The following is a 288,358-nucleotide window of genomic DNA, read 5'->3' as shown; positions in this document are numbered from 1 at the left end:
AGTGTGCTTCCAATTAAACCTGTTGGACTATAACATGGTGTTGTGTGATTTTTAACTTTGTACACCCCAGTCCAACACCAGCATCTCCAAATCATTTGTTCAGATAATGATTGTTTGGCTAAGACTTCTGATTGTAAACAAAGGAAGCCATACTGAATGTAATTACGTAAAAAAGCATGTTGAGAGTTTTTATTTCATTCAATCGATAAAATGCGTACAAACACCAGATGTTGTTGATATTTTCCTTGGTTTTATCCCAGTCCTCGACAGCAGTCGGTATCTCTCTGTTTGGTGTCATCCTGCTGTCCGGAGTAACCAAGTGTTGTCCCTCCCTCCTCAGCAACTGCCAAGTCCTTAGAGAGAGAGAGAGAGAGAGAGAGAGAGAGAGAGAGAGAGAGAGAGGTGCTAGGTAAAGGGGAACCACAAGAGAGAGGGAAGACTTTTTCGCTGACTTCAGCTTCTGTCTTCTCATCACTTTTATTTTAAGGAGGGTAAAGTTTTCCTCATGTTTCGTCCCGTCAAGTTTCCTCCTGTTTATTTTCACATGTGCTAACTCACTACGGTTTGGTCTCCCCATCAAAAAACATTACATTACATTTTCTTGTCAGCTGAAAGATATTGAACTAATTTTTTCTTGGAAAAAAAATAAGAGTAGTCTTGGGACAACAATAGGAAAAACCAACAGAAACGAAAACTGCGAGCACATTTTTTGACTTCACTCTCCAGAGAATGAGCTGAGGAAAACAATTGTTGGGTGAGTCAATGTTGAGAGGGAATCTTGCTGTTATCGTGCACAGCTCAAGCTTGCACATATGTTGTTCTTGAGTGTTCACAGTCACAAACCTTTGTCTTCAGGGAGAATAAGTACCGGAGAGCCTCTCTATAAAAAACGTAAGACTTAACTCTAACATCATGTCTCGAGTATATATTTGAAGTTAATTATTTATTAAAGCATACTTGCATCTATATTCCTGTTCAAATTTACAAAATGATGCATTAAGTGGAGGGGGAATAGAATTTTCCTACTTCAGTTGAAGTGCACTTACAGTGCATGTACCTTGATCCTGTTAGGCTAATCCGAAATTCGGATAATTGATGTTCAGATAACCAAGGTTGTTCTGTATCCATGAACTATAATTACTTGTTCCAACATAATAACACCCCCGAAACACACACTTAGCAAAGGCAAATTCAGTGAAACAGATTGTCTCACGTGCAATTCTAGCAGCAGAAAGAGAACCCAAGCTTTTAGCTGGAACTGAGAGAGGAACAAAATCTTCCACATCCTGCTTCAAGACCCCAGCAATTGCTAAAATCTAAAACTAAAAATCCTGGTTCTGTGGGAGCTTGCCCCCACCCATTTAGGCTATTTTTGTAAAAGAAAAACTCCAAGGCCTCAGGCTGTTTATATTATTGGATTCACAGAGGGGTTGGCAACTCTGTCTCAACCTTTCTTCACAAAAAAAAAGTGAAAATACATTTCTCAAAGCCATAGAATCATCACACCTGTCCCTTCCTTAAAGAACCATGAAGATGTAAACATGGCTTCATTTTTAAAAACCTTTAGTCTTACTCTTCTAGTACACTACAATACATATATATTATATTATTCCAAGCATGCAAACATTCACTATGGAGTCCATTTCAGTCTGTTTTCTCCCAGCACTGAACATTTCTGTCTTCCTTCAGCAAAGTCGTGACAATTCGTTGGCAATTATGTTCTCTCATCCTGCTACATGTATCATTTTCAAAATGAATGCCTGCAATAAGCTCCATCTGAATGAACTGGACTTTTTTATCCTTGATTTTTCTCAAAAACTTTAAGAGGTTATGAACTGTATATACAATTGTCTCAGACACACTATTGGCAATATAAATGGCGAAATGTTGCAATGCTAATACCAAACTCTCTGTGCTGCTTCTCAATTGTGGAATATTTCTGTTGATGATTACTCAATTTTCTGGAAAAATATCCAATAGGTCTATTTTCTCTTCATCTTCTTGTAAAAGTAACACACCAACACCCACGTCACTCGCATCAATGGCGATCTTGAATGGCTTTGTGTAATTAGGTGTGGCTAACACCGGAGCAATGGTTAACACAGCTTTCAGGTTGTCAAACACCTTCTGACATCCATCCACTGAAATTTTCTGCATTTCTTCAACAAGTCAAGTCATTGAAGCAACCACACTGCTAAAATTTGGTACAAACTTCTGAAAAAACGCACTCAGTCCTAGGAATGGCAGTACTTCCCTCTTTATTAGTATGGAAAACTCCCCAAGAACCTTTGTTTTCACATGCTATGGAAACATTTGTCCACATCCAAAGACATGGCCCAGGAATGTGACTCGAGTTATTTATTTGTGAGTTACTTATTGTCACATTTATCTGGAAAGATACAGTGAAAAGCTTTCTGTGCCACAATCTGAACCACTTTGAGTTACATAAAGCATAAAAAGAAATTACATAAGTCGGGTTCACCTTCTGTACAAGGGGTTTTTCAAATGCACCTTCAGGATCTCTGCAAGGTTATTCCAGGGCTCAAGAAGCTTAAGGCAACGCCTCGACCACGGTGATTCACCACCGTCACTGTCACTGTCATGCTGGATGCCACCACTGCCACCAATGATGACCTACTAAGTCCACACTATAGGCTTACTGCAGCCAGGAGTACTCACACCAAACATTGTCAAAGCTGCAGCCAAAGACCCATCAAGTCTACGATCTGGACTTACTGCAGCCAGAAATCTTTTTGATGGAAAACTTGACCCTTGATCCAAATGTATGTCTGTGGTCAGCCCATATCTAGTAAAATATTTGAGTAACTCTTCTAACATCCCTTTAGCTGTGATACTGCATAATCGAATGCCCTCTGGAAATCTGTTCTGCTCAGCAAATACTGATTCCCACCTTTGAAAGAATATAGAATCCCTACAGTGTGAAAACAGGCCACTCGGCCCAACAACGAGTGGTAACCCTCTGAAGAGTATCCCACCCAGACTCACTCCTCACCCTACCCTATCCCCCTGCATTTTCCATGGCTAATCCACCTAATCTGACATTCTTGGACAATTCAGCATGGCTATTTCACCTAACCTCCACAGCTTTCAATTGTGGAGGAAATTGGAGAACCTGAAGGAAACCCACACAGACATGGGGAGAATGTGCAAACTCCACACAGTTACCTGGGGGTGGAATTGAACCTGGGTCAGTGGGGCCGTGAGGCAGCAGAGCTAAACACTGAGCCACTGTGCCGCTCATGGCAGGGGGCCTATTCAATCAGTTTAGACTCTTGTAAAAGATTCCTCAAATGCAGGAATCAGTATTAAAGGTGCGGGTTTTATCACCGCGCGAAATTTCCTGATTACCTGACATGTATGTCCGGCAAAATTCAACCATATTCTTATGCAGTCCAGACCAAACAAAAAATGGTCTTGTACTTTGGCATGAGATTTCCTTACTTCCAAATGACCTGCTACCTGGTAATTCATGTGCTATCTGCAACACTTCTTTTCTATAGCCCACCGGTAATACAACTTGATGAACGTCTGCCAATTTTTCATCCACCTGAATATGGTCTCCATTTCCCCATCAAGACTTCATTTTCAAGATAGCAACATTCTGGGATACACCAAGGCTCATCTTCTGTGCATGATTCAGTTTTACATCTTTCTGTTGTAATTCAGCTAATTTCTCTGAACTAAAATTATTTCCTTTGTTTTCCACCTTTTTGCTTTTGCTTCACAATTTGACCAAACATAGACTCTGATCATTGAACTTCAACGTTCTTATCATTACTCTTTGATTTCTTGGCCTGTTTCACCCTGTGGTCTTGTGACCTTGGTACCACAGGGTCAGGAAATATCCCAGTCTTACAATAGTCGTTTTTGGCAGAGATGGGAAAGTGTACCTTCAAACAGGGTATTATACAAAGGCTTACACTGGGACTTAGGAAACATGGTTTGTACTATCCAAGGTAGCTGTAGCCATTTCCTACCTACTCCAGCTTGTTTGCCAATTCCAAAAGCTTTACTCACCCTCTGTAAAACTCCCAAAGTGATTTCTTCCACCCCGGGTGTTAAGTAAGTATAAGAATGACAGTTTGTAAAATTGACACAACCATCATACCATTTTCCAGTATTACATCACCAGAGATGTTCCAAGATCACTCACTCCTTTTCTCACATAGAGTGGAGTGGATGATCCTGAAAAATTTCTTGATGCAACTCTCCAGTAAGAATCTGATTGCTTTGGTATCTCCCTGAGGAAATGTGTGTAGATCTAACGGCCCAGTTTCTGCACTAAAACACTGCTGCAGACAAATTTCCTTGCATGCCTACGCTGCCCTGAGATAAAGTTGTTCATTTGTGTCACTTCATTGTCACACAAAAACCAGCTCACATTAATTAACTGAACTGGGGATAATAAAGCACTGATGCAGATGTGCACCTAAAAGGGTAGGAACAACATCGATCTGAAATCACCTGATGTCAACGTTAATGAGGTTTGAGAAACTAGATTAAAAGATCGATAGTCACAGGTGAGGTGCCAGAAAACTGGAGGTTGGCTACCGTGATGCCACTGATTAAGAAAGGTGGTAAGGACAAGCCAGGGAACTATAGACCAGTGAGCAGGACATTGGTTAGGCCACTGTTGGAATATTGTGTGCAATTCTGGTCTCCTTCCTTTCAGAAAGATGTTGTGAAACTTGAAAGGGATCAGAAAAGATTTACAAGGATGTTGCCAGAGTTGGAGGATTTGAGCTCGAGGGAGAGGATTAGATTACTTACAGTGTGGAAACAGGCCCTTCGGCCCAACAAGTCCACACCGACGCACACCCACCCAAACCCATTCCCCTATGTTTACCCCTGCACCTAACATTACAGGCAATTTAGCATGGCCAATTCACCTAACCTGCACATTTTTGGACTGTGGAAGGAAACCGGAGCACCTGGAGGAAACCCACACAGACACGGGGAGAATGTGCAAACTCCACACAGTCAGTCGCCTGAGTCGGGAATTGAACCCAGGTGTCTGGCGCTGTGAGGCAGCAGTGCTAACCACTGTGCCACCGTGCCGGATGAAAAGGCTGGGGCTGTTTTCCCTGAAGTGCTAGAGTTTGAGGGTGACCTTATAGAGATTTATAAAATCATGAGGGGCATGGATAGGATAAATAGGCAAAGACTTTTCCCTGGGTTGGGGGAGTCCAGAACTAGAGGGCATAGGTTTAGGGTGAGAGGGGGAAGATGTCAAAGAGACCTAAGGGGAAATTTTTAATGCAGAGGGTGGTACGTGTATGGATTAAGCTGCCAGATAAAGTGGTGGAGGCTGGTACAATTGCAACATTTAAAAGGCAGCTGGATGGGTATATGAATAGGAAGGGTTTGGAGGGATATGGGTCAAGTGTTGGCAGGTGGGACTAGATTGGGTTGGGATATTTGGTCGGCGTGGATTAGTTGGACCAAAGGGTCTGTTTCCATGCTGTACATCTCTCTGACTATGACTCTTTGTGATGGCAGATAAGCCTTGACATTTAAAGAAGTTACGTTCATGTTGAATTTAAAGAAATAATGCATCATTTTCAAATATCTTTCATATGCGGGCAGTCTTTGGTGACTATATTTGTCACAGGATAAATCACGGTGATTGTGTCTGTGGTAGTCCTTCAGAATGCTGATGGCACATGGCCATGGCAAAAATTGTGCCTGGAATCTTTTGACATGACTACACAATTCTAGCTGACCAGGAATCTCACCCACTCTTAGCCCCTGTCAAAGGAATATGGGATGGATTAACAAATTGATCATCAACTTATTTGACGCTATTATCATAATCTGAGGTGAAGCTGGAGTTTTGTCTCAGATTCAGCAGCACCACCTTTGTGTCAACAAACGTCCTCCTCTATGTGTTACCATCCAAACCGAACATGTTCAAGCCCCCATGCACCTCAACAGGATATTGTCTCAATTAGTATGTATTCCCATTGGGAATAACGACTCAACAAGTAAAGTGATGCGACTGTGCTACCAAAGGGACTTAAGGATAGTAACGATTAACGATTTTTATAAGATTCACAGAAAGGGTGGTAAGCCTGGGAATTGGGTGGATTTTAGGATTCAGCAAAGGATAAAGAAATTGATATAAAAAAGAAAAAACAGAATGCAACAATAAACTGGCCAGCGGCATAAAAACAGAATGTAAAAACTTTCATTTCATACAAAAAAGAGGGCTGGCAAAAGTAAACATGTGTGCCATTGTGAGGAGAAAGTATCATGGGAAACAAGGAACTGGCAGAGATATTAAAAGAATATCTTTCATCTGTCGAGATAGAAAAGGCAAAAATAAACATTTAGGCAATAATGAGGAAGCAAGTATCTGATGAAAATGAGCAGCAGGCAATAGCACTGGAGAAATGAATGGATGGATCTAAAGCCTGATAATTCCCATAAAGCTCACTGACTACATCTTGAGGTTTTAAAAGAGGAGGTTGCAGAGGAAGTATAAGCATTTGTTTTGATCCATTAGAATTCTCTAACATTTAGAATAGCCCTGTAAGTTGAAAAGTCGAAAATTTCTTTTCAGGAAACGAGAGTGAGTGAAGCCAGGCAATTTAAGGTCAGGTAGTCTAACATCAACACGAGGCAAATGAGAAAATTTATCATGAGGGAGGTGTGAGCTGTTTGGATCCCTTACTTAAGGAGAGATATCATTTCACTGGAGGCAGTATGGAGAAAGTACACTAGGATGATCCCTGATGTGGAGCAATTGTCACATAGACAAAGGCTAAACAGGTTGGGACACTACTCACCTGAGTTTAAAGGAATGAGCAGTGGTCTGATTAAAACACATAGGATTCATGAAGGGTTTGACAGGGTAAATGGTAAGAGGATGTTTCGCTCATTGGAGGAACTAGGACCAAAGGATAGCCTCAGAATGAAGGGGTGCCAATTTAATACAGAGGTGAAGTGTGAATTTTTGGAACACTTTGCCATGGAGAGTTATGAGAGCAGAGATCTTGTGTATATCGAAGGTTGAGAGAGATCGATTCGTGATCAGTCGGGGAAATCAAGGATTATGGGTAAGGGCAAGAAAATGGACGTGAGGAATGTTGGATCAGCCATGATCCTGTTGAACAGCAGAGCGGGTTCAGGGGACCGAATGGCCTACTCCTGTTCCTATTTCTTTCAGTCTTAACAGGCCGCTCAGAAAATCATAACAGCACAGATTTTGCAATCAGTGGCAAATCAGAGATATTTACCACTGACCGCCTGAAGAGGTATGATCAAAACATGACCATAAGCTGTAGGGGAAATTTCTTCTTTCAGATGAAGCCTGAGTCCAACACCAAAGTCAATTCAGAGATGCAATAACCAATCAGAGTGCCTGTGAAGGCACATTCCCATTCAGCACTTCGATCCCAAGACAGGCCTCTTGAGGTCTGTGTTCAACTAAATGACGGGTAATCATTTCTTGATACTTTGCAAAACTATATTACATCATTAGAACTGGTCAATGTGAGTGTAGAGTACATTTCAACAACTGAATGTGGTCATAAAAGCAAATTACTGCGGATGCTGGAATTTGAAACCAAAAGGGAAAATGCTGGAAAATGTCAGCAGGTCTGGCAGCATCTGGAAGGAGAGTATAGATACCTCCCTATTTCTCCTTTTGTTTTAGCTTTGACAAAGGGTCAGTTAGACGCGAAACGTCAGCTCTTTTCTCTCCTTACAGATGCTGCTAGACCTGCTGAGATTTTCCAGCACTGACTGCTGTGAGTTGAATATAGTAATTATTACCATTGATCTATTGGAATTCCTTCCATTTTGACTACATTCTGCTTCATATCAACAGATATAGATTGAAAGTGTTGTTGTAACATTCCAGAAATTTTCTTTTCATTACGAAGACATACTTTAATGACAGCACCCCCTGTAAACCTGCCTCCTCTCCACCACCATGCAGCACCATGACTTGGCAGCCTTTGCATTCAATAATAAAATTTTAATGTCTTATTACAAATGCACAAGACTTCTGTCTTCAAAACAGTTAGGGCACTGTGTACAGGTTAGGTTCCTTTACTTAAGGAAAGTTATAGTTGCGTAGAGAAAATGAAATAAGGAACAAAAGATTTATTGAATGGTACTTGGGATTGTCTGACGTGGTAAGATCTTGTAGATTAGCCTTACTTCCTCCAGCATTTAGATAAATGAGAGATAAAAATATGTAGGGGTTTGACAGAGTAAATTAGATTAGATTCCCTACAGTGTGGAAACAGGTCCTTTGGCCCAACCAGTCCATACCAACCCTTTGAAGAGTAACCCACCCAGACCCATTTCCCTCTGATTAATGCACCTAACACTATGGGCAATTTAGCACGGCCAGTCCATCTGACCTGTACATCTTTTGGATTATGGGAGGAAACCAGAGCACCGGAGGAAACCCGTGCAGACACGGGGAGAATGTGCAAACTCGACACAGACAGTCGCCCGAGGCTGGAATTAAACCCAGGTCCCTGGCGCTGTGAGGCCGCAGTGCTCACCACTGAGCCACCGTACCGCCCCTAAAAACAGATCCATAACATAAACACTGGAAGAATGTTTTGTCCAGCTGCAGAGACAAGAATTAGGGGTCAGTCACACTTAAGTAATCACTGATGTAGGACAGAGATGTGGAGAAATTCCTTCCCTCAAAGGTTTGTCAACCTTTAAAGTTTTCATGCAAGAGAGTTGGGGATGCTCAGTCATCGAGCATGTTCAAAACAGAGATTAGTAAGTATTCAAGTACTGAGGGAATCAAGGGAGATGAACTGCAGAATGGGAGGTAAAGACTGCAGGAGGTAGAGAATGAGCTGAAGCATCTTCAAACTTCACCCTTTCAGCCTGCATGGCAGGAGTCTAGCCGGTCAAATGAACAGGATAAAGTACAGGCACTGGTGGAGAGGAAAGGATGGAATGGAAGGGCTGCCATAATGAGAGATATCAGCAGGTTTACCCCAGAATCTGTCTGGTTACTACTCTCCCTAAGGCTGTGCTCAGCAATCCTGATAGTCTTTTGGGGAACAACTCACAGTACTGGTATAAGTTGCTATAATTCCAGGATGGAAGGGTGACACTGAAAAAGCACAGCAGGTCAGGCAGCCTTCAAGGAACAGGAGAGTTGACATTTCAGGCAGAAGCCCTTCAACTCTCCTCTTCCTCGGATGCTGCCTGACCTGCTGTGCTTTTCCAGCACCATCATTTTCGACTCTGACTCTCCAGTATCAGCAGTCCACACACACTCCTAAAATTCCAGGATGCCCAGGAGGCTCCTTTGCGGTGTGCTATCCATAGCCATGAAGGCAGCAGTCTGACCATTCTTTACAGCATACAGAGCTTTGATGGAAGCTGGGACATTGACTATCAGATGTTTATCATGGTCCGTTTCTCTGGAGTGCTGATGGAGGTGACTGCCTGTTCCATTTTGGAATGACTGGGCTACAAGCTGTACGCTAACGCCTGATATTTGAACTGGGCACTTTCACACTCTTTGATATCAAAAGTCTTGCCAGACAGCCAGCGCTCAACCAACCAAGCGGCCTTCATCCACAGTCTAGTCCATTGAGGTTCCTCAGCTCGATTCTAATTCCAGGTATACAGTTCTCAAAAAAAAACAAATGGCAGCACTAAAATATCTAATGTTTGGATTGGAATTTGGGGCATTCAATGATTCTGGTTATTTACTCACGTTTGTTGTTTTCCAGTCTTGGGGCTGAAATTCTACATCAACATCAAGTTAAAACTTGCGTCACAATTGGAGCTTACAGATTAGATTAGTCATATTAATCCATTTGGCTCAAGAACAGGTGATATTCAGGTTCATATGAATCTTGACAGTTCAGCAAGAAATCCAGAGGCTTTGAGAATTAAAGAACAGCATGGTGACAATTTGAACTAAACCTTTTTCACGAGCATTTTTGTCTCTGATGTAAAACCACCACCTGAAACTACCAGGGCTGGGCATAATCATTTCTGAAAGTGGAATTGATGAAATAAATCAATACAAGTTGCAATTTCAAACAGTGGTGAATCTACCTGACATTTAAGGGGATAATCTCTTTTTCACCAAAGACACTAATGAAAAATCATTCTAGGTGGTTGCTGGGTTCAAAAAATAAATTAATCCTTGACAAAATCTGTCAGCAAACAACATTGCTAATTGAATTTGGGATAATTTTGGAATTATAAATTATAGGGCATAATTTATTTTTGAGCGAAAATTAAAGAACAAATAAAAATTTGCAAATTTTGGGGGAACTATTGCATTAACAACCTTAAGCCAAATGAATTAATTTCCTTTAAACAGAGTCATTGTCACAGCTGTGTTCTGTGAGAAAGACATGAGAAAATTTACAATAAGTTAAAAACAGGAAGCTTTCCTCATGGACTGATCTCCATGAGGAGACACAGAATCCCTACAAGTGCAGATTGAAACCATTCAGCCCATCAAGTCTGCATCACCCCTCCAAAGAGTATCCCACCCAGATTCACACCCTATCCCTGTTAACCCTACATTTACCATGGCTATATTACCTAGCCTGCACATCCTTGGACACTATGGGCAATTTAGCATTGCCAATCCACCCAACCCTCACATCTTTGGACTCTGGGAGAAAACCGGAGCACTGGGCGGAAACCTACACAGACACAGGAAGAACGTGCAAACTCCACACAGTCACCTGAGACAGGAATCAAATCTGGGTCCCTGATGCTGTTAGAAGCAGTGCTAACCACTGAGCTGTCATGTCACCCTGGAAGACTGTTGCTTACTCTTTGTGGCACTCATGGAGGTGATATGGAAGCTGGATGCACATACCCAGCATGTGTAGCAAGTTAAAGAAGAATACTTTGTCCCCATCATCAAAAAGCAGCGCAGTGACAGAGATGCTACCTTATACTATAATCTGGTCCATTTCTCTGGAATGCTGATGGAGGTGACTGCCTGTTCCATTTTGGAATGACTGGGCTGCAAGCTGTACGCTAATGCCTGATGTTTGAACTGGGCACCGCCACACTCTTTGACATCAAAAGTCTTGCCAGAAAGCCAGGACTCAGCCTTTATGTTAATAGATGAAAGCCAATTCATAATTGTACTTGTGTTCGGTGACTAGATAACCTTTATAAACTAAATTAAAAGGTGATCTTTATAGACATGCTACAAAAGTTTGTCCTAACATTGGATTGCATTTCAAAGGTATATTGCTCTGTCCAGGTCACCCTTTTGTCAATATTAACTACCTGGACTCCAGACCACATAGCTGAATAATTTAAAGGCCGGTGTCCAAGTGTAAATATTCACCCTTTGTTACGAATCACCTTTAGTTGCTGGTGGCAATACAATTCATTGTAGCACTGTACCTACTGACTGCTCTTGCGAGGCAGACGAAGAAGCAAAAACCCAAAATGACTGGCAGCCCAAATGCATTCAAATATTAATGCACAAGATCGCCTTGAAAATCATACCAAAAATATCAGAAACTTGGAAGGCGCTGCTTGAAAAAATGGCAAACGTAAATCATGGGTGGCTGTGAGAATGTAAAGGAATTGACCAACTTCGGCAAAAAAAAAGGTGTTAATTCAGTTAAAAGGAATATTTCAAATAAAATGCACTATATCCAGTATTTGAATAGGTATCCATAAAAACGACACGGAAAACTGTAGGACTTTCAGGGAACTTCCAGGGTAGTTAAATATCTGTTTAAATTGAAATAACTACACAGAGGCCAGTATCCTGTTACCACTTTGCCCTTTATTTGAACATGAAGAGTCCTTGACATGATCTAGCTTCCTCAGAGTGAACAGGATGTTGGACATTCCTGGTTTTTTTTATTTTATTCAACAAATTACAAAAGTTTTTAAAAAAACAGTTAACATTTACAGTTGTATACAACAGCAATTTTACAAGGGAGAGGAGCAGCAAAGCCAGACCCCAAACCCCACCGTTCAACCAGTTTACAGGGAGATGAGACATTCCTGTTTTTTTTTTATTTTTTTATTTTTTCCCCAGCACCCATGGTGTGTGTGTGCAGGTGTGAGACACAGTGAGAGACACAAAGTGCACGAATCTTTATTCAATTTCCACCACCAGGAAGATATGAAAAACACCCGAGTGACCAGTGACAAGCACTGCCCTTCACATCAAAGGGCAATGCTGTGTGATCAAACAGTGAAGGGGAGGGCCAGGATGAAATCAAAATAGAGTTGGAGGGGGAAATAATACACTCCACTCCCTGTGGCGCCCACCTCTCCCTGAACGACTCCAGGGTGTCGGTGGACACCGCGTGCTCCTTCTCCAAGGACACCCGGGCTCTAACGTAACCCCGGAAGAGGGGCAGGCAGTCGGCCCTAATGACCCCCTCCACGGCCCGCTGTCTGGACCTGTTGATGGCCAGTTTGGCCAGGCCCAGGAGCAGACCCACGAGGAGGTCCTCGGACCTGCCCTCCCTCCTCCGTACCGGGTGCCCGAAGATCAGGAGCGTGGGACTGAAGTGCAACCAAAAGCAGAGGAGGAGGTTTTTAAGAAAATCAAAAAGGGAGTGCAAATGCCCACACATGGTCCATGCATTCCTGTTTATATTTTTTTAAAAGGTCACACTCTGTAACAGAAGTGGACAATTTATTTTACACACAAGTACATAATTTCCCTTTACTTGGAAAGGCTGGTCACAGACGACATGGAATGTTATGGTACTCACTTGCATATAATTCTGTGCACAACTTTTGTACCTTTTTAAAAGGGTACAAAATGCCAACATATTTCTCAAATATATGATGTTGAATATATATCTTTTTTAATTACATCAGCAACAATTTGAACACAACCTGTACATGTACCCTTCCTCAAACTCCTTATATCACTGCACCAGACTTAGGTTGCTTCGTTAAAAACATACCCACTGGTCAGCTTTACTAAAAAGCAAACGCCAGGGCAGTTATTACAGTTTGAGTGTCTTAATCTATGCACGTTTAAACAACTCTAATTGTCAGTAACATTCCTGTTTTTTTTTCCTCTGATTTTTTTTCTTCTTCTATTTTATTTTTTTTCTCTTTGTTTTTTTTAACCCCCACACTACCGCCTAAGTGCAGTAGTGCTTATTTTTTCCCTAGCACCCATGGTGTGTGTGTGTGCAGGTGTAAAACACAGTGAAGGACACAAAGTGCATGAATCTTTATTCAATTTCCACTACCAGGAAGATAGGAAAAACACCCAAGTGGCCAGTGACAAGCACTGCCCTTCACACCAAAGGGCAATGCTGTGTGAGCAAAACAGTGGAGGGGAGGGTAGGGACTAAATCAAAATAGAGTTGGACGGGGAAATAATACACTCCACTCCCTGCGGCGCCCACCTCTCCCTGAACGACTCCAGGGTGTTGGTGGACACCACGTGCTCCTTCTCCAAGGACACCCGGGCTCTAACGTAACCCCGGAAGAGGGGCAGGCAGTCGGCCCTAACGACCCGCTGCCTGGACCTGTTGATGGCCAGTTTAGCCAGGCCCAGGAGCAGAGCCACGAGGTGGTCTTTGGACCTGCCCTCCCTCCTCTGTACCGGGTGCCCGAAGATCAGGAGCGTGGGACTGAAGTGCAACCAAAAGCAGAGGAGGAGGTTTTTAAGAAAATCAAAAAGGGAGTGCAAATGCCCACACATGGTCCATGCATTCCTGTTTATATCTGTCAGCCAGGGCTCCCTGATTGGACACTCAGGGAATTCCTATTCTATAAGGTCCCCCTGTCTGAGCTCATTATAATCACTGCAGAACCATAGGTATTCATATTGGAAACATGAAAAGAAAAGAAAAGAAAAGGCTTCTATTTGCAGACAACAATCAATTGACAGCCTTTCTCTTTCTTCCACAATGTCAAATTATAAAGCTATACACCGATATCACAAACACAACTACAAAGGATGCATGCTTTAAACAAATTCCAATTAAATGTTGAGACATGGCAATCTAAAGAAATGACACTGAATTGAGAGCTTCCTTCAAATCTATTTAATTAAATATCTTTATTTAGAAGGTGGTTTTGAACATTATCTATGCATGGAAATAGACAATCTATAGCTGGGAAAGCGAACTAAGATCCCTTGATTGTCTGAAATTTCTCTTAGTTGAGGTTTTAAGCTGACAGTAAGTTTGACTGATGAAGTATAAAGGTAGCAAAATCTTTAAGAATATGCTTAAAGATGTGGTTGAATTTTCTGTAAAGATGTACTGGAATTGAGTTGAGAGTTCTTGGAACAAATTGTGGGATGACTTGCTTTAAGATCAGCTCGAACTGCGTTTCTCAAACAACCTTCGATACAGACAATAACTCATCACTTCGCGATGATTGTCGAACCACCTATCAAACAGTAGAACTTGAAGGAGATGAAAGGTCAGTGTGCCAATGGCTTACCAATTATGTACAGGAGGAAAGTGTGGAGGGGGCTGAAGTTTTGGACTAAGTCCAGTTCAATGTGGACCAGAATCTGATCATGTAACCCAAAAGCAAACTAAGTCGCACAGAGGGTTTGACATGAGGACAGTTGCTTAGCAGTTAAAAGATCAAAGATGATAAGAATTCTCATCAATACCTACTATTGAAAGTGAGACCATTAAGGAGAGAGGTTAATTGATCCTGGTCAGATCAAATCCATTCAACTACAGTCAACGAAAGCCTGATTGTGTAGAGGGTGACTAAATGTTTTCTGAATCACTCTGCAATATTAAGCTAATAACATGGTTTGAATTTGAATTAAAATTGTGTCAGTTGTATTTCTCAATCTTGCAGGTATTACATATAGTAATCTGTAGCACATCTAATCAAGGCAATTTCAGCCTGGGATGTGTGTTGAAATCAGTAGATATCAACATTGTGTGAAAGAAAAACATTTATTGCAGTCTCAGAGTTAGAGCTCTGCTTTTTGATGAGACTTAACTCCATCATTGTTATTTATTTACATTTGACTTTCCCTGTGTAACATGTTATTTTGAAAGGATCCTACCCATGCTTCCTTCCTCAGCCAAACACTAAATCGTTATAGAGGATAACAGATGGCTGGTGATTTATAAGATTGTAAATGACTCTCAGAGCTCTGATGACATCATAAAACTACTGAAGTGAAGCTTCTATGCTTGAACATCATCACTGGAACCCTCAAGAGTGCGTTACAGCTGTAATCTTCCGGCAAACACTAATTTGTACAGTTTTTATAATACAGTTTTCCATTTAAGTGTCATCACTGGTACTCAGATAAAGAGTTCCTGTGCCAGCTACCATTAAAAGCCATCACATTGTCCCATTCAACTTCCAATCTTGATTCAGTCATCAGGCTTATAAAAGTATTGTAGTGTATGGGTTGTAATACTAACATTGGATGGAAAGAGAATGTTTATTGAAATATAATGCATCATCTTTAACTGGCTTGTAACACTGCTACATTTTGTTTCAGTCATTCTGAGCTACATGAGGTGAAGAAACATTTGGCCGCATTATGTAGAAAAATCTGATGGCTCACTGCAACTAGCAACTAGTTCAGTTTTTCCCACATATTCCCTATAGATTTCTTATCAAAAACTATGAAGGTTAACTGGGTAAAGCATAGATATAAAGTAGTAAACTTGGATTTTCATTAAAATGCCAAAGATCATATAATTCAGGAAGCATCAGGAAGATGTATAATTTCTGGTGAGAGGGAATGCAGTTGAATAGAGTTGCGTACCTGGGTGTGAGAGTATCAGAGAAGGGTAACTGTGATGACGACGACAATATTGAAGGAAGGGTTGGATTTTCTTCTGTTTTTTGAAAATGAACCAGAAGATGGAAGACAACAACAAATTGGTTAAAAATAAGGCAAAAAGGTGAGGGTGGTTAATCCTATATTATGAGGCAGCCTGCTGCAACACGATAAACATTGATGAACAAATAACACTAACTTCAGAGGTGAGTTGATTGAGAGGGGAGTACTGGAAGTATCCAGGATTCAAAGAATTTGAAAGACTTAAAAAAACATTTTTATTAAAAGTTTGAAGAAGAAAGAATGCAGAACAGATGATCCAAAAACGATAGTTTTGGCTTGTTTTTAAGAATGGAACCACCTAAGATTTCATATAAGGAATAAGGAATAAAGGAAGAACTGATCATCATAAGGTTACAAATAATTGACACAGCCTGACTGACTAATTTGAGAACTACAACAGCAGACTGAATTAATTTGGCCTGGTTCATTCTATTGAGCTAACGGGCAGGAATTTAGCAAATATTCACTATTTGGCATGTTGTTCTGCATATTGACTTCTACTTTAGCTGTCTATATTGATCGATACACAGGAGGTGTCAAAAAAACGACCACAAATGCTAGACATTTTTGAAAAACAATAGAAAATACCGCAAATTGTCAACGGTTATTCTTACTTTCCCTGGGCCATCAAATTTATTCTGGATGTCAATAACCCAATGCAGTTCAACAACGGAATATACCCAATGTTCTTTAGTAAAGCAAAGTAAACTTCAAGAATACTGCAAAATGCAAACCGATAGTGCTTACAATTACAAATGTACCCATGTACATGGACTATCCAAAGGTCATACGAGAACAGTGATCAGTCTGCACTGTCTCAACTTCCAGCCATTGATAAGACAAGCTCTTCTCTGAGATGGCAAATTGTGTTGTGGGACAAGCTTGTATTATATCCACTTTCCATACAACAAGCCAGGTATTTAACTCTCACACTGTCCAGTCTCTAGCAATGATCAGTTTGACCATTAGCACAGTTTTCCACTTGCTCACATCTCCTTGGAAAGAGTATAATCACTTTCTTTTAACAAACCATGATCTTAGTTTTAGCTTAGTCGTGTTTTATACAATCCAATCCAATTTATGATATTTACACAGTATGATTCCATGACAATGACCAATTCAGCAGATAAATAGTCCACATTATTACATATAATTCACTGTCTGTTTCAAACAAACCTTCAGCTTTTATAGACTTACTGTTACATTACAGTCCATTACTATTGAGTTACCATGCTTGATATAAACACATACATATTCTGTCAGAAAAGCAGAGAAACAGTTTCAACCAATGACCTTTCAAATCATTAGGTCATCACCAGGCTTCATATGTTTTCGCCTCATTTTGTTGAACTTCATTTCAACTAACCTAACAAATTTTACATTAATATCTACATAATGCAAAGCCAATGATCTCTGAAGGAAAAAAAAGATTGGTTCAAATCATTCAAAGCCCAAATGCTGTTGTCTGATCTTTGGTGGTTAAGTTTGCAGTTTTCTCCACTTTAAAGAGATGTGCAAATAATAGAAAAACTCTTGCTTTGAATTTTTCATGGAGCAAGTAATGAACTACAAATTGCTCTTTCCTGGTAGAAAGTTTCTCGAGCATATTAAGCATTTTATCACACAAATATACGCGAGAATGAGAGACTTGCATCTACAAATTATCCATATTAACAGGAGATGGATTATTTATGCTCTATGCTGTTAATACAGATGTCAAATTTGCAGGGTGTAAAATGACAACTTTAGCAATAAAGACAGAAACACACATCAGTAATGGAAACGTCACTTGACCCAAAGTAACTCTCCTTCTCACATTGACTCTCTCATCACAGCTCTCGACGTTACCTTGAAGAACACCAATATTGACAGGAAGGACAACAAGAGTTAAAAATATGTTTGCAGCCTTCTCCAAGCTCATTAAAGGAGCATTTCCCAGCATCAGGTTTATATTTCACTAATCACTCATTTCCAAGTATTTTCTCAAGCAATTTTTCTGTCTTCTTTTAAAAGTAGCGTACTGTATTTACATTCTCTGGACAAACAAAATATATAAGCTCTACACTGAAAAGTTAGTTATTTTTATCCAATGTTTCCTGTTTACATCTTGTTCTTCTTTACATGAATATAATAAACTTAAATTACAGTGTTCAAATCATCACAAATCGACACAATGAGGATCCTTGGCATAACATTTTGGGGGAAAAAAACTGCTGCCCAATCCAACCGAGTTTTCAAGCTTGAGAGAAACACACAAGAAATGCACAAGGTAGAATCAAAATTAACTTGGAAGTTAAAAAGAGAAAGGTTGATAAATTGCGTTGCTTGCTTATTTAAGATAAAAAAAAACCTAGGGAGTACATGCATCTTTCTTTGTCTCCTTATTCAGCAATGGCTTCAATGGTGTTTAAAATAAAAATCAGAAAATGTAAGTTAGAACATTTTTCCATTCGACACTTTCTAAATGCTGCGTGTCAAATATAATTAAACATTCAACATGTGCATTCATAAATGCCAGGAGCAATTCAAATTTAATTAGCATAAAGATGTGTAAATACAGGTATAAAAGTACAGTGAGCTGCAGGGTGCAGAGAGAACAGCTGATGAAAACAATTTTGCCAAGTATTCCAGACATTAGTGATGCTATTTAAAGAAAAGCAAATTAAAGAGGGTCAGGACACCTGCGCAGTACAGGCACCACAGATTTTACTGCATTAAACTGCAAGATGTGTCAAGATCTTGTCAGCTGAACATCAGGAAAACAAAGTCATCTACCTGGCTGCTTCTGATCTGTTTAAATTTCTCACCCTGACATCAATGGCCCTCATTCCCCAACCAACACTTTCATTGCTCATTTTGTTGATACATTTTCTAATTGGGCGTTAAGTTCCTGGTTCAACTGATTGCTGATGGTGGTGTTAAATAAGATAAGAACCAAAGATTAGATAGCAAGTGGTTTGGTCAGGATCCTGCAGGGGATGTTTGTTCTCCTGTGTCTGCTGCATTTGTCCTTCTAGATGGAAGTGGTTGTGCCTTTGGAAGGTGCTGCCTGAGGATCTTTGATAAATTTCTGCAGTGGACCTTGTAGATAGTACACACTGTTGTTATTAGGGGTCAGTGGAGGGAGTTGATGCTAATTTGGTGTCAATCAAACAAGCTGCTTTGCCCTGGACGGTATCAAGTTTCACGAACGGTTTTGGAGCTGCACTCAAATGGACCAGTGGAGAGCATTCCATCACACTACTGACTTGTGCCTTGTTGATGGTGGACAGGCTTTGCGAAGTCAGGGTGTGAGTTACTTGTTGCAGTAGTCCTAGCCTCTGACCTGTTCTTGTGGCCACTATGCTCATATGGTGAGTCCTATTGAGTTTCTGGACAATGGCAATTCCAGGCTGTTGATGGTGGAGGATTCATTGATGGTAACACTATTGAATATCAAGGGTGGTGGTTGGATTGTTTCATATTGGAGATGGTCATAGCCTGGCATGTGTGGAAATTATTTACCCCTTGTCAGCTCAAGCATGGATATCGTCCAGATCTTGGAGCATTTGAATATGGACTCCTTCAGTATCTGAGAAGTCGGGTGCTGAACGTTGTACAATCATTGACAAACCTTTCCCACTTCTGATGGCAGGGAGTCATTGATGAAACAGCTGAAGATGGTTGGGCCTAGGACACTACCCTGAGGAACTCCTACAGAGATGCCCTGGAGCTGAGATGACTGACCTCCAACAGCCCGAACCATCTTCCTCTGTGCCAGGTATGACTCTAGTCAGCACAGAGTTTGCTCCCATTACCCACTAATTCAAGTTTTAGAAACTAGCAGAAAAGACAGTGGAGTAGCAATAAGACCATAAGACTTAGGAGTGGAATAAGGCCATTCGGCCCATCGAGTCCATTCCGCCATTCAACCATGGCTGATGGGCATTTCAACTCCACTTACCCGCATTCTCCCCGTAGCCCTTAATTCCTTGTGACATCAAGAATTTATCAATCTCTGCCTTGAAGACATTTAGTGTCCCGGCCTCCACTGCACTCTGCGGCAATGAATTCCACAGGCCCACCACTCTCTGGCTGAAGAAATGTCTCCACATTTCTGTTCTGAATTTACCCCCTCTAATTCAAAGGCTGTGTCCACAGGTCCTAGTCTCCTCGCCTAACGGAAACAATTTCCAAGCGTCCACCCTCTCCAAGTCATGCATTATCTTGTAAGTTTCTATTAGATCTCCCCTTAATCTTCTAAACTCCAATGAATACAATCCCAGGATCCTCATCCATTCCTCGTATGTTAGACCTAGCATTCCAGGGATCATCCGTGTGAATCTCCGCTGGACAGGTTCCAGTGCCAGTATGTCCTTCCTGAGGTGTGGGGACCAAAACTGGACACAGTACTCCAAATGGGGCCTAACCAGAGCTTTATAAAGTCTCAGTAGCACAACGGTGCTTTTATATTCCAACCCTCTTGAGATAAATGACAACATTGCATTTGCTTTCTTAATCACAGACTCAACCTGCATGTTTACCTTTAGAGAATCCTCAACTAGCACTTCCAGATCCCTTTGTACTTTGGCTTTATGAATTTTCTCACCGTTTAGAAAGTAGTCCATGCTTGTATTCTTTTTTCCAAAGTGCAAGACCTTACATTTGCTCAGATTGAATTACATCAGCCATTTCCTGGACCACTTTCCCAAACTGTCTAGATCCTTCTGCAGCCTCCCCACTTCCTCAGTACTACCTGCCTGTCCACCTAACTTTGTATCATCGGCAAACTTCGCTAGAATGCCCCCAGTTCCTTCATCCAGATCATTAATATATAACGTGAACAGCTGCGGCCCCAACACTGAACCCTGCGGGACACCGCTTGTCACCAGCTGCCATTCCAAAAAAGAACCTTTTATCCCAACTCTCTGCCTTCTGTCAGACAGCCAATCCTCAATCTATACCAGTAATTCACCTCGAACACCATAGGCCCTCACCTTGCTCAGCAGCCTCCCGTGTGGCACCTTATCAAAGGCCCTTTGGAAGTCTAGATAGACCACATCCACTGGGTTTCCCTGGTCTAACCTACTTGTCACCTCTTCAAAGAATTCCAACAGGTTTGTCAGGCATGACCTCCCCTTACTAAATCCATGTTGACTTGTTCTAATCTGATCCTGCTCTTCCAAGAATTTAGAAACCTCATCCTTAATGATGGATTCTAGAATTTTACCAACAACCGAGGTTAGGCTAATTGGCCTGTAATTTTCCATCTTTTGTCTTGATCCTTTCTTGAACAAGGGGGTTAACAACAGTGGCCTTCCAATCATCCTGGACTTTCCCTGACTCCAGTGACATTTGAAAGATCTCAACCAACGCCTCCGCTATTTCCTCAACCACCTCCCTCAGAACTCTAGGATGTAGCCCATCGGGGCCAGGAGATTTATCAATTTTAAGACCTTTTAGTTTTTCTCGCACTTTCTCTTTTGCAATGGCAACCATACTCAACTCAGCCCCCTGACTCCCTTTAATTGTTGGGATATTACTCATGTCTTCCACTGTGAAGACTGACGCAAAGTACTTATTAAGTTCTCCAGCTATTTCCTTATCTCCCAACACTATGCTTCCAGCATCAGTTTAAAGTGGCCCAATGTCTACTTTTGCCTGTCATTTGTTTCTTATGTATTGAAAGAAATTTTTACTATCATTTCTAACATTACTGGCTAGCCTACCTTCATATTTGATCCTCTCCTTCCTGATTTCTCTTTGTTATCCTCTGTTTGTTTTTGTATCCTTCCTAATCTTCTGCTTTCCCATTGCTCTTGGCCACTTTATAGGATCTCTCTTTTTCTTTAATACATTTCCTGACTTCCTTCGTCAGCCATAGCTGTCTAATCCTTCCCCAGATAATCTCTCTTTTCTTGGGGATGAACCTCTGTACAGTGTCCTCAATTATACCCGCGAACTCCTGCCATTTTTGCTCTACTCTCTTCCCCGCTAGGCTCTGCTTCCAGTCTATTTTTGTCAGTTCCTCTCTCATGCCCTCATAATTACCTTTATTTAACTGTTATACTATAATGTCAGATTTTGCCTTCTCTCTTTCAAACTTTCTTGAGGTAATTGGGGAGACGCAGCAGAAATTCATCCCAAGGAGAAGAAACGCTCTAAGGGGAGAACAGGGCAATCATGGCTGACAGAGGATGTCAGGGACAGCAGAAAAACAAAAGAAAAAGCATACAATAAATGATGATTAGTGGGAAGCCAGAGGATTGGGAAGCCTTTAAAAACCAGCAGAGAACAACTGAAAAAAAAGGGGTCAGAAGATGAAAGCTAACTAGGTAATATAAAAGAAAATTGCAAGGGATATTTTTTAGATATCTAAAAGGTAACAGAGGTATGAGTGGACATTGAACCACTGGGAAACAAGGTTGGAGAAGTAATAATGGGGAACAGAACAATGGCAAAGAAACTGAACAGGTACTTTGCATCAGTTTTCACAGCTGAAGATCCCAACAGTATACCAGAAGCAAGAGAGTCAAGGGGCAGAGGTGAATAGCGGCCATCACTGAGAAGGTGCTGGAGAAGCTAAGAGATGTGAAGGTGGAAAATCACCTGGACCAGAACTCCAAAGTTCTGAAGGTGATAGCTGAGGAGATTGTGGAGGCATTGGTGGTGATCATTCAGGAATCACTGGAGTCAGGAAGAGACCCAAAGAACTGGAAAATGGTTGACAAACATCTCTGCTTAAGGAGGGAGGGATGCAGAATACATGAAACTGTAGCCCAGTTAGCCTGACCTCAGTCAATGTTAAGATTTTAGTGCCCATTATAAAGGATGAGTATGCAGAATTCTTGGAAGTGCATGGTAAAATTGTGTAGAGTCAGCATGGCTTAGTCAAGGGGAGGTCATGCCTGACAAATCTGTTAGAATTCTTTGGAGGAGGTAATGAGCAAGTTAGACAAAGGACAAGCCAACGGACATGACATTAATGGACTTCCAGAAGGCTTTTCACAAGGTGCTGCATAGAAGGCTGCTAAATAAGAGCCCATGACATTCAGTGCAAGCTACTGACAATTTTTAGAGGATTGGTCGACTGACAGAAAACAGAGACCATGGATAAAAGGGGTATTTTTCAGGCTGGCAGCCATGACTCGTGGAGTTCCACAGGGATCCATATTGGGACCACAACTAGTCTCATTATAGATTAATGATCTGGATTAACCAATTGAGGGCATTGTTGCTAAGGTTGCAGATGACAAAGATAGGCAGAGGGACAGGTAGTGTTGAGAAAGCAGGAAAGCTGCAAAAGTGGATAGGCTAGGAGAGTGGACAAAAAAAACTGGCAGATGGAATACATTATTGGAAAGTGTGGTTATGTACTTTGGTAGCAAGGACAGAGGCAGAGATTATACTGTAAACAGGTAAATGCTTTAGAAGTTTGAAGCACAAAGAACTTAAGTGAATCCTGAACTAGGAATCTTAGGTTTAGTTGGCAGCTAGGAAGGCAAATGCAATGTTAGCATTCATTTCAAGAAGGCTAGGATGCAAGAGCAGAGATATACTGTTGAGGTTCTAAAGGGATCTGGTCAGACTACATTTGGAATACTGTGAGCAGTTTTGGGCTTTGTACGTAAGGAAGGATATGCTGGCACTGAAGGGGTTCAGAGGAGGTTTGCAGGAATGATCTAGAGATGAAAGGCTTGTCATATGAGCAACGGTTGAGGACTCTGGGTCTGTACCTGATTGAGGTTAGGAGGAGGTGGGATCTGACAGAAACTTACAGAATACGGAGAGGCCTGGATGGAGTGGATGAGGAGAAGATGTTTCCACCAAATTCCATATACTGGGAGATCTCATTTTTCCCCCCACTCTAGTAGGAAAGACTAGGACCTAAGGGCACAGCCTCAGACCTTTAGGACTGAGATGAGGAAGAATTTCTTCAGCCAGAGGGTGGTGATCCTGTACAACTCACTGCTGCAGCAGGCTGTGGAGGCCAAATCATTGAATGTATTTAAGACAGAGATAGGTTCTTCATTGGTAAGAGAAGCAAGGGTTATGGAGAAAAGCTGGGAGAATGGTGTTGAGAAATATACCAACCATAATTGAATGGTGGAGAAGACTTGGTGGGCTAAATGGCCTAAGTCTGCTCTTATCTCTTATGGACTTATGCCACAAGTTTGATATTATTAAAAACTCAGTATTTAAATATTTATTCAAACTAAATATTAGCAAACAGCTGCTTTTGGATGTTTTTAATGTGAAATTTCATTTCTTTTATTCAAAGATGAGCTCCAAATGTGTTTCCCAATGGAAAATTAGATTAAATGATCAATTTGGGTTTCCAGAATCAGCTCAGCATATTTCATGAACAGTAATACAGAGCCATTGCATTGTGAGTGTATGATCTCTAAGAAATTTAAGCAAATATGTTCCGTCTAAATTGTAGTGTTGGGTTCTCTACCAAACCTTATTTTGGAACAGTTTTCTGGTAGACCTGTGCTGATGTTTTCAGTAGTTTGCCCAAAAAGCAGGAGTGATCCCATGATGTTGCAACCCTTGGCCCAGCAAGGTCAGGATGCAGTTCCTGAATCCATCACAGTGGAACAGGGAATTGAATTCTGCGCTGTTGACACCAGTTGTGATCCACCATCTATCCAGCAAATTTAGCTGTTTCCCACAATGCCCCACCTCACTAACTAATCAGGATTGTTGTGGCAATACACACATTTACTTGCATATTGTTCTCAGAGTTCTGAATAGTAATGATGGTGGCTCATCACATGGCTGGCCAGAAATCTTTGTTTTTCTGTTTACCATTGATGTTTGCTGGAAGGATTTGAAAGTTGGTTTTCAACCTTTATGATGGGCCCATTTCAGGCACAAGCCCTTCATCAGGAATGAGGCATTTCTCATGAAGGGCTTATGCCCGAAACGTCAACTCTCCTGCTCCTCAGATACTGTCTGACTAGCTGTGCTTTTCCAGCACCACACTCTTCGTCTCTCAACCTTTATGGCTGTGTTGCAAATATACCTTCCCGAGCTGTTATGTCCTGGAGTGGCACTTGAACCTGGAGCTTCTAGTTCTGACATAAAAGCACTACCCATTCAATCATCACAGCAACACATTAGCTTCAGATCCTTAGATTAGATTACTTACAGTGTGGAAACAGGCCCTTCGGCCCAACAAGTCCACACCGCCCCGCCGAAGCGCAACCCACCCATACCCCTACATCTACCCCTTACCTAACACTACGGGCAATTTAGCATGGCCAATTCACCTGATCTGCACATCTTTGGACTGTGGGAGGAAACCGGAGCACCCGGAGGAAACCCACGCAGACACGGGGAGAATGACTGTGTGGAGTTTGCACAGTCGCCTGAGGCGGGAATTGAACCCGGGTCTCTGGCGCTGTGAGGCAGCAGTGCTAACCACTGTGCCACCGTGCCACCCACTGTTTCAGGTTTTGCACATGGACCATGGAGATCCATACACAGGAAGAAAAACAGGGAATATTGCCCATTAGGAAGCTCCTTTATGAAGTGCTGGACTCTGCAATAAACAGGCTTATCACCCATCTGGTTACGATAAGGCAATGTTGATTGAACACGTTGCTCAGAAACTTATACAATGAAAACTAGACACAATTTGTCTTTAGATATAGAAGTCATTGTATGTCAGATGATGTGAAGAATTGAAGCCAAATCAGAAAACTCTCCAGAAAACTGACAGCCCCAAAAATCTGACCACTCAAGAACAACTCTAACATGTGAAAATAAATGGTTACGTGGGCTCTGTAACTTGAGCTACAAATAAGCACAGAATTCCTTTGTTTGTAGTCAAGGGAAAGAAAGATCAAATACAAATCTCGAAAAGTCAAAAAGTGAACAGATAATTGATAATGCACTTCTCAAAGGCTAGAGATGAGGTGTCCAGAAAATATTTCTATTAAAAATGGCACTCAAATTTTAACACTTCTGATATTTCACTTCTCAGTGAGTTTTAACATTAAAAATGAACAAGAAAATGACCCCTTTTTCATCTAAACAACCATACCATCAGCTCCCAGTAATGACCAGAGCTGTCACTGTCACATCCCTTACCCCAACCGCATATCATCCCCAGGTCACATTGACACAACCCGCCTGTAAAAGCCAGCTCTCAGAGTGCCTTAACTTTCATGGAAACATTCTTATTCTCTGACCATCCCAGTAAAACTAATATTCTTTCAACCTTCTCCCCTATTTCAAACTGTCACATTTTGAGAGGCGATAGCCTAGTGGTATTATCATTGGATTGTTAATGCAAATAACTTTCTGGGTTCAAACCCCACCACAGCAGATGGTGGAATTTGAATTCCATGAATACCCGGAATGAAGAACCCAATAGTGACCATGCATCCAGTGTCAGTAAAACCCATCTGATTCATTAATATCCTTTAGGGAAGGAAACTGCCAGCCTTACCTGGTTTGGCCTACAGGGGACTCCTGACCAACAGCAATGTGCTCGACTCTCAACTACCTTCTGGGCAAATTAGGGATAGGCAATAAATGCTGCCTAGTCAGCAACACCCTCATCTTGTGAATAAATAAAGAAAAAAAATGATGGAAAATAAGAAACAAAACGGAATTGATTTTATGATTTGGATTTCAGGTGCATATTTATGCTCCTGACAATGGCACTTAAAAACCTTTTTCTCTTGAATAAATAATCAAAAACAAACTATATTGTATATCCTTCATTATACTATTTTCTGACACACACTAACGTCTAGCAAAAGCGCATTACTGGTAGCTACCTAAATACATAGTAACTACTTCGCCTGTACCTTGAGAGTTATTTGAAGGTAGGATCTGACTCCTGCCTGACAACTGTATGTCACCTTGCACAGAAGGGGGTGGTGAGGTGGGGTCAGGGGGGAATGCATGATTTATTTGGATAGTGAGGGATAGATTGCTAATATTGGCAGAAAGATAGAATTTCTTCTCATATTATTCTTGTCTCACAGCTTGGGCTGATTAGTGTGAACTCACACTCACACCACAGAAATGCTAGGTGATGACCATCTCAAGAGAGAATCGCACCACTTCCCCTTACATTCAATGAAATTCCCATCACTGAATCCCACTTATCAACATCCTGGGGTTACCATTGACCAGAAACAGAAATGGAATAGACATATAAATACAATGCCTACAAGAGCAGGGTAGAAGCTGGCAACGTCTGTGGTGAAAACGTAATTCCTGTCTCCTTAGTGTTTATTTCACACAGAGTGAAAATCAGGAAAGTAGGAGTACTCTATACTTTCTCCGAGTGGAGGCAGCTTTGACAACAGTCAGAAGACTTAACCACATCCACAATTGATTTGCTCTCCCATCTATCATCATAAACATTCACTCTCTCCACTGTCAGTGTGCAGTGGCAGCGGTGCGTACTATCTACATGATGCATTGCAGCAACTCACCAAGATTCTCAAGACAACACCTTCCAAACCCACGATCTCTGACACCAAAAAGGACAAGGGGATGAAATGCAACCACTTGCAAATTCCCCTCCATGCAACACACCATCTTGACTTGGAACAGTCAACATGCATCCAGTGTTGCTGAGTCAAATCCTGGAACCTCTTTTCTATCCGCACTGTAGGTGCACCTATAGCCTGGAACTCCCATTCTAACAGCACTGTGGGTGTACCAATAGCCTGGAATTCCCTTTTAAGACCATAAGACATAGGAGTGGAAGGAAGGCCATTCGGCCCATCAAGTTCAATCATGGCTGATGGGCATTTCAACTCCACTTACCCGCATCTCCCCGTAGCCCTTAATTCCTTGTGACATCAAGAATTTATCAATCTCTGCCTTGAAGACATTTAGCATCCCAGCCTCCACTGCACTCTGTGGCAATGAATTCCACAGGCCCACCACTCTCTGGCTGAAGAAATGTCTCCGCATTCTGTTCTGAATTTACCCCATCTAATTCTAAGGCTGTGTCCACGGGTCCTAGTCTCCTCACCGAACGGAAACAATTTCCTAGCTTCCACCCTTTCCAAGCCATGTATTATCTTGTAAGTTTCTATTAGATCTCCCCTTAATCTTCTAAACTCCAATGAATACAATCCCAGGATCCTCAGCCGTTCCTCGTATGTTAGACCTACCATTCCAGGGATCATCCGTGTGAATCTCCGCTGGACACGCTCCAGTGCCAGTATGTCCTTCCTGAGGTGTGGGGACCAAAACTGGACACAGTACTCCAAATGAGGCCTAACCAGAGCTTTATAAAGTCTCAGTAGGGCAACGGTGCTTTTATATTCCAACCCTCTTGAGATAAATGACAAAACAAACTGCACTGTCAATGCACCTGCACCCAGCGGACTGAAATGGTCCAAGGCAGGTTCTCAACTGTAATTAAAGATGGCCAATAACTACTGGTCTACTCAGCAATACCCTCATCTCATGAAATAATGAAAAAAAAATTGAAGTGTACTTCTGACCAAGCAATAAATTGACTGCTTCCATTTAACTGCCTTTGGATTATAACCCATTTGTCTGGGGTATGTGCTGGTAAAATACATAAAATGTATCAAGATTGGGTAAGATTGAAAGAGGAGAGCTTTCATATTCTGTTTATTTCCAATCACTTGCTTGTCTCTCATGTGCCTGGGGCAAAGTACAAAGTCATTTTTTTCCAGAGTCATACAACCAAGGGACCAACTTATGAACTCCTGATTCTTCCAATATTCCTGCCATTTAAATCCACAGCAACTGTACACACATCAACAACAATACGTTATATGCATCCATTGAGCTTTGACTTTGCATGCAAACAAAATGTTGATTTCTGAGGCCCATCTTGTACCAACTCTTGGCAACATGAAATGTTGGTAGCTGGTAACTGTGTGTGAAGGCAGTAGCAACTACCATGACCAACTTCTTTTGCAAAAAAATTGAGACAGGAGAAGTCCATGCTATCATTTTTATACTCCATCCAATATCGTATTTGTCCAAAAGACTAGCAAGCGGAACAATAGCAACAGTGATCAAACCATCTGGGCAGGATGATCTAATTTATAAAATATTTCAGGGGATTAGCTCGGTACACTCCAATCAAAACACTACTGTGGATTCACAAACAGAAACAACTTATCAGCATTCACAGCTCATTGCTTTATTTTACTGAGGTAGTGTCCCTTATGTAGAAGCATATCGATGGTGCTTTACGTAGGTGTGAGAAAACCTGAAGCCTGCTACATAATTCCCATTCCTGAAGCTAGAAGAGCTCCACAATAGTGTGTAGGCATACAGCTCAGGGTTCAATTTTCTATGAAAACTTCTATAGCTAATGCTTCAGATAGCATTTGAAAAAAAAAGGTTGTAAAACGCAACATAAAATTGCAGGTTCTGCATCCCGATCCAAGGAGTGACGTAAATGGCCTAGAAGAGATTTACCAGATTGACACCTGGAACGAGTGGGTTGTTTCATGAGGAAGGGTTAGATAGGATGAAACTGGTTTTAGCAGAGTGCAGGTTGATTTGACTGAAGATCCTGACAAAGTAGGTGTTGAAAGGATGTTCTCTCTTCTGGGACAATTCAGAATATGGGACCACTGACAAAAAGTTAAGTCAGAGAGGAGAGAATTTTTTTTTTCCCCTTCAAGAGGCATGTGTAACTTTGGAATTCCCTGCCTGAAAAGGCAGTGAAGGTGGAACCAGCGAATATTTTTATGGCAGTGGGTGCTTTTCCTGTTAGTGTCTGAGGCTCAACCATCTTAATGGCTTTAACTCCATCATTAAAGTCAGAAGTGAAGATGTTCAAAAGTGACTGCACAATGTTCAGCTCTTTTTACCATTCAGGATGGAAATAGTCCATGTATCAAGACTTGGAAAACATCCAGGAATGGGGTGATAAATGTTTGAACCACAAAAGTCGACGTAATGATCAACTCCATCACGAGAGGAATCCTACTATTGCTCCTTGATGTTCAATGACATTACTGTTACTTAATTGCTCACTATAACATCTTAAGGATCATAGACTAAAAACTGAACTAGACCCACCACATAAATACAGTGACTATAACAGCTCAGATAGAGTAATTCTGCAGCAGGTTCCTGTCTCCTGGCTCCCCAATATCCATCCATCATTTACAAGTCACAAATCAGGATTGCCTCAATGAGGAGAGCTCCAAGAACACCCAAAAAGCTTAATACCATCCAGGACAAAGCAGTTTTCTTGATTGGCACCATCATGCATTCTCTACCCAAGTGATGCTCAGTGGGTACTGTGTCTCACGTACAAGATGCACTGCAGTAACTCACCGAAGCTCCTCTAATAGTACCTTCAAAACCTGCAAACTCTTAGAAGGGGCAAGGGATTAAGATGCACAGGAGCAACATCACTGGTGGGTTCTCCTCTAAGATACACACCATCCTGATCTGGAACTATGTTCTCATTCATACATTGTCTCTTGAACAAGGTCATGCCTACAGCACTTCAAGTATCCCTCTAGCCCACAAACTGCAGCAGTTCAAGAAGGCAGCTCAGTACCAATTTCTCTTGGACAATTAGAGATATGCAATATTTGGGGAGCTAGCCAGCAAGACCAACATCCCATGTATGAATGATAAAAAGATAAATAGATCTCATTTGGCAAGGGAATCAAAAAGTGTATCAGGGTAGATGAGATCATGGAATTCAAAACCAAACCAGATTTTTACATTTTTATCATTCATATGTAGGATATCAATTTTGATGGGTAAAAGGGAGGACTGCAGATGCTGGAGGTTAGAGTCCAGAGTGCGGTGCTGGAAAAGCACTGTAGGGCAGGCAGCATCCAATGAGCAGGAAAATCAACATTTCAGGCAAAATCCCTATCAATCTTGCTGGCTAGCTCAGCAAATATTGCATACCCCTAACTATCCAGATCATATCTTATTGAATAGCAGAGAAAACGTTAAGGGGCAAACGGCTTACTTTTGCTCTGAGAATGCGTTCCTAACCTATTTACTGTGGTGGTTTTCCACTGGAGACTAAGATTATTTGCTCTGATTAAGATGGGTAGGTGAATTGTTTCTGCTGCTCTTGTATATTGCAGTGATCAAATTAATAGGGATCAAGTGAGTGTCAGTGAAAGTGGGTACTGCAGATCAGAGTCAAGAATAGAGTGATGCTGGAAAAGCACAGCAGGTGAGGCAGCTTCAGAGGAGCAGTAAAATCAAGGGCTTTTGCCCAGAAACATTGATTTTCCTGCTCTTCGGATGCTGCTTGACCTGCTGTGCTTTTCTAGCACCGTTCTAATCAAGTGAGTGCAGTCTGGCAGCGTTCCACCAGTTCTTCCATCCTGAGGAAAATATTCTCTCTTTCAACCCCTTCATTAACATTGAGATTAATATTAGCACTGTGGGAACATGGAACCTGAGAGTATGCATTATTTCGAACACCTCTGTTATCAAAACAAACACTAAAAGACCTAAACATAAGGTCTCCGTGCTAATGGCCCAGCATCGACTGGTGAATGTAGAAGTCCAGAAAGATAGCAAAGGTCATCACCCTGACAACATGCGAGAAACCTACTTCTGTTGAAGTGCAGGGGAAGACAGTGCAGTAAAGATGCTACTCTTGAGCTTTTTTCAACAAGTAATCTTTACAGCATTCAAATTAAATATGGCATGTTATCAACACACAAGATCTTGTATGCAACCGTACTTCAACCAAATGAAACTAAAGCTTTATTTATAAAGTGCTGAAGTTCTGAAGGAGGATCACTGGATTCAAAACATTAACCTTATTTCTCTCTCCACTGATGATGCCAAACACACAGAGCTTCTCCAGCAATCTCTATTTGTTTCAGATTTCCAGAATCTGCACTTGTTTTGTTTCACCTCTAATACCATTGTTTTGCAGCACACTTGTCTTGATTTTTGCCCTGCACCGAGGTACCTGTAGACATCTCACTCTGACTAAGTGCATTACCATGAGCTTACACGTCTTGGCCATGGGAAAAGATTCGCATTTACCTAACATTTTACCATGTGTTTCAGGGCATCTCATCACACATCTCATTCAGATAATTACTTTGAAATGACTTATGCCAATAATGCAGAAGCTATTTTCTGTAAAGGATGATCTTAAAGCAATGAGAGATGCTTTCAGGTATGAGTGGAATGAGGGTGGAGGGTTGGAATCTTAGTCAGTTTATGTAGTGAACTCTTAAATTTCTTTAAATAGTACCATCACATCTTTACCATCCATTTGAAGGGATAGAAGGTATCTTGGGTTAAGGTTATATCTGCAGGATAACACTCCTCCTGACACAGTAGCTGTTCAATAGCTGCTCAAACTGAACAGTGGGACTTGAAAGGATAACCTCTACACCCAGCTAGTTACACAGTCCAATTGCATCATCACATCTGACCAGCATGGCTGGGGTAATACCTCTTTGCTCTGGGAAAAATGGGAGAAACTAGTGGGGATAGAGGGGAAGCAGTATTTAGACAAGGTGTTTCATCGACTGCTCGGACGCTGTAATACACATGACTCCTGGTTGTAAAACAACGTAAGTGCAAAGATAATGCCTTTGTTTGCCCCTGCAGCATGCCCGCTGTGAAGCAAGATGAATGATGAATGAAAATGCCAACTGTTCTTTCAGGTGGCAAGCTCTGCCTCTCTGTGTGGTATAGTGCTCTCCTATTTGCATAATAATTCATTTACCCATGACTGTGTTCATGAGGTTATGACAGTATATAAACTAAATACAAGAACATATAGAGGACTGCAAAAGCATTGCTTGAAATTGAAAAAAATTGTTTGCAATGGGAACATTTGGGATACTGTATATTGCATTTATATTCAGATTTACTGACAAATTCTAAATAACTAAATCTCTCCTACGATCATATGTGAACCTACCCAATTTCAAAGGGAAATACTTTCTCAATTACATTATTGAAGATACATAATGACTTATTGAATATAAATGCAAGAGCTGTCAATCATGGGGAATTAAACAATTTTCCATTCACAGTCTTCACTGGTTAGGTGTATTTTGTCTACCACTTCAATACAGTACCTCCTCCAGGCAGCTATGTGGCATTTCTACTTTCCAAAGTTGCGAGAGGCTGCAGACTTACCACTGAAATGTAGATCATGCTCTTGGGCTGATAAGAAAATGGCTTGACACTACCAAGAGCTTTTACAGCTGGCTGATTTTCTCATGTTGCCCTCATTAGACTACAGAACCTAACACTTTATTTTTGTCTTGGCATGTGGGCATTACTGGCAAAGTCAACATTTGCTATCTATTCCTAATCGCCCTTGAACTGAGGGGCATGCTAAGCAATTTTGAAGGACAATTAAGATTGGGATTCAGTCCAAAACTGTGTGGGTTGAATGGAATGGCCATGTTAAACTCTCCATATTGAATGCGCAGACTAGGTGGTTTAGCCATGGTAAATGTAAAATTACAGGGATAGGGTGGGACACTCCACAGAGGGTCTTTGCAGACTCAATGGATCAAATGCCTTCTTTCTGCACTGTAGGGAATCTATGATTCTATGCCAGACTGAGTAAGGATGTCATTTTTTTTCTGCCTCTAAAGGACATTAGTACATAAAGTATTGTGGTCGCTATTGCAGAGATTAGCTTTATGTTTTAGATTTATTAATTAGTTTCAAACCAGCTGTCACACTGGGACTCTACACAGGCCTGTACATCTGAAGTACTGCTCCAGTGACATTACCACACTGCCACCATTTCCTCATAATCAACCCTGAATCTCATGCGGCTTCAGAACTGGAAGATTGACAATTGAAGTGACTCTCTCAGTCTAGTAGCTTCAAATGAACAGCCATGAACAAAGGAGATCACACTAACTTCATTCAACTGATCAAATTGCACAAGGATGTGTGCTCAGGCAAACTATTCAAACTGAAGAAAATCAGCCGCCTATCGAAGCTGCTGAGTGTGTTCTTCACTACACGGTGACAGGATCGAAAGGTTCAGCCATAACAAGAAAATATCTTGAGGCACAGTGGGTTCAAATATGATTGCTATCTGGCACATTTTCCTCTTTGCTGCTATCCATTGTCTCCAGTTCATCTATGGCTATTTACATAGCAGAAACGTATGGGCAGCAGGGTGGCACAGTGGTTAGCACTACTGCCTCACAGCACCAGAGACCTGGGTTCAATTCCCGCCTCAGGCGACTGACTGTGTGGAGTTTGCACATTCTCCCCGTGTCTGCGTGGGTTTCCTCCGGGTGCTCCGGTTTCCTCCCACAGTCTAAAAGTGTGCAGGTTAGGTGAATTGACCATGCTAAATTACCCGTAGTGTAAGGGGCAGGGATCTGGGTGGGTTTGCGCATCGGTGTGGACTTGTTGGGCCGAAGGGCCTATTCCCACGCTGTAAGTAATCTAATCTAATGACAGGAAGCTCTTCAGCCTCACTCGCCCGATATCCAAGACAGGAGTGCTCCCAGTCATCATCGGAGGGTTGCTCTACACTGATGAGGTCATACCAACAGCCAATACGGAGGAAGATTTTCAGCAGCAAATGGACAGACTGTCATGCCTGTGAAGAGATTGATTTGACTATTAGCATAATGGAGACAAATCTCACAGCCTAGACTATCATGTTGAATAAATCAGCACTGACTAGGGATGCTGGAAGTTGTTGCTGTGACGATACTGTTGTAGAGAGCTGTTGTCACAGTGGGGCTAAAATGTCTCTTTCAGACAGAGTTGATAAACAGCCTCGGGCTCCCCCTGGGTTTTTTTTTTGAAAGTAAGACAAAAGCATTACGAGTGAGTGGATTCAAGCTCACACAGACTCAAAAGGAGTTTGGTTTTGCTATCAGCAAGTTGAGGTCTCTGTTGTTAGAGTGAAGTCTTCAACCAAAATACTTCCTCTTAAAAAAATCAAAAGGGCAGATTCCTTCTTTCAGTTTTCTTTGTACTGGACTGGAGAGAGACAGCATGTGAGACTCATAACACTGATTGCTTTTGCCAAGAAAAGTGTGTAGAGAAAACAAAGGCCAATTATTCCTACACCTTCACAACAGATTGAGGGGGGGGGGGGGAAATTGCTGATGGAGATGATACTTCAAACCCATTAGTCTCAGCTGAGTAATACCCAAAATCCCACAAGTCAATCAATAATATTCCAACATCAAACTTCCTAGTCTATTTTCAGTTGCTGGTGATGGAGAATCTAATCAACTGTTGTACTACATTGGGTAAAAACAATGACTGCAGATGCTGGAAACCAGATTCTGGATTAGTGGTGCTGGAAGAGCACAGCAATTCAGGCAGCATCCAAGGAGCAGCAAAATCGACATTTCGGGCAAAAACCACGTCGATTTTGCTGCTCCTCGGATGCTGCCTGAACTGCTGTGCTCTTCCAGCACCACTAATCCAGAATGTTGTACTACATTGCCAAGTACTGCAATCAATCACATGCATAATCCCAAGAGTTGAAAAGATGCTAGATTTGCCTGGGATGCAGCTGTAGTACTGAATTACTTCAAAATAATGGCTTGTATTTGATTTGAATTTTGTTGGCATTTGAAACATGCAGCACAGTCTCTATTGATTGCAAAGGTTAAACATGGGGAATTGGGATGAACAGTGGGAAGAATTCTGATGAAAATAATGCAAATGAAAAAGCTGAAGGCAGCTGGTTCTTTATACTCAGTGCACAAATGTGTAAGTCACCAACCTTTGCAACTTGAAGTCTACAACGACATTTGGAAGAATGGCACTGAGTGGGCAGCTTGGTCAAATGAGAGTGCTTTGGAGTGGAGTGAAAACAGAGTTGGGGAGACAGGGAGTAGGTGAAACTGAAAGACTGAGTGAGATGCTCAGTCTCAGTCCAGGCAGCTCAAAAAAGTAATGCTGCCCCAATGGAAATAGCCAATTATTAAGTGATACCTGCAGAGTATTATCTTACAGTTTTTAAAACACATCAGCTTAACTTAGCTTTGGGACAGCACGGTGGAACAGTGGTTAGCACTGCAGCCTCACAGCACCAGGATCCCAGGTCAGATTCCAGCCTCAGGGCACTGTCTGTGCAGAGTTTGCACATTCTCCCAGTGTCTGTGTGAGTTTCCTCTGGGTGCTCCGGTTTCCTCCCACAGTCCATAGATGTGCAAGTCAGGTGAATTGGCCATGCTAAATTGCCCATAGTGTTAGGTGCATTCGTCAGAGGGTCTGGGTGGGTTACTCTTCGGAGGGTTGGTGTGGACTGGTTGGGCCAAAGAGCCTGTTTCCACACTGTAGGGAATCTAATATAATCTAAAAGGGACCTCAATTAGAATAGAAGTGTTTGAAACGAAGGTCAGTCTCTAGCTTAACTAAATTCTCTTAAAGGGAGTAACTAACTTAATCTAGAGAGAAATGAGGAGAGATCTCAGACCCATGGTGTGCTCCTCTTGCACGATGTAGGAAAGGGATGCTTCCAGTATCTCTGATAGCTACATGTATAAGAAGCATATCCAACTGCAGTTACTGGTTAACAGTTTTCAGAGCTGGAGCTGTGGGTGCACTCACTGTGGAGCACCTACAATGACGTCAATGTTGTGGTCAGCACGTTTAGAAGATGGCCACATTGCAGGTGAGATTTACACAGGCAGAAAGGGAATGGGTGACCATTAGACAGAATAAAAGGCTCAGGAAGGAAGTGCAGGAAACACAGTGGTCATCTACCTCTTAAGCAGATAGACCACTTTACTGTTGGATGTTTGGCCCCTCAGGGGAAAGCAGCATCACCCAAGTTCTCCAGCATGGGTGGCTCTGTTGTACAGAATTAGAGGAAAGCAAGCCACAGGGCTATAGTGATAGGGGATTCAACAATAAGGGGTTACAGGTAAGCTCTTCTGTGGCTGCAGACGTGAATCCAGAATGGTATGTTGCCTCTCTGGTGCCAGTGTCAGGAATGTCACAGAGCAGCTGAGGGGCATTCTGGGCCAGGTGAGTGAACAGCCAGTGGTCATGACACACATAGGTACCAACGACATGGGTAAACAGAGGGATGAGGAGCTGCAAACTGAATGTAGGGAATTAGGAGATTATTTAATATCCAGGACCTCAAACAGAGCAATCCCAGGATTAATCCCCATGCTAGCAACAGCAGGAATAACAGGATAGATCAGTTGGACATGTGGCTGGAGAAATAGTCTACCAGGGAGGGGTTTCCATTGTTGAGGCACTGGGACTATTTCTGGGGAAGGTGGGACCTGTCCAAGTCTGACAGGTTGCACCTGGGCAGAGCTCGGACAAATACCCTCAAGGGTTTTTGCTAGCTCTGCTGGTGAGGTTTTAAGCTAACCAAAGTATAGGTTTAGATGGGTCAGATTCAGATCAGGAAATGGGAAGTTAAGCATGGGAAGTGATGTAGTCAGTGACTCGGATTGACAAATTCAGAAATTAAACAGTGTCCAGCAAAGGAAATAGATGGGCTTGAGCTGTTTCTAATTCAATGCAAGGAATATCACAAACAAGGCAGATTATCCACAGACACTGAAGCAAACAACAGCACAATGTTGTTGCTATTATGGAGACCTTACTATAAATGTAAACTTGACAGCTCAATATCCCTGGAGAGTTTTCAGACAGGATAGAGTGGGTGACAAAAAAAGATGAGAGGGGTAGCAGTATTTATTGAAGAATTAATTATAATTGAGAGAAGCAGAATGTCCTAACCAGGTTGCTTTATGGGTTGAGCTTTGGATTAAAAATGGGCAGTCACACTACTAAGAGAATACTACAGATTCCCAGAGAGTGGGAGGAAGGTACATATATGTAGACAAATGTCTACCTGCAGTTATAAGACGGCAAAAAATAGGAGATTTTAACAGTCCCAATATCAACTGGGTTTCAAATAACAAAGGGGCCTTAAGTGTGAAATATTCATCAGTTGTGTCCAGAGAAATTGTTTAAAACAGTACGTGACAAGCCCAATGAGAGGAGATGCAATTTTGGATTTAGTTTTGAGAAGTGAAGATGGGCAAGTGGCTGAAGTACCAGCAGGTGACGATATCCGAGACAGTGACCACAACTCGGTCATGTTTAGTATTATTATGGAAAGAAGACAGAGAGAAACCAGAAGTAAAAGGGTGGGGAAGGCAAATCTTACAAAAGGGAGAAGCGACTTGACTGAGGTGGACTGGACAGGACTGCGAAAGGGAAACTCAGGTGATAGATCAGTGGGAGGTACTAAAAAAAACGTGAAATCCCCAGGGCAGAAAACAAACATTTCCCTCCAAAAATAAGAATGGTACTGCCAAATCTAAACCATTGGGGATGGGGGGGTGGGGGTGGGGGTGGGGGTGGGGTGGGGGGGGGGATCATCTCGAAAGATACTGGGGAAGATTAAAAAGACCTTACGATTGTTACAAAAAATAACAGTGTAGAGCCTTGGGGAGTATAGAAAGCACAGGGATCAAGTTAAAACTAAAAGAACTTCAAAAAAAATCCAAAGAGGGCATGAAAATATGTTAGCAAGCAAGATAAAGGAAAACCCAAAAATATTTTACCAGTATTTAAAGAGCAAAAGGGTAGCAAAGGAAAATATGGGATCTATCAGAGATGGAGACAGGCTCTTGTATTGGAAGAAATTTAATTTTTTTTTAAGATTAGATTACTTAGTGTGGAAACAGGCCCTTCGGCCCAACAAGTCCACACCGACCCTCTGAAGAGCAACCTGCCCATACCCTACACCTAACACAACAGGCAACTTAGCATGGCCGAATTACCTAATCTACACATTCTCCATATTCACAAAAGAAAGGGATGATGTGGATTATAGCAATTCAAGAGCAGCAGTATGAAACATTGGACAAAATAATCACAATGGATGTGTTAGTGGAGTTAGAATCTTTGAAAGTGGATAAGTCGCCAGGGCCAGATGCATTGTTCCCTGGGATGTTGAAGGAAGCCAGTGAGAAAATAACAGATGCTCTAAGGATTATTTTCCAATCTTTACTCAACCTGGATGAAATACCAGAGGACTGGAAGAATGCAAGTGTAGTTTCATTGTTTAGAAAGCAGACAAAGAAATGCCAAATAACTATAGGTCAATGGTAGAATTGATTTTAGCAATTTGCCTGAGAGATTGGATGAACTGTGACTCAAAAGCATGGACTAGTCAGGGATAGACAGCATATAGTTTAATGGAAATATCATGTCTTACAAATTTGAATTCTTTGAGGAAGTGAGGAGGATCGATTAGGGTAGTGCAGTGGATGTCATCTACACAGATTTTAGTAAGTCATTGGACAAGATCCTATATGGCAGACGGGTTAAAAAGATAAAAAGCTCATGGGATGCTGTGAGGGTAATGTTTTGTGTTCGCTTAGTAACAGGAAACAAGGGGTAAGCATCAATGGCTGTTCTTGCGAATGGAAAGCTATTTTAAGTGGTGGTGCACTCAATGTTGGGGCCCCTGTTTATTTTACAAACTAAAAATTTGGACTTGAACATGGAGGACACAATAGAGAAATCTGGAGAGGACACAAAAATTGGCCACACAGTGGATAGCTGTAAGTTCAAAAGATATAAATGAGTTGGTAAATTGGCAGGAAGGTGGCAGATGGAGTTCAACTCTAATGAGAAGTAATGCATTTAGGGAGGTCAGATAGTAAAAGGAATACACAATAACAGGAATATACTGAGAGGGGTAGATGAAGTGAGAGATCTTGACATGTAAGTGCACAGGTCCCTAAAGTGTTCAGGTAGATAAGGTGTAAAAGGAGGCATATGGAATGCTCTCCTTCATTGGCAGAGATATAGAATACAAAAGTAGGGACATAATGATGAAACTGCATAAGACACTGGTGAGATCACAACAGAAGTATTGTGTGCAGTTGTGGTCACCATATTACAGAATGTAATTGCTATGGAGAGAGAACAGACAGGATTGACTAGAACGCTGCCAGGGCTGGAGAACTGGAGCTACAAGGAGAGACTGGAGGGGTTGGGGTTGTTTTCTTTGGAACAGAGAAGGCCGAGGGGTGACATGATTGAGGTTTACAAAGTTAAAAATCACCAGGTTTAGTCCAACAGGTTTATTTGGAAGCACTAGCTTTCAAAGCGCTGCTCCTTCATCTCTGTTTCCATCTTCCTCTCTCTCCCTGTCTCCATCTCCCCCACTCTCTCTCCCTCTCAACCACTTGGAGGAGCAGTGCTCTGAAAGCTCGTGCTTCCAAATAAACCTGTCAGGCTATGATCTGGTGTTGTGAGATTTTTAAACTTTGTGCACCCCAGTCCAACACCTGCATCTCCAAATCATAAGATATACAAAACTGAGTTAAAGATAGAATGGACGGGAGGATCCTGTTCCCCTTGGCAGGGAGTTCACAAAACCAGGGGCCACAGATTCAAGCTAAATGGCAGAAGGATTAGAGGGTACAGGAGGAAAAACACTATTCCACAGAGGATGGTGGGTGTCTGGAATTCGCTGCCTGAGAAGGTGATAGGGGCAGACTTCCTAACCTCTTCTAAAAGATATCTGCACCATAAGCTGCAGGGCTACGGGCTGTGTGCAGGAAGATAGGATTAGAATGGGCATCTTTGGATCAGCATGGACAAGATAGTTTCAATGCCCCCCCCCCCCCACTTCTGTGCTGCATCATTGCTATGGCTCGAACTCAGAAGTGTCAAGAGATCAAATATTGTTTTGTCTCTAATGCCATCTTTGTCAAGTCAGCTACAAGCAGTTTAAAATATAAGACCTTCAAAACTATTTAACTTTAACTGCATTGTTTTACTTATTCTATTTTCAGTTCACCTTAATATTTCCATTCAGATTACTAGTGCAGATAAATGCCTGCACTTCACTTAAGTAAATTTCTTGCATCACAACAGTTGTGTATCAAAGCCAGAATGTGTAATTTTCCACTCTATTTGACAATCCAGAGGCCACAGGAAATGGGGGCCTTTAGTCCACATGAAAGTCTGAACGTGTATGTATCACCCATTCCTAATTGCCCAGAAGGCAATTGTGTGGGGATCTGGAGTCACAGATAGACTGTACCACTCAGACTGATTTCCTTGCCAAAAGGGCATTGGAGAACCAGATGGGTTTTTTTTGACAACCAGCAAAGGTTTCATGGCCTCCAGTGGAATTTTAATTCCAGATTTTTATTGAATGCAATTTCCACAATCTGCCAAGGTGGGATGTGAATTTCCGTCCCCAGAAGATTACCTGGGTCTTTGGATTAATTGGGCTAGTGATAACACCACAAGGCCAGCAGTGTCCTAAAATGCACCATCCCTGGGTTGTCTCAAACCACCAATGCTTCCATTAACAACAACGCACTGACCAATTGTCTTGTATTTGCATCTTTAACACAATAAAATGAAGGTATTTTAGAATTGAACAGAATAGGAAATGCATTGTCACATGTACTTTTACATGAAAAAAAAGTGTGAAAAATTTTATAAGTTGCCCCAATTCACTCTCTCAGAAGGCTGTGGAGACCAGGTCATTGAGTATATTTTTTAAAAAAGAGATAGATAGGTTCTTGAGTATCAAGGGGGTCAAAGGTTACAGTAAGAAAGCAGGACAGTGGGGTTGAGAAACTTATCAGCCATCATTGAATGGTAGAACAGAATCGATGGGCTGAATGGCCTTATTAAAAAGACAGAATAATACATCATTAAAAAAAAGTAAAGTCAACATTCACAGTTCAGTATACCTGAACCTAGGCTCAGGGAAAGCCGATTTAGGAATGATGGAATAGCCTGAAGACACAGCCAGGCTGAGAGCACTATGCCGGGCCACTGGATATACTAGGCTTTCACTGAAGACCACTGCCTCAATGGTCTTGGCACATTTTGCCAGGAATGCACAAATGTAAGATTTAACTGCAGGCATGATTCAAGGGATTTAAGAAAACTGCTTGAGGAATAGGATCTAGGCGATCACCACCCCTACTGATTTTGATTCCTCAAGGTGGTCAGAAATCTTATGGAATTTGACAACCGCAGAAGCAGAATAAGGTGCAGCCATTAGCTTGCGAAAAGTTATGAAAGAATTTTAATTGGGAATTAGTGGAGGTTGATGAGGATAAAAATAATGGTCAAACGGGGCAAAATACTAGACAGCAGTTAGGTGGAAGTACCTTGTTAAAAGTTTGTGGACATTGGGTAACAAAAATCAGGGACAAGGGTTTTAGCAGCAGCTCAGCTGAGGTTTTGGAAGAGTGGGGTCTTGGTGATAGAGGCTACCCAATAGAATCGGTTCCACAGGGTTTATAGGACCAGCTGAAACTCAGATGGTCTTGACATTCGGGCACACCTTTGTAAGAACAAAATGGAAAATGGCATCTTGGAATGGAGTTTACAGGTGGATGCCTGTAAATGATACCAGCAGAATGGAAAACAATACCACAACGCTGCGAGTGAATGTATTGCATTGATTTGAAGTTATTGGCTCCAGTTTCCAACTCCAGATTCCAGTTTTTGATTTCTCACAACCTTACATTAAATGAAACACTTGATGCTAATGAAAGAGATTGTGATATAGTTACATGATGGTTTCTGAATTATTACTTCTATATCCTGGTGTAATTGTACATATTGAGGACTCTTGCCTAAAATATTAGTACTCTACAGGGTTTGACCAACACTATGCTATTTGGCATTTAAACTATGCTGAGAAGAGTTGCTTCCACACAGGGTCAGGTGAAAGTGAAGACTGCAGATGATGGAGATCAGAGTCTAGATTAGACTGGTGCTGGAAAAGCACAGCAGGTCAGGCAGCATCAGAGGAGCAAGAAAATCGATGTTTCAGGCAAAAGCCCTTCATGAGGAATCCACAGGGTTAGTCTGACGGGTTGTTCCAGGGAATTGAACATGCTTGGAAGAACAAAGAGGGACCATGAAAAGGAGGAGCAATTTTTAGAAAAGGAGGTGCACATGAAATGGAGAAAGGTGGACAGCACCTTTCTTCCCGGGGTCTGTGTGACTAGGTTATACATGACAGGCATTTATGAAATCAGCAAGATTGTCCTATACAACAGCCTGGTGGAACTCACTTTCGTCTATTGTTGTCACGTGGCTCTTCCCATAAAAAAAACAAAACTACACATAAGGATTTGTAAATGCACAACCAAGACTTTTTTAATTCTTCCACAGGATGTGGGTGTTGCTGACTAGGCTCAAATTTATTGCCCATTATAAATTGGAATGTTGGGGTACCAAACGCTATAAGGAAAGGGGTTAAAGGATTTTGAGCCAGCACTAATGAAGGATAGTTCCAAGCCAGGTCAGAGTCATTTGGAGAGGTAATTACAGGTAGCTATGTTCCCATATGTCTGCTGCCTCACCCACTTAAGTGATAGTTGAGAGATTGGAAAGTACTGTTGAAGGAGCTTGGGTGAGTTATTGATGTATGTTTTGTAGATGGGGCACACTGTTGCCACTTTATATCCAGTGGTGGTGCAAGTGAATGTTGAGGGCAGTGGATCTAGTGCTAATCAAGCAAACTCTGTCCTGAGCTTCTTGAGTGCTGCACCATCTAGTCAGGTGGATAATATTCTATCCTACTCTCAAGAATCACCACCTGGACTCCAAACTATTTCTGTCTCCAAAGATGCTCTCAGACCTGCTGAGTTTCTCCGGCATGTTTTGCTTTTATTTCAACATTCCAGCTTCTACAGTAATCTGTTTTTAATATGATTTGTAATGGTAGACAGGCAGGGGGGAGTTACAAGCAGGGCAATTCCTAGTGCCTAAGCTACTCACAGTGCAACAATATTTAGATAGCTGATCCAGTCAGTTTCTGCTGAATCATAACCTCCAGGATGTTGATGCTAATGCCATGGAATGTGAAAGGCATTACCTGCCACTCGTATGGCGCAAGTGTTACTTACCAATCACCAGCTCAAGCCTGGATGTTGTCCAGGTGTTGCTGCATACGGACACAGGCAACTTCAGTCTTGGAGGAATTTCAAACATGCACCACTTGTGTCTGTATCAATGAACATCCCGACTTCCAACCTTCTCCCAAATGAAAGTCATTGAAGGAGCTGAAAATAGAGGAAATCCTGAAGATGCCGTGATGTCATGGCAGTGAACATCGATTTCCAACATTTCACAGTCTTCCATTGTGCCAGATATGATAACAACTAGAAGAGATTCTTCACCCCATCCCAGCCCTCTCCTGATTACCATTAACTCCTGCTTTTCTTGGGGTTAAATGCCTGCCCTCACATTAAAATAGCAGTCAGTCACCCTCACCTCTGGAGGTCAGCTCTATTCTTTCTCCCCAATAAAGTGACAAATAGTTTAGACAGCGCCTAGTTGGGGACTGCAAGAGAAGATCCAAACCTCAAAGAAACTTACAAAATAACTGAAAACTGATACAAATGTGAACAAATGTCATCTCTAAAGAAGCCACAGATAAAGTTCAGCTCTGTTTGGATTAATGTTATAATGAGATCAGGAGCTGAGCAGCCCTGGCAGGACTGAAACTGATCAGTGACCTGGTTATTGCTGAGCAAGTGCCACATGATATCACTGTCTACAACCCTGCCAATACTTTGCTGATGGTTACTTTTCCTAATCCTTCAAGTGTCTGCAGGTTGGGAGGTGGAAGAGTGTTGACCTACAATGGAAAACTTGACAGATAGCCTTCAGAGACAACCTTGACCAACTCTCCCCCAAAGGGGGAGCTTTGTACTGCATGAACTGCACTTGAGCTATAAACAGTCTGGACTGGCTGGGTGGGGCAACATTAAAATGACACTGGTAGGGTTGGGAATGCCACATTCCTGAATAATGGCAACTGTTACATACTCCATAATACCAATGGACACTTCCTGGGGTAGCACCACAGCAAATCTGGTGATATGTTGGGGTAGAGATTGACTGATTACGCGTTGTCCTGGAATTCATAACTTTAAACTGGGATTTACAAAAAGCCCAGAAAAAAAATGTTGTTTTAATATAGTTCAAGTGCTTAGTAGTTAATGTCACTAGGTTAAAAATATTGAAAGTGTTAAATTGCAACATGGCCAATGGTAAAACAAAGCCCAAATGTATCAACGTCGGTGTTATCACAAAATAACCATTATCCTTCAGGAAGTGCCATTTAACCCAGTTGCAACTCTTGTGCCATACTGTACTTCTGGCCTGCTGTAGTTGTCATACTTGCGGCCTTTAATATCCTCTAAGTGACCGCTCAAGCCACTCAGCTCTGTGCAAAGTTTAATCAGAAATCAAGACACATTATTGATGGCGAACATTATAATCAGAATGGGATTAATTTCAACTCAGTCAACTCTGCAACATCTTCCTCACTAATTCAGAAGCAGTCTAATATTGTTAGATTCTGAATTATAGACATCAGCAAACATCCCATCACAAATTTTCCTGACTTGATCACATATTGAAATTCTTTCAGTGTTGCACTTGCCTATCCAGTTGCATTGCAGGAGCCACTGGACTGAAATAGCTCAAGGAAAGACTATTCACTATATTTTCAGGGCTTTGTAGAATTAGATGGGGGCGACGTGGATAAGCAGTTAGATCAGTTGTTAAATGCCTAGAAATTATATCCAATCAATCAGCATGGGGTTCAAACCCCTTTCCAGCTGAGATTTGCTCAGTGCCTGCCTCTGCATCCTACCCAGTAGTAAAACCAGAGAAAAGCACATTAATGTATTAGGTAAATAATTACCAAGGAACCTCCCTTCAGGTATAGAACTGCAGAGTTAAAAGTGAATGCAGACCTACCCACAGCCTCAAAACTTTGAACACAAATAAAAGTGGCATGTATGAGCAAATTTAAGAATCAAAGTCTTTCAATAACTGGAGAAACTCAGCTGGTCTGACAGCATCTGTGGAGAGAAAGAATCAGTAGTTCAGGTTGTGACCTTTGTTGCCAGAGCTGCTGAGTTTCTCCAGCTATTTCTGTTTTTGTTTCAGATTTCCAGCACCCGCTTTTTTTTTTAAAAACAAAATGCCTGTTCCTTTATGCCCTGACAGCATCTTGTCTCTACGACTACCATTTCCAGAACAGATGTTTCTCTTAATGAATTCTTTGGGTAATCAATTTTCCTGGCAGCTATGCATCTCAACATATTGTAACCTATGTAACAAACTTCCAGTTTTAAAAATTAGCACACTTTTATTGACAGACATCAGCTAGACCAGATGTATAAAAATAACTAGCGGTCTGCAGACATATCAAGGGGGTACCAAAATTCTTATAGTACTTAAGATCAAAAAATTAAACAGCAGACAGTAACAGACAAGTACAAGAGGATCAGAGACAGAGCAATCTTAATCATTGCCAAAGAAGTTAAGCTATTTTAGTAGATACTTACTTTATTAAAATAACAAGCCAAATTTTGGTAATAAATTTTGATAATCAGAGATTACATAATAGTGCCAGAAACATTAAAGACTTTCAAAGGAGTGGGCCACCTTGTGGTGAAGCAGATTACACCTCTAAGTGTTGTGCTTTGTTCATTTAATTGGCAAGTAAATGGATGACAGATGTGATTCAACGCAGAGAAACGTGAAGGACGAAGCACAATAAAAAGTAGTGTAACTTAAATGGTTAAATTCATGAAATTGGAAAAATCTTCGATAGATGGATCCCTACAGATGCAATTATGGCTTAAGTCAGGGTTACAGAATGATTTTTCAAGAACAAGATGCTATTAAGAAATTATTCAACTGCATTCTTTTCCTGTTATCAGCATACAGCCACTAACTTGGTGACTAATGAACGCCATTGCCAGTGATTAAATAATGGAATAAGCCATCTTCCATTATTTTAGACATCTCCAATGGCAATGGGTAAGACATGTATTGAACTAAGTCATACAAATCCTACTAGGTCCAAGGGTTCAGATTCAGCTTATAGTTCTGTACTGACAGAATCCCTCGGCTGAAAATTCAATTACAGAAAATAATGAAACCAGGGAGTTATTTATTATCGCTTAAGCCCCAAACACAATCGAGTCTTAATGATGACTGGATCAGTCTTTATGTTCAAAAGGATTACTGACACTAGTAGTTCACATATGAAGAACAGTCACTTGTAAAACTGACCCAGTAGGAGGCGATTTACAAAAGTGTGAAAAACTGGGGCAGGTGTAGAAAATGGTGCTCAGTGAGGTCAATCTGTTGAGGTTCACTGTGATTTTTGAATGAAGACCCCCTTGTCTAGGAGAGTCTATAATAATGTGAATCAGTTAGATTTCTACACGACCGATCAACCGCTGTCCTCCACTTTCTTTCAGTTGAAGCATGCAGCTCTCTAGTATTCAATTGACAACAGCATTAGGTTATGGGGATTGTGAAAGAGGAAAGAGAGACATACCGGATAGAGGATTTATTGGGATTGTAACCACATGTACGATTTATGGGCAGAGGAGATTTTGAATTTAATCAACTCAAATTAATGTATTCTAAATTATTCATACAAGTGTTATCTATTTTCCAGCACAGACTAATCCCCTGCACTCACAATTTAAATAGTGCTAATTATATTCAAATTAATGCCATAGTCCTATTGATTTTTTTTTCATGAAAATGAACAGGAATTTTAATAAAATTGCTGAGGACTTCAAAACCACTGATGTTTTCATTTACTAGGTGTATTAATTTACTTTTCAAAATGTGTCATCAAATAAGAAAGGCTGTGAATGTACTGATTACAGTTTGTTTTTGAGCACTTCTACTTACCTACCACATTAAGTACTCTTAGGGACCCAAAGCTTACAAATTAAAATGACATTTAAAAACCCTACAGATAAAAATAGGCCAAATTTTGAAAAAGAAATAAGCAAAGCTTAAATCAAATAGTTGTCCACTCAGTCAAATGTGGAAACCTGGGAATTGTTATCAGGGATGTTCTTGTTCCTCCAGAAACACTTTTACAACAGAATCTCACAATTCAACCATTCAACTACATAGAACAGTGCAAATTTGCTGTCATTGAATAATAATATACATTGGCTAAACTCACCAAAGTAGTTGGGGCTTCTGCATTCCGGTGTAAATTAAGTTTAAATGAAGTGCTAAGTCTTCATTTAGGCCAACACCACCTCTGGCATTGAAAATTAATCTTTGCATTGCATCAAATTTTAATTACTGTTGGAAAGTTAACGTCTTTTGTTTTTTTTGTTTTATCATCTTTACCTCTCGCTTGCACTACAAACTGAGGCACAGAATGCTCAGCTACTTAATGCTACAAAGTATTCAAATCATGAATAACCAGGAAACAGTCATCATCATTAATTTAGACCAATGAATGTGATGATGATGAAGTGCACTTTCCAGGTTAGATACACCTCATCACTTCCTGGTGGTCTGACTGTAACCCAATATCAGCATTGATGTGTGTGTTTAGGAACGTGTCTGATGCTCCCGACTCTTACACTTGCAAGAAGTGAGACCAGCTGCAGCTCATTTGACCACATGACAGCTCTGGAGCCGTGGATGGACTCACTGTTGAGCATCCGCGATGCTGAGGAGGCCGAGGATAGCACATTTAGTGAACTGGTCACACCGCAGGTTAGAATTGCTGAGGGAGGCAGTGAATGGGTGACTAAAAGACAGAAAAAGAGTAGGAAGGAAGTGCAAGTGTCCCCTGCGGTCATCTCCCTCCAAAACAGGTATACCGTTTTGGATACTGTTGGGGGTGATGGCTCACCAGGAGAGGGCAGCAGTTGTCAAGATCATGGCACCGTGGCAGGCACTGCTGTACAGAAGACGAGAAAAACACTTGTAGGGCCATAGTCATAGAGGATTCCATTGTGAAGGGAGTAGAAAGGCGGTTCTGTGGTTGAAAATGGGATTCCCGGATGGTATGTTGCCTCCCAGGTGCTCAGGTCAGGGATGTTACCGATCGGCTGCAGAGCATTCTAAAAGGGGAGGGTGAACAACCAGTTGCCTTATGCATAGACACCAATGATATAAGTAGAAAACGAGATGAAGCCCTGAAAGAATGATTCAGGGAGCTAGGAGAGAAGCTTAAGGGGAGGACCTCTAAAGGTAGTGATCTCGGGATTACGATCAGTGCCACATGCTAGAAATGAAAAAATAGGCAGGATGAACACATTGACAGGGTTGTCAAGAAGACATAGTGTTTTAGCTTTTATTAATAGAGGGATCGAGTTCCGGAACCATGAGGTTATGCTACAGCTGTACAAAACTGTAGTGAGGCCAGAGTATTGTGTACAGTTCTGATCACTGCATTATAAAGGAGGATGTGGAAGCTTTGGAAAGGGTGCAAAGGAGATTTATTAGGACGTTGTCTAGGATGGAGGGAAGGTCTTACGAGGAAAGGCTGAGGGACTTGCGGCTGTTTTCGTTAGAGAGAAGGTTGAGAAGTGACTTAATAGAGACATAAGATAATCAGAAGGTTAGATCGGGTGGACAGGGAGAGCCTTTTTCCAAGAATGGTGATGGCGAACACGAGGGGGCATAGCTTTAAATTGAGGGATGATAGATATAGGACAGATGTTAGAGGTAGTTTCTTTACACAGAGAGTAGTAATTACTCAGAATGCTTTGCCTGCAACGGTAGATTTGCCAACTTTAAGTACATTTAAGTCGTCATTGGACGAGCATATGGACGTACATGGAATAGTGTAGATTGATGGACTTCAGATTGGTATGACAGGTCGGCGCAACATCCAGGGCCGAAGGGCCTGTACTGCACTGTAATGTTCTATGTTCTACATGTGGCTTGAGAGATGGTGTATGAGGGAGAGGTTCAGATTTGTTGGACATTGGGACCGGTTCTGGGGAAGGTGGGACGAATACAAGATGGATGGTCTACATCTGGACCAGACTGGAACCAATGTCCTTGGGGGGAGTTTTTGCGACTGCTATTGGGGAGGTTTTAAACAAATGTGGCAGGGGACTGGGAACCAGAAGAGAAAATAAGTAGGCAGCCAGGTGGAGACTGTGGACCGCAAGAATCATGAAGAGAGCATTAATAAAGGGAAGAGTAGGCAGGGAGCAGATGAGTGCAAAAGAACTGGTGACCTGAAATGCATCTACTTTAATGCAAGGAGGATAGTGTATAAGGCAGATGAACTTAGGGCTTGGATTGGTGCCTGGGAGTGTGACATTACTGCAATCACAGAGACTTGTTTTTTTGTGAATTTAGATTACTTACAGTATGGAAACAGGCCCTTCGGACCAACAAGTCCACACCGACCCACTGAAGCGCAACCCACCCCTACCTTTACCCTTTCACCTAACACCGGGGCAATTTAGCACGGCCACTTCACCTGACCTGCACATCTTTGGACTGTGGGAGGAAACCGGAGCACCCGGAGAAAACCCACACAGACACGGGGAGAATGTGCAAACTCCACACAGTCAGTTGCCTGAGGTGGGAATTGAACCCAGGTCTCTGGCGGTGTGAGGCAGCAGTGCTAACCATTGTGCTGTCCAGGTTGAAGGAAGGGAATGATGATTGGCAACTAAATGTTCCAGGATATAGATGCTTCAGACAGGACAGGAAGGGGGGGGGGGGGGGGGGTGGAGTTGCATTGTTGGTCAGGGATGATATCACTGCTGTGCTAAAGGAGGACACTATGAAGGTCTTGGATAGTGAGGTATCATTGGTGGAGCTGAGAAATAAGAAGGGTGCAGTTACATTGTTGGGGCTGTATTACAGACCTCCCAACAGGGAGCGTGAGGTAGAACAACAAATAGGTAAACAGATTATGGAAAGACGTAGAGGAAACAGGGCAGTGGTGATGGGAGATTTTAATTTTACCAACATTGACTGGGATACACTTAGCATCAGAGGTCTGGATGGGTAGAATTTGTAAGAAGCGTCCAGGAGAGTTTTCTAGAGCAGTAAGTCAATAGTCCGACGAGGAAAGGGGCCATATTGGACCTGGTATTGGGGAACAAGCCAGGACAGGAGGTAGAGGTTGCGGTGGGGGATTTCTTTGGCTACAGTGACCACAATTCTGTAGTTTTAGAATACTTGTAGATAAAGAAGAGATGGTCCTAAGGGAAGAGTACTAAACTGGTACAAGGCCAATTGTATCAAAATTAGGCAGGAGCTCGGAAATGTGGATTGGACACATTGAAGGGAATCCACATTTGAGATGTGGGAGGCTTTCAAAGATAGGTTAAAGATAGTGTGGGATAAGCATGTCCCGTTGAAGGCAAAGGATAGGAAGGGCAAGATTCGTGAACTGTGGATGACAGGAGAAATTGTACAACTAACCAAGAGGAAAAGGGAAGCGTACATAAAGTCCAGGCAGCTAAGAACAGAACAGACCCTGGAGGAATATTGGAAGAGTAGGACAAGTCTTAAACAAGGAATCAAGTGGGTTAAAAGGGGTCATGAAATAGCTTTAGCGAGCAGAATTAAGGAGAATCTCAAAGCATTTTATTCTTATATAAGAAGCAAGCAGATAACTAGAGAAAAGATTGGTCCACTAAAGGATAATGAAGGAAGGCTGTGAGTCGAATCTGAGAGAATGGGTGAGATTCTGGATGATTACTTTGAATCAATGTTCACTGAGAGGAACATGATGAATGTTGAGATCAGAGATAGAAGTTTGATAAGTCTGGATCACGTTGACATAAGTAGAGATGATGTGTTGGGTATGCTAGAGGTTATTAAGGTTGACAAATTCCCAGGACCGGATGGGATCTATCCCAGGTTGCTGAGGGAGGCGAGAGGGGAAATAGCTGGGGCCCTGACAGATATCTTTGTGGCATCCTTAAATACAGGTGAGGTGCCGGAGGACTGGAAGGTTGCTCATGTTGTCACCCTATACAAGAAGGGTAGTAGGGATATTCCGGGTAATTACCGACCAGTGAGCCTGACTTCAGTGGTGGGAAAGTTACTGGAGAGGGTACTGAGGGATACGATCTATTTATATATAGAAAAGAATGGGCTTATCAGTGATAGGCAACATGGTTTTGTGCAGGGGAGATCGTGCCTTACCAACTTAATAGAGTTCTTTGAGGAAGTGACCAAGTTGATAGATGAAGCAAGGGCTGTTGATGTCATATACATGGACTTTAGTAAGGCATTTGATAAGGTTCCCCATGCTAGACTAATGGAGAAGGTGAAGTCACATGGTGTACAGGGTGTTCTAGCTAGGTGGATAAAGAACTGGTTGTGCAACAGGAGACAGTAGTAGTTGAAGGGAGTTTCTTGAAATGGAGAAAGGTAACTAGTGGTGGTCCACAGGAGTCAGTGTTGGGGCCACTGTTGTTTGTAATATACATAAATGATCTGGAAGAGGGCCTGTTGGTATGATCAGCAAGTTTGCAGATGACACAAAGATTAGTGGAGTAGCAGAAAGCATAAGGGACTGTCAGAGAATACAGGAGGATATAGACAGACTGGATAGTTGGGCGGAAAAATGGCAGATGGATTTCAAATGTGAGGTGATGCATTTAGGCAAGACTAATTCTAGAGTGAATTATACAATGAATGGAAGAGCCTTGGGAAAAGTTGATGGGCAGAGAGATCTGGGAGTGCAGGTCCATTGTACCCTGAAGGTTGCTGCACAGGTGGATAGAGTGGTCAAGAAGGCATATAGTATGCTTGCCTTCATTGGACAGGGTATTAAATATAACAGCTGGCAAGTCATGTTAAAATTGTACAAGACATTGGTTTGGCCATGTTTAGAATACTGTGTATAGTTCTGGTTGCCACATTACCAAAAGGATGTGGACGCCTTGGAGAAAGTGCAGAGAAGGTTTGAGGATGTTGCCTGGTATGGAAGGTGCTAGCCATGAAGAGAGGTTGAGTTTCATTCGAAAAAAGGAGATTCGGGGGGACCTGATTGAGGTCTACAAAATCATGAACGGTATAGACAGGGTGGATGGAGACAAGCTTTTATCCCAGGGTGAAGGATTCAATAACGAGAGGTCACGCTTTCAAGGTGAGAGGTGAAAAGTGAAAAGTTTAAGGGGGATACACACGGCAAGTTCTTCACATAGAGGATAGTGGGCGTCTGGAACGGTTGCCAGCAGAGGTGGTAGAGGCAGGCATGGGTAGATTCATTTAAGATATGTCTGGACAGATGCACGAGTAGGTGGGGAGCAGAGGGATACAAATGCTTAGGAATTGACCGACTGGTTTAGACAGTACATTTGGATCGACTCAGGCTTGGAGGGCCGAAGGGCCTGTTCCTCGGCTGTAAATTTTCTTTGTTTTTATTAAAGGTATTCACTATGCTTGTTGAAATGGGTGTAATGCAGCCTTGATTCTTGTGCTTAATCTTGGACTCATACTTGAATTCACTACTTCTTCATTTGGTCTATTGAGGAAGAGAGCATGTAACTGAAGGAAAAAGGAAAATAAGGGATTGGAAGGGAATAAAATGAGAGACAGAGCAAGATCAAGTCAAACTATTTGAGGGTCTCATGTTTTTTGTCTTTGTGCTAAAGCTTCAAGAATATCCATCTTCAAATAGTATCTGACACAAGTTTGCAGCAAATTCACATATCAGTGTCTAATTCAAAGTCACAGGACCACAATTTATAATACAGAAGACAAGTTGCTATTCATGGGTAAGAATTTATTTGTATCCAAGTGTCATGAAAAGTTATATCTTCAATAATACCTTAGCATTGTGAACTTTGCTTTGAGCGTACAGAAAAATCATTTTGCTTCATTTTGGTATAATGTAAGCCAAAGGCATCCTGAACATTAACTACATTTTGAAATTTTGGTTCTATTTATCTTCATTGGTTATTTATGGACAGTAATAATTAGTAGTAAATTGACACTGCTCAGCTATATTTCTGTATTCCTGACTGGGAGTGTTAGAATTTTGATCTTATTTAAAAAGTAGGAGGCACCAGCCTGTGATTTTCTGTAGTCTGTGGATCCAGCTTACTGCTGACGAGAGCAGTTCAATAAAGATGACTAAGTATCACATTAGCATCATGATAGAGCAGAGGCTAGTTTCTTTTTTTCCCCCCAACTGGATCTCTTTTTCCAATTGGATCTCACAATAGATTTATAATAAGATAGACAACTTGACAGCATAAAAGAGTTATTTTTGTTTCAGAAAGTAGCATTAGAGAAAGATTTACTAGAAGGTGATCAAAATTGGGAAATAAACAAACCAAGGTACATAACACTCCAAAACGACAGGTAGAATTGAAGTAGTAGCCCTGATTGTAACCGACAACATGGGTACAATAGTGGAAAAGGATCGTCTCAAAAGATCACAATACAGAATCAGCACGAGCGGAGATTAGAACTAACAAAGGCCAGAAACGGTGGTGGCAGTAATTTATAGAAACTCTTACCAGTTATGATACCGCTGATCAAAATATTAAGAAAGAAATAATTGGAAAGTGTAACAAAGGGAATGAAGCAGTTAAAGGGTATAACAATGGCAATAAAAAATTAGAGCTTGAATCTGCACAACTAAAATTTAGGAAAGACAGTCAGGTCAAAACATGCAGAATACTTTTTGCTGCAATTTCCTAGAGTGATATGTAACCACTAGAGGTAAAGCCATATTTGACCTATCATTATATAATGAAACAGGGTTAATTAACAATCTCACTAAATGATCATGAAGAAGTGATCATAACACAACTGAATTCGGTGTTAAGTTTGACAGCAACATACAGGTCAAAATGTTAAATGCAAATAAAGCCAATTCCGTGAACGTGAGTAGAGCTGATTGGGTAAACAGAAATATATAGCATTTAATGAATAGTGAATCATTTAAAAAATGTTTCCAAACATGCTCAACAAAATACATCCCATTAGCTCAGCAATAGATATCCATCTGTGGTTACTAGGGCAGATAAAGGCAGTATTAGGTTGAAAAGAGAGACTTATGTTATTGCAAGTGCAGTAAATTTCTGGATTGAGTGGATGTAAACAATGCTAGGTGACCAATAAATTGATTAAAAAGCAGGCAATGTAAAGCAGGCAAGATAAAAAAAACAGTTCTTGAGAGCTTCTTATAAGTGAAATAGCTAAAGTAAATATTAGTTCTGTTGAAGTAGAGACGGGGGAATTTCCCTTGGAAAGTGGTGAACAAATATTTTGCCTCTCTTCACAGTAAAAGACTGGAATTAACAATTACAAAAGGTGATACTATGAGTGAAGAATTAAAATGTAATAGGCATCAGTAAAGTTATTATTACAACACCTTCATGGTCTGAAAGCCAAATTCCTAGGATCTGATGGCCTATATTCAAGGGAACTGAAAGAGGTAACTAAAGAGATATTGAACATATTTGTAAGAATTTCCAAATTTCCCTAGCTTGTAAAATAGCTTTAAATTATATGCTGGCAAAGGTAACACTGTTATTCAAAAAGAGAACAGGAAATTACAGACTGATATATCAAACAAAGAACTGAGGATGCTGAAAATTTGGAACAAAAACAAATGGCTGGAGAAACTCTCAGGAGGTCTGGCAGCATCTGTCGAGAGAAAAGAATGTTAATACTTCAAGCACCTAGTGACCACAGACCAGTTAGCCTGACATTAGATCATTAGAATAAACTATTTTTTGAGGTAGGTTTTGATAATGAATTTTCAAAATCCTGCTATAATCAAAGTTCATATGGCTTTAGGAAATTCCAACCAGAGTGTCAAGCCAATTGAACTGGTCTTTTGCCTCTGTAGTCAAGCACAAAACTGGAGCTTCGATTAACTGGCCCTCCTCGAATTGAAAGATGGATTGAGAATTACTGCTGGAGGTTAGAACCTCCCACAAATAGTAGCAAGTTTCTCAAGCAAAACCTTTGCCTTGCTCATATTACCTGTGAATTCTTCCCCTATCACCTGAATGTGGTAATGTATTTCTTTGGGGGGGGGGGGGGGGGGGGGGGAAAGAGGGGAGAGGAAATCAGTTCTTAGCGATCCTGGTCTCTTGAACAGAAACTACGTTGGTGCTGTCAGACTAGACTTCAATTTTTCACTCATAACTACTGTCTCATGTTTTGCTATTGCTCCAGAGCAAACCTGCAGCAAAATATATACACTGGGCTGCCCAAAATGTCAGGGCCTCTCTCACTACTGTGTACCTTGAGCTCAAAGGATTGCAAGCACGATGTGAGGGGCCAGTTCAGTTGCAGAAGTTACCAGCAAGATGTTATAGTAAAAAAGTTTCAGTTTTACTCCAATCTTTTTTTCAAGTCAAGTGTTTAATCCCTTAGCCCTCCACTCTCCAAAAGCAGTCAAACTAGTCACCCAAAGCAGGGAGTTTAGTTGAGGGCCATACCTTCCAGCTTTAATATGGGTTTCAAGGTGGACTCAGTTTGTGTGTCACCATAATTTACCAAATACTTACACATGGTTCTTGTGTGTTTACAATCCTAATTTCCACCAATGCAGGCTGAAAATGTGATGCAACCAAGCATACAAGAAAGCATAATCTTCATTCACACACTTTGGCTGTCACACTTTTGGCTTCCTTTTGAAGTTGGTTTCCATTTCTAAGGTCACACTTGTATTATAGCTAGTACAGCAAAAGATCACTTGATTTGTTCCTGGGTCTTCCTGTCATAAGAGTCAGTGTAAAATGGGCCTGTACTAACTGGAATTCAGAAAAACAAGCAGCGTAATTAAAATATACAAGTTTCTGAAAGTCTTGACAGGCAGACAGAGACTCTAGCCCCTGGTTGGAGAATCTGAAACATGGAGATATCTCAGGATAAGGGGCTGATCATTTAGGTTTGTGATGAAGAGAAATTAACTCTTAAGAGTTGTGATTATTTGGAATTCTCTATCTTGGAAGGTTGTGGATGTCTGATCATTGAATATATTTTAAGGCTGAGACAAATTTTTGATCTCTTTTCCAAACTGCATTTCATGGAATAAGTGAGCAAGTGAACCTGAGGCAGAAGAGTAGCTATGGTCATATTGAGTGAGGTAGCTTGCTATGGTGATCATCTCATATTTCTTATATTAGCAACTCTCATACTGACAACTTCAGCACCCCACCAAGTAGCTTCACTTCATAGGGAAGCATAGGGAAGATCCAGAAGCTATTTGCCGATAGGAATAGAGTCACATGTATCCTAGCATATTTCATTAAAGATAGCAACCAAAAGCTTTTATTTTTTCTTCTTCCCATCCCAAGATAAATTGCAGTATGTATGTTACAAACAGGCTGCCATCAAGAATTGATCAACAACATTGTTTTCTAATCATTTACCTGGTGATTAAATCATAAGGATCCACACTGGACTTTATACAGGACCATGGATGGCAAGTGTCCCCCCACACCCTTACCTGGCTCAAGTGATCATTCATGCAACAGCATCTGCCCTACTGTAGGACGAGATCACAATTAAAGATCCATAACCTCAAATCCACAGAAACATTTTAGAGAACAGCAATTATAACTGATTCTCACAGCTTGAAAATCCATGAAGCCAATTATAACTCTCCAATGCTCCTTGTGACTGAGAGTAGATAATTCGAGGCACATTAGTCATCTGCAGTCCACATGGCTACCCCCTGCATCACACTGTATACTTAGTCCCCTGGTTTTTGCAAAACCCACAAAAGCTAGTTTAGATTCATAAAGTTGTAGAAGTGGCAGAATGCAACCTTTGCTTGAACTAAGGTGACTGAAGTAAGTAACAATTTTGGAGAGATCATTTTCACAAAAAGAAATTGCCAGACTAGTTTACCAGCAGATCTATTAGCAATTGGACCATAGGTGAAATTTTTCACATGTAAAAGCTAATTTTCCCGATATTGGGGCAAGTCCAGAACTAGGGGATCACAGTCTTAGAATAAGGGGTAAAGTCATTCAGGAATAAGATGAGGAAGAATTTTTTCAACTGAGCTGTGAACTTGTGGAATTCTCACTTTTTTTTCCATGTTTCTACATAAAGTTTCTGCTAGCACTATCAATTTGTTAGCATCATTTTATTTACTGAAAAGGCAAAAACTCTCCCCTTCTGGTTTAATACATTTGTGTTTTAAGGACAAGTTGCATGACCAGGTAAAGGAAAAATGTCACTGTTTGTCTAAATGGTTAAAAATTCAGAACATTAGCCCAAACTCAAACATAGGCAGTAAAAACCATATTGGTTCAGGAATTGTGTCCAATTTCTTGAGAACACTGAAGAGAAGTGAGGGGCGTAAAATAATAGTTATTCATAACTTTTGGATTCCTCAGACTAAAAAAAATCAAAGTCGGTTTGAAGTTGCCAAGGTAGTGATAAACTTCATTGGTCCTTCCCTTTAGACTACATAATGTACAAAAATAATGTTGTTTAAATTATACATGATTATATATTATACCTATACATTAAGTCTTTCCATAAGTTTCTCACTGAGCTGATACAAATATCTTTACTCAAGTACTTGGTGCAGTGGCAGATGCCCATGGTAGTTAAGAGGCACACCCAAGCTTGATGGTACAATAGAGATATGCAGTGAAAATAACTGATCTTTCAGCAACAAAACTTGTAATGGTCATTCACCAACATGGTGATAATTTAGACAATTGTCACTAAAATGCACAGGCAATAATGGTTAGGTAGTCCTTTTCATCTGATCTGAAAATGAATCCGATTGCAAGATAACACCAGAATCTAGATGCATATCCTGTAAAACTCATACTTGCCCTCAGTCAAAAAGGATTTGTTCTCATCACATTGGTTAGAATATTGACTGTGATGCATTAGATTAAACAACGATAAGACTAGGGAAAGATGACAATACTTTTGATTGGCTGAGAACTAGTGTAAAATTCACACAGTTCGCACTTCAGTCTGATCAGAGCTGTTACTGTGAAACAAGAGATTCACAGACATGAACAGAAAATCAAAAAGTATTAAAAATTCATACCTATACTGTAATAGCAGACATGAAAGGGGTATGCATGCATTTAATTCACACAGCATTTCTAAGTGAGGAGTCCACTCACTCATTAAAACAGTCAACTCCTTTAGAATCATGTGGAAATCTAATCCTGACCGGCAAGTCATGACCTTGCCCTAACTGGTAAACTGCCAACACTTGTGTTATTGAGAGCTGCACTGAATGAAGTTAGATTTGTCAGTTGACAAGTATGAATAAAACTCGAGTCTGCATTGACTTCAAAATACACTTTCCTCAGTGACATATGTTCTGCAGAGTTGTGTTATAGAGTTCTCCTTATGAGCCCAGACTATGGAATTTGGGAAGCTCTAAATGAGCAATAATTTTAGGAGATATCTTATTTTGATATAAATACATTAATGGTTTAAACAATATCTCCTGCAACCCTTAAGGAGGTTTGACAGAAATTCCTTCAACAGGATTTCTTCTTCGATCTGAGCACTACATTTGCAGTCAGCTCTGAACAAAATATTAAAACCTTTATGAAGCTCAAAAGCCAGGGTAGATTTTTGTCTCAGTTCCACCTTTTCCAGACGCTATTTCAAAGAACATAAAATCAGCGGCTATTATGTGCCACTTCCAGAGAAGCAAGATCCCACAATATTTAAGAGGTCATGTAAGCTTGAGGGCCAAACTGTAACATTTGAATAGAAAATGGATGTGCACAAAACATTTCTTTACACCTGTGAAGTCATTTTTTAAAAAAGTTGTGAAGTTTTCAGCAGATTATCAATAGTCATAACAGAATATATTTTCCTAAAATTTCCAGCCTTGCTTGTATTAAGCAGGTTCCAAATGTGGGGTACTTCAATGTTCTTTTCATAGTTCCTACTTTTGTTTAAATGCTGTTCTTCAGTGATAAACTATAATTGTCTGGCCTGTTTCCACAATTAGGCCAATGACATTCCACTACAAATGTTAATTCCACGATCACAGCTCATACTTTCAAAGTTTGTCTGAACAACCTCCAATTGAATATTAAGCTGACAAGGTTCTTATTCAACCTGTGACGATAACTAAGTGCTACCCTAAGTATTAATCTTCATCCTGGTTAAGTCAGTCTGAAACCATGAAATTTGCAAATGCTATATTTCAATCAAAACTTCTAAGCCCGTATTCTGCCAATCAGAACTTACATGTCGAGACTTCATTAGCTCACATCCTTATGAATTTCAGTGATGTAGATTCTTTTAACTGTACTGTTGTTGCCCAAACCTGTCTTCTCCAATGCACTGTTTATACCAAACCTATGCAACACCCTGCTCAAAGTACATTTCCATTAAAAATCTGTCCCAAACTTATGCCATGCTGTTCCCACTGATCAATCACCCATGACTTCAGAACTCCCACTGTTTTCCTAACCTACAATAACAAATCTAAAATCAACAACTTCTTGCAGGCCTGCCCGTATACTTCTGTTCTTATAAGTTTGAACTTTCATCCACCATTGCTTGTCAGACTGCCTCAGGAGTCAGTGCTGGGCCCATTATTGTTTGTTACCTATATTAATGATTTGGATGAGAATGTACAAGGCATGATTAGTAAGTTTTCAGAGGACACTAAAATAGGTATCACCATGGACAATGAGGAAGGTTATCAGAAAATGCAGCAGGACCTCAATCAGCTGGGGAAGTGGGCCAAGAAATGGCAAAAACAGCTTAATATAGCTAAGTGTGAGGTCTTGCATTTTGGAAAGTCAAATCAAGGTAGGATTCTCATTGAATGGAAGGGCCTTAAGGATTGTAGTGGAACAGATGGACCTTGGACTTCAGCTACACAGTTCTCGGAAAGCAGAGTGCCAGGTAGACAGGACAGTGAAGACCGCTTTTGGCGCACTGGCCTTGATCAGTCAGGATACTGAGTATAGAGGTTGGGAAGTTATGTTGCAGTTGTACAGGACATTCCTGAGGCTGCACTTGAGGTATTTGTTTTGGTCACCTTGCTTTGGTCACAGATGGTATTAAACTGGAATAAGTGCAGAAGATATTGCCAGCACTCAACAGTGAGTTAATAGAGAGAGGGTGGACTAGCTAGGATTTTTTCTTTCGAGAATACGAGACTGGGTGGGTGGGGGGTGGGAGGTGGGGAAGAGAAGAATCTTATAGAAGAGCATAAAATCATGAGGGGCATGGATAGAGTGAATGCACTGTCTTTTGTCCGGGGGTGGTAAGCATATAGAACGAGCTTCCAATAAAGTGGTTGAGGCAGGTCCATTAACATTTAAAAAGGCATTTGTACAAATACATAGATAGGAAAAGTTGAGAGGGATATTGCCAGAGTGCAGGGAAATGGGATTAGCATGGATGGGCACCTTTGTTGTTATGGTCAAATGGCCTGTCTCTGTGCTGTAGGACTCTATGACTAACAGTAATGGCAAAGCTTGGAGTGACCCTGGTCATATACTACGTAGATCCTTCTTCAAGCCACTGTACCTTACTTCTTCCACTGGTCATCGTTAAAAGCTTGTACAAGGCTTTTTTTTCCCCCTTTGAACCATACTTTGGCATCTCATCTGTAAGATCTGCAAGTGCATGGCATCCATTTCTTCCACAAAACTTTAAAATAAAATTTCTTATGAAGCTTTTTTAAAATAGTTGTTGCCTGTTCCAGTATACATTCATCTAATTTGTCTACATTAAAACCCATTGTTTCCTAATAAAACACTTCATTGGTCCAGTACTGTAAACATTTCAGTGGTCACCCAGCTAAGTGGTAATTAGCATTCAAAACTTTTCCTTCTTAGAATAGAATGTCTTTAGATCAGATTCCCTACAGTATGGAAACAGGTCCTTTGGCCCAACAAGTTCACACCAACCCTCTGAACAGCAACCCACTCTGACCCATTCCGCTACACCTGACACTATGGGCAATTTAGCATGGTCAATTCACCTGACCTGCACATCTTTGGATTGTGGGAGGAAACCCACGCAGACACCGGGAGAATATGCAAACTCCACACAGGCAGTCGCTCAAGGCAGGAATCAAACCCGGGTCCCTGGTGCTGAGAGGCAGCAGTACTAACCACTGAGCCACCATGCCATATAACCGCATTTGGCGGAAATCATAGAACAGATCAATAGTGGAGGGGTGAGAATGGAACTTCTGATGTGGCATCCATAAAATCTACTACAAAACCTTCATAACACTTCATGCTCAATCAATGCATTTGATTGGGCAATATAAGGTGTTTAAATTGTGATTTCAACTCAATCCAAATAGAAGATAAAAACAAAATCTGGAACAATCAGCAAACCACTTCTAAAATCAAATAGAATAGCCATAACATTATATTAGTTTAGAGATATTTACAAGTAGCTGTTAATTGTGTGGAAAAATAGTCTTTGTTACTGGTTTTTGATGGCCGTGCAAACTTTCATCCAAAAGTTGGCTAGAGATCAAAAACATCTAGTTGACCTTTTTCTTCACGAGTCCCATGGACTTAAAACTTCACCTGCTCTCAGGTAGAGAAAGTAATTCTTTAAAATTTACTTGGTCTGAGAGTGCAGCAGTTCATCATCTCCTGTCCAAGGAATTTGGATAAGCAAATTATTTTCCATGAAGTTAATGGCAGGCACTTCCCATGGAACGTATAGCTTGTTCACATAAATTAATAGTTATATTTCACTAGGACTTCCAATGCTCATAAATGGACTTTTCTGATCCATAGAAGTCTTTCAAACACCTTTGGAGCACCTTCCTGAAGCTTTAAGTATATTTTAAATCAAATTAGAAAGCAATATCCCCTGATGAGCTAATGTAACAATATTATGCATAGTATCTTTGTCATACAAAATCCAAATTGAGAAAATGTACTCCGTATGACAGTATATCACAGCATCCTTCATAAAGTGTCTACTTAAGTGGGCTAAAATTCAGCTTCTAGGAATAGATTTGAAAGTTATTTCTTTCAAAAGCACAGATTCTGAAAGAGCCAAATTGCTCCCAAACATGTATATTATCAATTCTAACATATTTCATTATAAGAAAGGATCTGTGTATTAGATTTGCACTCAGTCCAGACAGCATCTACAATAGCAAACACATGACCCGACTGTCTGTAGATGTTCAGTTTCTCACGTTAACTTCAGGAAATCAATAGAAACCTCAAAATTGATAAGCATTTTCTAACTCCAATCATCTGTCATAGTTAGAACAACCTAAAAGATGTTTCACAGAAACACAAAACTCCATTGCAAGAGTTAGTCATCGTGAAGTTTTCAGCCTCTGGCCTACTCTTAACCAAAGAATTTGTATGCTGTTTCTGACAATGATTAATTCCAGGTTGATGGTTGGAGACTCAGCAACAATACTGCTTCATGACATTTTAAAAAATGGTTAGATTCCCTCAGTTCAGATTGTCACTGCCTGACACGTGTTGGCGTTATTTGCTGCTGATTAGGTAAAGTCATACAGGTTTGGCTACATGTTATAATGAATCACATCAGTATCAGAGGAACTGTTAATTGTATTGAACATCAATGGTTGAAGAGATAGCTGCTGAGTACATTTCAGCCCAAGAACTATTGAATGATGTCCTGGGGTTGAAATGGTTTATCTCCAGCAACCATCTCTCTTTGTTGCATTCCACCAATCTATTAAAAGGCTTTCAGCTGATTCTGACTTTGAAGGATTCCTTGAGAATAAACACTGCCTTGACACCAACAGCAGTCAATAGACAGACAATTGGTGCAGGAGTAGGCCATTCTGCCCTTCGAGCCTGCACCACCATTCAATATGATCATGGCTGATCATCCTTAATCAGCATATACTGGATTAGTGCTGCTGGAAGAGCACAGCAGTTCAGGCAGCATCCAAACGTCGATTTCGCTGCTCGTTGGATGCTGCCTGAACTGCTGTGCTCTTCCATCACCACTAAACCAGTATTTGGTTTTCAGCATCTGCAGTCATTGTTTTTACCATCCTTAATCAGCATCCTGTTCCTGCCTTAACTCCATAACCCTTGATTCCACAATCCTTGAGAGCTCTATCCAACTCTTTCTTAAATGAATCCAGAGACTGGGCCTCCACTGCCCTCTGGAGCAGAGCATTCCACACAGCCACCACTCTCTGGGTGACGAAGTTTCTCCTCATCTCTGTGCTAAATGGTCTACCCCGTATTTTTAAGCTGTGTCCTCTGGTTCGGCACTCACCCATCAGTGGAAACATGTTTCCTGCCTCCAGACTGTCCAATCCTTTAATAATCTTATATGTCTCAATCATATCCCCTCTCAGTCTTCTAAACTCAAGGGTATACAAGCCCAGTCGCTCCAGTCTTTCAGTGTAAGGTAATCCCGCCATTCCAGGAATTGACCTCGTGAACCTACACTGCACTCCCGCAATAGCCAGAATGTCTTTCCTCAAATTTGGAGACCAGAACTGCACACAGTACTCCAGGTGTGGTCTCACCAGGGCTCTGTACAGCTGCAGAAGAATCTCTTTGCTTCTATACTCAAGCCCTCTTGTTATGAAGGCCAGCATGCTATTAGCCTTCTTCACCACCTGCTGTACATGCATACTTACCTTCATTGACTGGTATACAAGAACACCCAGATCTCTCTGTACTGCCCCTTTACCTAAATTGATTCCATTTAGGTAGTAATCTGCCTTCCTGTTCTTGCCACCAAAGTGGATAACCATACATTTATCCACATTAAACTGCATCTGACCACTCACATAACTTGTCCAGGTCACCCTGTAATCTCCTAACATCCTCACCACATTTCACCCTGCCACCCAGCTTTGTCAGTCACAGCTCACCTCTGAAGATCTAGTCTGGACCAAGGCTGCAACTAATCAGGCCTAAGTGCCCCTTGCAGAACCAAACTAAGCAGGTTGCTAGCAGATAGGTACCCTGTTAGCCAGTCAACAACATATTTGTATTATGCTAGAATCATAGAGACTTTCCGCAATGTCGAGATTCTATTTAGCCTGAAGAATTTGCTTTGACTTTCCAAAGAGCATCCCACCCAGATGCAGACCCCTACCTTATCCCTGTGGGACATTAGGTGGGTTGGCAATGTTGAGTTGTCCCTAACCTGCACCTCTCTGGACTGTGGGAGGAAATCAGAGCACCCAACGGAAACCCTCACAGACATGGGGAGAACATGCAAACTTCACACAGTCACAGAGGCTGGAATTGAACCTGGGTGCCTGACACTGTGAAGCAGCCACGCTAAGCACCAAGCAACCATGTTAGCTAGGGTAACTGGCTGGCTTAGACTGGTTCATTTTTTAAAATTATGGACAGAACATAAGATGAGATGTGCTGGTACAGCAGCTCTAGATTGGGTGACAGGTTACTTTGGTCCAAAGTCTTTGTAGCACAGAGCGTCTTCAGCTGTTTCTTGCTACCAAGTGCAGTGTATCAAATTAGCTAAAGAATGGCACTGGAGACTTCATAGGGAGACCAAAAATGATTCAACTGAAAGACTGCAATTTAGCATTTTCTAACACTATACTCCAGTGTCAGCTTGGAAAGTGAACCCAAACTGTCTGTCTCAAATAGAAATGCAACTGCTGGACAGGAACTGAACATTTTTAAACATACTTATAACAAATACAAATCAGAGGAAGTTGTGATCTGAAAGGTGACCTTTAAAAGGTACATGAGATATTAGATGACAAACCAATAAAACGAAACCATACTATAAGGGTAGAAAATAGAATAATTTGCAGTCATTTAAGAATAAAGCACTAGGCACATAAATTAAAAGAAAATTTAATATTTGACAACGGTTAATATACTAAATGGACACCCTGACTTCCAAAGCAAGCAAGCAAACCAGGGATTTTATTCTGAATTGTTTATCTTCACTTCATTATATTGCCAACTGATTGAAAAGGCATATTGGCAACTCAACCTCAGTTCACAAAATTGCTTGAGCAATTTGATTGCCCTGTTTCTGTTGATTACAGGCTCAGGATTCATATCTTTAAAAGGAATTGTAAAATTTCTTTGAATGGTATCCCAATTCCTCTTTCTTTTTCTCCATTTATACTTACTGAAATGATTGCTTTCAGTTCATTCATGTTTATTTAATTGGATAAGGTGATTTGTAACTGGGTCAGTAAACTTGCTATCACTAATTTCTGGACAAAGATGCCAGTGTCTCAAGGCTTCACACTCAAGACAGTTTGAAATGGGTGATTCGTAGGATGGAAACTAAATACACATACTTCAATTAAATAGATAGTAATAGTCAACATATAAAAAGTGTAGACGAATTAGGAAAGCTAAATTATTCATAGCTGTTAACCAACAGCACATCTGATTTATCTCTCCATATTCAGCTAATTCTCCACAGTTTATCAATACTACGAAGTTGAATTGCTATGTCAAGTATCTTCTACATCAAATGTGAAATCCATAGTATAGAAATGTAACCTTTGTAATCCCTTTTTAATAATCTCTAATGGTAACACTTCTCTTTAAAATATTAGTTAAGAAATTATGAAGTAGGTGGACACACATGGAATCACATAATCTTAAGTGTTTCATGAAGAAACAACCCTGCTAGCCATTAATACAGCACAGAATTCAGCTTGACATTTAAGCTGTGCGATAAAGCTTAACATCACATTTTTAAAGCTAACCATGTGCTGTCCCTGGATTTGCACTTTGACTCCTTTGAAAGTAATTTGATAGGTTTACCTTTCAGCAGGTCCTGGGCTCAATGCCGGTTTCAAAATTATACCCTCACAACTTCGATTGAATTTCTTGAATGTCTTCTTTAGGTATACCGAAAGAGCAAATGCATCTCCATCCTCTGACTTTTGATGTTAAGTCTTGGGATATCAAATCAAGTTATAACCTTTCAAATGTTTACAAATAAAATATGCAGAGTTATGTTAAAGTTTAATTATGGTTTACAATGCTCTTTGCAAGAGTTTTAGCATTGCAAATAGTTTAAGAAAATATAGAATTACTACCAACATAAACTTACGAGGAAGTTGAGTGTCAATAAATTAGCAAATGGTACACATTGTGGACAAGTAATGCCTCCCACCCAAAAGAAAATTACTAATATCCAATTTGCTACACCAGGCATTTTTTGTATTATAGAATTACATACATAGTTTCTTTAAAATCTACTAGAACTGAAAACTACTTGGCGCTGTAAATATTTAGCTTACCCAAGTTAGAAATTTTAGGTTTCTTGCTTTCATCAATATCCATGAAATGATCACTAAAAGAACCATATCTATCTTTATTTTTCTAGATCTACACCAATTGCCTTTGTTATATTTAGCTTTATCAGTTTAATTGAGATCATTTTTAAAAATTTTGACACGACTTTTCATGTTCTAGGTTTTGTCTATTAAGTGGGCACTGGAAGGATTTTCAACTTTTAACTATCCTAATAATGTCCAGGCTGAAAGAGACCAATTTTATCCAACATTCATGTTCAAGTATTGCATGGGATGTAGCGTATGTCTGAAAAGCTTTAGATAGCATTGCATTAAAAATACAAAAATATTCAAAAGCAAATTTGGAGAGCTCTATCAAGTAACAGAGCACCAAAGGTGGGAGTGTTTGAAGAAGCAGTGTAGTATGATGGAATGAATAAGCTGATAGATAAAAGGATAAATATATAGGTGACATACTTTAATATATCAACCTATCAACAAATCATTTTGCTATGTTCACATGAGCAACAAAAGCAGACCATACAGTTTATAGTTTCAGGAATGTAAAGCTATGCTGCCATCAGCTGTGATGTACAGAGTACAGCTTTGACTTAAAATAAAGTGCCACAATGCAAACTCAACCACAAGTTTTCAGTCCGACTTTTCTTAGACTGCACCATCTTACTTTGGAGAGGGAACAAAAGGGAGCAAAACAATAGCACTAGGAGAATACAGGCCTGTTCAACCCCTGTTTAAAAACAGAAAATAAACCTAGAATTTTAAATTTTTGATAGCACAGCCAGAAACTATGCCCAAGTTTCAGAATTAAAAATAAGGGTTGCAAGGATTGTTTGCAGCATCCATTCTCATTCAAAACATTTGTAAAATTCAGATTTCAACCTTGGTAACAGGACAACGCAAGAGTTCACTTTAATCACAAATCTCAAAAGGAGATCAGTCTTTTCATATAAGTGAGATTTCCTCAAACCATAACACAACAAACACTATTGAATCAAATCAAAATAGCAGACTTTGCTCCAATAAATAAGTTTGGAAAAAAATTCGATACAAATTCTGTTAAGTGACTGACTCTTCAAAAATAATTTCTGCACAAAATTTATTCACTAAACAAAAGCTGAATTTGCTGTCAAAACCATACAATTAATCAATATATCACAATATATTTTCTGGGGAAAAGGATTTCCTCTGAAGAGGAAATACAGAAAAGACATTTCAATACAAAATAGTATTTTACTTATAATTTCCAAAGAAAAATTTGGGACTTAACCATTTCAAATTATGTTTCCCCATTTCAGAAAAGCAATGAATCAAAGGAAGCAATGCAACCTGGGAACAAGTTGCTACAAATTAACCTTTTCTTTCTCGGGTAGAAATAGTTGAATGTGTTTGACAAAAGCTTGAATTCAACAGCTGAAGTAGGACTGTTTTTTTTAACCCCCCCCCCAGTGAACAAGAAAACATGATCATCAATTCTCGTTCTGTTTGTTAACCCAACCAAGAAAAATGCCCAAAACATTTTTCATACATTCTACACATGAAACTTCAGCTATCATCTGAAAACACATTTACAAAGCCATAGCTCTTATGTATCTAAACATAGTTTAGCTTAGAATGCTAGGAGCACAAGGGTAAAGTCTAAACTGAATGGTTTCTTTCCATGCTTTTAAAATTTGACCCAAATTTGTGTGGATTCATTTTTTCCATGTAATTTTTTTTTATTATAATGGTATTACAAGTGCTACTTAAACAGTTCTCTTTTGACTGCTGTTGCAAACTTTGGGTCAGATGCGGCTAACGACATTAACGTACTTGCATTTTCAGTGGAGGGACAAAAGAAGTCCATTGGCATCTACCGCATCCACAGCCTGAGTATTTCTCTCCTCCTCCATTTAGAGGTCGTCCATTTGACTCTAGATGCCCCTATCCATTTTCTTGTGCTGACAGAAGCTGGCTTCAAGTTCACGAAATGAAGTAGATGAAGTAGTGCAAGTTAAACGGCTACCTTTTTCTTTCCCCCCCAACTCCCACCCACATAATGAAAGCTTCTGAGCCAACATCTAAAAACATCCGTTAAAAAACAGCGGGAATCCGTTCAGCCAGGTCTAGGGGGCACAAGACAATGCAGCAAAAGTTTGTGGTTTGTTTTTCTCCCCAAAGTGCTTAGTGCAGAAGGGTCATTAGCACACCAAGCACGGTCGTTCCCACGGCGGGAAGCGCGTCAGAAAGCTTCAGACATTGCATTGTGCAACATTGTGATCGGGTCAGTGCTGTAAAAATGATGCGCTCCATTTTCTAAATGTCACTTTAGGACTGCTTGAGCCGTTTGCGGGGAGGACCAAGGAAAGGGCATTGAGCTGATGCTAGCGATCGGTAAGCTTCAGCCACCAGATGAGGGTGGGACAAAACCATAGATTTCCAGCCAGATGTTTCCATTACGTCAGATGCATGGCTATAAAGATGAAAGAAAAATAAGTAAATTATACACACAATTTCATAAGAGATCAATGTAGTAAAAGCCATTGTAAAGACAAGATATCTTTTTTTCAGTACTTTGCTGCAACTTAAACTGTCGGTTTCTCTCCCCCATATGCCCAAAATAATTCATACATTTGCATGATGAATTTTAAAGAATCATAATTGTTTTAACAAAATGTCATTTGTCAACTACAGAACTGGACAATACATTCAAAATAAAACCACTTGACTTTACTAATTTGCCAATATCCTATTCTGTCCAAGTGGAAAAGAAAAAGAACACAAACATAATACATAACAAAAGTGCCTATCATTTCATATATGCAACTTTAAAAGATAATAAGCAGTTAACGGGTTGCAAACAGCAGCTTATGTCCATCGGATTGCTATGCAGAATACCTTAATTTCACCTAAATGATGTTAACAAGAGCTAGTAAGCGCTTCTGGCAATTATAGTAATTTATTTGTATGTGACAATAAACATTCACTCATTCGTATCTTCTAAGCAGATGAGAAAGCCCCTTTAGATCTGACAATTTTTAACCACTACAGACTTAAAATAGAAGACAAACAGTTTAATGATAAGTTTGCGTATCTCAATCACAGAATGGTACAATAGAGGAGGCAACAATTCTGTCTGTTGTGTCCATGCCCAAATCTCCGAGCTCTCTGCTAGTTCCACTTGCCCAGCACTTCCCTATAAGCCTACCAATTTTTTTTCAGATAGACATTCATTTCCTTTTTGAAAACCAAAAACTGAAATCCATTCACCACAAGCTGTCATAGTGCATTCCAGATCACAATTATACGCTGCAAAAAAAAAAGCTTCTCCTGTTGCTTTTGGTTCATTTATTCTTTAAATAGCTGTCCTCTGAAAAATGAAAAACATCTATAGTGCCAGACCACACAAGATTTTTAAACATGATTGATAAATCTCCTCTCAACCATCTTTTCTCAAAGGAGAATAGCTCTTCTACAATCCATTCATACAACTAAACTCTCTCATCCCTGAAAACATTGAGAAAATATCTTGATCTCCTCCAATGGCTTCACAGCCTTTCTAAAGTATGGTGCTCAAAATTGGATAATAAACATGCTTAAGGCAGAAATAAAGTGTCTTATAAATGCTCACCATAATTTCCTTGTTAACCCAAGTCTTACAATACAATGATCACTGACCCCAAAATGTTCTCGTCAACACCTGACCTAATTTACGTCTCATCTGCCAGAAGATCCAGCAATGCATCTTTCCTTCTGGGATCAGAAGTATACTGATCAAAAATTCCCCAGAATACATTTCAAACGCTTCTACCCATATGGCCTTTATACTGTCACTATCCTAGTCTACATTACATATAAAAATACGTTATAAATATTAAGCATTTACATTAGTCTAATTTCCTTGCAAATTTGTTCCTTTCCATAATTTACCCAAAGAATACACTTACTTTAGTAATAGTGCCTCTTTTTTATTTTAAAGATGTAACCAAATAGAATTTACTCTTGATTCCTCCAGGCCAGCCATTTTCAACAGGGACCCCATCATGTCCTATTCCCATTTTGCTATCTGCAGCTCAAAAGTATTATTTGTCACGTCTTGGACATTCACATTATGAACAACACATTGCTAATTTATCCTTGATTGCATTCCCTTACCCTAACATCTATTACTTTAGTTCTATTGGACCCTTCCAATTCTTTGTGCGCCTTCATTTTCGACTTGAAATGTTACATCCTAACACCTAGTCCTCTGGCAAGTTATTTTAAACTCGCCCTAATTGTGCTAATGAGAAAAATGGATCCAGTTCTGTTCAGTTGTTTCATGCTCTACAGGTCCAAACTACTTCAAAAGTCATCTTAATATTGCAGGAATTAATGCCTTCCTTTCTTAATTCAAAAATACACCTATCCCTTCCAAATCCTGTACTTATTTGCATTCAGCATGAGCTTATCCAAAATGTTAGTATGTCTACTCTTTAACATTTCATTCTAATAAAATTAGATCCAGGATATCAAGCTGATTTACCTCCAAATACTGAACACAGTTACATTTTTAAAATAACATGTAATACCAACTTAATCATTTATCAATTTAACCTCACTTTATAACAGATCAATGTAATTAAATAAAGCTCAACATGAGTAGACACACCGCAAGTGACTACTCCACCTCAAATCTCACTTCAATACTTTTATTCTCATACAGTTCAGATTGTCAGTGCAAAGCCACTCCCACTCCAACCCAATCCAATCCAATCCCAGGCATCTTTCTTGTTGTTCTGCTCATGGGTCTCTCCTTTTGTGCTGCTCTTCTCCACTAATGGGCTTCTTTATACCACACTGCCTCCTGCTCCTTTGCCTTTCCTTTGAACTAAAATTTCAGCTGCCTGGAGTCAGGCTCCACTTACATGTTTCGTCACATCAGTCTACCACTCAACATCCTTCATGGAGTCTCAGTAATGCCCCAAGAATGACAACATTATTCATTCTCCGACACCAGAAGTGAGGTCATGAATCAATATATTGAAATGCAACATGAAGAAGCCTTTCTATCTCAAACTCAAATTAAATGTTTTAATAAGAGTCCACACAATCTGCTTTTAAAATAACAGAATGAATTAAAAATTTGAATAAAGAGTAAACAATGATGGAAGACAAATATACTCCAGCATACCAAAAGGTTTACAAAAATGAAAAATGTTATCTTTAATTTTTCTTTCACCAAAATTCAGTGGAATCTTCAATAGGCTGTTATTAAATTAAGTTTGATTTTTAGAAGAGGACACAAACATTCCAAACTGTCTAATTTGAATTAAATATCATGCCACATTAACATGGGAACTCAGTGAATTAACACAATTATCATTAGTGAAATTATTAAATTCACAGGAGGCATCAATTTGGTTCGGTAGTTTCCACTTGGAGAGGGCTCTCTTGTGATAGAGATAGAGTCCCTATCCCTCAACTGGGAGGCTCAGGTTCCAGTCCCAGCTGCTCCAGGGGTGTGTCATAACATCTGAACAGGTCAACTAAAAAATAGCTCAAGTTAAAAAATAGCATATTTCTTTAAATTCCATTCTAGTTAGAAGCCAACTCCAGTAATTGAGCAGAAAGTCTAGGTTGTGTTCTGTTGGACATGACATTAAACCCAGCCTCAACTTGCTACACTAGAGATTCAGGTTTATACTGAAAATCCCATAGCATTTTCCCCTCAAGACTATCAAATAATTAACCATTCATCTCATAACTATGTGGTATTTTGCACTGTTGTTAAATGGCTGCCACACTTCTCCTTAATTGCTAATTTATTTAATGAGAATACTTTAGACATTTGTGAAAGACATGATCAGATGTTGTATCTGCAAATGTTCGCTTCTCACTGGAATGCTTGTGGCCCAACCTGCTTTCACAGATATTGAAACCTATTGCATTGCAAGCTAGGGAAATGATTGCTGGGTCACATGCTGAGATAGTTGCATCATCGATCATCACAGGTGAGGTGCCTTAATGAGCATTGGCTAACATGGCGCCACTATTCAAGGAAGGTGGTAAAGAAAAGCCAGGCAACTATAGATCGGTGAGCCTGACATCAGTGGTGGCCAAATTGTTGGGAGGGAATCCTGAGGGACAAGATTTACAAGTATTTGTAAAGGCAAGGGCTGATTAGGGATAGTCAACATGGCTTTGTGCATGCGAAATCATGTCTCACTATCTTGATGAGATTTTTTCAGAGCAATAACAAAAGAGGATTGATGAGGGCAGAGCGGTGGACGTGATCTATATGGACTTCAGTAAGGCATTCAACAAGGTTCCTCATGGTGGCCTGGTTAGCAAGGTTAAATCACAGGGAATACAGGAGAACTAGCCATTTGGATACAGAACTGGCTCGAAGGTAAAAGAGAGGGTGATGCAGGGTTGCCTTTCAGACTGGAGGCCTGTGACCAGTGGTATGCCACAAGGCTCGGTACTGGGTTCACTGTTTTTTGTCATTTATATAAATGATTTAGATGTGAACATAGGAGGTATAGTTACTAAGTTTGCAGATGACACCAAAATCGGAGATGCAGTGGACAGCGAAGCTTACCTCAGAATACAACAGGATCTTGAGCAGATGGGCCAATGGGCCGAGTGGCAGATGAAGTTTAATTTCGATATACATGAGGTGCTGCATTTTGAAACGGCAAATCAGAAAAGGACTTACACACAATGGTAAAGTACTGGGGAGTGTTGCTGAATAAAGAGACCTTGAAATACAGATGCATATTTCCTCAAAAGGGGAATTGCAGGCAGATAGGATAGTGAAGACGACATTTGGTATGCTTTCCTTTATTGGTCAGAGCATAGACTATAGAGTTAAGAGGTCATGCTGTGGCTGTACAGGACACTGGTTAGAGAACTGTTGGAATGTTGTTCGCAATTCTGGTCTCTCTATCTAAAGGATGTTGTGAAATTTGGAAGGGTTCAGCCAAGATTTACAAGGATGTTGCCAGGCTTGGAGGACTTAAGCTACAGGGAGAGGCTGAATAGGCTAGGGCTGTTTTCCCTGGAGCATTGGAGGCTAAGGGGTGACCTTAGAGGTTTATAAAATCATGAGTGGCATGGATAAGGTAAATAGACAAGGTCTTTTCCCTGGGGTGGGTGAGTCCAGAACTGGAGGGCACAGGTTTAGGGTGAGGGGAGAAAAGTTTAAAAGGGACCTAAAGGGCAGAGTTTTCGTGCAGAGGGTGGTGCATGAATGAATAAGCTGCCAGGAAGTAGTGGAGGCTGGTACAATTACAACATTCAAAAAGGCATCTGGATGAGTACATGATAGTAAGGGTTTGGAGAGAAATGGGCCAAATGCTGGCAAACGGGACTAGATTAGTTTAGGATATCTTGTCAGCATGGACGAGTTGGATTGAAGGGACATTTCCATGCTGTACACCTCTATGACTGTGATTCTAAATCTATGACCTCATAAGGCTAGCTGCAACTACTTTCAAAATTACTGAACTTTTTACCATAAATACTAGCCTATCTTAGATATTCCCACTAAAATTTGAAAACTCTAATTTCAAAAAAAGCATAAACTTCTTCCCAGATATAAAGTTCCAAACACACAAAAGCCACTTCAAATAACATATGACACATTCCACATGACAGGCAAGACAGGTTCTGCAACTTTTTTTCTAAATACCAAATGCTGGTGGGGGCACTGGAAACACACTGTAGCGCGTAGAGTACCTCCTAGACACATTCCAGTTCTATTCTGGCCAGCATAGGGTCACTGGTAGCATGGGTAGCCTATTCCAAAATATTCAGTTGATTGCTTACTGCACTCAGTTAGAAAATGTGCTTCCATCAAGAAACTTGGACATTGTTCTTATAGGCTTTAAAGTTTCCCCTCAGCATTGCATATCACAGTATAACCCTCCTTATATTTACATTTCATAAAAGGAAATGGTTTCAATCAACAGAAGCCTTTAGGGCCTTCTCCCCACGTGTAACAAATTTCCACAAGTCCCAATCAAAGGCAAATGGCCATGCCAAGATACCTGGATAAACTGATGTAGCCAAACACAATCAATGACTCCAAAAGAAACAAAAGGCAGCCTCTTTTTTTATGGAACTCAGCACAAAATCAATGTCACAATTATTCAAGGAGATGTATGTCAGTGTTTCACAAAATGTGAAAACTACTACCATGGATTTCATTTTGTTATCTCTTCTGCAAAAATCCATAAACAATGTGTCCCAACATACTCAACACTCAGTCTTCCATTTTGCATGTAATCTGATCAATCTCAGCAGTAAATTAGGTGTTCCTGACCTTTTAGAGTCATAGAGTCAGATGTACAGCATGATAACAGACCCTTCGGTCCAACCCATCCATGCCGACCAGATATCCCGACCCAATCTAGTCCCACGTGCCAGTACCCAGCCCATAACCCTACAAACCCTCCCAATTCATATACCCATCCAAATGCCTCTCAAATGTTGCAATTGTACTAGCCTCCACCACTTCCTCTCGCAGCTCATTCCACACACGTACCACCCTTTGCTTTAAAAAGTTGCCTTTTAGATCTCTTTTATATCTTTCCCCTCTCACCCTAAACCTACGCCCTCTAGTTCTGGACTCCCCCACCCCAGGGAAAAGATTTTGTCTATTAACCCTATCCATGCCCCTCATGATTTTGTGAACCTCTAAGGTCACCCCTCAGCCTCCGACGCTCCAGGGAAAACAGCCCCAGTCTGTTCAGCCTCTCCCTATAGCTCAAATCTTCTAACCCTGGCAACATCCTTGTAAATCTTTTCTGAACCCTTTCAAGTTTCACAACATCCTTCTGAAAGGAAGGAGACCAGAATTGCACGCAATTTTCCAACAGTGGCCTAACCAATGTCCTGTACAGCCGCAACATGACCTCCCAACTCTACTCAATACTCGACCAATAAAGGAAAACATACCAAATGCCTTCTTCACTATTCTATCTACCTGCAACTCCACTTTCAAGGAGCTATGAACCTGCACTCCAAGGTCTCTTTATTCAGCAACACTCCCTTGGACCTTACCATTAAGTATAGAAGTCCTGCTAAGATTTGTTTTCCCAAAATGCAGCACCTCTCATTTATCCGAATTAAACGCTATCTGCCACTCCTCAGCCCATTGGCCCATTTGATCAAGATCCTGTTGTAATCTGAGGTAACCTTCTTCGCTGTCCACCGCATCGCCAATTTGGTGTCAACTACTAACTATACCTCTTATGCTCACATCCAAATTATTTATAGAAATGACGAAAAGTAGTGGAGCCAGCACTAAGCCTTGCAGCACTCCGCTGATCACAGGCCTCCAGTCTGAAAAACCCTCCACCAACACCTTCTGCCTCCTTTGAGGCAGTTCTGTATCCAAATGGTTCTCCCTGTATTCGGAGAGATCTAACCTTGCTAATCAGTCTTCCATGAGGAACCTTGTCGAACACTTTACTAAAATCCATATAGATCACATCTACCACTCTACCCTCAGCAATCCTCTTTGTTACTTCTTCAAAAAACTCAATCAAGTTTGAGAGATATGATTTCCCACGTACAAAGTCATGTTGACTATCCCGAATCAGTCCTTATTAGTAGGAACCAATAAGACTTTCTTATTTAAAGGAAAAATTACTATAGCCTACATGGTTTGAGAAGGACCTTGCCCATCCCTTCGTTAGGCTGTCAACCTTTAATACAAAACAGTTTACAAAGCTACAGATTTGCCCTTGATCAAGATAAACATCGGCTGGCGTTTACAGGTGTGAATAACAGACCAGGTATTGGCGAAAAGAGACATGTTGGTTCTGTATTGAGAAGTCATGAATGTTGTTGAACATCATGTAATCATCTGGAAATATCCTCAATTCTAAGCTTATGATGGAAGGAAGATCTTGATGAAGCAGCTGATGTTTGCGCTTATGACATTACCCATTACTTTGCTAGTGTGGCGACTGATAGTAAGTGACTGGATTAGATCTAACTATGTGTGAATAGGTATTTGTTTAATGACTACCACTATAGGCACTAATTTATAAAATTAATATTCAAAAGTAAACAGTCTTGCCCCAAAGTATCAGTTTCTTTCTGTAAAGGGTTGGTTTATGTTCACATTAGGCAGTCCCTTGGGATCCAGTAGCAGTCATTTCCACTTCACTGAATAGACTTCAAGAGATCACTGAAATTCAAAACCAAGCTGTACACAATGCCCCATATAGGGTTGATGATGCCTTGAAGGGTCATATGGAGATGAGCTGTTAGGTGACTTTTTTGACATCTACAACTTCTCAACCTACTTGACTGTTGAATGGACCTCTGAAATTTAAAATTTAATGTTGAACTCAATCTGTGCACCTTCTCTGCAGCAGTAGCACTGCACTCTTTGCTCTAATGTTGAATGCATTTTGTATGGTACAATCTGCCTGTACTGCACACAACCAAAACTTTTCACCATATTTAGGTAAACAACAATAATCATCTCAATTTTGTGTCTGTGTGCTCACAAAGTCTCTCAATCTGGCCAGTGCCTTGCCAAATGAACCTTCATGTTGATCAATCATACACCAGGCACTGGCATGAGCAGTGGGAATGTTCAGCCTTTTTTTGGATGCTATGAGGACTTTCCAGAAGTGTCAATGTCCTCAGACATTCATTACATGTAGAAGCTCCAGGTAGAGGAGTTGCTTTCAAGATTAGTGTCATACCATTTGAATGAATAGCAAGTCTTACCCAGCTTAGCTGGCTTTGAGTGATTAATACCACAATGCTGGGCATACTGGCTCAAAGGACACTGCTGTTAAGTCTGCATTTCATGTCAACAAATTTGGAGGATCTTGTGAAGATGGAGCTGGTGACAGTTCTCCAATTTTCCCAAATACCTACTGTATGTTGCCCAAGTTTTCAAGGCATACAAGAGCATGTGTACTACTGCTGTCCAGTAAATAATGGCTTTCATCCTCAGAGGTTTGAGATCCTATTCTTCAAATACTTTCAGTTGGCCATTTTTTGGGCTGGTATATTATAATTTTATATACTAGCAACATTTCAGGGTTGAAAATAATGTTACATTGCAGCACTGCTACCTCACTTTGTAAAGACAAAATATGTAGCAATTTATAGTTTTTTAAAATAATTATCAGTCTTCATTAATGTCAAGTTCCTGTAGAAAAACTGCAACATATACCTAATGGCTGTAATTTTATGCTAACCACAGATATCACTCAATATTAAACTCCATTAAATTTCCAGCATAGCATCAACATTTTTCCTTGTATGAAGAGGCTCTCATTAATATCAGAACTTCATTGCTCCCTAGATTGTGTTCCAAAGTCAGATGATCACAGTAGTACTTTAAAATGGAATTTATACTTCTTTGAGAATCCTTCATTACTGGGCAACTTTCAGCAATGCAATACAAGAATCCATGACTCAGATTGATTTTTGAGAAGACCTAATTATCCCCAATGTACAGTTTGAAGGAAAACTGGCTAAGAATAGTTGATTTCTAATCAGGTATTCTGATTTTTTGCCTACAGGACAGAAAACATCAGAAGGTAGATCTACTTAAAATTGCAATCAAGAACATAGTCTCTTCAATTGTGTTGAACAGAGTAAGGTTCGAGTGTATTTTATGGCATTCTAACAAAACCAGATGGTTGCAAAATGCAGTAACAGATTAGTGATCACAGCGTAAAAGCTAAACAAACTTTGAAAAGTACCCAAAGTCCAGATTTTACATTCTATTCTCGACATAAAGAAAAATCAGACAAATTTAAAAATGGGGTACTTTAAATAAGTTTATCTGCATGATTTTTAACTGCTTCAATTTTTCTGTTTATCATTTGAGACATCCTAACCCTCACCTACCTTTGGTACTTAGTCTTTAATCATTGAACTCATGTACACTTTACTCTCCCCAACTAATAAGTGACCAAGAAATACTGAAATCTAATCAACAAAACCTAACCTGCAGGTCACAAACCAAGCAGCTGAAAGCATTACTTTTGAAAACTCAACTGCAAATCCCTTAAACCTCCATTACAGCATAATTTAATGCACAACAAAAAAGTGTTGCTTTTTCACATCACTTGCTAATATGGAATTTTCATATAATGTCAAGATCGTTATGAAACTGCATTGCAATCAGTAACATGAATCCCCTCAAAACATTCAGCAATACGCAACATCAGTATCCCACATAAATTAGTGCACAATTTTAATGAGAGAAATAGACAAGAGGCAAATGGAGAAAAAAGTGCATATCCTTAAGGACATCAGTCATTCTTAGACCTTAAAAGCCTGCTGGATTTAAAGATAGATTTGTATTTCTAAACAAAATGGGATCGAACAGATAAACTTGTACCAAAAAAGGATAGTTTGATCCAAGCAGGGAAATCCAATGACATCCAATCTAATGCTAGACAGTCATCAAGCCAGTCAAGAGACATGAAATACAAAACTTTTCATCCAAATACATTTCTCACCGAAAGATCCTCCTGTGCTCTGTACAACACCAAGTATTTTACTGCTCCTCATTGCCATCAAACCTCATACTGAAGTGGAATTATTAAAAGAAACCATGAGCAGTCATTTCACTCCCATTTCCAACAGACATAAAAGAAAAATGCTCCAATTATTCTTCAGATCCATTCTGCATCTCATCCCAGAAAAGAATCTTCACCGCTGAAAATCCTTCTTAACCTATTTATAAAAAGCACCACTAAGTTATATTCCATGCTGTTTTATAACCACTTTTACCTAATGCTACTCCAGGCACATATTAAAAAAAGTGGGTAAACGTTCCAATTTCTAAAAGCACAGCATTTTAAAAAACGCTGAAGTTACTAGTTTATTTGTGTCTTGCTTACTGGATGGTTTGATTGTTTTAGAGGGTAATGACTAGAACTAAAATCTTAGTTAAACATCACACACCAGGTTATAGTCCAATAGGTTTATTTGAAAGTACAGGTAGACAATCCTTTATCTGAAATCCCGAAATCCAAAAAGCTTTGAAGTCCGAAAGTTTTTTTTGCGAAGTTTTCTTTCAGGCCTCAATTCTGTCTCAAGGCTCGTTTTACTCAGTCAGTCTGCTCCTCCGATAAGACTTTTAAAAATTTCACCATCAAATTGTCACTTATTCTGAAATTCGAAAAATTCTGAATTCCGAAAATCAGCTGATCCCGAACATTTCGGATAAAGGACTGTGCACCTGTACAAGCTTTGAGAGCACTGTTCCTTCATCAGGTAGCTAGTGGGGCAGAATCATAGGACACAGCATTTATAATAAAAGATCAAAGTGTCATACAGGCGATGGAAAAAAAAATCACATGACATTTGATACCTGGTCCAGATTGCCCCCTAACTGTATATTTGTTACCTAATTTTTTGTTTTCTCAGAACCATTTATTTCTTAAGCTGTAAAACTTCTATCAGTAACATATACAAAGAATTTAAGCAATGCCTCAGTAGAATTTTCCCTATCTTCTGATGTCTGGGTAAGCTTGAAATTCTGTTGATAATGTTTAAAAACTGCAGTGTCTAAAAAGTAATTTAAGTAACCTATAAATCATGACTACAAACACTTCAGAAATGGTGCTCAAAATTTGGGGAGAAGAATAAGGCTTTGAATCAGGCAATACCAATTTGAAACTTCCAAGGATTTGCAGCTAAACTTTGTGGAATGATAACAATCAACTTTTACTTCAAATTTTGAAACAAAAACCACGAAAAAATATAAAGCCACATGTAGGAAAAAGTCAATATCGACATCAAGAACTTGCAATTTTACAAAGGCATTTGGTACTCCATGTTTGTCTTTTTGAGCTCACAAAGGCAAGGTTCACAAAAGGAGAACAAGACTTTTCTCCACTTTGAGCACTCTATGCCAACATCAAAAAAATTTAAATGGCAACTAAAGTTTACTAAGCCTTGACCTCAGAAGTTTAACACTAGCTGAACCTAGTGAGATTTTACATCATACACTGACTACTTTTATGGCCAAAGATGACAACCAAGTTACTGTAAACTATGAGCCATCTGCAGCTGGGACATCCAACATTCATTTCATCCAAGATTCAAGAGAGAAGCAGCCTGAACTCAGAGTACGGGGATGACAGGGTATGGTATTGACCTTGTGACAGTTGACCAAAAACTGAAATTTCAAGTTTGCAATAGCACTGAATTTTAGTACTCACTAGTTTATGAAGTCTACTGCTTGAGTTTTGAGTTGATCTGCACTGTGTAGATCTGCCAGAATTAAAATTTCTGCAGCATTTTCCACAGACAAATTGCTGCAAAGAGCATCCTCACACATCACCTTCAAACGTTCCAGAGCATACTGAAACAATAGAATTTGCATCATTTAGAAACAAAAGACCAGGCAAGTTTTAAGAATCATATTGCCATTTGTAAAATACATTCAATTGAAAACAAAAATGACAGCACACCCTTTATCTTAGTCAGACCCAAGCTACATTCGCACTTCAAACTGAAGTTCTGAATCTAGATTTTGCAATTCCGAAATGCACACTTGTCAGTACAATCTGAGATTTGTTTTGAGGCAATGATTACCTGACCTGATTAAAAATCAAATACAATTTCCAAGTTCTTTTGCTTTATGGTTGTTGCATTGAACTTCAGGTGACAGAGAAAGCTGGGATGGGATATAGCACGGATTGTCTGAACCTGGGTACTGAAACAGTGGGAGAAGAGAGTGAACCGGGTGACAGAAGCAGGTGAGTCAAAGACTTGAGGACAAATTGCGCAAGCACGAGAGACAACTCAAGTAAGGAAGTGGAGAGCAAGCAAGAATCGGAATTTGGAGCAGCCACTCCAACAATGACATCTACTGGGTCAAGCAAATTGACTTTCAATTCAAGTCCCAGTGAAAAGTGCACACACCAGCCCCATTATATCTGTAACACTAAAGCAGAACATTGAAAAAGATGACTTAAAACACAGTCTTACTAGAACCTTCAAAATAATTTTTAGAACTGGAGCTGGTGTCACCTAGTATCTATGACAAACCAACCCAAGTTAATTTGAGAAAAGGCATAAACCTTTAACCTCAATCTATTTTATCATTATGATTGATCTTTGACCAAACCCCAATTGACCATTTTTGTTCCATACTGATTAGTGCCATAGGCTAACAAAAGTCTATCGTAACTTTAAATTAATAATTTATCTAGTACTGATCACCATTTGTGGAAGTGTTTTAAACTTCTACCATACATTCTATGCACATGATTTTTAAAAAATTTTTCCTTCCAAAAGGTTTGGCTGTAGTTCATGCTTGCAAGTCTTAAACTTCACAACAGCACCGTCTCTCTTAATCAACACATTTTCCCACAATATCTTGAAAACTTTAGACATTAGCTCATATACCTTAAAAGTTCAGTATTCCAAGAAATGCAATTCTCGTTTGTGTCTCATCTCATATGTTAAAGCAACATGGGCTGCAGTGACCAATTGTACAAAATAACAGAACTTCCCCAACATTGTATTCTGATGGCGGTCTTGAAAGACACAAAGGAAACTGCTTTCTAAAGCATCATTTCAAAATATCAGAAGAATGTCTGGAGTATTGTGAAACGGAAACTTCTCGCTTCAAGTACCACATTTACTGACTTAGCAAAATAGAGTTTGTTAAAATGCAAATGATTGAGACCAGCAAGTTAACAAAACTGTCAAGGAATTGGAAGTGAGTAATGCATCAAGTAGCAAAAATAAAAGTTCTATTTTAAAGCTTATTAATGTGACCAGATAGAAAAGGCATTTATTAATAGTTTATTATTTTTGCACCAGATGGCAATGTGGTGCAAAATGTGCCGTTTCAATTAGGATCACACTGCCTGGAATCAGAATCTTTGAAGTGGTTGAGAAGTGGGCAAATTCATTATCCTCTAACGGTTAAACCCTGACATTGTCATGCAAGTTTAAAAAGCACTCAAAAGTAACAGGAAAACATCCAAGCCAGAATTTCGAAAAATAGCCAGAGGACTTAAAAGGTTAATCATTCATTCATCTAATATGTTAGAAATAGATAATATTTTTCTTCTCTGTATTTGAAGTAAACTGTTCTAAAAGATCTAATGTATAACAATGCAGCAGAACTTGAGATTTCATGTTCTTGTTTCACATTGCTTATTATGCATAGGCTGGCTAAGACCTTTTTGAAGTCATCACACATCATTTAATCAAGAAGATTACTCAAAAGCATTGCGAGGATTTCGTAATTGTGATTTGGAATGATAATTATCTTAAGTAAATTTAACTTGAATACACTATATCCAAAAGGTACACCAGCTTAAATTCCTGGTATACATTAGGGATGAAGGGGATCAATTTGTTCAGAGGGGCTGCCATCTTCTGTAAAACAATTAAAATTCATTCTAAAATTAATATTTTAACAAAATATAGACCATCTATAATGCAACAAATCAAACGTTTTTGGTGATCTAACATTAACAATTAAGCACCTTATTTTGGATATAATACTGGTTAGATTAATACACTGGGTAACATACAAGTCAGAGATGAGCCTATGAACAAATCTTTTAACTAGCACCACAACTTGACAACTATGACAAGGAATTAAGTATTAATCAAATAAAATCTGGATTTAAAGATGTCGCAGTGCCTTGAAAATATGTTTAAAAATTCGCACTCAAACGCATTCAAGGAATAGAATTACTCATGGGTGCGCATATGCCCGCTGAGCTGGGAAGTTGATTTGCAGATGTTTCGTCCCCTGCCTAGGTGACATCTTCAGCGCTTTGGAGCCTCCTATGAAGTGCTGCTGTACTCTCTCTTCTGGAATTTATTTTGTTCCATTCCTGCTGCTTCCGGTTGTAGTGGCCGGTATATTGGGTCTAGGAAAATGCGCTTATTGATAAGAGCCCGTGATGAGTGCCATGCTTCCAGGAATGCTCTGGCTGTCCTCTGTTTAGCTTGTCCTATGATCATTGATTTGTCCCAGTCGAATGTGCGGTTCCTGTCATCTTGTATGGCTACTAGGCACAATTGGTCATCACGTTTAGTGGCTAGGTGGTATTCGTGGATGGATTGTTAGTTGTCTGCCTATTTGCTCTAGTGTTTTGTGCAGTATTTGCATGGAGTCCTCTAAATTACATCAGTCTTGCACATGATGGGTATAGAGTCCTTTGCCCTGGTGAGTTGCTGTCTGAGCCTAGCTGCTGACTTATGGGCTGTCATGAATCCTAATGGTCAGAAGTCTGGCGGTCAGTTCAGAGACTTTTTTAATGTAAGGTAGCATGGCTAGTGAGTTAGGTCATTGCACGTCCTTGTCACAATGTTTGCCTGTTAGGCATCTAGAGTCCATTGACGTGGATCCAATGTGCTTGCTGATAGTGTCCGTGGAGGAGTGCTATGCTTCGAGGAATTCTACAGAGTATTCACCAAGAACGGATATCTCTGCAACTTCATCTGCAGATGCTTACCAGATAAACAATGTGACAAGGACATGCCACGACCTAACTCACTAGCCATGCTATCTCTGAACCAACAGCCAGACTTCTCCGACCAATGGGATTCATGACAGCCCATAAACAGAGAGCCACTCTCAGACAACTCATCAGAACAAAAGACCTTACACCCATCATGTGCAAGACAAATGTAATTTACAGGATTCCATGCAAAGACTACACAAACTAACAAGCAACACCAACTTGCCACTAAACACAATGACCCGTTGTCCCTAGTAACAGCACACAAACGACAGAGACCACAAATTCAACTGGGACAACACAATGATCATAGGACAAGCTAAACATAGGACAGCCAGAGAATTCCTAGAATCATGGCACTCATCCACAGACTAACATACGCATTTACCAGGACGCAATATACCGGTCACTACAACAAACAGGAACCGGCAACTGGAAGCCGCAGGAATGAAACCATATAAATTCCAGAAGACACAGTACAGCAGTGCTTCACAGAAGGCTCCAAATTACTGAAGATGCCACCTAGACAGGGGACAAAATGTCTGCAAATCAACACATGGGTTACGAATGCCTGATTAAAAAATTACCTCAATAAAGCCTATTTCAAAAAACTGAGTTACATACAATGGTCCGTACTAACAAATAGGAGGACGACTTTGCTTGACACTCAAAATACTGTATTCAGTGGGTTGTTGGCCCGAGGGAGAACAACACCACGCCATCATAGAACAGATAGAACAATACAGCACAGAACAGGCCCTTCAGCCCACGATGTTGTACCGAACATCTGTCCTAGCTTAAGCACCCATCCATGTACCTATCCAATTGCCGCTTAAAGGTCGCCAATGATTCTGACTCTGCCACTCCCACAGGCAGCGCATTCCATGCCCCTCCACTCTCTGGATGAAGAACCTACCCCTGACACCCCCCATACCTTCCACCCTTCACCTTAAATTTATGTCCCCTTGTAACACTGTTGTACCCGGGGAAAAAAGTTTCTTGACTGTCTACTATCTATTCCTCTGATCATCTTATAAACCTTTATCAAGTCACCCCTCATCCTTCACCGTTCCAATGAGAAAAGGCTGAGCACTCTCAACCTATCCTCGTACGACCTATTCTCCATTCAATGCAACATCCTGGTAAATCTTCTCCGCACCCTCTCCAAAGCTTCCACATCTTTCGTAAAGTGAGGCGACCAGAACTGCACACAGTACTCCAAATGTGGCCTAACCGAGGTCCTGTATAGCTGCAACATCACTTCACGAGTCTTGAATTCAATCCCTCTGCTAATGAACGCTAATACACCATAGGCCTTCTTACAAGCTCTATCCACCTGAGTGGCAACTTTCAAAGATCTGTGAACATAGATCCCAAGATCCTTCTGCTCCTCCACCTTACGAAGAACCCTACCGTTAACCCTGCATTCCACATTCTTATTTGTCCTTCCAAAATGGATAACCTCATACTTGACAGGGTTGAACTCCATCTGCCACTCCTCAGCCCAGCTCTGCATCACATCTAAGTCCCTTTGCAGCTGACAACAGCCCTCCTCACTATCCACAACACCACCAATCTTCATATTTTCTGCAAATTTACTGACCCACCCTTCAACTCCCTCTTCCAAGTCATTAATAAAAATTAGAAACAGCAGAGGACCCAGAACTGATCCCTGCAGAACTCCACTTGTAACTGGGTTCCAGGCTGAATATTTACCATCTACCACCACTCTCTGACTTCGACCGGTTAGCCAGTTTTCTATCCAACTGGCCAAATTTCCCTCTATCCCATGCCTCCTGAATTTCCGCATAAGCCTACCATGGGGAACCTTACCAAAAGCCTTACTAAAATCCATGTACACTACATCCACTGCTCTACCCTCATCCACATGCTTTGCCACCTCCTCAAAGAATTCAGTAAGACTTGTAAGGCAAGACCTACCCCTCACAAATCCGTGCTGGCTGTCCCTAATAAAGCGGTGTCTTTCCAGATACTCATAAACCCTAACCCTCAGTACCCTTTCCATTACTTTGCCTACCACTGAAGTAAGACTAACTGGCCTGTAATTCCCGGGGTTATCCCTATTCCCTTTTTTGAACAGGGGCACAACATTCACCACTCTCCAGTCCCCTGGTACCACCCCGTGGACAGTGAAGACGAAAAGATCATTGCCAACAGCTCTGCAATTTCCTCTCTTGCTTCCCACATAATCCAAGGATATATCCCGTCAGGCCCGGGGGACTTGTCTACCCTCAAGTTGTTCAAAATGCCCAACACATCTTCCTTCCTAGTACCTCTTCTAGCTTACCAGTCAGTTTCACACTCTCCTCTTCAACAATACGGTCCCTCTCGTTTGTAAATACTGAAGAAAAGTACTCATTCAAGACCTTTCCTATTTCTTCCGACTCAATACACAGTCTCCCACTACTGTCCTTGATCGGACCTACCCTCATTCTAGTCATTCTCATGTTTCTCAAATATGCATAAAAGGCCTTGGGGTTATCCTTGATCCTACCCGCCAAAATTTTTCATGCCCTCGCTTAGCTCTCCTAATCCCTTTCTTCAGCTCCCTTCTGGCTATCCTGTATCCCTCCATCGCTCTGTCTGAACGTTGTTTCCTCAACCTTATGCAAGCCTCCTTCTTCCTCTTTAGAAGACATTCAACCTCCCTCGTCAACCAGGGTTCCCTCACATGACCATCTCTTTCCTGCCTGACAGGTACATACGTATCAAGGACACGTTGTATCTGTCCCTTGAAAAAGCACAACATTTCCACGACATCCTTCTCTGACAGCCTATGCTCCCAACTTATGCTCCTCAGATCCTGTCTTACAGCATCGTATTTACCCTTCCCCCAATTGTAAAACCTACCCTATCATTGACATTTTAAGTAGGATCGCATAAACATTGTTGGGTGCATTGTGTTATGGCTTGAATTTTTGTGTGTTTACACCCTCGTAATCATGGCTTCAAAGTGTAAATCTGTTGCATGTGGGTGATGCATCGGAGAAAAGGAAAACTATCACAACTGAAATGAAAGTGGAAATAGTAAAGCAATCAAAGAGTTGAAACTCCAACAAACATTAGAAAAGCGTTAGGCTACAGTCAGTAAACGATCAAGACAATTATAAAGGACAAGAGGAGAGTAATGGAGCATGTACAAGGCTCTGTCCCATCGAAAGTGATAATTATCACTAAAACACAGTGGCTTAATTATCAAAATGGAAAGGCGATTGGTAGTTTGGTTAGAGGATCAAAATCAGCATAATATTCCTATTAGCCTTGGCTTAGTGCGAGAAAAGGCTTGAAGCCTTTTCAGTGATTCGAAAGCTACACATGCAGCAAGTCAAGGTGCTTGCGATGAAGAATTTGTTGAGAGTAGGGGTTAGTTCAAAGGGAAGATAAAGTTACACAATATTAAAGTGCAAGGTGAAGCAGCGAGTGCCAATGTAAGGACTGCAAGAGTTTCCTGAAACGTTGAAAAAAAATTGAAGGGGGAGGTTCTGTGCCTGAGCAAGTATTTAATGTAGACAAGACATGGAAAAAAAAAATGACTGAAAGGACATACATTTCAAAAGAGGAAAAAAACTTCTCCAGGGCATAAGACATCCAAGGATAGGTTAATATTACTGCTTGGTGGTAACGCATGTGGAGATTGCGAGCTTAAGCCTATGCTTGTGTATTGCTCCCTAAATCAGAGGACACTTAGTCGAATCATCAAGGTATCTCCTCCTGTTTGGAAGGCAAACACAAAGTCTTAGGTAACAAAGGCTCCCTTTGAAAACTGGTTCCTGAAAGTATTCAGCAGCAGGAGCAAAAACAATCACTTGGCCAAGAAAATTCCTTTCAAAATTCTCCTTGTGCTTGACAATGCCCCCGGACATCCAAATATTGAGATGACCTTCACCCCTAACATAAAGGTAGTCTTAATTACCACCCAAAACCACATAATTACTTCAGCCAATGGATATGGGAATCATAGCTTCCTTTAAAAAAGTTTATTATTTACACCGGACCTTCTTACAAACAATCAGGGCGACCCATGATGACACAAATGGCCTTAAACGGAGTTCTGGAGGAAATACATCTACGATGGCATCAAAAACGTTGAAGATTCTTGGGAAGAAGTGAAGAAACAACATGAAAGGAATCTGGAATTGAAGTTATTGTCACGTGTACCGAGTCACAGTGAGAAGCTTTGCCTTGCGAGCAATACAGGCAAATTACATAGTTAAATAGCATAGATAAGTAAATTACAGGTAAACAGCAGCAAAACAAAAACATAGGTACAGGAGAATGTTAAGAGTTTGAGAGTCCATTCAGTATTCTAAACTGTAGGGTAGAAACTGTTTTGAAATCGGCTGGTGTGTGTTCAGGCTTCTGTACCTTCTCCCCGATGGTAGAAGTTGTAGAAAAGCATTGCCAGGGTGGGATGGATCTTTGAAAATGCTAGCAGCCTGTCCTTGACAGCGGGCCTGGTAGTTGGTTTCTATGGATGGATGGTTGGCCTTTGTGATTGTCCGGGTCAATTGCACCCAAATTCGCAGATGGTTTTAAAGAGTTCACAACTGAGGACATTGTCAAAGCCAGGCAAGCTGTGGTTCGTATTCGTAATAAATCAAATGCAGTTAGACATCAAAGGAGATGATGTCTTAGACTTGCTTGAATCCCATGCCAAGGAACTTACCAATGAGGATCTTATGGAGCTGGAGCAGCAGATGATAGCATGAGGAAAAAGGCTGGGACCAAGAAACCCCAGAACCCAAGACGTTTTGGCAAAGGAGTTAGCTGAAGCCTTTCGCCTCATTGAAACAGGGATGGCAAAGTTAGAGCAGCAAGATCCTAATTCAGAGAGAGATTCACGAAAATTTACTAGACATTTAATGGCCTCAGCTGTTACAAGGCCATTTATAATGAGAAAAGGAAAAGATCTGTTCAAGCCACCCTTGATGTTTACTTTAAAGGAACTGACTTCAGAATCAGACCCCGACTCTCCTGTAGCCGCAGCAGGCCCATCCCCTTACGCATCAGGCCTATTACCCAATTAATAAAGTCATTTTAATTATTCATTCAGGCCCCTTCCAGTATGCATGGCATCGATTGGAACGAGTGTAAGTATTAACCTTTAATCATTATCTTTTCAATCTAAACAGTTTAAGATAAGTTTCTTTAATCTTTTAAATACCTATACACACATTGAATATTATACTGTAGTTATATTTATTACTATATTATTAAAAGATTTTTTTTGGTAAAATTTATACTAAGACAAACATTTAACTAACTGACGCTAGATGTGAACCGTACATAACTATGCCCACTTGCATACAAATTCAACTTACGAACAGACTTAAGAACTGAACTTGTTCGTAACCCAGGGACTTCCTGTACTCATTCTGACAAATGAAGATCTGTTCACAAATATTAAGTTTCAGAGTAGGTACAAATACCAGTGATGAGTAACTTCCAGTACTCTAATTTCAACTTAACTGAAACTACTTTTGTTCACTAGTTAACTACTGACTCGCATTAGTTTCTTGCTTTCTCACTCACCTTATCAGCAGCTGCAAGCAAGTCATCTGCCATTTTGTCAAGATTTGGTGCCTTTCCCGTATAAATAAAACACATCATTTCCTTAAAGACTTCAGGCTCCACATCATTAATTTCTACTCGATTCTGTGGAAAATGAGAGGGGGTGGAGATTTTTTAATTAAAATCTTGTGATTATTGCTCATTGTCCACATTTCTTTTATAACACCTTTAAAAAGAACAAAAATAGGGCATTCTGGAAGCATGAAACATGACTTCTGTCCTTTGTAATTACACTTTTACACAATGAATACTATTGTTCTGTTGTTCCACAACATTTCCCAGGTACACGTCATGACTCCAACATTAAAAACAAATCTGCTAGATAAAATAAAAAGCTTTTTGACTCTCAGTCAAAATCTGCAAAAGACATGAAACACTTCAGTGTTAAATCTTGCCTCAAAAGTTTAAAGGAAGGAAGGATTAAAAAGGAAAAATATTTTGCATGCACCATTATGCAATCTTCCGGGGAGCTAAGACATGCAGCACAGCAATCCACAGCATAATGGACCCGCAGTCTGCACACAGGCTGAGCTAATGTCAAAAATGAAGTCAAAGCACAAGGTTACTCAATGTGGTAACTCATCACAGCAGGTTTCAAACCTGCACTTTCAAACTATCTTAGCACAAATGGAGCTTTAAAATTATATACAATCAAAATGTTTTCTCTTCCATTGACTGCAGCACAGTTAATAACATTGAGCATGCACTAAATGGATTACAATGTTAGTTATTTCTGATTACAAAGTACATATTATACATACATACCTTTTTACTTTCTTCCATTTCATGCTCAAACATAGCACTGAAGACTGGGGATCGAGCTAAAAGTAAAGATATTTGTTTTAACTTTAACTGTTCTAATTTAAGCATTAAGGCTCCAATTATCTACCTGCGATTGACTACACCAAATGAAGTTGCTTAAATATTTACAGTGAAAGTAAACAAAATGCAACACCTAGGTAAATAAACTTATGCACATTCGCTTTGCAGAACTTTAAAGTTCAAAATCTGAAGACTGATTTAGACTGCCACTTGATATTGAATCCTTCACATTATATTTGAATGTAAAGGATTTGTTATAATCAATCACTAAGCATCAGAGTACTGAACAAACCACATGATAAGATGTGTGGGGGTCAAAATGTTTTAAGCATAAATTCCAACTGAAGGAACAATGCCAATTAAGAATTAAAACACACAATACGGAATCAAGCCAATGAATTTCACAGTTTTCATGTCTGATCTTACATGACATAATACAGCTAGGTTATCAATACTAAGGCTAAATAAATCTGGTAGCTCTCAGCTAGATCAAAATCTCTAATAGTGCATAACACTAATCCATCACATCTCTCTCTTCAGATACCATGCTCTAAGAGGGCATTGATTATCATGGATTTCAATTTAATTGGTCCAAAATTATGCTTAGTAAAGCACTGCAGTAACTTTGTTACTTTTGCAATATGGTTGATCAGAAAACTCTTGCACTTCCAAAACATCTGATGAAAAGTAGTAAGAATTGGTTGGCTAATAATCAATCTGTCTGCCAACATTGCAATGGCTACGGAAAGTATGCTCAAGTGACAGTCCTCCAGTATGTCCCTAATATGCATACTTATAAAATAAAGGAGAAAACTACATTTGGGAATAAACATTTACAGGCAATTTTTCAGAGAGATCAGGACATTAAAGTCATCAAATGAAACAGCAACCAGCTTGCTTTTAGTTTAAATTAATTGAAATCCTGAAGCCCTGCACACACACACTTTACTATGGAGTTTGGCCATCAGATACTACCACGAGCAAATAACTTTGTGCTCACATTTATACTCTTTGTATAAACTAACCAGCAAACTGGAATGACACCCATTTAACCAAATGCTGACCACCTATCCAAAAATAGCTTTTATTCATATGGCTGGGGAAGTAATCATACCTCATTATGGAGGTTTAACAGTTCCAGATGCCGCACTGTGTAGTATTCAGATACAATCCAGAAAGCACGTCCCAGAGCAGAAGTGCAGTATGTGGACAATAGGTTGCCTTGGATGCCCACAGACCCAATTTGAGCTGGACCTCATGTACCTATTATACAGCGAATGCGAAATCCTCACTAGTCAGTCCTTAAGTGATTGAGTGTTGTGCAAATTTTCTGTGGAAGACTGAAAACTGACTTGATCAATCGGGTTAATTACCAGCTGGTGGTTGGTGATATATGCAGTCACTCACTCAAGTGATGTGATAGCAAAAGGTGGGGTTGCTGTCGTTGTGTGTTCCAGCAAGAAACACAAGATTTCACATGTGTGTGTGGCTTTTTTCTCAGGATCTGTTTCAGGGGAGTGCTTCACTAGCTATCAGTCAGTGGTGCTGTAAGAAGGATTTATCTTTCCCAACACAGTGAATGCCAGGATGTTCAAATAATATGGTAGTACAGAAAAATACCCCAATTAATTATTTTGGCTTCCTGCAGGGAATATTTAAGAAGTCATGAAGCAGCATTTTGCTGTTGGTTTGACCAGGACAAATAAAGCACAGCATAGCATGCTGAGGGGGGGGGGGGGGTCTTCTGGCAGAGTGGTAGTATCCCTAACTCTGAGCCTGGAACCCAAGTTCAAGTTCTACCTGGTCCAGGGATGTGTCATAACATCTCTGCACAGGTTGATTCTGTGCCAGGTAGGACCTGCCAGTTTCTCCAAAAGATTCGCTTTCATCCTGAACTTAGCTCTGATTTTTTAGACGTGCTTCTGATCAAGAGTGAAGCCAAGGTATTTTGGTTTTGGGTTATAGGTGAGTGGCTGGCCCCACAACTGGAGTTTTTCCCTAGTCCTAAGAATTATGTAGATAGTGGAAACAACAGTCCTGACACGTTTATATGGTCTTCAGTAAAGCAGGTTTTCTGTCCTGAAAAAGTGTGATTTAATGCTACCAAGGAGGTATTGAATTTTGGCCACCAGGTTCCTGGTATCAGCAAGGAGAAAGTGAAGACTGCAGATGCTGGAGACCAGAGTCGAAACGTGTGGTGCTGGAAAAACACAGCCGGTCAGACAACATCTGAGGAGCAGGATGAAGAGCTCATGCTCGAAACGCCAACTCTCTTGCTCCTTAGATGCTGCCTGACTGGCTGTACTTTTCCAGCGCAATGCTTTTCAGCTACTGGTGTCAGCAGCTAACACCACATGTGAGCATGCCTCAAAGCCAAAACCACACATGGGGGCACCTTACCATTAACACCAGAAGAGGTAGCCATGATGTGGAGGTGTTGGAGTGGGGTGGACAAAGTCAGAAGTTACACAACACAAAGTTGTAGACCAACAGGTTTATTTAAAATTACAAGCTTTTGGAGTGCTACTCCTTCATCAGGTGAAGTGCAGGCTTGTGATTTTAATTGAACCTGTCGGACTACAACCTGGTGTTGTGGGACTTCTGACTTTGCCCAGAAAAGAGAACAACTGCCAGACTGGACTTCCACAGATTATGCAAAACATGAATGATGCAAAGCAGCCTATCACACTCAATTCTACTGCAAAGTTAGCAAATGGGTGTTCTACATGAAATTTACTTACATTCAGTTGTACAACTGAAATAATTGAAAGGAGCCCAACAGCATATGTTTCAGAGGAAGATTTAATATGACATACAATATACCTCTGAAGCACAAGGATAAAGTTGATAAGTGCATTTAATTCCATCAAAAGTCAATGGCTGTGGCTCAAAGCTATTTGGAAAATTATGAACATAATGAAGGATTTAATTTGCTTTGACTAACAAGAAGTATCTAAATAATATAGCATATAATGCTTGATAAAACACTTCCATCAAGAATTGTTTGACTAAATCATTGCTGCATGAGTTGATCCTATACAACTCATTTCTATCCTTGGTACATGACTTCTTGATTCCATTTTAATTGCATACAGGAAACGCAAACAAAGGGTTTTTATAACCCAAGAGCCGACTTTGACCAATTGCCACACACAAAACACATTTTTCTTTCACATGCTGATCTAAAATGTGACATTCTTTGCCTTTACATCAGATTATCAGAATCCTGCGTTTTTTGTAAAATGGTGGAAGATCAAAAAACAAAACATTTGATACATTTTGTATGAAAAGAGACATTTGATACAAACTTTACATAGATTTTTATTAAAAGCTCTGGACATCAAGAATATTCCAAACCTGCAAGGATTGCTTTGTGTGCTTGGAACTCTTGTCCAGCGACACAAAGACAACAATCTGTAAACCTAGAGTTTTCCCATAATCCTCCAAGTTCATCTGCTAAGCGACATTCAGGAACTTTCACCATATTCATGGTGTTCTGGCCTGATATATTCACAGAATCCTGGACCACACTCACCTAGAGAGAGAGTAAAAAAATACAAACCCATTATGTTGCACCAATACACAGTTACTGATACCAGATTAAGTACCAATCAGCATTACTTAAAATAAATGCAGCTCCACCAGTGCTAAATTAATGCCAAATTGTAAAAAGCATACACTTTGCACTAAAATTATAAACAGTCAGGGTGCACACATAAAACACAAATTAAAAGGGCACAGAAAAATTACAATGCATTTCTTACTTTGATAATTTATCGATTTGTTGAAATGCCATTTTTCTTATAAATTCAAAAGTCAATATAAGAGTATGCCCCATAGCATTACTGACATGGCCTTCAAAATTTATTCAACTTTGAAAGCAACTGAAAAAGCAATGTGCACATTACAAAAACAGTATGATTTTGACTTCAAGTAATTTCCAATCGAAATGACTAAATATTTTTATGGCCTTTCAAAAAATGATTTATTGTATAATTCTCAGCTTAATTTCCAGCTCATGCAGATACTAGTTTAAACAGCTTTAAGTAAATTCATTCAAAATGTCAGTGATAAGAAAATAGTGAAGAATTACAAAAATATCTTTTGAATAAAGAGCTGAATTTTATTCTGGCATGGCTCATCAAATGAAAGGCATACTATTCTAACATATACATTCAACAATTGGAATGGAAGGATTAATAATCACTTCTAAATTTGCATATATGGCAAACAATCATCTTTATTTATGAAAATGAACCATAAACACTTTTAAGGCAAGGAACAATCAAGTACACTTTCCATCACAGAAGGTTAATGATACTTATGTGCAATGATTATATATAGCTTGGCTTTGTTCAGATATTATAACAGTACTGATTTGAACCTTATTAGCTAGTGGATATATTTGGCTAGGGAATTGACTAATATTATAGAATGTATGCGAACTGTTTAAAATGGTGTAGAACTTAGTCAAGATGTGGAAGTTTGGGCAAATATGGTCACAAGTGCAAAAATAAAGCTTCTTTCACTTTGACATAGCTGACGTCTGATGCTGTGGCTTTCTCCACTCTGAATTCTGCAAAAATGGCTGAATATAACTTACTACTATCTGCCTAGAATATGGTTCAAGATTAAAAAAGAGCTGCAGAAGTTCTGAATGGAAAGGCTAATTTTGTTTTATAATAATGGCTAATCAAAACATGAAAATATAAATTCACATCTTTACAAAACCAGTCTTCAAAAGCTATATAACAGTTCAATCTCTAATAGTGAAAGATTATTTTTAAAAAATTGATTCAAGTTACAAGAGATTTAAGATGTCAAAAACAGGGAAAAATAATTGGACGAAATTGCTATCGACTAACACCCGCTGTGAAGTATACTGGCATCTATATGCAAGTCAGAACACAATACAGTATAAAATATCCGTTAAGTATAAGTGAATTTTCACATGTTGGATCCATAAAATTAACAGAAAAACCGGATCATGTTCACAAGTATAATCTTCGTAAGTTGGATGCTGGTAAATCTGGGTCCCATGTAAGACAATCTAGGCTGCTATACTGATACTGTCAATGGACAGAGTTGCTCGCTTCCTAAAACACAACTTTTGTGTAAGTCACAGAACATCAGGTTAGACTTCAACAGGTTTATTTGAAATGTATAAGTTGTACATAAGTTGAAATGTACAAGCTTTTGGAGCACAAGCCCTTCATCAACCTGGTGTGGTAGGAAGTGATAAAGTCAGAAGTCATAAGTGTCAAGCTTCTGCACTCAGGTGTAGCAGCACTAGCCAAGTAAAAATGCTTTGCACCTTTGGGAAACTCAAACATAAATGCATCTTTAGTAAACACTATTCCAACTTTGGTTTAACATTTTATGGTTCAAAGTAATTTCAACCACTTTTCCTCCATGAACTATTTAGAAAGAGAACAAAAACTGCATTTTGAAAATTATCCTCAATTATACAGACACTTTACCCCAAAATCTATGAATGGCTTCACCATCAAGCAGACTAGGATGCTGACATATAAAAAGAAACATTGCCATCAATTGTTTTCACAAAGGTTTCTGTGGAAGTTGTTTTAAGGAAGTCATAACTTACATATCCCTGCTGGTTCATCAAAAAAGTGTGTTCCAATTGTACTAATACTACAAATCAACCTTGTAAAATAGTTAAAATATGCATAAAAAATTACTACAGACTTTTCTGAAACACTGTTCGTTGAAAACATTTTAAACAAATCCAGGACTATTCATTCTAAATTCACATGGATGTGTATGAACCTGAACTCGGAAGGTGACCTTAAGATGGTATGCATGCGACACACAAAAAAAAAGTACAATGCATTGAAACAAAACTGAATGGAACCTGGTTCATACAACTTATACATTCAAAAAAATTATCAAGGAAACCTCAAGCTGTTTTTCAATCAGTTACAAGTAAACCTGTAAGTAAAACACACTGATAAAGTTCTGGCTCAGTTGCTCGTCCACTTACCTGAAGTGAAAAATCAAGTTCCAACACAAAATTGGAACATAACCAAGAAATGAGTAAGAACACCACCACTGGAGATGCCATTTTTATATGGGACGCTCGATGGAGACCCCGTCTGCCATCTTAAGTAATCTTAAAGTCCCATAACACGGTTTCAAAGATCTTCAATGGATTTATCCCAATATACTGGCAAATACAACTAATCCATCATTCGGTATCACAGACGGGTTCTCTCGTTATCACTGCGCAACTATGGGAGTAGCTAGCTATTTTTAAATTGGCTGCCTGGTTTCCTGCATCACAACAACCTTCACCATAAAGCGCTTTAGGATATCACAGTATGCAAAAGGCATACAGAAAACGCAAATCTGTTTTACTAAAAATGTTTTCAGATTTAACATTCTAGTACAAGGAAGTTTAACACTAAGCTCTATGTGTGATAATCTTTCAAAATAATAGTGAAGAATTTAAACAGAAAGCAGGTGACAACTCCCATCATTATTGACTTTGCTAAATGCCCCATTTAACTATTACATTTATAGGAGAGAGAGATGTTGAGGAATCTCTGTACAGACTACATTCTTCGGAATTATGTCAAAAGGGTGCTACATCTTTGTCTATTCTGCAGGCAAACAAATAACATGTGGTTACGCAATGATAATAAGAATGACTCTTGTGCTTCATTTACAACTAGCTTTATCTTGTTTGATAAAGTAGTACAATTTTTAGTTGTTTCAAAAAATATAGGTAGGCCTTTATATTGCAGATTCAGTCATTCCTGCAACGATACCCTAAAAAAGTTAGGGTTCAAACAAAGCTATTTTCTCCTTTTCCCACCCCCATGCTCTAAGTGAAGCTTTTTTTAAAAAAACATTGCAAGATTCATAAGAAATAGACAAGACCTAAATTTCTTCGATTCTGCCTCAATTCATACTTCATATTCAGTAATTTGTAGTAATTCAGCTTGCCCTATTAATAAGAACACAACATTATTTCCTGCAACTGCCAACTTTAATCCACATTCAAGGGCAAATTGTGCACAGAGGTCATGACTATGTCAATGAGAGGCTTTTGTATCTTTATTATGTTATATTCATGGCATTGTGACTGAAAAGGAAACTCAGTCACCAGAAGCATTCAAATTGATGGAGAGAAATTTTGGATAGTCAATCACAACTTCAAGTTAGCAAGGCATCAGGACTGCATCCAAAGAGACTGATGGAAACAAGTGTGGAAATTACACACTACTGGCCACAAACTTAGGGGAGGTGCCAGAAAGTGGAAACTTGTAGACAGCATGCCCTTATTCAAAAAAACTTGGAGTAAGCCCAGCAATTGCAAACTCATTGAATCTCTGTCATAGAAAGATTTTGCAATTATTCGGTACAGAATTAGTCAAATGGAAAACTGTTGTTTAGGAACAACCAACATATGATTTTCCCTGTGCAAATTTGTTTGACTAACTTAGGAGTTTCTTTGAAGAACTAACACAAAGTGTTAATGAGGGTAATGCTCTTAAGGTGGTGTATATGGACTTTCAAAATACATTCACTACAGTGCCACACATCAGGTCTGCAAAAAAAAAATTAGCTCAAGAATTAAATGATAGTCAATTTTGTATAAATTGTTGTTGAGTGAAAGGAAACAGAATATTGGTCAGTCAATAGCTTTCAGGCTGAAGGGAGGTTTGTAGTGGGGAAGCTCCCCAGGAATTGATATTGGGGACCCTTGCTTCCCGACATAATAATGATCCAGATCCTGGTATGAAGGAGAAAAGTTCCACATTTCTGGATAGTACAAAAATAACAAGCATTATAAACTGATAAGAATAGTGCACAACTCTGAAAGGATGTAAGTAAATTTGTGGATTAGGCACATTGGAAGCAGATGAAATTCAGTGTGAAGAACTTGGACAGACAATATAAAATAGGGGTTACAATACTTAAAGGATTGCAGGAGCAAAGAGATCTGGGTGTATGTGTGAATAGATCACTGAAGGTGGCAGAACAGGTGGAGAGAGTAGTTAATAAAGCATAATCCTGGTCTGCATTAGAGGTAGAGCAAGGAGGTAACGATGAACTGATGAGATACTGGTTAGACCTTGCTAGCTGGAGCATTAAATGCAGCTCTGGATGTCACACTATAGAAAGAATCTGAACGCACTGTGAGTAGGTAGATGGTATTTACAAAAACTGTTCCAGGAATGAGAAACTTCAGTACAATTAAAGATTGGAGAGCTTGGGCTGTTCTCCTTGGAGAGAAGGCAGCTAAGAGATCTAACAGAAGTTTTCAATAGCATGAGGGGTCTACGCATTTCCAATCAAGAACACGGTGCTACAGATTTAAAATGAGCTATAAACGTACCAAGTGTGATGTAAGAAAAAGATTTACATAAACTAATTCCGGTCTCAAATGCACTGCCTGGAATTGGGCTTAGAGGTAGATCCAGCAGAAATATTCCAAAGAAGATTGGATAATCTTTTGAACAAAAACAATGAGAAAGGGTAGAGGGAAAAGGCAACCAATGGCACTGGGTATTAATACTTTGAAGAGCCAATATAGACACGTGAGTCGAACTCACCCGCACTGTAACAATTCGGTGATCCTGTTATTCTAAAAGGATGAGGATAGCGTAGCACTAATACTTGATAGCAGTGAGGTACAGGTAGTAGATAGGGTGTATTGAAAGCTGCAAACAGGTGGAGAACAACAAGGAGGAAAGATTTACTTTTGAGCACAGTCACACAGGATATTTGTGATTTTCCAAACAGGACTTTTGGTACTATGGCAGAAATCTGATTGGAGAGATTTAAGCATGGAGATCCAAGGAAGACAGGAACAACTTGGGATTGGGTTTGGAAAAGAAACAGATTGGCCAAGTCAAGAAATGTCAATAGTGAAAACAACCAATGCTGGAGATCATGGTGGGTCAGATGACACGCATAGAGCGAGAGCAAGCTAACATTTCGAGTAGAGACTCAAAATGTTAGCTTGCTCTCTCCCCATGGGTGCTGTCTGACCCGCTGTGATCTCCAGTATTGGTTGCTTTCTGTGCAGATTCCAGCAAAGAAATAGTCTGCTCCAAGAAATGTCAATGCTGGAGATCCAAAATGAAAAAGTGATTCAGAAATTTGGCAAGTCTGGCACCATTTGTCGAGAAAGAATCAGAGTTAGCATCAAGTCCAATGTGGCTCTTCTTCAGAATGCTGTTCAGAAATGAAGGCACCAAATGAGATGGTTCCATATGCAACCTCTCAAAAACAAAAGACATAAGCAAACTATAAGTACATGAGTCACAAAGATTGATAAATTTAACTGCATTTATTTCAATGCAAAAGGCCTGACAAGAATGCAGAATGGTTGGAAACAGGACTGGGATATCACAGCTAATACAGAAACGCGGCTCAGGGAGGGGAAGGTCTGGGAGCTTAATAGCTCATGTCACACATGACATACGAAGAATAGAAAGAGGGGCAAGAGAGGAGGGGGATGCAGCATTATCGATTACGATTATATGATGGCTATACTTAAGAAGAACATCTAGTGACGTTGTATGGGTAGAACTGAGAAATAGGAAAGGGATAATCACCTTATTGAGATTGTACATCAACAATGGGGAAGCAGTTTGGGGCCAGTGATCATAAACAGTGAAACAGTTAGACCTGATCTAAAAGTTAAAGTTCAAAATTGGAAGGCAGCCAATTTTGATGGTATTAGGCATGAAGTTTCAAAAGTGGTTTGGGAGAGGCTATTCACAGATAAAGGGACAGGTGAAAGTGGGAGGCCTTAAAAATGAGGTTTACAAGTGTTCAGAGATGGCATGTTCCTGTTAGTATGAACAGGTGTAGGTAGGTAGGTGTAGGGAATTCTGGATGACTAGAGAAATTGAGGATCTGTTAAGGAAGAGCAGGAGAGAGATGTTAGGTATGGACAACTAGTATTAAATGAATCTCTAGAGTACAAAGTTAGTAGGAGTAAAGTTAAGAGGGAAATCAAGAGGGCAAAAAGGGGACATGAGATATTTCTGGCAAATAGGATTAAGGAGAATCCAAAAAGATTCTACAAATACATTAAGGGAAACAAAAGTGTAATGAGGGAGAAAAAAGGACCTCTTAACGATCAACAAACCGTCTACGTGTGGAACCATAGGAGATGGGTGAGATAGTAAACAAGTATTTGCATCAGTGTTTACCGTGAAAAAGGTTATGGAAGCTACAGAACCTGGGGAAAGAAACAGTGAAATCTTGAAAAGTGCCCAAATCCAGAAGAGTGTCTTAAAATGCATTAAGTGGATAAATCCCTGGGACCTGATCAGCTCTTTCCCAGAACTTTATATGAAGCCATGGATGAGATTGCTGGGCCCCTTGCTGAGCTATTTGCATCATTTGATAGACACAGGTAAGGGTGCCGGAAAACTGGAGGTTGGCTAATGCTGTGCTTTTATTTAAAATAGGCTGTAAAGAAAAGCCATGGAACCATAGACTGGTAAGCCTGATGTTAGTGGTGGCTCAGTTGTTAGAGGGGATTGAGGGAACAGGATTAACATGCATTTGGAAAGGCAAGGACTGATTAGGCAGTGTCAACATAGCTTTGTGCATGGAGAACTTGTGTCTCAGTAACTTGGTTGAGTTTTATGAAGAAGTGACAAAAGAAGATTGATGAAGGCAGAGTGGTAGATGTTGTCTGTATGGATTGCAGGAAGATGCTCGACAAGGTTCTGCAGAGTAGACCGGCTAGCAGCGTTGGACCAGTTGCTTTTTAGACTGAAGACCTGTGAACAGAGGTGTGCCACAAAGATTGGTGCTGGCACACTGCTTTTTTGTCATTTATATAAATGATTTGGATGTAAGTATCGGAGGTATGGTTACTAAGTTTGCAGATGACACCAAAATTAGTGGTGTAGTGGACAGTGAAGGTGATTATTTAAGAGTACAATGAAACTTTGACCAGATGGGCCAGTAGGCCAAGGAGTGGCAGGTGGATTTGAATTTAGATAAATGGGAGGTGTGGAATTTTGGAAAGGCAAACTTACACAGTTAATGGTAGTGTCCTGGGGAGTGTTACTGATCAAAGGGACCTCAGGGTGCAGGTACATTGTTTCTTGAAAGTAGAGTCACAGGTAGCCGGTGGGGGGGGGGGGGGGGGGGGGGGGGGGGGGGAGAAAGGTGTTTAGCATGCTCGCCTTCATTTGCCTGTGAATCGAGTATCAGAGTTGGGATGTAAAGGTGCAGTTGTACAGGGCATTGATTCAGCCACTTTTGGAATACTGCATTCAATTCTGGCCTCCCTGATAGAGGAAATATGGTGTTAAATTTGAAAAAGACTGCAGAAAATATTTACAAGGATGTTGCTGGGGTTCGAGGGTCTGAGCTACAGGGAAAGGCTGAATAGGCTCCATGGAGCGGCAGAGGCTGAGGTGACCATAGGAGTTTATAAAACAATAGGGGCATGAATAGGGTAAATAGCCAAGGTGTTTTCCCCAGGGTGCAGGGAGCCCAAAACTAGACGGCATAGGTTTAAGATGAGAGGAGAAAGATTTAAAAGGGACCTCAGGGACAACCCTTCTCACAGAGGGTACCGTGTATGGAATTAGCTGACAAAGGAGGTGGTGGAGGATGGTACAATTACAACATTTAATAGGCATCAAAAGTTTAGAATGATATGGTCCAAATGCTGGCCAATGGAACTAGATGAATGTAGGATATCTGGTTGGCATGGATGTTTTGGACTAAATGGGCGGCAGAGCGGCTGTGGTTAGCACTGCCGCCTCACAGCGCAAGGGACCCAGGTTCGATTCCCGCCTTGGACGACTGTCTGCGTGGAGTTTGCACATTCTCCGCATGTCTGCATGGGTGTCTTTTGGATGCTCTGGTTTCCTTCCATAATCCAAAGATGTGCAGGTCAGGTGAATTGACCATGCTAAGTTGCCCAGAGTGTTCAGTGCATTTGTCAGGGGTAAATATAGGATAGGGGAATGGGTCTGGGTGGGTTGCTCTTCGGAGGGTCGATGTGGACTTGTTGGGCCAAAAGGCCCATTTCCATTTTATAGGGAATCTAATCCAATCTATTTTTATGCTGTGTAATTCTATGCCTGTGATAAGCATCAGCAGGGACTGGATTAGAAACTACAGGGACTGGATTAGAAACTACCTGCACAAGTTTGCCCAAAATTGGACACTAGCTTCTTCCTTCAAAATTACTAATCACTATTTCATGACAACATTGCCATAAATTCAAATATAACTCCAACAGAATACTCTCCCTATCCAATTCATTGTATAATCCAATGAGGCGTTGACTTTTTGCCAATTTAAGGACAGATTAAGGATCAGTATTCTCTCATTACTAAACTTTAATGCCAATTCAAAGATAAGGATGCATTGTAAAAGCTATTTATATATCTGTTAGCATAAAAAGCACTAGTAGTGCGTAAATCACAAAAAACTTAATGTAATTCTTCAAATCAGTAAGTGAAAAGTGAGATTACCTAGCATGTTACCAGGATTGACAGGTTTGATTTATAAAATATATTTTCTTCTCAATTTGTATAAAAACTGCAAATTAGTTCTTTAATATATCATTTAAAATCATGAAATGTTTCTGCTGCAATAATCGCAATATTTTCTGAAATGCTGATATATACCCCAGACATAGCTTATATTACCTAAACTGAAGTGAGTTCATTTGACTTAGCACAAGTATGGAATGAGCTGCCAGAGGAAGTGATGGAGGCTAATACAGTCGCGACATTTAAAAAGGCATCTCGATGGGTATATGAATAGGAAGGGTTGGCGGGATACGGGCCGGATGCTGGCAGGTGGAACTAGATTAGGTTGGGATACCTGCTCAGTATGGACGAGTTGGACCGGAGGGTCTGTTTCCGTGCTGTATGGCTAAGACTATGACTTTACCAAACAATTTAAATAATTAACATTAATTTAAATTTTAGTCACAGATGATAAGTGTATGCTGTCTGGCATCTAAACTCAGTGGTTACTTGATGCTAATATTGCTGACTCATTTAATAGTCTATCACGTACATCATTTAGATTTAGCCAAGATGCATGCACATACTTCAACACAATACAGTACACTGGGAATATTAAAGATTTTCCATAACTGTACAGCAAAGCAGTGTTATCCAGCACTTCACAAACTAGAACAGTCCTCCCACCAAAATCTTCAACTGAATGCAGCAATTTCTGCTTTGTTGCTAGGTTGCAAAATGCAACCTGATCACAACCATCTGAAGCATTTAAGTATTAAAACTATACAGGCATTCGTTTACAACTTACAAGTGATGCTCAAGCCCTTACAAGGGCTTTATGGCTCAAAATCAAGGATCAGATCAAATCAAATCAAAATTTAAGTCCTTACTGGAACTCTGCTTTCACAAACAGTTCGCAGTAACGACAAAATTTGTTTTGAATATTTACAGCACGGAACCAGAATCATGTTTCAACATTTGTTCGTTATACTTGTTTACAAACAGCCAAGTTACTATATAAAATCAATGTCAGTCTGACATGACTTAAGTACCATCTGAAATTAGTGCCTTGAATAACTGAGTTATTAACCACTGGGTTAATTGGCATTTTCAATTTACCACCACTATCTGGTTATGGTGCACACTGGCTAACACAATGTTTACAGTAATGTAAGATCCTGAATACAACAAATAAACTATATCACAATCCTCTTAGAGATTGTGATATAGTTCTAAGAGACAGATATACATTCGGTTTCGACTCTGAGGGATCAACAGCAACAACCCATACTTATATGGTTCCTTTAATGCAGCAAAGCATCCCAAGATGCTTTACAGATTTGTAAACATCTGTCACCAAATCTTATCAGGAGAAATTAGGGTAAATGACTAAAAGCTTGGTGAAAGTAAGCTGAACGAAATGTTTTCAAAAGATGAAAGAAAATGAGGGGTGGGAAGGTTAAAGGAGAACATTCCAGCATTTAGTGCTAGGACAGCTGTAGGTCCAGTTACCAGCACTGGAATTGTCAAAATCAGCAATGTTTAAAAAGGCCAGAACTGAGAAAGCAGAGTTCTTGGAAGGTTGGAAGAGATCCAGGATAAGGAGTGGCAAAACTAGGGACAGATGAAAAGCTTAAAATTGAGGTTTTGTTTAACGAAGCGCCAATGTAGATAGCCCAGTAAACACACAGGTGATGGGACTCAGTTTAGGACAACCTCAAGGTCAACTACTTCAGTAATTCTATATTCACAAAAGGCACAGACCACCATATAATAGAGTGGCTCACAGGAGAGATCCAACAATAATAAATTGATTAAATCCAGAAGAAAGCAAAAAGCACAACTATTAACTATTCTTTACTGGGAGGAATGACAAGATAAGAAGCGAATATCTAAGTTCTTTATTTTGATAAATTACCATGTTTACCATCATTGATCGCAAAATAATCTATACAACATACTATTTCCGATTTATTATTAATCTCTCAACAACAGCTCATTGATACCACTCTGTTACTTAAGAGGATTACTTTGGTTTGCTGTTTCTAAAATGCAGTAACCATGTTAAGGCTGCCTAAGTCTTAAGCACATTCGTTAAGAACTTACTTCACAGAACAATGTGAGTTTGTCATCAGGAAGGAGCCCATTGGCTTCATCTAGTAGAAAATCTCTTCTAATAAATTTCTTGAAACCCCAATCTTTTCCTTGTACAAACCGATAAGCACGCTGGCTCTCTGTAATAAAAAAATACACCCATTCTTAGTTTAAGTTGTAATTCTGTAAAGTAGATCAACTCGAGAAAGAGACCGCTAACCTTTTATTGTTTTCGAACAGCTTTAGCCACCTGAATTCTATTGTGCACCTGGGTATGGTCACATTATACAAGTGAAATCTAGAAGATAGTAAAATGGGCTGACTCAATAGAACTAAGCTGATTGCATTCGGTGGATGATAAAATTCAAATATGGCCTTTAGCAGTAGGTATTTTAAAATCAGAATTTCTAGTACATCCGCAAACACCTCTACAAAACTGTTAGGATTTTATTTCTTTATTTCTGTAAAGTACATAGCAGACTAACAAACATTCTTTCCTTTCTCAACAAAAATCAATGTAAATGTAGTGACATAAAGGTCATTTTCCTAATGTCAAGTTTATTAAAATTCTGCTGCATGTATTAAAATCTCTTAACTTCTTAAAAACAAAATCTTAATTAGTAAATTAGATTATAACTAAGTCTGTATCAGAGCTTATGAACTAAGGTATGTGAATTAGGTAGAAAATTAACCCTGTAAATTGAATAATTACATTTTTATGGTAATCAAAACAACCTTTTCACAGTTCAGACAATTAACTTCAGCTGGAGCTAAATTACAAACAATAGTTTTGCTTATTTATACCAAATTATTAATATTAGCTTCATTAAAAAAAAGGAACAGAGACACCAATAGTTAACACAAAGAACTTTCACTTCTCAAAGCTAGCTTCAAGTTCAGCTCTAAGTGATAATCAATTTTCAGAGTGGCTTTAAGTTATTAAAGTTATTCACGCAATGTGGAAGTCATTGGTTAGACCAACACTCAATACTCATCCCCAATTATCCAGTGGGTTATTCGGAGTCACATATGGGGCGAGGACAAGAGTTTTCTTCCCTAAAACGACATTAGTAAACTGGATGGACTTTGCAGACAATGATTCCGTGATCTTCATCAGACTCAAACTTATTGAATTCAAACCTGACCACCTGCCATGGTCAGAATTGAACCTGAGTCTCAAGAACATTCCCTGGGTCTCCAGATTAATAATCTAGCGATAATACCACTAAGCCATTGCCTCTTCCACATAATAAGATCTTATATGAAATAAATTAAAGCGGTCTTAATCTATTGTCCAGTGCATATGAACTTAACAGCAACGCAATAGTAATTTTGCACTAAGTGTTTCCAAGAGATAGAAATGGGCGATTTAGAATATGAACACGTTAAGACTAGTAAAAGAGTTGCCCCCTTTAAATGAAAATAGACAGTAGATTTATGCCAAAGCCAAATGTGCTTGATACTAATACTACATGATAAAAATCAAGTTTCATTTCAGAGTTCTAATGCCAAAATTTAATAAGTTTCTTATACATTATGCAAAGATTAAGAATATCCATGAAGAGGAGGAAGAGCAATGGAAGTATTTGTGTTAAATAAAATATTGACCACAACTGCACTACGCAATACTGCATTTATTAGAAAGTAGTAAGGCCCAAGCCACAACACCCCAACAAGCATTTAAAACTGTTGTATAAGACATGAAAAAAAGTCCATGTAAATCTTCTGCAGTATACCAGAGGCTACTTTAGCTATTTGTCCTGAATCAAGTAATGAAGTTGTGATTGAGTTGCAATAATGAGGTGGTAAATGAAACTTGTTAAATGCTTCAATAGCATACAACTAAATCATGATATTATACATAGATATAAAATCACTGGTGATGATTATGGCTTTAAAATGGCCTAAACACTGAAAGGACAACTTGTTCTATCAAATAAAAGTGATGAAATAAAACAAATGCAATTTAAAATAGGTTCTTCAGCTTCTAAGAGGGGAAAAGACAAATTAATGTTTTTTATGAAGGACTATCATTAATTCTCTACCTAATATGCTAGCCTCTCTTTTCTTTCCCAGATAGTGATACATCTACCATATATCCTTAACATTTTCTATTTAAAGATTCAAACTGCTTGGCTTTTAAATTGTCAATTGCTTGAACTGTTCAATCGGGCAATTTTTTCAGGCACTGATTACCTTAAAATAAATTTCCTATCATTTAGATTTATGGAACTTAAATCTTGTTGAAGAGAAATAAACATATGCTGTGAAGGGTTTCCGTTTCACACATGAGGAAAAATGCAAGAATGCTTAATTTCAAAAGATCACAAAAAAACTTATTGGACAGGAAAAATGTGCTTTGTCCCTTTTGTAGCATAAATCATTGCGATCATCTAAAATATAGTCCTTTGTCAGTGCCCTATGAGCACATGATGTAAAGCTTCAGCAGCATGTCCTCTCTTCTCAGTAATAAATCACCTTGTGGAAATGAAGCATGACAGAGGGAAACTTGTGATCTCTTAGCTCATCACCTGGGAGCCATTCATGAAAATTGCATGCAGGTCCTTGGCTTAGCCATTCTATTTTATTTTAAATACGCTTTCAAATTATTCAAAGGCATGCTTTCCTTGTTCAATTTTAAATGAGCAGGATTTCCATTTCTTCAGTGTTGAAGGGTAGATAGAAAAATAATCTTTACCGTGGTCCAAATGGGACTAGTAAAATACATGCAGGAAAGAGCAAAAATGCTACATTTCTCTAACAGATGAGAATGTCTTTCTCTAATCTTCCTTCTAATCTTTACAGAACCAAGAAAGGTTGAGGTAACTGCCCTACAGCATTTAGAAAGCAGACTTAGCATCAACATGTTTGCGATATCACGAGGCTTATACAACCAGGTAAGCCTGTAAGGGGTTGTGGAGCTTACAGCAACAATCCTGCAAAGGCAGCTGAAGTTAGAAGACCAAACACTAGTGGGTTCTTTCTAAGAATTATTAGAGGAGGCAAAGACACTGACGTTAACAGCAGGATCACTAGTCACCCATTAATTTCTTCTAATGACTGATTCCAAAGACAGGATTCCTCATGAATATAAACTTTAGCTTGAGCCACATATCTTGGCTGAGCATTTTTTGATTCTATTAGAGTGAAGGCTAATGGAATATTATTTTTTAGCCTTGTTACTGCAGGTGTGGAAACCATGTAATTTTTTTTTTAAACAAGTGTCTAGGCCTTAACTGAAAGCATTTTAACTTGGACATAAATGCAAAATTTCAGAAAATCCATTTACAAGAATAAAAGCACATGATATGACAATTGTTTTCTCGTATTTTTAGTAGTGGAGGAGGAGGAAGTATATTTTTTTCTACATTGCAGGTGATATTATATGAAAACAATCGTTGGATGAGAAGTTTATTCAAGGAATCAAACCTGAGCAAAGTAAGTGAATTCCAAATAAATGCCACTTTAAAAATGTAATCCATTAGTCTGCAAATTGAACTGAGGAAAGGTGTTAAAGACTCCAGCCTCAACTGAAAGATAACCTGGACCATTTCATACTTCCAGTTTGTAGTTGACAGGGATTTTGTTTCAAAAAGGGGCTGTCAGATCAGGGGAAATGAAGTCGAGAAAAGGGAAGCATTGGTCATAAATTGTTGCTCTTTTACACCCAGTTTGCACAACTGAATAGTGCTGCATTTAAAAGCGGAGCCTGTTTCTGAAGCATACTGTCACTTCACTTACCCATTGCCTTAGTTTCTTCACCTTTTGCGTTCAGAATGGAGAATTTAAATTTTGCTCTGACTTCACTTTTTGGACAGCTGACTAGCAGCAGGTAGAGTGATAGGTAATCTTTACTTTCCTCATCTAAACCCTTAGGGTTCACTCGGAGGCACCTTAAATATACATAAAAATGAAATATGTTAAAAATAAAATGAATGAATTACATACAGGCTGAAAAAAAATTAAGAGCATTTTAGATGCAGAATTGGGCTGTCTCAGATGTTCTTCCTCTTTATAACTTTCCTCTTCTTACCATAACTGTAGCTCGTTACTACATATGTAAAGATCACTTGTAAAAAGGATGATCTCTATCTCAATTATGTTCAATAACGCTAATACTAAGAGTTGCTGTGGTGTCCTTCAGGCCATAATTCACCATTTTTTTTAAAACTACCCTTCCCAAATATTTTAATGTAGAAACTGTCTCCAATATTGCTACAAATGACAAGCCAACAAATGTTACTATATTTCAAATATACTCAACTCTAGCTCCCACTCATCTTGTAAGTGATAGCATTTTACAATGTACTTTCCATACTTACCATTCTCTTTCCCCTCCTCCCCTGCACAGCACACCCCCCTAACTATTATGCAGCACATGGAGATGTGGGAACATTTCATGAATAGGGGTGAGAGCAAGTTGCTTTTCAACTTGTTTGAACTGAAAAGTGTGACAACTCTTCATGAGCATTAAGTAATTTGCTCTTCTAATTCACATGCTCAACAAACGCTTTTTCTCCACCACTCTCCCCAACCATTTTGTGCCCACTACCCTCATTTCATCACCTCCTCAACTGTGGTCTAATTCTTCATCAGTAACAAAACAGATTACATTGCTTTTAAATATCTGTATGTTATTATAGTCATCAAGTTAAAAAGCACTTAATGAGTGAATCAAACAAAAAGAAACTTGCTTGCCAAATTCAAAATTAAAAAAAGTAAACACTTCAAATGCCATGAAAACATAATTGTTCACTTGCCCCTATAGTCACGAGTTGGCAAGAAGTACAAGCAACACATTCATTTTAATCAAAGTGCTGGATACTCCTTAAAAGACAAAGCAACTTTGGAAAATAGCTAAAATTAAAGTACAGGCAGTTCAGGTACAATACGCATTTTGTAAATACAATTTGGCTATAACACAATGTGAAAAGCGGAGCTTCATTTATAAAGCAAACCCCCCCCCCCCCCCAAACTTGCTGTTATGCAATTCTGTCCCATTACCAGCTGGCTGTGATTTATTCTGCTTGCGCATCTATTGCACCAGGTTGTCAGCTGTGTTACTTGCTTAGATCTGCAACTAAGGTAGGGGAAGCAAACATTGGAAAACTTTCGCTGGAATGCTCAATGGCATGTTGGAGGGTAGGGGTCCAGAGAGAGAAGCGGGGCAGTGAAGGGGTGCAGGAAGAGAGAGAAAGAGCGAGAGCGAGAGCGAGGGAGAGAGAGAGAGAAGGTACAGTTACAGCAATGTCCAGGGAGTGTTGTAGAGTAAGCAGGGCCTTTTATGAAGCAGAAGTTCAGTTGATGACTATTTGATGCTTCAAAACACTGATTTTTGAGTGTGTGTGTGCATGTGAGAGAGAGAGAGGAAGTGTGTGAAACTAAGGACAGACCATTGGTGACCCACCCCACCCATCCCGGAGATATGCCTAATCCAAATTTGCCAAGCCTCCATTTGAACTTGGAGGGGCGGGGGAATGAGAAAGTCTTGCCCCTCATTCTCTCTGAAACCTGAGAAGTAGGATAATCTCCAGCCATTCACAGCTTTCAGCTGCCCTTTTTTAAAAAAAAAGATTTTACTCATGCCAAAATAAAACTTTCAGAAGTTTCACAAAGTTTAATAGCAGACAGCCAGGTTCTGGATAAACTTCACTCCACAAGGAGCCGGGAATACAACAATACATTGGGGAAACTCCGCTTGTAACAACGTGCCATTTCTGTAACTGACCAGAAATGGGCTGCTCCCCTAAACTGGAGTGCCTAAGCCTGTTTTTCCCATTAACCCCATTACTTCCATTGTGCGATTTTGTATAACATGACATCGCATAGGAACGCAATTATCATGTTATAGGAGAATTATCTGTATTTGCCAATGTATAATATGGAAGAACTGTACAGCTTTGACGTCTATACTTCGACTGAACACTTAAAATGTTAACATGCTGAATACTAGTAAATACTAATGAATTCTGGAGTCTTGGTACATTTGAACCAAATTATATTTCCCTTAAATTGGATTTTGAAGACAACTTAATGATGGATAACTTGTTACAACATAATTTGTTTCTTCTCATTAATTAATGGTCCATTTAGAAAATTCTTGCAGCTTTTTCAGAATCTTTCACTGTTTGAAGTTAATTGCTGCATTACTAAATGCTTTACCATCACTGAAGGTGAAAGATCATGCCTAAAGGAATGCAATGACTGAAGATGATCTTGACTGAGATATCATGGTCCTGTTCAACACACCTCTGGAATTTATTATTTTCAACTCTATACTATTGTCAAAAGAAGTATCTGCCCCTCAAATGTGAAAGTTTTTCTTTATGCAAGCAGCACCTACCAGTGACAGATCACACTCACTTCTTGAAGCTTAGCAGACTAAGACAGCTACACCTGTGCACTTTTAATCACCATTAATGACTGCGTTTTGCACGTAACATATATTACAAAAGGTGAACTTGTTGCTTGGAATACAGCAAAATCTTTTAGTGGTAGAGTCTGTACCTTTGAGCCAGGAAGAGCCATGGGGCCAAGTCCCATCTGTTCCAGGCATGTCTCATAACACCTCTAAGCAGGTTGGTTAGGAGATATCTAAACTTGGTTCAGAAATAGATCAAAGCACCATCAAATGGTTTGGGTTGCACTAGATCAATTCTTGTAAATTACAGTTTGGAGCACCGTGGATCCATAAGGGGAGTGGGGAAGGGGAAGGAGAAGGAGGGATGAAGAACGTGGAATCGTTTTCACTCTAGGGAATTACCATCACATAACAACTGCATTCAATCATTCTGCAGCTGTTTCTATGTTTTAGAGTTGATTTTGATACTGCTCGGATAGTCCATAAAATTACATGCACCCCAACATAATCAGAAATTCATGATTGAGAGTACTTTTAACATCAACAATGATGTATTTATGCCTCCCTGCTTGCTAGATCCAAATTTCACCACCCTCCCCTAAGTCCCAGATTTGCTGTGAACTACAATCATACCAAAAATAGAGTTCTCTATATTATGACCTGTAGGTCAAAAGTTGTGTGTGAGAGGAAGGAGGAAAAAAAGAAAGATGAGGCACAAGGGAATTAGCTCCATTCGTCTAAAAAGAAAAATTAATTCTTCAGGGAATACATTTTATATTGGTTATGTTCTTATAAACCACCAGTAAGACAATGTGTTGCACTAATGGTATATAACATTTAGATGTACAACACCATGAGCCACAGTAACTCCCTTGAGCTCATTATGCAAATTACTTCAGGATTTTAAAACTAAAATGTTACAAATATTGACAGAAACAAAATGGAGTTTTTTTAAAAATACCTAATTTATAAAGTACCTTCAATAGTAACACTTTTCAAAGATAATGTTTAAATATCAGAATTGTTTCTTCCCTTATAAACAAACAAAGGTTTTTTTTTCATTCATGAGCTGAGGGGATCACTGGCTAGGCCATCCTTAATTGACCAGAAGGCAGTTCAGAGTCAACTACATTGCTATGGGTCTGGAGTCAAGTGTAGGCCAGACTAGATAAGGGTGGCAGTTTCCTTCCCAAAAAGGACATCAGTGAACCAGATGACTTTTTAAATGGTTATCATTGGACCCTTATTTTCAGATTTTTATTGGATTCAAATCCAAGATTCAAAACACACTTCCCAGAACATTATCTGGGCCTCTGACGTAACAGTCCAGCAATAATACCATTAAGTCACTACCAAATAAATTAAAACTTATTCATAATTTTAACTTCAAAAGTAGAGTACTGACGATATCACTGATAGTATAAGTTTAAAGATAAAACTGACATTATTAATGTTCGTGTGTTTACTCAAGTAACTTTCCCAAAAGCAAGTCTCCATTTAAAACACCAATATAGTTTAAAATTTATTAAATAAAATCAAAATAGTTGCAAAAATACTTGGCTCAAATCTTTGGATCGGCGTCAGAATTCCTTTTCCCAAACCAGATCAGAAAAAAAATTGCACATTTACAATTGGCGATAACCAGTTATTCTTGTGCCCAATTTCAAATCAGCACAAATTTGGTCTCCAAGACAAAAAATATAGTTTAAAAATTATTCTGATAATACAATACAAAAACACCACAAAGACACTTAGCTTTTCATTTGTACCATATTTAGCACATATCTCCTTTAGATAAGATATAGAGATTTAAACTTTTCATAATGGTACATTTCCAAATTTTCTAATGCACAAAATATTTTATACCATAACTTTGCAGTTTGAGATAAAAATTACAATATCAATTCAATACAAGGATTATTCCCTCAACACCCAAAATAATAATAAGGGAGGAAATAGCACAGGATGCATTTGTTCATGTGATGTGTGCATCACTAGCTTGACCAGCAATAATTGCACATCCCTAAATAAACAGAAGTCAAAACAACAGTTACATGTTTGGAGTCACATGTAGGCCAGATAAGGTAAAGATGGTAGAACTCCTTCTTAAAGATTGGTCAACCAGATTTTTTTTTTAAAAACAAGCAACTGTTGCTACAGAGTTATTAAGCCAGCCAGTCGCTGAATTCAAATTTCGCCACCTGCCAGGATTGGACTTGAAGCCATATCCCCAGAAATTTGGCAAATGATTAAGGATTACTCATCAAGTGACACTACACCATCTCTTCCCCTACAGATAAGACAAACAGTTTAGAGTTTATTCGATCAGGAATGGGAAGATAAGAGTCATGATCTGTGGGATACAATATTAAATTATAGCCTGGAACTATGCACTTGGGTGAAACCTTTGGAAGGAATGGCTGTAAGAATTTGCCATAGGCTCTGCTGACATCAGCACTAAGGCCCATTTCTTCAACAGGTGTCCTCATTAACAGCCAGTTAGATTAACAGTATGAAACAGTCAGGGAGCAGATCAAGTACAACACCAAGCAGAGTGGACTGGGAGACCTTGTCCTACTCCTGTTGCCCTAAATACAGCAAAACAATGTCACTTACCTCTTGGATCTGGTCCTTCATGTCTCCTTGCAATAATAAAAATACTCAAATTTCCTCCATAAACTTGAAAACCCCCAACCGCGTGTGTCGTGAAAGATTAAAATTAACTTCAAAACATTTGTTTGCAACAGATCTAAGCTACATTGACAATTTGTAACTGAAAGATCAACCTAGTCATCCACTCCTAATTACTACCTAACATTCGTTAACAGCAGCGCATGTGCAACAGTACTTGTTGTATAAATAATATTGGATTTGGGTCAAGATGTATGATGCTCTGGACAGCACCAAGTATCATAGAACATGAATCTATCAAAGTGCATTACCTTCAGAGAGAATAAAAGGTTTTGCTTTCTTTTTAAAAACTGCATCTTTCTTCCTCTCTCACACCATCAGGTTACTAGGGCTTCTTCAGGAATACAGAGGAACAAAGTTTGTAAGAAGATTTGTAGCTCGGGTGCTTATCGTTGCGGTTCTGTTCGCCGAGCTGGGAATTTGTGTTGCAGACGTTTCGTCCCCTGTCGAGGTGACATCCTCAGTGCTCGGGAGCTCCTGTGATCTTTCCTCCAGCATTTGTAGTGTTTTGAATCTGCCGCTTCCGGTTGTCAGTTCCAGATGTCCGTTGCAGTGGTCAGTATATTGGGTCCAGGTCGATGTGCTTATTGATTGAATCTGTGGATGAGTGCCATGCCTCTAGGAATTCCCTGGCTGTTCTCTGTTTGGCTTGTCCAATAACAGTAGTGTTGTCCCAGTCAAATTCATGTTGCTTGTCATGACAACACTACTATTATAGGTCAAGCCAAACAGAGAACAGCCAGGGAATTCCTAGAGGCATGGCACTCATCCACAGATTCAATCAATAAGTACATCGATCTGGACCCAATATACCGACCACTGCAACGGACAGCTGGAACTGATTCAAACCACTACAAATGCCGGAGGAAAGATCACAGAAGCACTTCACAGGAGGGTCCCAAGCACTGAGGATGTCACCTAGACAGGGGACAAAATGTCTGCAATATAAAATTCCTAGCTCGGCGAACAGAACCATAACATAGAGAGGAACCTCCATTATCCAAACAAGATGGGCGGGCACTATTTTGTTCGGATAATTACTTATTCAGTTAATTGATTTGATGCCTCTCCTCTGGAGATAGGAATTTTCTAATAAAGTCTGCTCCCCTTTCCAGACACCAGGCAGCAGCACAGCACGCCTGGGCCCCAATTGCCCGACCGCACTCCTCTCCCCCCCCCCCACCACCACCACCCCCCCGCCCCCCACCCCCAATTCTGTTCCCAATCCCATCCAACACTGACCCTGCCTGCCCCCCAAGCGTGTCCAAAACCACCCCCAGTCCGCTCCCCAATCCTGTCCAACACCACCTTCACCCCCATCTGCCCCCAGCACTGCCCACCGGGGAAGGAGGGTTCAGGGTTTAGGGGACACACCTGTGCAGAACTCCAGGGAAAATGTGGGAAGAGCGAGGGGGGACATCAGTCATTTAGAGAGGGTGCCTACGCTCCCAACAGTCCAGGACTGTTCTTGGCAGCACTTTTAATCATTGTAAACAAAAGACACATGTAGAAAGTCTTTGATGTAACGTTTCTGTTAGGACCTCAAGGTCACCTTCGGATGATCAGATTTTCGGATAATTGGTATTCGGATAATCAAAGCTCCTCTGTATTTTTAAATTTTGCTCAAAAGAGAAGTGATTTTCCTGTCGCCTCATCACAAAAGTCCTGAAAGCAGTTTCTAGCTACGCACAATATACCGAATTGCAAATTCTCTATTCTTGGAGTCAGAAATCATAGTCATAGAGATGTACAGCATGGAAACAGACCCTTCGGTCCAACCCACTCATGCCAACCAGATATCCCAACCCAATCTAGTCCCACCTGCCAGCACCTGGCCCATATCCCTCCAAACCCTTCCTATTCATATACCCATCAAGATGCCTGTTAAATGTTGCAATTGTACTAGCCTCCACCACTTCCTCTGGCAACTCATTCCATACCTGTACCACCCTCTGCGTGAAAAAGTTGCCCCTTGGGCCTCTTTTACATCTTTCCCCTCTCACCCTAAACCTATGCCCTCTAGTTCTGGACTCCCTGACCCAAAGGAAAATACTTTGTCTATTTACCCTACCCATGCCCCTCATAATTTTGCAAACCTCTTGGATTTTTGTTTGAAAAACTGAAAATAGTTCCCTAATTAGTAAACAGAATGAATGACATCCAATAAGTTCACACCTATAATGAATCCTGCATTTGAGCTTTAAACAAAACATACTCAAAACTACATTAACTAAAGTGTATTCAAAATTGTAGCTCTGGAAAAGGCCACCATAACTTCCTAAAGTCAAGTTAATTGTTCCCTTCAATCCCAATCCAAATACTTTTACCTTGCAATGAAATTATATCCAATGTTTGAAACATAGAAGTACCAACGACCACCGTAAGCATGAACATGACTCCAAATAAACGTTAGAAATATTTGATGCTTACAAAGGTATCGAACTACGAGATTTGTAGTGGTCTGTACAACTCAAGTAAAAACACATCTACTCTATTAATGCTATGGTCTAGATGGAAAAGAGAGTCCTCTAGCTTCCTCTTAACGGAGAGCAGAAGGTAAGAAAGTAAAGAAATAAGCATTAAAATCTTTTGTAGAGCAAGAAAATTAAAAAGTCTAACAAAACTATTCTTTGGAAGGAACAAGGAGAATTTTTTTTTAAAATGTATTAGTTATTCCTAATTCCTTTGTCCTGATTAAGGATGTTCATTGATTCTTTATGGAACTGTTTAATTTATTTCAATTAATCCTAAATATCACCCAGTCTATGGAAACCAACTAGAGAAATAAAAGTGCTTAACTCTCCCTCAACATTGGAAGGTACTTAAATTAGTTAGCACCTATTATATGAACCTATAACAACAAAATGCTGGCCAACAAATGCCAAGAATTGAAACAGCCAGCTTGCAGCTGAAAATTTCAAAATATTTATTAATAGGTCATGAAGCAAAATAGTCTAATACAGAGGAACCTCGATTGTCCAAACAAGATGGGTGGGCACTATCGCGTTCGGATAATTGATTATTCCATTAATTGATTCAATGCCTCCCCTCCAGGGCTCAGTCTTCTGAAGTCTCTGTTTTCCTTGCTCTGCCTGCGTAGTTCCCTCTCCCTGTCTCAGGGTTTGTTTCTGAGTAGATACATGCTTGCGTGTAAGGGACCTGCAGCATTGCTGAAGCCTCCCCACCGGCCCATCAGTTTAATGGAGTAACATAACGAACACTTGCTAAGTCCACTCTCCGTTCAGGAGACTAGGCAGCAACACATCACGTGCGAGCCCTTGTCTGGCCCGTCTGGCCCATCCAACCCCACCCACCTCCATTCTCTTTCCCCCCACCCCCCCCAAGCCTGTCCAAACCCAACTCCACACCCCTTCCTCCCCCGCACAACTAAACCCAGCCCCCATCCGCTCACCCCACCCATCCCCTCTCTCTCCGGAGCAGCCGGACTGGACACCAACAATAACACTGCTGCTGCCTTTGGAGGGGGGGTGAATCTCAAAACAGAGCAGAGCAAAGATGTCCAGGACTGTTCTCAGCAGCATTTCAGTAAACCAAGTTTATTTTTCCTCATTCTAAACAAAAGATGTGATCAGTGTTAGAAACACCTCTTCTATCGGGACCTTGAGATCATTTTTAGATAATCCAAAATTCAGATAATTGATATGCGGATAATTGAGGTTCCTCTGTATTAAGAAATGAGACAATTTGCTGGGTTTTAAATATCCAACTGGTGACTGACCTCCTGAATTTACCTATAATTCAAATATATTCTTCCAATTTAAATGGTCGCAAGGTACCACAAGGTTGTCATGGGAGGATTATATACAAGGTTCAAGAGGAATTTTGAAATTTTGATTATGTCCTGTACCTAATTATTGCATGGAAATTTTAGAAATAGATGCCATAGCTTCCACAGCCTTCAAAAGGGACTTCTGGTCCATGGGCAATATAATGGATTAGGTCAAATGTATCAAATCACAAATTCATTTCTCTACATGCTTCACTGAGCTTTTCAATCATCTTGCCTTTCCCAAAACTGCATAAGCAAATCCCCATAAATGCAAAATTTATCAGAGAGCTCCACACTCACCACTTTAATTTATCATTTGCTCCAGATGAGAAAGTCGAACTCTTGATAACTTCTCCCATTTCTTCTCTGCAGAAACTGAAGTTGTTGATAGTCCACATGTAAGAGAACTTCACTACTTTTATCTAACAGAAAAGGAAAAAAATCCAGAATTATTGCAAAAACAACTGATGACATAACTACAAAGAACAGTAGATCCATGTTTTACTTAAAGTATGAGAGCGGAGAATTGAAAGGATCTGGAATCCAATATGAAAAGTTTTTCAATGGCTGTTCAGGAGTAAATCGAATTCCTGTCCTTAAAATTCGCAACAAACCAACTGGCATCAAATATGGATAACAAAGAATTTGAATACCACTCAACTGTTATTAGAAATTTCAAATTCTTGTATTCTGTGCTGTTAATTATCTTGTGCAATCTATCGCAGATCACTTTACAGAATCTGTATTTTAAGAATTAAGAATAGGAAGTGATCAAACCAAAAGTCTTGAGACTTATGTCTGTAGGGGTTGGAGAAAACATGTCACCTGGTTGAGGAATTTAAAACATGGGGTCAGTTTCAGACTAAGGGATTGACCGTTTTAAGGCTACTTGGTTGTGATATAAATGAGATAGGGAGAATGTTGAATGGATGATTAGTAAACTTACGGATGACAAAGATTGGCCAGGTGGTTAACAATGAAGAAGAAAATCTTAGGTTAAAAGAAGATATAGACAGCTTGGTCAAATGGGAGATCAGTGGGAGATGGGATTTAATTCTGACAAATGTAAGGTGATCCACTTGGGAATTAATAAGACAAGTAATTAATGAACAGTAGGACACAAAGCCTGGAACACAGGAATCTTGGACTGCTGACCACAGACCACTGAAGGCAACAGAACAGGTTAATGTAGCCTACAAGACACTGATCTAGTGAGGTTACGTTGCAGCCATACAAAGAAACAACTTTGGTTAGGCCACAGCTGGAGTACTCTGTATGGTTCTGGTTTAGGTAAAAACAATGACTGCAGATACTGGAAACCAGACTCTGGATTAGTGGTGCTGGAAGAGCACAGCAGTTCAGGCAGCATCCAACGAGCAGCGAAATCGACGTTTCGAGCAAAAGCCATTCATCAGGAATAAAGGCAGTGAGCCTGAAGCATGGAGAGATAAGCTAGAGGGGAGTGGGGGTGGGGAGAAAGTAGCATAGAATATAATAGGTGAGTGGGGGAGGGGATGAAGGTGATAGGTCAGGGAGGAGAGGGTGGAGTGGATAGGTGGAAAAGGAGATAGGCAGATAGGACAAGTCCGGGCAAGTCATGGGGACAGTGCTGAGCTGGAAGTTTGGAACTAAGGTGAGGTGGGAGAAGGGGAAATGAGGAAACTGTTGAAGTGCACATTGATGCCCTGGGGTTGAAGTGTTGCGAGGCGGAAGATGAGGCGTTCTTCCTCCAGGCGTCTGGTGGTGAGGGAGCGACGGTGAAGGAGGCCCAGGACCTCAGTGTCCTCGGCAGAGTGGGAGGGGGAGTTGAAATGTTTGGCCACGGGACGGTGTGGTTTTTTGGTGCAGGTGTTCCGGAGATGTTCCCTAAAGCACTCTGCTAGGAGGCGCCCAGTCTCGCCAACGTAGAGGAGACCGCATCGAGAGCAACGGATACAATAAATGATATTAGTGGATGTGCAGGCAAAACTTTGATGAATGTGGAAGGCTCCTTTAGGGCCTTGGATAGAGGTGAGGGAGGTGGCATGGGCACAGGTTTTACAGTTCCTACAGTGGCAGGAGGTGCCAGGATGGGAGGGTGGGTTGTAGGAGGGAGCGTGGACCTGACCAGGTAGTCATGGAGGGAACGGTCTTTGCGGAAGGCGGAAAGGGGTGGGGAGGGAAATATATCCCTAGTGGTGGGGTCTTTTTTGGAGGTGGTGGAAATGTCGGCAGATGATTTGGTTTATGCGAAGGTTGGTAGGGTGGAAGGTGAGCACCAGGGGCGTTCTGTCCTTGTTACGGTTGGAGGGGTGGGGTCTGAGGGCGGAGGTGCGGGATGTGGACGAGATGCATTGGAGGGCATCTTTAATCACGTGGGAAGGGAAATTGCGGTCTCTAAAGGAGGAGGCCATCTGGTGTGTTCTGTGGTGGAACTGGTCCTCCTGGGAGCAGATACGGCGGAGGCAGAGGAATTGGGAATATGGAATGGCATTTTTGCAAGAGGTAGGGTGGGAAGAGATGTAATCCAGGCAGCTGTGGGAATCGGTAGGTTTGTAAAAAATGTCAGTGTCAAGTCGGTCATCGTTAATGGAGATGGAGGGTCCAGGAAGGGAAGGGAGGTGTCAGATGGTCCAGGTAAATTTAAGGTCAGGGTGGAATGTGTTGGTTCTGGCCGTATACTTCCTATAGTGCGATAGAGCAGGTGCAGACGAAATTCATCAGGATGTTACCAGACTTGGAGCATACCAGCTATAAAAACAGGCTGAACATACTCAGGCTCTTTACAGCAAAGAAGGCTGCAGAAGACCTGACAGAGGTGCATAAGATTATGAGGGGCATAGATATAGGGAAATAGAAAGCAGGATCAATGAAAAGGAGGCATAATTTTAGAGCGAGGGGAGAAGTTGGCAGGGGATTCAAAGAAAAATGCATTCACCCACAGGATGGGAGGGGGAAATCTAGAATGCATTGCATGGAAGGACAACAGAGACAGGGAACCTTAACTATTAAAAAGGTACACGGATGAATACTTGAAATGTCATAAGATTCAAGGCCATGGGCCAAATGCTGGAAAGTGGGATCAATATAGGCAGATCAGTACAGACTCAACGTGCCAAAGACACTGTTTTGTCCTACACAATTGTTAATAGAAGGCTCTTGTGCAATCCTAGTTATGATTAATTCTTCAGTCAATATCATTAAAAGTAATTCACTAGTTGATTAGCATTTTGCTGTTTGCAATATTGTTGATGCAGAATGGTAGATATTGTTGTTCATGTAACCATCATTGAAATTCAAAAATAATTCAATTTGCAAAGTATCCTGAAATATCAATGTATTATAGCAGCATATAAAAATAAGAGGCAATTGCTTCATGAAGTTCAGGATTCATCTTCAGCACTGCAAGTTTATTTATAGTTTACAGAGTCATAGAATTACAAGAGCATGGAAACAGACCCTTCGGTCCAACTCATCCATTCTAACCAGATATCCTATATTCACCTGGTTCTTTTTGCCAGCAGTTGACCCACATCATTCTAAACCTCTCCTATTCCTGTCTATCCAGGTGTCTTTAAATGTTATAACCAGCCTCCACCACTTCCCCTGACAGCTTACTTCATACATGCACCATCCTCTGCATGAAAACATTGATCCTTGGGTCCCTTTTAAATTTTTCCCATCTCACCTTAAACCTACGCCCTCTCAGTTTGGACTTCCCTACTCTGGGGAAAAAGACCTTGGCTATTCAGCCTATCCATGCCCCTCATGCTTTTATAAACTTCTATAAAAGGTCTTCTCACAGGGTCTGATGCTACAGGGAAAATAACCACAGCCTATTCAGCCTCTTGCTATAGTTCAAACTTTCCAACCCTGGCAACATCCTTGTAAAAGACCAGAATTGAATGCAGTATTCCAAAAGTGGCCGAACCAAAGACTTGCACAGCTGCAACATTACATCCCAACTCCTATATTTGATTCACTGACCAATGAAGGCAAGCATGTCAAATGCTTTAAACATCCTGTCTACCTGCGACAGCACTTTCAAGGAACTACGCGCCTCCACCAAGATGTCCAATTGTTTGGCAACACTCCCCAGGACACTACCATTAACTGTGTAAGGTTGCCTTTCCAAAATTCAACATCTCACATTTATTTAAATTCAAATCCCTCTGCCACGCCTTGTCTTACTAGCCCATCTGATCAAGGTTCCATAGTACTCAAATAACCACCTTCACTCTCTACTATACCACTAATTTTGGTGTCATCTGCAAATTTAGTAACCATACTTATATAAATGATTTGGATGTGAACATAAGTGACAAAAAATAGTGGACCCAGTACCAATCTTTGTGACACACCTCTGTTCATAGGCCTTCAGTCTGAAAAACAACTGGTCTAATCCAACTAACCAGTCTACTCTGCAGAACCTCGTCAAACACCTTCTGGAAATCCATCTGGACAACATCCACCGCTCTACCTTCAATTTTTTTTTTGTCACTTCTTCAAAAACCTCAATCAAGTTACTGAGACAATTTCTCAAAGCACAAAGCTATGTTGACACTACTTAATCAGTCCTTGCCTTTCCAAATGCATGTTAATCCTGTCCCTCAGAATCCCCTCTAACAACTGAGCCACCACTAACATCAGGCTTACCAGTCTATAGTCCCATGGCTTTTCTTTACAGCCCATTTTAAATAAAAGCACAGCATTAGCCAACCTCCAGTTTTCCAGCACCCTAACCTGTGGCTATCAAATCATGCAAATAGCTCAGCAAGGGGCCCATCAATCTCTTCCCTAGCTTCATACAAAGTTCTGGGAAACAGCTGATCAGGTCCCAGGGATTTATCCACTTTTATACATTTTAAGACACCCTGCCCCTTCTCTTCTGAAATTTGGGCACTTTCCAAGATATCACTGTTTCTTTCCCCAAGTTCTCCAGCTTCCATAACCTTTTTCACGATAAACACTGATGCAAATACTTGTTTACTATCTCACCCATCTCCTGTGGTTCCACACATAGATGGCCTGGTTGATCGTAAAGAGGTCCTTTTCTCTCCCTTTACGTATTTGTAGAATCTTTTTGGATTCTCTTTAACCCTACTTGGCAAAGGCATTTCATGCCCCCCCTTTTTCCCCTCTGATTTCCCTCAAGTATACTCCTACTGCCATTATACTCAAGGGATTCACTCAACCCCAGCTGTCCATACATAACATCTCCCTCCTCCTTTTCCTTGACAGATCCTCAATTTCTCTAGCCATCCAGAATTCCCTACACTTACCAGCTCCGCCCTTCGCGCTAACAAGAACATACCAGCGAGGAACTCACTACCTCATTTTTAAAACGCCTCCCATTTTCCAACTGTCCCTTTATCTGTGAATAGCTTCTCCCAAGCCACTTTTGAAACTTCATGCCTAACACTATCAAAGTTAGCCTTCCTCCAATTTGGAACATTTAGATCAGATTTTCCATCACTTAAAATTAATAGAATTATGATCACTGACCCCAAAGCGCTTTCCCACTGATACTTCAGGCACTCGCCCTACCTTATTTCCCAAGTGAAGGACAGGTTTTGCTCCTTCTCTCGTAGGTACATCCACATACTAGATTATAAAATTTACTTGTGCACTTAAATTCCTCTTCATCCAAGTCCTTAACACTATGGCAGTTCTAGTCTCTGCTTGGAAAGTTAAAATCCCCTACCATTACAACATTATTCTTACAAATATCGGCGATCTCCTTACAGATTTGCTTCCCAACTTCCTGCTGTCTCTGGGGGGTGTACAGTACATTCCCAAAAGATGGTCATCTCTTTCCTCTTTCTCAGTTTCACCTATATTACTTCATTGGATGTTCTCCCAGGAATATCCTCTCTCAGTACAGCCATCAGGTTATCCTTAACCAAAAATGCTGCTTCCCCCTCCTCCCATGTCCCCCTTTCTATTCATCCTATTGCATCTATACCCTGAAATATTAAGCTGCCAGTCCTGCCTCTCCCTGAGCCACACTTCTGTACTAGCTATGATATCCCAGTCACTTGTTCCCAACCACGCCCTGAGTTCATCTGCCTTGTCAGGCCTCTTGCACTGAAATAAATGCAGTTAAATTTAATCAATCTTCCCTCATTCTTTGCTATACTCTTGCCTGCCTTGACTATTTAACTTGCTCCTCTTCTGTACTGTACCAGCCTGAGATTTCTCTTTGGTCACACTCTTTTTGGGTACGCCCCCATACTCCCTTACGAGTTTAAAACCTCCTGGAGTCGCACAAGCAAATCTCCCACCAGGACATTGGCCCCCTTCCAAATCAGGTACAGCCTGTCCTCCTTACACAGGCCACTTCTACCCCAGAAGAAATCCCGTTGATCCGAAAAGTGAATCCTGGTCCCTTGCATCAACACTTCAGCCAAGCATTCATCTGCCCTATCTTCCTTTTTCTACTCGCACTAGCACATGGCACCAGGAGCAATGCAGAAATTGCTATCCTTGAAGACCTATTTTTTAACCTCCTACCTGATTTTCTATATTGTACCTGCAGAACTTCATCCCCTTCTCTTACTATGCCATTGGTACTAACATGTACAATGACCTTCTGCTGGTCACACTCCCCTTTGGAAATATTCTGCATCCTTGACCCTGACACCAGGGAGGCAACACACCATTCTGACGTCTCGTTGTCAGTCACAGAAACATCGGTCTGTGCCCCTCACAACAGAGAATCCCTTATCACAACCGACTGCTTGGAACCTGACATACATTTTACTGTACAGTCCGTCTCTGTACTGTTCAAGACGGTGTGTTTTCTCAGCAGGTACACTATTCACAGTATTTGTTGCCTCACACAGAACTTACTACACTTGACAATTCATCATTGGGTAGCATTTGACAAGAGTATGGCATCAAGGAGCCCGAAGCAAACTTGAGTCAGAGAATCAGCAGGAAATCTCCACTGGTTTGAGTCATATCTAGCATACAGGAATATAGTATAATTGTTGAAGATCAATCTCAGTCCTAGGACATAACTGCAGGAGTTCCTCAGGGTAGTGTCCTAGACTCAACCATCTGTAGCTGCTTCAACAATGACCAATATGTCATAAGCTCAGAAGTAGGGATGCTCACTGAGGACTGTGCACTACTCTCAATCACTCAAGATCCCAAAGCAATGCATATTCATGTACAGTAAGACCTGAACAACATTTCGGCTTCGACCGCACAGACCAAACAAGAAAATCTAACCACTGTCCCTTGCTGTTCAATGGCATTTCCATTACTGAATTCCCACCATCAAGATTCTGGGGTGAAGTTTGATCAGAACCTGAACCGGACCAGTCATTTAAAAACAGCAGCTTTAAGGGCAGGTTTAAAAAAAAAAGAGCTAGAAATTCTGTAGTGAACAACTGACCTCCGAACTGCCCCCCTGCTTGTCCACCACCAGCAAATCACAAGACAAGTGGAAAATATTCTGTCACACTCTTGACGGAATAGATTAAGCTCCAAAGCAAAAACAAAAAGTTTGACACGCTCCAGAACAAAGCAGCCTACTTGGTTAGCATCCCACCTCCCATAATCACTTCCTCCAACAACAATGGCAGCAGTAGCATGTACCATTAACAAGATGCACTGTAATAATTCATCCAAGGCTTCAATGATACCACCTTCTAAAGCCATGAGATTTACTACTCAAAAGGGCAGAGGCAGCAGATGCACGGAAACACTACCGCCTGCAAGTTTCCCTCCAAGTTGCTCACCATCCTGCCCTGGAACTATATCACAGGTCCTCCACTGTCATGGAGTCAAAATCCTGGAATGCCCTTCCTAACAACATAACATCTATATCCAAAGACAGCAGCAGTTCAAGACAATAGCTCACCATCAGTTTGTCAAGGACAATTAAGGATGGCAATATAACTTAGCAAGGAACATTCAAACCCCATGAATGGAAATAAAAGAAACAATCCTATGATAACCTTATCAAGCCATAACACAGATTTTCAAAAATTCCACATGTGTAACAAATATTTGAAGACATTTATTTCTTGAAATAAACATTTCAAAAACAGAAGATGGTACACTTTAGACTCATTTACAAACAATTTCTTAGCTATTTGAGGAATAAAATCTGTATTGAAAATTGATCTGGTATTTGAAGCATCCAGTCTCTGGGTGCTACAGGGGATTCACACAAAAGGCCTAATTATTAATTATCAAAGGCCTTTACTACTTGGTCCATAAGTCATAAACTTTGCATTGAAATTTCAATGTAACGATTAGATTACCTATACTGCAGCAGAGATACTGAGATTTGAAACAAGGTATAAGTCAAGCTAGTTTTATTTCAGAAATAAAAATTACTGAGAAATTCTATATCAAATATTTGCCATTGTATTTTAATATATGCTAAAAATAGTAAATTGCTTCAATAATGTATTAGGCATGCTTAAGCAGCAACTTAAAAATACTTGTAGAATTTAAAGCACTAGGTAGTTTTATACTTGTTAATGGACAAAAGAAAGCCTCTCCAATAAATCACCTAGCTACAAAAATAAGTGCAAGGTAGCAAAACTGGGCCTTTAGTTCATGAGCCTTGGTAATCCAGCTCTTTTAGCATGTCTTTTGAATTTAAGACCTATGAATTTCGAAGTCCTCAAAGTTTGATAAAGCTGCACAAGATCTGTTTGGTTTACCAACAGATTACTCCTAAATCAAAACATGAAACATCAAACAAATGCTGATAATGACCAAACTTGAAATCTTTGAAAACAACAACATGGATTTAAACGTCATACACAAAGCCATGAAAGACACACATTTGTGTGGTCAATAAATCCCACACACTTGAACACCCTGTAATAAAAGCTTTGATTTTGAAAGTTTATAGCTCTTGCAGATAATTTGAAAATACTCAAATTTTCAACTGCTGCTCAACATGGTCAGGCATTTGTTATTGGTCTGTTCGCCAAGCTGGTAGGTGTGTTGGCAGCCATTTTCTCCCCTTTCTAAATGACATCTTCAGGGCTGTGTTGGCTCCTGGGAAATGCTGTTGTGCTGTTCTGCTTTGAATTTATGTGGCTCTGTTTGAGCTGTTTCCATTTGGTGCCAGTTCCGGTTTTGGTTGTCTATTGCAGCTGTTTGTAATGCGGGTCCAGGTCAATGTGTTTGTCAATGGAATCCAAGGATGAGTATAATGTTTCCAGGAATTCCCTTGTTCTTTGTTTAGCCTGTCCTAGTATCATTGCATTGTCCCAGTCAAATTCATTTCTTGTTGTCCATGTGTACGGATACCAAGGAGATTTAGTTGTGTCGCTTGTTTGCTAGTTGGTGTTGATGGATGCAGGTCGCTAGCTGTTTGCCTGTCTATCCTACACCTTAGTGTAATCACTGTATGAGATTTTGTAAATTACATTCGTCCTGCAAAGTAGGTATCATGTCCTTTATTCTGGTGGGCCGCTGACCATGGATGTCGGTTTTGTGCTGTGAAGATCCCTAGTGGTCGGAGCAGTCTAGCTGTCAGATCCAAAATGTTTTTCATGTATGGGACAGTAGCCAGTGTGGTGGGGCATGTCTTGTCTTCTTGGTGTTGCTTAGCCACCAGGCACCTAAGGACAAAGCTGTGGGCGTATCAGTTTTTAGCAAAGACTTTGTATAAGTGTTCTTTTCACAGGTCCTGGGAGAACACAAAGATAGTAGGACAGGCTAAACAAAGAACAGCAAGGGAATTCCTGTAGGCGTGGCACTCATCCCTAGACTCCATCAACAAACACATTGTGCTTCAGGTCCAGGTCAAACTGTTGCAATAGAAAACTGGAACCGGCACAAACCGGAAACAGCTCAAACAGAGCCACGTGAACTCAAAGCAGAACAGTACAGCAGCACTTCACAAGAGCCAACATAGCACTCCTGCCACCTAGAAAGGGGACGAAACATCTGCCAACAAAACCTACCAGCTCAGTGAACTGACCAACCAGCTTCCAAGCTACAGATCTTCACAAACACTTCAAATGATTAGGCATAATACAGGTTAAAACTTTTCAAATCTACTAAGATGGAAAAATAGTCAGGCCGCATAGAGAGAGAATGTAAAGATTGGAATCTGACATGGCAGCAAACTGAGCCTGACAAATCAGCACATTAAATATTATTCCTAATCAGCAATGGCACTGGTGTTTATTTCTCAGCCACTATTCAAGTCACTGAGGACCCATGGACAAGGATATTAAATATTGCATCAAAGCAAAGGAAGAGGTTTACAAAGATGCCAAAACAAAAGTAGAAAGCCTGAGAATTGCAAAAACGTCAGAATTCAAAAGGAGGACCAACAAACTGATAAAGAGAGAACACAATATAAAATAGCACAAAACAAAAAGTGGGTTGTTAAAGCTTCTATATGTATGTAAAAAGGAAAAAGATCAAAGAAATGCAAGCCTATTACAGGCAAAAACATGAAAATTGACAGTTGGAAATAAAAAAAAGACAGGAGCCAAATAAGTTGTGTGCGCTTTCTTGTTCTGAACACAGATACAAGTCTCTCCAAAATAATAATGATCCAAGGGTTGAGTAAAAGAATGGAACTGAAAGAAATTAGTATTAGCAAAATATTAGTATTGAGAAATTAATGAGGCTGAGAGGTGCACAATTCCAAAGACCTGATGCCCTTCATCCTACAGTATTAAAAGAGATGATGGAGGTGGCAAATGCATGGAAATATTTCCAAAATTCTAATAATTCTGCAAAAATACCTGCAGATTAGAAAATTACAAATACAACCATGCTGCTGCAAATCAAATAGCTTGACCTCACTAGTGGGGGGGAAATACCAGAATCTATTATAAAGAACGTAATTACTGGATATTTCAAAAATAATTACCTAATTGGACAGTGTCAAGAGAAACATATCGAGAGGAAATATGATATTACATCCACTTTGGGAGGAGAAATGAGGATGCAGTGTATTTCTTATGTAGTGAAAGATTGTAAAGTCTTATGATGAATAAAGGACACAGATCCCTTTTGACAAATAACCAAATGCCAGCACGCACGGACACAAATTCAGAAGGCAACATTATGTTAGCATTATTGCCATAAGATTTGAGTTCAGAAGCAAATAAGTTTTTTTTTCCTCCATTGTGGAACATTTATAAAAAAACTGCTTCTGGTATACTGCATGCAATTGAATCCCCCTGCCTAAGGGAAGATACATTTGGCATATAGGTTTCTAATTACTAATTAGAAAGATTATGGGAATAGCGTTGAAATGTGGCATTGAGGTAGATGATCTGTCAACTTGGCACAGTAGGCTCAAGGGGCTAAATGATCTACTCCAGCTCCTATAATCAAGTTTGGCAGTAATGTTATTCTCAGTTAACAGACATTTATTAAATAACCCCACACATGAAGAACAGAAATCCATCAAGGATTTCAAGGAAATCCATCACACTAAATCTCAGCCATGAGTCAGCACCTCTGAAAAATGAATGAAAAAAATTATGCATAACTTTTGAAAAGTATAATTTGGAGACCAAAGCTTTTTACAAAATAGGCATAACCAGCTGGCTAGTGCCAATATACATTTCTTAACGTTTCTTCCATACCAAAAAAATGCAGTAAAGAACTGTTCAAAAGGACCAGCCTACCTGTGTATAGCACCAGCTCTCTGCCACAGGTCCACTTGACATTTCAGCTGGGGGTGGAGGACTTGGTACCCTTGACATCGCCAGCTTAACTATTCTTCAGGTTTTCTCAAGGCAGATGAAAAGAGTTCTGTAGAAACCTTATCCTGTTACTGTAAAAAGGTGAACACAGTTGTTAAAGGGAGTTGGCATTTTTGGTCATTTTGCCTGATGCAACCAAATTATCATAATATTCTTGAAATTCATTTTAGAGATTAAAGAAATACTGTCAAAAGAAAACAATTTACAATATTACATGATTAATTAACATACTAGGTATTTCACTTTGTAAGAATTTACAACATATTTACTATATCCATCTCAGCTTAGAAATTCTACAGCATTCATTAAGCTGATAACATCAGGGGTTAGACAAGCCCAGTGGAGTTAATTTGAGTTGAATTAACAGAAAAACTAGTTGAGCCTCATTTTCCAGAGCTGTTTCAAATGCAGTTGCTAACTGTTGGATGCCTAAACCTTTGCTATATAACTACCATTCATTATCCAGCAAAGAGACTTAAGCAAAACTTATTTGCTCACCATCAGAAAATGGGATAGAAAGGTAACTAGTAGTACATTCTTAATACTGGGTAAGCAGTAAAAGTGCATAAAGTTACAGATCCACATCATTCTTTCAGTAGTATTTTAAAAAGACACCAAGAGGTAGATAGTAGGATTACTTTTGGTTGTATTTGGGATTTCTCCATCAACAACCATTGTCACAAGATGCTGAGCATGTGAAATACTAACAAAGATCAGCACACAAATTGCTCTGCCCATGGAGTAGACTGAAGACACAAAGTCTATTCATCTAATGATACAGGAAAACAGACAACCACTGCGCTACAATGCATCAGAGACTTGTTTGGCATTAAGCATCTGCAAAGGTAGATTGTCTAACATAGCACACTATGCAGCTTGAACAAATAAGTAAATATTATTTATTGGGAATTTGTAGAACTATAAATATTCAACACAAATAACTGCATAATTAGTGTAAATCATCAAGGTTGGTATCCCAATGAGATCAAGGCACCAACATCTCATTGAAACAGTCAAAAGCAGACAGGTACAGGTTTGATGATCAGAAAGCACATGCAGACTTCAAAATTAGCTATCAAAGTTTCACGCTCTTTTCACTGAACGACAAGCTGATATTTTGAACAGCCAATACAATATTCTGGCAAATCCTGTTCATTAATTTCTTACAAATCTAGAGAAGTAGTAAAAACAGAAATATGCTGCAAACTACGATATAATGCAACTGTCAAAGAGGATCAATGTAGGCTGTAGATTTCTCTCCTATCTCAGAGATTGAGGTACCATAGCACCTGATAAACCAAAATGAGGTCACAACACCAAGCTACAGAACCAAATCCTCTTGAACTCCCCACCCTGCCCCCAGAAAACCCATTTATCATTTGAAAAGGCTGATAAGCCAAGATAGATAGTGATTGCAGTGTTGCCAAGTATGCCAAAAGTTACTTTAAAACTACCACTTCGGCTAGCATATAGAACTGTCAAGCAAGAATACTCTCCATCTCAAAAACAAAAACGTTCGAGGGAATAAACATGCACATTATTGAAGCACTTTGATCTATTTTTAACTCCCCACAGGGTATTGTGGCCAACACAGTTGAAGCAATTGCTACAACTCTGTTCTTTTTAAAAATGCTGCAGCCTAATTGTTGATGGAGGTCAACTGATTCTTATCAAAAGTAAAAAGGTTTTAATGTTACATGGGAATGCCAAGACCAAGAAATCTTTTATTAAATTTTATAATATCAAAATAATTCAGAAAAGCAAAGTTCAGAGGAATAAGATAAGACTTGGAAAATAAGCAAAGTTTGTCAAGGTGAAAGTTAACAGTATAATGCCAAACAGCTATTGAATGACATTGAAGAATATGGCATGCATAACAGGGGAAACGAGGGAATACAAACTTCGAGCAATAGCATCACTGTACAAAAGCCCGACAATGAAAACATTTATATACATCTTCCACCCGTGAATTTTGGTAATGACAAGCAACATGTAAAAGTAAAATACACTTGGTCCTCAGCTAGATTAATAACTCAAACTTCTTTTCCAATAGCGTTGAGTGTTGAAATGTTTGCCTCAACTTAGGGCAGCAAGGGCGCTACAACTTGCAGCAATTGCACTCATGTTTGAAAACCAGAAGTTGCAGTACACCTCGATGTGTTCCTGAGAAGAGCACATCAATTTTCCTGCTACTGTAATTCTTAATGTGGCAAGGACTAATAGTGATACCATTTAGGCCAATTGTCCACAACTTGCATGGATGTTCATCTGTAAGGATGTAGCATCTCAGAATGTGGATTTAAATGAGAAAGTTAGACAGAAATACTAACCCTCTTTCTTGGAGATCTGTTAACCTGAGCAATCTGGGTAGCATGGTGGCTCAGTGGTTAGCACTGCTGCCTCAGAGCAAAGGAGCTGGTTTTAATTTCACTCTCAAACAACAGTCTGTGAGGAGTTTGCCCATTTTCCCAGTGTCTGCGTGGGTTCCTTCTGGATGCACTGATTTCCTCCCACAGTCCAAAGATGTGTAGGTTCGGTGGATTGGCCATAGGAAATGCAGGATTACAGGGATAGGGTAGGAGGGGGAGTCGGTACAGATGCAACAGGCCAAATGGCCTGCTTCCACAGTAAGGATTCTGTGATTGTACGACTCTAAGCTCTACTAGAAGCAGGAAAGATAAGATAACGCAGTCCTTTTTGACAAAGGCCATTTTAACAATGCAGGGTGAAACCTGCTGGTTCTTGGGGTCTGACATTCCAACCTCATCCCAACTCTTACATCCCTCTAAACATTTCTTCAATTCCACCAATTTTGGAGAAAACATTTGCTGAGGAGAAAATACAAGAAAACCCTCAACTTTAAGAAGAGCCAAGGAGGAAAAGAGGAGGGTGGCTTTAATATCCATGGGACAAACCAAGCAGGCAGGAAGATTAGTCAAAGTCAAGGCTAGAACGAACAGTCAAGAACAGTTGTGAAGTAATGTTAAAACTTGTGATGTCATCATTCAGCGGTTTGCATTCTCTCAAACCCAATTAATTTGCTGGCTTTTGAATTACAATACATTTAGTCTGGGGCTGTACTCCTTTTAACATCAAGGCCACTTTTCCACTTTTGGCTGTGCCAATTATACCATAATGCAGATATATAAATGGGGTCTTTTGTTCTCTTCTGATATCTTAAGTATCAGCATTCATTTTTGTCAAGGATTTATCAAATACTATATACCAATCCACTGTTCTTCCTCCACACAGCAATGACAGACAGATATCTGGCTCCAGTTTATTCCTGAGCAAACTTCTGTTGCTTGTGGATTTTATGGGTTTTTTTTTCAACTTCATTAGCTTTCTTTCCTATTACAGAGAGTCTACACCTCCTGAGTTGTCACACTTTTGACAATATCTTCCATTAGTGTACCTTCAAATAACTTCTAGACTTTAATTTCCTTCATTTACAGACTTGGACAACTGCTCATTGATGACTCATGCAGAGTTTACCTTTTCAAAATCATTGCACCACCACTGCACTTCCATACATAATTCTGAACTACACCATACCATGACCTTCTTTACTATCATCAGTTTCAATAGCATAGTTTTTAAGCATTTTCATTCTGTTGCTACTGTGAACGACAGTACATTTTCTCCCCCTTTTCAATACTCTTTGCTTGACCTTCTACAAGACATTCTATGAGAGTCATAGAGATGTACAGTATGGAAACAGACCCTTCGGTCCAACCCGCCCATGCCGACCAGATATCCCAACCCAATCTAGTTCCACCAGCCGGCACCTGGCCCATATCCTTCCAAACCCTTTCAATTCACATACCCATCCAAACCTCTTAAATGTTACAATTGTACCAGCCTCCACCATATCCTCTGGCAGCTCATTCCATACATGTACCATCCTCTGTTTGAAAAATTGCCCCTTAGGTCTCTTTTATATCTTTCCCCTCTCACCCTAAACCTACACCCTCTACTTCTGGACTCCCCGACCCCAGGGAAAAGACTTTGCCTATTTACCCTATCCATGCCCCTCAATGTTGTAAACCTCGAAGGTCACCCCTCAGCCTCTGATGCGCCAGGAAAAACAGCCCCAGCCTGTTTAGCCTCTCCCTATAGCTCAAATCTACTATTAGATTAGATTAGATTAGATTACTTACAGCGTGGAAACAGGCCCTTCGGCCCAACAAGTCCATACCGCCCAGCCGAAGCGCAACCCACCCATACCCCTACATTTACCCCTTACCTAACACTACGGACAATTTAGCATGGCCAATTCACCTGACCTGCACATCTTTGGACTGTGGGAGGAAACCGGAGCACCCGGAGGAAACCCACGCAGACACGGGGAGAATGTGCAAACTCCACACAGACAGTTGCCTGAGGCGGGAATTGAACCCAGGTCTCTGGCGCTGTGAGGCAGCAGTGCTAACCACTGTGCCACCGTGCCGCCCTTTTATCACTTCTTCATCTTCCAGCACTATCCTCCCAACTCAAAACCTTTCTTGCATTCTTGCCTCATTTCTGTTCTGATACATAAGCTTACAGCTTCACACTTTTTTTTTGGTTCCTGCAATGGGCTTATCAAGGCACTCAGAACTAGCTAATTAGCTGCATCAAGCCCCATCTCATTCATATCAGCCTTCTTGCTCATTGCACCCACTGGAAACAAACTTTGCCCATCTTATGTAACACATTGCTTCCCACTACTGATCTGTGGACTTTATCAGAGCAGTTATCAGCACCCCTCTATGCATTTCCCTCCAACCCCAGAATGTGTTCCCTTGTTACAAAGGCTATTCCACAAACCTATTGATGATGGCATTGACATCACAGCCTTGAGAGAAAGTTGGCAAAGGTGATGACACCAGCATTTCTTCACCACCTCCTACCCTCCCCAACCCCACACCCCACACCACCCCCACCCCACCACTAGGCTGCATCCTTCACCATTCACCTTGTCATGATCAACATGGTGATACTGTGGTATTTAACACAGGATCAGTTTGGCATTACCTCTACTCCTCTGGTGGATCTCACCTTACTCCACACTCACGCTGCTTTCAAACTAATTTTGGACTGCCTTAATTACAGTGAAATGTTTATTACTGTGATTTCTTCATTGCTTTCCTTCCCAAGGCTCTGCACTAGAAGATTTCTTAACCTTGTCAATTTCAAACTCTCTCAACTCATTATGTTCTCTTTCTTCTGGGTTCATTGCACTTTTAATATTAAACATTACCTCCATGTAATTTCCTCATAACATGGAAGTTGTCCTATTCATTCTTGCCATCAAGTGATCGCATTAGTCTGCTTCAATCACAGTTGAGGCCCTCCCCAAGATCATTTTCTTATGTCACTTACCATCAATACCCCAACCCTATCTCATATGCATTAAAAAAAAATCTATTGCCTTATACTTCTAGATTCTGCCTTTAAAGTCCAAACCATTTAGTCTTTGGTCCTCCATTTGTCAATATTTTCACAGTTAATTTACTCAATTGCCACCTTCACCTCCACTTTGGTTATCAGTGTCTAAATAAAACCATTATCCTTGGTCCCTCCCTCGTCCAAATGCCTTCATCTCTATTCACTGGAGGATTGCAGAGCTCGAAGCGGACAGTCAGTCATCAACTGTCAGATCTGACTGGACCAAAGTATAAATAATGTCTTGCTTCCATCAGTTAAAACTGCTCGCTGTTCCAGAATCATTCTGGAATACAAAGATAACCCAGCTTCTTTTCTCTATTGCAATCTATCTTCTTAAATCCCTCCTCTTACTGCCAGCCTACTTGCAAGTGAAATTAGTTCATCGACTTTCATGCCATTAAGATTGAAAAAAAGGATTCCAATCCCCACTTGAGACTCAATTCATATTGCCACTGCCTCTACCCCTTTCAGAACAGATAAGATTAAATTTGTGTACTCATAGCATTAGTGTCACAGTTAACCCCAAAGTGAACTTCCAACCTCAAATCATGCCATTACCAAGACTACATACTTCCACCACTGGAACTTTACCCAACTTCATCCTCTTAGCTCTCATTGAAATCCTCATACATTACTTCATTACTTGAAGATTTGACCATTCCAAAACACTCCAACCAGATATTTCACATTGTACCATTCATAAACTTGAGGTCATCCACAATTCAGATGCCAACTCAATTGCCTACACTCTACCCCAATTTTCTCCTTTGAAGTGAATCCGTAAAGCCCACTTTGGAATAAGTTTTAATCATATGACATTTTTCATGCAATTCCACGCCATACTTTATTTTTAAAATTCCTGTGAAGCATCTTGAAACTTTTAATTACTTTAACTGCACTATAACATTGTTCTTAAGAAGAAGAAACCTCAACAAATCTCTAGGTAACAACTCTTACCTTACTCTGCTAATCTGACCTTTTAATTCCCACCCTCTGCCTCCCTTCTCCCAACCATAATCAGAATCAGAAGGCTACTTGCTATTTAACATACTCATCTTTTGTCAATTGTTTTATGTGGAACCTAAAACTCTGTAAATATCAGTTCTTCCCTTACTTCAAAAACATTCAACTGAGTTAGCCAGACCTAGTTTGTTTTTAACAAAGCAATTACCAGTTCTTTCTGATTCGCTCACATTTGTGCTTGTCCTCAGTTACTGTATTCTTAAGGGCAGGTTCTTCCATCTATGGGGCAGTTTCCCTACAACTGACAAACCAACAGGCCTATGGTTAACTAATTTAACCCTCCCTTCCTAAGTAACAGTAACACAATTTTCCAGTCTAACAGCACAATTCTCAAAACAAAAAAAAAGCCTGAAAGATTATCAGGGTGTCTAAAATTTCATCTACTTCCTTTAATACCCTGTGGTGGAAATTATTAGGCCTTGGAGATTTATTTATCTATTCTAAGACCTATTATTTCCACTAGTAATTTTTATAAAGTTATATTGACTGAAGTTCCTCCCTTTGATTTATTTTTAGTACTTCATCGATCTTGAAGACTGTATCCTCTTTCCCGAAATAAGATGCAAAATATTTAATAACTCTCCCATTATCTTGTTAAATGATTATATCAAAATTATGCATGAGGTTAAAGCACAATATAAAATCTGGATTGTTAAGATTTTGAATCTAAGTACTGACTTTGCAAGGCAGCAATTAATGTACAAATTAATTCTAAGTAGTTAAAGATAGAAGCATTTACAGCTGTTTGAATACATGGAACTCCTTTTCCCCCCACTCCCCCTAATCAAAGAGTGCGTCAGAGGACAGCTAAGAGTCAACCACATTGCAATAGGTCTGCAATCACGTGTAGTACAGTACAAATTGTTGGAGTCAACCATCTCAACCCAGGACATCTTCAGCTACTTTAATGGCTTGCTTTCAATAAGCTGAGAAATGATTAGGTTCACTAATGATTGCACAATGTTGAACATCATTCATAACAACTCAGACACGGAAGAGGCTTGTGTCCATTTTCAGCAAGATCCAGACAACATCTAAGCTCAGGCTAGTAACATTCAGGTCCCACAAGTGCGAGGCAATAATCATCACCAACAAGAGAATCTAACCATCGCCCCCGAAAAAAAAAGGTAATATCATCACTAAATCTCCAACTTCCACAATCCTGGAGGTTACCACACTGACCAGAACTGATGCAGCCACAAAAATAATACAGCCAGTGGGCCAGGTCAAAAGCTTGAAATTCTGCGGCAAACTTATTTACTCCCCCCTCAAACTGTGTATACCACATTTCGAACACAAGTCAGACCTGTGGTCCAATTATACCAATGAGTGCAGTTCCAATAAGAAACTCAACACCACAAAGCCGCCCACTGATTCACCCTAACTCACCTGTACACAGTTGCAGCATGTACATGCTATCCTCGAGGGGATAGGGGAACAGACTCACCATGAATACCAAACATTGCCGATACTGTTCCTCTCCTGTGTAGCACAAGGGTCCATGCTATCAGACTGAACAAGTCATAAGAAGAAACAAAACGATGGGTCTGGCCTCATGAGTACATGGATCTGCAAGTAGTGAATTTGCAGGTAACAAGAATACTATGCAACTGCAAAAACTCTACAAGAATGCCCTTGAGAACACCTTCCAAATTGATTACGTTTACGGCATAGAAAGACAAAAACAGCTGTGCATGAGAACATCACTACCTACAAGTTCCCTTCCAAGCCAACACCATCCTAAATTGAAACTACATGACCTTTTTTTTTTACAGAATTTGGATCTTTCCCAACAGCATTGTGGTTGTACCTACAACAGATGTACTATAGCTGCTCAAGATGATCATTGATGGCTACTATCTCTAGTGCTATTGGGAATTGGTAACAAATGGTAGTCTTACTAGAAACATAACCAACAAAGAAAACATGTATACTGAACAAGATAGCAAGACTGCCAGAACCAAAAAAACAACGTCAACATAAAAACAATACGATTGAAAGCCTTAAGAAGTCCATGCACACAAAAACGAAACCCTCACCACACAAAAATATCCTCACCACCTCCTGCTCTAAAACAATTTAAGTCTTCCAGACCCAGTAGCTTCAAAGAACTGAAAGTTCAAAACTTGTATACAATTGGAAAAGAAAATAAAGATAGAAACTATCAAGAGCTTTGTAGATGTGTTTCAAGGAATACATGAAGTTCCTGAATTTCCTCACTGTATTAATCAAAAAAAATTACATTATAGGAAGCTGAGAGGGAATGAATGAATGCAAAAATAAACTCATACTCCTAAATAGACCGGAAAAATAATGCATCACCAGTTTCCCTGTTGGTGCATATAAGGCAGCAAAGTTTGTCCCAGCACAACGAATATGAAGAGATCAGATGCATCTATCTAGTGAGCATCTTTTTATACTAATGGTTATTGAATAACCTAATTTTGACAACATTTTGAAAAGTGTTCCCAGCAATCTAAAAATCTACATGTGCTACCAAGCTGACAAATGTAAAATAAAAAAATAAACAGAACACTGGAGGAAAATCAGCATCTGTAGAGATAGAAACACCGAGTCCAGTATGACTCTTCTCTATAGCTGCTAGACCTACTGAATTTCTGCAGTATTCCTGGTGTTTGTTTCAGATTTCCAGCATCGGCAGTACTTAGCTATTATCCAAACGTAAAATGCAGGACAGATCTCTGAACAATCTCAACATCTCGTGATACAGTCAAGACGCAAGGTGCATGTTGCAAGCTGAATCTAACCCAAAGTTCAGTGAGCTGACATTCAATCAACTGAGGTGTATTACAAGCTGCGAATGTCTATCTACATTAACAATGTGAAGGCGGTGGACTGAGGTGGACAAAGTCAAACATGACATCGCACCAGGTTATAGTCCAACAGGTTTATTTGAAACCGCAAGCTTTCGGAGCCCCTGCTCCTTCCTCAGGCAGATAGCTGGTGCTCCAAAAACTTGCAGTTTCAAACAAATCTGTTAGACTGCAACCCGGTGTCATGTGATTTTTTACTCTATTTGCATTAGTATATTTCTTAGAAATATGGGACAACTGCAAAAGACAGGAATTTATGATTTCACAAAACTGGTTCAAGTCTCAGTATACCATTCAATATTGATTGAAGCAGATTATTCATCTTCAAAAAATTAATTCCTTTTAAATGGACAGAAACAAGATTTTTTCCCACTTTTACACAAAACATTTATAACAAAACATAATTACAACTTGAATTCAATGCTCTGGAAGGAGAATTAGACCTAAACTATTTATCAAATGAGTAATAGTTGACCTTACGTAAAACTCTTGTGTGTTTTGGCCAAAAAAATCCAAACCTCATTCTACTGACCATTTACTGAGCATTGAAGTCAAACCCGTCCTGGTGCTGTTCAGCTCATGCAAGTCAACATGCACTCTAGTTATCACTTCAAATGGTGTGCGCATTGTGTTCTCGCCACTACAATCCTCTAACATGACACATGGAGATGCTGGCGTTGGACTGGGGTGGACAAAGTCAGAAGTCACAAAACACCAGGGAGCCATGAGCTTTCGAAGCACTGCTCCTTTGTAAGTTCCTTCACCTGAGAAAGGAGCAGCACTCAAAGCTTTTGATTTCAAATAAGCCTGACAGACTATAACTTGGTGTTGTGCGATTTTTGAACATGACATGGCATTAAAATATATCAGCAGGTAACCTGCTCAGTTCATAAAAGTTGCTGAGAATGCACAAGACATGATTCTGCAGCATTTCCAGAATTCAAGATAATAGAAAAAGCTCCCTACATAGCTTGGGAAATTCCAAACAAAATGAAACACATACAGAGCAAAGACTACTATATGGTCACAGTCAGAAAATGAAATAGTGAAATATGTCTACGAAAATCACCAAAATCAACTTTAGTTTCTCACTGATCTTTCAGAATTCTCACCTTCAAACAAGCAAAATTATGCATTGCAAAGTTTTAGGCCAGCCCTGGATGATGCAAAAGGTCTATTAGCAGATAGAAATTTGTACTGCAATAGAGACCAAGATTTCATGGTAACTCCCAGCTGAACTCGATGATAGTTCATCGGATTTCAGTAGCTTATAATGAAACATTGACAAAAGAATCAACATACATTGGCCTTTTTTAGAGGAACATGGCTGACACTCAAGGGTTTTGACATGTCAATCAAATGGTGAGGAAGGGATTCTATGATTTTATGAATAAGTTGAGAAAGAAAACAGTTATGAAGACAACAGGCTATGAATGGAGCAGCTTCATCATTGTGCTGTCATCTGTGCCTGCTGGGGCAAAGCTTAAGCCAACACTGATATTTGAGAGAGAAAAACAATCCCAAAGCAGCAATTCCCAAAAGGAGTTCTGTTCACCTTCAAAGAAAGGCAGAAAGCAGAAGAACCAAGTGGGAGCGTGAGAGGAAGGGTAGAAAATATAGTCCAGTAATTTTGGATTTTCCAACGACAAAAAAAAAGAAATAAAATCTTAGGTATAGGTAAGCAGAAAATCGGAGAAGTATGCTATTTGGCCCTTCAACCCACTTTGCCATTCAATATAATGGCTGATCATCCGATTCAGTATCCTCTTTCTCCCCGTATACTTTGAACCTTTAGCACCACAAACTAACTCCTTGAAAACAATGTTTTGGCCTCAAGTGATTTCTGTGGCAAAGAATTCTACAGGGTCACCATTGTGTGTGAAGAAATGTCTCCTTAGCTCTGTACTAAATGTTCTATCCCATATTCTTTAGACTGTGATCCCTGATTCTGGACTCCATAAACCATAGGAGCAGAAATTAGGCCATTCAGCCCATCGAGTCTGCTCTGCCATTCAATCAGGGCTGATAAGTCTCAATTCCGTTCTCTCGCTTTCTCCCCGAAATCCTTGATCCCCTTGACAATCGAGAACCTATCTATCTCAGTCTTAAAAATACTCAATGACCTGGCCTCCACAGCCTTCTGTGGCAATGGATTCCAAACATTCAGTACTCTTTGGCAGAAGCATCTCCTTATTTCCGTCCTAAAAGGTCTTCCCTTTACTCTGAGGCCGTGCCCTCGGGTCCTAGTCTCTCCTACCAATGAAAACATCTTCCCAACATCAACTCTATCCAGGGCATTCAGTATGTTTTAATTAGATCACCCTCATCCTTCTAAACTTCATCACATATTAGCCCAGAATCCTCAAATATTCCTCACATGTTAAGCTTTTCACTCCTGGGACCATTCTCCTGAATCGCATCTTGACACGCTTCAGGCCAGTTCCTCCTTCCTGATATGGGGCACAAGACTGCACACAATACTCCAAATGTGGTCTGACTAGAGCCTTATAGAGCCTCTGAAGTACATCCCTGCTTTTATATTCAAGTCCTTTTAATGCCATCATTGCATTTGTCATCCTAACAGCTGACTCAACCTGCAAGTTTACAGAGACTCCATGGTCAATGGGGGACATCCTTCCTATAATCTCGTACTGTTAGAATTTTATAACTTTCTATGAAAATCCCCCTCATTTATCTCAACTTCAATTAATACAGTTTAATGTTCATGTGTTAGTCCTGCCATCCCAGGAATCAATCTGGTAAACCTTTGTTGTACTCACTCCATCCTCAGATTAAAAATGCAGGCAATGTACCAGGTGCAGTCTCTTCGAGAGCCTTTACAACATTCTCATCTGGGACATCAAGTTATCACACCTTGTCAATACTGTTCCTGAAGGTGGATCTCAAAAATGCGATTTTGCAGCGTTGTTCAACCACAGAATGACTGTCTGCCACTCAAGGGCATCAGGAGAAAAAGTGGAAAGACTAGATGAGTGGAAGAGAAGAAATTCACCAAAGGTTTGCATACAAACTTCAACATTAGTAATCTTCGCAAACCCTGGGGAGGTTTAGGATTAAATCAGAATGGAGATTGTGAAATGTTTCAAGAAAGTTGAGCTATCCAAAGTATAGATTCATAAAGTGCACAAGAGACACTTCTGCCTATTGACTCTACACCAACAAAAACTAAATGGGCACTAATCCCAATTTCCTGCACTTGTCCCATATCCCTCTATGTTATGATATCTGAAGTGGTCATCCAAATTTTTAAAGGTTGTAAGGTTTCCAGCCTGCACTACCTTCTCAACCAGATTCCCAGCCACTGAGGCAGAAAAGTTTTTTTCCCCAGATCCACTCTGAATCTCCTACCCCTTAACTAAAAGGGTATGCCCTCTTGTAACTGACCCCTCAACCAAGAAGAGCAGTTGCTCTCTACTCACCCTGTCCACACTCCAAGTTTTATGCACCAACAACCATGTTCCCCTTTAGTCTCTTCGACTCTAAACAAAACAATCCAAGCCTATCTAAGCTCAGTTTCTCCATCCCTGGCAATATCCTGGTGACCACCCTCTGTACCCCCTCTAGTGTTATGACATACTTCCTATAGTGAGGTGACCAAAACCGTACACACTAAGGCCAAGGCCTAAAGCTCTGTACAACGCCAACATTACCTACTTCCTATACTCTATGTTACACTGATAAAAGGAAGTGTCCCGTATGCAGTCTTAATAATCCTAGTCACATGCTCTACCAACTTCAGGGATCAGTGAATAATTACACTAAGATCCCTGTGTTCTTCTAGTCTCCTGCCATTCATTAAGTACTCCCTCATTTTGTTGTTTCTTCCAAACTGCTTCACCTCGCACTTATCAGGGTTAATTACCAACTGCCACTGGTCTGCCCATCTGACCAACCGATTTATCTTCCTTTAACCCAGAACCATTTTCTTCTATATTAATCACTCTACCAATCTTGGTGTCCCTTGCAAATTTGCATATTCACCTATTGTTTGTACACATTACACACAGTGGTACACTGGGATCCTTGTGGTACACTACTGAACACCGGCCTCCAGTCATTCGAACAGCCTTCCATCACTAATCTTTTAAGTCCTATTAAACCAGTTTCTGATCCATCTCTCCAAGTTTCCCTCAATTCCATGTGCTTTAACCTTCTCAAATTAATCTCCCATGTGGGGCCTTGGCAAAAATCTGAATGACCTTTAATTCAAATCCATTTATAAACAACCCTAACTTTGAGTTAGAGATACACAATTTGGATAGTTACCCAGGAAGTGTTGAACGGCTAGAGACCATGTTAACTCCTAAGTAATGATAATCCTGGGCCCCCTCAATCTCCAACTCCCCATCGACATTATGACTACACCCCATCACCCATTCTATTAAATGCTATCTCACTGATTCACAGGACTCTCTATACCTCTCAGTCAACCACCACCTTTGCTCCCTCACCCACATGCCAAACTACCTCACCCATTGCCAACCCCCCCAATTACCCATCTGCCAACCTACCTCTTAACCAACCAACAACCAACCCCATTAACCACCTGCCAACCACATAATCCCACCTACCACTTTACCAATTATCCCCCCTACGACGCCACCCCCTCACCTACCTGCTATACTACCCTCTTTCTAATTTGATATTTTTACCCCTCAACCACCTGCTGCCAAACTCCCTTACTAGCTGAGAGCATTAGTACCTTACCCATCGTACACACTGTCATGACCACATGTGAAAGTTCTGCATCACCTATAGACATAACTTTAATTCCAACATATACTTTCTTTTCAAGAGAGCGCTAAGATGGCCATTTTGACACTGGATGGAAATTCAGTAGCTGTCTGTAAAGAAATTCTGGAATGTTACACCTGTACAAAGACAGGGAAACTTTGAACAGAAAGTCAAAAACTAAAAGAGACAAGCAGAGGCTAATTCCTAAACTGCGACTCAGCTATCTGCTGCAGCAGGTTTGTGCTTTTACCCTTCCAGGGAAAACTGAGGGGTTAAAAATGATTTTCAACCTTGGTTTGTGTGTCAGTGGCCGAACATTATAGTGTGTGAACTACAAAGTTTGATTAAATTGGCTCCTTTTAAAACATATATGTTGCAACCAACCATAGAGGTGGGTGACTGGCTAATTAATCCCTCCTCATCCAGCAGTTTAACTATAACAAATTGAGGAAATTACCTCATGGCCCGATCATAACACTAATGTAGCCCCTCTCCCATATACCTTACACACCCCTCTACTGCCCGTAGCTTTGGGTATTTAAAGTGGCCTTTGACAGATTTATGCTGGCACCATTAAAGTAAGGGCATGCATGGCTTTCACGTAGGATTCTTCACACCAGTCCCTGCAGGGATTCCCACTCATGGTGAGTTCAGCACGATCCTCCATTGGAAGCTGAGCCACTAACTTCTCAGAGGGGTAACTGGTAATTCTCTTGTTAAATCAGAGTTGGACTCCACCCCAGATTAGAGGGTTTAGTTCATCAGATGTATCAGAAAAACAGCCTCTTGTTTTATCGATTTGCCTCATCTCAAATGGTGCATTGAGATGAACCGAGCTCTCAATGCCAACAAATAAAGGAACTCATTATTGACTTTCAGTAGGATGTATTTTAACCTTCTCAAATCAGTTTCCCATGTGGGACCTTGTCAAAAACTTTGCTAAAATCCATATCAACCACATCAACTGAATTTCCCTCGTCCACACACGATCACATTTTCAGAAAACTAACAAATTTGTTCGGCATGACTTCCCTCTGACAAAACCATTGTAATGTTAAAACATTAAATTGCACTCTCTCTCCGGACATTAATGTAATGTCAAAGCATTAAACTATGCATCTTTCTCCAAGAAGCTGAACATTCTGAAAGTGTATGGTGGGATGACATTCTTTCTCAAAGACAGCATGCAGGAATTTAGATGACTATCAACTGTAATCCACACTTCATTTGGGCTGCCATTTATTACCATTCTACTGCTATTGTCAAGCTCTCTTCCCTTCCATTCAGAAATACTTTCATAGCCATCACCCAGCCAATCAAATTCATTTGCAAGATCATCCCCCTGATACTGAAGTATATCACACAGACATCGTGCAGGGAAGTAGCAAAGCCAAAACTTGTTTGCAGAGCCGCCCTGAAGCCAAGACATCACACCCACACTGTCTTGGGTAATCACAGTCAGGAAATTATTTGTACAACAATTCCCCAGGATTAGGGCATTTACATTATCTCTGAGGATGACCTCATCCTACCATTATTGTATCCGGGGTAATGTGTGGTTATAGAGGTGGAAGCAGCTGGAGTACCTGTGAGCATTACCAACTGACCTGTATAAAGGGGATGTGTTTCCTTCGTTCAGGGCTTCTCAACTGGACTTCGCATGTGTATCAAAGGGGTCACCTAGCTTGTACAGGCTTTAATAAACTTAACTGTTTGCAGAAGTTGGAGTGTGCGAATTGCACCTAGTGTGAAACCTCAGGAAAAGAACCTAACACCAATGTTGACTATCCCTAATTAACCAATGCCTTTCCAATTGGCTATTAATTTGCTCCTTCATAAATTTTTTTTATTAGTTTCCCTACCACTGACCAAGACTCTAATTTCCTGATTCAGCTCTACCACTCTTCTTGAAAAGTGGAACCACATTAGCCATCCTCCAGTCTTCTGGCTCTTCCCCTGTGGCCAGAGAGGAATTAAAAATTTGAATCACCTGCAATTTTCTGCCTTGTCTCCCACAGCAGCTTGGAATGCAATTCATTCGGGCCAGAGGATCAGTCCGTCTTTAAGTCCGACAGAGCCTCCACTTCCTCCTCATTTCCTATTCCAAACTGTGAAAGTTCCTCATGGTCCCTTTTCCCAAATTCTGTACTTATGTCCTCTTCCAGAGCGAAGACTGAAGAGAAATATTCATTGAACGTCCTTCCAATATCCTGTGGCTTCTCGCACAGTTTGCCCTTCTGGTCCCAAAGGGGCCCTACTCTTCCCCAGTTAACCTCTTGTGATAGTTGGTTAGCTCATAACTCTTAAAAATCAAATACTGGGGGGGGGGGTGGGAAAGAGGGAGCAGCAAAACAACAGCGCTTCACAGAAATCACATTAATGATATTACCCAGTACGCCTGCAGGATAACCAAACAGCTCAGCAAGCTAACCAACTACCTCAGCCACAACCAGAGCTACAGACCTTTGCGAAAACCTTAATAATCTCCTGCCTTTGGTGTATTTTAAAAATGTCCTAGGATTCTCCCTAATCCAGTTTGCAAGTCATTTTTCATGATCCCTTTTTGCTCTAATAGTTTTCTTAAGTTCTCCCCTGCACTTCCCATATTCCACTCAGCGCATAGCTGAATTGCTCCCTTTGGACTTGCTAAAAGCCCTACTCCTCTTCCTTACCCAGTCCTGAATTGTCCTGACATCCAGGGTGCTCTTAATTTATTGCTCCGACATTTCTCTCCAAGGATACATGTTGGATCTGTACTCTCCCCAGCTCCTTTTTGAATGCCCCCCACTTACCCTCAAAGAGCTGATCCCAGTCAACTGTGTTCAGATCCTGTTTCATTTTAATAAAATCTGCTTTCTCCTAGCCCTATCATTTGTTAGGCCATCCTTTTCTTTACCCAGAACAAATTTGAACAGTATCACATAGTGGTTGTTATTACTAAAATGTTAACCCACTGCCAATTCCAACACTTGCCAGGCTTCTTTCCTTAGAACCAGATCCAACACTGCGCTATCCCTTATTGGAACTCTTCCATATCTTCTCTCCTTACTGCAGTAATTGACTCCTTAGTCAATTGTGCTACATCACTACCCTTTCTATACCCTCCTCTGTATCGCCTCAACATCCTATACCCCAGAATGTTGAGTTGCCAGTCCTGATCTTCTCTCAACCATGTTTCTGTGATGGCCACAATATCATATTTACATGTGTCAGTCAACACTATTAACTCAACAGTCTTACCTATTACACTTGTAACATCAACATAAAAACTATTCAGCCTTGCCTTACTTTACTGACTCAACATCACTGAAATTGATGTGCTTCCACTGCTGTAGCATAATGTCTCTTTTTCATCAATATTCTATAACCCCTCCCACCAGACTAGTTTAATCTCCTCCCATTAGCACTAACATCCTTGATTCAGGTGAAACACCATCCCATTTGTACATGTCCCACCTTCCCCAAATTCAGTCCCAGTGAACCAGGAACCTAAAACCCTCCTTCTTGCACTAACTTTCGAGCCACACATTCATCTGCCCTAATTTCCTATTTCTATACTCACTTGCACACTTGATAGAAAAAACTGATTACTTATGGAATGATATGGTCAATGATGGCATTTTTGCTGATAAATTACACCATGAATTAAGATGATCAGGAGTTATTTGGTTCAAAGGTCAAGGAGGAAGGTAATTTTAATGGATTTTCATTACACATTCTGTATGTTCTGCTGTTAAGCAGTATGCTTAAAAACAGAATGAAATTGTGTAAATTTGAATATGGCTTTGTTTTTGAGGAATTTCATTTCTGTATTTAACTCTCAATCTTCAGATGTTATTATTTAAAAAATTACAACTCAAGAATGAAAATACTTTGATTTTTGTGGGCAGGGTTGGTAAGAAGAATCTCTGGCCTAGTAATTCTGCAATACAGTGAGATAAGGGGAGGTAAGCTTCAACTCATTGAAAATATTTCACATCCACAAGCAGATTCCTTAGTTTCTGACTAAAAAACTAGCTTAAAAAAAAATCAACTTTTACATGAGCATAGACAGTAATTTTGCTACATTGCCCATTTTCAGAAACATGCACATATCACAGATCTCTTAAAAACGTATTTATTGCTACTACACTTAAAGGAAGCTTTTACTACTTTTTTTTTTCCAAATATGATCTGCACTTACCAACCTGGTTCAGAGGTGAAGTAAAGCAGTTACCAAGCCAAGTTAGCTTTCCAAACTGGAGATAGAGTAATCTAATAATTGACAATAAATTTGTAACCAAGTAGGATTTAGCTCTTGTCAAGTTTGGAATAGTACAGATGACTCTTAAGACACAAGCACCAGTAGGATGACATATCGGAGTACTTTAGGAAAGCTTTGGTTCTTCTGTTAGTGATCGCGCATCCCTTATAAATCAACTGCCCTTTATGTCGTGTCACCTACAGTAACAATTCTACACTACCAGTGCCTCTGCATTGGATTCTCTCCAATTTACTTCAGACAGCGGTGTTATCAACAAACTACTGATCAGGTCAAACACAGGTAGTTGTGGTATAATGCAGGTTTCGGCAACGCAATTTAGCTATAACGTTGCTAAAGAAATAGGGAACAGTATTTTGGAGATCACTTACCTCGTTGACAACAGTGCAATTTCAGTGAGGATCGGTTCATGCACTTCGTCCTGTGCATGCACCAATGGGTGCGCCGAAATCTCCGCCCCATTCTGCATGTGTCAGTGTTCTTGCCATTCTGTGCATGCTCCCGTGCCTGCGCACGTGCGATATTGGTGCTGGTCTTCGTACTGCTCCGTGAATGAGCGATGAGTGCCCCAGTTTTCATGCCATTCTATGCATGTGCCAATGCCAGCTGCCAACAGAGCAGCTGAGAGAGGTACTGTATAGAGAGCAGCTTTATTACATTTTTAAAGTGTATTGTGATAACTTTTTGTTTTGTTAATAAATAGGATTTTAACCTTCACTCAGGCTGTGCTATACTTTGCATTACACTTTTGGGCGAGGTTTGAGCAATCGTGAGTGATGCTTTTTGCCAACCTCATTTTTCCCATAGGCCCCATTATTTGTATTAAGCGAGGTTTTGTTTGAACAACTACTGAGTTATAGGAGAACTACCCACACTGAATTAATTGACAAGGTTGAGGAATTATGTATTAAGGATAAAACGAACATTAAATATGTAAAATGACGACAAACTTTTTTAAAAAATCTACTACCTGCTCAACTTGCAGTTAGAGTTGGCTAGTCAAAAGGTTAATACATGTACCAGTACTACTTTCACTTATTTTCTCTCAGAGCCAGTTGAGAATTGAAACCTTTCTCTAAGGGCAAGACTCCAATGTCTCTTTTCCTTCCCCTCCCTCTTCATGAAAGCTGAATTGCATGATAACACTTGGACAGACATAACATGCAAATATAATTATCCCTCAATTTTCCATTTTGCATACACTAGTGGGGATTGTACACAATAAGTCTTCCTGGTATATCAAAAACATTATTTGGAAGTCAAGAAACAAAACCTACCGTCTACAAACCAGGCATACATGGTACTGAGAAACTATTTTAAACCCAATCCAGTTTCATTTTTTGCAATATATGATTTAACAATTTTATTGCTAAAGTTTGCCTGCTGCCATATTCCTCTACAGCAACAACAACTCACCTTTGTTTCACCTTTTGCCAGTTGAATAATTGATGGCTCCAAATTTGCACTGGATGCAATTTAAGTTACTTTCCACCAAGCACAAGGAGCTCAGAATGTGCATTCAGCAACATGGCCACTAATACACTAGACTAACCAAGATTATACAACACAATGCTTCTTGCTCACTCTCCGGAAGATTGAAGTAAAACTTTCTACATCTTAAATACTCCTGATAATGACATCAGAAATGCTAGTTTAAATGTATACTTGACAATTTTTAATTGCAATTATTTTCAATAATTGCAATTGACAATTTTAACTGCTTTGTGCTCAACTCCCTATCATTTAAACCTGCTACTTATTTCCCACTTGTCAGTAAATAAACCATTGTAGAATGGCTACACAAGAATTTAAATTGCAGTACTAACATACAAACCGGAGAATGCCATTCAACCAGTTGAGCCTTGCTCCACTATAATGGTTGATCAGAACCTTAACTCTATTTACTCCATACTCCTAATATCACCAGCAAATAATGTATCACAGTTTTGAAACATTCAATTAATCCAGCATCAGTGCCTTTTTGAGGAGTTAGTTCCATATTTGCACAACTCTTTGAAGTAATGTGTCCTAAGTTCACTCTAAAATGCTACGCCCCAATCTTAAAACTGGTGTGCCAAGAGACATTCGTCATAGCTCATCTATTAAATCATTTTCATTAACTCAATTAGAACTTAATTATCGCAACACAGAACTGCAAACCAATTTTATCTACTTTGTCCTTTCATTTTTTTTTAAAGCTTTGGTATCATTCGAGTGAATGTATCTTTGAGGTCTGGAATTTAAAAAATGTACTCCAGATGCAGCTTACCCAAGGTGGGGGGGGGGGGGGGAAAGAAAGAGGTATTTTTATCCTTTCTATCCGCCTCAATCCTGACAAATTTTTTTTAAAATGGAGATTTGTTTTTAAAATGTTAGTTTAAAATCATTACAAACAACTTACCAGGTAAAGGACAGAGACTTCTGTTACATTTTTCTTTTTCGGTCAAGGTACATGTCAGTGTACTAAATTAACAAGGATTTTTTTTCTGACAAAGCACCAGACCTAAATGTCTATAGTGAGATTCATTCTCAGTTGTAGAACAAATGTGGCAATTCTTTGACACCTGTAGGCAGATTGCCAGCAAATTCCTTTTTCACTAAGCTGATACAGAAATAATGCAAATCATTCAGGGCTTTCGGATGTCAAACCTCCAAAGACATTATCTGTCAAAAGTGATTCCTGATTTTGTAGCAAATCTCAACTCAATTTCTACCTCTCATGACAAATTGCCACATTTTCTGAGGCATTATTGATGGTCAAATGCTTGACAATGTTTTTCCAAAAATTCCTTGGCTGGTGTTTGAGTCACATGTAATAAAACATGGAAACATTCAGTAATGTGTTTTCAGAATGGCAGTGCTGCATGAGAAGTCTGCATATCTGCTAAGTGGGTGACTATAGGAAAAAGGAAACAGGAGACAAATGTAGCTTAAAATTTCAAACACTGATTTGTGGTACCTTTGGTACCATGAGTAGAGTCAAATAAAAACACATCCATCTGCACTCTACAGTATAGATTAAAGTGAACTTCCAAAACACCTTTACTAGAGTCACAATCCAATAACCAATTCACAACCCAATTACAGGTGTACGGGTATAAATCAACCAACCAATCAGGTTGATATGTTAAAAGCACAAATGCAACCTGTGTATGAATATACGCACCTTGGACTTCATTAACCACTTGATACTCAAATAGAATGAGATGATTTTTATTGCACTGAAAAACACTCACCTTTCTTAATTTATCACAGTGTCTCTGTACTTCAATACCACGGAGTACTGCGAGAAACCTTTTAACCGCAAAATTCAGTTATAATCATTCCTGTAAAAAAAAATTAAAAGTTGCTGAAAAACTTGCCTCATTTTATTTTTATTTAAAACAGTGCTTCCATTTTACTTTTAATAGTATTAGAAAATTGGCATTAGTCGTACTGGATATCAACTGAAGAAAACCAGAATGCGTGAATTTTGACAATATTTAGTAAGTACAAAAATTACTTGGAGGGAAAAAAACTTCGCTTTTCAATATGGTTTCTCCACCTTCTTGGTCACCAAACCAAATGTAACCAAAAGTCAACTTGCATCAGACCACAAGGCAGTCATGGCTACTTTGATAGCAGCCACCATCAAGGACCCTAAAGGGTCAGCTTTAAGTTGGATTTTAACTCAGACTTCCCTCCCTCTTTTTTTCTGCTGAAATAGCAGCACAAAACAGTGACGCAATCCCAACGACAGCTACTACTTAAGTTGGTGTGTCCCAGAAAATGCCAATTTGACAAGTAATGGTTTTATGGCACAGTAGAATTGTCCCCATCTCTGGCTCAGAGAACCCAGATTCAAATCTCACTTGCTCCAGATATGTAAATGTTTGAGCAAGTTAATTAAAATATGTACAACTGAAAAGCAGGGTATTCATCTCTGTAAATCCAAGATATGTGTGATGAAATTCAAACTTGACATATGTCTGTTCCAACAATCAGCAACGCTGACGTCAAAATAAAAACCCAGAGAAATATCAAATGTTCAATGCTTTTAACACCCAAAATAAGAAACCTGCAATTTAAGCCCAACTGTCAACTGAAGAAATTGTCATTATGTTTGCTTTATGCAATCTAAAAATACAAATCATACAAAGGAGGAAAGAGTTTATCTTAAAGAAAAGAGATGCTTTCTCTTGCCATGTTTTTCTTTCAAGTCACGACAGAAGGAAAACAGGTAATCCAGGTAATTACAGGTCGGTGAGCCTGACATCAATGGTGGAAAGCTATTGGAGAAGATACTGAGAGACAGGATTTATTCACATTTGGAAGTGAACAGATTGTTAGTGAGGGGTTTATGCAGGGAAGGTCACGTCTCACCAACCTGATTGAGTTTTTATGAGGTGGTGACAAGAATGATTGATGAGGGAAGGGCAGTGGATATTGTCTACATGGATTTTAATATGGCATCTGGTATGGCACCTCACGGCAAGCTGGTAGACTCTCATGGGATCCAGGGTGAGCTGGCTCGATGGATACAAAACTGGCTTGGTTATAGAAAAGTATAGCGGTGAGAGTGTACTTTTTGGAATGGTGTACCACAGGGATCATTGTTGTTTGTAATATGCAAAATGAAGCATAATGTAGGTTGTCTGATTAGTAGGTTTGCAGATGACATTAAAATTAGCAGAGTTGCAGTTAGTGAGGAGGACGATCAAAGGATACAGCAGGATATAGATCAATTACAGATTTGGGCAGAGAAATAACAAATGGAATTTAATCCAGACAAATGTGAGGTGATGCATTTTGAAAGATCAAATTTAAGTGTGAATTACACAATAAATGGCAGAACCCCAAGGAGTGGTGACAGAGGGATCTGGTATACAGGTTCACATATCCCCAAAGTGGCAACACAGATAGATAAGGGGGCTAAGAAGGCATACTTGCCTTCATCAGCCAGGGCATCAAGTATAAAAGTTGGCAAGTTATGGTATGGCTGTATAAAACTTTAGTTAGGCCACATTTGGAATAATGCATACAATTGTGCCACACTACCAGAAGGACATGGATGCTTTGGAGAGGGTGCAGGGAAGATTTACCAGGACGTTGCCTTTTCTTGAAGGCTTTGTTGACGAGGAGACATTGGATAAACTCGGACTGTTTTAACTGGAAGGACAAAGGCTGAGGAGCGACCTGATAGAGGTTTACAAATTGCTGAGGGGGCACAAATAGAGTGAACAGTCAGAGGATTTTCCCCAGGATGGGAAGGTCAACTACAAAGAAAGCACAGGTTCAAGTTTAGGGGAGAAGTGTGGGAAAAAAAAAGTTTTCATAGAGGGTGGTGAATGCCTGGAACACACAGCAGGCACATTAACAACAGTTAAGGAGTATCTTGATAGACACGAATGAGAGGCAAACAGAAGAATAAAAACTATGTATGGGTAATAGGTAGAGTCTAAATAAGGATTAGGAACCAGCATTACCCTGGTGGGCCAAAGGCCCTGCTCCTGTGATGTTATTGACATGTGGTGGTGAACTAGTTACAAAAAAAAAGCCAACAACCCACACAGACTCTACCTGAAGGTCCATGAAAATCAACAGGAATAAACCGTTTCAGAAGGGGTCAAGAACGTGAAGAATACAAGCTTTCAACAGCTGCAAACAAGTTAACTGCATTGTTCCTGCAACAACATTCTAATCGGTTTGAGATTCATACCTTCCCGTTCTTTAGTTCTCATGTTGTCCTTGGAGATTGTCTACAAAGTTAACTTTGTGAATGTACTACTTTCAGTGAGACTTCATTATAGATGCCATCATATTCTTTATTACAACTAATCCACAACTCACTCCTTGCAAGCATCATGTCCACCGTTTATACAACACCTCGTTTTCAGTTAATAAGTAGTACAGGAACAAATGGATGACCTTGCTTATGTTTATTTTTGGTATCAAAGTAACACAGCTGCTTGCAGCATTTCAACTGCTATCAGAGCAGTTGGTACCTCATGGGCTATGTATGTTTTACAGCCCATCATTTGTGTAATTTCTCTGGAGTTTTTAAATCTCAATTTTCAATCATTTCACTACAAACAACAGCTCAAGCTGCCACCACTGCAGCAGAAACTCTTTACTGCCTTTGGACCAAAATTACTCTTCACCTTAGTGCCTGGGCTCAGATCGTGTCAACTATTCAACAAAAAAGATTTTTTGACAGCCAAGCCTTACCCCATCTCAAATAGCTGCACACAGATCTTCAGTCACTGGATAGTAATTTATGTCACATATTGAAAACCCTAGTTACAATGCTCAGTTCAAATCAGAAAACTAGAAGGACCTTCATATGTTCCTTGGCTTGCACAGCAGCACAACAAAACACAAGACATCAGTGAGTGCAAAGGATTAAATTTTGCAGTTAGAATCAGAGACAAAAAACATCTGGCCATTTTGTCTCTACCAAATAGGTATCCCAATTACTTGAATTTACTTGCTCCTTCCTCAGGGTCCCATAAATTCCAGTGTTCAAATTCTAATTATCTTTTGAAATATAACTCTGTGCACACAATCTTCTCAAATCCCTGTCAGGTTGTTTGCCCATTATCTCGAAATTGTGCCCATCTTACACCTTCTACCAGCAGAAACAGTTTCTCTCCAGCTGCTCCTTCGAAACTATGCAAATAACTCCTTTAATCTTCTTCCTCTAAGGAGGACTCTAATCTCCCTCCTATCATAAAGGATAGTGTGAAACTTGAAAGGGTTCAGAAAAGACTTACAAGGATGTTGCCAAGTTTGGAGGGTTTGAACTACGGGGGAAAAGAGATTGAATAGACTAGGGCTATTTTCCCAGTAGCAGTGGAAGCTGAGAGGTGACATATAAAGGTTTATAAATTCATGAGGGGTACGGATAGGGTTAATACACAAGGTCTTTTCCCTGGGGTGGGAGAGTCCAGAACTAGAGGTCATGGGTTTAGGGTGAGGGGGAAGATATAAAAGGGATCTAAGGGGCAACATTTTCACTCAGAGGGTGGTGCATATATGGAATGAGCTGCCAGAGGAAGTAGAGGCAGCTGGTGTAATTGCAACATTTAAAAGGCATCTGGGTGGATATAGGCCATGTGCTGGAAAATGGGACTAGATTAGTTTGGGATATCTGGTCAGCATGGACAAGTTAGACTGAAGGGTCTATTTCCGTGCTACACATCTCTAGGACTCTCCAATGCCATTCTAAAGAATCGCATCTGTATCTCTACTCGATCTGAGAAAATATACAAGGTATAAACTGGTAGGAAATGAGTTAAGTTTTGAGTTTTGTGAAACAAGAGGCTCAGCTGAGCATGACTCAGATCAGCTGAGAACTTGCAGTTAACAATGGGGTGCTGGAGGCAAGGGCAATGGATTAACAAGGTGGGAAAGCGTTCATTTATGTACAGCCATTTAACAATATTGGAAGCAAGGTCAGTTTAACAAGATGAAAAGTATTCATTATGTGAAGCCAGTTACGGTTAAGAACATTCAATGTGTAACAGCAGATGGCTTAATCTTTACTATTGACACTTGCTGATTGTAACAGTCAGTCACTCACTCAATCAATATGTATGTTGCCTTATCTGAATGTTCCTCCCCGTAAAATGACTATATATAATTTATTAAAAAACTGCTCTTCCAGAGAAGACCGTAAACTCATGTTCCTGTGCACAAGGGTGACTGTTCACACGCCCTCTCTCCAGGGTCTGGAATAAAGATGAAGGAGGTAAAACTCTACTGTGTCTGAGCATTTTGTTTCGACTGAGGCGGCAAAACGGGACGATAGGTCTTCCACAGATTTGGATAGTACTCAAGGCCTTGCCCAGCAATTCATAAAAGATGTACCATGTTTTCACATTACCAAATTATCCCTGTTTTTATACTACATGGACCTATTTCTAAAGCCACAGATGCCATAGGTTCAACAGATTTCTTTGCTTTTAAAACTGAAAGGATAGCAACAATGTGAAACCTTGTTGTTACTGCAATTCTTCATGGTAAAAGTGACAAAACATTTAAACATTTTTTACATGAACATGACCACACTGTTAGAAAGAACATGCACCACTTGACCAATTAGTGGCACTGTAACTATTAATCAAGTGAAACATCCTGCCCAACAGACATCATTTCAAACAATGTAGTAACTATTTTTAATTTTTCATTCAAATGCCTGCCTACATTATATGCTTAAATCCTGGAATAGGGCTTGACCCCCGTGGAAGATCTGTTTGAGGCATGATGGCAGATCCCTGCAACTATGTCAAGCTCAGGTTTCTAACCTAGTTTAGAATTTAATGTACCAAAGGGTAGTTGAAACTTCACGGAGCTAAGATTTCCATGATATTTCAATGATATAAAAATGTCTCAATACCCAAATTTCAAACGTGGAACAAAGGATCACCCGTAAATGAAATAAAGGAGACTCTTAATTTATATCATGCAAACTAACTTTAGCTTTCCAGCTTATTTAGAACAAGAAAAAATTACAGCACAGGAACAGGCTCTTCGGCCCTCCAAGCCTGGGCCAATCCAGATCCTATCTAAATCCGTCACCTTTTTTCTAAGGATCTGTGTTTCTCTGCTGCCTGCCCATTCATGTATCTGTCTAGAAAACATACACGTTCCAAGTGGATGCGCCAAGAGTCCATGTAATTTACAATAAATTTCTTTTAAAATCTGCTTGAAGAAATAATCACTTTTCATACCTTTCCCTGCATCTACTTTGTTGTTTATGATTAGATTAAACTAGATTCCCTCCAGTGTGGAAACAAGCCCTTCAGTTCAAGAATTCCACACTGACCCTCTGAAGCGTAACCCACAAAGACCCGTTTCCCTCTGACCAACGCACCTAACATCTAGCATGGCCAAGTCACCTGACTGGCACATCTCTGGACATTGTTACAGGCAAATACTACACAAAGTGTCATGCCTTCGTTTCACTTTGCAGAAATCACAAAAGGCCAAAGTAACTGCCAACTCATACAAGACAAAGATTCTAAACAAAAAAAACTTTCCTGCAAACACTGCAAGCCCACTCCTAGAAAGTCAAAATTTTAATCCAAAATTTTAATCAAAACTTTTCAAAAATCAATGACTTGTTAACAAAACACTACATCTTCCAGAACAAATCACCAGAAACCAATGAACTAAGAACACAATTGGGGACTCACTGAACAAGAGGTCAGGCTAATTTCAAGTATTAAGCCACGATCTGATGATATGAAATTAGTCTTTTACAGCCAAGTAAATTGACCTTTATTTATTTACCACCAAATGTAACATTATAAACAGATTCTTGAAGCTGAATAGTTAATAATCATTTGTTGAAAAATATTAAATACTTTTAAATTTGTCAGCAGACAAGCATGTTTACACCTGGGGAAAAAAAATTCACTTTTACTCCTGAACAGGTTCCTTGTCAAAGCATTACTGAAATGATTCACTCCCACTGTCAGTTCCTAAATATTTTCCTCAGTCCCTGCAAAGTTAACAAATAAAATCACTGAACCAGAGCTTTTGAAACAAAATTGGAATTTGACAAATATAACTCAGTTTTTAAAAATGGTGTGATAGAATCCTGAAATCTAAAGTTTACTACATATTTTTCTTTGATTTGGCTGTGGTTCTAACAGTTATCACACCCTAACACCCATACTTAGTGAAAACATAGCATGTTACATATCCATCTCAAAAACAATAGAGGGTCCAATTACAATATCCATGTTATGTCTCAATGTGAAAGTATACTGTAGAAAGGACAGTAGTGGAATTCAGGTTGTAGTTCTCTTCACCAATAGGACTCCAAAGCAGCAAATATGCCCTAACTATAGATATTAAATAAAATTCATCCCAAAGAGAAGCTTTATAACCTGATAAACTGGATTCAAAACCAAATGCCAACCGTACATTATGGAGCTAGAATTCAAAAGTTTAATATAGATCATCACCTAATTACTAAAACTTTCAACAGATTCTCGGGTTATACAAATCAAATTTACTTTGTTGAGCAAAATAAGATATTAGTTATTAGGGAAGGATGCAGGAATAACCATTTTATTAAAATGAAGACTATACTTATTTTAAGGGTAAGAAGAAACTTCAAAGTACAAGTTTGATTTTCTTCAGTATGCAGTTAACACTACAACAGAAATTTAGATAAAGATGTATCAAAAGGATTGTGGGACTTCTGTTCCATTTTGATTTACTTTCAAGGAGCACTTACAACAACTGTTTAATGAGGATTGATTGTAGAACCACAGCATCTTAACATTAGGAGTAATAATTATTTTAGACAAACTTTGAGAATCAAAATCTTTTGAAAATCTCCATTAAAATAAATTAGTACAATAATTATACTCAGCTTAAGTCCATTGAAAAATTCATTAGGGAACTTAAAATAAACTTGACCTAAGGAGTGGCAAGACCATGAAATTCACCATCACGGACAATTTGTAAATAGTATAGAATTATATAACAAGAGCAGAACTTTTACACTTTCAATGGTAAGGTCCTGGGGAGTGTTGCTGAACAAAGAGACCTTGGAGTGCAGGTCCATAGCTCCTTAAAAGTGAAGGTGCAGGTAGGTAGGATAGTGAAGGAGGGAATTGGTATACTTTCCTTTATTGGTCAGAGCACAGAGCACAGGAGTTGGAAGGTCATGTTGCAGCTGTACAGGACATTGGTTAGGGCACTGTTGGAATATTGTGTGCAATTCTGGTCTCCTTCTTATTGTAAGGATGTTATGAAACTTGAAAGTGCTCAAAACAAATTTGCAAGGATGTTGCCAAGGTTGGAGGATTTGAGCTATAGGGAAGAGGTTGAATAGGCTGGCGCTGTTTTACACTGGAGCATCGGAGGTTGAGGGGTGACCTTATAGGAGGTTTCCAAAATGATGAGGGTCATGGATAGAATAAATAGACAAGGTTTTTTCCCCCAGGTGGGGGAGCCCAGAACTAGAGGCATAGGTTCAGGACAAGGGGGGAAAAGATGTAAAAGTGACCTAAGGGGCAACTTTTTCCACACAGAGGGTGGTGTGTGTATGGAATGAGCTGCCAGAGAAAGTGGAGGCTGCTACAATTACAGCATTTAAAAGACATCTGGATGAGTATATGAATAGGAGGGGTTGTGTGAGATATGGGCCAAGTGCTGGCAAATGGGACTAGATTAGGTCAGGATATCAGGTTGGTATGGACAAATTGGACTAAAGGGTCTGCTTCAATGCTGTACATCTCTGACTCCAAGAAGCATGAGGAGATGACAATAGATGGTTAGGATGCTAGATTTAGATAAGAAAATCTCAGAGTCGGCTTGAATATAGCATAACACACATATGAACTATTTGGGTCAAATGGCTTGCATCAACTTTATTATAGAACGGTATAAAAAATATCTACTTGTCATAATTCTAAGGGACGCAGAAGTTCTTCATTTTTATTTGAATGAATTCAGAGACAAACGAACCAATTACAGACCCAAGTCATTTTCAGCAGTCAGGTTTATTGTCCACCCACTGCATGAAAACATTCCTCGAAATAAATTTTACATTACACCTTTCCAGGTCACAGAGGGGTGTGTAAACAGAGGAAAAAAGTCCATTATGTCATACAATACAACGAGCCTTGGCCATTCTGCTTCACAAGCCAGGATTACTCCACTGGCCTTCCTTAATATATTTTGCATAACCTTTCAGGCTTCTAAGCATAAGAAACATTGTGTTACAGCTCTCAACTCCATGCATGTGTAATGACAACTATTGAATCTCACTGACAACTTTGCCCTTGCTGACGCACAAAACAAAGCACAAGAAACAGTACAAAACCGATACACCCCTAACCTTGACCTTGACAAATAAATTCAGTTGTAACACTAGAAGAAAAGTCAACATGCATCTTGCTACTCTATATGCTGCTTCTTAAGTTAGTTATTTCATTTTGTAAATCACAAAAGGTGTGTTATACTTAATTAAATGGCTCACTAAATATCATTGACTTAAAATTGCACCACATAAATTTACTCCTTCAGCATTAATTTCAAAATCTACACAAGCATAATGAATCAAAAAGTTTACTGCTCACTTAATAAAATTTCAGCTTAAATTTTTGAAGCAATAAATTTAGGTGCATTCAAATAAATTAATCCAGCAATAGACATTTCCCAATATGGTCGTAGGATGTTCCAAAAGTGATTTTAAGTACTTGCGCAGGTCAAGTTCTTTTCAAAAAAAATGCTGCACCTGTTGCACTGTAGATGAACTGCACACTTTAGTATTCCACAACGTAGTGATATAAAAGCAAAACATTGTACATGCTGTAGGTTATCAAATAATGACAGATAGGAAATAGAAGAATAGATGGGGCTTTTTCAGAGTGACAGGCTGACTGGACAAGGACTGCAAGAATCAGTGCTTGAACCTTAGCTATTCTATACAGGACAAAGCAACAGAATTAGGCCATTCAGCCCTTCAAGTCTTCTCCACCATTCAATCATGGCTGATATATTTTCTCAACCCCATTCTCCTGCCTTCTCCCTGTAACCCTTAATCTCCTTAATATACGCATGACCTAGAAAAGGGAACCAAATGCAACATTTCCAAGTTTGCTGACAACAAAATGGGATTGAGAGTTGAGGAGGATGAAAGGAGCTTAAAAGGGATTTAAACTAGTCGAATGGATAAACACATGGCAGATGCATTACAATTTGCTAAATATGAAGTTATACAGTGAAAAACAGAAAGGCAGAGTATTGGGAAGAGAGTGGACATACAAAAGGGACCTGGGTACCCTTGTACTCCAGTGAATGAAAATAGACAGGGAGATGCAACTAGGAGGGGCAAATGGTATATTAGCGTTCATTGGAAAGTGGAGTTTTGTTCCAAAGTAGGGATGTCTTATGGCTGTTACACAGGGCCTTGGTGGGACCTGGAATACTGAGGACAGTTTTTGTCTCTCTAAGAAAGGGTATATTTTCCATAGAAGTAGTACAGTGAAGATTCACTAAACTGACACCAGGAATGGCAGGAGATGTCCTTTGAGGACAGAGAGGTTTGACTGGGCCTACAGCCTATCTTCAATAGAGTTTAGAAGAATGAAAGGGCTATTTAGGACCAAGATGAGGAAATATTACTTCACTTAAAGTAAACCTGTAAAAGCTTCTACCATTACGGGGCAACGATAGACAGGTTGGCTCAGTACTTATTATGGAAAAGGAGGATAGCTTGCCAGAAGTTCCAATAAAGTTAATACTGGATCAAAGAACAGGAACTGAATAAAATTATCACAAGTAAAACATCAGCATGAGAAAATTAATGAAATTAAAGTGGCAAATCCCCAGTACACGGTTTTCATGCAAGTGTGTTCGAGGAAGTAAGGGAACACATTGTAGATATCTTAACTATAGATTTCCCTAGATACAGGAGGTACCCCTCTGGATTAGAAAATTGCACATCACTGTACTTTTTCAGAAAGATGAGGGGGCAAACCAGAGCATTACAGACTACTGTTAGCCTAACATCCATGATAGGAAAATTGTTGGAATCTATAAGCAAGAATGGGGTAAATGAACACCCTAAAAAATGTTCTGTTCATCAGAGAAAGCCAAAATTGATTCATGATAGGTAGGTCATGCCTGACAAATCTCACTGAAATTTAAAGAGGTCAACTAAGATAGTGGGAAGGGGAATGCATATGGATGTTGTTTATATGGACTTTCAGAAGGCATTGGATAAAGTTCCAAATAAAGGCAGTTGACTAAAGGTAGAAGCCCATGGAATTGAGGGCAAATTACTAACAAGACTAGAAAACTGGTGGAGTAGCAGGTAATAGAAAAATAAGGATAATTGGTAGGTACTCAAAATGGTAGGATGTGACCAGTGGTGTCCACAGATATGCCTAAAATGTGAGTATGCATAGTAATGCAATGATCAAATAGACAGCTTTAGTAATGTTAGTTGAGATAAATATTTTGAAACATGAGTAAAAGCTTCCTTGCAATGCTGAATGCGATCTTTAAGCTTGCCTAAGGACACATTACCTCAGTTAACATCTCATTAAAAGGCTGGCATTTCCACTGAGGCTACATTCTCCCCTGCTGCACATGACTTCCACCTTAGACTTGGTGCTTAAGTGTGGTATTAAAACCAATTACTTTCATATTTAGAGGCCTACATCTTTGTTAAAGCTTCATATTTGCACAGAAAGCAAAATTTGACAATTTCCTTGCAAGCTTACTAGTTTAAAACAAAACTCAAAATTCTACAAAGTTCACCATTGTACCATAGCAGAAAATTTCTACTTTAAGACACAATTCCAAGACGAGTTATACAGAAAAATGGATACTTAAGCTTCATATTCAGGGGACCTCTTTTTATAGAAATACCCAAACCCATAAGGATTCTATTTGAATAAATTACACAACTGCATGGAGTTTGCACATTCTCCCAATGTTTGCATGGGCTTCCTCCTACATTCCAAAAAATGTGAATGTTAGGTGGATTGGCCATGGGGAACATAGAATTACAGGGATAGGGTAGGGGTTGGGTCTGAGTCTGGGTGGGACACTCAGAGTTGGTGTGCACTTGATGGACTGAATGGTCTTTTTCCACACTGTAGAGATTCTGTGATTAGTCTGTTCCTTTGTGCAAAGCAAAATTTTATAGATTTCTGACATTAGCAGTAACAACAGAATGAGCTGGAGATGGTCAGTAAGGCCGGTAGAACATAAGAAAGAAATAAAAGGTGCAGATCAACATGTTCATCAGAACATTATTCCTCTCTCCAAAGATACTGAAAGACCTGCAGAGTACTTACTGCATACACTGTTTTTAGCTCCATTTTCCTTACTTTTCCCTAGCATCATGGACCCTTTTGTTGCCCTCCGGTATTTATCCAATACTTTTTGAAAGTTATTAATGGATCAGCTTCCTGTGTTTCCAGACAGAGTATTCACATTTTGAAACCACAACAGTTAAAAACATTATATTAAAAATAAATAAAGCTAAAACATTATAAAATAGCACAAATATTCCTCATAGATCAAGAACATAGCTGCAGATTTTTTCCCCTCTTCCCTTTCCATTGCATCTCCAATATTACTTAAGAATCCACTGGATATCATGAAGTTTGATCTTGAGAATATATAGCAGAACGGAACTTAATGAAGTCGAAACAGGTAGCAACATCTAGGGGGCACAGACACAGACAAGTTTTGCACTGACATTTATAAGGCAAGGCCAGAGCATCAGTATGTAGCAAATTTACTGCTTCATAGGAGATTAACTAAACTTATATTCTAAACAATGCTTTCTAATGAGACAACATTTTACACAACAGAAAAAATGGGTTTTATTTTCTCATTACTTTGATACCAAGTTTTACAGTTCTCGCATATATAGTCAGACATTAGAAAATTAGGAACCTGAAGAATTAAACAACTCTTCTTCCCCAAGAAGAAACAACAATTTTCCATCATTTGTCTTTCCAACATCGACAAATCAGACATAAAATGATATCAATACTCTTCAGTACACTGCTAAGCCATTGTACCAAATGAAATTAAAATGTTTTAGATGATTGAAATAGATAAAATAACGACTGGTTTGTAAAACATGCCAATTTAAATGTCTTTATAATGTAAATATAGATTTAACACTAACAGGCCAAGATCACAACTAAGCAAAGGGTATTTATGTAGACATTTAACATTTTAAAAAACTACACATTGGTACAGTAGTAGTATCCCACAGAGATCAATACTGAAGATCAGTTTCTTACTTGGCATGCTTGGTGTTGTTACAACTAGTCCCTGAGTAAGTCCCCCAATTTTTTGTGGATAACCCAAATGGATAGATGAACCGACTCCCCTTCATTGCTTACCAGTTGCTTGCAACAAGCTTAACTTACAAAGGATCCATCCCCTCATAAGTACTTCCACCCAGACCAAATGAATTTGTTATAAAAGTAAGTAATGTAATCAGACTTTGAGTTTACAATGAAATGAATTTATTAGTTACTAAATAGAAGAATAAATAACACAACAAAATGAAAACTTGTTTATAAACGGAGTCCAAAACAAAAAACTTTTAAAAATACACAGATCAGTTTCCAAGTACATAATGAAGATTAGATAGTAGAAAATAGCAGCTATTGCATTAGCCTGTATAGGGAGCATTCATGTTATTAAGTGAGCAGTCAATTATGAGATCCTTGGCTTTGCAGGTTGACCAAAACTATTTTGCCATAATGGCTGGTTGAGAGCACTCGAGTGAGAGTCTTTGTTTTATTTTGAAAAAAAAACACAACAGTGTAGGGATGTTGAAGAGCAGTTCTCAAACTGATTTTTACAGCTCAGAGACCCACACTAGTATATCAAGCCACTAAAAAACACAGACCAGCGGATGCAGTTTTGAACGAATCTTTTGTATATACTCCTAGAAGGGTAATACATAAATGTCTTAGCAGGAAGGCATCTCCTGCAGACAGAAGAGTGGACAGTCAGCCTATCACCTGTTCTTCATTTAAAACAAAACAATGGACTGTGGATGCTTGAAATCAAATTGCTGGAAAACCTCAGCAGGTCTGGCATCATCTATGGAGAGAAAGCAGAGTTAACATTGAGTCCATAGACCTGGGAGACTGACTTCAGTGATGGATAGGTTGTTGGAAGCAATTCTGAAAGATAGGATTTACAGGTATTGAGAGGGGCAAGGAATGATTAGGGATAGCCAGCATGATTTTCCACAAGGGAAATCTTGTCTCACAAAATTGACTGACTTTTTTGAGGAAGCAACCGAGATGATCGATGACAGCAGAGGGGTAGACACTGTTTATTTGGACTTTAGTAATGCTTTCGACAAGGTTCTGCATGGTAGACTAATTAGTAAAGTTAGATCATAGACTTCACGATGAGCTTGTCAACTGGATACAAAACTGGCTTAACCGCAGGAGACAGAGGGTGGCGTTGGAGGTTTGTTTTTCAGATTGGAGGCCTGTTACCCACAGTGTTCCATAGGGAACAGTACTGGATCCACTTTGGTTTGTCATTTATATAAATGATTTAGATGAGAAAATAGAAGGCTTGTTAGTAAATTTGCGGATGACAACAAAATTGACGGTATAGTGGACACTGAAGAACATTATCCAAGATTACAAAAGAGATCTTGATCATTTGGGTCAATAGGTTGAGAAGTGGCAGATGGAGTTTAACTTAGACGTGAGTTATTGCATTTTGGTACATTAGGTAAGGGCAGGACTCAACTAAACGTAGGGAATTAGCTGGTGTTATAGAACAGAGATCTCAGGATTTAGGTACATAATTCTTTGAAGTTTGCATCGTATTTTGATTGGGTGGTTAAGGCATTTAGCACACTTGCCCTTCATTGCTCAGATCTTAGAGTGTAGGAGTTGTCATGTTCAGGTTGTACAGGACATTTGAGAGGCCTCTTCTGGAGTATAGTGTGCAGTTCTGGTCGTCCCGATATAGGGAGGATATTATTAAGCTGGAAGGGTTCAGAAAAGATTTACCAGGATGCCAGGAATGAAGGGTTTGAGTTATAAGTACGGGCTGAATAAGCTGAGACTTTTCCTACTGGAGCATAGCAGGTTGAGGGGATGACCTCAAAAGGTTTATAATATCATGAGGCAGAAAGATAAGGTGAATAGGAGGCATATTTTCCCTAGGGTGGGGGATTCCAAGACTAGGTGACATACTTTAAAAGTGAGAGGAGAAAGATCTAAAAAAAAACACGAGGGGCTTTTGTTTTCTTTTTACAGAGTGGTTCATGTTGAATGAAATTCCAGTGGAAATGTTAGATGTGGGTACAGTTACAACATTTAAAAAACATAGGAATAAGTACATGAATAAGAAATATTTGGAGGGATATGGGCCAAGTGCAGGCAGATGGGATTAGTTTAGTTTGGGATTATGGTCAGCCTGAACTGGTTGGACCAAAAAGTGTATGACTTTTGATCCTTCTTCAGTGTTCTAAAGAAGGACCCAAAACATGAACTCCGCTTTCTCTCCACAGATACCGCCATACCAGCAATTTCTGATTTTATTATCTCTTCATTAGTCTGTTTGAAACTCTCCTGATGTACACGAGTATGACATTCTATGGGCTCACAAAAGGACTCTTTCAGACAGTTACTGAGTTTTACATCTGTAGTCAGTTTTTCACTCTGGCGGTCCTCTTAAAAAAAAACACATGATGGACTATGTCCGTAATACAATGGACCATAGTTCCACAATCTTCATAAGTGGAAATACAGGAATATTTGTGTTCATCCTTACTGACCTATGTTTTGAGTTTAAATGCAAAGAGAAAACAGCAAGGCATAGGTTAATACATTGGACATATAAAGTTTGACATAATTAGTCCAAAATAAATTTTTAAAATGGTGATCGAGGGGTCTGTTTCCATGCTGTACATCTCTATGACTCTATAATGAAAGAGGGGCGAATGGATGGGGAATTCATGATCAAGGCAATTGAGGAAAATAAGTCTCAACAGCTTGTACGCTCATAAATAATAAAAATCTAAGATGCAAACAGCAGACAGACACAAAAAGCATAATATTAAAGGCACACAGGGTTAAACAACCTGAATTTTATGTCCAGTTCTACTGTGCTTAGATGAACTCAGAGCAATGAGATTTCAATTAACAGTCTAGTCAGAAAACGAACTAGAAATATTGGGATGAAGCAACTCCATAACAATAGTATGGGTTAGCGTGTTTTGAGAAGACTTGTAGGTTTGCTCGCTGAGCTAGAAGGAAAATGAGCCTTCCAGCTCAGCGAGCAAACCTACATCCAGAATAGTATAAGATGACTAAACATTAATACGATTGAGGGCTCAAAACATACTGACAGATTAGGAATGAAATAACTAACCCCTAACAGCAGCCAATAAAAGGATATCAAAATTCCAGTTAAGCTGTATAAAAACAAACCTGTTAAGAAATGAGTCTCTGGGTTCGGATATCTGGTCGGCATGGACAGGTTAGACCGAAGGGTCTGTTTCCATGCTGTAATAAATGACAGAATGAAGGAACTGCATTTGTGGCCTTTTGAGCAAAGCTGATTGAGATGATTAAAAAGGGTGATAAATGCTTAATGAGAAAGTAAACACATTCAGGGATTAAAGGAGCAAAGGACAGAGCTCCATGGTGAGCAAAACAGAGCAGGCTTAGAAGACTAATAACCTACTATAACTCTACCTTATCTTCCTTACTAATTAAATGTTAAAAAGCTTTAAAACCTGTCTCTCAAGTAGAAAAACTGGTTGTGTTCCAGTGACAACTGCAGTCTATCAATCTGAACCAGTAATCAAGTCAATTTGGTCAAGATCTTCAAATCAGAAAAATCCAATTCCTTTTTGATTTAACCCCCTCCCCTTAACAGGCTTTGCATGCAAATTCAATCAATCAATTAGAGAACATGGGTGATTTACAGATGGAAAAATATGACTGATTTAGTGATGGGGAGAGGGGAGCAGAAGGAGGAGTGCTTCAGTTGTGTATTTCCAAACATATAAAAAAAGCAAAACAGAAACAAGATTATCAAAACCAGCATTCAACTCCCACTTGCTCCAGGAGGTATGTAATAACAGTTTGATTAAATCAAGGGAATCTTGCAGTGCAGTGGAACAATACCTACCTCTGAGCCAGGAAGCCTGAATTCAAGTCCCACCTGCTTCAGATATGTGTTGTAACATGCTTGAACAGGTTGACTGGAAATATCTATGGAATCTTGATGAAACATCACCTCAAGTATTTTGGGGTTCTTGCAGCACAATGGTAATATTGCTGACTCTGAGCCAGGAAGCACAGGATCACGTCCCACCTGCTCCAGATGTTGGTAACACCTCTGAACAAACTGATTAGTAAGTATTTCCCTACTTCTAAACTGGAGCCCTAGGATTATGGTTGCACCCCCTAAAGGTGGGTCAGAGGATGTCTGAACAGGTTGATTACGGAAAAATTAAAATCAGCATTTTCATGAGGCTGTCAAACTTACACAATGAAACAGCACTAACTTGCCAAGGTGGGCTCATAAACTCAGAAGTCAAAAACGTAGGAAAGACTCTTCAGTCCATCAAATCTAGAACAAAAACCTTCCAACTATTCTCGTCCCATTTTTAAGCACTCAGCCCACAGCATTGTATCCATTAGCGTGGCAAATGTAAAACTAAATACAACTTAGGAGGGTTTCTGCATCTACCACCGTCACAGACTGAGTTCCAGATTCCCACCATCCTTGCGATGAAAATCTAAATAGGAGCAAGAGAATGACAGGCTGGCCAAAGTAATTAATTTCCTTTGTAACCAATCAATTTGTGGCAAATCTTGTGTGCACACTTTACAAATTCCATCATACCAGGGGTCCCTGGTGGCACAGAGGTAGAGTCCCTGGCCTCTGGACTGGAGTTCCAGGTTCAAGTCCCAGCTGCTACAGAGGTGGATAATAACATCTCTGAACAGGCTGATTAGAAAAATAAGTTTAAAATAAAATTCCTACATACTTTGGAGAGGCAATAGCTTAATGGTATTACCAATGGATTGTTAATCCAGAATCCTGCCACAGCTGATGGAAGTTGAATTCAATAAAATGATGGCCATGAAACCATTATTGATCGTCAGAAAAAACCCATTTGGTATGAAAGATTAATTATTTTTGAAAACAATTATGGGTTGTGGACAATTTTTATTAAAAATTTGCTTACTTAAAAAACTAGTATTTTATAAGATTTGTTTAGAAATACACATTTATACAGAAAGTGAACTGGATAAATAAATGCAAATAAATGCCTATATAACATATACTTTGACAGATTCTGCAAGCAGGTTATGAATAGACAACCACTGTCAAAGTCGTGCATTCCTTAACTGACACTATATATTACTGTCAGCTTTAACTGTTGCTTATTCAAATCAACAAAGTTACTTCAGACTTGCTTTAAACTACATAACATCAAAAAATACATTTTGCAGTCAATGCCAGATAGGCTGTCAGAACAGAATTTGCAGTCACTACAATTTGCAGTGATGAAAAAGATTTGCATGCCAGTGAAAAATGCAGTATCCTCTTATTAACTGCAAAAAGTATTCTATATTTCCTCTCAAAAATATTGTAGGCAAAAATAGTTTCTATCTTTGCTTGCATACACAGGGCATAATTTCAAAGTTTACAAGCAAGTCAATGTACTAAACAATGGAGACAAACAATAATAAACTTCAGTGGGACGTGACCAGGCACAGGTCAGATTAAATTAAAACAGGAAAATGTGTGGAGAAATGCTTTAGTCAGTAAAATTAGGAGAGACAATATGAACTAAATACTACAATTTTGCAGGAAAGAGACAACAAGGGTATACATGCACATAAATCTTTGAAGGGGAAAGAATAAATTTAGAAAACAATGCATAAGCTTCTAGACTTGATAAATGGAAAAAAAAAAGAACGGTAATGCAACCTTTATAAAAAACAAGTCAAACCTCAGTTGGAATAATGTTCAATATTGGGCATGACACTTTTGGAAGGAGGAAACCTCTGAGGATACATAAGACATTTACTCAACTGGCATGAAAAGGCAAGAAACATCAGGTTTCAGTGGAGCCTGGAAGAGCTGGAAATGCATACTTATTAACGAGAAGGTTAAGAGGAGATCAGAGGTTTTTTTTAAAAATCACATTCCTTGATATTGCAGGTAGAGTGAGGCTGTTTATGTAGAATGCATCACGTGAAAAAAATGGTGGTGGAAGCAGATTCAACATTAACCAAAGAGAATTAAATGCTTGAAGGGAAAAATGGCAATGGAGGAGTTCAGGAGAGTGGAACTAATTAGAAAGCTCCACCAAACATCCAATAGATCAAACAGCTTTATCCTCTACTGCATCATCCAATGATTCCTTGAAGGTTATACAAAGGTTCAGCCCTTTGCATCAGTGCTGGGGCAATCCACAGTAACACCTCTCTTCTACTTTCCTCTCACAGATCTGTATTTCCACTGTATCAAATAGCTATCAACACTTTTCCCTGAAAAGGTGCATTTCGTTCTGACCCAAATACTCTTGGTAGTAAAACATTTCATGTTCCAGCAACTATACAGCATGATAAGCTATGTATACACGAAGTAGTTCTCCAGTAATAACATTATAATTGAACCTGATCATTTCCTTGTTTGACTTCCACATTTGTGCACTTTACAGCACAGAATATTGAACACAATCTTTGTTTTTCTTGGCACAATGCCACTACTGCTATCTAGACGGAGATGAGGCAACTCAATACAGACCAAACCTTGCAACCTCATAAGACCACAAGACATATCAGACTTAGGTCATTCAGCCCATCAAGTCCACCATTCGATCACAACTGATGTTTGAGACCCATTCTCCTGCCTTCTCCCTGTAACATGACCCCATTACTAATCAAGAAACTGACTTAACTGCACAATGACTTGTACTCCACAACCTTCTGCATGGAGTTCCACAGATTGACCACCTTCTAGCTAAAGAAATTCCTCATCTCCGTTCTATTGTGTCATCCCGTCACGGAGGCTGTGCCCTTGGTTCCTAGTCTTTCCTATTTGTGAAATTACCTTTCAACATCCACTCCATTCAGGCCTCTCACTATTTGAGAAGTTTCAATAAGGTACCACCCACCCAACATACCCCACCGCCCCCCCCACCAACCTTCAAACATTACTTGTTACATCCATAAAAAACTAACAGATTAATCAGCTTGTTGTCCTGTTTCCCCCTTCAGTCAAAGCAAAACGCTCAAACACACAGTATAGTTTTACCTCCATCTCCACATGATATACATTGAAGGTAGCTTGCTACAGACAGCCAAACATGACAAACCACACAGTAGCACGTCCCCAGTGTAGCAAAAAGCCAATCTCATGCCTCCAAGTTGAGTCTCACGACATGGTGAAAAACAAAACAACCTGACCGATCCAAACTGAGAAGTTTCTTACATGTGAAGATTTGAGGACAACAGTCAGGCTGAGAACATGTATAGGGTATAAGCAGGCAGGGAAAGAGTTAAATTTTGAGTTGTGTGAAACGAGTTTCAGCTGAGCATGACTCAGACCAGATAAGAACTAGCAGTTAACAATGGGGTGCTGGAGGCAAGGGTAATGACTTAACAAGGTGGCAAAGCATTATGTAGAGCCATCTAACAAGATGAGGTAGCATTCAGTATGTAACATCAGTTACTAAGGTGAGCAGTATTCATTTTGTGAAGCCAGTTATTCATCCTAACGGCAGATAGATTAATCCTTACTGTTAATTGTTGATTATAATGGTCACTCAATTAATATGAATGTCGTCTTATCTGGATGCTCCTCCTTGCAAATTGACTATATAGTTCATTGAGAAACTACTCGTCCAGAGAAGACCATGAACTCATGTCCCTGCCAAATGGGCCAACGTTCTCTCTCCCTCCAGGGATGAAGGGGGTAAAACTACACTGTCTGAGCGCTTTGCTTCGACGGAGGGGGCGAGGAGGGAGAAATGGGCCGACAAAGTGAGTCATATTAAACAGGACACCCCAGACATTAAATTAATAGGGTAGCTTCCATAATATATACAATAAATCTGGCTGAGCTACATTTTAGAACAAAAGCAAATAAATCCAGCAACCAGCAAAAAGCTGGATGTCAGCTATTGTCAGAACTGCATGAAGTTGTTACAAAAAGTCCTCTCTCTGCACTGTTTCTATAGAGGAATATAGTCACCTTCACATCAAGAATGAAGCAGATTACAGAAGGGGAGGGGGCAGAAAGTGTGCACTGTAGAGATTCATAACATTCCTTGCATTTTTAGTATCTAATGAAGCTCAAATCAAGTCATTCCGCTTTAGAGTCAAGACTACCAATGTATTAGAATAAAGTTCCACTTGTTGGTTTAAATCAGTGGGTACATCTGGAGTCATTATTCAACCTGATCATGTGCAATACAGATTAATTCACCTAATACAACATCATCTCATTCCAATTTCCTCTATAATTAAGCTGGGCCTTCACTCTGATTTACACCAAGTAAGCCAAATATCTTTAGGCTAATGATCCAGCTGCAGGGAAAATTTAGCCTCAACAATCAAAATTGTCATACAGCACAGTTCCATTTCAGTGGAAGCAGTTCCACAGCACTGCTCATACATGATAATTTTATCAATTGCCATAAAACATTATAGCTTACTTGCCCCAAGAGTAGTATATCCAAATATTAAACATGGCTACAAACTTTATCCAAATGATGAGAGAAATGACATCAGTTCCTCTTGTTGTATGCTCTCCTATTCAATGCTTTTTTCCCCTGACTTGCTAATAAAGACCATTCTATTCTTAAAAAGCGCAATATCTGCAGTTTTTCCCCAATCACACTGAATTTAGCAAGTACCTAGGCAAACTCTATGATCAGAGAACAGATTAATCAATGCTGTTTACTTTGACCACTGCAAAAAAAAATGGCCAAAACTGTCCAGTCGGTTTCCCTCTTCAAAGAGAAATTATATTTCTCATTCTGTGCAGTACGCAAAATTAATAAGTTCCTCAAACCACGCCCCAGCAAAAAAATTACTTCCAAATATGAATCTTCCAGCCCAGAAATCAAAATCAAAGTATAACCAGTTACATCAGGATTACATTAGGATCACTAGAAGGGTGTGATTAAAAAAAAGATGAAAATATTACAGCAGCTTAGACTCATGCAAGAGACAGATGCACAATATCAGGTATGGAGTTGCATTCAATATTTATAGTACTCACAACTTACAGTACAGTGTGGAAAAGTTCAACCAAATTGGTTTATAACTAGTTGATTTAGGGTTGCAGACAAGAAAAAAAAGCTTGATGCACCCAAGTCTGTATTTAACACCAATTTGACATAGCTCTTGGTTACATGTGGCTCCAGCTGCAGGATAATTTAATACTCAAAATGATTACTACAACTAAAAACAACTTTCAAAATGCATTTGTACTGCAATGGCTGGTGGGTCCTGGCCAGACAGAACCTAGTTTACACTAGCTGGTTCCTGCCAAGCAGGAGCTATAAATGCGTCATTCGGGAAAGAATATTGTGCATACCTACATTTATAGAGATCATTCCCAAGGAAGAATCCCTGCTTTCTTAACATACAAATTACGTTCAGTACACCCAAGCCCCCATAGCTTAGAAACATTCTTAGTGTTGGCTATCTAAACTGGATATACCAAATTATCAAGCAGGCAGTAGTACAATTATACGCAAAAGTTTAAGATCATCCGCACATAGCAGACCCTAAAAGGCAAACAAAGATGGTGACCACCCACACTGTTTACTTTTACACTTGGCATAAAAATGAATCCAGGTTTCGGGCATAAGCCCTTCTTCAGGATTCCTGAAGAAGGGCTTATGCCCGAAACGTCGATTCTCCTGTTCCTTGGATACTGCCTGACCTGCTGCGCTTTTCCAGCAACACATTTTCAGTTCTGATCTCCAGCATCTGCAGTCCTCACTTTTTCCCCATAAAAATGAATCCACCATTTTGTCATGCAGCAGCAAAATGTTGAGAATACTGACACTTCTTGCAAGTGGTCTAAGTTAGAAGTCATTGTACATGCCCCATTATGAAACAGAATGTATACTGTATGATCTAAGCTTTTAGCCAATAGTCTGATGAACTGTCAATGGCCTGAAATATTAACAGTTTGTCTCCACAGGGCTGCCTGCCCTGAATATTTTTTTAAAAATATCAAACTTTTATTTGTTGCTAACAGAATTAATATGTCACTTGGTCTACAATTTCATTTTCTCCAAGCTACCACTACTTTCTCTTGTCATTTTCCCTCCTCTACATAGCATCCTCATGGTCCAAGGGTTTCTCATCACACACCCAAAACACCATCACAAAAGGGGTGGGGGAAGGAGGCATATTCAGAACTACCCTGGCCAGTAAGGGCACTGAATCCACTCTATTGATGTTATTCTGCACCACACAGTAGACAATGAGACAAACCACCACTTCTATTTATTACTACCACCATCAAGTTCAATCAATTTGTCATAAAACATCAGTTCCCTTGTACACTATTAAGTCAACAGTTAAACTAAACGCTGGTTTGTAATCTTGTTAAATATACCTTTTACAAAATGGTTATACAAGGAAACTACATTGGAGGGGAATTTTAAGTTTGTTTACAAATTAGATTTATTAAAATTACTCAAAACAATAAGTAGACTGTTCTCAGTACATGCATGGTCCCGTGCATTTTTTATTTGCATGCAAGGTGGGCATCAGTGGCAAGGTTAAAATTTATTCCCCTTGAAAAGGTTGTGTTGAGCTGAATTCTTAAACCGCTGCAGTCTATATGCTGTAGGTCAACCCTCAATGCTGGTATGGAGGGAATTCCAGGAATTTGAACAAGCAACACTGAACGGAGAGGATTAGATTTCCAAGAAAGAATGGGGAGTGGTTTGGAAGGGAATGTTCAGATCATGGTACTCCCATGTATCTGCTGCATTTGTCCTTCTACATAGCAGTGGCCACGGGTTTGGAAGATGGTGCTTAAGGAACCTTGCAGTATAACTTGTAGACAGTACACACCACTGCTAATGAACATTGGTGTTGGAGGGATTGGATGTTTGTGAACGTGGTACAATTCAAATGGGTTGTTTGTCCTGGATGGTGTCAAGCTTCTTGAAACTTATTGAAATGCGCACACCCAAACAAATGGCGAGTATTCCAACACACTGACTTGTGCCTTGCAGATAATTGGACAAGGTTTGAGTCGTCAGAAGTCAACTTACTCATTGCAGGATTCCTAGCCTCTGACCTGCACTTGTAGCTACTAGTCATGCAGCTCGTCCAGTTGAGATCAGTTTCTGGTCAATGGGATTCAGAGGTGCTAAACATTGAACATCAAGGAACGATAGTTAGATTTTCTCTTGCTGGAAGGGGTCATTGCCTGGCATTTGCTGTAGTACAAATATTACTGAGCACCTGTCAGCCTAAGCTTTGACTAATGTCCAGGTTTGGCTGCATCAGGACACGGACTGCTTCACTGTCTGAGTCATCGTGAATGGTGCTGAACATCGTGCAATCAGCAAACATCCCCACTTTTGACTTTATGATGGAGGGAAGGTCATTGATGAAGCAGCTGAAGATGGTTGGGCAAAGGAAATACAAATGGACAGGAAGTGAGCTTTGAGAACATTAAACTGCAGCAGTTTGTGCAGTCACAATGTTTAACACCTTACTGGGATTCTCATTGGTTTTCGCAATTTATTGAACAAAAAAAATACGTTTTTCTTGAAAACAAATTATAGTAGTTTTTTTTAAATCTGTAAAAGGTATTGAGACATCAATTAAGTGAAGTAAAATTGTGAAAACTGGATAAAATCTCAATAACATATGAATGTCCATTTGCAAGATTGTAATATTTACTCTTTCCAAACTTCTTAAAATCTTTCTCACTGAGTACAAGTAACATCAAGTTGCAAAGACTGAAAATTGCCAACTGGAGGTAACAATGCAAAATTAGAAGAGATACTAAATGTTAAATTCTTTCAGAGACGTGGAATAAATATCTAAAATAATAAAAGCAGACTACATAGGGACAGAAGTACGCCATTCAGTACATCAAGTCTGTTCCAACATTCAATAAAAACATGGCTGGTTGGAGTTAAGGATTATCCACTTTCCCGCCTTTGCCCCATTACCCTTAATCCGCTTACTGATTTTAAAAATCTACCTCAGCCTTGAATCTACTTAATGAGCCAGCCTCAAGAGCTCTGCAGTAAAGAATTCCACAGATTCATTCCCCTCAGAAAAAAGTCATAAGAACCAAAAAGTAGGAGTAGGGAATTCAACCCCTTCAGCCTGCACAACGCTTTAAACACAATCATAGTTGATCTCATCTCAGCCCCACTTTCCTGCCCACTCCCTATAACCTGGAACTAATCTGTCTATGTCTTCCTCAAAGATCCATTGCGTTCTGGGGTAGTGAATTCCAGAGACTCTCAATCCGGAGAGAAATAATTCTTCCTCAACTGTTAGAAGTCTAACACTCTTAGCCTAAAACAACAACCTCTCATTCTATATTGCCTCAAAAAGGAAAAACATTCACATTATGTCAACTTTGGCAATTGCCTTTAGCATCTTATGCACCTCGATTAGAGATACCATTGTGTGTGTTAAATATGCGAACACTTTGAGATTATACTCTGGTCCTACATTCTCCTAAAGGAGGAAAACAACCTCGTTACTTCTACACTGTGAAGCACCATCACCCCCCACCATCTCCCCCCGCAAAAGAATCTGATCCAAGCTTCAATAGTCTCATTTTTCTAAACTCCAATGAGTACAGGCTCAACCTACTCAAACTCTTCAAAAGAAGATCTATTCCATACCTGCAATCAACCTGATGTACCTTCTCTGAATTGCCTCCAATGGTAGGATTTTTTTCCTTAGATTAAAGGTGCTCTACACTGTTCACAATATTGCAGGTTTGGTCTGAGAAAAGCCATTTATAGTTTTCAAAAGAACTTTATTTTGAGACTCCATTCCCTTTGAAGTAAAGGCCAACAATCCATTTGCCTTCCCTGCTACCCATTGAGCTTGGATGCTAGCTTTTTGAGAGTCATGCACATTTCTGCAGTCTTTCCCCAATTAAGTAATATTCAGCTACTAAAGTGCATAAGCTCATATTTTCCCCCCACCTGCCAAGCTTTTGCCCACCCATTTTACCACTCCATGGCTCTGATATCCTCACTACTTATACTCACACTTTATTTTATACATGGGAGAAAGCTAAATATTAGGATTCAAGATCTGCCAATGTTCAATGATATGAATTTCTTTTACAATTTTTTTTGTTTGCACTTTATTGAAGGAAAAAGATTTACCATATCTATACTATTTCAAACACAATATACCCAAGATTTTTTAACCCACCTTTCCTGCAAAAAAAGTTCTTTAACTATGCCTCACAACTCAAGCACTACCAAAGTGGAAATCAGTCGTCATCTTAATTTCTGCACATTTTCCAATGCACTTTTTCTTCTAGAATGGTCAGAGAAGAAATGGGTGGAACATGATCTCAGGGAAGGGAGTGTCAAATTTCTAAGCCTAGTTGTAGTATTAAGATAGATAAATCCAGATACAATCTATCCCAGAATATTGAAGGAGGCAAGAGAACAAAGTGCTGAAGCATTGACAAATATCTTTGGTCCCAGAGGTCTGGAGAATAGCTTCTTGTCCCATTGTTCAAGGAGGATAGTAGAGATAATCGAGGAAATTATGGGCCTGTGAGCATGTTGGTGGACAAGATCTACGTGCAATTAGAAGCAAGTGGACTTATTAGATTAGAGTCCCTACAGTGTGGAAACAGGCCCTTCAGCCCAACAAGTCCACACCTCCGAAGAGCAACCCTACCCATACCCATTTCCCTCTGACTAATGCACCTAACACTATGGGCAATTTAACTTGGCCAATTCACCCAACCTGCACATCTTTGGACTGTGGGAGGAAACCGGAGCACCCGGAGGAAACTCACAGACATGGGGAGAATGTGCAAACTCCACTCAGACAGTCGCCAGAGGCTAGAATCGAACCTGGGACTCTGGTGTTGTGAGGCAGCAGTGCTAACCACTGAGCCATCATGCTGCCCCAAAGTTAGGGTTAGATAGCATGGTTTTATGCAGTGGAGGTCATGCCTCACTAAGTTGATTGAGTTTTTTTGAGGAGATAACAAAGATGATTGACGAGGGAAAAGCAGTTGATGTTGTCCACATGGACTTCAGTAAAGTCTTTGACAAGGTCCCTCATGGCAGACTAGTACAAAAGGTGAATTCACATGGTATTAGGGTGAGCATGCAAGATGGATACAGAACTGGCCTAGCCATGGGAGGCAGAGAGTAGCAATGGAAGGATGCTTTTTGGAATAGAGGGTTGTGACTAGTGGTGTTCCACAGGGATCAGTGCTGGGACCTCTGCTGTTTGTGGGCTCCATAAATTTGGAGGAAAACATACGTGGTCTAATTTCAAGACAATATAAAGACTTTGTATTTGAGTTGCAGATAGCGAGGAGGATTGTCAGAGGATACAACAAGATATAGATCAATTAGAGGCATGCGCAAAAAAATGGCAAATGGAGTTTAATCCTGACAAATATGAGGTGATGCATTTTGGAGGGTCAAGTATGGGTGAAAATTATATAGTGAGTGGCAAAACCCTAAGGAGTATTAATATGCAGAAGGATCTGGGTGTGCAGGTCCACAGGTCACTGAAGGTGGCAGCGCAAGTAGGTAAATAGTTAAAAAAAAGACCTATGGCATGCTCGCCTTCATTGGTATATAAAAGGACAGATAGGCTATGCTACGGTTTTATAAAACTTTAGTTACGGGAGACTTGTAATACTGCGTGCAATTCTAGCCTCAGTACTACTTAGAAGGATGTATAGAAAGGTTTACTAGAATGTTGCCTGATATGGGGGATTTTGGCTATGTGTAACCTTGAAGAAAGGTTGGATAGAATGGATTTGTGTTCACTGGAATGCAGTAGGTTGAGCGGTGACCTGAAAGAATTGTAAATGATTGTGAATGGCATGGATAGAGTAGAAAGTATTAGGTGGGGGAAGTTGGTGTGGGGGGGGGAAATGAGTTTTAAAAATGTGCAAGGAAGGACGTGTAGCCTTACAAGGTTGTGCAGGATGTTTTGAAATGCATACAAGTAGGTAAATCCCCAGGACCTGATCAGATGTACCCTACAAGTCTATGGCAAGAAAAGTGATTGCGTCTTACTGAAATATTTGTATCATCAATAGTCACAGGTGAGGTGCTAGAAGACTGGAGGTTGGCTAAAGTGGTGCCACTATTTAAGAAGGGTGGTAAGGACAGGCGAGGGAACTATAGACCAGTGAGCCTGACCTTGGTGGTGGGCAAGTTGTTGGAGGGAATCCTGAGAGGCAAGATGTACACATATTTGGAAAGGGAAGAACGGATTAGGGATAGTCAACATGGCTTTGTGCATGGGAAATCATGTCTCACAAACTTGATTGAGTTTTCTGAAGTAGTAACAAAGAGGATTGATGAGGGCAGAGTGGTAGATGTGATCTATACGGACTTCAGTAAGGCGTTCAACAAGGTTCCCCACGGGAGACTGATTAGTAAGGTTAGATCTCTCAGAATACAGGGAGAACTAGCCATTTGGATAAAGAACTGGCTCAAAGGTAGAAGTCAGAAGGTGGTGGTGGGAAGCCTGTGACCTGTGGAGTGCCACAAGGATCGGTGCTGGGTTCACTACTTTTTGCCATTTAAGTTAATTATTTAGATGTTAGCATAAGTGGTACAGTTAGTAAGTTTGCAGATGACACCAAAATTGGAGGTGTAGTGGACAGCGAAGGTTACCTCAGATTACAACAGGATCTTGATCAGTTGGGCCAATGGGCTTAAAAGTGGCAGATGGGAGTTTAATTCAGATAAATGTGAGGTACTGCATTTTGGGAAAGCAAATCTTAGCAGGACTTATACACTTAATGGTAAGGTCCGAGGGAGTGTTCCTGAACAAAGAGACCTTGGAGTGCAGGTTCATAGCTCCTGGAAAGTGGAGTCGCAGGATAGGATAGTGAAGGCACCGTTTGGTATGCTTTCTTTTATTGGTCAGAGTATCGAGTACAGGAGTTAGGAAGTCATGTTGCAGCTGTACAGGACAATGGATAGGCTACTTTTGGAATATTGCATGCAATTCTGGTCTCCTTCCTATTGGAAAGATGTTGTGAAACTTGAAAGGGTTTAGAAAAGATTTACAAGGATGTTGCCAGGGTTGGAGGATTTGAACTACAGGGAGAGGCTGAACAGGATGGGGCCATTTTCCCTGGAGTGTCAGTGGCTAAGGGGTGACCTTATAGAGGTTTACAAAATCAATGAGGGGCATGAATAGGATAAGTAGACAAAGTCTTTTCCCTGGGATGGGGAAGCCCAGGTCTAGCAGGTATAGGTGTAGGGCGAGAGGGGAAAGATATAAAAGATACCTAAGGGGCAACTTATTCACACAGAGGGTGGTACGTGTATGGAATGAGCTGCCAGAGGAAGTGGTGGAGGCTTGTACAATTGCACCATTTAAAATGCATTTGGATGTGTATATGAATCGGAAAGGTTTGGTGGGATATGGGCCAGGTGCTGGCAGATGGGACTAGATTGGGTTGGGATATCTGGTCGGCATGGATGGTTTGGACTGAAGGGTCTGTTTCTGTGCTGTACATCTCAGTGCCTGGAACACACTGCCAGAGGTGGTGGTAGAGGCAGATACAGTTGCAGCATTCATGAAACACCCGGATGGATACATGAATAGGAAGGGAAGAGAGGGATATGGATCCTGCGAGTGAAGAGTGTTTTCATATGGTAGGGCAAAATGTATCAGTGCAGGCTTTTGTTTTGGAGAGGGGGACTGTTCCTGTGCTGCATTGTTCTTGGTCACCATTTCAGTCAAAACATATTCAGCTAATTGTAGTCCAAGAATACTTTGCTTGAATCATTCAATGGATGCAGCTATACATCTTGGTATTTATTCAAAAGTCTAGACAAGAAATGTTATAATCTACTTGTAATGTTAAAATTTCCTTGCTTAATTCTAAATCATTTGTTGAATAAGTATATATTTCATTTAGTCAACAATAATAATATTTAAGTCTGAGGTTCTGAATATTTTTTTTAAATGCCTGCGAGCCAAAGATGCACGAGTATTTTCACAGTTACAGAACTTTATGTAAAACCAACAGAGCCTGTAATTTGCATTTTCAGACTGCAACATCAACTCATACATGAGCGAAAATCAGAATTGAGGTTGGAAGGAAAGGCATTCCAAGCAAAGAACTTCACTTTACTCCACCATGGAATTCTTTTCACACACAGGACATGAATAATGTTAAAAAACATTGGTTTGATTTTCTTTTAAAAAAACTATTATTTCACTGTTACAGATCTATCTTAAAGATTTTGTTTAGCTATAAATTGACTAATCTTAAAATCCAATCTAAAATCGGTTTGTCCCTAAAAATATTCATTGTCTATTTCTTGCATTTAATCTCAACTTACGTTCTTACCACTTCAGACATACAATGCATAATTTTCTACAATTTACAAACTGCAGTTCTATAAGCTTTGACTGAATAATAAAAAAGTTCATAGCAATATGTTTTTGTCTGTGAAATGGGAATAAAGTACAGGTAAATAGCCCAGTAATGCAGAAAGACTAATCATTGAGAACCTACCCGTGCTACTTAATTTAGATCAACTGTCACAGTAAAATTATTCATTTCAAAAGACTTGCGCAATACAATAAGGCTAATAGTGCATTTAGAAACAGTGCTGTCACATTTGATTCTGCCACATCTTGCGGACTTGCCCTCCAGCAGCAGTTTCAACTGTTGTACCAATACTAGATATACACTTCAAACAGATGGCTGGGAGTGTACTGCAGGCTCTTATACAATTATGGGGTTCAGATGCATCATAAACCACAGGAGTGAAACTGGAGAAGTTTATTAATATAATTTGAACTCAGACAATTGCATCATAATTTCTAATGCACGCCAAACCATCTGGCCTTTATATACACAAGTTTGGTTTTAAAACCAATGGTTTCCTTCCCTTGTGTAAAAGATCCAAAGACTTTCACCACACAGTGGAAAAGATGTCATAATGGTACCTACAATGAAATAGCACAAAACAAAGCAAGGAACATTATTTTCTTTATTTTCATTGCTTTAAATCATACCCCAGCGCTACCTGGATATATAATCACAGGTCATGCTTTGATGCTGAGTAAAGTCCAAGAAGTGCCGACTAAACAGCAACATGCAATTATTTTACAACATTGCTTTCTTGAACCCTGTAGGCTATGTATCATTAAACTTTCAAGGGAAACAAAGGATGGGAAATAAATACCAGACTTTGCAGGAGACAGAGCATATGGATTCATTTGAAAATGGTAATAATTTGAATACAATCGGGTGGTGTATTAGTAAACTTCCAAATATACTTTTTTTCAATATTCCAACATAATTTTCACTATGTAATCTTTGCTCACAATTATGTGTTGTGACATTTTATGTATCAAAACACCAGACATGCACTCAAAGCAAAATTTTAAACAAGGAAAGTTCCTAGTTTTAGGCAGTACTCCTTTCTCTTTGGCTAACATACTATCTCCTCTGTCTTGCAAGTCCTTAAACTCAGTATTGGTTCATAACTATGTTCCAGATACAGGTCGTTCTGATATAACACACATTTCATCAGCATGAACTGGCTATAAAGCTATTGACGAATTGTGGATGTTGCTTGGATAATGCTTTTGCCAGAAATGTTGATTCTCCTGCTCCTCGGATGCTGCCTGACCTGCTGTGCTTTTCCAGCACCACACTCTCGACTCTGATCTCCAGCCCTCACTTTCACCTAATGCAAACCTTCTGTTGAACAGATACAGCGACTTTCTACTAGCAATCTTCTACAGTAGAAGATTCTATAATAGTTTTCAATAATGCAGTTTTCACATTAAAACAGAACAACCTGTAGTGCTGTGGAAATACCTTAAGGCCCCAAACTGCCAATGTAATCACCATTGTTTTGTTGGCAAAGTAGCTAATTTGTGTACAACTAGGTCACAATAAGACAAGAATATAAACTGATCAGATTTTAAAATTGTGGTTACGATGATACTAATTTTGCCAGGAGAACAAAACTCCCCACTTCTTATTCTTACTTAAAATTTCCTGCCTTACTGTCTCTCATCTGGCCATTCCATTGCCCTACACAGCATCAAACACTAATCTTTTGCAACTTCATCCTTCTGCATAATAGTTCCACAGTATGGCTTTCTCCTGGTTTGATAAACCAGGATAGAATCTTTTGAAAGGTATGTTTCTTCTTTCTTCCTAAACACTGCCAGTGCAGGCAGAAGTTTCATTCTTCATTGCCACATTATCTTGCTGCTTTCTATCAGAAATGTTTGACATTATCAGGTCATATTCTACAAACCCACAACTTGACTTTCCCTAAGGCTCTGCTACACTGTCCAACTTCCAGTCAGATAGTAACAAAGTCAACTTTCATCTACCATATATATTTGTATAAAAGGTGGAGTTTCTAACTCAAGAAAATCAAAAAAATAGGGAATTAATATATAAGGGGTCAAAATCCACTCTCTTCTAACACCATTATCCAACAGTTGCCAAGCCAGTGTCTATTCCTGACAAGTCTGCCTCCCAAAGCACAGAAGAGGAACAAAAATTTGATTTATTTCAAATGTAAAATTTTCCATGTTCTCCACAAACCATCCAGGGCTGACTTTGAAATTTGCAATGCCTAATTATCTAGTCTGTTTCAGGGTGAAGATTCAAATAGACCTGCAAGAAACAGAGCACGGATATTTTATGCAACTTAGGCTTTCCTGATCTATGTCTTTTACTACACCAAAATCCAAATTATGCAACAATCTCAGTCAGAATGCAACGATCTACACCTACAACCCAACCTTCAGTCACTCTACCAATCCCCATTACGTCCTCATGCCTGAATAAAAATTCTCATCCTCATTTTCTCATCTCCATGTCTTGTCATAACCTATTATAACCTGGAACATCATCCTTCCTCAGCTTTGTAAAATATGTGCATTTATGCTGTTTGGACACTACAAAACAATTCCCAAGCAGTGAATGACTTCTGAAATGTAGCCACCATTGCATTGTAAGCAAAGTAGCACAACTAGGGCACAATAAGACAAAAATATAAACTGATTTTTATTTTAAAAATAATGGTTACAGAGATATTAATTTTGCTGGGACAACAGAACCCCTCGCTTCATCTTCCAAACATGTTGTAGGATCTTTTACATCAAGCTGAATTGGGAGACTGTGTTTAGCAAATAATCTGGAAAACTGCAACTCTGAGAGCAGAGATCTTCCGTAGTTCTACACTGAAGTGAGAACCAAGATTGCAACCCTAAAAAAGTGGAACTTGAATCTACAACCTTTTGATTCATAAGACATGGTGCCAACCAATAAAAAAAGTTAAGATCATAAAGCATCCTTCAACATCCTTCCTGATGAAGGGCCTTTGCCCGAAACATCGATTTCGAGGCTCCTTGGATGCTGCCTGAACGGCTGTGCACTTCCAGCACCATTAATCCAGAATCCTTCTACATAAGGCATACCATGGTAATTTAGTTCAGTCTTTCATTTTTCAAGTGTAAAGCAATTATAATCAAGACAGTGAATGAACAGGTCAGTAGGTGAAGTGCTGAAAGTGAAATCACTAAACAAATATTTTTGCAAAGTGCATTTCTGAAGATGCATGTCACAGAACCATTTATTGAAACTCTTACCTATAAGAACAGCTCGATTTTGACTCTGGTTGCTCCTTTAGTCAATCTCAATATAAAGTATTTGCACAAAATTTCAACTTTAAAATCATTGTGGAAATAAGTTACCAAAGCCAGTAGCTTGTTCAGCAGCTGCAAAATATCTAGGCAGATTCTCAACAAACTGCTGTACAGATCCACACAACATGGCATTACCAAATGTTTTGGCTACTTCAGTCAGCAAATTTGACTTTTCCTTGCAGGGTAATGCACTGCATGCTGAAGTAAGGATGGAAACTAGCTAGAATAGATATAACATCCATGGACAAATTTGAAGGTGGTGCCAACAAATATGCAATATTTTGAGATTTCTGCCTAAATTTCTTCCTTAATTCTAAGAGGCGACCCAGTACTTTTAAAGGGCAAATTAGGTTAAAGGGATAAGTTACCAGAGATGTAGTAGCAAACATTTAAAGGAGACACTTTAGAGAAACACAATAGATACATTCCAATGAGAAAGAAAAATTCCAAGGGGAAGACCCTTCATCCGTGGTTAATCAATAAGTTAAAGATGCAAACTTCAAGAAAAAGTTTGCACTAAGTTCGATTTCATGTCAGGAATCCGCTATTTTATATTTTTTCCAAAAACTGACAAAAGGTTTATTGACGAAGGAAAAGCTTGAGTCAAGAGAAAGCTCAAATTATTAAAAATGAAAAGTAATAGTTCCCAAAGATATTTGAAAAGGGGAAAAAAAAATGCTCAAGTGAACATCGGTCCTGTAGAAAGCAAGCCTGGGAAATTAGTAATGGAAAACAGGAAAGCCAGGAAAGTTAGCTATTTGGCATCAATCTTCACTGTGGAAGATACAAGGAAGATACAAGAAACATCCCAAAAACAGATATAGATCAGGAAATGAAAATGAGGAAAATTAGAAGTGATATAGGCAAATTGTTGGAGCTGGACTGACAAGTCGCTAGGTCTTGATGGACATCATCTGAGCCTGTTAAAAGAAGTGGTGGCTCAGAGTTGATTGATCAATATCGGTTTTAACATTTCCAAAAGTTCTCTAGATTTAGGAAATGTTCTATCACCTAACAAAACAGTGAATTAACTCTTTCTAAATAAAGGAAAGGGTGGTTAGCTGAAAGCAGGAAACTACAGGCCAGTTAGCTTAACTTTTTATTATTCATGGAATGTGAGCAGGAATTGCTCGGCTAACATTTACTGCTCATCCCTGATTTCACCACCATCTTAAGGGCATAGTCATCTTCAACTGCTGCAGTCCACTTTCCGTTGATAGACCCACAATGCTGTCAAGGACGGAGCTCCAGGAGCCAGGTCACTGAAGGAATGGCAAACTACCTCCTAGTCAGAATGGTAAGCAATTTGGAGGGGAATTTGCTAGAGGTGATGTTCCCGCATATCTGCTGTCTTTGTCCTTCTAGACTGTAATAGTTTGGGGTAATAGGTGCTGTTTAAGGAGCCTTGATAAATTTCTGTAGTGCATTGTGTAGTTGGTACACACTTCTGCTAAGGTGTGACGGTGGTGAAGGGATTGAACATTTGTGAATGTGCTTTGAGTGTTGTCAGAATTGCAATCATCCCAGAAAGTGAGGAGTAGTTCACTACATGTCAGACTTGGGAATGGTAGATGGTGGACAGGTTTGGAGGAATCCTGAGGGGAGTTACTCACTGCAAGATTCCTGGCTTCTATCCTATTTAGTCAGGATATGTAAATGTCTAGTTGCATTCAGTATCTGGTCAATGGATGTTAACTAGAATGTTGATCTTTCATAAGCAAGGTGTTAGAAACTATTGTTGAAGTTATTCCAGCAGGTCACTTCGAAGCATTTAAGTTAATAAAGCAGGATCAGGCTTTGTGAAAGCAAAGTGTTTATCAAACGTATTTATTAAAGTTATTGGAGGAAGTAGCATGTTATGGAATAAATAGGGAACCAGTATGGATGTGCAGTACCTGGACTTACAGTCATAGAGATGTACAGCACAGAAACAGACCCTTCAGTCCAACTCGTCCATGCCGACCAGATATCCTAACCTAATCTAGTCCCATTTGCTAGCACGTGGCTCATATCTCTCTAAACCCTTCCTATTCATATATCCATCCAAAGGTTTTAAATGCTGTAAATTGTACCAGCCTCCACCACTTCCTCTGTTAGTCATTCCATACACTCATCACCCTGTGTGTAAAACAAAAGTTGCCTCTTAGGTCATTTTTACATCTTTCCCCTCTCACCCTCCTAGCCCTCTAGTCGGGGACTCCCCCACCCCAGGAAAAAGACTTATCCATTTACCTTATCCATACCACTCATGATTTTATAAACCTCAAAAAAGGTCACTCCTCAGCCTTCAACGATCCAAGGGAAAACAGCCCCAACCTATTCAGCCTCTCCCCATAGCTCAAATCGTCTAACCCTGGCAACATCTTTGTAAATCTTTTCTGAACCCTTTCAAAATTTCACAACATCCTTCCAACAGGAAGGAGATGGGAATTGCATGCAGTATTCCAAAAGTGGCTTAACCAATGCCCTGAACAGTCCTCCCAACTCCTATACTCAATGATCTGACCAATAAAGGCAGGCATACCAAACGCTTTCTTGACTATCCTATCTACCTGCGACTCTGCTTTCAAGGAACTAAGAATCTGCTCTCCAAAGTCTCTTTGTTCAGCAAAACTTTCCAGGACCTTACCATTAAAAAGGTGTGCAAGTCCTGCTTTAACATGCTTTTCCAAAATACAGCACCTCACATTTATCCAAATTAAACTCCATCAGCCACTCCTCAGTCTACTGGCCTATTTGATCGAGATCCTGGTAATTGGCAAAGTAATCTTCTTCGCTGTCCACTGCATCACCAATTCTGGTGTCATCTGCAAACTTACTACTTTACCTTTTATGTTCACATCCAAATTTATATAAATGACAAAAAGCAGTGGACCAGCACCAATCCTTGTGGCACACCATTGGTTCTAGAAGGAATGTGATAAATGCTATATCAAAAGTAACTGCAGAAAATTGTAAAAAAATGTCCCAAGTTGCTTGTTGCAAGGACTCGTGCTGGGCCTCATCTTTTTACAGTTTTTATAAATGGCTTGGTTAACAGGACCAAACAAATGGTTACTATAATTTGCTGATGACACCAAAATAAGCCAGTTGTGAACAGGACTCAAAGAAATAAAGGGATATAGGTTATGTGAGTGGACAAAGATTTGGCAAAAGAGTATAATGTTGGAAAATATGGAACATTTCATTTTGGCATAAAGGATAAGAAAAACAGTATCCAAATGGTTAGAGATAGCAAAGGCCAGAGATGCAAGGAGATTGGAGTATCCAGGTGCATGAATCGTAAAAGGTTGAACTTCATGCTAACAAGTTAATAGGATGTTAACATTTATTGCAAGGGGAACCAAATACTAAAATAGGGTGGTTTTGCTTTAGATATATGGACTGTTTGTGAGACCACATGCGGACTACCACATTTAGTCTTGGTTTCCTATTTAACGTGTAAATAAATGCACTGGATACAGTTCAGAAAATATTTCGCAGACTAACACCTGGGGTATCTTGTGAAGATAGGTTTGCATCTACTGGAGCTTAGAAAGGTGAAAGGCAGACGGAGCAGGATTAGGCTGCTCCTTATTTGTATGTTCACATTTATTCTACTGGGCAGTGGATAAACACACAGCATTCCTGTGTCCATGCCTGCTACACCAAGCATACAGGGGAAAACTGGCCTGAAAATTATTATTTTGAACATCACAATGTGGTGATGCCAATTCATAAGGGCAATACTCAATGACGGCAGCAAAATTCCCAGAGTTCCCATTTATGGAGCAAAAAATTAAATTACAATTTTGATAATCATAGGATTCCAAAAAAGTCTTTCAATCACAAGTGCAAAGAAGGGAAAGTCTAAGTTCTAATGCAGGTATGAGCAAATTAAAATTTCAAATCAGAGAACTGGTCAGTGTCAGATCTGTGTTTCTTTGGGTTACAATTTGCATTAATTTATCTGGATTCTGTATCTGGACATTAACGTATAATGTTTTTGCTGCTAAGTTCCCCAGGTTGGTGCAGCAGCTTGTTCACAGTATCTACTTCACAAACTTTCCAGCTATATGTTAATAATAATGGGAGCTCTGTATTACCAGTTTGAGAGATGAAGCGTGAATGCCTTTTAGTTATATCATTAAAGTGGCTTACACCCTTCGACCTTTCTCACCCAAATTACAATGAAAAGCTCCTTAAAATAGACTGCATCACAGTCATGAGAGGAAAAAAAAGTCAATGTAAGGATATCAGGCTCCAAAAAAAAAACTGAATGCAGATTCGATTCTAAGATTGATTCAGTTGGCACTTTTGTGGTTGAGAATGTCATTTGAACTTCATAATTAGATTATATAATCATATTAAACATAAAAAGTAATGTTACCACCCTATAAACCACAGCATAAAATAATCTTAAATTTAATCTACCCATACTAATAATCAAGGAACTATGTTAGTCATTTCAACCCTAGAATAAATTTCTCTCCCCTTCAATCTTGCATAAGACAAATTTTCTCTCAGAATCCCAGCTGGCTGCAAGTACAGATTACTGCAGCACTTGTTATAGACCAGTACAATAGAGTTATTATTCAGAGGAAAATACATGTAGTACACTGGGAATTCTTTTGAAGGGGTGAAGATTCTGAAAAATTGACACCAGCAAACTCACCATAACACCTTAAAAAAATACTTAATCTCCATGTCCAGGGAATTAATTATGCTTGCATTTGCTTTACTTTCTTTTAAAAGATAAACAGTACTTTCAATGCAAAGCTGATCAATTATTTGACTCATTTTCCAACATTACTCAATGCTCTGCCTGCTCAATTTTAAAGCTTTGAGTAAGTGTGCATTTTAAGTGTACAACATAAATGGGAAATGTATTCTGGTATATACAGGTTATGCTGAAAAAGGTATATATTGGTATATATAAAACAGCTGTCACGCCAATGTCTAGAAGACAGCTAAGATAAGGTAAAAAAGATGATTTATTTATGATGGCAAATATGTGATGTTGCATTGGAGTCAAGGAGAGCTTCCTTTCGTCTCATCATAACCAACAGCCAAATGCCTAAGAACTTGAACACAACAATGACAACGAGCTTGCACATTAAGGTTGACAGGACACAAATATACACACATTATCCAGTCAGATTAAATGCTGTACTCTCTCAAAATATTTAACTTTTACATCTTTATTGTATGTACACTTTTGCCAAATCAACATGTTTTAAGAATATTGATATAATCAAAATTTGTATTCTGGTCTATATTTTTGAAGCAATAAGTACAGATAATTATGGGTTTCGGAACTAACTTAAAGGTAAAAACCAAGGGCATTTATTAAAATCATAGAGACATATCTGTACTTAATGTACTTAATCCTGCTATTAAATTGAGCCCTCTCGATGCCAAGTCTGGCCATCATATAGAAGATTTACCATCAGGGCTCCAATAGTCAAATAAAATGCATGTTCTTATGGTTTTGAGTGTGGTGCATGGTATGGTTACTATGTTACCACAATGATTCTAATGCTGTTCTCCTTGGAAGGGAGCCCTCAGTTTCTTACATACATTTGTTTAAGAGAGTGATTCAATGTCCTGTTTAAACTGATGACAACTTAAAAATGGCCACTGCTAGCAAAAGGGTTATTGAAGCCTGTCGAAGTTTGTACTAATGTTAAGTGATGGGGGGTTACATTGACATCAAAAAGCAGATCTTCCATCAGACACTGCATTTCATGTTTTGGAACTTGGTACATAATATTGAAAAATTGTCTAACGTGCAAGGAATAATCCACCTTAAACATAAGAGGAAGCACAGAAGAATATACCAAAGGGTAGTGATGCCAAAACACATCATTCTTTGATACCTTAAGTTTTGATTTATTACATTGATTATTGTGCTGGATTGCAGTCTGTTTCAATACAGATCAAACTGGCACACCACACAGAAAAGAATGGTTGCTAAACGTTACACACAGGTTTTGTTATACAAAACCAGTCCATTGGATAAATTATCCCGTGACAATCAGCAAAACATCCACATTCAGCTCAAAAGACTAACAAGACATAGGATAGTAGAAAACAAACAATAAACACAAAGTCAGGCCACTCAAATCAATTCAAATCTCACTGTTACATAACAGCAACAGCTGTACTACCTAGAACTAACATGAATGGACAAACTTGCGTTACGTAACTATCTGCCACAACAGGGAAGACAAAAAAATACTCTCACCCTGAGTGGAAACTAAATCATCATGTTAAAATAACATCACTGAAATACAGAGACCCCCAGTTGCTTCATCAACGAGAGAACTAGAAGATGCTTCAAGACTACTGATTTTAAGCATGGTAGATTTATAAACTAAACATCAATAATCCCAGCTGAAAAAAAATGACTCAGAGGAGACTATACGTGACAGATGTGCCATGTTGGGAAGTCAAACAGCATTGGCAAAAAAGGAAAGAAAAGCAACAAGAGGGAAAGCAATAATCTAAAGGCTTCTTCATCTGGCCACTTACACCATATTTGAGAAGTACAGTAGCAACAATTGAACATTCAAACATTCTCCATGCTGCAGCATGGCAATATTCCTGAACTGGTTTGAAATTTAAACCATCATTAATAATGATAGATGATTGCTACATCCTTAATAGACACTCATACTCTGATGAATCCACTGGACATTACAAAATGTTGATGTGACCTCAAACAGCGATTGTGATTGACAGGCTGTTCCCCCCAATAGCAAGTAACGTAGCCAGTCCAATCCTATTTTTGATCACAAGTCACACAGAGACTTTGCAGCAAGACATCAGTCAGGAACAGAAACCTAATGGACCAGCTATCTTAGCACAAACCAGGAACTAAATCCAGAATTCTCCTCTTCTCTTTGAAGTAAGGTCATACTGGGCAGTGCATTTATCACTGAATCACATGGGAGACAAATCTCACATTTTAAGCAATGGTTCTAAGTGGATTTTAAATTTAATCATGAATCAATGGTTTTATATGCAATGCTGCATTGTTTATAAGAAAAACAAAGTTAAGGCTCTCTAAAATACAAAGTAGTTATGTTTTCCTTCCATTGTTTCCAAACATCATTAACTGCTTATGTCAGTGTTCATAATTCTGCATAAAATCTAATATTTTAAATTAGCACAGAATCAAGGATATTAAAACATTCAAAATGCAGTTGGATACTGGGCAATGGCAACAGGAGAGGAATGAAATTTTCTGGAACAAATGATCCTTCCTTATTCACTGTTCTTCAGTTTCTATATTTAAAAGAAAAACACTCTCAGGCTGGACAAAGAAAGAGGAAATCGATAACCAATGCTTTGAAAGTGACAGATTATTACCATCCAATCATGTGGTTTCACCTTCTACAAAAATTAAAGCTTCCATAATACAGTGGCATTCCTTTTCTCATTCCAATATTAGACTGGTGATAAAATGGCAGCTAGTGACTAGTGAAGATCTGCAGGAGTCAGTTTTGGGACTACAACAATAAACATTAACGAAGGAATGAGGGCATTGTTACTAAATTTTGCAGATGACACAAAGCTAGGTGGAGGGACAGGTAGTGTTGAGGAAGCAGGAAAGCTGCAGAATGACTTGGACAGGCTAGGAAAATGGGCAAAACAATGGCAGATGGAATAAAGGACAGCGTGAGGCCATGCACTCTGGTAGGAAGAATTATATTTATTTTGTAAACTGGGAAGGCTTCACAGGAACTTGGGAGTCCTCGTACAATATTCTCTCAAGGTTAACATGCAGGTTCAGCTGGCAATTAGGAAAGCAAATATAATGTTAGCACGAACTTTGAGAGGACTACAATACAACAGCAGGAACTGCTGTGGCTGTTTCAGGGAATATTGAGAAGCTTTTGCCCCCATATCGAAGGAATGATGTGCTTGCACTGGATGCAGTCTAGAGAAGGTTTACAAGAATGATCCTAGAGATGCAAGACTTTTGATATATGAAGAATGGTTGAGGAGTGCAGATCTGTATTTGATGGAACTTAGAGGGTAAGGAGGTGGGGAAATCTCAATGAAACTTAGAATACTGACGGGCCTGGATAGAGTGAATGTGGAGAAGACGTTTCCACTAGAAGAGACTAGGACCTGAGGGCACAGCTTCAAGATTGAAGGAGAGCCTTGAGATGAGGAGGAATTTCTTCAGCAAGAGGATGTTAAATCGGTGGCACTCAAAGCTACAGAAGGCTATAGGGGCCAGGTCATTGATTTATTTAAGACAAGGTAGAAACATTCTTGATTTATAAGAGGACCAAAAGGTTATGAGGAGAAGGCAGGAGAATGGGGCTTGAGAAATGTATCAGCAATGACCAAATGGTGGAACAGATGTAATAAGCTAAATGGCTTAATTCTGTTCCTATGCCTTATGGTCTGATAATTTCTTTAGTTTTCAATTCTCATATATACTGTTGATATTCATCACAAATAACAAGGTAAAGCTGCTTATACTCACCTAAATTTAATACTTGGCCAGAAAAGTTTGTTTTTAGGAATTGTGGAGAATATGATCAATTCCCAAAAAAAATGGCTGACCAGGACTCAACAAGTGAGTTTGAGCAGAAACAACATTCATCGAAACACTCAGCTCAGAATCTCAAAGCATCAGGCGCTGCAAAAGCAGCAGACAAAATCACTTCATCTTACATAGAGTACCCAATGTTACTTTTGTTCCAACTCAGTAACAGAGTATAAAAAATATAGCATGAAGACAGCAACCAAAGTGTGATTTATTTTCAGAACTGCATTAGGTGAAATTTAAAAAGTGAACTATTTTGGCTCAGAGACAAAAGTTTCAGATAGAAAGAGTAAGAATTAAAGTAGGGAATGACAGAAAAAGGTATATTGATTTTAAAAATTGAATTACTTTTAACAGAAATACTTCACACCAATAAAGAATTGCAGTATATTTAATATCAGAGGAGGGATGGTTTAGCTCAAATTCAACTATTCACTGCAATGAAGCTGCTTGCAAATCTAACATATACATGGACATGCTGTATCTGACAACTGAGAAGTTCCAAAGTCAGGAGTCTTTGCTGTGTGAAAACATCCATTTATATTAAAAAAAACTGGTCCATCTCTCTCAATGTTGCTTGCCAGGCAGAAGCTGTCCTGTATTCACACTCTTACCTCCTAAGATTTTCCACAGCTTGTCACCAGGTCAACCTTCACATATTTTGCTGTCCCCCTCCTCAACAAGTCTTATAAATCTAACAATCATGAAAATACTCTGATTACAAAGTCATTTGTGAAATTGTGTTATGTTACACTCAGAAATAATAGCACAGCAGCAATCATTTCCCTAACAGCTACAAGTATTACATCAACACTACTGCATAAGCCAAGGCCTGCCAAATCCTCTGCCTCAGTTCATCCATCCTTACCATTTGCCAAGAATCGAGTAAATTGAAGAGGGGTACAGTTATATGACTGCAACTGACCAGCAAGATTGCAATTAGAAAGTGACAGCCCTGACAGTGGTCATGAACTCAAGACTGAAAGTTAACAGGACACCAATTGTCAATGTGTAGGCTCAAAGTGAAACTCACCAGGTTTTTTTGGTATATGGAAGACAAAGAAAGACACTTGCATTCCTACAGTTAAAACCATCTGGAACTATGTTGGGGAGCTGCTGTGACATCACAGGAGTGACCTCAGGAGTCACAGGAAGGATTCACCATCCCCAATTCGAGTAAAAAAAAACTGCGTCAAATGCACTTCAAACAACAATGGCGAGACAAGCAGGGCGACTTAGTATCACCACACAAAACTTTGTACCATCAACTCAGGGGAAGCCCCTTACTTACCCCAAACCCTCAGGGATTTAAACCAACTAGACAGACGCTGATGTGCTGCCGTTCATCTTTTCCTTTTTGAAAAAAAGAAGAGGCAAATAAACCTACTTTTGAAAAGAAAAATCTCTGCATTGGCAGAAAACGCTCCCAACTCAGATCCAGTCACCGCCCGGTGTCCGGGAGACGGGGAGCGGTGGAGGTGGGATTTGGGTCGGATTCAGCGACGAGCTGAAAGTTTATGAGGGATGAAGGTTGTCGGCGCGGCCTGCGGGACTGCAGCAGCCTGCGGGAGGGGAGGCGGCATCCCAGCCCCTTGACTGCCGCTGCCGCTGCCTAACCCACCCCCGTCACTCCATCTGCTTCTTTATTCCTTTTCTTTTAAAAAGGAAACAAACAATTACCTGTTTTCGTCCGACCTTGTTCTTGCCGACAGTCTCCAGCAGTATTGCTGCGCTCTCCGCCACTACCACCATCCCCCTTTCCTCCTCCTCCTCTTCTCACCGCAACCGGGACTCGACGAGTTAAACCAGCGGCTCAACTCCCATCCGGGCCTCGCACTGCTCCCTCCGCCCCCCAACACGCCGGAAATGACGTCGCGCGCACCGGCTCAGCCAGTCGCATGGGCATCAGGCGCATGCGTACTGTCGTCGGTGTGCACTTTGAAAGGAGGGGCTGCCATCATTAATACAGGCAGAAAGTAACACTGCAACTCAAGCAAAGTTGCAAATTTCATGTTGCATTTCATGTTCAAGCAATGTTGCATGTGTTTACGCAAAATAGTTGTTCGCAACAGAGGTGATATAGGATCACAGATACAGTTTCAAATGAAGACCATTCAACCCATTTTGTCCAACTTCTCCAATCTATCTTCACAACATCTATTTCCCAGAAACATTCTCATAAACCTCCTCTCTCCAATATCTTCACACTTTTCTTACAGTTTGGCGTTTGGAAGCAGAGTACACATTACTTCAGCTGATATCTTATAAAAACAGAAAAAGCTGGCGAACAGCACTCTGGCAGCATCTGTAAAGAGAAAAATAGAGATAACATTTTGAGTCGAGTGACCTTCAGAGCTGAAAACAGCTGGGAAATATATGCTGATGACGGTAGGGGATTGGTGACCCAGTAAATAAGTAGAATATGTGGAGACAGTGCCAAGAGAGGGGAGAAAAAGGACACATAGGAACAGGAGTACACCATGCAGGCCTTCAATTCTGCTCCGCCATTCAATTATGGTTGATTCATGATTAACTTGTATCCCTACTCCTTATACTATCTTGGACCCATATCGCTTAATATCCTGACTGAATAAAAAATTCTCTCTCACATTTAAATTTAAAAGTTCAATTATCATTGACTGCTATTTCAGGAAGAGTGTTCCAAAGCTCCATTGTTCAAGTTAAAGTACTTTCTAACATCTCTCCTATATGGCCTGACCTTCATTCTTTTCATGATGAAGGCTGTCTTCCTGATGAAGGGCTTTTGCCTGAAACGTCAATTTTCCTGCTCCTCGGATGCTGCCTGAACTGCTGTGCTTTTCCAGCACCACTCTAATCTAGAACCTTGTTCTTAGACCACATTCCCTGGTTGTAGAATCTTCAAACAGTTGAAATACTTCATCTTTATCTAACCTGAGTTTCCCTGTTGATATCCTGAAGACCTCGGTTAGATCACTCCCTAACTTTCTAAATTCTAGAGAGTAAAGGCCTAATTTATCTAATTTCTCCTCATAACTTAAACACTTATGTCTGGGTACCCCCTCCAGATTTCAAAAAAACATTGTTCCTAGGGTGTCATGTCCAGATCTGCTCACAGTGCTGGAAGGTTTGTTTTCAGACATTTTGTCACCATACTAGGTAATATCATCAATGAGCCTCCAGAAAAGAACTGGTGGTATGGCCCACTTTTTATTTATGTGTTTCGGGTTCCTTGGGTTGGTGATGTCATTACCTGTGGTGATGTCAGTTCTGTTTTGATGTAATTTCCTGTTCTTTTTCTGGGGGGGTGGATGGTAGATGGGATCCAAGTTAACATCTTTGTTGACAGAGTTCCGGTTGGAGTGCCATGCTTCCAGGAATTAAATTAGATTAGATTCCCTACAGTGTGGAAACAGCCCTTTGGCCCAACCAGTCCACACCGACCCTCCGAAGAATAACCCACCCAGACCCATTTCCCTCTGAATGATGTACCTAACACTATGGGCAATTTAGCATGGCCAATTCACCTGGCCCACACATCTTTGGACTGTGGGAGGAAACCGGAGCACCCGGAGGAAACCCACTCAGACACAGGGATAATGTGAAAACTCCACACAGACAGTCACCCGAGGCTGGAATCGAACCTGGGACCCTGGTGCTGTGAGGCATCAATGCTAACCACCGAGTTATCTCTGTTTGGCTTGTCCTAGGATGGATGTGTTTTCCCAGTCGAAGTGGTGTCCTTCCTCAGCTGTATGTAAAAATACTAGTGAGAGTGGGTCATGTCTTTTTGTGGCTAGTTGATGTTCATTTATTCTGGTGGCTACATTTCTGCATGTTTGTCCATTGCAGCATTTGTAACAGTTCTTGCAAGGTATTTTTTAAATGACATTAGTTTTGCTTGTTGTCTGTATAGGGTCTTTCAAGTTTATTAGCTGCTGTTTTAGTGTGTTGGTGGATTTGTGGGCTACCATGGTGCCAAGGGGTCTGAGAAGTCTGGCAGTCATTCCAAGATGTCTTTAATGTAGAGGAGAGTGGCTAGAGCTTCTGGACGCGTTAATTCTGCTTGTTTGGGTTTGTTTCTGAGAAATTGGTGAACTGTGTTCATTGAGTAGCCATTCTTTTTGAATACAGTCTATAGGTGATTTTCCTCAGCTCTTTGTAGTTCCTCTGTGCTGCAATGTGTGGTGGCTCATTGAAATAATGTTCTAATGCAGCTCCATTTGTGGGTGTCGGGATGATTGCTTCGGTTGTTCAGTATTTGGTCCGTATGTGTTGTTTTCCTGTAGGTGCTGCTTTGAAGTTCCCCATTGGCTGTTCGCTCTACTACAACATCTAGGAATGGCAACTTAGAGTCATAGAGATGTACAGCATGGAAATAGACCCTTCAGTCCAACTCGTCCATGCCAACCAGATATCCCAAATCATCCATGCCAACCAGATATCCTGATTTACTCTAGTCTCACCTGCCAAAACCCAGCTCAAATCCTTCCAAACTCTTCCTTTTCATGCATCCATCCAGATGCCTTTTAAATGTTGTATTTGTACAGCTTCCACACTTCCTCTGGCAGTTCAATCAGTACACGTACTACCCTCTGCGTGAAAAAGTTGCCCCTTAGGTCTCTTTTATATCTTTCCCTTCTCACCCTAAACCTTTGCCCTCTAGTTCTGGACTCCCCAACTTCATGGAAAAAACTTTGTCTATTTATCCTTTCTATTCCCCTCATGATTTTATAAACCTCTATGAGATCACCCTCAGCCTCCGATGCTCCAGGGAAAACAGCCCTAGCTTATTCAACCTCTCCCTATAGCTCAAATCCACCAACCCTGGCAATATCCTTATAAATCTTTTCTGAACCCTTTTCAGTTTCACAACATCTTTCCGATTGGAAAGAGACCAGAAGGTGTATGTGTTTTTGGTTCTTCTAATAGTGTAGTTAGTGTTTCCTTGGCCAGGTTAAATGTTGATGGATGTGAATGGGGCTGTTACATCAAAGGAGACCATAAAAGTTGGATCCATCTGGGTTCATTTATTGGATGTTGGTCTTATTTATTTCTTCAGATTTTTGAAGTTTTTTGAGTAGGGCTGTGGTTCGGTTCTCTAGTTGTGGAGTTGGGTCTATTGCCACTTGTTGGTAAATATTGGTATCTGCAACTAGTGCATTCGCTTTCTCAATGTAGTCTCTTTGATTTAAAATGACCGTCAAGCCAAAGACACATACACAAAACACCACCAACTTCATCAGCAAGGACAATATATTCAAGCCAGAGGACCTATGCCTTACCACCCAATTCACCTTCAACAACAAAACCTATAGACAAACCATAAGAAAACCCATGGGATCTCCGATATCAGGGTTCTTAGCAGAAGCAGTAATGCAGAGATTCAAACAAACAGCTCTGCCAACCATCCAACCCAAACTTTGGGTCCACTATATGGATGACACCTTTGTCATCACAAAATGAAACAAATTAAAGGAAACCTTCAGGACCGTCAATAATACCCTTATTGGCATAAAATTCACTAAAGAGGAGGAAAACACCAAAAACTGCTATTTGTAGATATCACAGTAGAGCGAACAGCCAGTGGGGAACTTCAAACCAGTGTCTACAGGAAAACAATACATACAGACCAAATACTGAACAACATAAGCAATCATTCCGACACCCACAAACAGAGCTGAATTAGAACATTGTTTCAATAAGCCACCACACATTGCAGCACAGAGGAACTACAAAGAGCAGAGGAAAATCACTTATACAGCGTATTCAAAAAGAACGGGTAACCAACGAACACAGTCCACCAATGTCTCAGTGACAAACCCAAACAAGCAGCCAAAATGCTAGCCAATTATTTATCTATGTTACTTAGCTCTGTGGTCTGTCTGTATTGCTTGCAAGACAAAGCTTTTCATTGTGCCTCAGTTCCATTCAATTCAATACATCAAAGACATTTCAGAAATAATGTCAGACTATTCAGACCCTTTGGCATCGTGGTAGCCCACAAGCCCACCAACACATTAAAAAAGCAGCTAATGAACTTGAAAGACTCTATACAGGCAACGAGCAAAACTTATATAATTTTAAAAATATCTTGCAAGAACTGCAACAAACACTGCATTGGACAAACAGGCAGAAATCTGGTCACCAGAATAAATTAATTTCAACTAGCCACAAAAAGACATGACCCACTCTCACTAGTATCTTTACACACAGCCGAGGAAGGAAACCACTTCGACTGGGACAACAAATCCATCCTAGGACAAGCCAAACAAAGACACACATAAGAATTCCTGGAAGCATGGCACTCCAATCAGAACTATGGCAACAAACGCACTTACTTGGATCCCATCTACAACCCCCACCCACCCAACCCTAGAGAAAAAGAACAGGAAATGACATCACCAACCCAAGGAAACCTAAACACATAAATAAAAAGTGTGGCCATACCACCAGTGCTTCATCCAGAAGCTCACTGATGATGTTACCTAGTATGGTGACAAATCGTCTAAAAATGAACCTTCTAGCTCAGTGAGCAAACTTACATCAAGAATCTCAACCTAAGCTACAAATCTTCTCAAACCTCACTATATGCTCACAGTGGTCAAAGTGGGGTCTAACTCGGATTTGGTATAATTGAAGCATTATGTCTGCATCCCTGTACTCCAGCCCTTTAGATAGGGAGACCAGCATTCCATTACCCTTTTTGACTATTTTCTGCACCTGTTTTAATTGTTTAAACAATTATGCACCTGAATCCCCAAATCTCATTGGACATCCACTTTATTTACCTGTACCTCCTAACCAATACAATGATCTATCTCTTTTTGGTCCAAAATGGATAACCTCCCTCTTGCTTTTCCCATTCACCTAATCTATCTATATCCTGTTGTAATTTTATACAGTCATCAATTCTATCTACAGTGCTGCCCAGTTTTGTGTCATCAGCAAATTTGGATATTTGACTATTATGCCATTACCCATTTTGTTAATGAATATTGTGAAAAATTGAGGCCCCAATACAGATCCCTGCAGGACACCACTAGTCACAGCCAGCCAGTTTGAGTACTTACTATTATTCAAACTCTCTGTTTCATGCCACTCAACCAATTTACTATTCATGTCAGTAATTTATCCTCACTTCCGTGGGTGTCCACCTTAGCTAACAACCTCTTGTCTGGGACTTTATCAATAGCTTCTGGAAATCTATATAAACAACATCCATCAATTTACTCTGTCGACCATTTTTGTACAATCTGTAAGGCTTGTCAGGCGTGACCTACCATTCATGAATCTATGCTGACTCTCCCTAATTAACTGAAATATTTCAAGGTGATTAGTTTCTCTACTACATTTCCCCATTACAGATGTTAGGCTGACTGGTCTGCAATTCCCTGGTTTCCCTCTGACACCCTCCTTAAAAAGCAGAGTAACATGAGCAAATTTCCAAACCAGAGGTACAACTCCAGAATCCAGGAAGCTCTGAAAGATTATAGTTAGGGCATTAGCAATGTTCTTTCCTATTCCTTTAACCCCCATGAATGGGGAACTGTCACTCTTCAGTTCCATTAATTTCCCCATTATTGATCATTTCTTTAAGCTAATTTTATTCCAACACTGTTCCTCACCCTCGGTTAGTTTCTTTGGGACTTCTGGCAAGCAATCCTCCTTTGCTGCTGTAAATATTGAAGCAAAATAATTGTTCGGCATGACTGCCATTTCTCCATGATCATTGACAATATCCTCACTCTAAACCTTCAGTGGGCCAATAGTACTCTTAACCACCATTTTTGCTTTGCAGTAGAATCTTGATTATCCAAACAAGACGGGCAGGGAGTATTTTGCTTGGATAATTGATTGTTCAGATAACCGATCTGATCATAAACAAGTGGTAATTTATGAGCGCCGGTTATCCAAACATTTCTTGGTTATCCAGCATTGCATGCCATAATGCCATTTAACCAATAACTGATCTATTGTAAGCAAGCAGTAATTTGGTGCCAGTTATCAAACATTTCTCAGTTATCTGGCAACACATGCCATAATACTATTTAAATGATAAATGAATGCTGAGTTGCCAAATGCCATTTCACAGGACCTTGAGATCTTGTTCGGATAATCCAAAATTCGGATAATTGATGTTCAGATAATCAAGGTTGTACTGTGTATATATTACTGTAAAATTTCTTCTGATTGTCATTTACATCCCTTTGCAAGTTTCCTTTTATCATCCTTTTAGCCACTCTTCTAAGCCACAAATATTCTGTGTTCTATATATAATGCTGATGATAAGTTAAGAGGGACATGGATGCTGAATGGGTACTAATGCAAAATGCAAATAGTTGAAAATGGGTTAGCTGTGCTGGGAGCATGAGAACATGACCACGGTGTTTAGGAATGGCCATTTGAAAACGTCTGATGTGAGATGAGCAAAAGGAGTAACTTTTTGTGGTATTTTCTGTTCAGTCGAAAATTCAACAAGTTTGGTGCCTTCAGAGTGCTGTTGCAAAGAATGTTCTCTTTGCCAGAAAATATCAGTTGGTGTAGATGTTCCTTAAAAATGCAACATCTGAGCATACTTGTCTGCTTTCAGAACACAATGGCAGAGAACAAAAAGGAGCAGACTTAAACTGGAAGACCCAGAAATTAAATGACCTTCGCTCCCTTAGTGAAGGACATGTTCACCACCCTTAATATGTTTTTCTGTCCTAGAGGAGGTAAAACCAGAGGGTTTACCCAATCTGAATACTATTTCTGGGACCTTGCACCTACTATGTTTTTGTTCCCATTTAAGTTATACACAGACACAAAAACATTATGCTGCAAATTGAAAAATAAGCTCATTTTGAAATATCTTGTGCAAATCAGCAAAGTAACAGATCTGACGGCAGTCCTGTTACACTTCCAACTTAATGAAATCTGGACACTCTTGCACATTTTGTGCTGAAGTAAATGAAACATGGGGTAAACTGGATCCATATTTTTGTGCATTGCCTAAAACTGTCAAGAACGTACAGGTTGTAAACATACGGCTTTCTTACCCAAATGCACCCACATACCCTCCCTCACCCCACTATCCAGTGTTAGCATTTTCATCACTTGGAACATATTACCAGGGAGAGTTTCTTTTCACAATTCTTCTTTATGACAGAGTTTATCAATAATTATGTCAGAGAATATTTGATTCTTCTCTTTCATTAGAATGGCCATAATCAAGGCACGCATGAAGTCATAGAGTCATAGAGTCACAGCACGGATACAGACCCTTCGGTCCAACTCGTCCATGCCGACCAGATATCCCAACCCAGTCTAGTCCCACCTGCCAGCATCCAGCCCATATCCCTCCAAACCCGTCCTATTCATACACCCATCCAGACGCCTTTTAAATGTTGCAATTGTACTAGCCTCCACCACTTCCTCTAGCAGCCCATTCCACACATGCACAACCTTCTGTGTAAAAAAGTTGCCCTTAGGTCTCTTCTATATCTTTCCCCTCTCACCTGAAACCTGTGACCTCTAGTTCTGGACTCCCCCACCCCAGGGAAAAGACCTTGTCTATTTACCCTTTCCATGCCCCTCATGATTTTATAAACCTCTGTAAGTCACCCCTCAGCCTCCGACACTTCAGGGAAAACAGCCCTCGCCTATTCAACCTCTCCCTTTAGCTAAAATCCTCCAACTCTGGCAACATCCAAGTAAATATTTTCTGAACCCTTTCAAGTTTCAGAGTATCCTTGTGATAGGAAGGAGGCCAAAATTGCACATAACATTCCAACAGAGGCCTAACCAATGTCCTGTACAGCCGCAACATGACCTCCCAACTCCTGTACTCAATACTTGCCCAATAAAGAAAAGCATACTAAATGCCTTCTTCACTATCCTATCTACCTATGATTCTACTTTCAAGAAGCTACGAACCTGCACTCCAAAGTCTCTTTGTTCAGCAACACTCTCTAGGAATAAGTCCTGCTAAGATTTGCTTTCCCAAAATGCAGTACTTCGCACTTATCTGAATTAAACTCTATCTGCTACTCCTCAGCCCATTGGCCCATCTGATCAAGATCCTGTTGCAATCTAAAGTAACCTTCTTCCCTGTCCACTACATTGTCAATTTTGATTTCATCTGCAAACTTGCAAACTATACCTCTTATGCTCCATCCAAATCATTTATGTAAATGATGAAAAGTAGTGGGCCGAGCACCGGTCCTTGTGGCACCCCACTGTTAACAGGCCTCCTGTCTGAAAAACAACCCTCTATCTTCTTCCTTTGAGCCAGTTCTGTATCCAAATGGCTAGTTCTTCCTGTATTCCATGAGATCTATCCTTGCTAACCAGTCTCCCATGGGGAACCTTGTCGAACACCTTACTAAAGTCCATATAGATCACGTCTACCACTCTGCTATTATCAATCGTTTTTGTTACTCCTTTCAAACATTTCAAGGTTTGCATGGAAACAAAATACAGTACGTGATTTCCAAAATCCTTGCAAATATCTTCGAAGCCAACATGATAAAAGTGGAACTTATGCAGTTCAGTCACTGTAAGCCAATGTCGTTACTTATATGTCAACAAATTCAAAATTGTACTGTATTTGTTCAGTCATTTAACTTCATTGAATAAGACTAGTACGTACTTGTAAAATTGAATTTAGCAGAACAAATGAAATGGTTTAGCTGAAAAATAATCTTTCCAATCCTCTAGGGAATAGTAATTAGAAGCTATGATAACCATGTAAAATGTATTATTATTGTTTGGGAACTTGGAATTAATGTATGGTCATTTATTTTCAGATCTGTGGAAGATAACTTTTTCTAAAACAAGTTAGAAAATTATTTGAAATCATCATCTAAATACATCATTTTCAAGAAAGCAAACAAAAACTTTTAAGTTTAGCAAGTTATCTGTGGAGTTAGTCTGTAAAGTGTTTATAATGCTGGATTCTATCACATACAGAAAATAAATGATCAGGGCCCACTTATAGGTTCAGAGGAATCAGATTTCAGTTCATAATAACACTTTCAGGAGGACAATTTGTTTATTTTATTGAAATCTCAGACCATGAAAGTTTCTCCAGATTGTGAAAGTTTGTCAGAACAGAGTGTTTGACTCCTGGCTGTCAGAACTAAAGTGAATTCCTCGAAGGGCCTCTGAACTGGAAAGAAGACTCACGGCCATCAAAAGGTCAATTGGGTAGAAGATCTTTTAAAAATTGTTAGGAGCAATACTCCACTGGGATTGAGTGCGTGCAAAGGATATTGTAAATGTAATTAACTTTTCACTAGAGGCATGTGCCTGACTCAAAAACAAATTCAACTTCTTTTTCCCACTTCTTCATAAAAGAAATTAAGGCCAAACTTTCCCTGGCATCAGACACATTTATATTTCTGAATAATGCTGAAAAAGTGTTGTAATTTTGCCAACCTATCATTGCTGTACTGATTTCAGCTGCCACTTTTATTTTTTGAAAGAAGATTCATAATGTTCATGCAATCTAAAGGTACCCTAGCTATTCTAATGTGCACTGGCTCTCGAGCATTGCTTGTAATGTCAGATTAATGTATTATTAAAACCTAAACCATATCAACTATTGAGAATGTATTCTAATACCAGGATATCACAAACAATAATTGTTAGAGAAAAAGGCCTTTAACAATTACGAATCAATCCTCAGAAAACAGACTTTGCTTGTTGCATCTCACACCCTTACAAATCTATTCATTAATGCATTGATTATCTTTATATCTCAACACACTGAGTTTAAGCAAAGTGTGACAAGAACCTGAGTTTACTTCAAATTTTTAAAACTTAGTTATACATTTTACCAGAGTGAAAATGAACTACTGTTATTCAGCTTTCATGTGTTGTCTTTAATTCCACGGACCAAAGATGGTCTTAAATAGAACAGTACTGACCTAAAATAACTGTGCTTGCTCACCTAACAAGTTCAGGCAATTCTTGTGGAATATACAAAACTGAATTATTTAGACTTAGTGTTTTTAATCAAGATGCACTGAAGCTCAATGAGGTGTCAAGAAATTTGCAGCTATTGCTTCACTCACAGTTGTATGATAGATCCATATTGGAAGATGAAAGTTTGCTTTCAAGTTGTTTAGTTCGAATGAAATAATGATACAGATACTAGAATCTCCAAAAGACTATATCAACAGCAGGTTCTTGGGAAGAGAGACTGAAAGCAACATGTGCTGATAACAGCAACACTCCTGGAAGTTCTTCCCTCTCTCTCTCCTTCTCTCTCTACCCCTCTCTCTCTATCTAACTTGCAGAAACAAGTGCTGGTGAAATGCAACCTGGAAAGATTAGCATTCACTGAAAACTCAAGATCTGCAAACTTCATCACAGAAGAACAAATAGGGCAACCACATAAATAGTTAGACTCGAGTCTTTCCATCCTCATATCCCAGGGACTCTTAAGATCTATAAATTCTTTTGTCTTTACTTTGTTATCTTTATAGGTACCCCTCCCCCCCTTCCTTGAAAACTTGTTATCTGTATGTGTGTTTGAAGTTGCATTTTATTGTTTTTGGGTGTACAGAAGATAATAAAATAGTTGCACACAATAAAACTTTAGAATTTATTCTCCTTAATTTTTGATCTGGTTATTGAATTCTAATTGAAGAGTGATAGCTAAAAAACAAGAAAACAAAACAAATTTGTGATGGACAGAGACTGAGTTAATAAAGAAGGGAGCTGTGAACCCTCCTGACCAGGTCATGACAAAATGCTATTTGGAAGACATGATGTTATGAGGAATTTCTCACAGGGTCCTTTGCCAAAAGGTCTATTCTGCATCCAACTTATAGAATCATAGAATGGGAATAACACAGAAGCGGCCATTTAACCCATCATTGGAACAAGTCAGCTAGTCACAATCCTGAACCTTTCCAAGGGGCCAGGAAAATCTTTTTTCATGTAATTGTCCAATTCCCTTTTGAAAAAAAAGTTTGGTCAAATTAATTTTTCAAGCATCAAAGGACATTGCTCCTCTTCTTTTCTGCAATTTATTTTGACACCATAATAGGCAGTTTGTTTGGTCAGTGGAATGTTTCTTCTTCTGCTTTCCCCAAAACATTGTTCCTTAATTGTAATATTTTCAAGGATTTCAAATATCAAATGAAAGTTCTGCTTGGCCACTCTGAGCCTGATACCAGGAAACAGTCAGCATTGATACAGAAATAACTCCGACTTCGATTTTCTCGGTGAACAGTGTTATAACATTTTGGTCCATAATTGTATTGTTTAAACTAGAATTTTTTTAATCAATTAAATGTTTCGTTTGATTTGTAAGTTTAATTTCCAAGACTTTATGCCATCTTAACTTGCTATGAGCTGTTTGACATTTAATTCAGATTGAGAATATTGGTGGGATCTTACATGGATCTGAGTGACCTGGGCTATGATGAGATTTGTTACAGAATTGGACAAGAAGTGCAATGAGACATATCACAATGTCAGGAGTATGTTGCTTCAATCTTAATGCATTTGATAAACAATTTCTTACTAGATAGCAGCTAGTTGCCACAGAAGGGGGAATTATTGCTTGTTAAATGCCTTGTTAAAAGCTTGCACACTTTATTAATATGCAGCTTCCTATCTTACCAAACATGGCAAAAAGGCTAGGAAATTGAACAATCTCAACATGTACATCAGAGCAGGTACCCAGTGACTTCAACTCGCCATTGACTACAACCAGCCCCATGTTTCTCAGTATCAAACAACATCTCAGGTCACATTCCAGGGGCACCAGTCTCACACACACCCTTATCTAAAATCATTGGCATTCAACATTTGTAAACCCCAATCATGATAGTACCTTTCTGATACATTTGCAAGCTGCTTAGGAACCACAGATTTGCATTACAGGGCACTCCAGCACATTGCATTAAAAGACTGCTGCGGAACACGCATCTAGCTCATGGATTGGACCAGGCTTCATCTTACAGCTGCTCACTAATCATTTACCTGAATTTCTTTGCCTTTCCTCACTGTGTCAATCACCACAGTCACACAGCCAGGCAGCTTGCTTTGTTGGTCAGCAGTCCTCAGACTAGGGGGAGCCTTTATCTTGTTGTACTGCAGCATGCTATGTCAATCTCACACCCACATCATGTACCAGCAGCTAATATGGCAAACCCTGCACTTGCAGCAAGCAGGCAGTCATGTCTCAAAGTCTTAAGCGAGTAGTCATCATTGAAGTCCATGGAGGCACCATCAGTCAGAGCTCCTGGCACAGTAAGTCAAGGGCATCTCTGATACCAGTCCAGTCAGTATATTTGCAGCCAATGTTTTCATACCTCTGAAGTCCAGAGAGTGGTTGTGGTCAGTCCTGCAGCTCCATAGTGGCCAGTCGTGGGGCTAAGACTAACATGGTGGAGGAGATGGAGGAGACAGCCACCAGTCAAGAGTTTGGCACTTTTCTTTTAGGTTTCTGGTTGGGACAAGAGGGCATATTCCCATGGGAATGAAACTTGGGAACCGAATCTTTGGAATTGAGGGCTGCAAACTGCAAGGAAGGGAGGATAACAATTCAAAAGGGGAGCAATAATATCTACAATGGGTTAATAGAATAAAGCATGGATGGGAAGGGGGTCTATGTGGAAGTGAGGGGTGAGTGGGTTCTTCCACAGTCAGAAATAGCCTGATTCCAAAGGAAAGGACAATGCATGACCACACCTGCGTGGTCACCTCATATGCCAGGGATTGGGGTGGGAAAGGTAAGCAGGTGTTAGCTCATGTAGGTATTTGAGTTTGGACCCAGGAAGGTCTAACACGTGGGGTACATGGGCAGGGCCATGAGGAAAGGGACCTGGATGTTTAGAGTTTCACTGAGATGCAGAGGTGGAACTTTGATCATTGGCCATAGAACACCCATTGACACCTTCTATCATGCTCCAAAATGCAACTACTCAAAGAGAAAGAAACTGGTGCAACCACAGTTGAAGGTTGGCTGGATATATACCTCAACTTGTGAGGGAGGGGCCCATGAGATCCACTAATGTGGATCTTTGAAAGGAAATAGTTCAACAGAAAGATGCATGCACTGTACTGGGCACAAACTTGCAGGCCCAATAATTCCTGGCAATGCGGATGTATTGGCTTCATGTTTGCCAAGCATCTCCACAACCTAGACATCACTGACCACTTCATTCACAATGTGGAGGTGCCATCATTAGAGTGGGGTGGACAAAGTCAGAAATCTCTCAATGCCAGGTTATAGTCCAACAGGTTTATTTGATATCACAAGCTTTCAGAGCATAGCTCCTTTGTCACCTGAAATGAGACAGAAGCACACAGGACACAGAATTGATGGACAGAGAGATCAAAAGATCATACAAATAGTGTGGGTAGACTATCAAATAACAATCTTTGCAGGTGACCAAGGGCATCAGATGGTGAGAGTAAAGTGTCAAGAGTTGAATAACAACCAAAGGGATGAGTTATAACACGATTAAATGAGGCAGGGAGACAATGACAAAAAATTAAAAATAAGCTGGTGCTGGAGTTGATCTGCTTAGATAAGAAGGAATGCAACAGACACCCTTCCATATCTTTCTCTCACTCTCTATGTCTGTGTCTCCATCACTGTTTCCAGTTCCAATCTACATGCTAGCCTCTCCCCATTTTCATGGTAGATCTGTGAGCCACATACAGCATGGTTCTGTACTTCAATGCTGCATTTTGGGTTGCACATTGCTGCTACCAAGACATTGTGCACAAAGGGGCAGTGACCTATCTAATGGATTGAACAGGGTGCATCTCAGGGGTCATCACCTGCTCATTTAGTGTTCAATAGTTTTGTGCCGACTTGGATGCTTGCAATATCTCTGCCTTGCCTTACCTTTAAACACCGTGCCCCTGAGCCAAAGCTCAAAGTTCATAATACTTCTGCCTTGAATTTTTTTTTAAAATCACAGATATAAAGCCAGACAGCTTGCCATCGTTGTTAGCAGTGATCAGACGATGAATGGACATGTTGCTATACGGTATCTTGCTACATCAATCTGACAGTCGCACTACACACTGGCAGCCTGTGCAACAATTATACTGCATGTGCTTTAAATGACCATGAACAAAATCATCATCAGTATCATCAGTTAGGTCCAGGGTCACAGTCTTCAGTAATGGGGTCCCTAACCAATAAGTGAAGGGCATTGTCTGCTTTTAGTCCATGGGTGTGGACCTGGTCCATCAGCCATTTGAGGAGGTCAGAGAGCCTATAGCTCTGCAGTTTAGCGAGTGTGTCCTGGCCAATCCCACAGGTCCAATATAGCCAGTGTGGGGAGTCACAGCAAGTCAGTCAAAGAGCTGTACAGGGCCCCAGTCAGTCATCAGCTGAGACAGTCTGTCCAAGTCAGTTAGGGGTTTGGACCACAGTCAGTCCTGAATATCAGTTAAAAGACAAAGTCAAGGTTAATTATCAAGAGACTACTGCCACATTAGAGAGGCCTGGAGAGTCAATTGTGGCGATTAGAGACAGCATGCTGGGATGCAGAGGAGTCAACAATTATGATAGGGGGAGGGTTAGTCATCAATGGTTACAAACACCCTGACTTCAGCAGAGGCACCATGGATCACAATGGTTACCTGTCCTTAGCTCCACCCCATCTGTCTAAGGAAGTGCTACTCTTTCCTCACACCCAATGTCACCTACAGCTTTGAACCAGAGGCCATTTCCCCAGGACAAGTAGTCAGCATTTCAGAGATGAGAAAGTATTATTTCACTCAGAGGTGGTGAGGTGGTGAATCTTTGGAATTCTTTACTCTGGTGGTCTGTTTAAGCTCAATCATTGAGCAAATTCAAGACAGAAATTGATTGAGCTTTAGAAACCAATATATCAAAAGATATAGATAGATAGACTGATATAGATAAACTAGAGAGTTGGGTGGAAAAGTGGCAGATGGTTTTCAATCCAGAAAAATGTGAGGTGATGCATTTAGGCAAGACTAATTCTAGAGTGAATTATACTGTGAACGGAAGCGCCTTGGGGAAAGTTGATGGGCAGAGAGATCTGGGAGTGCAGGTCCATTGTACCCTGAAGGTTGCTGCACAGCTGGATAGAGTGGTCAAGAAGGCATATAGTATGCTTGCCTTCATTGGATGGGGTATTGAGTATAAGAGTTGGCAAGTCATGATAAAATTGTACGAGACATTGGTTCAGCCGCATTTTGAATACTGTGTACAGTTCTGATCGCCACATTACCAAAAGAATATGGATGCTTTGGAGGGGGCGCAGAGAAGGTTTATGAGGATGTTGCCTGGTATGGAAGGTGCTAGCTATGAAGAGAGGTTGAGCAGGTTAGGTTCATTTTCATTAGAAAAAAGGAGATTGAAGGGGACCTGATTGAGGATTACAAAATCATGAACAGTATAGACAGGGTGGATAGAGACAAGATTTTTCCCAGGGTGAAGGATTCAATAATGAGAGGTCATGCTTTCAAGGTGAGAGGGGGAAAGTTTAAGGGAGATACACGCGGTAAGTACTTCACACAGAGGGTGGTGGGCATTTGGAACGCATTGCCAGCAGAGGTGGTGGAGGCAGGCATGGTAGATTCATTTAAGATGCATCTGGACAAATGCATGAGTAGGTGGGGAGCAAAGGGATACAAATGCTTTGGAATTAACTGACAGGTTTAGACCGTACATTTGGATCGGCTCAGGCTTGGAGGGCCGAAGGGCCTGTTCCTGGGCTGTAAATGTTCTTTGTTCTTTGTTCTTTATATGGAGACAGTATAGGAAAATGGCATTAAAGGAGATGATCTAACTGGATGGTGGAGCAGGCTCAACAGGTTGAATAGCCCATTCTGTTCTTTTATTAGCAATGTAACCTGCGGCAGCCCAGTAAAAGTCCAAGCCAAAAGCCTTCAGAGTTGTAATAAACTTTAATTTGCTTGTCGTGGAGAGGAGCTGGTCACCAGGCTGAAGACACTATAAGTGTATTGTTGTCCCTCTGGGGAAGTATAATGTTTTCAAGCATTCTTTTTCTATTAAGTAATGGCTTATACATAAAGCTGGAAGGATATGAGTGCATGCAAGTACTTTTCTTCCTGGCCCTTGAACAACATTCCTGTTTCCCAAGACGATTCATGTTAAACTCAAAGCATTCACTCTGTTTCTCTCTCCAGAGCCACTGCCAGACCTGCTGCATTTCTTCAGCTGTTTCTGCTTTTATTTCAGTATTCACGGTATTATGCTTTTATTACAATTATACCTCCCCCACCCCCGGCGCGCGCGCACACACACAAACATAATATTTTTGTAATCATAGCTCCACTGAAATCCATTCATTGGTCATATTTTCATGTAGATACCTGCTTCAAATGGGGGCTTCTACTATTCATCCAAGATGTTAAATGGAACCAAAGGCAGATCGTGAAATATGAAACTAGATATAAATCTTTTTTTATGATAAGTTGGTTTATTTACAGAATTCGCCATTACAATTGTCTGTCTTCCAATCACTGTCTCAGATTTGTAGCAGTCTCTCTTAGTACAATTTTGAAGAAACCAATTGAAACCAAATCAAACCAAATTTAAAATGTGAGAATCCCTCAAAGGGCAGCTTCTATTTATTTGCTTTAAGTACCTAGTTTAAAAAAAACCTTCATCTATGCATTTTGACAACATGATTAACAGATTATTAGCTGCAGAACTGTCAGAGAATGGAGTAGTGTCCAAATTGCATGGAAATCACACCAAACCTGAAAAAGAGTCACTGGACCTAAAATGTTAACTCTGATTTCTCTCCATAAATGCTGCCAGACCTGTTAAGATTTATTTGAAATCAGACACATCTGACTTCTGCCTTGTTTCCAAATCCACTGTTTTCCATCTCTGCCAACAACTGCAGTACATAAATATGTACGCACACAGTCCTGACCATAAATCAGCCCTTTCTCTAGTCCTATTTACAAGCAATTGAACATAGAGGTTAAAGGTCCACATTTGGTTGCTTTAATCCTGTCTCCTATTTTGAAGAGAAGATTCAAATTTAACCATCTTTCAGTCATCTGTCACATCTTTCTACCTGCATTTTTTTGTTACAAACAGTAGTATTTTCCATTTCGTGTTGGTCAGATTCCTAGTTCACCTCCAAGGCACTAGCTTCAGTTTTACTTGACAGTGTTAGCCCGTTGTTCAATTAATAACACTTTCATCTATAAACTTGAAAGTTATAATGCAAATCCAATCCCAACACTTTAACACAAAAATCAAAACGCTGTTAGAGATGTCATCTTTTGGATAGATTATTAAAATACAGATCTGTTTGCGTTTTCAGATGAACATGAAAAGTTATGCAGCATTATTTTGAAGAAGAACAAGGGAGTTATTACTAAGTCCTTGTCAATACTTACCCTCAATCAACAACCTAAATAGCACAAACTGGTTTTTATCATAGACAATAACAGAAATTGTTGGAAAGGTTAAGCAGATGTGGCAGCATCTGTGAATTAAATTGAATTGAATTGAATTGAATTGATTGTCACGTTTACCTAGGCACAGTGAAAAGCTTTGCCTTGTGAGCAATACAGGCAGGTCACAGAGTTAAGTAGCATAGATAAGTAAATAATAGGTAAACAGCGCCAAAAACAAAAACACACATACAGGCAAATGTTAAGAGTTTGTGACTCCATTCAGTATTCTAACTACAGTAAGGTAGAAACTGTTTCGAAACCGGCTGGTGTGTGTGTTCAGGCTTCTGTACCTTCTCCCGGATGGTAGAGGTTGTAGAAAAGCATTGCCAGGGTGGGATGGATCTTTGAGAATGCTGGCAACCTTTCCTTGACAGTGGGCCTAGGAGATGGATTCTATAGATGGGAGGTTGGCCTTTGTGATTGTCCGGGCCGAGTTCACCACTCTCTGTAACTTTCTCCAATCTTGAATGGTACAGTAGCCATACCAGGTAGTGGTACATCCAGACATAATGCTCTCGATGGCACACCTACAAATGTTGGCAAGGATATTCACCGTCATGCCAAATTTTCTCAGCTGCGTGAGGAAGAAGAGACGTTGTTGGGCCTTTGTAACCAGTGTCTCCACATGAAGAGTCAAGAAAGCTTGTTGTGGATGACCACTCTGAGGAGCTTGACACTCTCCACACATTCCACCTCTGTGCTGTTAATGTGTAGGAGGGCATAAATAACATCCCGCCAAAAGTCAATAATGAGTTCCTTGGTTTTGCCGGCAGTGAGAGCTAGGTTGTTCTCAATGCACCATTTTTCCAGGTCTTCCATCTCCCATCTATAGTCTGTTTCATCACCATCTGAGATTCGACCGACTATGGTGGTGTCATCAGCGAACTTGTAAATGGCATTAGTCTGGTATTTGGTGACGCAGTCATGGATATACAGTGAGTACAGTGGGGGGCTCAGTACACATCCCTGGGGGGCTCCAGTGTTGAGCGTTAGTGAGGATGAAGTATTGTCCCCAATCTTCACTGATTGTGGCCTGTGGGTCAAGAAACTGAGGATCCAGTTGCAGAGAGTGGGGCTTAGTCCAAGATCACTAAGTTTAGTAATCAGTCTCAAGGGGATAATAGTTTTGAAGGCTGAACTGTTGTCAATGAGAAGGATTCTTACGGAACTGTTCTCGGTGTCAAGATGTTCAACGGAGGAGTGAAGGGCAGGTGATATGGCATCTCACGTGGATCTGTTGGTCTGATAGGCAAATTGGAGAAATCAGAATTGAAAAGAAGTCAAAATTAATGTTTCATGTCCGGTGAATCTTCCTGATGTTGCTGTTTGCACCAGATTGCTATATGCAAATTGTTCAGTGCCTTTCCTGCATTACAACAGTGACAACATTTCAAAAGTAGTTCATTATCTGTAAACTACTTTAAAAAGCTTCCATTACTCACCTAGCCAACCTTCCTTTGGAGTCAAGATTAGAGGGGAGCTGGAAATGAACAGCAGGTCGGGCAGCATCCGAGGAGCAGGAAAATCAATATTTCGGGCAGGAGCCCTTCATCAGGAATGAGGCTGGATGCCTCGGGGGTGGAGAGATAAATGGGAGGGGGGTGGGGCTGGGGAGAAGGTAGCTGGGAGTGCAACAGGTGGATGGAGGAAGGGGTAAAGTGATGGGTCAGAGAGGAGGGTGGAGCAGATAGGTGGGAAGGAAGATTGACAGGTAGGACAGATCATGAGGATGGAGCTGAGCTGGAAGTTTGGAACTGCGATAAGGTAGGAAACTGGTGAAGTCCACATTGATGCCCTGGGGTTGAAGGGTTCCGAGGCGGAAGATGAGGCGTTCTTCCTCCAGATATCGGGTGGTGAGGGAGCAGCAGTGAAGCAGGCCCAGTACCTGCATGTTCTCGGCAGAGTGGGAGGGGTGTTGAAATGTTCGGCCACGGGGCGGTGGGGTTGAATGGTGTGGGTGTCACGCAGACATTCCCTGAAGCGCTCTGCGAGGAGACGTCCAGTATCCCCAGTGTAGAGGAGTCCGCATTGGGAGTAACAGATACAATAAATGACATTGGTGGCAGTGCTGGTGAAACTTTGGTGCATGTGGAAGGCTCTTTTGGGGCCTTGGATGGAGGTAAGGGAGGAGGTGTGGGTACAGTTTTTGGAATTCCTGCAGTGGCAGGGAAAGTTGCCAGGAGGGGAGGGTGGGTTGTTGGGAGGGCTTGCACCTTCCCAGGTCGTCACGGAGGGAACGGTCTTTGCAGAAAGTGGATAAGGGTGGGGAGGGAAATATATCCCGGGTGGTGGGGTCCGTTTGTAGGTGGTGGAAATGTCAGCAGATGATGCAGTTTATGCGGAGGTTGGTGGGGTGGAAGGTGAGGGCCAGGGGGTTCTGTCCTTGTTGCGTTTGGAGGTGTGGGATTTGAGAGCAGAAGTGCAGGACATGGATGAGATGCGTTGCAGGGCATCTTCAACCATGTGGGAGGGGAAATAAAGAAAGAGGCCATCTGGTGTGTTCTGTGGTGGAACTGGTCCTCCTGGGAGCAGATACAGCAGAGGTGGAGGAATTGGGAATATGGGACAGCATTTCTGCAGGAGGTAGGGTGGAGGAGGTGTAATCCAAGTAGCTGTGGGAGTCGGTGGGTTTGTAAAAATGTCGGTGTTGAGTTTGCCATTGTTGATGGAGTTGGAGAGGTCCAGGAAGGGGAGGGAGGTGTCAGAGATGGTCCATGTGAATTTAAGGTCGGGGTGGAATGTGTTGGTGAAATTGAACTGCTCAACCTCCTCGTGGGAGCACAAGGTGGCACCGATGCAGTCATCAATGTAGCGGAGGAAGAGGTGGGAGTGGTGCCGGTGTGACTATGGAAGATGGACTGTTCTACATAGCCGACAAAGAGACAGGCACAGCTAAGGCCCATGCGGGTGCCCATGGCTACCCCTTTTGTCTGGAGGAAGTGGGAGGATTCAAAGGAGAAATTGTTGAGGGTGAGGACCAGTTCAGCCAAATGAATAAATGTGTCAATGGAAGGGTGTGGGTAGGGACATTGGGAGAGGAAGAAACGGAGGGCTTGGAGGCCCTGGTCATGACAGATGGAGGTATAGAGGGACTGGATGTCCATGGTGAAGATGAGACATTGGGGGGCTGGGGAAACGGAAGTATTGGAGGAGGTGGAGGGCATGAGTGGTGTCCCAAACATATGTGGGGAGTTGCTGGACTGGGGGGATAGGACAGTACCGAAGTAGGTGGAGATGAGTTTGATGGAGCAGGAGCAGGCTGAGACAGTGGGTCGTCCAGGGTGGTCAGGCTTGTGATCTTGGGAAGGAGGTAGAATCGGTCAGTGCGTGGTTCCTGAACTATGAGTGAGGTTGGAAGCTGTGGGTGGGAGAGCTCCTGAGGTGTTGCGGTTGTGTATGGTCTGAGAGATGATGGTTTGGTGATGGTGGATGAGTCATGGTCGAGGTGGCAGTAGGAGGAGGTATTTTCATGTTGGCACCTGGCTTCAGCAGTGTAAAGGTTGGTGCACCAACTACCACTGCACCCCCTTTGTCCACTAATTTGATGGTGATGTCAGGATTTGAGCAGAGGGAGTGGAGAGTTGAACGTTGTGAGGGTGAGAGGTTGAAGTGGGGGAGGTGGGTAGAAAGGTTGAGGCGGTGGGAAATAAACAGATGGAGGGTGTCCAGGTGGATGGAGTGTTTTGGAGGTGGGTGAAGGGGTCCTCAGAGGGTGGGCGGGAGTCCTGATTGAAAATATAAGCTTGGAGGCAGAGGCAACGGAAGAATGGTTCGCGTCACGCTGTGTATTGAATTCATTGATGTGTGGACGGAGGGGGATGAAGGTAAGGCATTTGCTGAGGACTGATCATTCATCCTCAGTGAAGGGGAGGTCTGGGGGGATGGTGAAAACCCAGCAGGGCTGGGAGTTAGGACCTGGTGTAGGGCTGGAACTGGCTGTGGGGCGGAGCCTGTAACTGGAGTGGCGTAGTGGTAGGAGGAATGGGGGTGGAGTGATTTGCAGAGGTGATGTTCCCCTCAGGGTGCTGGGGGGCGGGGAGTGTGACAGTGGGATCTGTGGGGGGGAGGGGGGGGGGGGCGTGCCGGCAAGTGGCGTTGGTGGGGGTGGACGACAGCAGTAGGGGGGAGTAGATGTTGCGGGACGTATGACATCAGTGATGTCGTAGAGTGCGGAAGTGATGAAACCCGTGGTGTGGATGACATCATGAGGGACGTCGGGGGTTGATGTGGGGGGCGGAAGTGATGTTAGAGGAGGCGGAAGTGGCTGCGGTGGCAGCAACGGGGAGGTGGCAACCGTGGAGTGGGCTCTTTCTCACCTTAACCCTGAACTGACACCTGTTTTTGGTTTCTTTCCTCTCTACCCTCATGCCTTCGCTAAGCTCATCATGTCCATGAGGCTGAGCTCCTATGCTTTTGATCCTATTTCCTCCAAAATGGATATAATTTCTTCATTTTAGACAATATTGTAAGAGGTCTCTCTCTCTCTTCCAAGGAGCAGGGGATTCCACATTTCCAGCTTAAGCTCTTCATCAGGAATGAGGCCGTGTACCAAGGGGGCTGAGAGATAAATGGGGGGAGTGGGTTGAGATGGGGGGGAAGGTGGCTGGGAATGTGATAAGTAGATGAAGGTGGAGGAGGTGATAGGTCAGAGAGGAGGGTGGAGCGGATAGGTGAGAAGGAAGACGGACAGGCAGGACTGTTCAAGAGGGCGGTGCCGAGTTGGAAGGTTGGATCTGGGATAAGGTAGGAGGAGGGAAATGGGGAAATTGGTGAAATCCACATTGATCCCATGTGTTTGGAGGGTCCCAGGCGGAAGATGAGGGGTTCTTCCTCTAGGCGTCGGACAGTGAGAGTTTGGTGGTGGAGGAGGCCCAAGACTTGCATGCCCTTGGTGAGGTGGGAGAGGGAGATAAAGTGTTCATCTTAAGGGCAGTGTGGTTATTATTTAGTGTGTGTGTCCCGGATATGGTTTCTGAAACATTCTGCAAGTTGGCATCCTGTCTCCCAAATGTAGAGGAGACCACATCGGAAGCAACAGGCATAGCAGATGACTTGTGTGGAAGCACAGGTAAATCTCTGTCAGATTTGGAAGGATCCTTTAGGCCTTGGACGGAGGTGAGGGGAAAGATGTGGGCGCAGGTTTTGCACCTCTTGTGGTGGAAGAGAAAGGTGCTGGGAATGGAGAGTGGGTTGGTCGGGGGCATGGACCTAACAAGAGAGTTGCAGAAGGAATGGTCTCTCTGAAACGCAGATAGGGGTGGGGAGGGAAATATATCCCTGGTGCTGGGATCTGTTTGTAGGAATGGAAATGGTGGAGGATGATATGATGCATGTGGAGGTTGGTGGGGTGGAAGGTGAGGACCAGGAGAGTTCTGTCTTTGTTGTGGTTGGAGGAGTGGGGTTCAAGGATAGAGGTGTGAGGTGGAGGAGATGTGCTGGAAGTCAACCACGTGGGAGGGGAAATTGCGGTCTTTGAAGATGGAGGCCATCTGGGATGTTCTATGGTGGAATTAGTCCTCCTGGGAGCAGATATGGTGGAGGCAGAGGAATTGGGAGTAAGGGATAGTGTTTTTACAGGAGGCAGAGTGGGAGAAGCTGTGGGAGTCCATGGGTTTGTAGATGTCTGTGTTAAGTCGGTCACTGGAAATAGAGATGGCAAGGTCCAGGAAGGGGAGGGAGGTGTCCGAGATGGTCCAGGTGAATTTGAGGTCAGGGTGGAAGATGCTCATGAAGTTGATAAACTGTTCAATCTCCTCGTGAAAGCACAAAGTGGCGCCGATATAGTCATTGATGTAATGGAGGAAAAGGTGGGGAATGGTGCCGATGTAGCTGTGGAAGATGGACTGTTCCACGTACCTGATGAAGAGGCAAGCATTGCTGGGGCCCATGCAGGTGCCCATGGCTACTTCTTTGGTCTGGAGGAAGTGGGAGGATTCAAAGATGAAATTGTTGAGGGTGAGGACCAGTTTAGCCTGTCGAATGAGGGTGTCAGTGCAAGACTACTGGTTGGGTTGACGTGTGCATCCATCACAAAAACATTCCACCCCTATCCCAATTCCTCTGCCTCCACCACAATTCCACCATAGAACATCCCAGATGGCATCAAAAACTGCAATTTCCCCTCCCACATGGTCAACAATGCCCTCCAGCGTACCTCCTCCACTTCCCATACCTCCACCCTTGAACACCACCCCTCCAATTGCAACAAGGACAGAACCCCCCCAGTCCTCACCTTCCACCCCCATCAACCTCTGGATATTTCCCGTCATCATTTGCCATTTCTGCCACCAACAGTCTGATCCCACCACCAGGGATATATTTCCCTCCCCACTCCTATCTGCATTTCAGAGAAATCATTCCTTCTGCGACTCCCTTGTTAGGTCCACACCCCCTCCACCACCAAACTCTGGATGAAGAACACCTGGAGGAAGAATGCCTCATCTTCTGCCTCGAGACCCTCCAACTACACAGGATCAATGTGGATTTCACCAGTTTCCACATCTCCCCTACCCCCACATTGTCCCAAATCCAACCTTCCAACTTGGCACTGCCCTCTTGAATTGTCCTACCGGTTCATCTTCCTTCCCACCTATCTGCTCCACCCTCCTCTCTGACAAATCTAGTCCCATCTTTCCTGGAACTGAATTTCCAATCGGGTTTTACGCTTGCCACAGCCCTCAATTCATCAACATCACAAGTGAATCCTATATGACTGTGACAGAGGGAAACTTTCACTTTTTGTCCTTCTCAACTTGCCTGCAACCTTTTTGACACAATTACCATACTATCCTCCTGCAGTGCCTCTCCATTAATATCCATCTGGCTGGGACTGTATTCACATTCTTATCTCTCTAATCTTAGCCAAAGAAGCAATTGCAATAATTTTGGTTCCTGTTCCCACACTGTTGCCCCCGGTGTCCCCCAAGGACCTGTCCTTGGTCTTAACCCATTTTTCTTCTACATGTTACCCCTTGGGGACAGCATCTGAAAGCACTGCATTTGGTTTTCACATGGGCACTGATGTCATCCAGCTCGCCATAATTTCAATTGACTTCTCCAGTGTTGCTAAATTATCAGAGCTGAAAATGTGTTGCTGGAAAAGCGCAGCAGGTCAGGCAGCATCCAAGGAGCAGGAGAATTGATGTTTCAGGCATGAGCCCTTCTTCAAGAATCCTGAAACGTTGATTCTCCTGGTCCTTGGATGCTGCCTGACCTGCTGCGCTTTTCCAGCAACATATTTTTAGCTCTGATCTCCAGCATCTGCAGTCCTCACTTTCTCCCTTGCTAAATTATCAGGCAACTTACCTTACAACCAGTACCGGATGTGCAGAAATTTCCTCCAATTATATGACTAAAGCCATTTTTTCTCATTTTCTCTCAGTTTTATTCCCTAAATAACTTTTATTTCTTTGGGAAGAGACTGAGAGGAAACCATTCTTTCACAACTTAGAGATCATATCAAATCCTGAGATAAGTTTTCAACCTTCTCTAAGACAACTATTCAGCCCAATCTCAGCTCAACATCTGCCGAAGCTGTCTGACATACTTTCAATATCTCTAGACCTGATTATTCCAACTTGTTCTACCTCCATAAACTTGAGATCATTCGAAATTCTTCAGCTTTGCTCCAATCCACATCAATCCCCATTCTTGTATCATCCCCTGTGCTTGCTGACCTACATTCTCATCCTCGTTTTCAAATCCATCCAAGGCCTTTTCCTTCCTTCTTTCTGTATGTAATATCCCCCAACTCTAAAGCCCTCGAAGATATATGCTCTTCTCTAATCTTGACCTCATTGTCAATCATAACTGCTCTGCCATTAGTGGCTGTGCTTTTTAGATTAGATTAGATTAGATTACTTACAGTGTGGAAACAGGCCCTTCGGCCCAACAAGTCCACACCGCCCCGCCGAAGCGTAACCCACCCATACCCCTACATCTACATTTACCCCTTACCTAACACTATGGGCAATTTAGCATGGCCAATTCACCTGGCCTGCACATCTTTGGACTGTGGGAGGAAACCGGAGCACCCGGAGGAAACCCACGCAGACACGGGGAGAACGTGCAAACTCCACACAGTCAGTCGCCTGAGGCGGGAATGGAACCCGGGTCTCAGGCGCTGTGAGGCAGCAGTGCTAACCACTGTGCCACCGTTGTCTAAATGCTAAGCTTTGGAATACCCTCTCTACGCACCTCTCTACTTCTCTACCTGATTTTTCTCCTTTTAGACACTCTCTAAAAGCTGATATCTCCTTTTTGTGGCTCACTGTCATACCTCTTTTTTATAATGATCTGATGAATGGCCTTGGGATATTTAATTATATGAAAGTGCTATATAAATATTAATTGTTTCTGAGAACATGACATTTGTCTTTTACCCACGTGTCTGCTTGTCTTTTGAATACTATTGCAGGCAATTAGCAATGATCTCTTTTGGGTGCTTTGAGATTTCACAGTAAAAAATAGATCTCCAATTGAATATGTAAAGATTCACTTTATTGTTCTCTGCTGCACTTGACAGCTCCTGTGAACCCAGATTCAATGCTTTCTTTAAGATTAAAAATCACACAAAATCAGGCTATAGTCCAACAAGTTTAATTAGAAGTACCAGTTTTCAGAGTGCTACCCCTTCATCAGGTACCGAGCGAGGCAGGCTAAAAGATACTGAGTTAGAAAAGACTTAACAGCAATCTAGGTTTGTGCAATATATCATTTTAATTGCATGATACTGTGATCTTTTGCTATAAATTCTGTGTCTTATGATCCTGCTCCACTAGTTAACCAATGAAGGAGCAGCATTCCGAAAGCTAGTTCTTCCAAATAAGCCTGTTGTACTATAACCTGGTGTTGTATGGTTTTTAAACTTTGTCCATCCCAGTCCAACACCGGCACCTCCACATCTTTTTAAAGATTATTCGGGGTTCTGCTTGGGTCTGTCACCTAATGTTATGTGACAATGTGACCATAGTTATCAAATAACTGGTCGCTCTGTAATAGGAAGGATATTATTAAAATGGAGAGGGTTCAGAAAAGATTTACCAGGATGTTCCTGGAACTGGAGAGTTTGAGTTTATAAAAATAGACTGGAAGGGCTGTGACTATTTTCACTGGAGCACTGGAGGTTGAGGGGTTACCTTTATTGTGGTTTATAAAATTGCAAGAAACATGACTATTTAAATGGAGCGAGTCTCCAAAAATGTGCAATGCAGAAGGATCTAGGTGTTCTTGTGCATGAAACATAAAAATGTAACATACAGCGGCAGCAAATAATTGTGAAGGCAAATGTAATGTTGACACTTACTATAATGGAGTTGGAGTTTAACAATAGGGAACTGTGCAGGGCTTTGCTGACCCTACAGCTGGAGTGATGTGTATTCTTTTGGTCACAATATTTAAAAAAAATACTAGCTTTGGAGGCAGTTCAAAAGATATTCACTCAGCTGATTTCTGTGATAAGGCCATAGAATGATACAACACATGAACCGGCCCATGTCGGCACTGACTATGATGTCATTCTACTACATTCAAGCTAATCCCACCTGCCTGCACATGATCCATATCCCTCTATTCCCTGCCTGATCATATGTTTGTCTAAATGCATATTAAACATTGCTATCATATCTGCTTCTACCACCTATCCTGGCAACGTGTTCCAGGCAACTACCACCCTTTGTGTAAAACTCTTGCTTCACACATCTTCTTTAAACTTTTTTCCTTTCACCTTAAACCTACGCTCCCTAGAATTTGACATTTTCACCCTGGGAAAAAGACACCACCTACAAGCCCTCTCCATGCCTCTCATAACTTTATAGTTGAAAGGGTTAACTTAACAAGGACGGCTAAACAGGTCAGGCCTTTATTCATTCCAGATTAGAAGAATATAGGAGAAACCTATTGAAACACACAAGATCCTGTTGGGGCTTGACAGGGTAGATGTCGAGAAGATGTTTCCATTAGTCAAGGAGTCATGAGCTAAGGGCCATAGTTACAGAATAAGGGAACACACATTTAAAACTGAGATGTGAGACAGTGAAACAGGTTATCTAGGATTACAAAGAGATCTTGGTTGGTGGGTCAGTGGGCTGGGGGGGGAGGGGGGGGGGTGGCAGATGGAGTTTGATTTGGATGAATGTGAGATATTGCATTTTGGTAAAACAAAGGCAAGAGTTGTACAATTAAGAGTAGGCCCTTAGATAATTAGATTAGATTACTTACAGTGTGGAAACAGGCCCTTCGGCCCAACAAGTCCACACTGCCCCGCCAAAGCGCAACCCACCCATACCCCTACATTTACCCCTTACCTAACACTACGGGCAATTTAGTATGACCAATTCACCTGACCTGCACATCTTTGGACTGTGGGAGGAAACCGGAGCACCCGGAGGAAACCCACGCAGACACAGGGAGAACGTGCAAACTCCACACAGTCAGTCGCCTGAGGCGGGAAATTGAACCCGGGTCTCTGGCGCTGTGAGGCAGCAGTGCTAACCACTGTGCCACCGTGCTGCCCAGTACTCTTATACATCAGAGAGACCTAGGGGTTCAGGTACATAATTCTTTGAAGTTTGTTTCACATATAGATAGGGTGGTTAAGAAGACATTTAGCATGCATGCTTTCATTGCTCGGACCTTTGAGTGCAGGAGTTGGGACGTTTTGTTGAGATTGTACAGGACGTTAGTGAGGCCCCTTCTGGAGTACTGTGTCCAGTTCTGGTCATCCTGTTATAGGAAGGATATTATTAAGCTGGAGAGAGTTCAGAAGAGATTTACCAGGATGTTGCCAGGAATGGAGGGTTTGAGTTATAAGGAGAGGCTGGTTGGGCTGGGACTTTTCTTACTGGAGCATAAGAGGTTGATAAGTTCCCTTATTAAGGTTTATAAAATCATGAGGGGTATAGATAAGCTGAATGGCAAGTGTTTTTTTTCTCTAGGGTGGGGAATTTCAAGACAAGGGAGCAAAAGTTTGAAGGTGAGAGGAGAAAGATTTAAAAAACCTATGAGGGGCATTTCTTTTACACAGAGTGGGTCATATGTGGAATGAACTGCCAGAGGAAGTGGTGAATGTGGATACAGCTACAATGTTTAAAAACACCTAGATTAGTATGTGAATAAGGAATGTTTGGAGGGATATGGGCCAGGAGCAGCCAGGTGGAACTAGTTTAGTTTGGGATTGTGGTTAGCATGGACAGTTTGGACCAAAGGCTCTGTTTCCATGCTGTATGACTCTATGACTATAATTACAGATATTCTATTTATCACCAGGGTTTGATTAGAACAGTTGGCTCAATGGCTAAGATACAGTTCAGAGTAACATCAAAAGCACAGCTTTGATTCCAAATCCAACTGAAGCAGACTTTCTAAACCTGAAAGTTGAAAGTAATGGCAAACCATCACTGACAAAAACTACCAAAATGGAGCATCAGTGGCTGTTGATCCAAGGATGTGCCCTTGGGCAGAGCAGGCATTGTTCTTGTTAATGCCACCTATAACTGTAGAAACTTGTTAATTTTTTTTTAGATTGGAATCCCTACAGTAAGGAAACAAGCCATTTGGCCCAACAAGTCCACACTGACTCTCCAAAGAGTAACCCCCCCAGACCCATTCTCCTATATTTAGGACGCACCTAATATTATGGGCAATTTAGTATGGCCAATTCTCCTGATTTGCACATCTTTAGATTGTGGGAGGAAACTGGAGCACCCAGAGGAAACCACACAGACAAAGGGAGAATGTGCAAACTCCCCACAGACAGTTGCCCGAAGCAGGGATCGAACCCAGCGCTAACCACTGAGCCCCAAACATGTATTACAATGGATAAGAAGAAAGAAAAACATGAATGCTTTTTTCTTGCTGATAAATGGTAGCTAAAAAGCATCATAAGTGAAATAAAGGAAACAAAATGACCTTGATCTAACCAATGTTCAATTGTGTCTTTAATTTTTATCCTTCCCAAACTGATGAAAATGAATTCCAATTTATTTTGCCAGACTGTTTGTTTACTGATTTTAAAAAAAGGAAATGTTTTTGAACTCAACAGAAGCTTGTTTTGTAGGATACATCTGAACGTTGTCCTTGTCTCCCTGAGAGGCGGTGCCATATGGACAGATGGAATGAAGTTATTTCGGCTCCACCAGCTGCTGCAAATCCTTATTGAGCTCAGTTCGGCCAGCTTTTTATCCAGTTCCCTGTAGACAACATCATGCAGCAGAAGAAAAACAATCTGAAATTTGGCACAAACTAGAATCTTATCTGCATTTTGGCAAACACATGTTTCAGTCGGCCAACTGTAATTCAGCCAGGGAAACAGCAACACGATTAGCCAGCTGAAAAGTAAGACATGTGGATACAGTAAGCACTTATATTACAAATACAGATGCTTACCCTTTGTACATCACTAACATCGACACCGTCACTCAGCCATAAGAATGGATGATAAAGGGATTAATGCATCAGACAGGGATAATCAAAGGTGGGGATAGAATACTCAACTCAGAATGAATTGAGGTATATTGTCAAGTTGTCAACATGAGATAAGTTGGAGTATCTCTGATGATGGTATATCTTGTCTGAGAGATTGTGATGTTGCCAGTAGACAGAAAATGAAACGCTTTTTCTCCAGTAACATTTTCTGTGCCTCAGTGAAAAACATTATTGTGTTGAACATACCATTTTGGTAAACATTGAGCTCCATACTAATGGATTTGAAAAATATCAAGTCAGGAAGTATGCAACCTAAAACCTGAGATGGGCACTTACTGCTTGTAAGGAACAGAAATAAAATTAGATTTTCTCAACAAATGATATCATACCTAACTATGATAGGGTTTTATTCTATTTCTTTTTGGCAACCCATTCTTTTTGATGTCTTTTGTTGAATTTTGCTTTCGTCAGTGTCTGACAGTCACCTTCCTTCCTAACTAAGAATATTGGTAACCTGTTTCAGATTCCATGTTACCTTATAAAGGTTTCCAAAATTATGAGGGGCATGGATAGGGTAAATAGGCAAAGTCTTTTCCCTGGGGTTGGGGAGTCCAGAATTAGAGGGCATAGATTTAGGGTGAGAGGGGAAAGATATAAGAGAGACCTATGAGGCAAAGTTTTCACACAGAGGGCGATACGTGTATGGAATGAGCTGCCAGAGGAAGTGGTGGAGGCTAATACAATTGTAACATTTAAGCGGCATTTGGATGGGTATATGAATAGGAAGGGTTTGGAGAGATATGGGCCAGGTGGGACTAGATTGGGTTAGGATATCTGGTCGGCATGGACGGGTTGGACTGAAGGGTCTGTTTCCATGCTGTACATCTCTATGACTCTATGACTATGACCACAAAGAGATATCAGTTAAGTTTGGAGTGACGAGTGATCTAATGTTGCCTCTATGAGAATGGACAGCATCATCTCTCCTTTACAGTTATTCCAAATCCCATTGTCTGAATCAATTATGGAGTATGAAAACTTGACTCATTTTCCCATTACTCAATGAATAAAACAATGGAGCTTTAGCCTCCACATTTCACCAGACCATTTCTAATATGATTTCAATTTTCTAGATTTTAATGTGCAGTATGATAATTTAGGGATTAGGAAATTAGGAAACATGTTCCACTCAATAACAATGGTAACTAACACACTTACAAAGCACATAAGTCATGACCTCACAAAAAATCAGGAAGGAGAAGCATAGACTAAAGCTCTAAGACCATCCTCATGCTTCATACATAAGTGTGTAAAATGTTAATCCATGAATTCACCTTGATAGTTCCTACATTCTTTTCTGCAAAAACCCAAGGCTACAAAATCTTGCACTTCTTATTATTACATATCTTATCAGTTTGGATTTTTAATTTGAAAGAAAGATTCGCATTTATGTCCACAATCTCAGAATGCTCCAAACTGCTTTACAATCAATGAAATACTTTGGAATGTTGTCACAATTGTAAAAATAGGAAATGTAACAGTCGATTTGTGCACAGAATACCTCACAAACAACAATTGATCACGGTGAGCCAATTTGTTTCTTGGTGAAGTTGATTCTGATAATCCAGGACATTCAACCTCAAACCTTCGGGTGACCATCCTCCAAGGCGGACTTTGGGACAGGCAGCAGCGAAACGTGGCCAAGCAGAGGCTGATAGCTAAGTTCCGTACCCATTGGGAGGGTCTCAACCAGGATCTTGGGTTCATGTCACACTACAGGTGACCACCATTGCACTATACACACACACACACATATATACAGACATGCACACAGACACTCACACACACTCTTACAAACACACACACACTCCCACACTCACACAGGCATCCTCTCAGAGACTTAGACCACTCTACACACATGCACACACACATACACTCTCTCTCACAGACACTCACAACCACCCACCCCAGACACACACACACATACTCCCACACTCACACATGTACCCCCTCACAGATTTAAGACACGCTATATTCACTACACACACATATACACTCTCTCTCACACTCTCAACCCCCAACCCAGACAGACACACACACAGACAGACACAAAGACCCACATGCATACATATATTTTGTGGGGTGAATTTGTACTTGCAGAGTTACATTGTACTTTGCTCAAAAACTACATGAATTCATGTAAAACTCTGTTATCTCACTTTTTAGATTAGAATCATTCTAAACATCATAGCATAGACAGAGAACACAGGGGGCTAACACCTTCAACATATTGGTAAAAACAATAACTGCAGATGCTGGAAACCAACTACTGGACTAGTGGTGCTGGAAGAGCACAGCAGTTCAGGCAGCAGGATGCTGCCTGAACTGCTGTGCTCTACCAGCACCACTAATCCACCTTCAACATATTGTCTAGCTAACACTAATTGTTACAGTTAACCTGAGAATGCAACTTTTAAAAAAAGTTTTGTGATTTACACATGAAAGAAGTGAAACTATCATGGTATTCGAACAGATGAAAGGCTCAACAGACAATCAAGGTATTTTTCAATGTATAATTTCAGTAACATCACCCTGTAAATTTTTGCTATAAATTCTGTGCCTTACAGTTGTGTCCTCCACTATCACCTGATGAAGGAGCGGGGCTCCGAAAGCTAGTGCTTCCAATTAAACCTGTTGGACTATAACCTGGTGTTGTGTGATTTTTAATTTTGTATCCCCCAGTCCAACACCAGCAACTCCAAATCATGACTGATAATTATTGGTTAGGACACTATGAAGATATTCCCTGCTGTTCATCAAAATAGTGCCATGAATCTTTTACGTCCAGCTCATAGGACAGATAGAGCTTTGGTTTGACATCAAGACCAAAAGATAGTACCTTCAAAAGTGCAGCAGTTCCTCAGTATTGTTGCAGATTGTCAGATGAGATTATATTTAAGCTACTGAGCATAAGATCTTCATACAGCAATAGTCAATTTAGGATTTTATGTACATAGAGAGCAAACTATATGACATCTCTTGATGATCTCTTTCATCCCTGTGACTAGTATGGCATAGAGTCATACAGCACAGAAACAGGTCCTTCAGTCCAACCAGTCAACAATAATCCCAAACTAAACTAGTGCCATCTGCCTGCACTTGGCCCATATCCCTCCAAACATTTCTTATTTGTGTATTTATCTGACTGTCTTTTAAACACTGTAGCTGTTCCACCCTTCCTCTGGAAGTTATTCTACACACCAACCATTTTATGTGTTTAAAAAAATTGCCCCCATGTCTTTTTTAAACCTTTCTCTTCTCACCTTAAAGAAATACCCCTTATTCTTGAAATCCCCCGCCCTAGGGAAAAGGCACCTACTATGCATCTTATTTATATCCCTCGTGATTTTATAAACACCTTGAGACTGTGGAAGTCACCACATAAATGTACATTTTTATTTGCTTTCTGGGGTGGGAGATACCAACCTTCATGTGGTCTACTTTGTTTTAAACTAATGTCACCTATTGAAAATATGAGCTCAACCATTACAGTACTGATCACGCTGTATAAGGAAATCTCTGCAACGTGGACTTCGACTGACTCAACTGCAAGATGCCGCACACAAAATGATTTGCTGCCTCAACCTCTCCACCTCACTCTGTCCTTCTTTAAAATGTTATATTAAACCAATCTCTTTCGCTAGATTTTTGGTTACCTTTCCAAATATCTCTTTACCTGGCTCAATGTCAAACTGCATTTTAATAAGACTCTTGTGATTATTTTGGGACAACTTTTCAATGAACAAATGGGAAGGAAATTTAACAGAAACACAAGCGAGATGTTTATTTGCTTGCAATGTTACCACATATTGCAGCTGATGGAAACCAGTCCATCCATCACAATGTCTTCTGCTTGATAGGAGTCCTGTGTAAATGTGACCAATTTAAAAAGTGTATTGAATGCAAGTCAAGGAAAGCTATACACTAATCAAAACCTGCTGCTAAGAAGCATTCCAACTCCAGGGATGAAATGTTCACTTTCAAGACATATTTAGTCTATATTAACAGTGGAAGTTGACAGTGGTTTACCACTGGATGGTTATAGAATCTGCCCATCATCACTGCATTTGTTTACTATTTTTTTCTAAGTGATCATGCTGCGAGGTCAAGTATACATTTTAAGTCATGCTTCATTCCAGAGCAACAAAAATATGTGCACAGCATGAGCTGAAACTGAACAGAAAATACTGCTCACATATGGAGAACATCAAGAGTAACATGATAAACAAACCAGCCAGTGACAGCTGATAGTTCAGCATGAAAACCACCTTTGCAAATCAAATCAAAACTCAATAAACCTGGTGAGCCATGAAAAATAATTAAAAGCATCAGCAAACACATTAAAAAAAAGGACCAGCACAAACAGGAACATGGATTTATTTTCACGGATCTGTTTGAAATGTGGTAGATATTCTGTAAAACTGTCTCTCCAAAACAATAAGAAGGAATCATTTAAACAGCACTGTTATCATTTTGAGAAGGCATGAGGTCTGAGAGGTTTTATCAAGGTGGAATCTCCATGGTATAATAATGGTTTGCAATATTGTAACAGGACAGTGATATGAGTATTATCATCACATAAAGTGTTCATAAAATATTTAAAATGAAGTCAATTTAATCAGCTAGGAAGGCAACAACTATATATTTTATCTCTGGCAAAGTAAGCATTTGTTGCCTATTCCCAATTGTCTTTGAGAAGGAGATCATGGTGAGCTGCTTTCTTGAACTGGGCAGTCAATGAGCGTAGGCACGTTCACTGTGCAATTAGGAAGCTCTGGCAATTTAACCCAACAATAATGAAAAACAATTACTTTCAATCAGGATGTTTTGAGACTTGGCAAGGAACTCACACATGGCCAATTTTCATTTAGTCCGTTGTAATTGTAGGTTTGAGAGATGCTGCTGGAGAAGTCTTAGCAAGTTGCTACATTATATTTTGTGCGTGGCCATGGTGCACTGATGGCTTCTTCTTCAGAAATACTCAAGTTCTATTTGTACACTATATAGTTATTAAAAGGAAATCCAGTGTTGATTATTGATAATTAATGCAATTAGTATACATTTAACCGAGGAACTACTGAATACAGGAATGAAGAACATAACAGAATTCAAGACCAAGATGAAAAATATATATAGGAGGCAAATTAAATCAAGATGCTGTGGCAAAATGATTCCAATTTTGTTGATATTTATTCTTTGATGGAATTTTAGTTGTTTCCCTTCCCTAACTCCCCTGAATGTCTGGTTAGAGTATTTCAGAGAGCTGTTAAGAATCATGTTGCTGAGAAACTGGAGTCACACGTGAGCCAGACAAATTAAGTGTCGCAGAGTAGGCAAGTTTTCACCAAAGGAAATGTATGTGTAACCAATTGATTGGATTTCTTTGAAGGAATAATGGACACTGTGAATAAAGTCCATGTACTGTACTGTCCATGGACTCCTTAAAGTGTTCAATAATGTGCCAACTCAATGGATTTTGTGGAAAGTAAAACTTTATGGTGTGGAGGTAACATTATTATGGATAGAATATTGGCCAAAAAAAACCCGAAGTAAACATAAATGAGACGTTATTTAATTAACAACATGTGACAGTGGAGCCTCAATGGGGTGTGTGCTGGGATCCCAAACATTTACAATTTATATCAATGACTTTGTTGAGGGGAGCAAAGGCAACAAAGCTAATATTGCAGATAACACCAAGATAGATAGGAACGTACACTGCAAAGAAGATATAAGGGGGTTTTGGATGGATATGGGTAGGTTGAGTGAGTGGGTTAAATAAAATCTGGTCGATGGATCAGAATGTGAGAATGTGTGAAGTTTTCCACTTTGTCAGGAAGAATGAAAAACAAGTATCATTCCAATGGAGAACAGCTGCAGAATTTGGGTGTGCAAAGAGGTTTTGGTGTTCTTCTTCATGAATCACAAAATGTCGATATTCAGAAATGATTTGGAGATGCCGGTGTGAGACTGGGGTGTACAATGTTAAAAATCACACAACACCAGGTTATAGTCCAACAGGTTTAATTGGAAGCACTAGCTCTCGGAGCTCCACCCCACCTGAAGAAGGAGCAGTGCTCCGAAAGCTAGTGCTTCCAATTAAACCAGTTGGACTATAACCTGGTGTTGTGTGATTTTTAATGACATGCAGGAACATCATGTAATCAAGAAGGCTAATGAAATGTTATCCTTACTATGTCAGCAATTATACATAGGTTGTGCTTCAGTTATACAGAACATTGGTGAGACCGCATCCCGAATAGCATTTTTGGTATCATTAGTTTTGGTGGGATACATGTTCATCAGATGAAGTTCAAAAGGGATTTAGTCAACTCACGCCTAGAATAAGTGGATTGTTTTATGCAGATAGATTAGACAGGCTGGATTTCTTTCTGGAGTTTAAAAGAGTGAGAATGACGACTGAAGTGTATGAGATCCTGAATGGTCTTAACAAGGTGGATTTGAAAAGAATATTTCCTCTGCTGGATCAGTCAGACAGAGAACTGTTTTAAAATCTAGGATTGACCTTTTAAACTTGAGATGAGGAGTTTTATTTTATTCTCAGAGGGTTGTGCAACTTTGGAATTCTCTGTCTCAGAAGGCAATGGAGGTGGGTTTATTAAATATTTTTGAAGGCAGATTCATGCCAGGCAAAACAAAACAAAGCTTGTCAGGAATGGATGGGAATTTGAAATGTAAACAGATCAGATATGATCTTCTTAAAAGCACAGGCTCAAGGGTCCAAATGGTAAAATTCTGTAGGATTGTATTTCCTTCACTAGAGAACGTTAGTGAACTAGATGCACTTTGGTGATGATAATTTTTTTAGCAGCAATTCAGAGATTTACTTTCAATTCCAGACTTTATTAATTGCATCTGAATTCTACCTATTGCCTTTGCATCCTTGACCTCTGAGCATTAGCCTTGCACCCTGGATTACTTCTCCAGTGGCATTATTGCTATATCACAAAATCCCCTTAAAAATAACCCTACTTTTCATAAAACCAGATAGAACATTGAAGGAATTCTTGATACAGTGGGAAAAATCAAGTTGGACCAGGAATTGGTGCACGGTGTCTTGATGTCAACAAAGTGGGACTACAGAAAGGCGGATGTTCTGTGGGGTAATTTATCAGGGAGACAAGTTGATGTTACTCTATAAACACTCTGAAGTCAATCAAGAGGCAGATTTCAAGTAGGAACAACTTAATGTGAACATGACCTATACTTGTATCACGATTAACAGAAACATTCTAAAAGTCCATTCCTTAGTATTTTGAAACATTCAGCATTTTGAAATGTCAGTGAAATATTCTATATGTGTAATCAATCATCCCTGGAAGAAGGAGTGTCATCAAGATGCGAAAATCATTATTTCACTTTATTTATACGGTTGCTAAATTTTTAAAAATCGGCCGACCATTTAATTATGATATACTTTGGTGGAAAAATACCCAAATTATTTTCTGAAATGCAGTCAAATGGAAACCAATACAAAGATTTATTTTAGTTTGACTTCAGAAATGTCACCGAAGTGAGAAGGACAAGATAAGGGATACAAGCACAATATAACAATAATAATCCTGGATAAAGTCCTTTTTATGTGTATATTTTAAGTGCATTGAAACTAACATTATGTACCTGCAAGATGCCAGGCACCTGATTATCATTGTTATAGTAACTGGTCATAATCCCAAAACACAATGGGTGTTTTTAGCCTATAATTCCAAAATTATGGCGAAGTCTATTAAGTTCTACCTGACAACCTAAACTGATAGAGACTTTAATTTGCTTGAGGATTTTGAAAGTTTGTATGTTTTCAAAAATAGTAAGTTACTTTTCCTTTAGTTCTCAAATATCAAGAGATTATAGCCCTTAATGCCAAATTAATTTTATTTTGTAAAAGGACAAAAACAAAATAACTGCTGGTGCAAACCCAATAGTTGGCTATCAAAACATTTTGTACGAGGTTGATGGATTGCCACACTTACAGATATCAAAAAAAACCTCAAACAGAAAGAGAAGAACTTGAGATAATGAAGGGGCTGACTATCTGCCTCCCCATCCTCTCTTGGCCAGCTCTTGCAGATACTTATGTGATTTCCCTTTTAACAAATATAAAAAGGGAGGGGTTAAAAGGGTGCTTAAACACTAGTCAGTGTGTTATCATTAGGTTGCTGTGCACTAGAATGAATAGCCAGTAAATAGCACTGCACTACAGGTTAAGGAAGAAAAAATACTTCTAATCTGAATGATGCAAACCAGTTTAAAAAAAGGAGTCAAGGCAAAGGAATGTCAATCACACAATCAGCCTACAAAACCAAGGATCTCAAGAATCATTCATTAAACTGCCACCATCAAAGTGACTGTTGCAATCTTGTAATAATTATGCTCTCCACAAACAATTCGAAGACTGATACACATTAATTTTCTTTTTTCTTTTATCTCTTTTATTGTTTTGGACTTACCTCTTACTTCCAATTTCCCATATCTGAGTTAGTATTTCTCCTTGACTGCAATAATTACTAAGCTCCTTCTTTTTGTTAACTCAAGAAATTCTGGTTAACTTGGCTCTTTTAAAAACATAAGTTCCGGTGATCTGGGAGAAAGGTATCTATGAGGGAAGGGTCCAATTTTAAACATATTGTAGCCAACTGAGGGGGTGGGTCAATGAAGAAAGGGAATCAGTTCATCCCTTCTCACCTTAGAGCTAAACAGTTTGGGGCATCCCATCTGAGGAACTTTAACAAACTGGAGAGCGTCACCTTGAGGCTGGTAGTTGAATCCAAACACCACTCTCAACCATACCAGCTAACTGAGCCCCAACCTGCTCCTCAAGGAATGTGGGTTGCTGTGGCATTTTATTTTGTTGTAGTCCAGACAAATGGATAGTGACAATAGAAGCTTCAATTTTCTTTCAATCACAAAGCTGAGCAGGAATCTCTTCCACTCCTACAAAACATTTACAAACTGATGCTCAATCATTTTGGCTGCATTGCAAATGCACTTCCCTTGCCCATCACATCTTGCAGTGGGAATTGAACCTGAAGCTTCTGGCTGAGAGGCAAGGATTCTTCCCCTGAATCACAAGACTCCCACAAAGTGACTATCACTTTTAAACTATCAGTACTTCTTTTAAACTAGCTGTGATTTAAATAGGAAAGGATAAAATCAGAGATGGTGTCATAGGTTTTGTTAACACTGAAGTCTTTTCTCTTCCTCATTAAGCATCCTACTCAAATATTTTGGGGGAAAGAGTTTTTGTTGTTCATGCTGGGATCATGATTTGAAGACGCCAGTGTTGGACTGGGATGGACAAAGTTAAAAATCACACAATACCAGGCTAGAGTCCAACAGGTTTATTTGGAAGCACTAGCTTTTGGAGCACTGCTCTTTCATCAGGTGACATTGAGATCAGCACCAATAGAAATAATACATCTTAGAGTTGTTATGTCAATGTATTCTATTTACTGTTGCAAGGTAATTGGAGCTACAGTGAATTGATTATGTACCTTCCAGTACTGAGTGGTGCTATATGCTGCTCCAATAAGTGGTGCAATGGCCAACATTGAATGGTGCAGTGGCCAATGCTGAATGGTGTACTGGGCGTGTATTGAGTGAGTAGTGGGCTAATATTAAATGATACGGTGGACTAAATGATTCGAGGTCATTGTTGATGTCAATCATTAACACAGTTATATTGATCACACTGAGTTGATGGTCCTCCAGGCACAGTTGATATTTGCCTTTATGTGAGTCCCAGAGAGCAGATAATAGAGCACACACTGCATAATAGAGCTGCTCGGGGTGAACCTCGATAAAATCCACTGCATTTTTGTCTAGACTCCCTTTGCAAAAGCACATATCAGAAGGAGGTGTGCAAGACAGTCTCTACATCCTTGCATCCACCCTGTGGGCAGCATGTGATGGTGCAGACAGACTGGGCATGCACGAAGAATTTCACAGGTAGTGCCCTTCTCATCACCAGCCAAGCAATGTCTTGGTTCTTGATGGAAAGTACTGGTGATAAGGCATTCTGCCAAATGACTGTGGCAGTTTGCTGAGAAAACAACCCAAAAAGATTTACCCACAGCATCTTGAGGATGCTATGTGATGTCGACAAAATTAGCAATCACTTGTACAAGAGTATCGGTGTAAGAAATCCAGCACTGGTGCAGTAGAGGGTGTTTTTTTGCATGTTAAAGTACAGTAATCTTTACTCTGTACCCCATCGCTTAGAGAGGGGGTACCCTGATTGGTATAATATTAACAAAAATGTCCAACACAACCAGCCAGCAGCCTGAGGAGGTCTCTGAGCTATGCACAGAGGTAGGTTTAATGAATATGTAGATGAGTCATGATTTGGAGATGCCGGTGTTGCACTGGGGTTTACAAAGTTAAAAATCACACAACACCAGGTTCTGGTCCAGCAGGTTTAATTGGAAGCACACTAGCTTTTGGAGCTGCTCCTTCGTCAGGTGGAAAGCTGTGATGTCACTGTGACCTCAGTAGTTGTGTGTTATTGCCTTAGAAAATTGGACTCTGTACAGCATGGAGCATGTTGCTGTGTGACCTCATGATCATATACAGTGCAATAAGAGACAGAATTTAACAGTTATTAAGAGACAGTTGTTAAGATTTTAATGATACTTGAAAAACTCAGACTGGAGCACAACAAATCAGTGCACAGAATAATTAAAACAAAATCATTATTTTGTCACTCAAAATCAGCTTTCTAAAAGTTGAATAGAAGCATATTGATTCAAAAGAAATAAGCTTTCCAACAAACATGGTTTTTAATATCTTTGTAAAAAACTGGAAGCATTTTTTCAATGGTTATTAAGATTGTGAAAAGGAGAACAGTTCTTTATAAATCATTTGCAGTGCAATATAATTTTAAAACTTTTTCTTATTTTATATATCAAGGCTTCTGTCAGGCTTTTTGATGCCTTAAACACACAAGTTCTTAATTGGACAGATCTCTATTTAAAGACAGAATCGAACAAATTTAGCAAACAATGGACACATAACTAAATATTTGCCATGATTCTTTCAGTCAGTAGCAGTATCTGCAGGTGAATCAGCAGTTTGTATGCCAAACCAATTATGTGAGATAGCTTGTCTCAAAGCTCTAACTGCTTTGTAAGTTTTATACAAAATTGTATGGCTTCATTATAGCAGGAACAAAAGAGAGGTCTGTGAGGCTTTGAAGACTTTAAATCTCAATCTTTCCAGTCTTTGTACGTAACTAAATTTCTTTATCCATAAAACCATTTTTGAGAATCTTTTCTGCACCCTCACTAATGCCTTCATGTCTTTCCTAAAGTGTGGTGCCCAGAACTACGTGGAGTATTCCAGCTGAGGTTGAACTAGTGTTTTTTACAGGTTTAACATAACTTCTTTACTTTTATACTCTATCCTCCTATTAATAAATCCCAGGCAATGCTCGCTTTAATCTGTGCAACTACTCTTGAGGGTGTGTGCATGCTGATTGGCATTCCAAGGCTGTTCCCAGTATTCACTTCTAGATTTTGAAGTCACTACCACACACATACCTTAGAGATCCACACAGAAGAAAACAAACTTACAGGTAAGGTAAAATCTATCCTATTACCGTATGCTTTATTGACCACTCTCTCAAACTATCCTGCCATCCTCAATGATTTATGCAGTTTCCAGAGTTCTTGTATCGTCTTTAGAATTGTATCTTTTATTTTATATTGTTCTCTGCATTCGTATAACCAAAATAATTCTCTTTACACTTCTCTGCATTAAATTTCATTTAGAGTTTGTATGACCATTCCATCAACCTGCCTATTTTTTTAAAAGTTCCTCATAATTGACATTTCCAAATTTCACTCATCAGAACGCAAGAAGATTGGAGATATGATAGCTTTGAAGGAAGCAGAGTGGCAGGGAAAATGGTGAATGGATTTCTATTGTAGGGTTCTTGCTGTATTAATCACAGGTGTGCTGCACATGCTTACATCAGTCCTACCATTTATTGGTTTGACTCTAGGTCACCCTGTTCCACTTCCACAATTTAATGGGTCTAATCAGGATTTGCTTTTCCATTTCTTTAGCAATCCTATTTAACATTGATCAATCACCATTCCAGGCCAAAAATGCCAAGTTTTTCCAATCTGTCTTCACGTTTCAAATTGCTGCCTCAAGAACCCACCCATGGGAATCCTCCCATATTTGAATGTTCCCTTGTTTCTCGCTGTACAGAAATGGACACAATTATCATCATTTAATCTGGTCAGGGCACAGCAAAGTTTGATCACAGCTTCTGCAAACTCTAACAAGGAAATGGCATTTTACATAATAGCATCTTATATGACTGACCACAGCAAACAATTAAAACAAGGTAAAATATAGTTGTTTTCTAAAACAAAAGTAACGTGGTTGCTTGGGTTTGGGTTTTGATATTAACTTGTTGCTCATGCCTTGTGCAAAACACCAATATTTTATGTGGTAGATGGCAGCTTGGCCAACCGTCTCTGGCTGGATCCATCATGCAAAAAAGCAAATCAGCATTCAGTTTGCCAATTTATCTAAGACAATCTGTTACAGAAGTGAGCTTCAGGATAACAATGGAGCCACATTAAATCCGAATGGAAATAGTTGAGTTGAAATTGAATCTGCCTTTTGCAGACACTTTCATTTAAGAATTCCCTTCAAGTCATTGACCTGTCTTTTAACCCTGGATGGATTTTATCTTCTAAAACTTGAGATTCTATCAGTTCAGGTCCATTGATTTGCAATATAATATAAATAAGATGGCCTGTTTTGACAGAGTTTGTTCTCTTTCCAATTATTATTGTATGTCTCTCAGTACAGTGATATACATTGAACTACTTTAATAGGAAAACATGTAATGTTAGATCTGAGCAAGGACACAAATGCAAAACTATTTTGTGGGACTAATGATTTTCTTTGCACATTTGGTAAAGTGAACTGCATAATAGACCAGACAATAATAATTTGACAAATTTGTTGTTTCTATCTATTAAAACATAAGACTGGGAATAATGTTTTTGCATTGTGTTTTGAATCACAAGATAGTTTAGTAGGAACAGTGCCCTGTAAATTGCTCAAATGGTACCTTCAAGATTCATGAAATACACTCAAATGTGTCTAAGATGAAATCATATTCTTAAAGCTGACCAAATAAAATTGACCACTAGGAAAAGGCTTTTAAACAACACAAATTCTCAGCTGCTTCGAGCTATGTAAAGTCTATAAATGAATTAAAATAATAAAACCTCTTGGTTAATTGCACGACAAAGAATTGAGTTTATGCAATAAATATTACTTTTCAGCCTGAGAAAGCATCATCGTCAAGTTAAGCCACTTAGCTAATACCTAATGGGACATAAAGATGTCACCTTTCTCAATTTATGTGAAAGAAAACTTAATGGAAATGCAGGATTGATGAGCAAAGGAAAAAAAATCATAAGATGTACCAAAACCATTCCCAGTAATGCAATAAATCACAGGATTTCAAAATGTACCAGATTTAATTGACAAAATGTTGCAGGGGCTTGGGGCATGGAAAGGATGAATCTTTAAGCAGTGTCACAAATTGGTTAACTAAATGTAGGGAGATCAGCTTTTGAAATTAATTTTTAAAATTAGAAGGTTTTGTGTCCCTCGAACAATCAAGCAATCGAAGGAATTCTGTCATAATCTTTGCATTGTAGCAAACAGTGTCCTGTAATATTTCCCTTTGTCTTTGGAGAAGTAGCTGTTCATGCTAATTCACTTACCTCTCTTTGGTTAGATCTTTTCCTTGAAGAATGCCTCATTTAGGGAAGAGAGTAAATATAATGGTTTTGTTTGGACACCATTCCAGCCAGTGACTGACAGTAAAAGTCTTAAATAATTCTCAGGATGCAAAATCAGTGAATGTGTTAGTAAAGCCAGTTCAGTTATCTTCACTCATGTAGAAGGTAACTTGAGCTAGAATGGAAAGTTCAATTGGTATAGATATCCCAGTTACTTGGAGGGATCTCATCAACTGGCAGCGACAGTTTAAATGGCTAGATACTATTACCAGGGAGAGGAAAGGACTGTCTATACCCCATTGCTTATAAAGATGTTATCTAAACTCTGAAACATTGATTAGGATAAGGACCTAGAAAATTGTCTATCCCAGGTTCATAACTTTTTCATATTGATTCATGGGTTTTAGGCAGACCTAATAGCCATTGCTAAATACTGGCTGCTAATTTGAAGAAACAACCCTACAATTTCTAACATGCAGTTTGCACAAGCATTCTTTTATCTCTAAACTAATGACATTATATTATATCTTGTCATTTACATGCGGCTTAAATTTATTGAGGCTTTTCAGATAGGGCCTTATTACCCTTGTTCCCTGCCCATCAAATGCAATTGCAGCAGAGAATCAAAAATACAGGTAATCTTTTCCCTTTTATGGAATCAGACATTTCAACACTTCCTCCAAGAATTTGTTCAGTCTTTTATCTGTATACATCCTTTTAAATGATGGACACTTACGTTACCTTTTTCCATTGGATTTTTGGGCTTCCCTCAATGTTCTCTATACTGAACCACAATATTTTTTTTCACTTACAGGATGTGTGCACACACAAGCATTTAATGCCCACCAGTTATCCTGATGTTGGATACTGTCTTATTCTTCTTAAAATAACCAGTTGTCAGAATAATTTTTATTAAGAAGCAGTGACAGTTACATTCCTGTCGCTGAGAATAAGTGTGTAACTGCCTCGATTCTAAGTTTGGCTTTATATTTTGAAACATTAAAACACCGATAGCCTAATCCAATCATATTTTGTTTTCAAGTCTTGGCAACACAATAAAACAATTACAACATGTGATAGCTTGTGTATGTGTTTAGATATGGACTCAGTCACACTGGAGAATGTAGTAGTGAGCCACTTCCTTGAACTGCTGCAGTTCTTGTGGTGTCAGGATACTAGGAGTGCTGCTAGGTGGGGCATTGGACAATTTTGATCCAGTACCAATGAAAGAATGATGAAATATTTTAAAGTCAGATGGTGTGTGGCTTGGAGGGGAACTTGGTGGTCCTAGTTTCAGTGGGTGCTGTCAAAGGACTCTTGAGTTACTCAAGTGCACCTTGTAGATGGCACATACTGTGACCACTGCCCATTGGAGGTCAGTGATGAGGTGACTACAGTGAAGGATGGTGCAGCGGACAAGGGATGGCGGCAGTAGCGCTCATGTGGTAGTCAGGGCCAAAGCTTTGCATGTGACATGGGTGGGTCTGAAATCATGCCAGCATGGGTGGCATGTTCTCTTGGGGAAGCCCAGCTTGGAGCATCTCCATGCCCATGGCTCAAGAAAAAGACTGTAGTGTTTGACTTTTTAACTTTATTTCTTTATTTTTCTGCTAAGAAGACTGAAGTGCTGAACTCTTTCATTTATTTCTTCGTTTTTCTATATCTGTAACTAAGGTTTTGTACCAAGGTACCTTTCACCTAAGATGACATCATGTGTGGCAACATAGCACACTTTCCACAGTAGTGGGTGGCACGGTGGCACAGTGGTTAGCACTGCTGCCTCACAGCGCCAGAGACCCGGGTTCAATTCCTGCCTCAGGCGACTGACTGTGTGGAGTTTGCACGTTCTCCCTGTGTCTGCATGGGTTTCCTCCGGGTGCTCCGGTTTCCTCCCACACTCCAAAGATGTGCAGGTTAGGTGAATTGGCCATGCTAAATTGCCCGTAGTGTTAGGTAAGGGGTAGATGTAGGGGTATGGGTGGGTTGTGCTTCGGCGGGGCGGTGTGGACTTGTTGGGCCGAAGGGCCTGATTCCACACTGTAAGTAATCTAATCTAAAGTACTCCTGCACCCTGTATTTGAATACATGATACAATAAAACCTATATTTAAATCTCCATCTCAAGGGAGGGAATGAATGATGAAAGTTATGGTGGGCTACCAACCAAATTGGCTGTTTAGCCCTGGATGGTGTTGATCTTCCTAGACGTTGTTGGAGCTTCAATCATCCAGGAAGTAGGGAGTATTTAATCACTTTTCTCCAGCCTGATAGTTCTTGAGCTAAATTTTAATCCCATAAACAATTCAGAAATGTCTGTTTTCAAAGATGCACTAATATCATTTTCAGCTGCCCTGCAAGAAAATGTCATTGTTCTGATAATGTGCTATTCCTATTAAATGTCATCTAATTTATGCCAGTGACATTATCATGTCAAAAATCGTGTAACTTTTTAAAAAAAATTCATGGAAATATGCTGGCTCTATGGGCGAGGACACCATCCAGAAATAAGTGTTTCATATCGGAGTGAGCCCTAGCTTGATACAACAGTGGTATCACACTATTGGCTTCAATCACTGTAGCCTAACATACAGGAGGGAAACTTAAGTGAGGCAGAACTCATTAGTTTGAAGCCCCTGCTGGAAGGTTACATAGCGAGAATAGGATCAAAAACCAAGGCTGATATCGCTACAAAGTCAGATAGCTAAAAAACATTCACTGTCTAGGGCTGATAAGTGAAGATTGATTACTTGGACAATGAATCCATAAATAATTGTAAGCACAGTGTTCATTTTATTTGAATTTGTTCCAGCACTTAATTTTGATCTAAAAGAATCTCGCAACATGCCACAACAAACTCTTATTTAATATTAAATGAAGCATGTTTATTTCATAGATATCAATGCTACTGCACTCTGTGCTCTCCTGCTTCTGGTTATGTCAACTGGAGTTGAGAAAATGCTTCAACATTTCCTGCTTTCTAAGTCCAATTTGAAGTGAGTTATGTGAAGTATAATTAAAGATGCATTAGTCCTCCAGCATTACTACGAGCAAAAGCTACCACAAGTGGGCAAGTGATTTATAATTGCTGAAAAGGTCAATGCGTGAGAATAATATCTTGGGCAAATTTGGAGAATGCTTGCGCTTTCGTAATTTTTTTTTCCTTTCACCAGCTGCACTTTAATCAGCAACATATTTTTAAGCACTCAGCTTACTGCCACTGTTAAAAATTAAAGTTTGAATGAAAGTGCTGCTGAGCCAAGTGTGTGCTGGCTGTTACAGTAATCAGTTAGAGGTTTCCTACACTCATAGATGGACTGAAAGAGAGAGAAAAGCAGCACTTTAATACTCACTGCTGATTAAAATTGAAGTGCTGGCAAATAGTGAAACTGGGAGTGCAAGTGAAGTTGAAAGGTGGAAACCATGGTATTTGTCACTCGTTGCTTTCCTAATCATGAGTTAAGGGTGAGTTATTTTAATGAATCAGTGAGGACTTTAAGCAGTGTGTGCTTCAGGCATTTTGTATTGTTCTGAATGTGATTAAGTGATGGCCACACACTAGCTCCCTGCACTTATAGGCAAATCTTTAAAATTGGTTGATAAATTAATACAACTCTATTATTGAATTTATAAAATCTTAATTCCACATGCATACTTAAAAGTTTTATTAATTAAGATGTGATACCAAATTTATTCAGATAATTATTTGAAGAATGGTTGGCATACTTTGATAGCAATGATAGCAATAAGGCATCAATACTCCATATTTTAGTTTTAATAAAAGAGATCTGTACAGACGCAACAGGAAGCAACTGGCAAAAAATAAAGTTTAAAAATAAAAGCTGGACCAAACTAAATTCAACCAGGGAGAATATCGTTTGACTTCAGTTACAAGTTTTCCAGCCAAATGATTTCCCAGGGTCACCGTGACCTCACCATAACATTCATCCCCACTTCCCGAGGGTGGGGGACCTCAGAATGAGATGGCATAGTTTTAAGGTGAAAGGAGAAAGATTTAAAAAGGAAATGAAGGGCAACTTTTTTTATACAGAGAGTGGTTCGTGTATGGAATAAACTGAACTGCCAGAGGAAATGGTGGATGCAGGTACAGTTACAATGTTTAAAATACAATTGGAAAAGTCCATGAATAGAAAAAGCTGGAGAGACAAGGGCCAGGAGTGGGCAGATGGAACTAGTTTTGTTTGGGTTTATGTTCAGCATGGACAAGTTGGACAGAAGGGTGGAACAAGAGAAAATCTGGATGTGCTTCCTGTTAATTAGTATTAACATTATACTGCACAGTGCTGTCAAGCTTTAAACAACTAAATATATTAATGACCAAGGTGACATGACTGTTAATGGCCATCTTCAGCTACTCTAGGGAGTTGTGTGACAAATTATTTCAATTACTTTTCAATTACAGGAGATAATAATTTAACATTTATTAAAATAAATCTGAAATAAAAAAAACAAGATAATAGCCCTAATGGTTCAAATTTTGGAATTTTTTAAAATCTTCTGAACTAGTCATTGTTTTTGGTGCTTTGGTATAATACTGTGTTCGGACTGGCCAGACTTATAAGACAGGATTTTCAGTATGTGGTTGTGTTGTAATTTCTCTTAGTCTGAAGCATTGTTTTACTTGTTACTTGGGCAGTTTTGCCAAAAAGGCAATGAAGTATTTATAACTCTTTCAACAGAATTATTTGCTGGAATATTCGTTTTGACATGACTTTGTATTAAAATGGTCTGTGGCTGCTAACGCTTTCAGTTAGGTTTAAGCATGGAAACCAGTTTCCTATTTTGGATTCCTTGATGTGACAAAAACCTTTCTTGAAACTCCTCAAATATTTTAAAAACCTTCTGACCCTGACTACCTGCTTCAAACAAAGTTAAAAATCACACAACATCAGGTTATAGTCCAACAGGTTTAATTGGAAGCACTAGCTTTTGGAGCGCTGCTCCTTCATCAGGTGGTTGTGGTGTACACAATTGTACGACACAACTTTTGCTATAAATGCTGTATCTTACAATTGTGTCCTCCACAACCACCTGATGAAGGAGCAACGCTCCGAAAGCTAGTGCTTCCAATTAAACGGGTTGGAATTAACCTGGTGCTGTGTGATTTTTAACTTTGTACACCCCAGTCCAACACCGGCATCTCCAAATCGTGTTTAAAACAAATGTTTTTGCAACTCATACTTGAGATGTTAGTGTCATGTTTATCGCCCAAACCCTAATTGTGTTTGCACTGAATGGCTTGTCAGGCTATTTCGGAGGGCAGTTAAAAGCCAACCACATTCCTGTGGGTCTGTCGTCATATCAATGCTAGACTGGGTAAAGATGGCAGATTCCATCCCAGGAATGTGAATGAAATGGGTTTTTACAAGAATCTGGTATTTTCATGATTATCGTTAATAAGATTAGCAATTTATTTCAGAATAAAATTTAAATTTCCCCAGCTACCACACTGAGATTCAAATACACATATCTGGAGCATCAGTCAAAACGTTTGAGCTGTGAGTCCAGACCTGGAAACCACCATTGCAGCTGATTTCCATTCATGACTCAGGTGCAATCAGAGCCTTATTTGGTTACTTAAAAAGGACTCAGCTAGTTTGAGACATGCGGCTTTGCTGCCTTGCAATTCGAAATTGCATCAGTCAGATTCAAGTGACAAAAGAATGGGAATACCTCCTGTCCATTTTAATTGCCCTCCATCTGATTTTCTACTATCTACAATGAACTGTTCATCTGACCAAGACCCTAGGTCCAGCCAAAGTTTTGCTTATGAATGCTCTGTGTGAGACTGAAGAGATTTTGAGTTCTTGTCAAGGTTCATTATGATATAGGATCATATTGACAGAAATTGGATGCACAGGTCTCCAGATCGGCATGATACCTAATGATCCAATTGCCTCTCAGGTAGATCACAGTTGAAGGAGGGTTCAACAGGAGACATGGCAGACATTGGTAAAGAGGACAGAACCATCTCAGTAACCATATGTCTGTCATATCTCTCGGCGGAGCAGGTAACGGCTGTCTGATGGTGTTTAGTTTAAGTCGCGCTATAGTCCAGTTATTTTTTTTTAAACGGTTAAAATTTAAAGTGTTTTTTTAAACGCCTAGCGGACCCGGAAGCTGGTGTCGCGCTAGCTTACCTGGGAAGGTTTTTTTTCTCTATAAAAGCGCGCAGCTCCAAGCCTTCGGCCTCACTCTCTCGGCGGAGCAGGTAACGGCTGTGTGGTGGTGTTTAGTTTAAGTCGCGGTATAGTCCAGTTATTTTTTTTAAACGGTTAAAATTTAAAGTGTTTTTTTAAACGCCTAGCGGACCCGGAAGCTGGTGTCACGCTAGCTTACCTGGGAAGGTTTTTTTTCTCTATAAAAGCGCGCAGGCGAGGAACCTGAGGCACTACAGGGGTAGAGCCTCCCACCCGCCCTCCTTCTCTAACCTAATTATAAGACCCATTGTGGTAAGCAGGTAAGTGCTACATTTTGCTTGTTTGTTTCTTTAGATCCAGTTTTCTTTTTAAAGTTTACCTTTTAGAGGGATGGCAGTGAAGGCAGTGCAATGTTCCTCTTGCAAGATGTTTGAGGTGAGGGAAGCCATTAGCATCCCTGCTGATTACACTTGCGGGAAGTGCACCCATCTCCAGCTCCTCCAAGACCGTGTTAGGGAACTGGAGCTGGAGTTGGATGAACTACGGATCATTCGGGAGGCAGAGGTGGTCATAGATCAGAGCTTTAGGGAAGTAGTTACTCCGAAAGTTATAGACAGATGGGTGACAGTGAGGGGGACTGGGAGGAAGCAGCCAGTGCAGGGATCTCCTGCGGTCGTTCCCCTCAATAACAAGTATACCGTTTTGGATACTTGTGGGGGGGATGACTTACCAGGGGTAAGTAATGGGGTTCAGGCCTCTGGCACGGAGCCTGTCCCCGTTGCTCAGAAGGGAAGGGCGGAGAAAGGTAGAGCGATAGTTATTGGGGACTCAATAGTGAGGGGCACAGATAGGCGGTTTTGCAGGGGCGACAGAGACTCACGTTTGGTATGTTGCCTCCCAGGTGCAAGGGTACAGGATGTCTCTGATCGTGTTTTCCGGGTTCTTAAGGGGGAGGGGGAGCAGCCCCAGGTCGTGGTCCACGTTGGCACCAACAACATAGGTAGGAAGAGGGGTGAGGATGTTAGACAGGCTTTCAGGGAGCTAGATTGGAAGCTCAGAGTTAGAACGAACAGAGTTGTTGTCTCTGGTTTGTTACCCGTGCCACGTGATAAAGAGTCGAGGAATAGGGAGAGAGAACAGTTAAATGCGTGGCTACAGGGATGGTGCAGGAGGGAGGGATTCCGGTTTCTGAACAACTGGGGTTCTTTCTGGGGAAGGTGGGACCTCTATAAACAGGATGGTCTCCACCTGAACCTAAGGGGCACCAGCATCCTTGGGGGGAGGTTTGCTAGTGCTCTTTGGGAGGGTTTAAACTAACTCTGCAGGGGCATGGGAACCTGGACTGTAGCTTTAGGGTACAGGACCTTGAGTGTAGGGAGGTTAGGAACAAGGCATCGATCTCGAAGGAGGGTGCCAGTAAACAGGAAGGTGGCTTGAAGTGTGTATACTTCAATGCCAGAAGTATAAGAAATAAGGTAGGTGAACTTGCAGCGTGGGTTGGTACCTGGGACTTCGATGTTGTGGCTATTACAGAGACGTGGGTAGAACAGGGACAGGAATGGCTATTGCAGGTTCCAGGGTTTAAATGTTTTAGTAAGGTCAGAGGTGGGGGTAAAAGAGGGGGAAGTGTGGCATTGCTTGTCAAGGATAGTATTACAGTGGTGGAAAGGACGATGGAGGAAGACTTGCCATCTGAGATAGTTTGGGCTGAGCTTAGAAATAGGAAAGGTGAGGTCACCCTGTTAGGAGTTTTCTACAGGCCTCCGAATAGTCCGAGAGATGTAGAGGAAAGTATTGCAAGGATGATTCAGGAGAAGAGTGAAAGTAATAGGGTGGTTGTTATGGGGGACTTTAACTTCCCAGATATTGACTGGGAAAGCTACAGCTCAAGTTCATTAGATGGGTCGGTGTTTCTCCAATGTGTGCAGGAGGGTTTCCTGACACAATATGTAGACAGGCCAACAAGAGGTGAGGCTATACTGGATTTGGTTCTAGGTAATGAACCAGGCCAGGTGTTAGACTTGGAGGTAGGTGAGCACTTCGGGGACAGTGACCACAACTCGGTGACTTTTACTCTAGTGATGGAGAGGGATAAGTGTGCACGGCAGGGTAAGAGTTATAGCTGGGGGCAGGGAAATTATGATGCGGTGAGGCATGACTTAGGATGTGTGGATTGGAAAAATAGGCTTCAAGGGAAGGACACAAATGATATATGGAGCTTGTTCAAGGAGCAGCTATTGGGTGTCCTTGATAAGTATGTACCAGTCAGGCAGGGAGGAAAGGGTCTTGTGAGGGAGCCGTGGTTTAACAAGGAATTGGAATCCCTTGAGAAAGGGAAGAGGGCGGCCTATGTAAAGATGAGGCGTGAAGGTTCAGTTGGGGCGATTGAGAGTTATAAGGTAGCCAGGAAGGATCTGAAGAGAGAGCTAAGAGCAGCGAGAAGGGGACATGAAAAGTCCTTGGTTGGTAGGATTAGGGAAAACCCTAAGGCTTTCTATAGGTATGTCAGGAATAAAAGGATGACTAGGGTAGGTATCGGTCCAGTCAAGGATAGTAGTGGGAAGTTGTGTTTGGAGGCAGAGGAGATTGGAGAGAAACTAAATCAATACTTTTTGTCAGTATTCACTCAGGAACAGGACGTTGTTGCTGATGTGAATATTGAGTCACAAGTGATTAGAATGGATGGCTTTGAGGTATGTAGGGAAGAGGTCTGGGGAATATTGGAAAGGGTGAAAATAGATAAGTCCCCTGGGCCTGATGGCATTTATCCTAGGATCCTCTGGGAAGCTAGGGAGGAGATAGCGGAGCCATTGGCCTTGATTTTTATGTCGTCGTTGTCTACAGGAATAGTGCCAGAGGACTGGAGGATAGCGAATGTGGTCCCCTTGTTCAAGAAGGGGAGTAGAGACAGCCCTAGTAACTATAGGCCAGTGAGTCTCACTTCTGTTGTGGGCAAAGTCTTAGAGACAATTGTAAGGGATAGGATTTATGAACATCTGGATAGGAATAATGTGATCAAGGATAGTCAGCATGGTTTTGTGAAGGGCAGGTCGTGCCTCACAAACCTTTTATTGAGTTCTTTGAGAAGGTGACTAAGGAAGTGGACGAGGGTAAAGCAGTAGATGTGGTGTATTTGGATTTTAGCCAGGCGTTCGATAAGGTTCCCCATGGTAGGCTACTGCAAAGATTACGGAGGTATGGCATTAAGGGTGCATTAGAGGTTTGGATTAGGAATTGGCTGGCTGGAAGGAGACAGAGGGTAGTAGTTGATGGTAAAGGTTCATCTTGGAGTGCAGTTACTAGCGGTGTTCCACAAGGATCTGTTTTGGGACCATTGCTGTTTGTCATTTTTATAAATGACCTGGAGGAGGGGCTTGAATGCTGGTTTGCGGATGATACGAAAGTCGGGGGAGTGGTGGACAGCAAAGAAGGATGTGGCAGGTTACAGCGGGATATAGATAAGTTGCAGAGCTGGGCAGTAAGGTGGCAAATGGAGTTCAATGTAGCTAAGTGTGAAGTCATTCACTTTGGTAGGAGTAACAAGAAGATGGATTACTGGGCTAATGGTAGGCTATTTGGTAGTGTGGATGAGCAGAGGGATCTTGGTGTCCATGTACACAGATCGCTGAAAGTTGCCACCCAGGTAAATAGTGCTGTGAAGAAGGCATATGGCGTACTGGGCTTTATTGGTAGAGGAATTGAGTTCCAGAGTCCTGAGGTCATGTTGCAGTTGTATAAGACTCTGGTGCGGCCTTATCTGGAGTATTGTGTACAGTTTTGGTCGCCATACTATAGGAAGGATGTGAAGGTATTGGAACGGGTGCAGAGGAGGTTTACCAGGATGTTGCCTGGCATGGTAGGAAGATCGTATGAGGAGAGGCTGAGGCACTTGGGGCTGTTCTCATTGGAGAAAAGAAGGTTTGGGGCGATTTGATAGAGGTGTACAAGATGATTAGGGGTTTAGATAGGGTTGACAGTGAGAACCTTTTTCCGCGTATGGAGTCAGCTGTTACTAGGGTATACAGCTTTAAATTAAGGGGAGGTTGGTATAGGACAGATGTTAGGGGTAGATTCTTTACTCAGCGGGTTGTGAGTTCATGGAATGCCCTACCAGTATCAGTGGTGGACTCTCCCTCTTTATGGTCATTCAAGCGGGCATTGGATAAGCATATGGAGGTTATTGGGCTAGTGTAGGTTAGGTAGGCTTCGGTCGGCGCAACATCGAGGGCCGAAGGGCCTGTACTGCGCTGTATTTTTCTATGTTCTATGTTCTATGTTCTAAATGTCTTGGGCAGTTGGGCCCAGAAAATTCCACCTCAAGGCTGGATGAATCATCACATCAGTGATGATTCTTTAATCTGTATAATTCAAGAGCTCCACTGTTGCTCATCCTGCTCTTGAAGATCCTCTGTAGAGGATGCCTTATGTAGAGGATATCTAAGTATCTTATGTTGCTCCTCACCTGCACTCAAGTAACTATATTTGCTTAAAAGCAATTAATACAAGACATTGTACAGACATTAGTAAGGCCACTTTTGGAATTCTGCATACAATTCTGGTCAGCCTGCTATAGGAAGAATGTTGTTAAACTAGTCAGGGTACAGAGAAATTTACAAGGATGTTGGTGTATTGGAGCATTTGCATTATAAGAAGAGACTGGATAGGCTGGAGCATAGCACATTGTGGGGTTACCTTGTAGGGGTTTATAAAATCATGAAGGGCATAGGAAAAGTGAGTAACCAAGGTCTTTTTCCTAGTGGAGTCTAAAACTAGAGGGCATAGGGAAAGATTTAAATTGGACCTGAGGGGCACCTTTACACACAGAGGAAGGAGCATGTGTGGAACTAGCTGTCAGAGGAAATGCTAAAGGCAGGTACAATTACAACACTTACAAGGCATTAGGACAGGTATATGGATAGGGAAAGTTGAGAGGGAAATAAGCTAAATGCAGGCAAATGGGACTAGTTTAGACTGGGAAACCTGGTGGGCATGGATGAGTTGGAACAAAGGATCTGTTTCCATGCTGTATAACTCTATTACTCTAATAGGCAGCATCATTCCAGGTTATTTGGGAACGTTATGAGTCTGTCTTATTTTTGTGCAAGAGAACATGAAAATAGAATTCAAGAACCAAAGTGTTTTAGGGAAAGGCTTGATATTCTGATTTCCATTTACACAATCCTCCCTTCTGCTGCTGACGACTTCTGTTGAAAAATCTGCTTGAAGATCCCACAGCACTGTTCAAAGAATAATATGAATTCTCCTACATTTCTCCTTAAATTGCCACGCGAAACATATTATCTGATCGGTCAACACATCGTTGTTTTGGAATCGTATTGCTTACAAATGACCCCATCTAGAAAATCATTTCAAGTATTAATCAGTCCTTGTATAATAACATTTTCCCTCACATCAGTGCTGCATTTGATGCTGCCAGCTTGAATCTTTGTCACAATGTCTTAATTTCAACTAACACTCCCTTTCAATTTCATCGAACGTCTTGTTTTTATTCCATCCCCCACTGACATATTTTGCCCCCTTTTTCTCATAAGATCATTTTTGGACACCAGTCAATCTCAATGCTTTGCTTTGCAGTAAAGGTCGGCTTACCTTGTAGCTGAGTCATCAGAATTTGCAGATTCAGTCATGAATTTCAACTGTTGTGCACACATGCAGATATTATCCAGAATCCAACACAATTCTCAAACTATTTCATCAGGATCTATGTCCCACTCTCCAAATTATGAGATTTGTAAAACCTATGAGCTTATATTTCAAGTTGTTCACATTGATCAGAAGCAGTATGTATAGAAAGTTTATTTATTAAAATATATATTCTGATTATTTACATCTAGCCACCTTTGAAACCTCACAAAATAAAAGTGCATAGTAAACTACACATGGTCCAGAGGAGATATCATATCTGGAGTCTGACACAGATTGGGTGAGTGTATAATTTGGGAATATTGGCAGCAGCTTGGGAAGAGAACTTCTATTTCTCCATTTTAAAAGGTTAATAAAGTAGCGGACTCAGTTGACGGAGGAACAGTTATGAGTCAAAAAAGTAGAAATTGTTGGAAAAGCTCAGCAGGTCTGGTGGCATCTGTGAAGAGCAATCAGTTAACGTTTTGGGTCAAGTCACCCTTCCTCAGAACAGTTATCAGCTGAAGCCTGAAAAGGGCCTCAATAGGTATAATTACTATTGAAGCTTCATTTGTGTGAGTCATCACAGCTCACCTCAGTTTGATTTAGGATAGGGCCCATTGAAAGCACACAAGTTAGCTGTGCACGCTCAGGAAGGAGGGATCACATCCAGAATGAGGCACAGCTCGGGTGAGTGTATAGTTCAGGAAATTTGGAAGCAGCGTGGGAATTCGGTGCAGAGGAGAGGTACTTTTTGCTTGTTTACTTGTTACATAGTTTATAAGTTTTTTTTAAGCAGGATGAATTGACATCCAGGATCAGGGATCCAGCACAAAAAGAGTGGCATCACAGGAAAACTGCATCTTCATTGGTAGATGATAACTACTAATTTGACTTTCCATTAGACGTGACTTTCAGACTGAAGATAAATAGGGGATTTACAGGTTACAAACTAAAATAATTTTCTTAAAAAGTAATTAAATAGTGACGCTGAACCAAGTGATGTGGGAAGTTGTGAATCCCATTGTGGTAGAGAGTGACCACCTCTCTGATAAGTGTCGGTTGCTTGAAAAACTCCAGTTCAGAGTTGATATTTGAGCTTTGAGCACTCTGACACACCAGGTAGGGAGGTAGGGAGGTAGGGAGGTAGGGAGGTGGGGAGGTGGGGAGGTGGGGAGGTGGGGAGGTGGGGAGGTGGGGAGGTGGGGAGGTATGCTGTATTAAATGCCTCATTGCCAGAACTTTTCAACAAGCACCAAGACATGGCTTGGCTGGTGGTGAGAAGGGTTCTGCCTGTGAGATCCTTTATGCATGCCCGGATTCTCTGCCACACCGCACGCTGCCCTCGAAGTGGCTGCAGGGGAGAGGAGACTGTCACACACCTCCTTCTGGAATGTGCCTATGCAGAAGACATCTGGAGAAGAATGCAGTGGTGTTTGTCGAGGTTCGTCCCGAGCAGCACCGTGACACGGGACTCCGTGCTATACTGTCTGTTCCTCGGGACGCACACCGAGACGAACATCAACTGTGCCTGGAGGATCATCAACTCGGTGAAGGACGCTCTTTGGGCGGTCTGAAACCTGTTGATCTTCCAGCTGAAGGAGTTGACCCCAACTGAGTGTTGCAGACTGGCACATTCCCAGGTCCAGGACTACGTGTTGAGGGATGCGCTGAAAATTGGGGCAACTGCCGCCAAGGCGTGGTAGGGAAAGACCACCGTGTAACAGCTGCCTGCCTAAGAAAACTGGGGGACCCACTCAGTAAGTGAGCTCCGCTGACACCTCAGCCCAATGTATGCATAGTAAACGTACAGACCTGTATATACAAATGATTACTCGATCTCTGTATGCAAAGAAATGGAATGTTTACGTATGTATGGCATGACCAATTGTACAGATCATCAAAATAGTTTATGAGTAAAGTATATTTTTGAAATATAAAAAAAGGGCGTGTACTGCCTGCAGGATTTCCCTGGGGCAGGCTATTTTGATGTTACCTTCAGGAGTGTGAAGCAGTGAGAGCAGCTCCTAAAGGTCTTCAAGAAGGAGGAAGGGGAGCCTCTTTTCTCCATTTTGTTAGCGGTCCCATTGTGTGTGCTTCCTGCACAGTGGAGTCGGCTGGTTACAATTCATATGTACGTCCCAGCAGCTGACATCCTGACCTTCCTGAGAAGGTACGTCCAGATCGAGGGAGTAAGCACCAATGTGGTCGACCCCTTCGGGATCTGGACCAGCAAGCGATAGGTCAGGATGACTCTGAGGGTCGATGCTAGTGGGACCATCCTCCACCCAACCTCCAGCTTTGCAATTAGAGGGAGCAGAGGGTACCTGACGTATATAGGGCAGCCGAAAGTGTGCCCTATGCTGCGGGAGGTCAGGCCACATGGCGGTGGACTGTAAGGTCACGATCTGTCGGAACTGCAAGCAGGAGGGTCACTCGACCAAGGAATGCAAAGAGGCCAAAAACTGCAATCTGTGTAGCGAGGCGGGCCACATGTACAAGGCCTGCCCAAGACGAGGGGCTGCCACCCACACGCAGATGGCCAGAGGTGACAATGTGAGCCGTGGACCGCAAAAGGCCAGCAAGGTACCACAAACCAGCAGGGGGGCGGTGTCTGGGGGCACCCAGAAGGATGGAGCGGAGCAGACGGCAGCCAGCAGGGAGGTGCAGCAGCTAATCCAGGCTCCAACAGGACAGACGGAGGAAATGGAGAAGGAGCAAACCAAAGGCAGAGAAGTGGATTCCTGTAAAAAACAGGAAGAGGAAACCTCGCCAGGCCCCCAAAGGCACCCAGCCAAGGGGGAAACAACACCTGCATGAGGAGGATACAGGCAGCTCTTCAGATGGTGAAGACGGGCATAAGGAGGGTCATCACCAGAGGAAGAGTCAAAGCGCCGTGGGGAGAAAGGAGGGCAGCACCCCCAAACAGGAAACGATGAACCCTCTGAGGGGACTGGTAAAGACCACCCCCCACCTGGTGAGAACCAGGAGGTACCCACTGCCCACAGCTCCAGGTAACTGGGAGCAGCGATCCTCTGACAGCCCTGCTGTCAGACCAAGAACTGGACTATGTGAACCCTGGTCCCGACCCGATGACACCAGAGCGGGGAACTGTCTGCAGCGTGGAGCTGGACAGCTACCTCAGCCCTGTGAGGGTCCAGCAGTTCACTTACACCACAGGGGTACAGACAGCTACCCCAGCGAGGCAGGACCAGCAGCAAATGGATACTGGTAACCTCATAAACTGTTAAAATGGTGATAAAAATTGCCAGTATGAATGTGCGTAGCATTAAATCTGCTACGCGATATGTCTCTATGTTGGCCTTCCTGGCCAATGTTAAAGCCGATGTCCTGTTTCTGCAGGAGTGTGGGATACCGCACCTCAGCAGCTACAGGAGATGGTCAAGCTTGTGGGCCAATGGGCCGTCAGTTTGGTCTGGGGGCAACGATAGCCCTGTTGCAAGGAGGCAACTTCATCATTTCCGAGGTTAAGGAGTTGGTGGGCGATGTCATGTACAGGAATGCTCCCCTGAGACTGATTAATGTGTACACCCCAGTGGGTAAGAGTGAACGGTTGGCCGTCCTGCAGCAGCTTCCACTGTTGCTGGCTACGTCCAGGCCGGTCATTCTTGCCGGAGACTTCAACTGTATCATTGATGCAGATGGACGATCTGGCGGGGAGGACAGTAAACTGGACGCCACGTCCAGAGCCCTGATGGACACGGTAAAAGATGCCACGCTGCACAACATCTTCAGCGCCCCTGCAGAAGGAGCGCAGCGTAGATACACCTGGTCACGGGCAGATGGGTCTATCTGCTCAAGGATAGATTACCTGTTTGTGTCCCGAACACTCTCGGTCAGATCCACCGATGTCAAGCCGGTGTCCTTCTCTGACCACTTCCTCCTGCTGGCCGACTGTCCCCTACAGGACGAGCAATGGGCTGGTAAGGGAATGTGGAAGCTGAACACCAAGCTGTTGACCCCAGGAAACATTGAAGAGCTCAAGAGGGACAATGCAGGTTGGAGAACTGTGAAGCCCCTCTTTGAGTCCCCTCTTTGAAGTCCCTCTTTGACTGGTGGGAAACAGTAAAAGGGAACATCAAGAGCTTCTTCATCCTCAAAGGTGTTCAGGAGGTGAGAGAGAGGTGGGGAAAACTGTCCCAGCTCCAGGAAAGTATGCAGTACCTGCTCCTGCTGCAGACGATGGGGGTGGATGTCACGGAGGACCTCAAGGAGGTGAAGGGCCAGCAAGCCTCGCTCTTTGCCTCAGAGGCCTTCAAGATAATCTTCTGGTCCCAGATCCGCTCAGTGGAGCAGAATGAGATGTGCTCAGGTTTCTTCTTCCAGAAGGTGCACAAAGAGAGCTCCGTGCTCAGCAGCCTGAAGGAAGAAGATGGCTCGATAACGTCATCTCAGGCTGACGTCATGAGATCAGTAAATCCTTCTATGCCAGTCTGTATGACATCTGTATGACACCGCGGCCTCCCAGTCGTTCCTGTCCTCTATCATGGAGGTCTTAGACGACAGAACACTGGAGAGGCTGGACCAGCCGTTATCTCTGGATGAGCTGACCCAAGCCCTCGAGTCCTTCGAAAAGAATAAAACTCCCGGAAGCGACAGCTTACCGGTCGAGCTCTATTCCGCTCTGTGGGACTTGATTGGCCAGGACCTGCTGGAGGTGTATGTCAGTATGCTTCGGGCAGGTACCATGAGTGAATCCATGAGGAAAGGCATCATCACCCTCATCTACAAGGAGAAGGGGGAGAGGGAGGAACTCAAAAATTGGAGACCAATCTCACTGTTGAATGAAAATTACAAAACCTTGTCAAAGGTCATCGCCAACTGGGTCAGGTCTGCTCGGGATCGATGATCCACCCTGACCAAACCCGTGCTGTACCGGGCAGGAAGATCGCTGAGAGTCTCGTACTCCTCAGGGATACGATCGCCTACGTGCAGGACAGGGGGTTGGACACCTGCCTCATCAGCCTAGACCAGGAGAAAGCCTTTGACAGGATATCACACAGGTATATGAGAGATGTTCTCTCCAAAATGGGCTTTGGGGAGGGAATCTGCAATTGGATCAAACTGCTCTACACCAACATTGTCAGTGCAGTCTCAAGCAATGGGTGGGAATCAGATAGCTTCCCAGTCAGATCTAGAGTCAGGCAGGGCTGCCCTCTCTCTCCTGCCTCCTTTATGTGCTGTATAGAGCCATTTGCCGAGTCCATCAGGAAGGATGCGAGCCTGAGAGGGGTGACTATTCCTGGCAGCCGGGACCGATAGGTTAAGGCCTCCCTGTACATGGATGACGTTGCCGTTTTCTGCTCGGATCCGTTGTCCGTGCACAGACTCGTGCATATGTGACCAGTTTGAACGGGCCTCGGGGGCCAAGATAAATCGAGGCAAGAGCGAGGCCATGCTCTTTGGGAACTGGGCCGACCAATCCTCCATCCCCTTTACCGTAAGGACTGACCACCTGAAGGTGCTGGGTATTTGATTCGGAGGGGCTGGGGCGTGCGCCAAGTCTTGGGAGGAGCGTATCAAGAAAGTGAGGCAGAAACTGGACAGATGGAAGCTGCAGTCGCTCTCCATCATGGGAAAAACTAGTCATCAGGTGTGAGGCACTGTCAGTGTTGTTGTATGTGGCACAGGTCTGGCCTATTCCCTGGGCCATCTTCCATTTTATATGGAGATCAAAGATGTACCGGGTCCGGAGGGACTCGGTGTATAAAGATCAGGGCAACGGGGGAGAAAACACACCCAATGCCACCCTTACCCTGAGGGCCACCTTTGTGTGTGGCTGCATCAAGCTGTGCGTTGATCCCCAGTATTGCGAAGGATGGGCCTGGCCTCGCTGCCACGGAATGCTCCTAGTAGTTGGACCGTTCCGTATCACTTGTCCTTCGTGGAGAAATTTATGAGGAAAAACACCTTTGACCACAAGTCCATCAGGAAGTGGTCAGCACGTAATGTCCTTGAGACCCTTCGGGAAAAGGAGAGGGCGGATCCTGTTGAGCGCTTCCCTGGGCAGACTGTCAAAGCCATTTGGCAGAATGCCTCATCGCCAGAGCTTTCCAACAAGCACCAAGACATGGCTTGGCTGGTGGTGAGAAGGGCTCTGCCTGTGAGATCCTTTATGCACGCCCAGACTCTCAACCGCACCGCACGCTGCCCTCGAAGCGGCTGTGGAGGGGATGAGACTGTCACACATCTCCTTCTGAAATGTGCCTAAGCAAAGGAAGTCTGGAGAGGAATGCAGTGGTGTTTGTCGAGGTTCATCCTGAGCAGCTCCATGACACGGGACTCCGTGCTCTACAGTCTGTTCCCCGGGACGTACACCAAGACAAACATCAGCTGTGCCTGGAGGATTATCAACTCGGTGAAGGACGCTCTCTGGGCAGTCTGAAAGCTGTTGATCTTCCAGCTGAAGGAGCTGACCCTGACTGAGTGTTGCGGATTGGCACATTCCCAGGTCCAGGACTACGTGTTGAGGGACACGCTGAAGCTTGGGGCAGCTGCTGCCTAGGCGCGGTGGGGAAAGACCACCATGTAATGTCTGCCTGCCTACGAAGAACATGGGGCCCCACTCAGTAAGTGGGCTCTGCTGAAGCCTCAGCTAAATATATGGATGGTAAACATACAGACCTGTATATACGAATGATTAATTCCGATCTCTGTATGTAAAGAAATGCAAGGTGAGCCTATGAATAGTACTACCAAATGTACAGATCATCAAAATATTTCCTGAATAAAATATATTTTTGAAATATATTTTTGAAATATGTGTTTCAGGCAACAGTCACCCCTCCCCCCTCTTAGATTACTGACTCAAATTTGGTGAGGAGGGTGTGGCTATAAACAAGGCAGGTGGAGGGAGTGGTGAAGGAGCCTTGGCCCTTTGAGTTTGTCGAAGGTTTAAGATTCTTGCTCCCTGCATGGATGAGAGGGGACACTGTCAGTGATTAGATTCCCTACAGTGTGGAAACAGGCCGTTTGGCCCAACCAGTCCACACCGACCCTCTGAAGAGTAACCCACCCAGTCCCATTTCCCTCTGACTAATGCACATAACACTATGGGAAATTTAGCATGGCCAATTCACCTGACCCAAACACATCTTTGGACTGTGGGAGGAAACCCACACAGATACGGGGAGAACGTGCAAACTCCACACAGACATTCACCCAAGGATAGAATTGAACCTGGGACCCTGGTGCTGTGAGGCAGCAGTGCTAACCACTGAGCCACCGTGCCAACAATTAAGAGGAGGGAGAAAAGAGAAATGTAGTTGTAATCGAGGATAATATAATCAAGGAAACAGACACTGTTCTCTGTGGCCAGGATCAAGAGCCCCTGAAGGTTATGCTGCCTGCCTGGTGCTCAGGTTCAGGAAATTTCACGTGGGCAGCAGAGGAACTGAAAGTGGGAGGTTAAAGATCTAGTTTTTGTAGTTCACATAGGTACCAACAGTATAGGGGGAAAAGGAAAGTGGTTCTGCTGAAAGAATATGGGCAGCTCGGGGCTAATTTAAAAAGCAGAACCAAAAAAGTAATCATCTCTGGAATACTACCCAAACCATGAGCAAATCGTCACAGAGACAATAAGGTTAAAGAGGCAAAACATGTAGGTCCAACAATGTTGTGAGAAAAACTGGTACAAATTCATGGGACATTGGCACCAATACTGGGGAAGGAGGGAGCTGTTCTGATAGCTCTCCACCTGAGTCATCCTGGGACTAGAATCCTGGCAAATCACATAACTAGGGCTTTAAAGTAAATAGTGGGGTGGAGAGGGGAGTCAGTTATATCAAAAATTATGGAAAAGATAAACATTGGGAGGGTTCACCAGAAGTTATGAAAGTTTCCAGAACAAAAGATTTACAAGGATGTTGCCTGGGTTGGAGGATTTGAGCTAGAGGGAGAGGCTGCATCTGCTGGGGCTGTTTTCCCCGGAGTGTCAGAGGCTGAGGGGTGACCTTATGGAGGTTTATATAATCATGAGGGGCATAGATAGGGTAAATTGATAAAGTATTTTCCCTGGGATGGGGGACTCCTGAACTCCCAGAGGGCATAGGTTTAAGGTGAGAGGGAAAAGATATAAAAAGGATCTGAGGGACAATTCTTTCACTTAGAAGGCAGTGTGAGCTGCCAGAGGAAGTGGTGGAGGCTGGTACAATTACAACATTTAAAAGACATCTGGATGGGTATATGAACAGGAAGGGTTTGGACCAAGTGCTGGCAAATGGAACTAGATTACGCTGGGATATCTGGCCGGCATGGATGAGTTAGACCCGAAGGGTCTGTTTCCATGCTATACATCTCTATGACTCGGAGTCATAGGACAGAAAATGTGAAAGGGTCGGGAAGCGTCAGACACAGTGGAAACCAGGACAGTTGTTGGCGGGTTGTGGGGGGAGGGGGGGGGGGTGGCGGCAGATTGGTGGTGATGGTTTTGGCAGACAACCAATGACTGTGGCTGTTGTACTTAAATGCACACTGTATATAAAACCAGGTAAGTGAGCTTGTACGGCAGACTGGAATTGGCGGGTATGATTCTGTGGGTATGATTATGTGGGTATCACAGACATGTGTGTGCAAGAGGATCAAGACTGGAAACTAAAGATCTTAGCATATGCTCCCTGTCAAAAGGACAGGACAGGCTGATGGGCAGAAGGGTTGGGAATGCCTTCTTCATAAGAAGTGAAAATAAATCAACAGCAAAAGCAGTGTAGGATCAGAAGGTGTAGAATCTGTGTGGGCAGAGTTGAGGAACCACAAACGACAAAAGACCCTGGCAGGAGCTGTGTACAGACCTCCCAGCAGTAATCATGATGTGGCACAGAAAATTAATCAGGAGATAGAAAAGGCATGCAAGAAAAGCACTATTACAATAATCATGGGGAACTGGGGCTGTTTTCCCTGGAGCGTCAGAGGCTGAGGGGTGACCTTATAGAGGTTTACAAAATCATGAGGGGCATGGACAGGGTAAATAGGCAAAGTCTTTTCCCTGGGGTCGGGGAGTCCAGAACTAGAGGGCATAGGTTTAGGGTGAGAGGGGAAAGGTATAAAAGAGACCTAAGGGGCAACTTTTTTACTCAGAGGATGGTATGTGTATGGAATGAGCTGCTAGAGGAAGTAGTGGAGGCTAGTACAAATGCAACATCTAAAAGGCATTTGGATGGGTATATGAATAGGAAAGGTTTGGAGGGATATGGACCAGGTGCTGGCAGGTGGGTCTAGATTGGGTTGGGATATCTGGTCAGCATTGATGGGTTGGACCGAAGGGTCTGGTTCCATGCTATACAACTCTATGACTCTATAAAATTTGGTTGGTAGCGGATCTCAAGAAAAGGATTTTGTGGAATGTCGATGAGCAGTTGGTGGTAGAGCCGACTAGGGAACAGGCAACTCTGGATTTGGTGACGTGAAATGAGGCAGACGTGATTAGGGTGCTTATAGTGAAGGAATCCCTAGGGGGCAGTGAGCACAATATGATCGAATTCATCCTGCATTTCAGAAGGAGAAGCTGGAATCAGGTGTAACAGTAGTATAGTTGAGGAAAGGTAACTACAAAGACATGCAGGGGGAACTGGCCAGAGTTGATTGTAAGAGGAGTCTCGTAGGGAAGATAGTGGAGAAGCAATGGCATGAGTTTCTGGGGGTAATTGAGGAGGCACAGCAGAGATTCATTCCAAAGAAAGAAAAAACATACTAAGAGGAGGACAAGGCAGGTTAGACAAAGGAGAGCCAGAGGATGTCCTGGAATCAGAAGAGTCATAGGGATGTATAGCACAGAAACAGGCCCTTCAGTCCAGCTTGTCCATGCTGACCAGATATCCTAAATTAAATCTAATCCCATTTCCTAGCATTTGGCCCATGTCCCTCTAGATCCTTCCTATTTATGTTCTCATCTAGATGCCTTTTAAATGTTGTAATTGTACTAGAGTGTGATCTATTTGGATGTCCAGAAGGCTTTTGACAAGGTGCCAAACAGAAGGCTGCTAAATAAGATGAGAGCCCATGGTGTTGGGGACAAGGTACTGGCATGTGTTTGGATTGGCTGACTGACAGCAGGCAGAATCCTGACAGCAGGCAGAGCCTGGGGATAAAGGGGTCTTTTTCAGGATGGCAGCCAGTGACTAGTGGAATTCTGCTGGAATTAGTTTTGGGACCACAGCTGTTTCCTTTATACATTAACAATCTGGATGAAGGAACATTGAGGTGAATGCTGCTAAATGTGCAAATGACGCTAAAATAGGTAGAGGGGCAGATAGTGTTGAGGAAGCAGGGACACTGCAGAAGGATTTGGACAGGTTAGGAAAATGGGCAATGAAGTGGCAGATGGAATCCTGTGTGGATAAGTGTGAGATTATGTACTTTGGTAGGAAGAATAGAGGTGGAGACTATTTGCTAAATGGGGAAGACTTCAGAAATCTGAAGCACAAAAGGCATTTGGAAGTCCTGGTGCAGGATTCCCTTAAGGTTAACATGCATTTAGCAGTTAAGAAGGCAAGTGTAATGTTAGTATTCATTTCAATGTTGGCTAGAATAAAAGAGCAGAGGTGTACTGCTGTGGCTGTATGAGCTTCTAATCAGACCGCATTTGGAATATTGTGAGCAGTTTTGTGTCCTGTATCAAAGGAAGGATGTACTGGCATTTGAGGGGGTCCAAAGGAGGATCACAAAGATGATCCTGGGGATAAAGGACTTGTCACATGAAGAGTGGTTGATGATTCTGTTTCTGAACATAACAGACTTTAGAAACATGATGGGGGTCTGGTTAAAACTTGCAGAATACTGAGAGGCCTGCATAGAGTGGACACGGAGAAGATGTTGCCACTAGCAGGTCAGTCTAGAACCCAAGAGCATGGCTTCAGAGTGAAGGATGACCCTTTAGAACTCACATGAGAGTGAATTTCTTTAACCGGAGGCTGGTTAATTTGTGGAACTCTTGGCCGCAGAAGGTCGTGCAGGCAAAACATTGAGTGTATTTAAGATAGTGATTGATAGGTTCTTGATTATTAAGAGGATCAAGGGTCATGGGGAGAAGGCAGGAGAATGGGTCATTTCTGCTCTTATTATCCTATGGTCACAGATGTACACCTATTATATATGTGATTGAGAAATTATTGGAATGTATTTTTCAGTTTAAGGTGGTATACATCCTACTAAATGGAACCGAACCAGATTAAGTGGAAAACAAGACATCATATTTTTCCTTGGTAACAATTTACTCAGGGATTTTGGCCTTATAAATGCTTGTTCCCTGGTTCCTACTCACTGTCTAAGCTGACTTTATTTATCTGTGATCCCAGCCTTTATTTTAACAATGCTTATTGCCTGTATATCCTTAATAACAATCAATAACCAACATTAATCTTGGTTATTTATATTGGTCTTGATTCCAGCTACTCTACATGGCACCAGGAGGTATAAGCTCTGGATTGTAGCAATTTATATGACACATATAATTTGGCAAGGGATTCACAAAAGTTATCTAAAATCCTTGACTAAGTGGACTCTCACTTTAGTGGTCTTCCATTAAGCTCAGTGTGTTAGTGCACACTTTAATTCCCAAGGTAAAAATCTTACGAAAATCTACAGCTAACCATCCAATTGACTACCTCATCAACTGCGGAATAAACAATCTGTTGATCTCAGTTTGTAATCAATTCTATAAATCTTTATAGAACATGAACTCAAAGTGCACTCCCATGTGGGTTTCAAATAACAGTTTTAACATAGTTTTACATTAGAATTGGTTTCAGTTGTCTCCCCAATTCCCCTCACTGAGGATTAGATCCCATTTATACCTGTATGCTTCTTGTGTTTTTTATAGGAATGTGCAAAGTGTCAGGGTCTGTTGGCTGTCAAACGCTTGCTAAACAGGATGAATGATATTGCAGAAAGTTTGTTTCCTCAATGAAATATTTTGTTCTGTTGTATTAGATTAGATTACTTACAGTGTGGAAACTGGCCCTTCGGCCCAACAAGTCCACACCGACCCGCCAAAGCGCAACCCACCCATACCCCTACCCCTACATTTACCTCTTACCTAACACGACAGGCAATTTAGCATGGCCAATTCACCTGAGCCACACATCTTTGGACTGTGGGAGGAAACTCAAGCAGACACGGGGAGAACATGCAAACTCCACGCAGTCAGCCGCCTGAGGTGGGAATTGAACCCGGATCTCTGGCACTGTGAGGCAGTAGTGCTAACCACTATGCCACCATGCCGCCCACTTGTATAGAGGATAAACAAACAGGGGACACTGCAATAAAATGTCAAAAATAACTAAACTATTGACTGAGTCTTAACTTGGAAAACCAAGGTTACATCAAAGGCTAAAATACGAACAACTGGAAGAGGAACTCCTCAGTTGCCAGGTTTAACAGCAGTGAGGAATGGCTGACCAATCCACTTACTGGATGGAACCTGGTTATTTCAACATTTTAATGATTCTGCCACTCATCAGTTTATTTCTTTTTCTTTTTAATAATATTCACTCATTGTGTGCCTTGATTTTAACTTTTCTATTTTGAACTCTCTGTTTGGGAAATGGTAACTTCCAACAGCTTTCTTCGCAAAAGGGGACAATATCATTTTGTCAACAAGTTTGGCTCCATAGCACGGAGTGTTTCAGTGACACAAGTTCAATTATAAAGTGACATCTGAGGCATACATGCAAATGTTCAATGGTAGCTATTGCCAGGCACTGTTTTGGTGACATTAACATGCATAAACACTCATCAGTTTAACAGTGATTCAATTCTACAGGTGGCTGAGTTTCCATAAGTCTAAAGGGAAAAAAAACAGCATAAAGGTCATGACAGGTGACTCAGTCTATGTGGTAAGTACTTTTACGCAACTGCTTGGGGGAGCAAAGTGCTTCCTTCAAATTCATCAAGCTATTCTGCGCTCATCCTCCAGCATCTCCAATTCATGGTCATCTTCCTTCTTCACACTCTAATGTTAATACCTCAAACCCCTTTTGGATGTCCTCCCAGGCTACCACCAGCTTCATCCGCCAGCTGCAATTGCAATCCCCTTCGGCCCCCAATTAAACTTCCCACGTTGTATGATAGAACAAAGAAAATTTACAGCCCAGAAACAGGCCCTTCGGCCCTCCATGCTTGAGCTGATTCGAACATGTCCTTAATCAGGACTACTTGATTCAAACCTCATACCAGTGATATGGAACATTCCTGCTCTATGATACAGAATCCTTATCAGCAATGATCCACACTGTTTACACTTGTACAAACTCTCACTCCCTCGATATACCTAGTTGCTCACTCAGACACTGGTCTTATGGTCTTCCCATGCCTGTAAAGCCTCCAATCTTTCAACCAAGCTTCATGTGAATGGGAACTCTACAAAAGAAAATGCGACCCAGTTAAATTCTGTGGTCCTTGCGGTAAGCTTGAAGAAATTTGATCAACTGGATTGTCCTTCAGGGTGTTAGCATGTATTCAGCGGACAGAGTGGCCTTCTGTGTAATATAACCACACAATAACCTGCCCCACCCCACATCACTCCACCCGCACCCCCAGGGAATTTTTCAATCTCACACACAGAACATGCCTTCAGGCTCAAATCCTGGCCTATATACCTGAGTAGGTTCCATAAACACAGAAAGTGACCACCTATGAAAGAAATGTACCACTATAGTGAAATGGAACGGTGTAGCTATCTATGTCCTACGTGCACAATATTAAATGTTGCTGCTGAAGCAGTGTTCGTTCTGTTTATATTTAATGTGCATTTGCAGCTATGAGTGGATTGAGTTGCTATTTTGCCAATTGGTTACATGCATGACTCCCCTTGAGTGAAATTCTCCATCTCAAACCATTAGAGATATGCAATGCGGAGAGTGATTCCAAAATGTTTCCAGCAAGAAATAAAAGGAAAAGCTGACTTGAATCCCATTAAACCCTTACCAGGCACTGGTTAGAGATTCAAAAAGCAAGAGTAAAGCAACAACACAGGAAAAGCCTGTAAGAGAAAAAGAATTGGAAGCGGGAGAGGATAGATTTTTTAAAAAGTTAAATTGTACTTCCAGAACTCTCGAGAGACTACAAAAAGTACTCAGTACAAATGAATGTTATTTCCTACTAATTGCAAGATCACAAGCTAATTATTGGTCAGAAAGGTCATTCAACACGCCTGCATTCACCTGTACCCGAATATTCCTGCTGTTACAGCATTCAAATGGCTCATTATTGAGTCATTGTACTTTATTACCCATCTATATCTAAAGCTACATGGCGTGAGATGAACTTTAATCCAGAATTCCAGTCACAGCGGTTGTGTGGCACTTGAACAAAGTAGCTGGCCACTCTTATGAACAAAGCTGCTGTGATATTCATGTGATGCTGCCATAGTGGTGACATGGGGGAGCGAGAGAGATGGGGTAGGCGGGATTGGTGGTCTTGGAGCTGTTACAATTGAATCAGTATTTAAGGAGGGTGCAGGTTTCAGCATTGTACGACACTCTCGTGCACTGATGCATATATGCTACTCAGCCCCGACTTCTTAAAATATCCATAAGGAGTAAAAGTGTAGAACTCCCAATTTGTGATGATTTATTGCATCTGTCACTTTTGTGACTGGTGACTAAACAACCTCGTTAACATTCCTGGTCCTGGGCTTGGGCACATGGATACAATTAATGACCAGAAACAGCACAAAGATACATTAACATTCCACAACCTGTTCCAATAAGCAATACCAGGATATATTTTGCAACTCCATGTAAAAAGTGATTTTAAAGTCACTTTGGCATTTAAATATGGAGAACCTACTGAGGTTGGCTGTATAAATTGCTTCACGAACTTACAGTAAAATGCCACTGTAATAAATAGAAGAAAATAAAGATGAGGAAAATGCATATGAACTGATTTAAATACTCAAACTGAATCAAACTGCATTGTCAGTCAAATGCATTATGTTTTACTGGAAAAGTAAAAAACTGATTGGACCTGCTGAAATAAATACAATTTAGTGTGTATTTCATCTTTGGAATTCAGAAACAAATCTAACTCAGACAACTAAAGGAGAAAAGGGGATTTTTACTTTGCTTTTCTTAACCTCAAGTAATTCCAAAGCACTTTGCAGCCAATATGATAATTCTGAAATGCAGCCATTGTTGATCCATAGGAGTTGTAGCAGCCAATTTAGCAAGGCCTCATAAGCAGTCTGCTGGTATCAGGTTCCTTGACATTTGAGTTTGTCCAAGCTGAAAATTATTTAATTGTCTTCTGCAGGTCCTTTCACGATTGAAGTTACTGACTGGAATCAGTATGGAGTTTGAACGAATGGCAGTTCATGTTCTTTGTTACTTCCTGGGAAAACTTTTCCAGCTGCATGACCTTTGATCTTGCTCCAAACACATTGCATGTTATGATGATATAAATAATGTTTGGTACAAATAGTGGTCGAAATATCTGGAACGAAATCTGTGTTTCCATATCGGCCAATCAGCTGCAGGCTTTTCGCAAGAGAGATGGTCTGCAATGTACATAGTTTGCAAGGTCATTGTTTTTGAGGTGTCCTTGTATTGTTTGGACTGACTATTGATGTAATCTGTCTGGAGATAGTTCCCCACAGAAGGTCTGCTTATGCATTCTGTAATCACCATGTGTGAGACATGGCTTACCCATTTAAATTGGAATTTCCTAGAGTATAGGTCTCCATGCTGGTAAGCACAGCACAATGAGGAACCACACTTTGTGAATTTGACATGCAATTGAATTCTCAAGATGTACTTCGGGTGTCTTTGGTGGCATTATTCCAGAGTGTAGATGTGGAATGTATAGCACATCCAGGATTCTGGGTGGTAAAGCCAATGCCAGGGTCGGGGGGGTTGTTTAATCCTTGCCTTCAAGTTAATGGCATGCTGCTTCCAGATGCAAACATGTTCAAAAACAGAACTTGTTTTTTGGATGCATGTGCTTTATCAATAGTGGTGTCTTTTAACAGCCCACTACCAAGTTATGAGAATTTTACTAGAACCTTGAGACTGTTGCCATCAGTAGTTGTGCCTGGTGCTTCCTAGAATGTGCCTGGATGAAACAGTCTTGGAAACGAAGGGTTTTGACAGCACTTGAGAATTTATTTGCCATGCTCTTGATGCTAGCATTCTTATGAGACAGTAGGACAAGTCACATGTAAGCAGAAGTCACCCAGTCCTGAATCTACAATGTGATTCTAAAAGGACATCGTCCACAATGCTGAATACTGTTATGAAGATATGGGTGTACTGTACTTTTAAGTAAGTTAAAAGCTATTACAACTACCTGACAGCACCAAATGTTCTGAAAAAAGATATCATGTAACATTTGGTCGAACAACTCGATTAGCTGGTTACCTGGAGACAAAAGCAAATTTGAATTCAGCCAATCGGTTTAAACTATATGCCAAAATACCAACCTCCAGTCAAGTTTGAATTGAATATATTGACAATCTTAAAAGCCAATGACACAATCTGATGCTTTGGGAATATAAGACCAGGGAAATATGAACAATTGGGATGAGAACTGCCAAGCCAGCATGAAGAGACTGCCCAAAAGATAGCTCTTTTAAAGGTACATTTATTGATCCGTAACCTGTGAAGCAGAATCCCCAAGAAGAAGAAAAGCAGACAGGAATACAGAGGAGAACCAAAAGCTGCCTGGTTTTGAGATAAGAAGTTTTGTTTTGTAAATCTTAATCAGGGGTTTTATCGGACTAATATTGTAGAAGGGGAAGGTAAAAGATAGGTTAGAGGAAGGAGTTGTAAATAGACGTTAGTTAATCATTCTCTGTTATACTTTTTTAAAAAGTTGTTAATTTTAACTTTAGATAGTTCTTGGCCTCTCGAACTTTCACAGATTACTGCATGAGATAAATCTTTTCTACGTTGCTGCTTTAAATTAAGCAGGAGTGTTTACCCCATGTCATCACTGTTTGAACTTGATTGGAGGTTGGTATTTTGGGGTATTATTTGTTTTTGTCTCCAGGCAACAAGTCAATTGTGTTGTTTGACCAAATGTCGCATTATATCTTTTTTTAAGAACACTTGGTGCTGTCAAGTAGTTCTCACACCTTTCAAGTTTCTTAAAGGTACAGTACACACACCTTCATAACAATACTCAATTGTTTCATAGGAACCTTCTGAGGATCTTTCTGTAATTTGGAAGAAACTTATTTGTTGGTGATTATCACATGTATTTTTGGATCCAATCCACTTCCACATGCTGACTATATGGCATCTTTGTGGTCCTTTGAGGAACATATTCCTCATCCCAGATATTCTCCATGATTGCTGTAAGTTTGTTAACAAACTCTATGTTGTTACACTTCCAAATCTCATCTAGAATACCATCTGCACTGAGGGTTTGACCTTATTTGATTGATTTATTGCCTGGATCACCTCTTCAGAGGAAGTGAGTTAAAACAGGTGTCTTTTCAGACTGAACTGTTCAACTTGATGCAGAGAATCTGTTCAGATATGGGTGTCTCTGTTGAGGATTCTTACTCCTGAGTCAGAAGTTTATGTGTTCATGTCCCACTCCAGAGATTTCAAAATGGCTTCATCTGGGTAAGTGTGAGGTTATCTATTTTGGTCAGAAGAATAGAAGGGCAACTTAATATCTAAATATACAAAAACTTCAGAGTGCTTTGGTGCAGAGGGAACTTGTTGTCTTTATGCATGAATTGCAGAAAACAAGTATGCAGGTACAGCAGCTAATAAAGAAAGCAAATAGAATTTTGGCATTTATTGCTAAAGGAATAGAGCATAAAAGAAGGGGAATGTTGCTGCAAATGCGTAGGTTATTGGTGCGACTGCACCTCAAGTGTCACAACAAATCTGATCCCTTTACTTGGGAGGGGATGTAGTTGTATTGGAAACAGTTCAGAGGTGGTTCACCTGATTGATTCTAGAGATGGGGGGGGGGGGGGGGGGGGGGTTGTCTTATGAAGAAAGATTGAGCAGTTTAGGCTATACTCTCTGGAGTTTAGAAGAATAAAAAGAGATCTAATTAGAGTATATAGGTTGCTAAAGGAGATTGACATAGTAGATCTAGAAAGGATGTTTCTCCAAATGAAGCAATCTAGAGTGAGTGGTCAGAGTTTGACGATAAGGGGTAGCAAATTTAAAATGGAAGAGGAGAAATTACTTCTCTCAAAGGGGCGTGAATCTGTGGAATTCACTATCCCAGACTGTAGTGGATGTTCAGACATTGAGTAAATTTGAAGAGGACAAAGAGAGATTTTTAATTAGTAATGGGTTGAAGGAGTATAGAGAGTGGAAAGGAAAGTGGAGTCGAAGTCCAGATGAAATCAGCCATGATCATATCAAATGGTGGAGCAGGCTCGATGGGCTGAATCACCTACTCCTGTTCCTAGTTCTTATGTTCATAAAATCCAGCTAATGCTTCCAGTCTAATTCTGAGAGAATACTGAACTGTCAGAGTTGTCATCACAAATTACATAATTATGATCACATTGCTGTCAGAAGCTGGATTTGGTAGCACAATAATAATGTTACTGAACTAATGATCCAGGATCTTGGAAACATCAATTCCCTGCAGAAGGAATTAGCACTGTTTGATTGATCAATTCTAATGTTAGAGTGTGACAATAAGAACAAAAGACTCCAAGCTTATTCTCAATGTGGCTGTTTGGCCTCAAAGCACACACATATCTTAGTTCAACTTGATTCCAATACAGCCCTGACTGCCTGACCTGCTGTGCTTTTCCAGCAACACATATTTAAGCTCTGATCTCCAGCAACTGCAGTCCTCACTTTCTTTTAGCCCTGACATAATACCAGGTAAACATTTTTGAGTGATGTTGGTTGAGGAGTAGTTGCTGTTAACATGAACTTGTGATCAAAGTCGTCGTAATCTACTGGCTATACTGGCTTCTACCATGAAATGACCTTTTCAGTCTTAACTCAATTTCTATTGTATTTGGCACCACATCATTAAACTGTCTCCATATGGCACATGTACTCTACTTTCATAGAAGGATATATTGAAGGGAGGGAGTACAACTTGGGTGTACAAAAATGATACCTGAACTTCAGGGGTTATGTTTTGAGGAGAGATTATACAATATAGGCCTGTTTTCTTTGGAATTTAGAAGGCTAAGGAATGATCTGATCGAAGTATTCAAGATACTAATCGGAAGGATAAAGATACACTATTTCCATTGGTGGAAGATTCTCGAACTAGGATTTTGAGAATTAGGGCCAGATCACTTAGAACAAATGTTAGGAAGCATTTCTATATACATAGATATTTGGAACTCTTTTCCATAAATGGCAATGGATGCTGAATCAATTGTGTAATTTTTAATCTGAGATAAATACATTTTTGTTAAGCATGGGAATTAAGGGTTATGTATGTAGGCCTCAGATCAACCATGATCTTATTGAAAGCTGGGACAGGCTTGATGGGCTGAATGACCTACTCATAGTCCTATATTCACAAACTAATCATACAATGGATAAATTATGATGTTACATTTCAATAATTTTATTCATCCATTGGTCAGGAATCTATGCCTCACACATTTTGGTTAAAGAGGGTGAATGCAGCCTTTACAAGATAATGGATAGTAACCAGCAGGACGCAAGGCAGCAATCACATCAAGGAGTTCTAATTATGTGAAAAAGTAGCTTTATAAGTGTCTCCAGAACGTTGAGATTTAAACCGCAATCCACTGTCGCTGCCAGAAAACTCTCAGTTTATAATGCATTCCATCAGCAATGCTGCAGACAGTTGTTTAATGGGCTGCAAGCAGTTTTTCTGCGCTTGGATACCGAAGATCATCAAAGGTATAGTTAATCCATTAACAGGTCACTGTAGGACCAGTTGCACTGGTTGGTGCTACAGTATCATTTATGGAGAATGCAGAATGAAGGAAAATGTGGCTTGTTTGTGTGAAATTGCATTTTTAAAGAATATGAATATGAGAAATAGAGGCAGGAGTTAGCCATATGGCTACCCAAGCCTGCCCTACCATTCAATACAATTGCAGCTGATCTTATGCCTCACTTTCACCATCCCACTCACTTCTTGTATCCTTTAATCCCCTGAGATTCAGCAGTGTATCTATCAAGGCCTCAAGATCCACTAGTCTTCCCGGTGCAAGATTTCAAAGTTTGCCAACTTTCTGAAAGAAGAAATCTCGCTCGGAATCATAGAATCTCTATACTGTGGAAGCAAGCCATTTGGCCCCTCTGAGGAGGATCCCACTCACTCCTACTTTATCCCTGTAATCCTGCATTTCCCAGGGCTAATCCAACTAGCCTGCACATTCCTGGACTCTATGGGCAATTTAGCATGCACAATCCACCTGACCGGCACATCTTTGGACTGTGGGAGGAAACCTACGCAGACGTGGGGAGAATGTGCAAACACCACATAGAGGAGAAAGTGAGGGCTGCAGGTGCTGGAGATCAGAGCTGAAAAATGTGTTGCTGGAAAAGCGCACCACACAGAAGCTGGACATGAACACAGATCCCTGGTGCTGTGAGGCAGCCATGCTCTCTGTGCCACTGTGTTGCCCCATTTCAATCAATGCCGCTTCATTTAGATCTGAAATGATCACCCTCTTATTCTGAGGCTGTGCTTATGTTCTAGACTCCCCAGTCAGGGAAAGTGCAGTGGCAGCACTCCCTGAGCAGCAACCAGGTTTTCTAGCCTATACAGATAGACCACAGCTTCGGCCCATTAAACATTAGGAAGATCTAAGCCTCCTCTGCCATTTGTGGATTCATGTTGACCCCTGCCATTAACCAAACAGCCCTACCCCACTGAATCCCTCACTCCCCAGTCATTGGCTTAGGCTTCACCATCATATTAAACATTAACATCCTATTCAGTATCCAGCCAAACTTCCAATATCCAATATTAAGATAATTCTACCTCTATCCATCTTTGCCCTAATGCTTTCATTCCTTGCTTTTCTCAATACTGATTCTGACTGTTCTAATGCCCTCCTAGCTGATCTTTTACCCACCATCTTCTGAAGTTCATTCAAAACTCCACTGCCCATCCCTTAAAACCCAACAAATCTTTCCTGCCAGCATAGATCCCCTTGGTGACTTACAATGACATTGTCTACACTAATTAATCTTCGTATTTACGTTTGCAAAGTTTCTCCCTTTGATATCTTGGTTACCTCCAATCCCATAACCTTCTCCAGTCCACCAATTAATACTTCTCCCAGCCCAACTCTTTTTTACTTCCACTTTGTGAACAGTTAGTTACAAACAAATTATTTCCAGCTGTTGAGGGGTCCAAAGCAAGAGACCATATATACAAGGTCAAAAGTAAGATAATTTGAATAAAAGAGAGAAAACAGTACTTTATTCACAGAAGTCTCACAAACCTGATTGAGTTTTTTGAAGAAGTAACAAAGATGATTGATGAGGGCAGAGCGGTAGATGTGATCTATATGGACTTCAGTAAGGCATTCAACAAGGTTCCCCATGGGAGACTGATTAGCAAGGTTAGATCTCACGGAATACAGGAAGAACTAGCCATTTGGATACAGAACTGGCTCAAAGGTAGAAGACAGAGGGTGGTGGTGGAGGGTTGTTTATCAGACTGGAGTCCTGGGACCAGTGGAGTGCCCCAAGGATCTGTGCTGGGTCCTCTACGTTTTGTCATTTACATAAATGATTTGGATGCGAGAATAAGCGGTACAGTTCATAAGTTTGCAGAGGACACCAAAATTGGAGGTGTAGTGGACAGCGAAGAGGGTTACCTCAGATTACAACAGGATCTCGACCAGATGGGCCAATGGGCTGAGAAGTGGCAGATGGAGTTTAATTCAGATAAATGCAAGGTGCTGCATTTTAGGAAAGCAAATCTTAGCAGGACTTATACGCTTAATGGTAAGGTCCTAGGGAGTGTTGCTGGAGAAAGAGACCTTGGAGTGCAGGTACATAAGATAGTGAAGAAGGTGTTTGGTATGCTTTCTTTATTGGTCAGAGTATTGAGTACAGTAGTTGGGAGGTCATGTTGCGGCTGTACAGGACATTGGTTAGGCCACTGTTGGAATATTGCATACCATTCTGGTCTCCTTCCTATCAGAAAGATGTTGTGAAACTTGAAACAGTTCAGAAAAGATTTACAAGGATGTTGCCAGGGTTAGAAGATTTGAACTATAGGGAGAGGCTTAACAGGCTGGGATTGTTTTCCCTGGAGTGTCAGAGGCTGAGGGGTGACCTTATAGAGGTCTATAAAATTATTAGGGGCATGGATGGGGTAAATAGGCAAAGTCTTTTCCCTGAGGTCAGGGAGTCCAGAACTAGAGAGCATAGGTTTAGGGTGAGAGGGGAAAGATATAAAAGAGACCTAAGGGGCAACTTTTTCACACAGAGATTGGTGCGTGTATGGAATGAGCTGCCAGAGGAAGCAACATTTAAGAAGCATTTGGATGGGTATATGAATAGGAAGGGTTTGGAGGGATATGGGCCAAGTGCTGGCAAGTGGGACTAGGTTGGGTTGGGATATCTGGTCGGCATGGACAGGTTGGACCTATGGGTCTGTTTCCATGCTGTACAAACTATGACTCTAAGTCAGGCTGAGGAATTTATTTCCAGGATTAATCGTTCAGACAGAATCTATGACAACCTTCAAGATGCCAAATGTAGTCCTATTTCCTGTGTGTAAGCATATTCTCTAACCTGTATGTTAGAGAATGCACAAAAAACAACTTTGTTTAACCTGCCAAGCTACAGGTGTTACAATTGTAACTCCCTGTGTCAAATTTGAATGGGTCAAATTTCATAAAGCAGCAAAACAAGATAAACCACAAATGTTTCTTCAATAATTTGACAGGAGCAACATTGAGGACTTTGTACATGGACATCTACCACAGTTGCACACATCAATTTATTTATTGGTATAGCCTCTATAGTACCTTTGGAGAAAGCATCTCCTTTTCAACCTGCAATGGATAGAGTAAACATTACGAGATAAATTCAGTGAAACTCCATAGAGCCTAGACAGGAGTGTGTGAAGCAGTAGTTTGGCTCTCATTGATGTATTTGGATTTGCCCTCCCATCCAGCAAGGCTTTGCACTTAGAATTTATTTATATTTTTTACAGAGTCAATTAAAAATTCTTATGCTTTCTTGTTGCTGTATTACAGGGCATCACACAAATGTCTGCACAAATGCTTGCAGTAATGGTGTGTTCTCCCTAATCCTACACTGCGATACGACGCTGCCTGCCTTGGTTGCTAAACATTATTTCCAACTTCATGAGAAATCTCAGTTCACAGTTTTGAAAGGAATAGCAAGTTTGAAAAAAATAAGATTGCAGACTGCACTAAAGATTAAGAAGTCAACTGAAGAAGTTCACATATTGCGGATTATGTACTGCAGCCTTTACTCTGTTGCTACACTGGAAGTCGATGCTATTATTTTAACGAGTTGATCAAAAAATTACAAGACGGACTTATTTTGCTGGTCCTTTGTACTGATCAATATGTCACTTAATGTCAAACAACATACTGCTTGCCAGTAGACTACTGTCGGGGGCCACTAACAACAATGTGAAAGAGTTTAGTCGGTCAGCCATCGGATGTTAAAGAGTTTTCATAATCGGGCTTCTGCTAAGTTTGAAATAAAGCTGCACTCACCACCACAGTGTGTTTCATTTTTAAACAGAAGCTGATGGTTCACAATTTCGCTTGGATATCAAGCAGTTAAAATGGCTGCAGATGAGCAGGTGTGTTTGATGATTACATTAAACTTTCAACAGACCGAGACAAATGTTCTTTCATCCTCTCTGCAATTACAAGCCATTTCATTGTCAGCTTCACACATCTCCCACCTCTCCAGAGTTCTCCACTCTGAATGTTAAAACCTTTTACCTTTTTACCACGATCAAACAGGTGTGACAAAAGGCTTGCCCATAAATAGCACAAACGATTTAACAGACTGCAACATCCCATGGTAAAACATTTTGAGCTGAATGCAGTATTAACAAAGCATTTGCTTTTATGTAGCAAATCTGAAGAAATGAGAGATATATTCACTGACCTCCAGAGTTCTAACACATACACTCGTTGCAGTCACAATCTGTGACAGTGAGTGAAATTGTAATAGATTAGGGATTCCAATGCTTTCAGAATATTAAACATTTAAAAATGCATCCTGGTACTGGTGATACAAGATTTTGCAATTAGTTAATATTAGCAGTTTTCAGTCACCTTAGTAATTAACTTCATGATAGTGGGGATATCTAGGAACATACATGAACCCAACCTAATTACTTTTATAATATCATGATCATTTTATGATATGAACAGAAAATAATACTCCTGTATTATTTTACTGAAGGTGTTAACTCGCTGATCACTGTTGAATATCCCCAAGTGGCTCTTGCTTAAAGCTTAGATTCTTCTAAAGTATGAAGATTAATTGCAATTCTGAGATTTCATGTGTTATTCCAGTTGTCTTAAAATACATGTCCACATTGTGTTAGGCTTTTGAGGGAACTATGGCGCAGTTTATTCATTTTTTGATTTTGACAAGGTGGATGTGGAAGGAATGTCTCCTCTTGTTGGTAAGTCCAGGACTAAGGACACTATTCTAAATTATGGTCCCTCTTTAAAATAGAGAAGAAAAAAGGAATCTTGTGGTGTAGGCGTAGTGACCCTACCTCTGACCTATGGGTGCTCTGGTTCATGTCCCATCTGTGCCAGAACTGTGTAATGATATATTTGAGCAGGTTTATTAGAAAATATCTATGATAGAGGTAAGGAAAATGTATTCAGAGTTGTGCGACTTTAGAAACATTTTAAGGTACAGGTAAATTATTGTTAGACAAGGGAATGAATGGTTATCAGGGCTGGATGGAAATGTAGCATTCAAAATGCTAACAGATCAGCCGTGAGCTTATTGAATGGTGGAGCAAGCCTGAGGGGCTGAATGGTCTACTTTTATTTCCTATGTTCCTATTCAAAAATAGATCTCTTTTAATATAGCAACTATACCAGTGGATCGTATTAGTCATGACATTCAATAGTGTTGGTATTTAGCAATGCTTTATAAATAAGTACATACAATGATGCAAATTAGTTTATTTTGAAATCTATTATTGCATCATTTGTACATGCCATTAATTCAGTGACATATGACACTATTGGCTTTTTCAATCACTAGAAAAACAGATTATTACAACTTTGAGTTACGCAAGTATCCGAAATAAGAAGGATTGGATTCTTCAGAGAATCTTAATGTTTCTTGTTGTTTTGGAAAGTTTCCAAAGTACCAGTAAAGTGACTAAAGGCATCTGCAGAAGGGGTATTAAATATATTTGGAATGAAGAGAAAGGCTTGCATTTATAAAGAACCTTTCATGACCATCAGACATCACAAGGTGCACTACAGCCATATCTTTTGAATTGTAGTTACTAATGTCATCCAGAGAAGGGGCAACTACGTGTGTATAGCAAAGTCCAATAAACAGCGACATGATAAAGGTATGATAATCTAATGATATGATATTGACTGAGGAAATAACATTGATGAGAACACAAGAGGTAACTCCACAGTTCTTCCTCAAGATTGTGCTGTGGGGTTTTTTATATTCGCCCAAGGAGATAGATGATCAGTTTAATATCTTATTCAAAAGATAGCAAATCCAGCAGAGTAGCACTCTGTCCATACTCCACTTGAGTATGTGTCATGAACTGTAGATATTAATCTGAGTGGTACTTAAATGCAGAGCCAATGATTTAGACAAGAGTGTTGCCAATTGAGCTCACAGCTGATAAGTTCTCTTAGAAAAATGACAACCAATCAGAATATCACGTCTAACCATCTAGGTATGAAAAATACTTAATTAACCGACAAATGTGACATTTAAAATGCAAATTTTGTAGCTGACATGGTGCGTTAACACCTAGCATGTTTCTTTATACAGTATGAGAATGATACAGGATTTCTATTTTAGCATCATTAACTTTGCTAAACTCTCAACTGAGCTGGGATTAAGCATGAGTCTAACAAGTTGCTTGAACTAATGACTGATGTGCATTCCACAGGCCGAATTTAATGGGGTAGGGGGGTGGGGGGGGGGAGTGGCAAAGGTGTTTTTAACTGGCTGGAGAGCTGGTGGCAACCTCATCAAGTCAATTTTGAGGAATGATGATGGGACTTCCTTTTCTGCTATTGGGGTTCCCAGGGCCTTCAGGATGAGAATCCTCCCTTGAAGAGTTGCCAGGTAATGACACGGATTCTAGCTCCTTAAATCCTGCAGCGTCCACCATAAGAAGTGACCACTGCTGGAGAGGTAGCAAGCCTTGATCCAGGCACAACCGTGGATGTCCTGGAACTATTAGAACCATTCAGATAGACTCCAGAAAGATGGGGTTGTGGGGATTGGAGGTCAGGAGGGTTCAGGGGAATTCTCCTGTGGGGTGGTCCTTACTACCAACAGGACCTTCTGTTGAGCTCAGGATAGCCAGACTGAAGGGTCCATCAGCCCTGTATGCAGGAAGGGCGCTCGAGGTTTTCTGGCAGCCTCCGCATGAGATCTGCATTTCCCTGAGGAGGCCCTTCATTGGTCTCCTGAAAATCTCAATTGTTCAAGCACTGGGAAAAGTGACCTCAAACTTTCCCATCTTTTACTTAATTTTGGTGTGGGTGTGGGAAGAGTGGGAAGGCAACAAGTTCTCCACTATGCCTTTTCAAAAACTAAATGGCTTCCCTTCTGGTCAACATTAAATTCTAACTCGAACTTGTGGAGGGTCTGCCCTTTACCTGCTACAGTGCTCCAGTGAATCCCAAGGCAAACTGAAGCAACAGCACCTCCTTTTCTGATGAGACATTTCACAGCCTTCTGGACTGAGCATAAGAACTTCTAAGAAGTAAGCCCCAATAATTTGTAAAACATTTTGCACTGTGTTTGGAAACAGATACGTTTATATATAAATCTTATGGTACCATTGTGCACTTAAGTGCATAATTTTTTAAATGGTCTAGATTTTACAGTCAACATGTTCCAAAGAACTCAAATGAACTTGCCCATTAAGATTCAGCATTTCGGAGTTTTGTTTTATGGTTAATTTCAAACTTGTTCCAAGCCAAGGGGATCTCCACACACTTAGTCACAGTAATCTCATTAAATAGGGTAAGGAGTCAATCCCATTGAGAAATTCCTATAGATAACTAACCAGGAAGTAACATGATCTTTATTCTTCACTTTTCATAGAAGAGGTGAAAATGTAGATTGGAAACATGCAAACTAGAGTCAAAAATTTTATAAGCAATCTTTAAAAAGGTTGATGAAAATTGATAAAATTTTTATTTTACGGAAAAATGCAAAACTAGGTAAATATAAACTTAGCTGGATGTAAGTTTGCTTGCTGAGCATTGGTGAGACATTTCGTCATCATACAAGGTTTCCTTGGGTTGGTGATGTCATTTCCTGTGGTGATGCCAGTTCCTGTGGTGGAAACCTAAACACATAAATAGAAAGCAGGTCACTAACACCAGTACTTCACTGAAGGCTCACTGATGATGTTACCTACTATGGTGAAGAAATATTTGAAAACAAATCTTCCAACTCAGTGAGCAAATTTACATCCAGAACCTAACCTGAGCTACAAAACTTCTCAAAACTCACTAATAAAATTAGCTTTCCAGGGCTTTCCAGAGACATTGTTCAGCAGTATGAACTTTAATCTGTTAAAAAGGTAGGAACACAACGTCATAGGTCAAAGTTTATTTTCCCTTGAAGTGATGGTGCAGTTTAAATGATGATTCTACGTGTAGAAGAGGAATTTCCAGTCTGCAGTCTATGTGCAGCAGGCAGGCAGCTATGTCTCAAAGCCTTGTGGGTATAGTCCTTACAATCAGCAATGTTGCTTCTAACATTTCCTGGCACAGAGTAAATGTCTGAGGTACATGTGAAGTTGTGACTTTGGGTCATAGAGTTCTAGAGATGTATAGCAGGAAAACAGACCCTTCGGTCCAACTCGTCCATACTGACTAGATATTCGAAATTAATCTAGTCTCATTTGTCCATATCCCTCTAAACACTTCCTGTTTCTGGAACAGGACAAAAACGTGTCTGCATATCAATCAGCATGCACAGACACTCCAGGTGATGCTGCTCACCCTAAAGGGATCATTGTCCATCACTCAGGCATCCTGGCACAGCAAGGTAAGGGCAACCTCCAATACCAGTTTAGGGAATTAACCACGGTCAGGAGTATGGAGGTGATGTTCTCATTCAGTGTGTTCGTACCTCAATGGTCTGGGGAAGGGATCCCAGTCAGTCCTGTGGCACCATAGCAGCCAGTCTGGAAGACAGGGCTAAAGTGCTTGGGGAGCTGTACAATGATCAATCAGGGGTCTAAGCAGTTGTCATATGGAGATATGCAGTTCGGGTGGACAGTGGTGTGCGTTCAGACAGTCCATCAGATCCATCCACAGACACTAAGGGAAAAAGGGGTTTGGGGTAACAAGGGGACATACTGCTGTGGGAAGGAGACTTCAAAATCTATTTTTTGGAATTGGGGGTGGGGGGGAGTGCTGTCAGATGGGGAAAAGAGAATAATAATTGTGAAAGGGGAGGCAAAAATAATATCTAAAAAGCGGGGGAGGATATGGTAAAGGACAGATGGGAAGGAGGTTGTGCACATGAGGAAGGGGTCATCCAGACAGTAGCACCCTGACTTCAAGGAGATGTAGTCTATGACCACACATGACATGGTCACCTCAGGCACCATTAGCTGGGCGTGGGTAAAGCTGGACAGGTAGAGGCTCATAAAGCTGGTTGTGTGGGGCCCTGGCGAGGTCAGGAAGGGGATCTGTATGTGAGTGATAGGTGGAGGAGGAAACTTCTGGATGAAGGGTGTTCACTGTCAACCTCAATCATGTAGGAAATCAAAAGTGTGCAATAGTGAAGAAAACCATTGTGACAACACTTGGAGTGGGAGGGAGGGAGAGGTTTGCAAGACCCAGTGATGTGGGAATTTTTAAAGAGAGACAACTTTACACACAGAGCCATGTGCTGTACAGGACAGAGACCTGCAGCGATCCCTAATCCCTGGCCATCTTAATGCATTAGCTCCCTTTTTGCTGTGCACCTCCATGCCTCAGATATCACTGACCACTTCACACCTACCCTTTTAGATGCAGGGAACAGGGAAACAATTAGGATGTTATAAGGCAAGGGGCAATGGTGTGAGCACGATGTCTTGCCCTCTGTATGGCCTGATCATCTGACATCCACATGTTAGAGCAGCCTCTCAAGACAGACAATGATCCATGGTACATCCTTTGTACCAGGAAATTAGGCATCACACTGACAGTTACATTTATGGCAATACAGAGTAGAAAGAAAGAGATGTAATTTTATTGGACAGTAACAAATAATTGACCATGCCACCAAAGCTCCCTCAATTTGTTTTCTTCAATCTCTTCCTTCCATTACATCTGAATAGTCCCTGTTTCCACAGTATAAGTGGAGGGAGCGTGGTCAGCACTAGAGCAGAATGGCCCAGGAGGTTTGGCCAGGGGACCCCAGGTGCACTTGCGTCCGGTGCAAAATATCTGCAGAAATATCATGGAGAATGGGAGATCAAAGGCTAGACAGTTGCAATGTAGAAAGCACGATCGAAATTAAAGAGATTTTTCCATTATCAAATGTGGAAGGAATTGGAGTGAGAGGGTGGAATGGGATGTGGATAAAGTATGATGCAAATAAATGATCAGAGATGGCTTTATTTGATATTGACAAACAAGATATGAGGTTTTTATTCATTCATGGAACATGCTGTTGCTTGCTAGGCCACCATTTATTGTCCATTCCTAATTGCTCATAACCTGAGGGCAGTTCAGAGTCAATCACATTGCTGTGGATTTGCATTCAGATTAGGCCAGACCAAATTTGAATGGCAGATTTTCTTCCCTAAAGGGCATAAGTGAACGAGATGGGTGTTCTTGCGACAATTGGCAGCAGTTACATGTTTGTCAATAGGTCAGCTTTTCTTAGACTCAAACCTTCATCATCTTGCCATGGTGAGGTTCAAGCCCATGCCCCTCGAACGTTTTGCTTGGGGTTCTGGATTACTTTGCCAGTAACCTTACCACATATCATCAGTGAGCTGGAGATTACAAATTCAAAAGTGTTAGTGTTTATGGATCAGAATTTACAACAAGGGAGAGATGACTAGTCATAAAGTCTTAGGGATGTACAGCGTGGCAACAGACCCTTTGGTCCAACTTGTCTACACTGACCAGATATCTTAAATTAATCTAGTCCCACGTGCCAGCATTTGGCCCATATCCCTCTAAACCCTTCTTATTCATCAAACCATCCAGATGTCTTTTAAATATTGCAATTCCTGTGGCAGCTCATTCCATACACACACACCACCCTCTGCATGAAACAGTCAATCCTTAGGTCCCTTTTAAATCTTTCCTTTCTAGTTTTCGACTCTCCTATACTGGGAAAAAGACCTTGGCTATTCACGGTATCGATGCCCCTCATGATTTTATAAAACCGTGCAGGGTCACAAAACGTGGACTGCTAAATCGGGTGTATGATGAATTGAGATGGGGATTGAGCATCTCCAGGATAGGAGAAGCTGTTTGTTTCAGAAGCTGAGGGAGGAACGCAGTGAAGATTATGGGAAAAAAGGCAAACCTCAGGAAAGGGAATATTGTTGAGACAGTCTTGGACTAAATGTATCATTTATGTAGGAATCTGGATGTTCAATACAAATGTCAAATATAATAAAGGAACATACAAAGAAAAATTACATGGGCATTAAAAGGTAACCAAGGCTGCTTTTTGTTTCGTAAGTTTGTGGAGATCAGGAAGCAGCTAATTATATTCCAGCACTTAGTTTCAAGTTATTTGTGAAAAAAAGTAAAATAGTTTAAAAAAAAACCTTGTTCTTGAAGAAGCTATAATTACTTTGGGAATTAATGTCTTGGAGATGACAACAACCTGTATTTAGTCTGCTCAACTGTCTGCTCACATTGGACTAAAAGTTAAATTTTATTTCTTCATGGCATTCAGGAGGAGAAGTGTACAATAGGTACATTTCAATAAAACTGTTAATGATGGGGACAAGTGTGCAATCTTCCAAAAGGAGAACTGTACTCTTATTGCTATTTCTGATGCGAAGGGCATTATTATACTGCATTTAGTGGGTCGGTGACAGTTTAATAGCATGTCCGGCCTGAACTCTAAAAAAAATACTTAACAGTACAATTCTAAACTTTGTCCTTCCACATTCATCCGGAGAGAGTCCTTTTGGATGGATTAAGTTTCATGGTAGAAATAACATACCCGCTGAGATACCCTACTCCTGTAAAATCTACATGACACCAAGAGGCTCAGCATTCAAACTTGGATTGACATTAAATTGCTGCTGGTATTTCAACAGAATGACCAAACTCCTCATAATGCCTGCACATTCATGACAGAGGGTTGTGGTAAAGGGTTGTTTTTCAGTCTGGAGGCCTGTGACCAGTGGAGTGCCACAAGGATCGGTGCTGGGTCCACTACGTTTCATCATTTATATAAATGATTTGGATGTGAGCATAAGAGATATAGTTAGTAAGTTTGCAGATGACACCAAAATTGGAGGTGTAGTAGACAGCGAAGAGGGTTACCTCAGATTACAACGGGTTCTTGACCAGATGGGCCAATGGGCTGAGAATTGGCACATGGTTTTGAATTTAGATAACTGCGAGGTGCTACATTTTGGGAAAGCAAATCTTAGCAAGATTTACACATTTAATGGTAAGGTCCTACGGAGTGTTGCTGAACAAAGAGACCTTGGAGTGCAGGTTCATAGCTCCTTGAAAGTGGAGTCACAGATAGATAGGATAGTGAAGAAGGTGTTTGGTATGTTTTCCTTTATTGGTCAGAGTATTGAGTACAGGAGTTGGGAGGTCATGTTGTGGCTGTACAGGACATTGGTTAGGCCACTTTTGGAATATTGCGTGCAATTCTGGTCTCTTTCCTATCGGCAGGATGTTGTGAAACTTGAAAGGGTTCAGAAAATATTTACAAGGATGTTTCCAGCGTTGGAAGATTTGAACTATGGGGAGAAGTTGAACAGGCTGGGGCTGTTTTCCCTGGAGCATCAGAGTCTGAGGGGTGACCTTATAGAGGTTTATAAAATCATGAGGGACATGGATAGGATAAATAGGCAAAGTTTTTTTTCCCTGGAGTGGGGGAGACCAGAACTAGAGGGCATAGGTTTAGGGTGAGAGGGAGAAAGACATAAAAGAGACCTAAGGGGCAACTTTGTCACACAGAGGGTGGCGTCTGGTGTGTGGCATGGGCCGCCAGAGGAAGTAGTGAAGGCTAGTACAATTGCAACATTTAAAATACATCTGGATGCGAATATGAATAGGAAGCGTTTGCAGGGATATGGACCAAGTGCTGGCAGGTGGGACTAGTTTGGGTTGGAATATCTGATCGGCATGGACTAGTTGGACTGAAGAGTCTGTTTCCGTGCTGTACATCTCTATGACTCTATAATTATGATACCAAACAACCTGCCTGGCACTGAAATTTGGTTCTGACAAATATAGAATTTCATTCATTCAGATTTTATTTATTTGTGGAGGTATTATAAAAATATAAGCTTTGCTTTTCTCAGCAGTTTTATTTCGCTCAAACACTTCCTTTCCTATATTTTCATTTCTATCATTGAGTTGATTATCAAACTCAATGTTCTATCCCTAATTTCCTGGTTGGGATTCTATCATGTTTACTAATGATCTTCGATTTATTTTTGAAGAAAGACACTGAGATTCTTGTCCTGTTTATACAGTTTCCAAATGCACAATGGAGAGTGTTATGGTGTTGAGCTTGTTTGATGTTTGTCTGAGAGGAATGTCAGATGTAATAGTTCATGTAAAGTTTCTCAGCGAGTGCATATCTGCCATTGACCACAAAATCCAAAATGTCATGGCAAAGTATCAAAGTACTTTTGATTATGGATCTGGTGCTTGTGAGGATATGACCTGAGTCATAGAATTGTACAGCATGGACACAGACTCTTCGGTCCAACCCATCCATGCCGACCAGATATCTCAACACAATCTAGTCCCATCTGCCAGCACCCGGCCCATATCCCTCCAAACCCTTCCTATTCATATACCCATCCAAATGCCTCATAAATGTTGCAATTGTACCAGCTTCCATCACTTTCTCTTGCAGCTCATTGCATACACATATCACCCTCTGTGTGAAAAGGTTCCCCCGTAGGTCTCTTTTATATCTTTCCCTTCTTACACTAAAACTATGCCCTCTAGCTCTGGATACCCCAATGCCAGGGAAAAGACTTTGCCCATTTACCCTATCCATGCCCCTCATAATTTTGTAAACCTCTATAAGGTCACCCCTCAGCCTCCGACACTCCAGGGAAGACAGCCCCACCCTGCTCAGCCTCTCCCTTTAGCTCAAATCCTCCAACCCTGGCAACATCCTTGTAAATCTTTTCTGAACCATTTCAAGTTTCACAACATCTTTCTGATAGGAAGGAGACCAGAATTGCAAGCAATATTCCAACAGTGGCCTAACCAATATCCTGTACATCCACAACATGACCTCCCAACTCCTGTACTCAATACTCTGACCAATAAAGAAAAGCATATCAAATGCCTTCTTCACTATCCTATCTACCTGCAACTCCACTTTCAAGAAGCTATGAACCTGCACTCCAAGGTCTCTTTGTTCAGCAACACTCCCTATGACCTTACCATTAAGTGTATAAGTCCTGCTAAGATTTGCTTTCCAAAATGCAGCACCTCACATTTATCTGAATTAAACTCCATCTGCCACTTCTCAGCCCATTGGCCCATCTGGTCAAGATCGTGTTGTAACCTGAGGTAACCCTCTTCGCTGTCCACTACACCTTCAATTTTGGTGTCATCTGCAAACTTACTAACTGTACCTCTTATGCTTGCATCCAAATCATTTATGTAAATGACAAAACGTAGAGGACCCAGCACCGATCCTTGTGGCACTCCACTAGTCACAGGCCTCCAGTCTAAAAAACAACCCTCCACCACCACCCTCTGTCTTCGACCTTTGTGCCAGTTCTGTATCCAAATGGCTAGTTCTCCCTGTATTCCATGAGATCTAACATTGCGAATCAGTCTCCCATGGGGAACCTTGTTGAACGCCTTACTGAAGTCCATATAGATCACAAACAGGCACAATTCTGACAAGTAAGAAAACATAATGGATTTACTAGAATGTTTCCAATTAGTTAACCTAAGTGCCTTATTAAATATTCATCACACTAAAACTTTCAACTTATTTACAATATTGTGGTTCTGTTCGCCGAGCTGGGAATTTGTGTTGCAGATGTTTCGTCCCCTGTCTAGGTGACATCCTCCGTGGTTGGGAGCCTCCTGTGAAGCGTTTCTGTGATGTTTCAATTATTTACAATTCTTATGTTTTGTAGACATGTTTTCTTAGAGTTCAGAATTGTACAAACGTGTCTAAATTTTGCACAAAAATATTATGGATTAAAGAAATCACTGCCAAGTACAGGATTGGCACAAGTGTTGGTGATGTTGATAATAAAATATCAGAAAAACCATGAATGACAACTTTAGTTATTTTCTGGTACTCTTCACAGATGGTTGTTAAATATGAAACATTATTATGCCTATTTTACTGAGTTTGTTAACTTGAGGGAAACATTTAAAAACATTTTAAGTGATCTATTACTTTGGTATAATCTTATAGGGTCTGAGTGATGTGGGCTGTGGAAGCATTTGTAATAGAAGTGGGTGAGAAGTCTAGCAAGAACTATCGTGACATCAGGAGCAACTTGCTGCATCTCTTAAGCATTTTCCAAGTGTCAAGAGATGATTCTCTCAGTAGAAAGCAGTGAATTGCCAGTTAAGGAGGAGTGTTGCTTGTTAAGTGCCTTATCAACGCTGCAATTCACCTCATTAATATTTAGCTTCTTATCTTACCAAATGCACTGAACAAACGACATGTTGAGAATCCGTAATGGGTGACATCAGCTCATTGCTGGCTGTGAGGAGTCTCCATGTTGCTCAGCCATAAACAGCATCTCAGGGCATTATCCATGGGCACCAACTACATACACGCCCCTCCACAGACATTTATATCTGACATTTGCCACACCCTTGCTCCCATTGTGACACCTCTCCACTTACAGGATGTTTGGGGAGCAAAGGCCTACATTGCAGGGTTCACTGGAAACCAGCATTGAAAGGCTGTTGCAAAGACACTTTGTGTGCATGGGCAGGCACCCAGCTCACAGAGTGGACCACGCAGTATCTCAGGGCTGCTCACTTGCTTTCTTAGTGCTAACTCTCCTTGTACCTACCTGCATGATTGCAGAATCCATGCTGCACTATGCCTGTTAGCACTCTGGCACTACAGCCAGAACTAGATGCTATCAGTACAGCTATACTGATGTGATTTTTTTGTGCAGACATATAACCAGGTTGTTTATTGGGAAAATTCTGTGCAAGGACCAGGGAGGATGTCTTGCTATATGTTGGGCAGTCAGCAATAAAATGGATTGCAACTTAAAATTTCTAGTTTGATCGCGGATGAAATCATTGATCAAGAATCACAATCTTGGAAACTAACTGGAATTATGGTTAAACTAAATTACTTTAGTTTTTCATGATTGCTGTTCAATTGGAAATTTAAGGATTTTATCCTTTGTTCTGTTTTTCATGTGATTTAATGTAATATTTTGATATTTGTAACACATTGTGTCAATTATTACTTTTTCTAAGAAAACTGAATAACTGAAATGTCTTTCAAATATTCAACAGTCTTAAAAGGTACCTGTTAAGCTGCCTAAGTTAGCTGTCAAATAAAAATGATCGAATTATAATTTCTTCAAATATTAATTGTAAATATTTTCTGAAGCTCTGGAACTCTATCAACAAACACATTGAGTTAGACCCCATCTACTACCCCCTGAGAAAAAGAACAGGAAATGACATCACCACAGAAAATGATATCATCACAGGAAATGACATTGTCAACCCAAAGAAACCCAAACATCTAAATAGAAAGCAGGAATTATCAATAGTGCTTTACCCGGAGGCCTACTGAAAATGGTACCTTGGTAAGGTGATGAAACGTCTTGAAATGAACCTTCCAGCTCAGCGAGCAAACCCAGATCCAGAACCTCAGCCTGAGCTATAAATCTTCTCAAAACTAGCTAAAATTGACTTTCCTGCTCCTTAAATGCTACCTGACCAGTTAAAACTTTTATTCAATTCTAAATGATTTTATAATTACTTTGATTGACAGATCAGTTGGTGTAGCATCTGTTGATGCAGAGTTTGTTGACAGGTCCCAAAGGGTTATAGTTGTGTTATTCTGCAGGCTTGATGGAGTCACAAAAGCCAAAGGATTTGAGTTCACAGTTTGATTGTCAGTTTAAAGAGTAAATTAAAGATTGCACTGTATTTAATTGGAGTAGGAAAGGAAGTTTGTTGTTGCAAGAAGTTTAGATTAGATGATCTACAGTATGGAAACAGGTCCTTTGGCCCAATAAGTCCATACCAACCCTCTGAAGAGTAACACAGCCAGACCCAATTCCCTACCCTATATTTACCCCTGACTAATGCACCTAACATTATGGGCAATTCACCTAATCTGCACATCTTTGCATTGTGGGAGGAAACCCATGCAGACATGGGGAGAATGTGCAAACTCCATACAGACAGTCGCCCAAGACAGGAATCGAGCCCAGGTCCCTGGCACTGTAAGGTAGCAGTGCTAACTGCTGAGCAATCGTGTCAACCCAATTAATCACTTGTGATTTAAAGATTCCAATGGAATTCATTAGAGGGAGTAATTTCACAATCAAATGTCTGGAATGATAGCTGTCTTAGATTTTTAGATCAGTTATAGCATTTCAGGTTGAGTGACCCTTCCCAGTTCTGAGGAAGGGTCACTCAAACCAAAACATTAACTCTGATTTCTCTCCATAGATGCTGCCAGGCAAGCTGAGCTTTTCTAGAAAATTCTATTTTTATTTCTGATTTACAATATCTTCAGTTCTTTCAGCTTTTATTTAGATTTTTAGATGATGAGTTTGTATAATCTGCACACAATACCTGAGATCCATCCACAACAGTAACTGGCTGACTTGATATTGAGCAGATATGGATCATAGGATGGGCCATGGCAGGAAGAGGAAAATGAGCATGAATTGACATTGACATTGGCATGGAAGGGCTATGGGTGGAGTGATAGAATCATGGAGATGTACAGCATGGAAACAGACCCTTCGGTCCAACCTGTCCATGCCGACCAGATATCCCAACCAAATCTAGTCCCACCTACCCATATCCCTCCAAACCCTTCCTATTCATATACCCATAAATGCCTCATAAATGTCGCAATTGTACCAGTCTCCACCACATCCTCTGGTAACTCATTCTGTACACGTACCACTCTCTGCGTGAAAATGTTGCCCCTTAGGTCTCTTTTCTATCTTTCCCCTCTCACCCTAAACCTATGCCCTCTAGTTCTGGACTCCCCGACCCCAGGGAAAAGGCTTTGTCTATTTATCCTATCCATGCCCCTCATAATTTTGTAAACCTCTATAAGGTCACCCCTCAGCCTCCGACGCTCCAGGGAAAACAGCCCCACCCTGCTCAGCCTCTCCCTTTTGCTCAAATCCTCCAACCCTGGCAACATCCTTGTAAATCTTTTCTGAACCATTTCAAATTTCACAACATCTTTCTGATAGGAAGGAGACCAGAATTGCAAGCAATATTCCAACAGTGGCCTAACCAATATTCTGTACATCCACAACATGACCTCCCAACTCCTGTACTCAATACTCTGACCAATAAAGAAAAGCATATCAAATGCCTTC

General features: G+C 40.5%; 1 protein-coding gene across 2 annotated transcripts; it reads right to left on the bottom strand.

The window, feature by feature from the left end:
* Window positions 1-67,834: 67,834 nt before the first annotated feature.
* spop (speckle type BTB/POZ protein) lies at window positions 67,835-194,788 on the bottom strand. Of its 2 annotated transcripts, XM_072561729.1 has the most exons (12): window positions 194,669-194,776; window positions 193,603-193,682; window positions 151,261-151,350; window positions 129,644-129,792; window positions 118,335-118,456; window positions 108,934-109,085; window positions 105,205-105,332; window positions 93,971-94,148; window positions 90,557-90,612; window positions 89,753-89,875; window positions 80,927-81,069; window positions 67,835-69,201 (listed from the first exon to the last, which is right to left on the bottom strand). In XM_072561729.1, exons 4-12 carry the CDS (start codon window positions 129,719-129,721, stop codon window positions 69,057-69,059), a joined length of 1,125 nt encoding a protein of 374 aa, XP_072417830.1. In that variant the 5' UTR covers window positions 129,722-129,792; window positions 151,261-151,350; window positions 193,603-193,682; window positions 194,669-194,776; the 3' UTR covers window positions 67,835-69,056. The 2 variants fall into 2 exon arrangements, with proteins under 2 accessions (XP_072417830.1, XP_072417829.1); XM_072561728.1 differs by lacking the exon at window positions 193,603-193,682 and having other exon boundaries at window positions 194,669-194,788.
* Window positions 194,789-288,358: the final 93,570 nt, after the last annotated feature.

Source organism: Chiloscyllium punctatum, chromosome 42, assembly GCF_047496795.1.
Source record: "Chiloscyllium punctatum isolate Juve2018m chromosome 42, sChiPun1.3, whole genome shotgun sequence".
Taxonomy (NCBI): domain Eukaryota; kingdom Metazoa; phylum Chordata; class Chondrichthyes; order Orectolobiformes; family Hemiscylliidae; genus Chiloscyllium; species Chiloscyllium punctatum.
Note: the sequence above shows the minus strand (reverse complement) of the source record. Positions and strands in the feature narration are given on the sequence as shown.

What these genes read in the sequence shown, in the direction of transcription:
- spop (XM_072561728.1), bottom strand. Translation starts at nt 129,721, where the DNA reads ATGTCAAGGGTACCAAGTCCTCCACCCCCAGCTGAAATGTCAAGTGGA. An exon ending in ACACAAAGCAATCCTTGCAG is followed by an intron (nt 90,613 to 93,970) that starts GTTTGGAATATT and finishes CTTTACTTTTAG; the next exon opens with CTCGATCCCCAGTCTTCAGT. An exon ending in TGCTTGCAGCTGCTGATAAG is followed by an intron (nt 81,070 to 89,752) that starts GTGAGTGAGAAA and finishes CTATTGTTTCAG; the next exon opens with TATGCTCTGGAACGTTTGAA.